Source organism: Prinia subflava, chromosome 7, assembly GCF_021018805.1.
Source record: "Prinia subflava isolate CZ2003 ecotype Zambia chromosome 7, Cam_Psub_1.2, whole genome shotgun sequence".
Classification (NCBI taxonomy): domain Eukaryota; kingdom Metazoa; phylum Chordata; class Aves; order Passeriformes; family Cisticolidae; genus Prinia; species Prinia subflava.
The window spans coordinates 26,705,831-26,949,623 of NC_086253.1; the positions used below are offsets into that span (position 1 = coordinate 26,705,831).

Below are 243,793 nucleotides of genomic sequence, written 5' to 3' on the forward strand. Positions count from 1 at the left end.
AGTAAAAACAACTAAGGTTGATAATCAACCCTGAGGTAATTTGCAGTTGGTAAGATTGGATTGGAGAAAAAACTACTGACTTTCTCCTCTTTGCCTTAATTTTGTAACTCAAAAAACCTGGCAGCTGAGATATTTCCTAAATAGTTGCTAGTATTAGTAATCTACCATAGAATGACTGCAGGTTTATGCCAGAACCTGGTGACTCTTTTCTTGTTGAGACGGGAAGCTCCTGCAGTTTTGTACTCACCTAATCTCTCAGTATACTGGGAACAAGTATACAGGTATATTTTCTTCTCAGAATAATTTTTGAAGAGGTTTCAAAATCATTCAGGTATAATCCTTTACAATTTGTGTTCACACTAGCCTACCCTCTAACTTACTCTTTTCTACATATACAACTTTTAGTAAGTAAACACAAAGAACTCTGTTGACATTCCCTTCTTGTTCCAGCACAAGGGCAGGGAACTCACCACCACCATACTGTAACACTTAACATAATTTTCAGCTGATATTGAAACATCGAGACAAAAAAATAACTGCATGTAAAGTGTCATAAAACCATACCTTCAAGGCCTTTTGTTACTAGAAAATAGGTCAATTTGTGCTATTTTTAAGGATGCTTTTGACCTTTCTGGTAACTATCCTGTTGGCTTGGCAACATTCAAATTATGATTCTATTATAATTAATTATGATTAAAAAATAACACCTGCATGCATTTGCTGTTAGATCATCTAGATGGAGGACAAAAATCTCAATGAACTCCTAATTGAGTGAAATATGGCTGGCCCATATTTTTGTTCCTGCTGATCAACTGCTCTGGTTTAGCAGCTCCTACAGCTGCATACAAATTCCGGGTACAAGAGGCCCTTTTCAAGAATTCTGCCAAATCATTCTGACTGCCTAAAATTCTTGTACCTTTTCTATGTTCCTAATTTAAATTGGCAGTGCTTGTGAATGGTATCAGATTGTCAGCACTAGGGAAAAGAACCATTCCTTTTGTTCCTAGAACTAGTACAATGTGAGCTTTCTCAGCTGGTGACACAGGATGACTGGGATGAAGAGGAAGGAAATAGTCCCATCTTTCACATCTTTCATCTAAATTATTTTTTTTTTTTTAGGACAGTGCTGAATGACTAAATCCCTTCTATCACAGAGCAAAGCTTCAGTGTAATATATCCCACAGTACATCTGGACCCCCTTACTCAACTGTTAAAGAGTAATTAATTTCTTATAGAATTTTCTTTATATTAATAATGTCATCAAGATCCGAGTGGTAAAAAAAATGTATGTCCTGAAGTACTTGCTGTCAATCAAATTCCATAAATCTGTTTATCAAGGTTTCTTTGTTTTACTGTCATAGCTTAACCTCAGCTAGCATCTAAATACCACACAGCTCCTAATTCACCTCCCCCATCTCCAGTAAACTTTGTGAGTTAAGAACGGTTAAATAATTGAAACAAAATATTGCAATAATACAAAAATCAGAGAGAGGGGGAGAGAGGAATAAACCCCAGAAGAAACAACTGACACACAGTAAGATTTCTCACCCCTTGATAACTGGTGTCCAGCCTATCCCCCAGCAGTGACCAGCAGCTCCCAGACAGCTTCTCCCCAGCCAGCTCCTGGCAGTTTGTATACTGAGCATGCTATTCTGTGCTATGGAATATCCCTTTAGCTAGTTCAGGTCAGATGTGCTGGGCATGTTCCCTGTGGCTTCTTGAGCACCTGCTCACTGGCAGGAATGGGAAGCTGGGAAGTTCTCGACTTAGGGTAAGCGCTGCTCAGTAACAACCAAAATATCAGTGTGTTATTAACATGACTCTCATACTGAATCCAAAACACAGTCCTGTACCTGTTGCTAAGAAGAAAAGGAACTCTATCCCAGCTGAAACCAGGACAGTATCCACCCCTTATTCCATATCATTTACATCATGCTAGGTCCCACGCTTTCCAATGTACCATTAACTGTCCTGTCTTTTGATAGATGCATACCTATCCCTTCGTCTGTTGACAATGTCTATAAATTCTGTTGAGTTCATTTAGTTTGTGACCTGGACCTCCTTCCACCATAGGAGTCTGTGGTGTGTTGTTTTGGACTGTTGCATGTTAAAGCCAGTTCTGATTCTGTCACTGCTGCACTTATTCAGTTTTATTAAAGTTCAGTCTTTATTAACATGATGATCAAAAGTAAGTCAGGTTCTTACCCTCAAATCTGGAGTGATGGATACAGACACCTAATGTGGTGATGGGCATAAATCCACCATGGAAATTATATGTCACACTATACAGCAAATAACATCATACATTTTAATTCAGTGATCATTATTGCCCAGCGTCAAATCCCCCTTGAGGCACGTACTGGACTGCTCCATCCTCCTGCATTACCCACCAAGTGCATACAGGTCCTTGAACAGAAGCAATCCCATGGACAGGTTTGCCTTGGCCTAAGGAAGAAATAACCCAGACTGTTTTCCCCAGCATATTTTTAATGTGCGCTGCAGGAATTCTACCCTCTTCTACAGTACATAACAGCCTTGTTTGAGCAGGGCCAGCCTGATTGGCAGATGCCCTAGTGTTGACTAAGGAGGTGGCCTTTGCTAAATGTGTATCCCAGTGTTTGAAGGTCCCACCACCCACAGCTCTCAGTGTAGTGTATAACAGTCCATTGTATTCTTCAGTCTTCCTAGAGCCTGCTTCATGGCGGGGAATGTGATATACCCACTCAATGCCACACACTGTGTCTATAATGTTGTTTCAGAAATGAGTCCCAGTGTCTGACAGTTCTCTCTGTGGTATCATGTCTCCTTAAGTCCTGCCTTTCAAGGCCAAGGAGAGTATTCAAAGCAGTAGCATGGAACAAGGGATATATTTCCATCCATCCAGTGGCTTTTTCCACCATTGTAAGCACACGGTGCTTGCCTTGGTGGGTTTGTGCAAGTGTGATTTAGTCAATCTGCCAGGCCTCCCCATATTTATATTTCAGCCATCATCCTACTTACCAGAGAGACTTTAATCACTTGGCTTTCCTAATTGCAGTGCATGTTTCACTTTCATAGATAATCTGTGTGATAGTGTTCTTGGCTAAGTGCACCCACTGGTCATGAAAATACCCATATGTTGCATCTCTTGATAGCCCAGGGTGTCATGGACCCACTGAACTAGAAACCATTCACTTTTGTGTTGCCATTGCAAATCAACCTAAGCCAATTCAGTCTTAGCAACCTGATCCACCTGTTGGTTATTCTGTTGTTCTTCAGTGATCAGACCCTTGGGTACGAGCGTCTCTATCTACATGCTGTACCTTCACAACAAAGTTGTCCATCTGGGCCACAATACAGTAGCCCAGATGGCTTTACCTCTGCACTGCCAATTACTCTGCTTCCATTGCTGCAACCACCCCCACAGGGCATCTGCCACCATCCATGAATCAGTACAGAGGTGAAGTATTGGCCATTTTTCTTGGTCAGCGATATATGAACCCAGCTGGATGGGTCTGACTTCTGCAAACTGACTTACCTTGTCCTTCAGCAGTTTCCACATCTTGACATAATGGATTTCATACAGAGTTCTTCTAGCTGTGATGCTTTCCTAGAGCAGGACCCACGATTAAACAAGGCATATTGCTTCTCACTTACCAGTTTGCATACTGAGCACAACATTTTATGGTGTAGAATATCTCTTTGGCCAGTTTGGGTCAGCTGTCCTGGACTCCATCACAGCTTCTTGTCCACTTGCTCACTGGCAAAGCATGGGAAACTGTAAAGTGCTTGAACTGGAGTATGTACTACTAAGCTACAAAACATCAGTGTGTCATCAAGATTATTCTTGTACTGAATTCAAAACACAGCCCTGTACCAGCTACTGAGAAGAAAGTCAATTCTATCTCAGCTGAAACCAGGACACTTACCTAGACGAGGGAGTGGTTTTGGCAACTCCTGCTGATGTAATTACACTAATTCACATCTAGAACATTGTTCATGTAAAGGAAACAAATTTCCTGCACCTCCTCACATGAAACATATTCCTTGTATAGCAAGCACCCTCCTGTACACCCACATCTCCCTGCCCAGAATTATCTCTGGGTTGTCACCCCCAATCCTGGACTTTTAATGTGATTCTTCACCCCCATCTACATCTTCTCCAGCAAGCCTGCAGCAGAGAAGGGAAGGTGAACAGCAGCTTGGGTTAAATTATTTTCCCACCAAAATGTTAGTTTTGTGCCTCTGACACTACTTTTTTCCTGCTACCCACCATCATCTCTCCTCTCTGCCAGGTGAGCCTGGGAAATCAATCCAGCTGCTCAAGGTACAAAACACTTAAGAAAATAAGAAGAGTAATATGGACCCATATACATTTTAAAAACCCCATGTACTTAATGCACTATTTACAAGCCAGTTGTAAATGATTTTATTATTTACTGATTCAGTTGTGTGTTTTTCACATAGGGTCACTCAACAAAGAAAAATTTCTGTTTAAATCTTGTCAAGGTGAAGCAAACACATGTATTGCAAAATCACTTCTGTTAACACTAGAAAGTGATTTTTGCTGTTATTTGTGGACTTTAGATCAGAAATCCTCTGTGTTGTATGTGTTCCCCAATGAACAATGATGTGTAATTAGGCCCTGAGGTTTCAGCACAAAATGCTCTCCAGCTTGCTGCCAGCCCAGCACGCTCCTTGCTGCCAGCCCAGCACGCTCCGTGCTGCACCTGCACAAATCCCCCTGATAAGGCTGCTCCAGTCGGCACCTGAAGGAATGTGGTGTAGATCAGCAGCAAGCTGCCAGTACAGTGGTTCCACTGTATCCTCAGTTAAGCTGTAACTGATATATAAACAGGAAAAAAAAGATGACTTTTTGTTTGTAACAAGCAGTGCATAGAGTTAGAGAGGATTAGATTTGTATTTTGAAAAGAGCAAATTTCAGTAGCTTTCAAACATGGATTTGGTTCAGATCCTGCAACAATGGTTTGCAAATCTAAGCCCAAGCAATCTTAGTATTACTAGATTTTTTCTGTATAAACTGGATTTCTTCTCATAGATAGGAGCAAATAAATAGTTTCCCCCTTTATTAAATGTAAGTAAAATTATTACCATTCTTCCAAAAGTCATGTACTTTTTCTAGCACTTTCTTTTGAGTATGGGTTGAAATTATTTCTCATATATTAACACTTAAATAATCAGTTAGGATACAAACCAAGTTTTGCTGAATGCTGCACACACTTGTCATGCTCAGGAGGTCTGCATTTTGCTAAGCTATTGAAATAAAACATACTAATAGGAGGAGAAAAGTATTTTCCTGCCCAAATACAGGTCACTGTAGAATCATACAGACCAATCGTTTGGCCAATAGGATTCAGAGGGTCTGAATCACTATCTTATATCCTGCTGCTCTTCACATTCCCTGTTATATCCTGGATCTTCATCAAACTTACAGGTGACAGATGAGCACTTAAAAGGGCAATTGGTAGCCATGGCTCCCTTCATTTAGACAATTGGCTGGTCAAGATAGATGTTACAAGGAAGACCAGATGAATCCTTGAGGTTATTTTTCTCAGATATGCCATGTACTTTTAGCTGAATTGTGATCAAGAAATCAGAAGAGACTAAATGCTAGAATGGGCCTGGGTCACTATCGGATGGTGTGGCTCTGTTAGCAGGTTGCATGCCATAAAATGCTCATTTCTTCTATGCCCTGCAGTGCTAGAAAATATGCAGAACAGACTGAGATGTTGTACTGTCATGGCAAAACCTATGCGTAAGAGCCTTTATAAAATCACAGTCGATAAATTGCTTTTTCCCTTTCTGATATCTGAAAACCAGGTAAGCTCTTGTTGAAAAGCTTTCAAATATTCTTCTGCTTCAGCTCTCCTAACAACGGACCACTGGGACAGTGTTGCCGTGAATAGACCACATCTCTCAGCAACTTGAAGAGCTTTCCTGACTATAGATGTTTCCCTGACTCAAGTCCAGACCTGAGATAATGCAGCCCCTTTTGGAGCCACTTTTACTGAGATATATGAGTAGTTTTGGAGTTTTGAGTCTATTTATCTTCTCTGTGATAAAGTTACCCAGCTATGGCAGCAAGGCAATCAGACTAGAATCTCAGAAATCAAAGATTACCCAAACATGCCTCACCTTGTTAATGTTTTACTAATGGTATGGATGCATTTTTGCCTTTTTTTTCAGGGGGTAGAGAGAGGGATAGGTGAGGGGCATGTTTTGTTTTGGTTATATTCCTAGATACCAGGATCTATCAGACTTCAAGATTTAAAATCACGACCTGAGTTAAATCCCCCTCCAATTTTAGCTTTGTTGTTAGTCCCTGAAGCATCATTTGATGTGTTTTGCAATGATTTAATTATTATCCTGTCACCCAAGGTGAGCATATAGTTTTCAGAATGTTATTTACAAGATTTTGTAAGAGCTATCCTCTGAGCCAGGCTGTGTCTCCACCTTGGCAGGATGCACTTTTGAGGGGGCTAACCTATAAAGGAGCCCCACTGTGACATGGTCTCAAGGTCGCCATGGCTGCAATCTTAGAACATGCAGCTCTGGATAAATTATAGCCTTACAGACCTTTCATGTGGCAAATAATCACTACTGGAACAACGGGCTCATGGTGATATCAGCCCTTGAGGAGATGGCCATAAATGTGACAAAGCATGTGTGCTACATGCCATTAATGGTGGCATAAGTTCCCACCAGGGAGGCTGGTGAGAGTCTCAGGATTCTTTTAAAAAGGTTGAGGGAACGGAGGGCATTGCAACTGAATTTCAGAATAACCCCTATCAGATTACTCATAGTTCTCTTACTGAGGGTGTGGGGGTGTATTTGAAGTGTTTCTACAAGACCAGATACATCCTACTGCATTATTCATGGAAAAAAACCTCACTTACTTTAGCCTGAAAGACATGTAGGAGGAAAACTCAGTTCAGTTTGTTCACAGCATGAGATTACCTTAAATTCCTACACAGCCAGTGTGGCTGTTGAGTTAGTGGTGAACCTGTGTGATGTTCAATGCACTCCTGCCTTGTGTGAAACACTCACACAGGTGGCAGCAGGGTGATGCTCATGTCCTTCATTTGTGGAAAAGATGAAATTAAAAAAACCCCAATCCTTTGCTTCAGGGCACAGTGCAACAGAGTGAGCTGTGTACCAATCATTTTAATTTCTGATATTTGCCATGTTCACATCCTAACAAAATCCAACTTCCTTCCGTTTTAAAGACTTGCTGCCTTTTTGAGTAGCTCAGAGATGGGAAATGAAAGGGCAGATCCAGCTCAGAGCTCTGGCTGATTTGTGTCTAGCCCTGACACAAATCAGAGCTAGACAGTGTCTAGCCTGAGATGCTGTCATTTTACAGGCCATTCCTGCAACCTCCTTTCCTTGAGTCCTCTCTAGAAGATAGTCTTGGATTAATTTGAGACAAGGCCAGTTTCAAAGTGCAAAAGCTCTAGAAAGGGGTTTTCATGTATTTCCTTCCCTAAGTCGACTAGAGCTAGAGGAGCTTGGCTAGAGGAGCTTGATGAAGAAGGTGGGGTACATTCAACAAGTGTTGTCTCTGAGTTGCTAGTTATATCATTGCATTGCTAGTCAGGAAAAACCCACCAACTTTCAATTTATTTATTTTACTTGCCCTGTTTATTAATTTGCACTTCATTGTCTCAGTCTGGGCAAAGGAAGGAATTTCTTCTTTTTCATTATTATTGTAAGTGACAGAATCCTCAGACATCCATCTTCAAAAGGCAATATTTATTAATGTAAAAAGGAGTACTTTTAAAATTAAATGGAAATTAGTCATACCTGTTTTTATTTTGCTTTTAGGGTTTAAATTTAGGCAAAGTTAGTCTAAACATAATACCCTTCAGACAATGAAACCCTGGCAAATAGCTTTTTATATTATGTACTGTTATCCAAAGGCTCAGTGATGTGGCAGTCAATAGATACACATATCTATATCCACTTTCCCTGTAGTTAAATAAACTTTTAAAGAAAATGCTCCATTAGCTCCTGATCATCAATCTTCATGTAATAATGGAGCTGTTTAAACTCAGATAGGCTTCTCCCTGTCTCCCTCCCAACTACCACCCCATTCTATTAAAATATTTACATTGTAATAACTCACTAGGATTCGTGTTTTGGATATTTTTTTTTTTTAAATTGAAGTCCTGTAAGTGGGTGAAAGTATTTTAAAGCAGGGTGAGACTGAAGGGACGTGACATGTTATTGAATTAAAGGCCTTAGAAGGTGAGGGCTGTGCAGTCATAAATTTCAGGAATGCGGATGTAACTCTCTGGATGTGTATATGAAGTTGACAGAGTTTGACAGCTACCATCTGTGAACAATAATGTATAGAGCAGCAGGGCTACATGATGCAGACTGGAATGTACCTATCAGGCTCTAAGGACTATAACAATTTACTACTCATTATCAGTGACCGTGGTCATGATTATCTGCAGGGATTGGAATGAAACTTGGAAATTATGAGAACAAAGTTCCCCTTGTTAAAGCAGAATAATTAGTTTAATACATATGAGGAGAAAACAGGCAGGAGACTTCCTTCTTTTTCCTGCTCATGAAAACTAAAAAAATGCACAGTGAAAATGGATAGACTGTTACCTCCTGCGTCACTTGAAATATGAGAAAATGGCGATTTTGTATTCATTCCCTTACTGTTCCAGGATTTTCCACAACTCTGCAACCTTTGCAGCATAGAATGGCAGGGACATAATTATGTGATAACTGTGTTAATACTACAGTCATTTATCAAAGCTGATTTTTTGTGGTCTGTGCTTTCCTGTGTTCCATCAGAGCATAGCATTGTGGCCAAAATATACCTTTGAAGCGCAGCACCTTACAAGTAAAGTCTCTATTAAAAAAAACCAACAAAAACAAACCCAAAACCCCTCATTTTCTTTTCTCTGTCTTCTCAGTAGTTTGTATTGCAAACAAATCTGTGTTTTCTCACAGGTTTATATTTTTCTTGGTTGGCACTTTAAAGTACAGTACAGCTGGAGCCTCAGAGAAATATTGTGAATTCTCATTTCAAGCTGCCCAAATACACTGTGTGTTGAGACTGAGAGACATTTTATTGCTTAGTATAAATGCACATGGGCCAGTCCACTGGAAATTGTTTATTTAAGCTGAGAATCTGTCCCAGGAAATCAAGGAAATTATCAGATAAGAAACAGAAAGCATACAGTCTCCACAATGTATATCTCAATGTCCATAATAATATATATTCATTCCCATTCTTTTCCTGCAAACATTTGCTTTTCTTACAAAAATAGCATTAATCCTAGTCTACACACATTAGTCAACAGTGAACTCCAACAGCAGTTTAAGATCTAACAAGGTGCCCGGATTCCTAGGAAGGGCATTTGACTTTGAAAAACATCCAGCAAAAACAACACATTGGGAGAAACAGCAGGAAGTCTACAGAGCAAGAACAATATCATCCATCCTCTTTTAACTGAAAGAGAAAGGTTAAGGTTGGTTAGGAAGAATGTGTGACCAGAGAAGAAAAGTCTAGTAAGCAGTTCCTGTGATAGATGGTTTAAATTTAGTTGTTCCTGCCTGGGGTGGGGGCTGTGGGGTTGGACTATGTGACCTTGCTGGGTCCCTTTTACAGATATTTTAACAGGAAAGGACAAGGTTATTTCTCAATTGGAAAAGTTGTGTGTTTCTTCATTATCTGCTTTTGAAAAACACACACCAGTGAGGTTATCAATAAAAAGCCATTAACAGAGACACGTCTTGTCCCTGAAAAGTGACTGACTTACCCATACCCGACTTAAAGATGTGTCTGTCACAGGCACAGACATGCATCTTAGCTGGTAGATAAGGGAGATCTGAGTTGGCACCTCTCTGGAGTCCAGACAAGCTTGGTATGTTTGTTTCTGCCTTGAGATGATGGCAGGCTGAACATGCAATGGCAAAAGGCTACAAAAAGTGGGACAAGGAGAGACTCCTTGCTCTTGTGTTCCTCAGTTTGATGGGAAATTTTGCTTACACCAGTTAATACATACATAGCCTGACTAGCGGATCAGATTGTTTTCTGAACAGATTATTTTCAGCTAAATAAAGTGAAATCAGTTTAACATTCACCCCAACATTTAATTTTTTTTTCTTGCAACAAGCTTTATCTCATAAATGAAAGAAAGATTTGTAGGTTAGGTTTTTGATGGAAAAGGTTTGTGTTCCAGTGGAATAAACCCCATTTTTTCCAGCTAGCTCTAATTACTCACAGACTCTGAACAGAGTTGACATGCATATATGACTGTGGTACTGGTGTGGGAAGGAGCAAGGAGTGTAGTGATTCAGTGCTGTAATTAGTTATTTTGATAATTATAAATTTGGGTTGTATCTTTTATAATTGTCAGGTAAGTGATAGCCACTGGGCTGACAAAGCATGGACACAGAAATCTGCTTCTTCTGGTGCTACTGATGTGTCATTTTGTGCCTTGTTTTCTTGTCCAGAGCCTGCCTAAGTGCCCATGAACCCAAATAAGTGGCATCAACATAATTTCCCCCTTTACAGTAGGCTTTCTTATTGCTTTGTCCTATTTGCACAGCACCTGCCCCAGTGTAAATAAGAGTCTTAATGATGATTGCTTAAAAATAAGTTAAGCAATAGGCAGGAGATGTTAACAGGAACTTCTGGTCACTACTCTCTAGGCTGGGTTCGAGACTTTGTCTAAAGACAAAGAGTTGTACTGATTATTTTTGATCTTGTCTCCAGTTATTCCTTCAGTGGTTTGAATCACCCATAGACACACGCTGCCATACATCTAATAAAAAGTTGCAGTCAGGAGCCTTTGGTCTTTGTGTTCTGAAAACTTCCATCCCTGCAGATCTTTTCTAACAGATCTATTCTCTTAGTGTCACAGTTAACATGGATGTGATATGCAAAACAACCCTGCTGCTAACTAGTCTGTGATAGTGTTTGGTGTTACATGTGCTTCAGTTTTGTCTGTAGCCTGTTCAGATTTCAGTGGGTGAGGGAGAGCTCTGTTAATTAGGCATAGTTATCATTTGCATCTGCTGTCTGTAAGACAGAAAAAAGGCCTGCACAACATGATGGACAGACTGGGACTGTCTGGAGCACAAACCAGCAAACCAAATATAAACTCTCCTGGGACAGTCTTTGTAGAAGTTACAAACACACATGCTGGTGTGAAAAGCCCTTTCTACCTGCTATGTTTTTGATGCTATTGTTATCTGTAGTAGCAAGATAAAAGCCTGTTGAGAATTACAACACTATTTTGTGTCCTTTATTTTGCTATGTGGACATTTCCAAGGGCACTGAAGCCTTTGAGGCTATAGCAGCCTGTAAAAGAGAACCATTTTCTAAGGCTGCCATTTTAATGCAGGTAATCTACTGCATTCCTTCAAAGCAGTAAGGAAAATGGCAATGGGACTGAAATTGCCTGTAATTTTCCTCCTAGCATTTTGCAGCAGGAGTTATGTTATTTTACCTCTCTTTTTTATGTGGCTATAATTTCTGAGGCTTTGGGATCATATTGCTCTAAAAAGTCTTTCTTTACTTTCTTTAAAACATCAGTGTTACATTAAAGCTGGTAGAGAAGCTACCAAACAACTTAATGCTAAGTTACAAGTATCTTTACCAGTGTTTGTTCCTCTCTCCATTCCAGCAAGCCAGTAAGGTAGTGAGTCTGGGCAGTCTGATCTCATTCTCTACATTTCCTGCTTGCTCATTTTAAAACCTGTGAGCCAGAAATTTGTCTTACAAGTTCCCCCAGCTCCTAGTTTTCCTTTGCATTCAAGCTGTCTAGTAGTGATTAACCAACTCATAAACACAGTAAGAATTACTACCAAAAATGGGTCTAACCTAAAAGATGTTAATCTCAAAGGGTTTTGTGGCTACTTCATGCCCTAAAGTTCAACCTCAACAGCTTCCAGACACATTAATGTCTGTGATGTGGTTTTGAGACACTATGGGGTTGTTGAGATTTTTAACTTGACTTATTGCTTTTGCTTAAGCAATAACTTTCTGAAGATATCTTCAAAATCTGGAACATCAGTGTAACTCAGCAACTATTTTTTGATTTTCATTGATTTCCTCTATTCCATGCTCTTCTTTGCCTCTATTCCCAAGACACTAACTGGTAGATCTCAGAGGACAAAAAGTTAATTCTAAAAGCTAAGCTACCTTATTGTTGCCTGCCCTTGCAAAACTTACTTGTAGTTTTACTGTCTTCCTTTCCACTGAACACAGCTTTTTAAAGCATTTTTACTTCCATCCAAATATCTCCTATAAAACTTAACCTTTGTGCAGGGTTCTAGTATGTTGATCTTTGAAAAGAAGTACAAATACCTTTTATTCTGTATACTTTTTGTCTAATTTAATTCAATTATTTCTGAGATGGTATTTCTCAGGTTTCAGATACAAGGCAGACTTTAAAATACAAGTATCATGGTTCCTGTGAATTTAATGTCTATTGACATCCCTGAGTACCCAGAAAATGGATTCAAGAGTAAAATATAATGCTGCCCTTTTAATAAAAGATCTGATAATGAATAGAAAGCCTCAGCCTCCAAAAATGGGCTGGAGCATTAAACATCTCTAGCAGACAGGGCAGCATTAACAGCAAGCCTGGGGTGCAAGACACATGCAGGCACACTGCACTGGCTTCATATCCTGGCTACTGGCTCCCTGCTTATAAAATAAAAGATAATTGAACTTGACCCTCATCCCTCTGAGCATTTCAGGAGTCTGGATCACTGTCAATCTCTATCCCCTGCTGTTCCCAAAAGCAGAGTGGAGGCAGGGGGAGAAGAAGAACACCACAAAACCCATGCATTTGCTCATGACCTTAACAAATTTTACCCATCCCCCAAAGTGATCACTGTCAGGCTGCCTTGATGCTGAAATGGCAGTTTTTGAGCACCAGCTATCACCACTGCAGATCTTACCTTGTAACTGTAATAGTCACAGGGCTGGTCTGTGAAGTCATGTCTTTGGACTACCCCTGATTCCACCTAGCATGAAGGGCTCCAGGGGAGGTCTGGACAGTTGCCAGAGTGCATAGTGACTCGTTATAACAATACAGGTTGGCTTGGGCTGACATCCAGTTTGTGCTCTAGTCAGAGATAGAGCATTACATTCATCAGCAGGACAGTAGCCCCTACCTGTCCAGCTTGAAATGTGAATGAATCCTTGGTTTGCCTCCGCTCATATGGGATATGGCACTCTAGGAACAGTCATCGTTGCTAGAGAAAACTTTTATTTTCAAGAGAAGGACTGTTCATATTAATTATTCTACAACTAGAATGGATGTATACAGCTCCTAAAGTCCTTTTACCATTCAGAGTTCAATTGGCATTCAATGAAAGTTACCATTCATTGGCATTCAAATGCCAATGAAGACTTCTGTATTTCATTAAATAACAACTACAGTTTTTAGTTGTTCATTTGTTTGTTTGCGTTTTTTTGGTTTTTTTTTTTCCCTCTGAATATTTAGTGCTGTAAAGTATTTCAGCCTTTTATTGGCTGAAAATATATAAACTCTTCTGGAGCCAATGCCTCATTCTTTCAGCTGAATGTTGCAATAGTGGATGACACAGAGAGGCACTTTCTTGAGGATTCTCTCTCTCTCTCTGACCCTCTGAAGCTTGTTTCTTGTCTGTGCTATCATTCTGTTTTGAGAAGATGGGAATGCCCTGTCTCCATAGAAGTATCCAGTTCAGAGGCTGCAGGAGACTCCTGAAGGGAGCAAATATGGCTTTGACTCATCTCAGGCCGAGGAGAACACTGAACATAGGTCTTCTGCTTTCTGGATGAGCCTCTTGTCTGTCATGGGCAGTCATAGGCAGTCTCCATCATTCTGCCCTATGAAGAGAGAAAAGTGAGCTGAAGATCTGCACTCAAAGAACTGACCTGTGGTTCTGAGCATCACTGTCCCCAAGTGTCTTAGTGAAGCTGGGTCTAAAAACTTCACAGCACCAGTGTTCATACAACCAAGATCATCATGTACCCTTCGGACATAAGGATTGGACTGGCTTTGTATCCTTCCTACTAACTCTGTCTGATAGCCAAGTCCCTGTGAAGCTCTGCTGGGCCACACAAAGTCCTGTGGATGTCCTCCTGAAGCTGCTTTGGCCATCCCCCAGGAGAGGATGACCACCACTGACAACAGGGCAGGCAAAGCCTCCAGACTTCTTGCCTCGTCCTTGATTTAGCTGTTGGTAGGTGGCTCTGCCAACTTGCCAAATTGATAAAAGTTAATTCCTCCTGGGGAATCATGGGACTTCACTCCCAGAAAGCTGCTCCAACTTTCATCCTTAGCCAGCACAACCTGGCCTCACTTGCACTCCAAAAGCACCTGCACTTTTTTTTTGCAAGCCACCATTTTACTAAGGATGCATCACACCTTGATAAGGCTTTTCATCCATCCACCTTTGTGAACTTGATGGTGATGTGAAAGATTATTGCCTTATTCCAGACATGGAGAAAATGGAAAACCAGGCAATTCAGCTTGCTGCTTTTGATATAATTCAGGACTGGAAGAAATACAACATTGCAGCTAACACCTAGGTGAATGTTTCAATATTTCTGGTCAGTTGGAGAAGGCTGACTGCATATTTTACAGTTAAGTAAAGAGCAGAGCATGTTTTAGAAATGCACACTCTGTGGCCCAGTTAAGACACCCCATAATATGTATCAGCAGATTTAGAGGGTGGGAAGGAAGAAGAAAGGAGAGGTGGAACCATCCTGGCTTTCTTGAAAACAATGAAGTGCTGTCTTGAGTTTTCTGCAATTAGGAAATCACTTACATGTACCTTTTTTTTCCCCCTAATATTGTTTTTGTGTACAGCGTGTTTCCTCTTGTTAAAGCTGATTGAATGCTGGGGATTTCAAGAAGCAAATATGTAGAAAGGCATTAGCAGGAGGCCTAAGAAACCTCCTGTAGCAATGGTGCTGATTCAAGAACTTATATGTTTCTTGTATCAGTGGTCTTGTTTGGGGTTTCTTGGAGAGCCACACTAATCTTACTCTGGCTCTCTAAAAAAAAAGCATGCACCACAAAATCATAGCCTGCTAGTACTTGTTATAGCTCATATTGCTTCATTTGTCTCCTTGAAAGATACTGTATTTCTTTCCCCACGGTTTTTCTTCTCTGTGGGCTGAGGTATGTCTGAGCTTGGTGGAGCTTGCCTTAGCTGTGACTGTGCTATGTGCCATCTGGGTCTGCTCTTTCTTCACAGAGGGCTGCAAGGCAGGACATGTCAGCTGAATTTGGCAGGCAAACAAAAGCCATTTGGATACTCTAAGGAAAACAACTGCTCCATGGTTTGGGAGCTCTTGCTGGATCGCAGGGTGAATCAGAGCGTGTCCCTTAGCGTTTCACAACAGCTCTGCTCCTAAGAGCACACACTTCCAGCAGGGCCAGAAACAAGCCTTGTGGCCTATGGATTTTCATCTTGTAATAGCAGCTTCATTTCCTAGGCATGAAGTGCATGTCCTCCAGTAATATGTGATGAAATGTAAATTGTACATATTCTGTATCCAGCCTCGTTGCCCGTGCTGGCAGCCTCTCCTTGGGAGCCTGAACAGCCCTGCACGCTGTCATGCTTCAGTTTCCTCATACACCCCCTGACAAAGCCATGCTTGAAGCCACAAGTTCCACCTACAATCCACCAGCAGTATCTTACATGATCTTTATGGCAATTGGCCAGGGTAAAATACGTGAGCAGATGTTGAGAGGACAAAAAAAAAAAAAAAGAAAAAATCAGAAAAACCCCCTTGTGAGAGTGAACAGACTAACTTGCTGTGAGAGACAGGGCTTCCTGACCTCAGACCCAGGCCACTCATCTCATTTACAGCACCACTGCAGTGTGCCAGTGCCCATGCCACTGGTAAGAGGACTGTGAGCAGATGTGACCCCCAAACGGGAGCTGCCTCTGCCTTCCTCTTGGCAGCACTGGGATGGCAGCCTTCTGCTGGCCGGGGTGTCCCATCAGCACTGCTGGAGGATGGGGGAGGCTCTGGCTTCTAGCCCAGCAAGCCCTCAGGTGTGAGGGTGGCCTGGCACCGAAGCCTGCAGGAACACCACCAATACAGGCGATGTGCTTTTGGACACCAAAACAATGCTCAAGGCATAGGGCTCAGCATGTGACTTTGTATGGGACAAAGGTGGTGGTGAGGAAAGGCAGGGGGAGTTTGGTTGGGCTTGGCCTGATGTTAGGTGGAGTGAGAGGAAGACAGAGCAAGCAGATTGGGACATGTTTCATCCTGAAGTGTGACCAGAGACCGACCCATGATCACTGCTGCTCAAGGTGATTGCCATCTCTTTACATTTTGATACCTACTGCTGTCAGTGGTGGCACTCAAGTTATTTTCAGGCACCTCAGGTCCAGGAGGGCACTCACGTCCTGGAGAGCCTGAGGCAAGGCCACCAAGCTCTAGAATCCCCTGTGGTATCAGTAAGCTTCTGATCTGGCCATGGACAGAGACTGGGCTGAAGAAAGCAAAAGAGATAGGTTTCTTACTTCTTCTGCTCATGGCAACAGCTGCTCTGTTTTCTGAAGCAAATCAATCCTGTTTGTGTTTCCCTCTGCTGCTCGGATGGCAGGAGTCCTTAGCTGCTGGCAGAGCCTGCAGGTGAGGCTGGCAGCAGCTCATCCCTCGGTCCATAGATGCTGTTGCACAGGATTGTTGTCACTTCTGGTGACTGACAGAATGCCAAGGATGTAACAATGGAACAGTTATCTGCAAAAAGTATTTAAGAAACTGTTTAAGGCACTGTTTAAGAAACCCATGCTTTATGGACTACAAAATATTACAGCATGAATGCATTCTTCCCACAGCCCCACTTTCCATACCCAGCCTGCTTGTAGTGTCTTTCTCTTTCCCCATCACAAGCACTGGCTGAGATTCACTTCCTTTGCAGAATTTGTTTTCCATTCTCAACTTTTTGGATGTCTCTTTTATCGTATTCAAAGGGTTTTTTCCCTGAGAATATGTTGGGCAATTTTTAAAGTGCTAGTGGAACTTTAGGCCTGAAAGACAAACCAAAACTCATATAATTTGCCTCTGCATTTTATTTAAAATGATAAGAGATGACAAATAAAATATCTTCACTTAGTACTTCTTTGCAAACTAAAAGATAGCCTGTTCTAATGTGAAGAAAAATTGTAAGCTAAATTGGTGCAGATGAGATGCTGTACAGCTTGCAGAGAGTCTTGAAAAAAGGGTTTCTTTCTGTAAATGCAATCTCTTATAACTTTGAACAAAGTTTTCTGCTTCTACAACAGATTTAGTAGTCAAAGAAAATAGGACAATATACTATATTTGGTTGGTTTATAAAATACTGTATGAACAGAGTTTGAGAAAATTATGCTTTATTGTACCAGTTGTTCTGTTTTTTTCCCCGTAGTATTTTTACTGAGCATCGACCTTTTTTCAGGAGTTTTTGTTTCAGAGTTAACATTACAATCTCTCCCAAATCAGTAATAATATAGTTGTACTGCTTGCTGAGAGGACAGGAGAATGAACTGAAACTTCAGTTTTTTCATAGCTGATTCATAGACCAAAAGAGAATGAATCTTTTATGTACTACTGCCTCCTGGTATTTTGAAAGAATACATATTTTGAAACAGCTGAGATTGAAGTTACTATTCAAATACAAGTGAAAAACATTCTAGTTACGTGTTAATGTTTTATTCATTGCTATATATAATATTAATGCAAAATACTTCCACTTCTCAGTTAGAAATCCTATTATCACTTTGTGAGGCTTCAGCTATTTCAGATGTCAAGATGTTGGAGAACGTGGGATTTTAAGCAGTGAGTCAGCTGTTATCTACATCTACAGCTAAGTAGATGGCTGGAATAACACCTATTTGACTGGTTTTCCTAATAATTTGTGTGCAAAACCTATTCCTTTTCACATCCATGGGAATTAAGGAAAGATGCTGACAATAACCACTGGGGAGAAATAATATTTTTTGTTAGACCTGCAGATACAGTGATCCTTTGTCTAGAGTGCAGTAAAAAACCAATATGAATCAAATTTTAACATCACCTAATTTTCCAGTAGTTGATTCTAATTGGAACTGCTCTTAAGCCTTACTTATTGCACCATTCTTTTCTATTGCTTTTAGCAAGCAAATAGCTTTCTTTGCAGCTAGCCTGATGCTGATTCTCAGTATTCTTTTCAGCAATTTGAAATAACATCTTGAGTCACAAGTCAGTCTTGGCCAGAATTCCTTTCAATATAAAAGAAAAAAAAGCCTTGTTTTGCAAACACAACTGTGAAAAAGCATAAATTTTCCCAGACTTTCTAGATATTTTTTTCCTCCAGCTTCAGACTATGGGAATGCATTCTGTAGTGTGTAATTCTATTCCCATACAATGAAAATTATGTAAACTTTTATTAATACCAACAGTGGAATTAAATAAATATCAGCAGTGGAATTAAACTTCTAAGAATACACATACTGCATTAGTAGTACAGTGGAATATAATGAGGCATTTTCTTACATACTCAAATAAAGGGATAAAGGGTAGTACTTTGCATTTAAATGCCCCTTCATCTAAAATTTAAAGTGCAGTATTTCAGGTTGACACTTATGGAGACTTTAGCTCCAATCCTCCCTTTGCCAGTCAATATGTGAAGGCAAAGGAGTCCTGAGGTCAGACAAAACCCACTGGTACCTAAGCTGTCCTGAAGCCACTGCTCTGCAACCTGTTCCAAGCACAGGAAAATGTCCCTGATACAAAGAGCTCAGAGGTGTTGTGAGCTCTCATCAGGAGCAATACTGAAATGAGGATAATCCACTGGCTGTCTTGATTGTTTAGGTTATATTGCAGAGATTTTACGTTTTGTAACAACAAAACCAAGCCCAGTCCTACTTCCTAAATGGTGGCTTGTCTGCTGCTGAGAGCCTTGGAGGAGCCCAGTCACTTGCTGGCATGTGTAAGGCTGCCACCAGTCCAAGCCATCTGTCCTGTCTGGACAGGGGGCAATTGCTGTGATGTATTTGCATCCTTTCTGTGGCCATCCCATAATAGTGACTTCATGGAAACTAAAAATTAAGGAAAGCACACATTAAACCAACAGATCCAGATGGAAATCCCTCTGCCTTTAGCCAGCTGGTTTGTTCTCTGGGCCTCATACTCTCAACAGAACTTGTTGCCCCAGCATGCACCCAGGAGAGAGACCTTTCTCAGAGGAGATAGTTTAAGCCCAGGTTCTCTTGCACATCTCCAGCTGTGTCCAACAAGAATTAGTAATGATGGGCTTTATTTTCGGCAGTGTGAACAAGAACCTTCCCCTCGAGGTTGTAATTCAATCTGGTTTGAATGACAAATACTTCCTAGGCAGCTGGATACAACTCCCCCCAAGCTGTGGTGTGTCAGGGCATGGGGTACCCAGGCACAGCCTGTCTGAGGCTCTTACCTCTCCAGCTTCTAGCTAGAAGGTAGACAATAAGCTGCTCTCTGTTAGCATTTTTCCTTCCCATTTGGTGGAGATTTCTGTGATTTATTCAAAAGAAAACACGACCAATGAGACTTTTTACATTTTTTTGTTTGTTTCTGAGAAATCAGTAAGACTGAGTTAAAGGTAAGTTGTAGTTCAGCCACAGAAACACATCTCCAGGCTATTCTGGGCAAACAAGATTATTTCTTCTCAGAATTCCTGAACATGTTGGGCAGAAGGCAAAAGTGCTCTGTTGTAGCTTAAGAAACACGTGGAAATATTTACCCTCTATCTGTAATCGATGCTTTTCTGCCTTCCTATTATTAATATGGCATTATACCTTAAAATGTGCAACTGACTGTGCTGCAGCGGCGGCGTGCCCTTGGACTTGGCCAGCCCTGCAATCGCCCTGCCGGCTGCTGGGGAGGCCACACCAGGCTGAGAGGAGCAGGAGAGCAGGGCCCCATCTCCTCCCTCACCTGGGGACCCATTCCAGCCATTCCAGGCCACAGCGCTGCAGGTAGCATGGGGCAAATACCTCTGGGCTCTGAGCAAGGAAGCAAATACAAAAATGACCATGAAAATTGCCCAACCGGTTAAATCTGGCTCCAGCCGGGAACTGAAGTTCTACCTTGAAACACTTAAATCCCATTTGGACGGCATAGATTTACATTCCAGATGAGGAATTAATGGCTTTTGCACAATATCCTCAGCAGAGATGCCCCAGCATACCAACCTCTGTGTTTCGGTAGATGGAATTTGTAATTCCTCCAGGAGCTGCATTCTTCCAAGTGTTCCTTCTATTTTTGGACTGACTACTTGCTTTATTTAGGGAAAAAAAAAAAAAGAAACCAAAAACCTGTGCTCTTGTCAAATTGTAGATGCTATATGAGTCATCTATATAATAACACTAAACCATACTTCTCTGTTGTGGTGCAGTTCATCATCATCACAAAAGGGTTTATAGAAAACAAACATAGATGACAGTCTGCTCTTAAGCTTCCTGTGTTTAATCCTTGTGCATATTTAGCCAGCTGAACAGTGTACAGTTGAAAAATGGATTGTTATTAAAATGTTGGGTGTTGCAGTAGCTGCAAAATCTCAATTTTTTTGCTAATAAAAATGAATGCCATTCCTCTGACAATTTTTGGCTGCTTATCTGTAGTCATCTGCCTGCATAGTAATTGTGTGAATGTTAATGACAATCCTGAAACTTTGATGAATAAAATGTTTTTAAGACTGTTAGGACTGCCTTGTAAACAGCAAAGCCTGCTCATTTAAATGCTTTAAAACACAAACTTCACCAAGTATCACCAGTGGTTTTGAGCCTCAGGCATAACAGAATATAGAAATTTATGATACAGAAACAGAATGAAGCAGAATATAACCCATTTCCTGTAGTCTGCATGCCTATATAGCTTGTTAGCTGTGTTTCCCAAGTGGGAATCATTTACCTTCCACTTTTCGCTGTTATTTTATTGTTTATCTAGTTTGGATACTGGCAAAATGTTTTGAATCACCTGGTTCCTTATGGAAATCTCAATAGTTGCAGGCTTTTTAGAAAACCATTACAAAGTGTTAACAGTAACTGCATTTGTAAAACAGTATGCAGATCCATTTCTTACTGAAAGGCAAGATGAATAGAATACCTTGTTCTTTTAGGTCTTATTTAAGGTCTGCAAAACCCACTCATAAGGAAAACCCTCTGATGAGCTGCTGCTTGCTCTGAGGAGCTCTGATCCTCCATGATCCCTCTCATGTGAGCTGGCAGCAGGTTATCATCTCCTCTCACAGGCACCACTTGCTAGGCTAAGGAAGTCTGTCCTTCCTTCTCTCCCCTTGTAAAACTGTCATTTCCCCCCGGATTGCCCTCATATCCCCTTGCTGCACCACTCATACCTGGAAGGGCTGGGGAGCTCCCACCCACCCATCACCCTTTCCTGCCAGGTCCTTGGCCTAACATGATCTACTGCCATGCTTGCTGTGTATTCCGATTGTCTCTTTTCTCCTGGGTTTTAGGGAAGCCCTTGGCCCCAGACTATGGTATTTACAGAAGAAGGCTCAGAGACGTGGTCTGGCATGTAGGCTGAGATGGGGTTCTCTCAGTCTTCCTGCCCAAATTGTTCCAGTGTCCTGAGGGATTTAATGTCCATTCAGGCAGAAAGAGAAGGACTCCTTCCGTGTTTCAACTGCTCATCTCAGAAACTTCAGGGCTGCACTCTCTGCTTCAGTGCAGTGTGTTTATGGGAATTTGCCACAGAGTATTTGGGTGTATAAAGTACTGAGGTGTTTCAAGATGAGGTAGAAACTGGAAGGAGTTGGAGTGGCAGGTACATGCTGAGCTTAGGCAGCCTAGTTCACCTGGGGTTTGAATTTTTCTTGTGTATCTTTGCTATACACCACGATAAGCCCACGAAAGAGCTGGTAATTCCTATACAATGGGAATATTTCCTGTGTTGCAGCATGGGGTGATTAATTGAGGATTTAAAAGAAATGCAGCATAACATCCAGATCCTCAAGTGTATTTAGGTTCCCTGTTCCTATGGGCAAATAGAATACTGCCAGTATGACAGGAGACAGTGTAATGATAGGACATTATGCAATTAAGGCTCTAATAAAATGCATATGCCTGTGGGAGGATGAGTTAAGGTTGCCCAGGCAATCTTATTTCTGGCATTATCTATATTTTCTGCAATTGACTTTGCCACCTACACATTCACGCATCATAACTGTCTGTTGTGGTATGTAATATGACTTGAATTTACATCCTTCTGCTAAAGAAGTTGTATTAGAAACAGTATCTTATGACTTCAGCACAAGGCCAGCTCCAGCCACATTCAGTGAGGGTGTGTGCCATCCTGGCTGAAACCCTGAGCAGGGCAGGACACGAACATCCAGGGCCACTCACCTGCTGGCCAGCTGCTGCATGCCCAGAGGCACCAGCTCAAATCTGGGGAGGTGGTAGTCAAAATGCTGCCTTCCCTCTGCAATTTCAGGGATTCAGCTTCGGGGTGATGACTCCACAAACTTACAGGATCTGCAGACATTAGGCTTCCAGAATGAATATGAAACAAGCTCTTCATTTACCTTTTCTTGTTCATTTACTTGTTTACTTGTTCTTCATTACTGTTGTCAGTGTCAACATCATCCTACAGTTGGCCTGGCACAGCAGGACTTGTCACTGACCTTCCCCAATGCAATCCAGGCATTAGCCCCTTGATGAACTGACTCTGTCGTAACATCAGGTGAGACAGAGAGGTTGCTAATGTGACTCTAATCCCATAGTTTTTAGAAGGCCTAATATAGATCCTGAGGCATTCGTAAAAAGGCAAACAAAATTTTTGCTATGTTCTCTCATATACATTTTTAAATGAAGTATTAGAGATTGTATTAATTCAATTTGGCATTGGGGCTTTCCCCCCACTTTTTAGATCAAACCAGCACTCTGTGTGCAGAACAGCTGCTTGTACTGTGGGGGCACAAACCAGCACAAAAAAATACTGACAGCAGATGGGCAGCCCTGAATTAAAAACAAAACCTTTGAGCTTTTCACTTCTTGGATTAGAGTTTGGTACCATTACATAAAGAGGAAATGGGAAAAAATGCAAGCTTAAAAGAAGATAAAATCTGATTAAAATGCAGACTAATATAATTGCAGAACATTACTCAGGCTTTCTTGTGGAGAGAGAAAAATGTCTGCTATTGTGCTGCTATAGAAACCACATAGGGCCTGTGAGTAGGTGAGAGTGCATGGAGCATGCCGTTCCCTCTCTCCCGCCTTTCTCTCCCCTGGAATGAAGATCATATCTTGCTCTGTAAGCTTGGCTTTTGCTGGCCAAGAGGTCTCTCCCAGTACAGAGAGAAGTTGTTTTCCTGCTTGTGTAGTTTCTTTTAATATCTCTGCTTCCTCCCTCTTTTGTTTTTCTCTTGGAAGGTGTGCAGGGCTCTGTCGGAGGAGGGATAAGCTCCGGTCTTCTCAGGCTTTTCACAGGGGCTGGCTCACTTGGCTTTAAAAGCTGGGAGCATGGAACACGTGCTGTGCCATGGAAAGGGAGCTTTCTTGTGTTTACTCTTATAAAGCCACAGAAAGATCTCACAGCGCTTTGGAAAGTAAATGCTCATCTGGAATGAGCAGCCTTTGACCATGTTTCTGCACACTGTGTCCACAGCACTCATTTCTCTGAGGAACTGAGTTAGAATTACCAAAGCACTAGGTAACCAAGTAAGGAGTATTCCCTGGCTGTTGATGGAAGTGTCTTTGTAGAAAGTGTAAAACCACATACAAACATATCCTCTGTCCAGCAGAATAAAATAAGCCACAGGAATGTGTCCCTGAACTGTGGAATTGTATTCCCACCAGCTCTGCCCCACGACCATCTGGGCTAAGGCCTCATCTCTGACAGCAGTATTTTTTGCCTGAAAGAATGATATAAGAAACATTTTATTAAAAAGATTGATGGATGAGAAAGCCTGTCCACACCACATTAGAACTCTTTCTGGTCCATAATACGTAAGAAATTTGTGCAAAATTTAAGAAGATTATTTATTGCTGCCAATTAATTGTAAGGTAGCATAGAATACTGAAAAACACATCTTCTCCTTGTTTATAAATGCCTCCTCCTTTTTATTACAGTTGTAGTTTTAGCTTTTGCTCCAGTGCCTTCCTACAGAAATTGACTCAGTGACTCAAATAGGCATTTTACAAGAACATATTTTGTTTCTCAGTTTTTCCAGAAGTTCCACCTTTCAATCTGGCTGATTGATTTGCTTTTGGTATTTTGAGACAGAGGAAGAAGATTCCATTCTCCAGTTATTTTAACACTTTCATCCAGTCCCTAATTAATCATCTCCTTTATAAAACCAGTTGACTGAGGCGTTGTCTCATTTTCATCATCCTTTCCCATTTCCCCTTTTTGTGGTTTCTACCACACCCTCTCATGTGTTGAAGACACCATGTGTTGAAGACACCATGGCTGTATGCATTGCTATATGTTAGCATATTTATCTATGGAATGACGTTAGAATGCTCTCTGTAGGTCTCTAGAAGGGATCATTGAATCTCATTGCCACCAAAGTCAACCACACTACATATTTCCTTCTATAAAATCCTCCGGCTCCATTTGACAGAAATTAGGCTTGATTTTGCTTCTTCCACTCTTGTTAGAGATTTGTTCTGGTGTTTTGCTACCCTGACACAGGTTATACCCACTTATGCAGGCATTGGCCCTCCGTTTTAACTTTCCTGGCTCGTCCATTTTCTAAGCCCCACTTCTATACATTTTATTTTGTCTCAGCTATTGAACTGTTCTTACCTGAGCCATGAGCTTTACTTTCTCTCTACTCTCTTTCCAAGAGAGGCAGGCAGAGGGGAGTAAGCAAGCAGCTGTGTGGTACTCAGTTGCTGACTGGGGTTAAACCGTGACAAACACTGATTTACTCTTGACTGGCTGACAGAATCACATACTGGACTGCAGATCTTTTCTGAAAGTACTTATCTGACTTTTCTTATTACTTATTGCTGGGTTTACACTTTCCTTTTTGAAAAGCTCCTGCTCATCTTAGGATTAACTAATCTTTCTTATACAAATGATTATCTTAGAGCCAATGGAAGAAATTTTTTTAAATTATCTCTCCATGTCATAATGTTTTGAATTTAATTATATTTTCACTAAACTTGTTCTAAGAGATACACAGTTTATCCAATATACTAACTACTCCCAGCTCTGTCAACAGCAGATTTCATTAGCTTGCCTGTGTTCTTGATGACACCATTGTAATGAAAACATGAAGGATGACAGGAGCATTGATGAATCATACAGAGCACTTTCCTTCAGTCTGACACTTCCCATATAGAACACTCCTCTGTCATTGTCTACTGATCCACATGCTCTTCTGCTTCAACAGCTGTTTCCTGTTTGGACAGCATCAGGTATTATTGATTCCAAATAGACTACATCTACCTCATTTCATTTCTTGAAGAAGAAGGGAAACAGAGAAAGATATCCTGCTGAGGCAACATCTCATGTAATTGTGTACTTAATTTTTATTCCATTTATTCTCGTATCTTTAATTATTCTTTCCTTCAAATTTGTCTAGATTATTGTAAATTATTTCTCTTCCTCTCTTCAATGCAAGTATTTCAGAATGACTTGAGTGCTAAAGTGAAAGTTTATGCTACTTTCACCCTCATCTCCACACATTTGGCCTGTTTGCACACTGGACAAGATCATTTGTTTCCCCTCACTGTAGTAATTACCCATGACTTTCTTCCCATTAATCATCTTCCTTCTGATCCATCTTTCATGCAATCACCTTTATTAAAACTAGAAGCAAAATGCTTCTTGGTTTTCCAAATACTGCCAGACTTCCTTCAACCTGTATGCCCTTCTCACCACATGAGACATGCACTGCCCTGTTTCTTTTTCCCTGCTTGAGGTAACTGCTTCTAGCTGACATTATTTATATTCTGCATTTCCTCATCTTGAAGACAAACTTTTTTTAGGAGAGTGATCCTCTTCACTTTCATCTTTAGGTTTTCTGTTTCCAGTGACCTTAGTTACCAAGATGGCAGATAATCCCCTATGAAACCCTTTCCCTTTGCTCAAGGTACAATGTCCAGTTCATTTTTGTTGCACTGGCATAAAGAAATCCAGTCTTTTCTTCATATTCAAGTCCTTAAGTCCTTCAACCTTGCTGATTTATTTCTAATTGTGTCTCTTATTCTTTCCCCTTTTGACTTAAAATACCTTTCTATAAATTTATCTATCTATTTATGTTTAACTGCACCGATGAAACATTTTTTCTCCCCCTATGACCTTAGTAGCCTTACAATACACCCACCACTCACAACGCTGATCCACCATCACCTCTGGTGTTGGTCTGGGCAAGGAGAGCAGCTCCTCTGTTGTACCCAGCACTGCCCCGGGCGTGGTTCAGTCTGCTCTCACCGGCAAGGCAAGGCAAGGCAAGGCAAGGCAAGGCAAGGCAAGGCAAGGCAAGGCATCCGGAGGCGGGTGACGGGAGGTGTGGGGCGGCAGGTGACACTCCCAGGACCCCACGTCCGATGGACGCGCCAGGCCGGGAACCAGGCAGGTGCCCGATCCTTTACGGACGCCGGGCGCGTTTCAGCCAGCCCGGCGGGATTTTGGGAGAAGACGGCGGCGCTGAGATCTGGGAACGCCCGATCCGCCGCCGTCGGGGTGCTGCGGGTGTTGGACCCCCGGAGAGCCGGGAAGTCACGCACAGACACGGACCCCTCGGGTCCCACACCCTTCCCCGCCGCGGCCCCCGCGCCGGGCATGGGCGGAGCGCGGCTCGGGGCGGGCGCTCGGGGCGCGGCTCGGGGCGGGCGCTCGGGGCGCGGCTCGGGGCGTGGCGGGGCGGTACTCGGGCGGTGCTCGGGCGGTGCTCAGGCTGTGCTCGGGCGCTCTGAGTGGCCGCTACGGGCCGGGGCGGGACGCGGGAGCGAGAAAAGGGCCGGGGGCGCAGCGGCGGCAGCGGCAGCGGCGGGCGCGGGTCGCGGCCGGGATGCGCCTGACGCAGAAGCATGTGCACCATCGCCGAGTGCGCGCCCGGCGGCGATGGCCCCGCCGCCGCCCGGCCCCGCCTCGTCAAGATCGCCGTGGTGGGGGGCAGCGGCGTGGGCAAGACAGGTGAGGGGGCCGCGGCCGGGGCGAGGCGGGTCGGGGGCTGGCACCGGCGGAGCGCGGCTAATGGAGCCTGTCTGTGCCTGCCCGCAGCGCTGGTGGTGCGGTTCCTCACCCGGCGGTTCATCGGCGACTACGAGCGGAACGCAGGTAGGCGGCGGGGCGCGGCGGTGCTCCCGCCGGGCGGAGGGCGGGCAGGGGGCACGGCGGGGCCGGGGGAGCGCGGCCCGGCCGCTCTCCGCCGGCAGGAGCCTCCTCCGAGGCCTCCTCCGAGAGTGCCTGGGCCAGCTCCGAGAGAGAGCGTGCAAAGCCCGGCGCTGAGCCGAGCACAGGTGGGAAGGGAAGAGCTCGCTCGCTCCCCCGGGACTGCGGGGCGCTGCGCAGGTGCTGCCAGCGGCCCCAATGCCCGGGGTTCCGCGGCTGCTGCCTCCCCGAGAGCCGCTTCCCTCCCCTCGGAAAGGGGCACCCCTGGCACAGCCACACGCGGGTTGTGGTCGCAGCAGCTCTAGAGATGGGTTGTACTGCAGGTCCCTGACAGAATTTGCTTTATGTGGTGACAGAACCCTTTTTTTGAAGGAGCCTTTCAGCTAAAACAAGAAAACATTCTATAAACCTACTGTTGTATTGCTCTTTGCAAACTGAGTGCCAGCAGCTCCGCGGGCTGGGCAGGGCCAGTTTAAAGGGGAAAATGGAGAGGTGATGTTACCTGCCTCATTCAGTGACTACAGTGTGGGGTCTAAGCTAATGCCGGTGTAAAATATGCAGCCTTCTGTTGAGTAAATTACCTGAAAAAGCCAAACAAATAGAAAAAAACCAAAACAACCCAGAAAATCTTACTGGCCAGCCAACAGGGAGCTTCACTAAATTGTGGAAATACTAAATGACAAGAAAACTGCTTTTCTGTATAATGAAAGCTGGTTATTTTGCACTCTTACGTTTATCATTCAAGATGAGACAATCTTTAAGAGTGATTAGGTTCCAAGTTGCCTACCATTTCATCACAGATTTCTAGTAATATCATAAATATTGTTAACACCCAAAAAACTTGTAACACTAGTTTCTTGCTTTGTGAGTGGCGATACAACTTTCCCTACACAATGGGCAGCAGAAGCAACATTTGTCTGTAGAGTGGTGACTGTACTTGTGAACCTGTTGGTGTTCTTGTCAGGTAATCTCTACAGCAGGCACATCCAGGTAGATGGAGAGATGTTGGCCATCCAAGTGCAAGATACTCCAGGAGTTCAGGTGAGCTAGATGCAACCATGCTACCAGAGTAGCTCTAAATGTTTGTGTGCTTGCATCCCTCTGTGCAGCATCTTGTTATGGTCCTTCTGTGAAATATTTTGCTATTCGTTTCAGAGTTTGGTGTTCTGTGTAGGAGAGGTGGCAACTCGTGTTTTAACCAGTCAGGCCAGCTGTGTTGAGAGCCTGTTTCAATGAATCATTTGTTCATTGCAAGCCTGTTACTTTTGAGCGGCTGAATTACTGAAGTGCCTTGTTCCTGTATGTTGGGAACGTTAGGCACAAAACCAAAACCAGTTCAAAGTGGTATATGTGAAATATGGTAATGAGAAAATAAATGTCACGACCACTGCCCAACAAGCTTCATAAATGTGTATGACAAAGTGAAGTCTGCTATGTTGTGGCTGTGCTCATTAGTGTGTTGCGAGTTAAAGTTTTGAATGTATAGACCTGAGTAATGCTGGATTGTTGCCTTTTTGAACTGGGCAACACTCCAGGTCTAAATGCTTCCAGCTCATATCTTTGCTTCCCCAGACTTACTGTCTAGCCAGTTAATTTCCCATTCTGTGGAACTACAAAGTCTTTCTCTCCATGCAGAACTACTCAGGTCAATTTTCCATTTGAGTATAGCAAACTCCAGTGTTAAATTCCAGCTTTTTGCAGCTGAATCAACATCTGCATTTATTCGCTATGCTCAGATTAAGTTCATACTTACTATGTGGAGTCCAAATATATGTCTGAAGCTGTAAAATGCTATTTGGCTTTACAGACTCTTGAAGACAGGTTTCTTTAATCTTTGACTTCAGCTATCTAATTGAGACCATTCATTTTTCAGATCCATGAACACAGTCTGGATTGTAATGAGCAGCTGAACAGATGCATTCGCTGGGCAGATGCCCTGGTGATTGTCTTCTCCATCACTGACTATAAGAGCTTTGACCTACTCAGTCACCTTTACTATCATGTTCGACAGCTGCATCCAGGGAACATGGTCCCTGTAGTCATTGTGGCAAACAAAGCTGATCTCTTACATATCAAAGAGGTGGAGCCTCAGCAGGGACTTCAGCTGGCCAATATGCTGGGCTGTACTTTCTATGAAGTATCTGTCAGTGAAAACTATAACAACGTCTTCAATGCCTTCCATCTCCTCTGTAAAGAAGTCAATAAACAGCAAATAACCAGCACCCCTGAGAGGAGGAGAACCTCTCTTATTCCACGGCCAAAATCACCCAACATGCAAGATCTGAAGAGAAGGTTTAAGCAAGCTTTGTCTGCCAAAGTGAGGACTGTCACTTCTGTTTGACAGCACAGGCCTTGGCCAACCCAACATTGAGCTTGCGATTGAAACCTGGGGTGTTTAACACGGGCACGTGCAGAATTCAAGGCGTTGTGAAAGGAGGATGGGTTGAGTAGCCTTTTGCATGGTAGAAGTCTTTAAGCAGTTGCTTTGAAAAGTAATAGTATCAGATTAGAAAAGAAAAAAAAAAGACCTAAAATCTCCTGAAAAAGTTCTAGGATGTGACTTGCTGAACAGGTATTTTCAGTTGGAAAGGGAACTTCTTAGTAAATGAAAAAATCTGCCTTTTCCCCAGTTGCACAGATTTGGCTTTCATTTGTGCAGAAACAACCTTTTTGCTCAACTTGAGCAGGGAAACGCCCTGAACTGCAGGTCCCTGTTCAGAAGTAACCACTTGAGTTTTCTTCTCACATGGATGAAGGACTGCATGATGCAACTGTTTAATTTTATTGCACAGTAGAGCTGTTTTTTTCTGTGTATTTCAAAACAAATAAGCAAACATCAAATGGTTCTGTAAAAATAAGTGTAAGGACTGAGCATCAAGACTGTAAACAATGGTCCTTTATTTTTTACTAGCCATGTTATTGCTGACAACTTGACCATACTCTTTGTATGCAAAGCTATTGTCCACAGGGTGTAAACATATCTAATTACAAAGAAGTCTTTTACTGTCTTAAAAAAGTACTTTCCAGACTAAATGATCCAACATGGAGCTTGTGAGGAATGTGTGTGGAGTGATAATCTATTACAGATGCCATTCTAAGACATCGTTTTTTCTCTCTCTCCTGTGTGCAGTAGGCAGGAAAAGAACTAAAGGTGTGAGGCATGGCTGGCTCCAGGCAATGAAGCTGATAGCTTGTTCTGAGCTGAGCCAGGACCCTCTTCGTTCTTAAACACATGGCAGACTTATATAAATACTTTTTTTTTTTTTAATATTGAGCCAATGGAGTTCAGAGCCTAAGGGCTTTATACACATGCACTTTAAAAAGCCAGTTGTGCTTTTGTTTAACTGTAACTTATTTATTTTCTGTCCAGTTACTCCTCCTAGGGAGTGGACTTTTCATTCTTACTGCCTGATACAATATTAAATTTTTGAATTGCATATTTTCTTGTGTATTCTTTGGGGGTGAGAAAGAAGGAGTAACAACCAGTGAAGTGTTGAGACAAAGTAATAGCTTTCTTAAGGTAGTTAACATACACTGCAGAAACAGCAAGGTGTCCTTTCCTGCCTATGCTGTTGCTTTATTAGCATAAACCACAGGGGTTTTGCACTCACAAGTGCTTTACAACTTCCTTTAAGAAATTCTTTTAGGAGAGGAACTGAATAGGGCAAAGACCTTTCAAATTAAAATGGGATTCTTCATTTCTACTTGTCAAAAATACTTTGGTCTTTAGTGAGAAAGGAATGGTGTGAGGTAGGTCAAAACCTGGAAGAACATGAATTTTAAGTGACTGTCACTTTCTTTAAAAAAAGATTTTTGTTTTGAGCTATATCACCACGAAGAACTCAATCAAATTGCAAGTCTTTAACTACCTTTTTCATGTTTAAAGTAGCTTTACTAAAAGCCTTCCTGAAGAGGATGTTTGTGCTGCTACTATGCCGATGGCCATACATACCGTGTTAGCACACAGCTGCAATAAGTGAGGCAGGGAAACACTGACAGAGTCCTGCTGATGATAATCTTTTGGACCGTGAGTTACTAGCCAAGTGGCTTAGGATTGGAGTTGCAAACAAAACTAAGCTTGCCCTTCCACTCTGAACTTGTATCAAACAGTGCTGAGCTTATTAACAGCGAAGTAAATAAATTTTCCAAGGGTAGCTTTATGTTTTCTCTCCTTGCCTTTTGAGTATTGCTTGGTGTTGCAGGCAGAGGACTCAGGCAGTCTTGCACCTGCCCATGCAACTTTCTTTTGTGCTGTTTCTATTCACATGGAACTGGCAGGAGATCCCTCATCCTTTGACCTTCTGCCCGAGCACAGGGTCCATGTAGCTGCTGCAGCTATTTCCTACGAATAAGCTTACTGTTCCACAAGGGTCATTCTTGGTCTATAAGTACCTAAGTATGAGATGGTGGCTGAGTTCCAGCACCAATTACCACAGCTGTGGCCCCATGGGCTGAGAAGATTCCCCCAAAGTGTGTGTGGGCCTGGAAAGCTAGTCCCTGTCTCAGTCAAAGGAGCTACTTGACCCAGAGGAAGATCACCAGTGTCTGCTTAGACTCACACCCTGCCTTCTCAGTACAGCAGGTCTTTAGATGGCCAAGTCAGAGACCTGAGGGTGTTTGATGGAAGAGGTGAGGGAGTGAAGACCACAACCAGCAGCCTCCATCAGACCAGGAAGGCAGCAGCAGCTCAGAGGTGTGAGTACCTGAGTTCAGCAATGGCCACTGACCATAGGGAAGTCTTTCTGCTACGAGCAGAGTGTAGGAAATGTTCTAGGAGCAGGATAGAAGGTCCAGATTCCTAGGGGCAATCAAATAATGCAGAACTAAAAGGGGCTGCAGGAATATGCAGTTCTGGCATGTATAGCTCTGCAGAGCAGGAGAACAGAAGACAGATCAGGTTTGGCATTGTGACAGCGTTGCTTTATTGATTACAGAATTTATGAAACAACTATATTCTAAGAAAGATTGAACAGTACAGAATGACAGAAAAACCAAGAGACCAGCTACTTGCTTTCCAGTTGCTCTATTAAAACAATTTCTTGAGCTTTTAATTTTAATATTGCAATCTCATAGCATTTCTCATTTTTTATAGTACAAAGTTCCATTCTATAGTCATTCCTATAAATTTCTCTTCCATAGAGTCGACATTGTCTGTGTGTTATAATCAGTCCATTGTTGCATTCCAGCCACTCAAAATTGAACTTAAACCAAAATGCACCCTTTTCTGAAGACCATTATAAATATTTAGGAGAACTAATGCTAGCTAGTGAGCAAAATTCAAAAAGCTGCTTCCCATTTAATCTACTCCTTTGACATAATAAAGAATGAGCTATGATAGAGTGAATGTCACTTGATTTGACTTCATCTCAGTGTAAGCTGTAGTTGTAGCATTATTTGGATTGAGCAAGAGGATGCAGCTTTGGAGCTCCACCATTTTATGTTGCAATTTGGAAATCTCGGTTCTGTATGCAATTAAAATCTCTATTGGCTGCTCCTCTTTCATCACAGATTGTAGCGAAGTTTCATACAGAAAAGTTGCCTAACTGAATTTGATTGCAGCTCTTTCATGATCATAAATTAAAAATAAAAGCTGTTTTCTAATCATGCTATTCAGAAATCTAGCTCAAGAAAGAATCTGCTGTGGTCTCTTGAAAATTGGATTGTGCCCTTTTTTTGTTGTTGTTCTTTCTTTTTCTTTTTTAAATGCATGTGAGGGGAGGATTCTTTTGGGGTTATCATCAAACCATCACAGCCCATATGGCCTCCTGCGTAAATCTGCAGAGAAGTGTGCCAACAGAAACTGTCTATTCTTCTGGGACTGTGGGTGGAGAAACCAGAGCAGGAAATGGAAAGCTGAGAGAGAAAGAGCCACGGCTCTTTGCTTCCCTGCCTCTAACAGTCCTGCTAAAAGAGCATCACCAGGCTGGGAGCTGCTGTGCCAGCTAAATCAGGGCTGTGTTCCATGATTTCTCTGGAGTGAGGGACAAAGTAAGACTAGAGGCTGTTAACATTGTATAAGGCACACTTTTTGCAAGGTAGCATGACAGAGAATGGATTTTGCTAGCCTCTCACTCCCTCAGCAGCATTTCTCACCAGCCACAAGCCCAGCAAAACCATCATGAAAAATGGTACTGCTTGGGGAGTGCAAATTGTGCATCACCTGGTTCTCAGCTCCTGCTCCTTGTCTAGGGAATTATTATTATTATCACCCTCACCATGCTGAGTGAGGCTGGGAGTGATTTAGCACTGCACAGTGCTGTTGTCAAGGAGGGGAGATTTGTTGTTGGCCAACTGGACTGTTTTGAAGAGCTGCCCATGGGCTGTAGATGTTCCCTTGAAGCCAGATACCCAGCTGTTTCACCTGGAGCTGTACTTGCAGCAGTTGACACATCATTTTTTGGAGGGCTAGAGAAGAGTGACAGAGCTGGGATTTGATGTTTCCAGGCAAGGCACTCACTCATCTTCTCCACAGCCTCCCCCGTCAGATGTGAGCGTCAGGCTGGAGACGGTCTGGGGCGAACAACAACTCAACAGCACTGTGTGGTGTCAGGAGTACAGAGGAGAGCACTATTACCTGAAAGAAGGGGAACAAGAAGCAACAAGTCAAACTGAAAGGGATTGAGACAGTACTAATGAGCCATAGATAGTAACTGTTTGCTTTACCCGGCACTAGGCAGGCTGTCTGCTCCTGGTGTTTACAGACAGGGCAATACAACTTGTCCAGCGAAACTTGTGCTCGCTAATAACTGTGGTTACATCGCTTTAAGGAGCATAATGACTGGTAGCATTGTATGCTTAATGAATGTGTGCTTTGACACATTTCTACCCACATCTTACCTGCTGATTTATTGTGACTGCCAGTGCATTTACTGCGAGGCACCAGCTGATGAAGCTGTGGTTTCCTCTCCTATAGCACAGATTTGAGGGATGCCTGTTTCCTCTCAGTTGAAGGTAAGGTGAGCACCACGGAAGTGCCTGCTGCAAGGAGCCAGAATCCCTGTTCTGAAACACCTTTTCAGACCAGGCACAGGCTGTTCTGCACATCAGGCTCAACCTTGAGCACTGTCAGATGTTATCGCTTTGGTTTCTTCCAGTTTTTAATCCCAGATGGGTCTGATGAATGAAACCATCGCTCACTACAACCATGATACACATCCTGCTAGGTGCAGGTATCTGTTTTCCCTAAGTGAAAACCAGAATATAATTATGTGGTGTGAAGGTTTCTCTGCAGAGCAAAGCTATCATCCAGGAGTATGTGTGTACACTCTTGCTGTGAGGAGCTAACCCAGGGCTGCAATCAGAAGACACTGCTCTTACTGAGCCCCAAGTTTAGCAGCGCCATAGGGTCAGGGTTGCAGGCGGGGACCCTGGGGGCAGATTTAGTCATACTAGCTCACTTGAAAATGAGTTTGCTTCTTCAGCACAAAACCAAGGAGAGGAAGCACAAACATCAACAACAGAGTACGTCTGTAAGTCTACTGCAGCAGCTATCAAATGCCTTGTGCTGACCACCATGTGGCTTAAGTATGTGGTAATGCTGAATTTCAACTTTTGTTGTTGTTCTTTCTTTCTTCTTTTCACTTCAGATACTGAAAAGATCCCTTCTGTATTGGTGATAGCCTCCCCCTCATTTCTCCTCTTCCCTTGTCCTCCCACACAATCTGCAGCAAACTGACACTGATTATCTCTTCCTTCATAAGCCTGAAAAACTCTCTGTAACTTGCAGATGCCAAAGGCTGACACTGTCTTACTTATGTTACACGACAATCAGACTATAGCACAGTATGTGCTCATCTTGTTATCACACAGCTTAACTCTGAAAAACACGAAAGGACACGTTACCAAAGGTTTTTGAGTGTACAAGCCAAACATCAACAATAGCCACTGACAGATAAAAGCAATTTCTTCTTGGAGTCCTACCACTGAACCCTCAGGGGATTTGTGCAACAAATAGCAAGCCCAGAGAGAAAAATGAGATTTGCATCTTTAATGTCTCAGAAAAGATGCTTGAATACAGCAAGACTTCTTCCCCTCCAGTATCTCCAAGGGCTTGTTGAGGGGGATAAATGTGAATGTTTGTTCCTTTATTTTTACAGAGAAGAGGAGAATTGCCTGGATAAGCAATGTCCATCTCTTCTCCAGGCAGCTCTCTTCAGGACAGTCCTTTGCAGACCTTCTTGTTCCATACTGCATGCCTGTCTTTCACCATGCCTATCTTTCACACTTCACCTGAAGGGCTATCCCCTCCTAGTGGCAGCCAAGGTGGAAGAGCCAGGAGCTCCCATCCTGACTCCCAGAACTCCAACGGGAAGTTTCCCCGCAGCACAGCAGAAGGAAGGGAAGGATGCAGCTAACATCTAAAGGTGGATCTGAAAGAATTTATCAGTCTGCCTGCCTCAGCCACAACCACATAGATGGTTGCGCATGTTGGGAGAAGGGAAGGGGAAACATTCTCTCGTGCTCTTTCTCCTTTATTATTCTCCTGATTAAAGCAGAAAAGAGAAGTAATTTCTCCCTTAAAAAAAAAAAGAAAAAAAGCGCTACTTCTCACTAGTTATGGGGAGCATCATCCAAACCCAAATGGTGCATACAAAACACTGTATTCCTTTGTGCTTCTCCATGAGAAATAAAATTGTCATTCACATTCAGATGCAGAGCAGTTCTGTGGATGGAAACATGTGTCTCTTATTTCACATTTAAATGTCATTTGCCTCAGCTTCAAACAGTTGCTGAAGTAATCTGTGAATCCTGTCAGTTTTTCTTCAATTACTTTACTCAATTTTTGTACTTACACATTTCTCCATTTCTCCAAGAGCCAGTAATTAGTATAAATGTTAGTGCTTTGTTTGACTGGAATGGGCACGGAAGGCCAGTGTTTCCCTGAAGCCCAAACCTGACTGCCTGAACAGCACAAAAAGGCTCTGTTAAACCCTGGCTTGAGTTAGATAAATGCCTGACTTTTTGAAAAGAGAATAATCCTAAACAGGTGGTGCATATTCACAGCTATAGTGCAGAAATCCAGGTAAAGCCAACAACTTACAGACTTTTTTCTTGTGAGAGACTTGGATAACTGCTTAATTTCTTCTTTCTCTTCCTCCTCCCTCTCCCCCGAAGTTCTTTCACCTCTAACCCAGCACATTTGGATAAAGGGCAAGATGCAGTAAAAGCTTAAAATGCTTTAGGAATCTGCCTCAGACAGTGACCTGCTGCCAGGGTTAAGCCAAAGTAAAGCAACACCAGATCCCATGTCACCACTGTCAAGCCTTAAGTCCCTCTAGAAAGCCAGCTGAAAATCTCCCTGCATAGTTCTCAACCAAGTCAGATGTTAACCCTCTGTTTATCTTTCAGGGTGTCTTAATACATTTTGTGTGTGGATTAACTTGTCCATCAGTGTGTCACAACTCAATTCTCATTCAAGAGGGAAAATTTAATTTGCTATTTTGAGGAGATTAGCAGTAGAATAATGGGGAAGGAACGTGTTATCAGATCAAAAAAACCCCTCCTAAAATGGTACTCCATCTTACAAAATACTCCTTGAGACTGCCTTGCAAAGACAACTGAAACATGGAAAACACATGTCAAACTGAGGGGCTGCTCTGCCTTTGGTTGGCTCCATTTTACTAATGATTTCTCACTAATCAAAACCGCCCTCCATAGGAATTGAAAACAAGATGTTTACAAGCCACCCTGGAAACCAGAGTTATGTTTATGATGCAGCTGGTTACACAGCACTTTGGAGTTTTTGTATTACCCTGAGTATCTGCAGTACTCAACAGGCACCTAATTGGTCCTCCACAATTAATGACGGTTTTTAACATCCCAGGTGCCACCAGAGCTCACCCATCCTCCTCCTCTCCCTCCTCCATTCAGAGGACAGTTACTGTAGTCAAGTTCTGCTGCCAGAAAGAGGATGAGGCAAAGGTCAGCCACGTGGACATCACTGAAGCTTCACTGTGGGAACAATCCTCCTTCCAGGAGTCCAACAGCACATTCGAGGGATGCAGAGACTTGGGGCTTTCTCCACAGAACCAGCTGCAGGCTACTCAAGGTCTAGTGCTCAGACATCTATCAGAGACACCTGGCCAGACACAGGAGCACTACAGATGTATCCAGGTTAATTTATTTTGCTCCTCACCATTGCTAATTGGCATGCCTGCAGGATTACCACTGGTAAGTCACCAGGTGGAACCCAGACTCCTGAGTATCCCTGCATTATGTCCCATAGATGGACTGCCAGGAACCTCGTTGCTTTTTGGACAGCAGATGTTTTTGTTTGTAAAGAACACAACGAAACTAATCTTTTGAGACATGATGGAAGCTACTTCAAATTAATGTCAGTCTGTTCTGAACTCTCCAACCTGAGTTTGAACTTTTGTTACTGACTATAACATGAAAAAACAGACCCTTGGTGCCTGAATACTTGTTGCTTACAGATGTTTCACAGCAAAATCCTGACATCATTCCTGCCCATCTGGCTGTAGCTTTCTGTAGGTTTGGTACCAGTGCTACAGGGAGCACTATTTGATGAATTTTCATAGTTTTTGTTGGGATAGGAACTGTATGCTTAGAGCTGCTTTTACCTGGGTACCAGGTTTGCGTGTTGCTACCAAGTCCTTCACCATTTTGACTTCAGAGACTGACACTCCTCCAACCATAAAGATGATCAGAAGAGGATGATCACCAGGGTGAGGGCGATTCACCTGTAAAATGCAGGAAAGTGTTATTTGTACTTGCTTCATCCAAGTCCAAACCTATGGATTATCAGTGATCAGCTCCCTAAGTGGCTAGAGGAAGACCAAAGAGGAAGCTCAGAAAGAAATATTCATGGAATGCTGTACCAGCTGAGAGGAAAATCAATGGGGATGATGCCCAGTTAGAACTAATGAACTGTTTCCAGGGAAATAAAGCCTCCTTGGATTCCACTGAAACCTATGGGAGTTTCTCCTGAAGCCTCAGGGTTTCTCCCTCCATTCTTTCTTCATTACTTTCCTCCCTTTCCCAGAGTGGGAGGAGAGTACTTGGTAGATGTTTACTTTGGATACACATGCACAGGAGACTTTAGGGAAGGAGGGGCAAATTACTACCCAGTAGAAGCAAGGAGTCCAGCCTAAACATGCTAGAATCCCTGCCTGAGGTCAACATGGAAAAGAATTTTATGTAATATGTTTTCACCGTTGCAGTGAATAATCTTTTACAATTCATCCAATAAAAATAAATCAGGTACATTATAGTATAAAATCAGTTTAGAGCTTGTTTCAATTCAGAGTTTTCAATGCTTCTATGACTACCCTGTAACTAATACAGAGAACCTTTAGCTCCACAAAGATATGGCACAAACATCCCACTTCAGTTAAGACTTTATAAAACTGCATTTTAATTTTAAACATGAAGGTGATGCTTTACATCAGTTTCCTCTTAGCCACTTCTAGAAGTCTGATGACTTTACTGTCAAAGCAAACTGTTTCCTTCTTGAGAAAACACACTCCTCTGACACTACCTTTATCCAGTCTTTGTGGGGGACGTCAACAGAGCCCATGAAATTGCTCTTGTCACATCACCCTGAAGCATGAAACACTCCAAATGTTCTGGTTCTGAAAAGTGACAAAATACTTCAATTCCTTTTTAGACTCTCTGCCTCCTTTCCTTGGATGAGCGTGGGCTTTTAACATCATTCACTCGACAGTAAACCCATGTTTGGGCAGAGCAGGCTTCTTTTGCTTTCCCCACCACAACAGCTTGCTTTGATCCTTGTGGCTCCTGGGGGTGCAGCTCTTCTTTTCCTTATTGTGGCTTTCCTATATTTAGTTTTTTGGCACTTTTTCATCCTGCAGGTCTGTCAGGCTTTCTGCCTGGTAACCTTCAGCAAGGACTCTTCCTTTTGAAGCCAGCACAGGGAAATGTCATATTCTCTCTCCAGACTAGTTGGCTTTGATTACATGGGGCTCCCTGCTCAATGCTGCTCCCCAGGCAAGGAGCTCTCAAATTCCTGAATGTTTGAAACTAGTACAAAAGCACAGATGTATTAGTGAGGTGAGTATTTGCATAGTGGGTATTTATTCTCTTACTCACCCTGGCTTTGCTGACCATCCTCATTGAGCTGATGGCACAGGTAGCAGGTACACTGCAATTCCAGGGCACTGGAACAGGCTCGCCAGGAAAGTGGTCACAACAGCCCGTCTGCCTGGATAATACCCTTGGGCACAGGGTGTGATACTTGGGAATGGTGGTGTGCAGGGCCAGGAGCAAGTCAAGCTGGACTTGATAATCCTTGTGGATTCCTTCCAACTCAGAATATTCTGTGATTCTGGGATTCTATGATTCTTAATATCTTTCCTAGCAAAACCAAACTCATAATAAACACACATGCAGAACACTGGGTACACTGAAAGGACACCCAGTATAAGAATCAGAAAACATGAGCTTTCAGGGTAATGCTAAAGAGAAAATGTCTTGACAAATCATTTCCTTCACTCAAAATAAACCTAGATCCAAACACATGGTGCCTATATAAAACTTACTATTTTTCAGAAGACTAAAGTTCAAACCAAAAATTCCAGAAATGCATATTAAAAATACTATTAGGCATGCAAACTCTAAATTAAATTAAAACAAATGAAAAGGCTCTTGGAATCTGTAATTTTGTTATGCTTTGTGTAAGTATTTTGAAGGAGGACAATACTTTGGGTACAAAATATTTGGCTGTGTTAAGAATGCAAGTTTCTGCCAATATTTTTTTTTTGTTTGATAATACAACCACCCAAACCACTCTCTTTTGAAGGAACTGGCTGTGTGTAGCTAAACACAACTCATTTCAGTGATACAGAGGAAGAATTGAAATGGATTGCAACAAAAGCAATGTGTATCTTCTGGGATCATTCTACAGTTTGGTTGATTTGGGACATTTCCACTGCCTCTGAATTCACTGTGAAATCTGAATTTTGCCAAAATCCCCAAGTGAAATTCACTTTCAATTCAAAATGCCATACATTAAAAAAATTTGGAAAGCTGTCTCAGGCAATTCAAAAGATTAACCAAAAAAGCTTCAAAACCATTCTGTTGACATGAAAGAACCCAGAGGAAGGGGGGATGGTGCCCTGAGCCAGCAGAGTGTCCCAGCAGGACATCAGGGCCTTCTCCCCAGCTCTGAGCTCACCATACAGGGTATGCTCATGATGCTGTGGTCAGAGAACTCTTTGCTGGTGCACGTGTCTGTGTGGAGCAGAGAGAGAAGGAGGTGGTAAAACAGGGTGGCAGTGGTCAATAAAACTCTAAAATTGAAACAGGGTCAATAAAACTCTGAAACATTATAGGATAGATTTGTTCTCATGGCAGCTCACAAAATAGTTTTTTCTAAGGAAAATGAGCAAAAGCAATTGTTTATTGTTCTGTAATTCACCCAACAAAAACAGCAATACTGATGATTCTGCTATTTGTGACTAAACAGAAACCAATCAATTTAGCTCAATAACTGGAAAAAGGAAAACATGTCAATCACCAGAAACTAGACTGCTGTGTAGGGCACTTGGTATCAACGATAGCAAGCTCAGTTCATCATAAAACATGTGGTCTAGACCAGCAGTCAAAACAGGAATCCTTGAGACAGGCGGGCTTTTTCCCTTCACTATCCCTTAGCTTCAAAACAAACATATCTGCCAGACAAACAACTTCTGGATGAGAGGTATCTTTAAAAGTTTGTCCTAAACTAACACACCTGAGGCAACCACCAAAGTATTTTTATGTGAGTTGGCATTTATACTCAGGCATTGAGAAAGAAAAAAAAATAAGGAAGCTCACAAAATAATTACTGTGCTGATGGTGTGATGTGTCAGGAACACAGGCTTGTCAGACACTCATTCATGCAACAATTGAGCACATGCCAGCAAGCCAGGCTACAAACTGAGGGAGCAGGCATGGACATATTTGTGAAGTATGTGATGATGCCAATGAAATGTTTATCTTACACAAAGTTCACTTGCTCATCTTTTAAATGTTCCTTATAGTAGGATATTTGTCTTACCAGGAAAGATGCACTTACAGGTACATAATGCCATTACTACTGATGTCTCTCTCACACACCCACACCCCCACCTTCTAAAAGGATAGATTAGTCCTCAAACTAGTTAAAGGTGTCAGTGTCTCCATGTAACAACTTAAGCCTTCTGAAGTCCTTATATACTTCTTCTTTTAATTTTTCTTTTCTTTTTAAGAATAAGCTACATGCCTGCTTAAAAATTCTGCAATAAACAAATTCAATTAAATCAATAGAATTGTGTGAATTACTGGTAAATGAAACCAATAATTAAAAAAATTACTTGGGAGTACCAGCCTAGTTACTTTGTTTGATGGTGGAATGTGTTTTTTTTCTAGATCTACTATTTTTGGAGTGATGGCATAATTTTTTCAGTTCTGACACAAGAATGGAGATATATTGGGTCACTTTTCTATATGTATCCTCTGTTATTTTAGGGCTTTACCATTAGCTGTGAAGAGCTCAGAATTTCAATTTAGGAACCTAACAATGTATTTTGAAAATCCATTTCAACTGTGGAAACAGATTCCTGAAAACAAGCACTGGATTTTAGGCTTACTTGATAATATAGTGGTCAATATTAGGTTTCTTTGAAATAACAGAAAAATAACTTTGTTATTCTGATAGTGGGTTCTAAAATAGTAACAACACAACAGTCCAAACTATTTTTGTCACCTAACTTTAAATGCAGGTCTAGCAGGAATTTTCACAAAAGAGAAAACAACTCTTTTTCTTTTCTATTACCACAGAATCACAGAATCAAGTTGGAAGGAGTCATCGTAGCTCATCTAGTTCACTTCCCTGCCCAAAGCAGGGGCAACTTCAAAATTGTATCAGGTTTCTTGGGGCTTTGTTTGGCCAACATTTGAATATCTCAGAGATGGAGACTTCTCCAGACTTAACCACTCTTACAGTTAGAATTTTTTTCCTTTATTCAACCAGAATTTCTCCTGCTGCAGCTTGTGTCCACTGCCTCACACAGTTTGTCAATGTCTCTTCCAAGCAGAGGGATAGTGGTGGTAAAACTGAAAGAAAACCACTGGACACAGTACTGAAATATACTGTACTCATAACCATAGTATTGGTGGGGTTTGATGTGAATTTAGGGTTGTTTTCAGTGGAGAATTTGAGATATGCAGTAAGACAAGGCTGAATGTGCAGCATGTTAGCTACTCCACATTTCAACTCTCTAAGTATTTAGCAGACACTTAGCATGGGCTAATTTTAAGGCAGAGTAAATTCTTGGAGAATGACTGTCTTAAAACATGCTAAGAGGATCCACAAAGAAATTTCTAACTTATGGGCTTTCTTCATCCCCCTATGATACAAGTTGAACCATATCAAATTATAGAAAAGGTATTGAATATGGAGCTCCTCCTTCATCCCCTGTGAGACTAGATTGTTCATACTTACTTCTCTCCTGTCTCAAGGTTGCTGAGTGTCCCTAAAGTCCTTTGATGAGGTGCCATGTGGAATGCCTTTTGGAATGCCAGGTAGGGAATATGAACTGACACTCACTTATCAATTTGTTTGTTGGGTGTCTCTGAAGAGCTTTAAAAGCTATGTGAGTTAGGATTTCCCTTTAGCAAAGCCACATTGCCTCTTCTCAGATATGTAATCCTTATTTTGGTGTCCACTATCACCCTGACTCAGATGCTCAGCCTGCTCCATTCCTCTTGTTTTGTTCAGCAGGTGCTACCTGTCTGCACTGTACCTGCAATGTGGTGCCTCAAGCTATTCCCAGCCCTCCTTCAAGGATTTAACTCTCTTAACCTTGCCTCAAGTTCTGCTGAACAGTATAATAAAATCAGCTACTGATGATTTGCATGATGCATGATTTGATGATACTGCATAATGCTCTGACCTCAGGAAAATCTTACAGATGAGCTTGGGAAGGCTGGTTTACCTTCATGAACATGCTGAATCCAGTTTTAAGGAGATCAGTGAGGCCTGATGAAATATGCTCGATATCCACAGGATCGGGCCGATCAGGATTACAGATCTCTTCCACTACCTGTTTCAGCAGAGGTTTGTAAGAAGCCTGCACGAAGAGAACAACACATTGTGAGTAAACCTGTTTAGACTCAGTACAACCATGATTCTAAATACTTTATTTCTACTAAAGGTTACAGAAATAATTATCCCAGAAATGAAAGCATTCACAGAGGTTGTGATCTTGACTGCAGACGGTATGCACCAGCACCAGCATCAGACTGAAAAGACTGGAAGAGAGCCACACATTTACTCTGCTCCATGTGCATTATATCAGTAAAGAGAGACAAGGAAGAAAGGGGGGACTTTTACTTTCTCTGGAATCTTTTTGGAGGTAATACAGAAATGGATAACCATACAGATGTTGCCCATTGTGCACCCAAATCTCATTCCCTTCTTAATGATTTTACAAACACCTAAACAGGGATTTCTTTTTTTTTTTTTAATTGACCACTCCTTCCTTATTCCAAATCTTATTCCTGAAGTCTGGATACCAGCAGGGAAGGGAAGATGCCAACCCACCAGTCCCTCATAGGAGAGCTGCGCTAAGGAGTCCTTGTTAGTTCTTTAGCTTCCATGGCCATGGCACTCCAAATAATATTTCCACCTGTGGAAGACTTTTGAAAAACAGGTGAAACAACCCTACCATTACCATGAATGTCAGAGCTTCAGAGAAGTTAGGGAGTAGGAGAAGCGGAAAATGTAAAGGTACAAATGGTCAACATGCTGGAAGGTCTACTCCCAAAGGATCAACCTTGTATCCTCTTCAGGATCCACAAACCCAGGCTGAGTATGAAGTAGAAGCCTAATAATCTCCACATTCCAATACCATTCCAATTCCAATACTCTCTGATATACTGAAAAAATTTTTAAGGTAAAACTTTAGGAACCAATGGAAAGATTTTTAATGAAAATTCAAGCTTACTTGGTTTACAGATGGAATTTTGTTTTACTGCTTTTAATTTTGCCCAAACTGCAACAGAACCACGATCATTTCAGAAAGTGCAACCATCTTAGAAAATGAGCAGCTTTAAAATTAGCACACTTATTTGGGATTACTCCAGGTATATATCACCCCTTAGATTACTTAGGGGAATCAAGTGTAACATCATTAATTTTGCAAAGATGGTATCTATAAGAGACATCTTGCATGATAATAGTAAAAATGGATGGAAGATAGAACACAAACCACTTGGCTTCAAACTACAGTTTTCTGCAGTCATTAAAGAAATGCTTTTCATCCAACACTTCAGAGTGAGAAACAAAGCTTACAGTTTTTTAATACAATCCTGTCAACAAAGATTTATAAAACTCATCTAGTTCTTCTCACAACATGTGCATAATTTTTAGTTGAGCCAACAAAGCAAATTACAGCAGACATGAGCTGCAGGATCTTTTAGAACATGTCAAGATTTCTGTCAAATCTAGTCACGCAATAAACAACTGTTTGAAAATACACATGCAGGCATGAAGTCCTCTTTATAAAAATCTGTTTAGTATCTTCATAGATGAGGAACAGAAAAACATTAGGAATGAAATATTTTTGGAGCAGAGATCAAATCACAGTTTAACAGAGAGGCTTACTCCACAAAATTAAAGGATCATCTGACTGAAATGAAATATATCATTCAGACAAAACTATGTACACAAGACATCAAAAATGTGCTATGATTTTGCATGTCTGAATTTTCAGCACCAAAACTCAGTGCCCTTCAAAACAACCATCAGACTACACAGATACTAAAATACAGATAGTATGATCACCTACTATTTTTAAGTATAATGGTTTCCAATATTTTAAAAAATATTTTATGATTTGAAATTAATCTACTATACTTTTAGGTTTTGTGTGTGGTTTTTTGTGGTTTTTTTGTACAACCCCCATCATTGGTTTTTATTGGTTTTTATATAATGAAACTTTTATCAACTTTAAATTTTGGCAGGCACAGATTTGTTTAAATAGCTGTTAAAAATCTCAATAGCTATGGGACACACCCCATACAAAATTGTAAAGGGAAGAAGAGGGAGAAACAAAGAGAGAATGAGAAAAAGAGACTGAGGGATGGAAGAAGGGAAGGAGGAAGGCAGAAGTATATCAAGATGAGAGCAATTTCAATAACAGGCAAAATTCTGTTCTTGCATGGCCACTACATGAACTAGTTTGATAACCTGATGAAAACATTTATCATTTTATGTAAGACATACAAACTACAATGCTACTGAAAGTCCTTCTAAGAGGCTATCCAGTTCCCGGTTACTTATCCATAGAAACACTTTTATGAGTCTTAAGAAGAAATGGAGGCATCCCAGCTTTTAACAGACAAAGTGAAAAGGTATGTGGAGGCCAAACCCCATTCCCACAGCACTAAGCAGGTTTGGCGATGAGTGTGGTCACAGGACAGGCACTCCTTCCTCTGAGGAGCTAAACTGATCACACACAACACCTGCCAGTGAAAAGAGAGGCTCATTTCTAGAGAGCTTTAAGTATCATGGACAATCACATACTGCCTGCTTATTTCTACTATTATAAATCTCCTGGACTTCCCTCAGCAGAAGGTTTGTCCTACCCAGGCAACTAGATCCCTTGCATGGCTAGATTAAGAGGCTGCAAGGTGTTAATATATCCCTTGCTGTGTTCCAGCATTTATCCCTGAGCAAGCAAAATGGATTACACCCAAAGGACATACTAATGCTAATTACACTTCCAGGAAACTTTACTTTCATCTCACTGCCCCTGCACTGAACTGTACTAAATATTTAACAATTTCCCCCGTTTTGGACACCAGACTGGTCCAAACTGGTAGAAGACTTCAGGAATAAGTTTCCTTCACCTCAGATTTCCAGTGACATTTTGCAACACTCATGTTCCAACAAAGCAATGCTTAATTTGATCTACATCCCTTTGCTGGTTTACAGCACCATTAGGAGTTTGGAAGGATTTTTTTCTGGCTCAAGGCTAGAATCATGTTTTATGGTCTCTCTCTACATCACTGCTTTCTGCTGAAAATCTCTAGTTTGAACTGGAAAAGGTCTTCAGGGGAGACAGAGAGAAGGAAAACCACTGTCTATTAGTCCTGATGACTTAAAGCAGTATCGTAGATCATGTGCTCCTATTTCAGAAACAGAAGCTGCATTTGTCACCTATTTATAAGCAGGTTTGTCTGTCATACTTACAGGGATGGGAGAGAAAATACAACAAGAATATAGCTACCATATGGATGCAGACATCCTGCTTCACCCTGCCTTGAGGGCTCAAAGTCAAGAGCCATCTTGATCTAGCCCTGCTTTTCACAGGCATTTGTGTCATTCCACAGTGCTGCAGAGCAAAGCCCAAATTTCTTCCTCAGAGCTAACATTGATATGCATATGCCTGAGTCTGGACAAAGGACTTGAGGAAGTTTTTTGATGACTAGGTCAATTATAAAATCTATGCTTAAGTATCTTCTTCACGGGCAGAATGTGTATAGGATTGGCACAGCCACAAAATTAGTGCTGTAATTTTGACAACATGCTAGAGAAATAACAAACACAGGGAAAAGGAAGCTGCACTTGCCTGGTGGGTGTTGCTGCCTGGATTATGTATGGAATTAAACTGTTTCATGTGCATTCGGACTCTGGCAATATCCCTGAGGGACCGAAAGATACCGTCCACTGCATCTGTGGCTTTCTGAGATGTCAGGTTCAGTGATGAGTCACAGCCTAAAGAAATAAAGAAACACACAGCTGAGTGAGTGAAAAATGTTCATGTGTTTTGACAATAAACAGTAGGAAAAGGCTAACTGGGAGGAAATTTTAAATTATTTTCACCGTATTATATTCGAGAAACTCAGGGGCTTATAAGACAGCATGTCTTCAGCATGGCACAAATCTCTGCAGATAAGCAAGAAGGCAAAACTTCTGGACAGCAGGCGAAGTGAGGGGTGTCTCTCTTTGTAACCTCAATCAGCACAGAGTATGTTTTGCTCTTCACAGTAAACAGAAGGTTCCATGCTAGCAGACCCCAAAGAAGAGTCCCCTGTTATGTGGAAAGGAGCCAGCTGGTCTGCTTGGGTAAGCAGCCATGAAGAAGGGAACTGCTCCTCTCTGGCTGGCAGCCTGCTGACTCCAAACACATTTCCTACCTTTGTGACAAGAAAGGTCATTTAGCTCTGTGCTAAATACAGCAAAAATGTCATCCAGGCATTGGAAAGAGCTGCATTATCCCAAAGAAAGTTCTTATCCCTCAAAGTGGTAGAGTTATTACTTCTAATGTATTTTTCCAATGCACTTCTGCTAAGGTATAATGCTTATCTTCCACTAAGGCTAAATTCTAATTACAGGACCACCCAGGTCCCTCTGAGTAGCCAGACAGTGCCTTGGAAAAAAGAAATTCTTAGTCTTGGCTCCATCTCCCTCACCACAAGACCTATATTGCACAGAAGCACTGAAAGAAATGCTGTCTCGCCTCCACTGCTGATGAGAATTAGCCAAGTGAGAGGTAAGTGGATCACCTGATATTTTTATTGCCTTGTCAACATAGTTCTACTCCTCTTGGCATCTCTGCCTGCCTCTCTCCTTGCTTGACTCTACATCCCTGTGGCAGAAAATCCATCACAAAGTAACCCTTCTTGCCACACGTTTGCACCAATACACTCACTCCTGCTTATTGCTATTTTCTTCTCCAGGGATGCTGCTGTAGTGGCTTCTGTGTCCATCCTCCAGTTCAGAAATCAAGCCTGCACCAGCAAACCTCTATGTCTATGCAGATTCCTGCTGAGAGGGCAGGGTCTCCCTGCAGGTCCAGCTTGCACTGTGCTGCACTCATGGAGCCTGGCACTAAAAACAGGCATCCAGACTGTCAAGAAGGCACCTGGATTTTGGGGTATGAGATCCCTGAACAAACCTTCCTCTGCACCTGACAAAGGACATAATCCTTATGTACTAAAAAAAAAAATCAATAAAAAGGTGGTAAGTTCAAAATATACAGGGAATATTTGACAGTGAATCTGAATTACTTTCATATCTTTGTGTTCTGCACAGTAAAACATATATACAATATAAATGCATACACACACATACACTTACAGAGTTCTTAAACTATTCCTACAAGAGGGTGATTAGACTGAGCTTTACTTTGTCTCAATATCATTTATTGAGGAGAGGTGTGGGAGCATTGGTGCACTGGGCTGTGTCAGCTTTGCCTTGTGGCAAAACCAAAAGCATATCTCGAGGAGCACTGGAGCAGGGATGGGCCAATGTCCATTTCCAATCTCCATGTCAGAAGTGCTGTGCTGGACACAGTTTGGGACCCTGAGATGGCTCTGGGAGTTGAAGATCGAGTGTGGCTGTTTGTGGCTGGCCTGACAGAGGGAAAAGAGGTGTACTTTCAAAGTTTCTCTAAAATGGGACTTCCTCGGGACGTTCCATCAAGAAATATGTCTGAGGAAACCAGGGATAACTATTTCCAGCTTGACATCCAGTACTTCTTCTTTAAATGTAAATGAAAATGTAAGTTTTCTTTACAATCCCTTATTGTTGAAACTAAAATCTCTGAATGCTGCTGTCTACCTGTTGCACTGCACTAGGGTTACAGAGGGGAACCAGGTTTCCTTCCAGCCTGGAGAACAACAGAAGCTTGTTCTTTACGAGTGGCAGGCAGCTACAAATCACTTCTCGTTCACACCTTCTCTGCGAATGGGGCTCTGCAGCATATGGAGAGCACAACACAATCCTTCTTTGCTGGCTTCACCAAGAAATCTGCTCCTTTTACAGCAGTGAAGAGGTGGAATACATTAGCTGCTGCACAGCTCATGCACTAATTAAAACAAAACTTCCTGTTACTGTTTTTTCTTGGGAAGCTAAATGCCATTTGGAGAGCATGCTGAATGAATTCTTTTGAATCCCAAGCCCTATTGTATATGGGAAAGGCATTTAAATAAAATCTAGGGATTTACTGTTGGACTTGAAGAAGCCCAGTTGTGGAGAAAATCACCACTAAGCTGCAGAGGACTCAAGATTTTAAAGAACACAATCTAGTTCTGCAATAAGTGGTGCCCATCCTCACTGATACTTCTTCTGTTCTTCTCCTATCCACTTGTGCCCAAATTTGAGGAACATGAGTCTGTGGTGCATTCAGTGCCTACCAGGATGAGACTTTTGAACTTTTTCATGAGACAAAGCACATCTCCTCTTAAGCAACACATCTGCATAACCATTAGCACCACAATTAATCCATTTTCACAATGGGTTTGTAAAAAGGAGAATGAATGGAGATGCTGTTTTCTGCAGTACTGAGTGACCCAGGAACCAAACAGGACAAGCTTTTCTACTGATTTCTGAAACTCGAGGGAAAATGCTTTAAGAAAAGGACATGGGCACTGTGAACCCATGAGATCTATAATTATAGTACAGCATGTGATTGATTATCCTCCCTCTACCTCCAAAAATGTAACAAATGAGAATTTCAGATCTGAGTTTCAGGAAACCTTTCACTGTGCTTAGTCTCTTTTGGTACACATAAAGGCATTATAAACAATGTTCTTTCTCTAAAGCAGAATAATTATCAACATTTTGTGAAGGACTTTGATAATTCAGAGACTTCACTAGGCCTATGATTCTTACAAATTTGAAAGTTTAGAAAAGCTGAAAGTTTACCACTGCACTCTGTTGTATTGGTATTAATTTCAGCTGTCTCCACCTGAGGCTCTCTGTATAGCCCTTTTACAGAAATAAACTAAATGTAAACCCTGCAAACTCTGGAACACAGCCAGCAGCTGGAACCAAGCCATTTCACAGATACACATTGAATCATGGGCAAAACCTTGCAAGAAAACTTGCACTTTGAGGAAGAGAAAATCCAGCATCAGGATTTCATTATGCAGGATTTCATTATTTTCTAGATATGCAGAGTTAATATGCTTGTCAGCAGAAGACAGAAGAACAAGAGAGATAAAGGGTTCCTTGAAGGTCAGTGTCGTGGTTTGAAGGGAAGTGAGTTTTTTGGAAGTAGTGGTCAAACCAATTAGTCTTTAGATCTGAATATTGGCACCTTTGTTGGCCACTAAGAGGTGGACACGCCTCTGAGGACACGAGGGGTTAAAAGCCGGATTTCCCAGCAGGACTCTCTCTTTCCTGCTCTGCTTTCGGAGAGGGAGCGTCTTCTCCTCTCCCCTGCCGGCCTGGCTAGGCCGGGTGGGGGAGGGGAGCAAGGTGGGCCTGGCTTAGCAAGGTGGGCCTTGGGGTGGGGAACAGAGGGAGCTGGAGTGGAGCTGGTCCAGCTTCCACCTAGAATGGAGGGGTGGAGGGAGAACTTTGGAGGTGCCTTCCGTCCCCCTCCCTGTCCCATCCCGTTCCCCCCCCCCCTTCCCCCCCCCCGGTCCCGTCTCTCTCCTCCCCCCACAGAGAGAAGGTGCCGAGCTGGAGCTGCTTGTGAGAACTGCAGTGTCTGCGATCGCCTGTGCCTGACCTTGGTGGTGGGAGATAAAGCTTTTAACTCTTTCTAAGGCAGAAGAGAGTTATCCCTGGACGCTGTATTCTCATAGTTGGTGGTTTTAGAAGAGAGAGGACAGCCTGGGACCGAGAGGGTAATGTGAGATGAAAAGAAGCCCCTTCGATGGCCGGAATGAAGAGGAGTGGCTTATGAAGCTGGACTTTTCTTGCATAATGATAGCCATAGACGGACCCTGGACCCTCCTGACTATAAATAAGACTGTGTTTGGGTGGATGTATTTGGCTCAAACCCAGAGACGTTCTGGCCTGCTTCGTGGAGCCCCCGGCCCCAGGGGGAAATGGGGGGGACCTGAGTCCCAAAATGAGAAGATGGCTGGTTTTTGGTACTTGGCCAAAACATCCTTAAAAAGAGCCCTGTTGCAGTGCAGGTCCATGGACGGCAGTGAGAGTGCCGGACATGGAAAGGAGGGTGTCACCCTGGCAGACCCTTCCAGGCAGTGCCATGGGTGACGTGGGAACACGGGATGGTGGACCTGTGTTTCCTGTGGGGGGATGGTCTGTGGTGCGAGAGAGACTCCTCTCGTCCTGGATGGAATGTGGATTGTCTGAATTTTAAAGGATGATGGTTTGGATTAGGAACCCAGGGTTGTTGGGGGATTAAGCAAGTAGATGAAGGTAATGTGCTGGAGACAACTGAGTGAGCATGTATGGAGTGGAAATTGGGGGGAGGAGAAGCAGTGTTTTGGGAGGTTTTCTCTTCTGCTTTTGGGTGGTTGGGTTTTTCTTTCCTTTTCTATTGTCCATTGTTATGTAATATAATAAATTGTCTGTCTGTTTCAAGAAGTAGGCCTGCTCTGCTCTGTTCTTGACCACATCTCACAGGAGTTCATTAGGTAAAATATACCCTCATGGGTGCATTGGCATTTTGTCAAATGTCAACCCATGACAGTCAGAACAAGAGAGATAAAGGGTTCCTTGAAGGTCAGAACACAAAATACAGCACTATCATATTAAATTAATTAAAATCTTCTATTTTTTGTACTTAAGGTGATAGCATAGCTATGGGGGCCCTTCTTTTTCTAGCAGATAAATCTAAGGACCTACATATGCATAGCTAGAGCCATATGTTTTACAATAGTTTTGGTATATTGGTGCATTAAGATTTTTTATGCAAAAGTAGGTACAAATGTGTACAGTGACACAGATCATTGCTGGTTTTTCCAGGATAAAAAAAAAGTTTTGTAAAACCCAAAACTAGGATGTAATTTGTATAATTCTCCCGTCACTTTTCTTCCCTATGGATTCTGCCATGCATTTGAATCTTTATTCTTCAATCTGATTAGTACTGAATTGTCTGATGCTCTCTGATGCATCTAAAAAGCGAAGCTGCTAAGAGAGTGTGACACTGTGGGACAAGGAAGGACAGGCCAGAACACAAGAGATCTGCCATTTCCCTACAGTTACATCAGCAGAAGGTGAAAAATTGTAATTGATTCCATTTTAGTTTGGGCGATTTCAGAAGAAAGGTGTGTTCTACAGCCCTTGAGAAGAGAGTGTCCAGAAGGGACGGACACAGTGGTGCCTGTGACAGCTTCCCTGCAGCACATCCATGCCCGGAGCTTGGAGAGGGTCCTGCTCTGTGCTCGCTCTGTCCTCTGCATCCCCAGCCACAGCATGTGTGGTGCTGGACAGACAGCCAGGTCTGTGCTGCTGGCAGTTCACTGCATAAAAAAATAACATGACCATTTTGCTGAAGCCCTGGCTAAGCAGTGTGTAGGAGCTGCTGGCAGAGAGATGAAGGAGCTCGTCAGCTGGGGAAGGGCAGGCACAGACCTACACATATAACTTCTCCCTATCCACAGCCTTAGGATGCTCATTTCCCATCTCCTACCAGCAACCATAGCAGATTTCTGAGGTATCATCCCAAATCAATTCCTTTTCTCACCCTTACTCTTCCCTCTGTCTCCTGGCATGGCTCCTTGACCCAGTCATGCCTCAGCCCTTTGTGGCTTTGAGAAGCTGAACCCAGCTTGGACCACACAGCTGTGAAACCACTCCAACCCCACAAAGGGCAAGTTATTTTTGCACCAGAAGTGAAGAGACCCAAACTCTTCCAAGGTGTCCAAGAGTGAAGCATCACTGCCAGATTGGGAATTTAGGATTTCCTAGTCCTGGAAGTCTAGTCTGCCTAGTCCTAGTCTGCCAGCCCACACAGCACTGAACCACAGAATCACAGAATGTTAAGGGGTTGAAATGGACATTAAAGATCATCTAGTTCCAACTGCCCTGCCATGGGCAAGGACACCTTTCACTAAACCAGGCTGTACAAGACCTTATCCAACCTGTCCTTGAACACTCTCAGGGGTAGGGCAGCTGAAGGAGTATCTCTGTGACGGTAGAGTCGGTGACAAAGTATCTCTATAAGCAAAGTAGCAGGGGTAGCACGTGGTTTATTGTGAGGGCCTTGCTTGTAGCTGCTGGGCACAGCTAAAGCAGGCCAGGAGAGCAAGAACAGAGGAACAGAGAGCGAGGTCCCGAATATCGTACATTAAATATCTTTCCAAGTTGAATAGTCTGTGTTGGACCAACCAATCTAATACAAGATAACATTTACATACAGCCAATAGAAATGTCCCATTACCTAAGGCAAGCAGAAGGGGATTGTTTAATCAAGGGAGCTGGCCCTCAGCTTAGCACATCGTTGTTCACAAGCTGATGGCTCTGTACCCTACACCCTAAATTTCAAAGCTTGCTTTTATTTCTATCTCGCTTGTTGAACTCATACTCCTAGAATCTAAACCACCATATTTGCAAGGTCTTTCTACTTCATCCTTCCCAACAGGCAGCCACAACCTCCACGGCCAACCTGTTCCAGTGTCTAACCACGCTGACAATAAAAAATTTCTTCCTAATATCTAACTTAAATTTCTCCTCTTTCAGTTTGTACCTGCTACTTTTTTGTCCTATCACTAACAGTTCTTGATAAAGAGTTCTTCTCTGGCTTCCTTGTAGGCCCTCTTCAGATTCTGGAAAGTTGCTATGAGGTATGCACACAACCTTCTCTTCTCCAGGCTGAACAGCTCCAGCTTTCTCAGCCTGTCTTCACAGACAGGGGAGGTGTCCCAGTTCCCTTATCAACTTTGTGACCCTCTTATGGACTTGTTTCAACATATACTTCTTACGTTGGGGATCCCAGAGCTTGATGCAGCGCTTAGGAGGGGTTCCACAAGAGCAGAGCAGAAGGAGAGAATCACCTCCTTCAGCCTGATGGCCACACTCCCTTTGATGCAGCCCAGAATCTGGACAAATGCGAGCAGGCAGAAAAGACAGAGAGCAGGAGAAAAGCACAGAATAGCAGCATATGGGAAAAACATTAAAAGAGGGAGGAAAAATGCACACAATATCAAAAATCAAAGCTCCGTGTTTCTATAAATTTAATTTATCATCTGATTGGCACATGGAGGATGAAAACAGTGCTGTGCTTTGGGGCAGTCACCAGCACCATGCAGTACAAGTGATGGTATGGATCTAGTGTCTGTGATAGGAGAGTGTGTCTGATCCACTTCCAAGGAAACCACAGAAGCCAGCATTGTGACCCACGAAGACACAATTTGTAGTTTTATTCTCATCACAACAAATATCTCTCATTTGAAAGAAAAGCCCAGGATGGTTTTTTTGACAGTTAACTAAATTAGAATCCTCTATCTCTGTTTCAGCTTTGAAATATGCATTCACACTTTAGCAGTGCTGAGTACCCAGGGATTGCACATGTATGTCTCCAAGGGCATTTCAGCACATTATCTGATCTTTATTAGATAGGGACACATCCTGCAAGCTCTGGAGTTCCCTGAGGAGCACTCTGCTTGGAAAGGTTGTTTTTGGCATCAAGTCTTTGAACCCTCTTCTGGAAACTGCTCTTTGGTGTACAAGGGACTTACAGCCCATGTGGACAAGTACTTTGCTGGATCTCAAGATCTAAAGCTGCACATGTAAAAATCTGACCACTTACCTGCGTGATTAAATATGGATTTAAGAGCTACCTTAGGAGAGTATTTTTTTTTTTTAATTTTGGCCCTAATAGCTGTCATTTGGATGTTTCTACTCTCCAAGAATATTTTATTGCCTTCTTCTTGCCAAAATCCAATAGCACAACACGTAATATCAATTTTCATGAAGCACTGCAAGCTTGGTACTGCTGGTTCTAATGTTACATGGAATTAAACCTGTCAATTCAGTGAACAATTACAGGGAAAAACTACAGAACTTACTACGTGAATTATATGAATTAATTGCAGGAGGAATTTAAGTTAGGCTCAGATGTGCTTTCTGAAGGAAATTAATGCAACAAATTCATTAGGGAACCATTTGGTTGCTCCCTCAAGCCACTCATATCTTAATTAAAAAACTACAGATGCTAATAAAGCTATGGCAAATGCTCTGTAAGTCCAATAAGGCCTCCCAATAATGTTCTTGCAAGAATCAGTAAAACTCCAGGTTTTACTAAACAATCCAGAGCTTTATGAACATACCACCCCAGGACCCATATGATCAAAAGTCCTGGCTCAGCCTTTTGCAAATTATTCTCAGATACCCTCTTTTTGTCTTCAGGCTGGGAGCTGCACTGTGGCCAGGACAGATTGTTACTCCCATCAAGGACGTCCTTCCCATTCAGGTCGGGCATTAGCCAGTAACTTCCAGTGATGCCATAAAATTTCACACTTGGATCTGCTGCCTCCCACCTTGTCCACAAGGTCCTCCAAGAGGTACCACATATATGAAGGATGATAAAGGACGAGGGATGAGGTCTGTGTCCAGGGAACAGCAGGTGAGGCAGTCAGTACTACCAGGATGGGTTCTGCACAGCTGCCTCGACCAGAAGTCCACAAGCACACGAGTCTAGATGCTTTACCCACTTGCATTCAGAAGGGAACATCAGAAAAACATGGCAAGATCTGTAAACGTGCTTATTTTTTAATTAACTTTTCTTTTTTATGTTGATTTAAATGAATCATGCTTTTAAAACAATTACAAAGTAAAATAAGTATTTCAGTATTTTTATTTGATTTTTCCATATTTTTTTCCTTGGACGATGAAAATGAATACAGTCAATGTTTTTTTGCATTCACAGTCCAATTTTTTGTGTATTCCTCAAACTGCCAAATCAGGCTTGCAGAGTGGATATAACTTGAAAATTTTTCCTTCTGAAAACAATGGCCATACCTAGAATTTGTAAAAATGCAGGAAACTGTTTTAACTCATGGATCTAAGAATGATGATAATGGAGAAATGTTCTAGAGATATTTTCTTTCCCAGTTTAAGTTCTGAGCCAAACTCACAGTATCCACAAACTAGTGTAGGCAGATTTATACAATAATGTAAATGTATAAAAACATAAGACCGCAATTAAAACTATTGTAATCTATTTATCAGCTACTGAAACAAAACAATATTTTTAACAGAAAGACAAAAATAATCACATTCTAATGCTGTGTATAATTATCTTTTCCAAAAGGCCTCTTCACCCAGTATATTATAGCTCAGGTGAAAAGCCAACTGAAAATTGACAATGGGCACCCAGATTGCATTCAGTGAGCAATATTAAATGTCAGAAAAAAATGATATATTAGAATATTTGCAGTTTAGACTTAGACAGCTAAATCAGCTACTTCTACTGCCTAAATAAAAACCTAACTCCAGGCTCAGTTCAGAGCAGGTTTGCTGAGGGAATTGCGACTTACTGCAGCCTGCTGAGCACAAGCTGATGACAAGAGAAAGTGGCACGTCTCCCAGGGGCTACAGGTGTTAGGAGGAGGAAGGAAGGCTTCTCTTTTTTTCTATACTATCAAGAACCAGCCAAGTCATTAGAGGGAACAATTTTCTACCTGGCAGATTGCACAAGACCTTCTCTTGTCCTTCCATCAGTAGTGCAAGAACCATATCATGCTGTGCCTCTGCAAATGTAGCCCAAAACTGACTAGAGTGTGTGAAACCATTTATGATGCTGAAAAGCAGAGAAATGTGGCTTGTGATGCTCTGCTGGAGACTGGCAGAGCAGGGCTTGTGCTAGGCAAGGACCATATTATACTTTTCTTTTTTGTTGTTCCTGATGCTGTTTCTCCTGAAAATGGACATTAATGCTTTGGACGCTGAGATGGAATATGGGGATAAAACAGGGTAAGGACAGAATAACTGTTCTTTCATCCTGCAAGTGAGGATAATTGAAGTATGACAACTTTCAGAGAAAAGCCAGAAATATTTATGGTAAAAGGCTTAACTGCACAACATAAACCCCCCCTTTTTAAAGACATATTATGGTGTTAAGCAACAGCCACAATTCTCCACACTGAAATCAGAAATTCTACTTTCATGGCAACCTGACACATTTCAAGTCACACACGACCAAGGACAAAAGGACCAAATTTCTGCATTCACACTGAGACATTTGTCCCTCACTGGAGCTGTTTTGTCCTGCCACTGTCAGTGGTACCATGCACACAAAGAACGAGCTACATTCTCTCTGGTGTCCCAGCCTTGCTGGGGGGTGTCTGGAGGCTGTAGGAGAGCTGCAAAGAAGCCTTGCATGAGTCCTTCAGCTGGTCACACAAGCCAGGGATGAACACAGGGCACAGATGTCCCTATTCTGCAAACAGAGGAGAAGTTACGCTGAAGCACAGCCCTCTCAATCCCTTCCATCACAATGGACAGAGATCATGGCAAGGAGCTCGTGTGGTTTAATCCATGCACAGCATCTACTCTGTGTTACCAGCTCAACCATATTACATGCTGTGCATAAAACAGACCCTCGGGAGACAAACCCCTGCCTTTGCTGCTGACGGAATAAATGACCTAATATGAAGTTACTGTGTTTCAGATTTTTCTCTAAAGAATACACAGAGAAAAACTGCCACTGTTGGTACCGATATTCATCTATCTGTAAAGCTGAATGTTGTACATGTGGGCTTGGGATGCGTGTGTCAATTTTTGAAGCTATGAATCATGAACAACTTAATTTTAGTATAAAAGCAATGTGTATTACCTGTTTCCAACCACAGTTTGATACTAAAATGCTTTGCATTTAGGTGAAAAGGTAAATGACAACTTAGCCTGCAGTACAGGTGATTACGTTATGTGGAATAAGCATTATGGCTGTGATAAGGTTAGGAAAACCATATTTTGCAGAGACATTTGCTCTTCATGAATTTCATGGAAATATTTAAGCAAAACCCATACTGCATTTGGAGTCAGAAAAAACCAGGAGAGGTCTTTGCCTATTTCTTTCCCCAGCTTTGGTTTAAATGGTTGTTTGTATTTTTCATCATCTGCTATAAAACTGCTTCATTTGAAATTGTTGGTGTAGTACTGTCTCAAAAGATAACTCTTCTTGCTTTGGGAACATGTCACATCTGATAGATGATAAGATCCTATAAAAAGTACCTTCACAGAAGACTTTTTCATCTTTATTGAAGTATAAATTATACAAAGTACTCCTATGTTCATCTACGCTCATAACCCATTGAAACTGCACTGCCCTTTTCAGAGATCATAACTACACAGCCCAGTCCAAACATTTTATAGTCTGCAGATGAACAAGAAAAGGCAACCAAGTAAAAAGTCTGGGAAGAACAAGAACAAAGCAATAAAAAGTGCAAGTCAGAAAGAAAGAATTGCATGAATTATCTCACTTTCTGTGAATTTTTAACTTGAAAGTAGTTTATACAAGAGACAGGCAGCATGAAGCATACTTTGGATGAAAAGCAAAATGAAAGAGGTGAGACTGTGGAAAGGATCTGAAGAGAAGAGAAGGAACCCTACTATGGGAAGATGGACCAATGCAGTGCTATTTTTTCCCAAAGAACGAACAACACAACCATGTGCCAGGCCACCCTTTCCTCTGAGTACATGAGGGTTGCAGCTGCCCTAAGACACAGCAGATCCCCAATTATGAATAACACAAAATTATACAATCAATGCTCATTTTATTCTTCTTCTTGTCTGTAAATTAGAAACCACACTGTAGTTCAGATGGCATGTATCAGTCAATGAAGAAAACAATCAGCATTACAAGCTTCAAGTGCATGTAGGAGTATCCTAGAGTATTAAGTAGAATGAACTCATATTCATAAAACAGACAATAATTCATAATATGTGCAATAGATAAAAAAAAATTGCTGGCAGAGGTCTCAGTTTAACAGAAAATGTAAACACACATTCAACTTAGAAGGTGTGACAGGATGGAGTAGGGCACTGTTTCAATGCCTTGTTGAATTACTCTCTGGTTTAAATTCACAATTAATTGTGCTATTTTAATCAACAAACAATTGAATGGCTTGTGGAGTTGGTCTAAAATGTTTCTTAAGCACACAAGAAGTAGCATTTTTGTCTTTAAAACCCATTGAAAACGTTGGGTGCATTAGTGAAAACACAGCTCTTAACAGAGGTTTGAAAAAACAAGTAACTGACAGAAAATGCCTGAGATGTGTGGTAAATTCAGTATAAATTGTTAATGTTTTCAGGAAAAAGAAATAATGAAAAACACTAGTCATCTTGCAGTCAAGTTTCAACACCTGCTTATTTATTGTGTCCAAAAGAACAAGGATAACTTGATTTATGTTCCAAGTATGTGGCAGAAGAACGGGGATTTTTTGCTTTGAATTGTGCCTGCCTAAAAATGAAAGAAGACATACGATTTCAGAATTAACTGGGGGTTTTTTTTGGTTATTGATGTTGTTTAGGAGACAAAGACATTACTAAGTGCAAACAACCAGTCAAGACTGATGGGCTGACAGCAGAAGTTTAATCATGAGGCTGGTATATGGCAGATGAATGCTGTTTGCTATCCTGGGACTGGGCAGGTGCTGGGTGCTCACACAATGAAAATTGTGTAGCTACAACAGAAACATTAATACACAGTATATCTAAGCCAATAAGTACTCAAACGATCAGTAGACATGGATTCACTTCCATGGAAATGTAATGAAGCCTGTGGAGGAGAGGAGACTCCTTAGATTCCTGCCATAACCATGTTTCATTTCAGATAGGGAAAATACTAATTCTGATCCATTGAGTCTACATGGAAGCATGCTTCTGAACAACAGAAGACTGCTATCAAAACCTTTCCCTGTGCCATTGCTGCTTGATGGACATCCTTCAGTCGTTCCTTCTTCTTCCTCCTCTCTAAGGAGACCCTCCCTGCCCCACAGAGGACATGCACAGCAGAGCAGCTCAGTCCTACCAGTGTTCCACCAGAGCAGCCTCCATGTGCATCATTTCCCCCTCCCGACAGCGATGTGCAGCCAGCCATGGGGCTTGGCAGCAGCAAATGTCACCTTGGAATCGAATCACCCCGGAGAAAGAAAGTGTTTACATTTTCAAGCAATGAAAAATATTCAATGAGAAAGCTTCCCCATACACTTTATTACTGTGGGGTTTTTGTTTTTTTTTTTTTTTTGTCAGATAAGCAGGGCTGCTTACTGCAGATTCTGTGCAACCTCAGATTCTTGGCCAACTTCATGATGTTCTAGATTGTTTTATTGACATTTTTACCAATCTCAGACGTAAAATTATGACAGCCTTCATTATCTGAGATGTAATAATGTCTTATTTTGCTCATATTTGCTACCTAGCTTTATTTTTTTAAACAGATTTTTATTTTTACATCAAAGGATTACAAATTAAGCTATTCTGTATGGCATCTGAAAAGTGCACTGTTTTCTTGCTTGGGTATTTTGTCTCTTCACTGGAACAGAACAGCCCCAATAACTGAATAAAACCTTAGAGTAGAGCCTGGAAATCATTGCACAGTGATCTTTATCATAGAGGGATATGGCACCATGCTCAAGCTCCTGGGTTGAGCTCAGTCTCTGCTGCAATGCAGCAACACACCATTTTCAGCTCCCAGAAAAACACTGACTCACAAGGATGATACCCCATCCAAACCTACCAGGTTTGCCCATTGCAAGACTGGAATGCTGCATTTTCTGGGCACAGCGGCTCTGCGTCCAGTTCCTGAGCTGCAGGGACCCACCCCAGATGTCACCAAGCAGAGCACACAGCAAGCAAAGATTGCTCTTCATTAGGTGTAATACCATGTTTAAGCTTCTACTGGAATGTCCCAGTCTTGAACTGTCCTGTCGCAGCTTATTGTAACTCTCTGTATTTCCAGAAATTCAATTAAGACATTCATTGCTCTTGCAGAACAGCACTAGCACTTGTTTTATGTTGATTATTTTCCATTAAAATATATTCTAAAGTGGGATTAATCTCTAACAATTAGCCATCTTAAAACAGAAACCTAGTCCATACCCATCATCTCATCCCACAAAATCTCCTGGAAAGGGCAATCTGCCTGCACTGACTAGGGGCAGACTTTCTAAAGTTTCACCTGCTAACATCAAACTCTGTGAAATAATTCCCACTTTCAACCAAAGGGCCTAATCATTAACATGGAATAAGCTAAAGCAATACAAATCTGAGCTAAGAAAAAAGAAAAAGTATTAATCTGTAGACAAAAAGAACTGTGACAAGCATAAAGAGGCATGTGTTGTTCATCTAAAAACCAGCTATGAATAGATGCTACCATAAGCTCCCAGTGCATTCAAAGTCAGAAGCGCTTACTCTGCAGATATAAATAAACTGTCCTACTTTCTGCTTCCACCAACACTACAGAAAGGAAAAAGGACAGAGATATTAGCTAGAATATACCTTGTCCTGTGAATGATAAACAGAATGCATCTGTTTGTGAGGAATCTTTAATATGTATAATGCTTGCTTAATTTATTTGAGGGTTTTTACATGGTCTTTTTCATAGCTTCTCCCAAGTGCCGACCACAAAATTCAGGGTCTGGCCTTCACAAAGATTACCTCAGCCAACTCTTGTGGACAAAGGGAAACAAGTGACAGCAGAATGAAACAGAAAAGCAGTAGGATACAAAGCTCCAATGTGTGAAGCCAAAATGGACATAGGTTGGCTTAAAAATCTGAGCATGTTTTTGCAGAGATAGTAGCTAGAAAAACATATTTGCAATTGTAAGTTGAGCAAATTTGATATGAGTCACAATGGCTGTAAACATGCAACCCCCACAGAGCTGTTTGCAAATCATTTCTCTCCATATATCCACTTGGTTCAATTGAAGACTGAATAACTGAGGAACTACAGAACACCAAATACAGCACATAAATGTAAGGGAAGAGGAAAAATTACATAGGAACCAACAGTCGAGTCACTTGTCCTTCAAACAGGCACAAAGTTCAATCAGATTTCGAAAAGAAAAACTGAGTGTGAAAAATGCATGAGGAAGGAGGACAAAAGCTGACAAATGCAGGTGATAACCTAGCATGCTCTACCCATATTTCTGCATGAGATAACTGAGTGTTCAGACAGAAGTCTGGTAGGTGACTATTCAGTTAAACATCTGATACAGTGCTACCTGGAGAATTAGTCTGGAGTGAAGAGATGGGCCTTCATAAAAGACTGGCAAGGAACAGGCAGAAGGAGAGATGACAATGGCCTGGGTTACACAGAGTCTTAGCACTGTTCCTTGAGGATTGGTCTTATTATGTTCACTGATGACTTCTGCACAAAAACTAGGAGTGTTGATGACAAAGCTATGAGGTATTGCTAAAGGTAGTAGAACCCAAAATATTATACAAGATATAAGTTCTGAAGAACCAGAAATGAGAAAAAAGAGACCAATACAGCAATACAAAATGAGATAAACCTCACCCGGGCCATCAACCTAGTGGACAATAATAGAAAATCTCTCCAGCTGGGACTCTGTCATCAAAAACAACAAGGAAGAGAAGAATCTGGGTGGCATCAGTTGATTCAGGGATGACTCTGGTCTATCAGCACTGCATGAGACATGCAAGACTCATCAGATAATATACTTCCTGTAAATACACAGATATGCTAGTTCTGGCCTAAAAATGGTAGAACTACACCAGAAACAATTCTGCTCACTAGTGTTTGAATTGAAATGGCAACAGACTTAAAGCAGATCTGTGAGCATGACTACAGAAATAAGAAAACATTTTTATCTGAAGGAAATGGGGCTTGTTCAGCTCAGCAATAGGAGAATTGAAGATAAGTAAGCTAGAAAGTTGAATGAAGTATCCAACCACTAAAGGAGCCTTTGTGTGAAAGTAGCTGGATGCATCTGGAAATAAAAGCAGTTTCAAGATGGATTTTGATAAGTTTATAAGTGAGCTTACACAATATATTTGCCTTGGAAGAAGCAGGGGGTCTGGTTTGGTGGTGAGAGAAGTGCCTCCTTGCCTACATACACCCCTGATCATTCTGTACAATTCATGTATTTCAGAGATTTAATATTACATCAAGGAGAAAAAACATGCAATTGCTCATACTCTATAAATGTTCTTATAAATGCTAATGTAGGATTTTGACTATTAAAAGTGCAGCAACATCTGGCAGCCTTTTTGAAAGCCTGCTCAGTCTAGCTGCAGCCTGCCAGTGACCAATTTCACCAGGCACATTTTTCTGCCCTGACAAATGGCTCAGTGGATAGCTACGGGACAGCCTGTCTGAGAGGTTTACAACCCGCTAATGACGAAGCGCTCAAAGTTGGGAATCAGTCTCTAAAAGAAATGAAAATATTTCTCCCCACAGAAAGCTACTACAGTTCTCCTTCCTTCTCACAAACATAAATGTTGAGTAAGTTGTCTAGCCATTGGAAAAGCCATTAGAAAACACAGATGTGTAGCTCTTTAACTTTCCTAATAAACCAAGCTGTTTCTGCATTGAAATGTGGGAAGGTCATCTGAGAGGCAAAGCAACAAAATAGGCTGAAACAAGGCTGAAAGGATAAAAGACTTCAAACTAGTGTTATGTGATATGTTTCTAAAAGGCAGGAGAAGCAAGAGGTTTTGTGGTATACATGGGATTATGTAGGATGTGCAATTTATTCTTGCAGGGAAGGACTTGCATCACATATTTCTGGGTAGCATGGCAAGGCAGAATTCACTTCCTTGCTATTTAGAAAGCTTAGCTGAGGAGAGAAGAATGAAGCAGGGGATATATCTCTTTAAAGTATATTTTAAATACCTCCTGCTGCCTGTACTCCAGAGAACAGGGAGGTGCTATTTAGCAACTGCCTGGTTCTACAGCCTGCTCCTCTGGAAGTCTGGCCAAGCTGTAAACCTCTGAAAGATCATTGCTCACACATGCTCAGCTAAGCCTTGCTGGATTTTCACCATTAAGATGTCTAAGGATGCTCTTGCCAAACATACTCCAGTCTTTCACAGGACATAGTGCTAACAGAACAGTCCATCCATCACTCCTAAAGTGCAGCAAGCTGTGATCTGTTACTTCCCAGCTCCTAACTGTGATCAGACAGCTGAAAATGTGTCATTCTCAAAAAACACTGTGAGTCTGGTGCATTTCCTGGGCTTTACCCAGACCAGGGCTGCTCACCCACTGCACTGGTGCCATGGGGTTATACCCACTGCTTCAGAAAGGAGCAGGCTGCTAATGACATCATGATAATGATGCGTCTAAAGATAAAGCCCATACAGAAAATCAGTTATAGAAAGATAGTCCTTTTTTTTTTTTCAAAGAAACAATTATATTTACCAATAGATGTATTTATTTTATTAAACCTATTCCTTGCCAGGTTAGCTCCACAAAATTCAGCATCCTGTTTTTATAGAATACTCAGGAAAAAGACACTCATACTTGAGATGCCTAAAGGGCTCCAATCACGCTCTTCATATGCACTAAGAATGTAAACAAAATGACATGACCTCAGTAGGAATAATTTACTTCATACTTTTCACAAATGACAATGAACATATGGAAGGAATTACAGAAAGGGAGTCAGTAAAAAAGACTAGTTCATCAGAGAAATTGTTTGTATTATAAAAAAGTGACAAAAAATAGGTAAGCACAGATAAATGGGTGAACTGTGAAGAAGAGTACTCTTTTCTTTGGGAAAATGTTTCTTGATGTTCTTGATGAAGTTTCAAGAGCAGCTGCTGCAAGAATGTAAAATCAGATGTCAGGAAGCAACAGTCTGTGTGTCATATTCAAGGAAGGAATTCCATCAGGTTTGTTTTAAGGAAACCTTAAAATGCTATAACGGGCAAAAAAAATCACAAAAAGCATTTTAAAGTAACATGATTATAAATGTAGAAATTACTAGAAATACAGGATCTATATGGCTGAAGTTTATTATGAAGCATTGTAGAGGAATTGGAGGCAGCACACCTAAGAATACTTGGCAGTAAGCACTGAGGAGGAGATCAGGATGGACTGGGCATTTTCTGCTGCTTGGAGATCCTGCTCAACATGCAAAGCTCCCCAGTGACAGGACCTGAACTGCTGCCCTCAAGATGGAGAAAGCAGGAATGATCAGAATCAAAAAATACTGTGTTAGGTACAGGCAATACAGCCTGGAAGGTCCAAATCCTCATGGTTCTGTGCACCTTTCAGCTCTTTTGGATTTTGCAGAAGACTCGGTGACATAAAGCTAGACTTCCAGCTCAAAAGGAATTTATTTAGGGAGGATACATTGAACACTACCAGACAAAACCTCAGAAGACTAAGCAGTTGAGGGACATCACAAACTTGGTTTCTCATTGGAGAAACCACTTAGATTTAGTGGACAATCTTTTTATTAGCTTGTATGTAAGTGTTGTTTTTACATCTTTATGAGGAAAAAAAATCCACACAAAGTTACTGAAAAAGCAGTATTTGAAAGTGATATCATCGGAGCTCCATTAAAAGGAGATTAGCAGTAGATTTGGGAAGAAGTTTAAAGAACAAAAGGCACCAGGTCTTGTCACTGTTTAAACTAGGTCTTTTGGTTCTTGTCACTGTTCAAACACAAATTAATTAGTCTCAAAATATTGCACTAATCTGTTCTGCAAATATGGCTTAAAAATTTGTTTTAGAAAGGCTCCTTTGGCTAATGGAGACATGGGAGACAAGGGCCTTGACTTCTAGAGAAGAGCTCTGGAGATCTCTGTGTGGCTCAAGTGCCTTTCTTCAGGCAACCACTGATCTAAATAGGAGCCTATTCATGAAAGAACTGTGATTTGAGTGACTTGAGTTGAGAGACCCTTTTTAATTTTATAGACACCAGCAAATTAGAACACCAAAGCCAGCTTGGTCAAAATAAAAGCCAAGACTGAACTGGCACACTGAATAGCCTGGATGCTCCCAGGATGCTGGGAACCATAATGAAACTTGTGATGCTGCTTCTCCTTCAGGTTTCTCTGCTTTTAAAGTGTGAAATGTGTTAAAATCAGAGTTTATTGTTCCCCTGACTGTCAGTGTGTAACTTCCACAACCACCACATTCACTTCACAAACTGAGAAGACCATCTGCAAACACCACATATTTGTTACAACAGGATTTTCACTGCTAAAACCTCTGTGAACTATTAAAATATTTTAAAAAAATAACTGTATGGGCTGCACTCTACTTTCAGTGAAAATGTATTTCATCCCTTGCTTCACCAGGAGAAACACTGAAGCAAAACTGAGCTTCAATGAAAATTGCATTATAGCTGTATTAATAAAAGTCGGTGCTGGAAGTGTATTTTACACTGAGCGTATTTTCAGCTAGGAATCAAAAGTGTTATGATAGATGGCAGGACGATAGGTGGCCAGATAAATTAAATCTTTTCACCTCTGAGCAGTAAATTTAATTTGTTTTTCTTAAGAGAACTACTGGCACACCAGTCTGGTGTATGGGTGGAGAACCTGAAAGCACAGGGCATGCCAGAGCTGGTCACTTGGTGCTGCACTCTGAATAGCTGATGAAGCCTCTTTGTGCCAGTGGCTTCAGCCTGGCCTACCTCAGCATCTAGACAGATGAACTTAACCAATGGGTCATAGATCTAATACCAGATCAGAGTGATAAACACACACTACAACAGGCAGTGGGTCAAATTCTTCTGAGGAGTACACCTGCATCCCTCTGGATCATTTAGGAGAGATGGTCCAATGATAATACATAGAAGCTATAGTTATAATAAACTCTGGTGTTTATTTTAAAGGTGGGATTTCTTCCTTTCACTTTAAATCCTTCCATTATAAGATGATGGGGTAATTATTTCTGATTTGATTAGTCCATTATTATGTAACCAAGAGAAAGAAAAGACAGGCCAGTATTAAAGTTCTCTACAGTGTATAAAGTATGTAAAATCACTGCTTTAATAATTTCAGTTCATAGTTCTATACATGAGATATTGTAGACAACACTGAAACAGACTGAAGTCTAATTTGCCAACAAACTGAAGCTCAACAGGAGACTCACACTTTCTTCACAGTTGGAACCACTTCTCAGCAGTGACAGCCTTTTGATCTCCACCTGCAGGTTGCATCTTAGCCCTTCAGTAACTGCAACAACTGTTCAGCTATTCAGTGATTTAAAAAACCCCACTAAACATATTTTAATCATATTTTCAGGGCAGTTTGCAGCTACAGGTAAGAAAGGAGTACTTGTGTGGTGTGATCAGACAGCTCTTGGCAAAGTACAAGTAAAGGCTGTTTGGTCACTGCTTCAGTACAGGCAGCCCAGGCTTTCCTCAAGTCTCCTTCTCTCCTTCCTCTCCTTTCTTTAGAGAAATCCCTTTGGTAATTCAATACCGCAATATCCTTCAAATCAAAGGAGTTAAGCCAATTGCTCTGACAGACATCTAGGAGATTCCCCACCCTAAGGACGAAAGAATGAATTTTAGCACAAGTCAGTGTGAAAAAGCTACTTCAAAGAAACAGCAACACAACCCACAATCCTATAAACTACTTGAAATGATCCCTCTACACATTCATTAGACTGAAAAGGGGCATGCCATTGTATACAACCACTCCCCGTCGTAATGCTGCCTTCTGGCCTCTGATGTTCAAGGCATGGCCTGAGGGAAAACAGAAAAATTTAGAAAGAAGAAGAAGACTTTTTAAAGGTAGCTGTCTACCCAGTCATCCTCCCTTGGGTAATAGCATGAGTCTCATCATCTTCTATTTGTTATTCAAAAAGAGCTCTTGCAATTGAGAGGCTAACTGAAAAAAAAAAAAAAACTTAGGAAGAACTAAGAATAGTGTGTTTAGTAAAGTAGAAAAGTGCAAGAAGGGATCCCTTGTAGAAAGCTAGTGAACATATAGGTGCAGGCAATTATCTGTTATTTGGTAGTGTTTCACCACATACTCATTCGTGCTTTTACCAAATTAAAGGGCTTTCTCAAGTCAAGAACTTAAATTTGTCAAATTGTGTTGCATCACTTCCATAGAGGTTTTTTTTCCCTCTCCTTGAGGTGAAGTTTACTGACACAGTCTATCTAGCAGTAAATCTGTGTAGGCTGGAATGAGGTCAGCACTGTGGATGCAGATTTTTTATGCCTCTAAATCTACCTGGTAAGAGAGCTTGGGATCAGGTTGCTGATTCCCAATGCTTGAGCCTGAACATTTTAAAAATCAGATGAAGATAAGGCTTTTGCCATGGTCCTAGAGAATTCACCCCCCAACAATGTTTATTTTCAATATATTTACCAGCTCTATTATCTTTAAAAGAAAATACTTTATCCAAAACGTGTTTTACATCAGAAAAAATTTATGTTATTCAAACTTCAAGCCTAAGAATATCTAACAGATCTAAAGATTACATATAATATAAAAATCACACAACCAACTAGCTAAGCTAGGACAGACATTTGATGGTGGTGTCACTCCAGTTATCCATGCATGACCATGCTTAAAGTCAGTTGTATGTTCCCTAAAAAGAGCATATAGACAAGCTGAGAAGTAATTCTGATTTGCTTTCAAAAGTACCTTTATGGTATAGGCACTAAATCCCATTAGTTGCATCTACATTAGATTTTAGTTTGGGTTAGGAATTTTGATCTTCTTCTAATTCCCATTTGCTGTGCTTTGATTTGCATTAGAGAGTAACCTTGGAGTGCATGAACAGAATTCCTTCTCACTGAAACTAAAGCAAAAATGTCCTCCAGTGACTAATTCATATCACAGGACCAGAGAAGAAAGAGTCTCCAGCTCATCAAGCTGGATTCACAGCATGAGCTGTGGCAGTGTGCATGGAGAATAAGCAGAAGGGAAACAGAAAGTTACTTCACTCAAAGAGAAAATGCTATGATATACACACTGAGTTAAGTGATTTAATGAAAGAAAAGTAACATTAGCTGGCAGCAAAGATATGCAAAACTGCAATGAAACCTTCTGCTGTTTGAAAAGCTCTAAAAATAACAAATGACCATGCTGCTAAGTTCCATAAAAGATAATGGTGTGGAAGTAAACATTTCAGAATTGTTAGGATAAAAAAGGGAGGAGATTGTTAGAAGATGTCTCTGAAAAGGAAAAAAAAAAAAGAATGAATGAAAAAAATCTGTGAGTGAGTCTAGGTCACCCTTTTTCTAAAAGGATATAGAAAGCAAAGCAGACTAGTGCTCAAGGAATCACTAATGTCATTAAGGTCAGTCTTTAAACAGATCCTTTCTTGTTGTTATTTTGATTGAGTCCCTCTCTACATCTTCTCTTTAAAAAAAAACCCAAACAACAACAACAACAACAACAACAACAAAAAACAGGTGGCAAATTCTTTTGCCTGCTTTCTATTTCCATGCACTTACTGTGTTTCATATTTTCATTTAGCTCTGTGAGTACAAAAGACCCACCATCAGCTCATGATACTGAAGCTTGCAAAACAAACCAAGCAGCAAATGTATACTGGTTCAGTACTGTCCTTCTCTGTCCTGTATCTGTGGTTTGGGTCTTCAGAACTGGTACAATTGGGTACAAGTGGGTTGAGACAAGCAGAGTTAAAATGAACCCTCATGCTGACTTCTGTATCAGTGTTTGGCACATGGATGTTAGGAGGGATTTAAGGAGCAGGAGTTTCTTTCTTCCTTGTACTGACAACTGCTTGTACAACATCAGGTGGCATAGTGACCCCTAATATGTCTGTGTTACCATAAATGACCAGGTCTTTTCTAACAGGTTCTTCAAACCAGATAGTAGGAGACAATTACATCCATCTTTGTTATGCTAATATAATGCTTCCCTATTTCAAGAAATAGAGGGATTTTTAGGAAGACTATGACACCTGAGACAATCTCTGAAACTAAAAAAATGCTGTAGCTCAGCTGACCAATTTGTCTTATACCAGTCCCATATGTCTTCTGTGTCAAAAGAACAGACTGCCAAACTCCTACGTCCATTGATGAGCTGCCCTTGTGCTTTTAAAGCTGTGTGTCCATGCTTTTGTAGAGAGGAGGGAGGGATTTCCTCCTGTCTGGAGGATCACCTTCTTCTTTTGCCTACAGTCATCCAAGTCCCCCTGTAAGACACAGATTGTTTTGTTGGGGAGTCAGAGAAAGGCAAACCTCAGGAGGTGAGCCTCCTTCCAGGAGAGGTGGGGGAATTAGGCTGGCAGGATACACAGCAACAGTGGATGCTTATTTATGAGCTTGTTGAGACATTGAGCTTGTGGAGACATTTGAGCATCTCTGTTCTGTGAAAGAAATGCACTAAAAGGCTCAACTGCTGCCCTGTGTCAGAGGGCAAAGCTGTCTCTCCTCACTTCATTGCACATGCTTGGAGTGCCTCTGGATTAAGCGGTGCCTCAGCACATTCCTCCTGCTCAGCCACACCACAAATCCCAACACATACAGCTGGATGCAGGGATGCAGTCCCATGAAACTGATTTAATGCAGCTCAGGAAAGATACCTGAATATATGTGTCTAATAGTCCAGATTATCCTTAGCTGAATTAAAAAGTGCTGTCTTGCTTTTATCAGCCCCCAGAAGAAATGGTCCTCTATTATCACAATAAATAAACCCAACGTGTCAACATAAACAATATCATCCTCTGGTTTTAGCCACTAAACAATTCTGAATTTAATTCATAGTGTGTCTATGATACAAAAACATTTATTTGAAAAAATCAAATGGAGTTTTAAGACCTTTTCTCTTGTCACCGATGAGAACAAAACATGCTTCCTAAATGCCCATATTCCTGCTCACCCTATTTTGCTCTGAGTGTCTGGGTGCTCAGACACTCCTGTACTGCCCTCTCCTGTTCCAGCTTCAGCCTGCTGCGTTTGGACAACCAAGCAAAGAATAGATTATTTTCTTTTCCTGTGAGGTAGGAAAAAATTAAGTCTTAATGCCAGCTGTCAAAACAAAGCCAGATTCAATTTTACAAATTTTAAAAAAGGATAGAAACTTATAATGTGGAATGGTAGCTAACATAGCATAGACTGCACTAAAAGCAACTGCTTGACTGGATACAATTATTGCGATTTCTATTTGTTTCACAATCTTTCACCTCTCCTGTGTCACTCCATTCTCAAGTTTAACCAGAGTCATCTGAAAGATGGTGCATGAGGGCTACCCAGGGAACCACACATTTCCTGATAGCTCAGGGAATAGTGTCAAATTTATCACGCTCAAAACTGCAGCTCTCTACTGAGAAATACACACAATAATAAACCCTCTTGGGCTGCTCTTGTAAATTACATTTGTCATTTAAAAGCTTTTTGGTATTCTAGGGCAAAGATTAAAAGCTGCCCAGGGTCTGTTGTTGCCTACCCTCCAATCCTCCAAGTGACAGGAATTCATTTGTGGAATCTCCAACCCCATATCCTTTTTAATAACTTCTTCAGGTTAATGGCAATGAGAATTCAGAGGATTCTAAAATGTAGGTTTGTATTTATTACTGGCCAAAAGATACTGTTTTTTAACTATAGAAAAACTAGTCTGAATTAGCAATTCCTTTCTGGAGGAAGAAAGACACTGTTCTTGTCAGCTGAGGATTGAAATATCCCAAGTGCCTTCCGATTTCCCCACCTCTTTCCTAATGAGCACACTGACCTCTGCTGTCTTGTGAAAACGCCTGTTTGGAAATGCAGCAAGGAGAATTTCCCTGCTTTCCTCCTCTCGATCCATTCCCCGCCCTACCCAGTGAACAAACTTACTGCTTCTTATTGTTCTTGATATTAAAAGGAAGAGAGAATCCTTCCGGCTGGCTGGCTCAGTGGTGGAAAATCTTGGAAACACTGCTCTGGGTGGGCATCACCAGCATGTCCCAGAGGTGGTTTTGTTGTTCTTTGCTTTTTATCAAGGAGTGAGGTGTTGATCTGAAGGCTCCCTAAGTAAAGCAATGATTCACTTACTCTCCTATAAGATATAGGGATTTTTTTTTAATCAACTGCAACCATGTCAACAGCTTTTCACAGCAGCAGAAGAACTGGTATCCATTTAAATCCATTCTGGGAATCATAAACAGCTTGTTGACAGAGGTCACATCCACAGGGGAGCTCACAGTTGATTAGTTCTCCTTCACAGAGCTTTTGCAGGCAGTGTGACTTGCGCTCCAGGAGAGGATTTAAGACAGGGATGTGCTGAACTAACCAGAAACTATTTCAAAAAATTGTGTTGTGTCTGCCAAGATGCCTAAATAAATGGGAAATGAAAATAGTCGTGAATTTTGAACTCAGCTTTGCTACTTTTGCTGTGTGCTGTATATCTTCATTTTTGGTGTATCAGCTTTTGTTCCCTGTGCTGTGGTACACTGAATTCGCAGCTTCTACCTCAGTAAAAACACCTCTTAAGTAATGACATGAAAATGCTTCCCATCACATTATTAGGTTTGACTACAAAAGTGCAAGTGGTAGGGAGAATTTTAGTACACTTGAGACACAAATCTATAGGAAACCATCAGTTTTGAGGCATTTATTTCTTCTCTCCCACCATTTTATTGCATCAGCTCCTTCTTAATTTCTTTTACAATTATTTCCACTGGATAGTATTGACTGAATTTCTGCTTATTTACTTGGTGTTGTAGTGTATATTTTGGGGGGGACTCGGGGAGGATTCCCCGGGAGCCCCCCGGGTCCTAGGGTCGTGGGTGTTCCCGTGCTGGCAGGCAAAGAGACTTCAGACGGCTGCTGAGATGAGAGTTTATTCAAAGTCTCACTCCAGGCAGGGAGCATGGTCCTGCGGGAGAGGGGGAAGGGAAGGGGAGAGGGGGAGAAGGGGAGAGGGATGGGGAGGGAGCAGTCCCCGAAGACCACCAGGGAAAAGAGGGGCCAAGAGGGCGAGCCCCCTGCGTTTGCACTCTTAACACAGAGGTTCAAGGTGGGCACGGTAACATTCTCCAGCCAATAGAGTTACAGACACACCATACTGCAGGGAGGGTACAGACTTGAGATAAACCATACATTTTCCAGGGGTGAACAAGAGCAAACCATTTCCATAAAATGCAATCCCACAACTTGGTATTGTTTTCTTATCACTGTATATTTGCAAAACTCTTGAAAAATAAACAGAATGTTAATGTGCAAGACATTCTAAATAAATAGAAGTCCCAGTATCATATATTACATGAATGTTCTCCTGAATTAAAATTGATGAGCCAAATATTTCGCACTCACTATTTACCCAGACTGTTTACACTAGCTGGTGTCTATTAGTACTCCAAGACAATGTCCCTTCCAATTACATTTTATATCTTCACTTCTATTGTTCTAAATTATTGTAATTTCTCTGTTAAATCCAGTTCTTTAAGCTCCCCTCTATTGGCTCTGTCCCCAAAGTATACCTCAGTTTATGCTACTGGTGAACACAATATTTAGGGTTAACTACTTGTCTAAACCATCTCATTAAGTGGAAACAATTATCAGAACTCTGAATAAAAGATATTTTGCTACCTTTTGCCCATATATTTTCAATAGCTATTAACATACAATCTGAAACAATATTTGTTTGCCTAGTATTTTTTATGTATATATATTTCAGTTCTGTTTAATATCTTTCCAAAGAGGGGATAGAAGGCACCCTCAACAAGTTTGCAGATAACATCAAGGTTGGGTGGGGGCATTGATCTGCTGGAAGGTAGGAAGGCTCTGCAGAGGGATCTGCACAGGCTGGATTGATGGGCTGAGGCCGATTGTGTGAGGTTCAACAAGGCCAAGTGTCAGGTCCTGAGCTTGGGTCCCAACAACCCAGGCAGTGCCACAGGCTGGGGGCAGAGTGTTTGGAAAGCTGCTCAGCTGAGAAGGACCTGGGGGTGCTGCTGACAGCAGCTGGACGTCAGCCAGCTGTGCCCAGGTGGCCAAGAGGGCCAGTGGTGACCTGGCCTGTGTCAGCAATGGTGTGGCCAGCAGGAGCAGAGAAGTGACTGTCCCCTGTACCCAGCACTGGTGAGGCTGCACCTCAGATCCTGTGTCCAGTTTGGGCCCCTCACTGCAACAAAGACATTGAGATGATGCAGTGAGTCCAGAGAAGGGCAATGGAGCTGGTGAAGGGTCTGGAGCATAAGTCTTACGAGGAGTGGCTGAAGGGATTGAGGTTGTTTACCCCAGAAAAAAAGAGGCTCAGGGGAGACCTTATTGCTCTCTACCACTGCCTGAAAATAAGTTGCAGCCACGTGGGGGTCACTCAGTTCTCCCAGGTAACAAGGGACAGGATGAGAGAAAACGGCCTCAAGTTGTGCCAGGGGATGTTTAGATTGGATATCAGGAAAAATTTCTTCTCTTACAGAATGGTCAAGCATTGAAACAGGCTGCCCAGGGAAGTGGTGGAGTCACCACCCCTGAGATTATTTAAATGATGTGTAGATGTAGCACTGAGGGGTGTGGTTTAGTGGTGGACTTGCTGACTTAAGGGTCTTTTCCAATGGAAATGATTCGTAAAATTTGACGTTTTGTGATTCTATATATATGCACATGTAAAACAGGTTTCATATACTGTCTGACCTTTGATTTCTTACCTTTCTAATCTCAGCAAGCACATGCATATGGATAAATACTACTGAGAAATGAAATTATTACAGAACAAAGAGGTTTCACCTAGTGCTATAAAAGCTGATATTTCTCAATATTCATATATTAAGATATGGCTTAAGATTTTAATGGCTGTACCATTAATTGCAGCAAAGGAGAAATGTTGGCATTTTGTGGACTTTCCCCACTATCAGCATAATAGCAGTGAAATATCTTGATCAAAGAGAATTTCCTTTCATGCTTCCACAACTGCACATTGTTCCATAAAAAGCTCAACCAGACTAAGACCTCAACCCATGACATAGAAAGAGGTAGAGAATGAATATATATTCATGCTACCTATGCACCTGAGCTATCCTGTAAACCACATTTACTATATCAGGTCTTAGTGCAAGTCAGTTCATTGTGCTTTTAATTACAACAGGGTCTGGATTTTGCCATGTGATGAACCTTTAGTTGCATGAAAAGTGACCTTTCATTATCTCTGGAGCCATCAGAGACTGGTAGTTCTGGCTGAAATTTGCATGCAAAAGTCCTTGAGATTCTCATAATTCTGTCAAAAAAAAACTTTTTATCCAATTTCTCCTCAAAAAGTGTATGTGCTTAGAAGGAAGGAATGAAAATATTCCCTCTGTTTCTGGGAGGAGAGGAGAGGAGAGGAGGGGAGGGGAGGGGAGGGGAGGGGAGGGGAGGGGAGGGGAGGGGAGGGAAGAGGAGGGGAGGGGAGGGAAGGGAAGAGAAGGGAAGAGAAGAGAAGGGAAGAGAAGGGAAGAGAAGGGAAGAGAAGGGAAGAGAAGGGAAGAGAAGAGAAGAGAAGAGAAGAGAAGAGAAGAGAAGAGAAGAGAAGAGAAGAGAAGAGAAGAGAAGAGAAGAGAAGAGAAGAGAAGAGAAGAGAAGAGAAGAGAAGAGAAGAGAAGAGAAGATTCCTAGCCATTTTAAATATTTTCAGCAGCTCTCTTGTTTATCTTTGCTCTTACACCTAGAAGTAGCTGGGAAGCTTAAATCTAGGTTTGAGATTAGGTAGCTATATATTTTACTGTATCTGTTCAACATCCATTTTGATATGGCCAAGTCTTAAGTGTTTTTAAAGCACACAGCTGTACCTTATGAATAATGGCACCTGAAATGCTTAGGAGCAGCTCGGAAATCCCACAACTGTGAAGCTGGGATCACTGCACGTAGCTCCCACCTGGGGGTATTTCCACTGTTTATGCACAGCCCAGGCAAACTGAGACAGGAAGAAATGACATAACCTGCCCCTCACAGAAATTCACAGCAGCCCTCTGAGAAGATGCAGCTCTCATGCCCATGCTGCAGGCTGATGGCTCTTCAACTTCCCATCCCTTTAGGAGCTGCCCTGCCAAATGTGCCAAATGTGCCAAATGTTGAGATGGGACCTTCCATGGACAGGAGGAACTTACATTCCCATGGCTACCTCCTGCCAGGTCTAGCAAGGAGGAAACATGGGCAGCAAAGTCTTGAATGAAAGGGTTCATTTCCTGCAGATTTTGTAAAGAATGGAAGGAAGCATTTTAAATGTCAGCAAGGAAAGTGCAATTTCTTCCTGTACCAACAAAGGATGCAGAGGAGATGAGTGACTTCCCCTGACAAGCCCCATTTCCATTCCTGCTAAAAGCAGACACAAAGTTGTTCTGTCTCTGCTCTTTACAGTGGCATTGCTAGGCATAGTGTAACACAACATGCTGCAAGACCCCCTGCTCTGCTCAGGGAAAGCTCTACCTATCCCAAAAGGCAACAAGAAGGTGGGGAAGGGAGAGAAAGAGAGAGAGAGAGAGAGAGGGAGAGGGAGGGAGAGAGAGAGAGAGAGAGGGAGAGAGAGGGAGAGAGAGAGAAAGAAAGAGAGAGAGAAAGAGAGAGAGAGAAAGAGAGAAAGAGAGAAAGAGAGAAAGAGAGAGAGAAAGAAAGAAAGAGAGAAAGAAAGAGAGAAAGAGAAAGAGAGAGAGAAAGAGAGAAAGAGAGAGAGAGAGAAAGAGAGAGAGAAAGAGAGAAAGAGAGAAAGAGAGAAAGAGAGAAAGAAAGAGAGAAAGAAAGAGAAAGAAAGAGAGAAAGAGAAAGAGAGAGAGAAAGAGAGAAAGAGAGAGAGAGAGAAAGAGAGAAAGAGAGAAAGAGAGAAAGAGAGAAAGAAAGAGAGAAAGAAAGAGAAAGAAAGAGAGAAAGAGAGAAAGAGAGAGAGAAAGAGAGAAAGAGAGAAAGAGAGAAAGAAAGAAAGAAAGAAAGAAAGAAAGAAAGAAAGAAAGAAAGAAAGAAAGAAAGAAAGAAAGAAAGAAAGAAAGAAAGAAAGAAAGAAAGAAAGAAAGAAAGAAAGAAAGAAAGAAAGAAAGAAAGAAAGAAAAAGAAAGAAAGAAAGAAAGAACTGCCTAATTGAGACCAGCTCAGGAGATGGATTTGTGAATTATTACAGTTCTGACCCCTACAGCAACACAAATCCTAGGATGTGCCAAGAACAAATTAGGCTGTCTGCAGCTGGGACTTCTCCCTAGGAAAAAAAGCCTTTTTTCTGGATATAAGAAATAAGTAGCTTTGCGAATGCTGGAGAACACACAGATAAAGAGCCCCTCCTGGAAGTCTCATTTGGAAAATTCAAGGTTTTAACAGAATGAAGATAGTGTTGGGTGGGGTGGTTTTTTTGGTGGTTTTTTTTTTTTGTTGTTGTTTTTGGTTTTTTTTGGTTTTTGTTGTTGTTGTTGTTGTTATTATTTGTTTTGTATTTTGGTAAGAGGAGGTTAAATTAACTACACAGCAAAAACAAGGAATTGAACTTCCACTAAGTTCATGGCCTTCCATTTCCATCGCTGTGTGTCAAACACATGCTCCTGGGGCTCCATAATGCTTTAAAACAAGAGGTGCTCCTACCTCGAGTGCACCCAGGTGCTCATGGGCTCTGGCTGAGGAAAGCAATTTTAATATCACTCTCAAGTATCCTGCTAATTTTCCAGTCTCATTTTATCTGCCAGACACAACTTTCCTTTCTCTTCCCAGAGCAAAATGAGATATATGTAAACAAAGAATGTGAGATTTGAGTTTTGTTTCCAAAAGCAGTTCTTCAGCAGAATGAATGAGCAGCAAAACATTAAATACCAGGAGCCATTGGAGTCCCAGAGCTGTTTGGACATCCCTTAGAAGGAAACTGAAGTTAATTTCTTCAAAAACATACTTTTCTGAATGCTGCTAATCAAAGCACTTCTCTTCAGCGTAGAATTAATTTGAGCCAAAGTAAAATTTCAGCCATAGGCAGACTTTCAACCATAAAGAAAAATACTAGTTCAAAAGTGATGGTACTTTTTAACTTGTGTGATTTGTGTTAAGCTATAATGAAGGGGCAAAATATTTAGTTTTCCCAAGTTAATCTGTCTGTGCTCCTATACAGGCACATTGTTGATCCCCGGATCAACAGTGATCAGGGGATGATCAATGATCGGGCCCCTGGGATCATTTGTAGTGCTCCAGTATAATTTTTGTAGAATGCCTGTTCTCGAGTAAGCTGTGCTATGCTGGGGGAAGTTCACTTGAGTAGAGATAACTCACGTTAATTCAGCTGTCAAAAGAAAGCAAACAGAATCTGAGAGTAGTGGTGCAATTTCCTAATATTATCTTCCTCACTCATGTTTCATTCACCCACGGGGCCGTAATTGAGTTGCTGCTTGGTGTAAACCCTTTGCTCTACTGTCCAAATGGGAGAGAAGTGGCAAAATTAATCCATAATATCACACTTCAGCATGCCTTGAGAAATTGAGGCACACTCACATCGGATGTCTGTGACTATTTTTGGTACCCTGCTTGGGGTTTTTTTTAAATGTCCTAATTTGTAACCAGCTAGTAATCTGTAAGTGAATTTTCCATACTGACCTGTGGCCATTAAGTTTATGTACAAGCCTTGGGTGATGGTTGTGGATGAAACACAAGTATATTATCTGGAGGATCTCAGCCAAAGGCAGTTGATTGCTGGCACCTTCCTTACTCTGTGACTGAGCACTAACATGTCAGAGTTAATTCTGCAGAAGCCACTTTGACTCTTCTCTCCAGCAGGACTGATCAGACACTGGTTTGTTGGCTCCCTTTTCTGTTACAGAGCATTACACCTCCAAAGCAGAGCAATGTCAACAGAAACTGCTCAAGTCTGAATGCAGTCAGAATTTTCTTTCATTAGTATTTGTTTTAGCACTAGATAAAGAAAAATTTTGAAGAGAGTTTGATTATGAGATAACAGTTTATTAAAAAAATAGTTGTGCACTTTGGAGAAATGCTCAGTTAAAGAGTAACTTTGTCAAAAATGGAATACAAAAAATATAGGTTACTAAATCTGACAGTTCCAATTAACCTGGGGAACATGAAAATGATGGGATTGTTTAGCACAGTGAGAAATAAGTTTGGAGAATGGATTTTGTTCCACTCAGTATACAAAGGATATCATTGTTTTAATCCTTCCATTTTACCCCTAAAACAGACAGTCTTTGACTACCAATAAATGGTATCCTTCACGAAACTATTTGTTCCTCCAAACTCTCTGCAGCTAAATAAATAACATTAGAATTTTACTTTGCTTAATGCTGGCAGGGAGAGTCATCTGTGTAATTTGTGTTATTCAGTTATTTCTGAACTAGCATTCAAAAACTGGGGGCAGAGGCTTCAAAAATCCATATACAATTTAAATTTTGAATTCTTTCATTGGCTTTGGCACATCTCAGGTTCACATTTTTAGCCTCTTTTCCCAGCCACAAGAGATACCAACTTATTTTTCTTCTCAGGTAGTAGCTTAAACTCAGCTGGAGTTTGAAGTGGAAGACCAAAATCTGACAGATGTGGACATGGGGCGAGTGAAGAATTATAACTGACACAGACCCTGCCAGTACCACCACTGAGTGGCACCAGGATCATTTCTTCCAACAACTTGGATCTGAGAAAGGCTGATAGAAAATGGTCTTATTTCCATGCCCAGAATCCTTAATCAAATGAATTTTTCCCACATCCCTCTTGTGTTTCTGACCCTATTTTGACAAAGCTATGGAGTGGATATCAGAGCACTGGGCTGTTTTTGCTCACTGAAGATTGCTCCAGCAGCTGAATGATATTTGTGTCCACACATGCCCTTGATTCACACTTGCACTGAAGCAAAACCATCTTGCAGTTCCTGTTGTGTGCTGTGCAAGGTTTCACAAGCCACAACCAAAGCGTCCCTCTCATATATTCAAGCAAAAACGGCCCCAAGACTTTTACAGTAAGATGATCTCTCTCCTCTGAGAGTGGCATGTCTGCAGATATTCAATTCCACCCAATAAATGGAAACCATATGAACATAAGACAGAGGAAAGTGCAGCTAGTTTTCACTGCACCCTTTCCACCAAACACCTCTCCAATCTTTGCAAGGGGAAAGCTTCTTCTGTAGTTGTCAGACCTGTTCATGGCTTGGGATAGTGCCAGTACAGATGTGGCCCCTTTTGTAGGTCCCTGAACAGTTGTCAAATCTCTCTTTTACTTTTTTCCCTGGTTTCTGTAACTTGCATATTTATTTTCCTTCTCAGACTTTCCTAGATGTTTAATCTTTTTCTCTGTGGATTTCGCCAGGTCTCCCAGTGCTGGTTCCTAATCAAGTTTAAGGTATCTGAGCTCGTCCACTTCAGGGAATGCCAGTCACAGCTGTCATTGCTCTTCAGGGAAACCATGCAATTCCAAGAAGCCTATACCCAACCAGAAGTTAGAGTCCAACACCAGCCTTCTAATGCCTGAACTGCAAATACCCAGAAAATGACCTATTAGCCCTGAGAGACGTGTCTCTGATTATTCACACAATATGGGAGCAGGAGAGAGGTAGAGAGCACCTTTTCAGTGGCCGGCCCTGCAAGAGGTGCCCTACAGTACAGCTACTGAAGTACATCTACTCACTTGCACAGCTGTTAACATAAATATAGTGGGAGATGCTATGCCTGGAGTTCAGGCTTCAACTGTTTGCACGCAGGTCTACAATGTTCTGAAATGCAAATAATACCCAAACAGCTGTAAATTACTGACTTAGGAAAGTTGGGATGTTGTACCAAAGGAGGCACTGTGCTCTACACGACCTATGCTGCTGTTCCTTAATCCTCTACAGAAAGCAGATGGCCAGAATAGCTCTTTGTTGCTACTTAGCACAACTGCACTTATTAGCTAATTTTAAGCTGCTCTTACAGCTTCATCTGGCAAGATACAGAGCCATATTCCTGGAATTGCTCTTATCTGTACAGTGGGATCCTGCCTCCACCAAAAGGTGCTGCTGACTGAGTTGGGCACTGCCCAGAGACTGGACAGGAAACATACCTCTCCTATCAAGCTCACTTGCTCAGGCAGAGATGTCCTTTAAATAAGAAATCTGTAGGCAGTTGTCTTTCCCAATTTGCATGGTTGTCATCTTTTCTGTTGTGTTTTTATTCGCTTGTCCCTACCAGACAAAAGACCTGCTCTCCCTTCTCCTGAAGTCAGTGGGAATTCTGCCATCAATTCCAGTAGTAGCTGGACAGGGGCCAAAATGTTAGGCACTTCACTTCCCCTTAAGTCATTCACAAACAATACTTCTTTGATTACACACCGAGCCTGAGGGGTCTTAGTTATCTTCTAACCCTCTCCTTTATATCTCCAGTATCTATGGATTCCATAATGTAGGCAGGAACTGTTTGAATAGAAGGGCCTTAATCATCAAAAGTACTTTTCTTCCTCAGCTGTGTTTTTTCTCAAAGGGAGTTTGTTGCTAATTCCTTTGGGAATAAGATGGGGGAAAATGAAAAGGAAATGACACCACTTTAAAGAGAAGCTAAATCAAAGAAACTCAGCCTCACAGAAAGATACTGTCTGACATTTGAGTACTAATGTACCTATGATCAAATTCACCAGGAGAAAAAATATCCTGGTCACATTGAGAGTGGTAACTTTAAAAATTATACTGGATGCAAAGATGATACAAGCCACAAGGGTAACCTTGGCTAGATTTTCAAGATGGTTTGCAATAGAGGGCAGTGAATAAGAAGAAAGGGGAATGCTATTTATTTAGGTAACTGCACAGTATAACAAGTCCAAAATAGCTTCAATTGATTCTGAGTATCTTAGACTTCTAAACAGTAATTGTGTTGTCTTTTAATTAGACACTGTGATTGCTATACTCTTCAATAAAGAGAAGGCATACCTACATATTTAGTTTTTAGCCACAGAGGGAAACACCACACTACAAATGGTTATGTCTTACAGATGGAACTTGGTAAAGGATGAAATGGCAACAGGAAACAATCAGTCTGACTCAGAAGACTAACACAGGATTCTGTCCAAACTAAATCCTGCAAAAAATATTCTTGCAACTGCAGAGCTTTGGTGCTGAGATTAGTATTATTTATAAAAACACAAAGGAAAATTGATTCTGCTGCATAGTTGAAGAACTTTACTACAATTTGGACATACAGCAGATTTCCTATACTTCAGGTGAAATATATTCACTGTCCAAATAGGACAGATTTGAGAGAGAGAACAGAAGAATTTGGTTTAGCTTTTGCAAAATGTGCATGCAGTGAGGATGATATGACAGCTGCAGTAAACATTATATAGCTCTCCAAAAGGCTGGGTGGGCATTACAAGAGAGGAAAAGGTACTGTCAGAAAGTGTCACTGTATTTTACTCTTCCATCAACAGCAGCTGAATAAATTAATACATTGAATATAAAATCAATTAACAAATAAATTCAATATAAAATAAGCATGCAATATTACTGGGTTGTCTGTTTGCATTAAAAAGGCTAGATACTGCAATGCATCATATTTTACTGGTTTTCTCCGATGAGACATTCTTAGAGTGACTTCCAAGACTATGCTGATTTGGGCCCCTAATATTTTGTTGACTAATTTTGTACATGAATTAATATTTGGGCTACTATATGAAATCATGAATGAATAATGTCAAAATACTATTTCTTTATTTCATGCATGCAGGTCGTATTAAATATATGCCACACTGCTAGAATGGTAGCCTTCCACTTCAGTTGGAAGGGAGAAGGAAGAAGGAGGCAAAGTGCACTAGTTGAAAAAGGAAGTTCTAAATGAAGAAAGACCAGCAGGTTATATTTCTATCTGGCACACAAAGTTAGGGATTTAACTTCCACATCATAGGAATGTTTTAGGAAAACCATCACCATATCCAACCTGACTTTTGTAAGACTCCAGTGTGATAGGCAGAATTGAAAGGAAAGGGTATAAAGAAAAAACAAGCAATCTTGGTGCTAAAAATGACTGTGAGAGAAAATAACTGTCTACACAGAGATGGTTGAGGCTACACAAGCATATCCAGAAGCTGGACTTCTTTTTTTAAATACTCACTTTGGTACCGTATTAAAACAACCATCTTTTAAGTAATTCTTCAGAAAGGTTGCGAGATCTTTCTCTTCCTGTTTGACACTCACTGGAGCGGAGCCATTGAGGGGATTTTTATATGTTGGTCTCCCTAGGATGGAGAGTGGTAAACATGGATGAGTGCAAGCTCAATGTTCGATGTATTTGCAGAAGACTGTGAATGCCCCAAGAGCACAGCAAATCCTGCCTAGCTGCAGTCACTTGGTGACACTGCAGCACACATCAGGTGGGGTTTCTACACTGGGCTAAAATACAGGGCAGTGCAGGAAAGGTTCTGAGATGGATTGTGTAAAGAAAAGCCTATACCTCATGTTCAAATCAGCTGTGTGCCAATACTGCACATTTGGTGGTGTGATGGGGCTTGCTTCTGATCTCTCACAGCCAGGATGGGTGGATCCCTCCCTCAACCTCTGTATGAGCAGTTGAGCAATCCAGGTATGTGGCTGCGAGGTTTGCACACAAAGGGAGTCACATGAAACAGCAGATTAGTGGGTTGCTCAAATCCAACTCCTGAGCTCTAATCCCAGTGGTGCTGTTAACCACACTGGTGGCCTAGTGCAGGCCTATGGGCTTGTCTCTGAATTTACAGATCTGGGAGAAAGAAAAGACTTGCACGGAGGCACTTTGTGCTCTACCCAACTTACGTTTTTACAGCACATTTTTAAATATCAAACACCTGATTTGCCTTCTGCCAGATCTCTTTCATGTGAGTTGAAGGAAAAAAGGTCTAAAGTTTGATCTATGCTCATTCACAGCCACTATAAACTAATCAGAGAGGTGTAAAGAGACCTACCTGGGAACAAAGTATGAGAGTCACATTCAACAAGTGATCCCCTCCAGGCACACTTCCAAACATACCACCACCTTTTACTGCTTCTCAGCAAGACTTATGACTAATGAGGTGGGTTTGTTACTAAAAAGCATTTCTTAGGAGTTTTAAAATAGAGCTGCATCTGAATAAGGAAGAATGAAAATTCGGTTCATTTAATAATTATGAAAGCTGAGCTATGAATAATCCTGAATAAAGCCAGGCAGATTGTAGGCATTTAGCTACAGGACTTTCAAAACAGCAATGGCAAGAAGCATCAGCCCTGCAGAAACCCAGCACTGCTATTTGTGCCAAGTAACTATTCATTTACTAAAAGGATTACAGCAATAAAACTTATCTGCTTGTTTATTCAGTGTTTACCCATTTATTTTCAAAGGTGAAAAGATTTTAGTTTGTTTTCTGTTATAAATGCCAGGACAATTTATTACCAAATTCAATAATTTGGTTTATTAAAAATTCAAATCACAAAATTTGGAATCAAATTACAGAATTTTAAGAAATAAAAAAACCAAAACCCCACAAACAGCGACACTTACTTGACAGAATTTCTCCCGGGAAAAAATGAGTCAAGGGTGACCCAGAGACACGGACCCTGGCAGTCGGTGTCTCTAGCTGGGTTCACACCTTGCCCACCTAGAGGCTTAACTTAAATACCCTTAATTTCACCCTCGGCAGCCTTTCTCCCATTGTTTCCACTAAGCACCGGCCATTAACTTTGTTTATACTAAATCCCGAAAGGGTCCCCTGGCCCATTCAAATGCTAATGTCCAGAGTTAGTCCTTGCTTTGAGTAATTTAACTGTCGTAGAAGTGTGTGATGATTCCTCTGTACGTAGCATCTGATCAGTGGAAGTCCCTGCTTTGAGCCGTAGAAGTATGTGATGATTCTTCTGCACGTAGCATTCGACTGGTGTTAAGTCCTGGTAATTTTCGCTGCACGTATGCAAGGGTAGGTTGATCGGTACTCATTGTCTCATCAGTGCCTCGTGTTCTCACCTTCTATTTTTGGACCAGGGAGATCAGGAGAGGTGCTTTACAGAAGTCCGTGAAACGTGCGGGTTGAGCAGACACACATACCCTTATACAACATATTACAGTTTCCAGTCTATAATTATTTATAGAACATGAATTAAATAACCCTATTTTCCACATTTTCCAAACAACCTATGTAAGTTTTTTATTAGAGATTGTATGTTATATCTATGTTATATTATAAATATACTACATTACCAAGGATTTGAGATGCTACTGTACAGGACGCTGTTGCAGTACATGCAAAGACTGATTTCAGATGTCAAAACATGATCAGGCCATCTTTTAGTCCAACAGGAATTTTCTCCACATCCATATTTCATTTTGATTCCTAACCGCTGGCGTAAGCCACATGTCAATGAGCACTCTATTTTTCACATTCCTCCACTCTTCCCTCCTTCAAACTGAATATACCAGTGTGCCAGACTCACTGTTAGGAAAAATCTCAGCTTGGGCCTATGTGATTAATTAATCAAGGCCTAACATATGATTTGGGCCTCTGGGAATATTGTTACAATCAATCCTGCAAGAAGCCTGTGCATTGGGTGGTGGATTTGCATACGTCAAAAATTAATTTCCTCTGCAGTCATTCAACTTAATCTTGGGGAAGCACTCTAGAGTATGGTAAAGACAATATTCTAATGGAAAGTTATCATCTAGCTCTAGAACTCCCTGTGATAAACAGTATATAAATGAACTCAAGTATTTACATTGCACTTCTGCAAAAGTTAACATTTCTGTCCTAAGGCTCCATTTATACTGGCTGTAGTTCAGAAGTTAAAGACCAAAACACTCAAAACACCTTCATGAAAACAAAATTATGGTAAAATATTACCAGCATGTTTCTAGAAGGAAAACACATCCTTACCTTCAACAGGAAGACATTTTACTGAAGCCCCAAATGCTTGTCTGCTGTTTTAGAGTTAGAAATATTTTATGATTACTCCCATGTAATTTTTCCTAAGATGGACAAAGGAAGACACAAGAAAGGGACTATAATTTCACATTTTCTGCTTTGACACTTAGGACAACTTAATTTCTATTACTGAAACACTATTACAGGCTACGCTTGCTGTAAAATCTTCAGACTACATCCCTTGTGCACCTTATGAATTTCACTACAACTTCACATTAAAAAAAAATCTGATTCCTTTCATAATAATAGCAAATAGTTCCAGCTTTCCACAGCTGCAGAAGTTTGCTATCCCTAGAGATTTGTCATGGTACAGCTCTTGCTTCCAACCAAAACAGTGACATAGTGGCCATGATTTACAGCTTGCAGGGGCTTGATTATGGGATAGCACACTACAGAGCAAATACGAAAGAACTTTTAATGTGCAGCAGGGCTTTCAACCTTTAAATGCCCCCCAAAAATTGAAGGGAAAAAAAATAAAATTCCTGCCCAAAAGCAAAGGGAAATAGGAGCTGGTACTTAAAACTTCTTTTCTTCTGTTGTTAGGTTTCAACAGAAATGCTCACCCATAAATGAGACTGGCTCTTTAAACAACTTCATCCTTACAATTTTAAATGGTAAACATCTGCACTGTTAACAGTAACAGAACAGCAAAACTTGCATAATAGCAGGGAAGAATAATTAAAAGGCTTAGCATCAGACTAAAAATGACTCTCAGGTAAAATCAGCAGTTTTCCTTTTAGAATTTTAAGAAATAAATAGTGAGAAGAAAAATTAAAAACATGATAATTTATTTTAAAAGAGAGTGAGTTGATATATGGGAGGAACATTTGTATTTCTGTGTTCAAGTAAAATGTCTTGATTAGCACCAAGAATAAAAATTAATATATGATGCCTTTTTGTTGTTTGCATTGAATTTGCCTAGGCAGAATGGAAATGGTACCTATGCATAAAAAATTCCAGAATTTTTATTTTCTGTTAAAACAAGGCTTAAAACAGCCTACAGAACAATACAAAATGACATTTAGCAGACTGATGACGTTTTAAAATTTAATTAATTGCCAAGCTGTAGTCTTTGACATTGAAATCTAGTTTCTACTCAATCTAGCAACTTCTTTTTGAAAAAGTTAAATCTATTGCACAGGATTTGAGTAGTGATAAAGTGATCTCAGTTTTCTCCAACAAAACAATGTATTAGATGAGTGCAAAGAGCAGGTATTCTAACTGCTAATTTCTGTCATTTTATGATATACTTTTGACTGTGAGGTGGAATGAGACGCCAGCAGTTTAAGATCCATACTTCTGAAAATGCCTGACTTCACATGCATGGTGACTTTTGGTTTTCTGTTTAAAATGCTGGCAGCTATGGAAAAAAGAAAACCACAATGATGCTGTATGGATTCACCACTTGACAGAGATCTTAAGCCACAAATACAAATGGTACATGAAAATTTTATGAGTAACAGGGTCCAACAGTGAAATATTTGCAAATGCTGCTATTCCTCTTTCTGCAACCATAGGGATATATCTGGTAGAATACAGAAAAAAAAGCCATGTTCAAGCCTTTAGCTGCAATGCTAATACTGAATATACAGCTTAAAACTGTTATTATCACATATGCTACTTATTAAGTAAAAAGCCTGAAGCTATTTGTCTGTCTACATTTAATCTGATAGTCTATTTTTCCTCCCAATAAACTAGTTTTTAACAGTCATATTTTCCAGTATTTTAGTTCTCTGATAGCAGAGTTCAGGTTTGCAGAATTGTTTCATTTTCTGCAATTTGGAGTCCTCAGCGAAGACGCTGTTTACTTCCAACATGGTTATACAGTGAAAATACATCTGCATTTATGGAGTTAATAGTCCTCTTATTAACTCTGCTTTTTTTTTTAATAGAAACCTAATGAAAACCATGTTTATGTGCTCAAAGGCACAGAGGAAATTCATTACTCTGAGGAATAACACACTCCACAAGTGAAATGAAAGTAATCTTATTTATGACAGGAAGGGGCCTTCACTAGATTCAACTCCACCCCACTTGGACTGATACTGGCTGCATGAAAGAAGCTGCAAATTCAGGAACTGGTTTCAAATATAAGCCTCATCTCAGCAACAAACACATTGGCAGTTTAGTCTTGCAAACATTTAAAATCTGCTGAAGGGGAAGTACCCAGTTATTATATTTACTATAAACATGTGACAAAAAGAATGCAACAATTACAGGGAAAGCAGGGATATGGCCTCTCATTCCGGGTGCCTTCCTTCCACTTAGAAATGAGCCTCCCCTCTGTTCCTTGGTCAGCATCCACCACAACACGCATGTGTCCAGCCCGCTTGTTTATCGGAGCCGGCCCTTTGCTTTGGGTCTAACTGCAGTGTTGCTGAAACCCCCAAGTTCACACGCACGTGGTTGTGGGGAGAAGAGAGGCTTATTAGTACACTAGCTTGGAGAATCCTTGAGAAAGTGGGAGGTGGAAGACTGTGGGGAAGGATAGGTGCTGCAGGCCTGAAGCCTCAGCTTGCTAAAGGGCTCGGTGCCCAGAGGTGCTCAAGGTACCCTGCACAGCCAGGTAGGGCCCTAAGCAGAAGAGGGAAGTCAGAAATGCCAAAAATCATTTACTGTCCCAACCACCCAGCCCCGTACATGCTTGTGCCTGAGCATCTGGCATCCACGTGCATGTATGTATATGTGTCTGAATTTGAAAGAAAGAGAAAAACCTTCCTGCAAAAAGGAATGATAATGAGAGAATGTCCAACAAGTCATTGCAACATCTATTTAGGTGTGAGATTGCATCTTTTTCTTGAACAAAATCAAATCAAAAAAGAAAAATGTTTCTTAGCACTGTGAAAGTCAAACCCTATGTTCATCCCATTTCTAGAGACTTCAAAAGAGAGCTTTCATTAATGGAAAGTTGTGATGTACAGCAAGCTGGATGGCTCCACACGCGTTTGCAATTTCTGTATCTAAACCCACATGTTTTACATTCCGTGGGTTTCTTCCCCGAATTGTCTCGAGTTAAAGAGGGGCAGGCGAGAGGAAGGCGCTGCCGTGCCAAGGCTTCCAGGCGGCAATAAGCGCCACTGCCCACAAGAAGGCACTGTGTGTTAACAAATAGGAACACGCCGACATTTCTGGAGGAAATTGAGCTTTTAGTTCCCGCCGAGGCTAAAGAGCCAGCACAAGATGTGTGGGTTTCTCCAGCGTCACGAAGGACAGCTGCCTTCGTGTGCCTGCAGATGTTTGGCCAGTTGCAGTTTGGATGCTTGACCAGTGAGTGAGACAAGCTTTTCAGCCTTGCACAAGGAATTAACTGCTTTTCGTGTACATCTTCCCCCAGAAAGCAACTTAGAACACTAAAACAAGCTTGACGAATTTGAAGATTTAGTTAAAGAAAAACATATTTTGCTCTTCCTTTGTTATATTGCTCTTGCAATCACAGTATGTTTGCATTTGTATAGGCACTTCACTTTTACCTCATGTGATTTAAATTCTCCCTCTGCTTCATGCCACAACAAAGCAATTAATCCTTTGTTTGCAACATTAGTCAGTTGTCATGGAAATTAATATGATTTCACAAATTCAAAAGTATGAACATTTTTGGATCACATATTAAGAGAATAGGGTGTCCTAGACAGACCACGTCTTTTAGAAATAGCTTGGTATGCAGTGAGTGCAACAGAAAAAAGATCTTTTGGAAGAATATAAAACTTTAAAAACACATAAAAACCCCAAAGTCCCGCCTTGGTCTAAAATATTTGAGTATTTCTCCCAACAAGGAAGTTGTACTTTAGATCTTGAACATTCCTCCCAACAGGAAAATTGTACTTTAAATCATTAGCAGCTTTTTGTTTGCACAGAAGATTTCTCAATCTCTTTGTCTGGATTTGAACTTGTCAGCCAGCAGAGTAGAACTGAGACTCTCCTCTTGCCTTGACAAATTATCTATTTGCTGACAGAGATGAGCAAGGGAGTGGACAATCTCAACAGTGCTTTTCTACAGCCATATTTTATTCCCCTCTTAACATAAACACAAAAAAGCAGAAGCAGCTGCATTGAAGAAATAAGTGAAGCTGCTCATAGTCTATGGTGCAGCTATACCTCAAAGAGGGCCTGGCGTGGGCCAAAATTCTCCAAGATGACAAGGCTAAAGGCCAGCATGGAGCCATTGGTACATGAAAGGTCACTGCAGACTTAGATCTATCTTCAGATAATGTATAAACCAAGGCTCCTACATGATCCTGGATAAAACAGTCTGAGCCTCTTGAGGAAGATGACAGATAGTGCCAGACGCCTCCTTGGGTTGTGGGAGCTGCCAGACTAGCTCCATACAGCTGAAAGAGGTTGTACAGAGAGATGTCTTGACATTATCAGAATTAAATTAAGCTGAACTGGCAATAACAACAGAGGTAGCATATTGAACTGCTTGCTTTCTAGCTGATGCCTCTTCTCCCAAATTAAATTAGCCACCCCCTGCCCCAGCAGAAAGCCACCTACCCACAGCTCACACATACCACCTGCCTTGGGCTGGCAGGCAGGAAGGGAACACAATTCCCTCCCTTTCACATGTCTCACAACTGCTGAACACACTTATATCACAAAGCACAAGCCATGGCAGTAATCTTTGCTCAAAGATCTAGAGGTGGGGTTTATAATGAGTATATTCACTCCCCTAAAGAGATTTGAAAACAGTGCATGCCAACACTTGTAACAACTAAGTTCTTCCTCTTATATGCATGCCACACTGATGTTAAGCACCTCAAAATGTTAAAAATGAAGGAAAGCTTAGGTGAAAATGTCAGCCACAGATTTCACTAAATTCCACAGCAATCCATAACCTACTCAACATAAGAGGGAACAACGGGGCAAGTGTTCCCTTGCAACACAGGAAGCCAGTTTCAGTGATAACCACCAGCTGACCCTTTTCTGTCATGAAAGAGAAGTCTAGATTTATTTAAAAATATTCCTCAGATATTCTAGAATATGTCCAATTACATTTTTTTCATTAGTATTTCTGGTTATATTAGAACGTTTGTGGAGCACTGGTATCTGAAAACCAATATTCCCCTGAAGCATTTGTAGTTCAGTCCCTTGAGGACACTCAAGGAGAACTGGTTCAGCAAACAAGTTTAATTTTACCTCTTGGGCACACATCTCACATCTGGATTCAGCATTGGAGTGGGGCCACAGTTTGTAAAAATCTGTGTAGCTGCAACACATGAAGCTACTATTTCTAGGCAAAAAGAGCACCATTTATCTTTACTTTGATGAGTTTCTTTGTTAAATCATCGAAATTAACTGCCAGGACACCTGGATTCTGCCACAGCATGGATATTAAATAAACCCACCAAATTTTAAGCCCACTATGAAACACATAGACTAAATGAACTGTGTGAACACTAAACTGGATTTAAGTAAGCCAAGCTACAATAATGAAACTACACAAAGAGAAATGTGAGGCTGCACTTTCATCCAGTACAGTTTTCCTACAGCAAGCAAACAGAGGAAAATGCCCTAAATCTGAGGAGCTTCATTTCACCCTCCATTAACTACCTAGATCGTTTATCACAATGACAGAGTTGATCCAAGCAGCATGATTTTGGAAAGGTGGGTACCTTGAAAGAACCTTTTCTCAAGCTATAGCCAGTTACACTTAAATAAAAATGTACCAACAAGGTTTGATGCAGTACTCCCCTGCAACAGTTTAGCTGACTACAGCTTGCAAATGCTTTGGGTTCCTGGGTTTCCTTCTTTGTGCCTTTCCCAAATGCACACAGACCTGAGGGTGATGCCAACCACGAGTTACTGGCACCCTTTCAGATCCCACTCAACCCCTCCATTAGCTGAAATACAATCAAGTTTATAGCTAACAATTTGCATCCTACTGTTTTCTTTATGCTTAAATAGGTCTTTCCGGAAAACAGATCTCTGCATTATCTGTACCAAAGATCATATGTAAACTCTTGAAGAACACTCAGAAAATATGGCACAGCTCATGCCAGTTTAATCTTGCTCATTAATAAGTACATAGAGCATATGTTCATACATAACTCTGGGACTGTACTTGTACAATCAAATTAATCTTTGGACTGCTGGTGTTTGGCCATCATTTACTGCATCTAGTTTTCAACTGCATATACAGTGCTGCTAATAGTACAAAAATACTATCCCATAGAAATCATAGTCACTGATAACAAAGCTGATAATGTAGTAGAATGTTTCATTTCCACTACATTAATATAATTACCATTGAACATCCATAATCAATTGTGTCTGTATCACAGAAAAATGTTCTTATTTGCAGCCTTTGCTGAAACTCAGCCTAGAAGTATTTCAGTGGGGGTGGAAGGGACGAAACAGCAAAGGCAGGGGAGGGAGAGACAAGTCAGTAACTTTCCCAAGACACTGATTTGATTTAAAAGGATAGTAGCTTTTTTTTGGTAGCTGGCCCCACAGCATTGTTCTCACATTGCCTGCGTTAGTTCCACCCCATTGCTAATTACTGTTTAAATGTGATGTCCTGTGCAGAGGCTAACCAGAGCAGTCTCCAAAGCCTCCCCCAGCTGACTCTATCTTGCTGAGCAAGCAGGACAGATCTCTGATGAGGGAGGATGGCGTATGCTTGTCAGGCCAGGCAGAAGGGACCAGCCTCCATCCAACCCAAACCCACAACAACAGGACTCAACAAGAGCCTCCCCTACCCTGAGTGAGCACCAACAGCACGGCTAATCTGAGGAGACACCAGCACTTGTTTCCAGTTTGCCTGTTTGCTTTGAGCAGCTGTCTCCACTGTTGGGGCCCAGACAATAAACCAACAAGGGGGATCTGTACTGACCTCAGGTTTGCCCAAATCCACAGGGCAACAGACATTTCAAAAACTTTCTGCAGGACCAGCAGATAAGTGTGACAAACCTTGCATGGGACTGCTTCCATTTGGGTGAGTTCTCATGATGTGTGGATAAATCACCTGTCTCCATATAAGGTCCCATTCTCCTCTGTGACCAATGAGTCTGAATTCCAACCTCAAAAAAAGCAAAATGCCCCTTTGTTGATGAAGAAATTATACAGGTGAAACAACAGCACTCAGAAATGCTGAGCTGGTGTTCCTTCAACACATACGGTATTGGTTGGCAGGGAAAAGAAAATCTTCCATTTTAGAAAATAAACCTCCCATATAGTAGGTTTGTTATAGTCAATATTTTCATTATAGTGAACTCTACATATAAGAATATCCCACCAGAAAATGCATATTTTACTGTAATTATGTTAGAAATTATTTTAATATAAACCATATGATATTTTAAAAATAAAACTATCTTTCATAACCAGGTTCAGCATTTAACCTTAAAATACCAGTGCAAGGAGAGAGGAAAAAAACCCCAAAACAGACCCACAGTAAAAACCCAAAACCTATTTCCCTTTCAAAATCACGGGTTTAAACTTTTTGACGTGTGCTGGGGAATAGCATAGGAATTTCTTTGCAAAGCAATGCATCACTGCATGGATGTTTTGATAAGGATGTTGTTTTAATTGCCTGCTTTTACATTACGAACACATGGCAAACTGAGGTGTGTGTGAAACACGATATTTTCAGCACAAAACTGTGAGAGTGCATCTGCAGTGACCTGTTCTGAGGAGGAGAGCTGTGCTCTGAAGCTCTCAACAAAGTCAGACTATTTCAACTTGTGTTCAGCACAGCTGACAAAAACCCCTCTACATAATTTGTTTCTCATTTCTTACAGAAGAACAGTAAAAGAATGCTCATTGTGTAATATTTTGCTCCTTCTGTAGAAAAAACCTCACACAATAGTTTGTTTCCTTCAAAACTGCATTTTCGTTCGCTTTATGTAAATCATCACAATCTTTTATTGCTAAAAGACCCCATTGCCAAGAGATGCAGTGGATCGCCTGCTCTCCTGAAAGGGCTCTTGGCTTGAGAGAGACCTAGATAGGAACTGAGCAACACCTCCTGAGCAACAATGCCAAGACAGCAGCTGGAACCCATTACAGAGCGGGACAATCCTGTCCAAACAACTGAATGCCAGGATCTCAGGGTACGAAAGGCTTAGAGGACATTGCTATAAAAAACCCAAGGATCTTCATGAGAGTTTGGATTTTTGGGTTTAGAAGAAGTTTTGCTGGCTACTGAAAACATTCCTATTCTTTTGTTGTTTTGATAATAATGTGAAAGGAGCTATTCCCTCAGTACTGTAGCTTTGAACAGTCAATGGTCTTCTAGAAAAAAAAATAAATGAGAAGAAAAGTAGACTGAAAGTGCTTCACAATAAAAGAAGGAGAAAAAAAAAAAGTATTCTTTTTAAGCTTAGAGCTAGTAACTAGCCCCTAACACCAGTCAGGAAACATAAGTTTTACCTCAAAGTGTTGCACACCTTGTTGTGACATGACAGGTTTGCAATAATTTTCAATAACTACAAATTGGATTTCAGTGAGACTGAAGATAAGCAATTCTGTTCTGAGAAACTTTTGAAGGTAATCACTTGAAGGTAAGTGATTTATCTCACTCCAAACACTGGAGAAAGCTGAAACATAAGAAATGTGTAGATAACCATCTACTGCTGGAAAGCAATTCAAAACTTACCAAAGGACAGTTTGGGATAGAAATATTTCAGTTGTGAAGTGGGAGGGAGTGGGGTCTCTGAAATAAGGAAAGAGCACCAATCAGCTCAAAATGCAGCAGCCTGTGCAGCCTCTCCCTTAGACAGTTCCAAGATGCTGGTTTTCATCTGCAAAGTCCTTCCTTGCGGTGGTCCCAAGGAGCTGCTGCAGATTAGCCCACACCAGGAGCAGCAGAAGACTGAGAGGAAGCCAGCTGCAGCTGTAAAAGCCATGCCAGAGTGACCCAGCAGGAAAGACAGAGAGATGCTAGCACCAACTCACTAGCAGGATGGAATTCAAACCCTTCATTTCCACCCTACACATTCCCCCAACAAGGAAAGCTCAGACTACAAACTAACCCCGATTGCCAAAACACCAGCACCTGAAATGTGTTTTTCTCCTTGTTTACGCAAACTCAGTTTCTGTGAGGCACTCAGATACAACAGCCTGGGAATAGATTGCTATTTGGTAAGGACTTACAGCACAGAGTAAACAACCACAGATAGCAACCTGCTGTTTTCAGGCCTGCCAGACACAAACCAATACCAATGGCAATATCCTCAAATCACTCATGGATTCTGTTGCAGTTGCCCCTCTTATTTTTGAGGAATGTTGAATCAAACAACAAGTCTGCCTTCTCAAATGACTATATTTATAAAAGGCATGGCAAGAGAAAGACTTGGGCTGTATTTTTCATTACACAATGGCAAAAGCTATGACCAGCAAAGCCAAACTCCACAAACAGCTGCAACTGAACTTTACAGGCAGTGTAAGCTCTGCAGGGCAACCACCAGAAAGAAGCAGAGAAGAAAAGGTGAGAGAGCTGAGGTGGAGGAAGGACAGCACAGAATGAGAAACAAAACTACCAGAGCAAATATGCTGACAGTGGGTTTATTAAAAATATGCCTCTGGCCTAGTTAAGTGATGGAGGGAGAAGAAAAAATTGTGGCATCTCCTAGGAGATAAAGCCTGCCTGTGGTGGGGAGTGAGGGAATTGCTGTTCTGGCTGTGCCTTTGGGCTGGTCGGAAATCCTGATTCCTGCACTCTGGGGTCCTGAACAGACTTCTCCTGTGGGGAATGATGACAGGACAACTCTGTAGTTCAATCTTGAATTCAGGTGAGAGAAGAGATTAATATCACCTTCCTAATGAGCTTGTATTTGGTAGACAAAGCTTGCAGGCATGAGAGGTCTTGCATGGCACAAAGGAGGCTGCCCAGGCAGGGAAGCTAAAAGCAGCCTGAAGCATCTGGGTCTGCTGCTTAAGTGGCTAGAAAAGACTGAGAAATTAGAAAAGGAAAATGGGTCCCAGAAAAGAGCTGAAAACAACATTTGTCCAGCTTCAGGAAGCTGACAGATTCTCAGGTTCCTGGGTACAAAACCCAGTACAAACTCAGGAAAAATAAGCTGATACTTTGAAGAGTTAATGTCTGTGCACAAAACAAAGCGGAAGATCACATTTTGGGACACAGGGATATTGGGGAATCAAATATAAAACTCAAGATGAGAAACAGGCACAGAAGGAAAATGGGATCTACAATTTCTGGCTTTAATCATCGCCTAAGAGCCAAGTCTGGAGCAGCTAAGACACGTGATGACTACTTGATACTCCTGAGGGCCAAACTAGGCTCAGAGAGATGGAAAACTACCCCTCGCATGGGACAGATGGGAACATAAGCAGGTCCCAACTATCACATTCCACCAGCAATTTGTGGTGTTTGACATGGATGCACAATAGTTTTTGCTCTTCAGATGCTGCTTTGCTTTTTCACAAGGGAACTTCTTTGTACGCTCCAGTCTACACAGCTTAGAGAATTCACTTTTTAAGCCTGTTATTTAAAAAAATTTTGAGGTTATTTTAAGAACACATACACAGACTCCCTTTTCAATTTGGTAAGTCTGAGAATGACAGTAAGTAACCAACTACTGGCCTTGTCTATTGTAGATTTAAGGTGATAAGGAGAAAGGCAGTCAAAGACTCAAACATGGTCTATGCCTTTGAAGGCTCTGCCGCTGTGCTGTTTCACTTTGAATGTTTGTAACAAGCCCACAGTCATAATCCTTAGTGGAGGTGGTGCTGTAACCATAGATCAAAATTAAATTAAAGTGAGAAGCACTGTTTGTTTGTGTCTGGGTCAAGAACTGTTGCAATCAGACCTCACATTTCATGACCATGATCAGAACCAGATCATTTTACACAGGGGATGTCAAATACACCCAGTAAAATTGTTTGAATTTTTGCTTCATTTTTTATTTTCATTTTTTCCTGAAACAATAATATTTTATTTGATTGCATTGAACAGTTTTTGCATTTTCATGGAAAGGATTTTCTGTAATTTCAATCTCTATTGTAAAATAAACCTGCAGGCTAAATCTGAAAATATTCTCCTTATTTCTGAAAGCCTTGTGTGTTAGCTACATTGACAAATTCTAGTCTATTTATGCAGATTTCCTATTAAAAAAACCCTAAAAATATCAATGAAATTAAAAAGTAACAAAACAAACACAAAAATACCATGAAAGCTATTAGTGTATCCTATATGCTTTTTATCTATTTGATTATGATAGCTGGCTCACGAATGGTTCCCTTGGAATGCAAAGAAATGGCAGAAAATTCTGAGTGCTCAATTCTTTCTGTAAATTTAGCCATACAGCTGTAATATTTCCTTTACAAATTACAAAAAGACTTTCCTTCCAGCCCTAGCTTTGTGCTAAAGCTGCGCACTCCCCATCTGAGATCTCATTTGATTTGTTAATAGACTTTTACAAACTTGACAAAAGAGAGCAGATCAGAAGTAAAAACCAATCAGAATTATACTTAAGGTTACTTAGGTATAGGCTATACTATATAGTTATACTTAAATGCAGACATACCACCTAACACTTGCACAGTTAAGCACATGAAAAACTGTGCTCACTCTTATTCCATGATACACTTTTGATTGCATTTAAAGCATTTGCAATCCCAGGTGAATGTAAACCTGTTTTTAAGGACTTTCCCCCCACATTCTTACTTCATGCTATTAACAAAAGGAGTTAAGATTGCTTCTGTTTGAATGTTGAGATTACTTTCAAGGGTGGTTATATCTAAATGTAAGATTTACTATAATCCTTGATTTGAGGAGAGTTCTACCATTCTTGCAACCTCTTTATCCTCAAGTCCTTAATTTTTTAATAATCTGTCAACATTCCTTATTTTATACATGACTATAAATGTCATATGGTTTCATGAAATGTCCATGGTTTCAAGATATACAGTAATAGACATACATATATTTTTGTGTACATATTCATTGCTGTATCAAAGCAAAGATGGTGTGCATCCCCAAATAAGAAAACTTTACAGTTAGTAAACTGTATCAGGGGATCTATGATGCAGAGCAAGACAGCTGAGATCAATGAGCACATCTGGTCCCTGGTATGTCAGCTGGAAGTTGATTGCAGTAACATTGCAAGGTTGGCATTTACTGAGAGGGAAGACAGAGTCCCCTTCTCTGTATCTTGGGGCTTTAGGGAATCTGTGATTGCCTAAGCTCCCCTAGAAATGGTGCCTAATGAGCAGTGAAGCAAAAGGCTAAAGTAAAAGATGCTATGGGGAGCCTTTCAAGCACTGATGGATAAGCTGGTGTGCAATACATCAGAACATCAGCAATCAAGCTGCTTAATTAATGAAAGACAACTCTTGATGTGAATTATTCCAAATGATTCCTGACTTCTCCAAAACCAGCCTTGCTGCAGGATTTGGCTTACTTTTAACTGCAAGAAACTGAAATGCAGACCATGGAGCGCATAACAGCATTACCAACACACACAGTTCTGCATTTAAAAGAATAAATTTTTTTCAGGAAAACATCTCTGTACATCTGAGGTCTTACCTCTGAGATACCAAAACTGACTGTTTCATCTATCATGAGAAATAGCTAGCAGACAGCTTCAGAAGTAGGACAAGTCTCATCTTAAATATTTTGAAATGCACGCACACACAAAAAAATCCTTATTCACAGAGTAGGACTGCATGGACCACATACACCACATATAAACTTCAGTCAAAACTTATTTGAAGGCAATTATGCTAAAGGATCCACTGTTAGGAAACACCCAGGTAGTTACATTTGCACTGCCTAAGCCTGTGCCAGGAGTCTTTGCTAATAACTGTTTACATTTTCAGTTGATTGGTTTTTCCTTCCCTTTCACGATTTTCATCCTCACAACCTGCTAATGTAGTCATGTGGCTACCAAAGTTTTGGCTAAGAATGCTCTTCCAACTCGCTGCAGTCAGCCGAAGCTGATGACTAGCAGCATATCAAAGAGGCACGGAATAAAGAAATTTTAGTCCTGAGAAATTTGGTTCCCAAGAATTTGCCATCAGCTTCAGCGGAATCAGGATTTCAATTACTGCTCCTAGGCCTTCCAGAAAACCAAATAAACTCTAGAACACACAAGCTCATTGTTCTAAACCTTGAAGGGATACTAATAGTTTAGTACATATAACTCTTTTTTCATATTACTTAACTGCTTTTCAGTAATAAAATCCAAAAAATATGGGTCAACCTATTATGAAAAATTAGGTAACATAATATTTTTAATTTTTGAACAAATAAAGATACTAAGACTTGGTAAGCAAGTCCATAGTATGTACAGTGTATTTTTAAGTGTTTCATAAGACTTTTAATATGTGGTTTTAAAGAAACACATGTGCACCAGCTGTGCAGAAACAAAAATAAACTTCAGAGCTCCAAGGACCCATTTTGAGGTACCTTTTAGGTCAATCCTCTGCAAACTAAGAGTTTGACTCTGCACAACTTAGTAAACTAAAATCATGATTTCAGCTGCTAAGTAACATATCCTGAAAAGTCTCCAATGCATAGAAACTCAAGTACCTGAGTCAAAGGTAGAGGGTACTGTACAGTCAGCAATATTTTCACTTTGATAAAGTGAAATGCTTGTCTGAAACACTCCCCACTCCTGGAATAAAGAAAGGAGGGTTGATCTTCATTGCCCCACACAATCCTCTCTTCCTACAGGTCTCAATAAAATTATGTTTGGCGCAGCCTCAGTGCTGAATCTGGATACGCATTTTGATTCCCCCTTCCCCCACTGCTATCTGTGCCTGCCAGGTCAGCTATTGTACAGTTTCGCACTATGATCAAAATAATATACCTCTCTTTGAATAAAGGCTGTTTCTAAGGTTACCTTCTGTAATTTAAACATAACCTTCTAACTTCCTGCTTTACAAGTATTATGGAACTGGTCAATGAAACTAAGCATTTCCATTTCAGCTAAATGGATTAATGTTCCAGCATTCATCCAGCGCGGCACTGGAAGGGAGATCACAGTGACTTCGTCCAGCCAACAGTGCTGCCAATGCACTGCTGAATATAAAATCATTTCATGCTGGGGCTGCAAAACAAATGGAAGGCCTGCCAGCTGCAGGAAATCTAGGAAAGAGGGAAATGTGTTTTTTACCATTGAGAAGTTAAGGACAAGCCAACATAATGGTGAATTGCTTTGAGAGTGGGCTGAGTCATGAGACAGGTTCAGGGCGAGTTAGGGACAGGCATCACCACAGCCCTCAGGGAATCTGCAGGTGGATGGGTTCCTACTATTTGAAATTACTGAAGTTAACTCTTAATTGAAGACAAGCCTAGACTTAAATGAGGGACTCGGAAGACATCTGACTGTCTCAACTGCTCTCATGCCCGTCTGAAAATAAAGTTTAATGCAATTATAAATGTACACAAAACATAAATTTAAACAGCACTAATAGCCAGGGACAAGCTGTCTTCACAAAGTTTGATATCAGGTGATCCTTTCAAATACATCAAATCTTGGCAGGAAATGTGTGACTTTGTATTGCAATGCCAACCCCTGAAAGGAATTTGTGGGGCCTAAGAAGTTCCTTTTAGCCATCATTCTCATTACTGCAGTGTGCCTCTCCATGGCTGAGTGGGTCCTGCCGTGGTATGGCTGAGTGGTGCCAAGGAAGAATGATGCAGAAGGTGTCAAAATTAATCTTTAAATGTGTCCTCTATGAATACAATCACAGTCTGTAGAGGAGCATTAAATCAGCATCCATTCTTTTGCAATGTTCATAATGTCTGGAAGTTTTCCAAAGTATTTTGTCTTCATAATTCTCCTCTCAAAACTCCCAATAATTCATGTTTAGTTCAAAAAAACATATTCTCCCTTAGTCAACAAAACAAGAAATGTTTTGTCGTCAAGAAATGTCTTGAATTTCAACTTTTTTTTTTTAATGCTATGAAAGTAAAAAACACTGACCATTCCATCTTTTGTCGAGATTTTAAATATCTGTGAGCAGGACTACACTATTTTCAAACAGATTAATTTAAACTCCTGACCCTGTTAGGCTTTAGATTCTGCACTTTCTACTGAAGCTTTAGCAAAATTCTTCTCATCCTGTCAGCTGAAAGTTCTACTTTGTTTCCTTCCATTAGTGTGTGAAATGCCATTAGTTTTATCATCTTTGGAGGACAAAAAAAGGTGACAAGTGGATTTTCAAAAGTACCTTCTGGTATTTCCATACAGGTTTTACTTGCAAACTTTATTTTTTTTTCACTCTTAAACAAATTTAAGCATTTGTTTCCCACATTCTAGAAAAGTTTTTTGCACCTTATACATCTTCCAAACATTGCTACGAAAATGTTGTTCTAGTTACTCAGATGCTCAGTTTTTTAAAATATCTAAGATTTACTGTTAAAGCAACAAAAAGAAATCGAAAGTTTCCTAAAAACTGCACAACACAATAAATAAATGGTAATTAAAAGATTCAATTATTCTCTTGCTACACTATTTTTCAGAAAGTCCTTTTGATTACTTATTTTCAGAAGTAACAGACTTGAGATGGTGCTCAAGTAATTATAAAAACATACAGTTGCAGAAAGTTATTTCCTCTATCAACTGATTTTTGGAAACCATCCTTTTCATTATATATATACATAAAAAATATCTCCCCAGCACACAATGAGTTCTTATTCACTTTATATGCCTGTATTGCACCATTCCTCCTGACAGGGGACATCTAGCATTGTAATAAACTAGCCCAATAACCAAGCATTTGCCAAATCGTGGCTGTATCTGTTAATCAGATGTCCAGCTGACCTACAAACAACCAGAGCAGAAATAACTGTGGGCAGATCTAAGACAATTTTGGCTAAATGGGGTCTGAAGAAGGCACGTTGCAGCACGAGCTAAGCAGATACCAGAAAAGGAGAAACTGGCAATGGGGACAAGAAATGCTGGGACATGTTATCAGCCAAAGCAAGAATACATAATCACAGATCCCATGTCAGTGGCCAGGAGTTCAAAGCAAACCACAAATAAATGTATCATGTTCATGCACGTCTCCAAGGGTTGTTTAATGTTTTTGTTCCCTGTATTTCTGCAAGTTCTACAAATAAATTATCGTGCATTTAGGAAATGTGTCTGGCCTCTCCACTTCTCTAAGTCTAAAACACTTCTACTGCCAGTGCTACCATATGATCACGAAAAAGCACCATCTGTCTCTTCCAAATGTGGTCTTACTGATTTACCACTTCAACCTTACAGTTTGCATATGCTTCTTGTCACATATTTGCTTCTTTCCTCCAACTTCTTCTCAAAGCACAGAAAAAGAAGAAAAAAGGCCAGCATGATGAAACAACACATGGTAACCATGATTTAAGTTTTTTGAGGTTAGCACACAGTGATTAAACTTTTCTTTATTCCAGTTTGCATATCATCAGAGTTTCAGATATGCATGCAAATATATCTCCCTCATATTGCAAGCTTTTGCTAATCAATTTCAGAATTTTCAGAATGGGAACACTCATTGAACTCAGAAAAGCATTTCCAGCACTATCATGCAAAGATTGTTCTCAGCTGTAGTTTCTTCTGGTGCTCAGATGTTCAAAACTTTTACAGAAGCAACTAGCAGAAGTACCATTCTTTCTAAAATTGGATAATACCAGAACACATCCTTTTTGTGGTCAGAAAATTGGTGCTGTGTCTGAATGATGCAAAGAAGAAATAAACGTGCAGCTCTTTTTCATCTTGGAAGATGTATACCAGAGCAATTCGCAGAACTTCCCTGTTGACTTTTACTTCATGGCCAAGAAAAGAAGTGTCTGTCCCAGCAGTAAGTATCCCAGTGCTTACATGGCAAAGACACAGTGGGGAATGGTATTTTCTTTTAGTTTAGAGAAGCTGTTTACTGTGTAGTGACAAAGTTTAACTAAAAATGCCAAAATATTTTCTTTATGGATGGGGAAGAAATATTTTTGTTACTGTGAATAAATAAATGTGTATATATATACATATCAATATACATATATATATACATATCAATAGATACATATAGATATAAAAGTGTGTATATATAAAAATGCATATATATTAATGTGTAATGTGTATGTATATATATATATAAAAATAAAATACATGTATATACATAATGAATATGTATGTGAACAATACAGCACCCTGTATCCAAGACTTGCCACCAAACCATTCACAGAGTGCATACCTCCAAAGAGTCAGCAATTTCAGGAGCACAGGGTGCTGAAGCACAAATATGACAAAACCCATGATGTAACACCAAAGTAGTGAGACAGATTTGTAGATCTTTGATCTCTCAAACTTGAAAGAAGCCTGGACCTCCAGGAATGCTGTTGAGCATCCTGGAATTGTGGTGGACATGAGGCAGAGCTCCTGAGGTGAACAGGCTCATGCAAACCATGCTCCCTACCTGCACTCTTTGCATCCCTGCTGCTGGCTCCAGGAGCCCTCAGCTCAGCCCTGTGCTTGCTCAGGCAAGGTCAATCTCAGGCTGCTTCCCTGTTCTAGGTGACATTGTGGCCGTGTTTTCATTGTTTTCTAGAAAAAGAATATGAGGCAATTTGAACTTGTCTGTAAGATGCTACAACATTGTACCCAAGGGCAACATAGACCTAAGCTTCCTCTGCTGGCGTACCCCAGAGCTCCTCTCAAGCCCGTATCTGTGTGCAAGTTGGACTTCACGTTTATGTAGAAGTCTGCCACCCTAGCCTTACATATAGTGCAACCATATGCAAGATATTACTGATTCACTGAATGGGCAATTCATAAAGTGAAAGGGAGAATACCACAGAGAACAACCAGTCACAATTCGCCACTTATCAGCACCATTACAAATAACACTATTACCTATCTCCCATGAAAACAAGGCAATGTAGTATAATCTTCTAGTTCAAAACAAAACTATAAATCAAACACCTTATTTTCTGTAATATTTCATCTTGATGGTTAGAAGTCTACACAGCTTACCTAAAATACAGCATTCAAAATATTGTATCAGCCTCCATACTCCACATTTAGCATTTTCATACAGCCTATTGCAACAGACTTCTTTACAGAACTACTGCTACTGGCTCCCTGCCACTAGTAAGTTGTCGATTACCTGTGGTTAGGAGCACACTTTCCTGTAAAGCACAGATTTACCAACGCTCACAGATCCACAAGTCTGCATTCCTGGCAAACATCTGTAATTCTTATGCACCTCGGACTGACTCAGTGCAATAGATGTTAGACCCTTGTAGGATGGTGCACAGGCACTTTGTCTGTCCAGTGTCACCACACGGTATCACAGCAAGACATTACAAGCTATGATGCAAAGCACTTGGCCAGGTAGACCTGACTACTTCTGAGACTCTCTCATCCACCAGGCAGGATAAATTACTAAATTTGTGAAAGGGGGTTATGCAGTCTAAAGCTCTGCCCTGTGCTTTCCTGTCTTGTCTCAGAAAACCTGGGACACTCCTTGCAGACACAGGCAGACTTCGCCATCAACAGTTGGGATATGCTAAGCTACCTCATAATCAAATGTGCATTTGAGGTTTTGCTACAAATACAATAGAAGCTTGCCCTTGGAGATTTTGTAGTATCTTTCACTGATTGTGCAAGGCACAAAAGTTCTTTTTCAAGTATATATTGCAAATTTGTAAGTAGCTATGCCACCATTAGCTCCTGTACAGTAAAGTCCTGTTCAGTAAAGCCTTAAATGTACAGCTGATCATTTTTTTCATACAGGTAATAAAGAAAGTAATTAGAGGCAGAACTTTTCTAGATTTAATTTTTATGAACAACAGGAAACTTACTGAGATTGTAGGCAGCAATTACACTAGCAAAAAACTTTAAATGACTAAGTTCACCTGGTTCAGCATGCGAAAAGGAAGAACAGGAACACAAAAAAGGATCCATATTTAAGAAAACAGGCTGAAAAAACTAAGCAACTTTGTATACAAGACTACAACCAAATCAAAACTACAAGGTAAAGAGACTCCAGGGAAGTTACTGTTTCCTAAAAGACACAAATCAAGACATAAGCATAAATTTCCCATATGAGGCAGAAAACCTAGAAAAACAGAAGGAGATCCTCTTGGCTAAATCATAAGGACTTTGCTGAAACAAAAAGTCATGGGACGTGCAACTCAGCTCAGACCACTACACATGAAATACAGGCACTCGAGCAAAATCAGAATGAACACAGGTGCTTTTAACGTCCCCTGAGAGGGATGGCAAGAAAACACTTGAAGAGGGAAAGAGGAAGACAGGAAAGGAAGGAAAACATTTCAGAGAGATGACAACAAAAATTGAAGACACCATTATTAAATGAAAGCCAAATATATCCACAGTTATTATTGAGAAGGTTAATAGGCTTGATGCCTCTTTGCTGCAGCCTAGGAAATATAGCATAATCAGATTATTAGAATAATCATGGATTGACCAGAGGAAAACCAGACTAGATAAATTGAGACATTTTCATGTCAGCTGGGCCAGATGAATTGTACCTGAGAGAATTTCAAGAAGTCAGTGAACTAATCTCAGGCCCATTACAGGCTTTCTTTGAGGAGGTACAGGCAATGGCTGAAGTTTCAAAAGGCCAGAAGGAGGTAAGTATAGTGCCTGTCTTTATGAAGCACACTTTATGGAGCACAGGAACAATTCACTCCTGCAAACAGTGTGGCACCATGGCAGAAGAAGCGAGTGCCACACCAGGAATTACAGACAAGTATCATGTGAGAGAAACAAGAAATAATCCAGTCTCCTGCTCTGCAGAGATGACTCTATTGCAGTATTGCTCCTCATTGTGGCCACTGCACTTGAGGAAGCACAAGGAAAACTTGGAGGCAGCCCAGTGCAAAGTGCCCAAAATCATCACACAGCTAGCAAAACCAAGAATAAGAGACCTTGGTTTGTTTAGTCTGGGGCAGAGAAGACAGGAAGGAACAGGGGAACATTTTTCAAATATTTTTCTTAGTCATGCTTTACCTAACAGACTTTTCTATGACCAGAAAGACCATGAGGCTGGAGTTAAGTTGCAGAAAGATTTAGGGTACTGGATGTTAGGAGAAACTTTTGTAGTAAAAGGAGTTACATACTTGATTCTCTGGGAAAGTTTGGGAAGTTTTAGGAGTAATCACGGCAATTTTTAAGAACTGTGTAGAGAAACATCTAGTAAGAAGGATTTAGAACTGGGTCTGCTCACAGTGGGCAGATGCAGTGAGGGATGTTTCAGGATCCTGTCAGACTTTATCTCCTGTAGTGCCTAAGACCCACGACTTGGGACCATGATTGTCTCTCCCTCTGGACACATATAAATACCATACCCAATAAACATACAGAATCACAGAATTACAGAATTACAGAATCACAGAGTCATTAGGTTGGAAGAGACCTCCAGGATAATCAAGTCCAACCTAATCCTAACCTCAACTAAACCATGGCACCAAGTGCCACATCTAGTCTTTTCTTAAACACATCCAGAGGTGGTGAATCCATCACCTCCCCAGGTAGACCATTCCAATACGTTATTACCCTTTCTGTAAAAAACTTTTTCTTAATATCCAGCCTATATTTCCCTTGGCATAGTTTAAGACTGTGTCCTCTCATTCTGTCAGTTGCTGCCCAAAGAAAGAGACCGACCCTCACCTGGCTACAGCCACCTTTCAGGAAGCTGTAGAGAGTGATAAGGTCACCTCTGAGTCTTCTCCAGGCTAAACAACCCCAGCTCCCTCAGCCGTTCCTCATAGGCCTTATGCTCCACACCCCTCACCAACCTTGTTCCCCTCCTCTGGACATGCTCCAGCATCTCAACATCCTTTTGAAACTGAGGGGCAAAACTGGACACAGCACTTGAGGTGTGGCCTCACCAGCACCGAGTACAGGGGAAGAATTACCTCCCTGCTCCTGCTGGCCACACTGTTCCTGATCCAGGCCAGGATGCCCTTGGCCTTCTTGGCCACCAGGGCACACTGCTGGCTCATGTTCAGTCGGTTATTGACCAGCACCCCCAGGTCCCTTTCTGCCTGGGCACTGTCCAGCCACACTGTCCCCCGCCTGTAATGTTGCAGGGGATTATTGTGGCCAAAATGCAGGATTGACATTTGGACTTGTTAAACTTCATCCTATTGGATTCTGCCCATCCATCCAACCGTTCCAGGTCTCTCTGCAGAGCCCTCCTACCTTCAACAGATCAACACACACTCTCAGCTTAGTGTCATCTGCAAATTTACTAACGAAAGACTCAGTACTCTCATCCATGTCTTCATTAAAAATATTGAACAGAGCTGGCCCCAGCACAGATCCCCGAGGGACACCACTGGTCACCAGCCACCAGCTGGATGCAGCACTGTTCACCTCCACTCTCTGGTCCTGGCCATGCAGCCAGTTCCTAACACAGCACAGAGTGCTCCTGTCCAAGCCATGGGCTGCCAGCTTTTCCAGGAGTGTCCTGTGGGAGGCAGTGTCAAAGGCCTTGCTGAAGTCCAAACAGACAACATCCACAGCCTTCCCTGCATCCACCAGGTGGGTCACCAGGTCATAAAAGGAGACCAGATTGGTCAAACACAACCCACCCCTCCTAAACCCATGCTGGCTGGGTCTGATACTGTGGCCATCTTGTAAGTGCTGCATAATAGCACTCAATATATATTAACAGCTCAATATAACTATAATATAACTATACCTTACCCCATAAACTCTATTAGATATATCAGAATGCAAATGCTGATTCTATGCCTCCTTAATTCAGTTTATAGATCTTAACTGTGTCAAACAAAGGATAACAATGAACTCAGGGCACCCCTTTAAGTTATGGGTGGGAAAGGACATAGGATTGCAGCTAGGAATTCTGCCAGTGATGACCAACCTGCCCTAAATTGAAAAGGAACATGATCTGCCAGATGCGACAATGTCGAATAGTTCCAGATGTGCTCCCAGTGAACTTGGCAGTAAAAATCTGGTAAAAATTTGTCAATGCTGTAATCTAGCTAGGGGATTTGTTGTAACACAGAACAACATTTACAGAATGTTTTTGGTCCAACCTGACAAGGGGTACAGCAAGAATGCTTGTCTTGCCTGTTTCAATTTCGGCTGCCCACAATGACCCACTTGAGTTTGAAAAATCATTCAAATTAAAATAATTTTAATTAATCTCTTAATATATTAAGAGAATGGGATAGAAATATGATCGTGTAAGATGCTTCTGGAAGAGAAGAAAACAATCATAGCTCAAAAAATTAGACAGAGAGTAATGAAACTTGTTTCTAACCCTATATTTCATGGCCCTACCCTTTGTTATCCTGAATGTTCTACAGTCTCTGGTTTTGCATCCACAGTGATGTGGATGAAAGAACTGATCAATCTTTATATGGAATTTTGAGATACAAGGCTGGACGATAAGAATAGGGTGTGCATATTAAATAAAGGCATGCAACAGAGGATGAGATCTTTCTTACCCTGGCATCATGCAAAGGGCTGATGTACAAAGGAAACTGACACCTTATTTTTTCAAGGAAGACTTTCTAGTACAAGACTATGGTAGAACACAGCCCTCCAAGGAACCTTTTCACAACTGTTGGAGTATAGAAAATGGTGTCAGGAGACGAAGCTGACAGAGAAATGCTAAAAACTTTGTGCCCCTTTTAGCAGCTATTGGATGCTGTATTAAATTAGATGTACCCCAGCTTGTTTCTCTTAAGACTCTCCCCAGAGCAGTGCATTAAGTAGGAAGATGAAAGGTGATGCAAAAAGTACCCAAATTCAATACAGTCGCTTCTCATCATGTTTTGCCTTTGTTTCTACTTCTTAAGAGCTATGGACCAAAACTATATTTAGTGTATTTCCATTGTTCATTTGGAGAATTTTGTGATACAGACAGATTATTTTTTCTTGTTGTACCAAAAGCTATGGTCAGGGAAAAAAAACCCCAACAAATAGACACTGATTTACATGCATATGTATATATATATGTACATAAGGTAAAAGCACAAAATTACAAACCTGAAGGATGGAAAATTCCTACAAAATAGCTAGTCTTTCCTTTTTGCCAATAAATATCATATTATGGACCAGGACTAACAAAATTATGTGTGTCTGACACAGGTGGGATATCTGAAACCCTTCATTTTGAGTTGGAGATAGCCATCTCCTCCTGGTAGAACATCACTTATGGTAGGGAATAGAGTTTTGGTTTTCTCATTAGGGGAGGGAGATGATGCTCATAAAAATGCTCAATCTCAGTAATTCTTAAAAAAAAAACCCAACAAAAATGGAGCCCCTAAACTGAGACTGAATGTGCTTTTTAGGTCATGATAGATGGCAGCATTCTGTAAGGATGGTTACCATAGACAGACCCACAAAGGTAATGAAAATTATGGGACAAATTCTCAGCTAGATTAAAGCAACACAGATGCTCATACTTATATGGAACTACCGCAGTTCATTCCTGTTAAGAATTTGCCAGTTGTTCCAAATTGATATATCCATCTACCCGAGGGGTTAACATGGCCCCTCAGATGCCATGATGACAGCTCCAAAGACAAATGGAAATTGTGTTCTTTACTTGAAAGCTCATCATCATTATTTTTCACTTACACAACATCGACAGCGTGTACTTTGCGACTTAACAAAAACTGTCTACAAGTCAAGTCCCAAGGCCAGTAACGACCTATTGCTGTTGTCATTCTGTTAGTGAGCAAAACTGTAGCCCCTCTTTTCAGTTTAGTTACATCTGTAAGCATAAGAGCATAGCGTAGCATAAGACCATTTCTAATCCTAGGCTTTGTGCATCCGATTTCTACATAATGAAGTGAAAACAGTACAGAAATGTTTTTGGAAATGTAAATATATTGAAGGAAACCCAAGTATTTTCAGTATCTAAAAACCTTACACTGGGACCATCCTGGAAATTTGAGAAGGCACAAAAGAGACAGTAAAGCCTGCATGAACAAACATACCTAGCTGCTTGGAGCACAGCTGCCAACACTATTGTAAATAAGATTTTTTAAGGTGATACAAACTCTCAGAGGCATTGCAGAGGCAAAAAACAAGCTACTGAAGACCTAATAGGGAAGGCTGAAACTAGTAAGATCCTCAAACTACAAACCACACACCTCTCCTTTGAATTGGCTCTGACCTGACTCAACTGACCTCAAAGAGCAGAGGATTTGAAATTGTGTAAGTGGGAGATGTAGAGGAATGGATTCTCAGTTCACTCTGGAGCACCATACAAAGGTACTCCCACACTTTTAGCAATTTTCAGGGCAAAATGCCCTTTTCATCTTCTTGCTAAGAAATAACAGCATGCACACCAAAGCCAGTAATTAGCACATACAAGCAAAATCACAAAAAACATGCATTCTTTTTATTGGGGAGCCTGACTCCAGGTGCTGTTCCGTGTAGTCAATCAGATACAGAAAACAGAGCTGGCATTCACTGCGTCAGCAGATGTTAGTGTTCCAGTGCTCAAAACAACACAGTGGATTTGGTATACCTAGTTTTTGATGTTTCAACCTACACAAGACCTTCCAGGCTAGTAAGTGCCTTCAGGGCAGGGGATTGGCTGCAATCTACCCTCTGCCAACAAACAGGAAGGTTGTTTCTGTTAGTTGATATTTGTGTTAGTCTAAACTTTTTTCAATATACAGTGAAGGTGGGAGGTATGACTAACTTGAATTTTCAAGCTTTTGGTGCCCAGCATCTAGTGCTTTATTATAGTTTGGATATTCACTAATTAGAACCAAAATAATGTCTTTGGAGGTGTTGAATTTCCACAAAGTTTAAAAACTTTTCTAGTTCAGTTTTAGTTTTAGACAGTTATAGACAGCTAAGTACCTTTACTTCTCTCTGGTGACCAGTGATGGAACCTAAGGGAAGAGCATGAAGCAGTGTAAGGGGAAGTTTAGTTTGGATATCAGGAAAAGTTTTTTCACCCAGAGGGTGTTTGGGCACTGGAACAGGCTACCCAGAGAATTGGTCGCAGCACCAGCCTGACAAAGTTCAAGAAGCATTTGGACAGTGCTCTCAGGCACAGGGTGTGACTCTAGGGGATGGTCCTGGACAGGGCTAGGAGTGGGATTCGATGATCCTTCCTTCCAACTGACCACATTCTGTGATTGAACACGCAGAAACTGTGGGCTCTTTTTCTCTTTTTCAAGATTACCAAAAAAGTACTGATGATATCCACTATTGCCATGACCGCAAGAAAATGTACATTGGCATTTGGTGGGAAAGAGGTGCTTAGCTTCCAAGAAAGCAAAATTAAATGAGCTCCATGAAGTGCTACGTTTTGGTGTATGAATGAATTCGTGTAATCACACTTTCAGAAATTTGCAGCTGAGGAAGATGAGTGTGAATGAGGGTCCTTACATTTCCAAAATAAAGATGACATAACAGGTACTGAATTAATGAACATTGGTAATAGTCCTAAGCAAGCGAGATAAAAATATGGGAACACTAGGGATTTAAGAAAGTAGTGACATGCAGCTCTGGCGATGTGGTAATACTTATATGTCTCAAACACCAGAGTTGCATAGAATAAAGTTTTGAAGAGGCTCTAAAGAGAGAAGGAGAAAACTCTAGAAATAAAGGAGATGGAACTCATGGTCTGAGGAAGTGAGAGACAGCAAGAGATTTCCACAATGATCCCTGATAAAAAAATAGTCCATACTAGCAGAAGGAGCCATTTTCAACTTGAGAAAGGCATTCTCAATATTTTAGGTCAGATTACTCTATCATCAGAACCAGATGTTATATTATAATAACCTTCTCTTTAAGTCACAGTACCTACCCATTTTCTATAAAAAAAAAATCCTGTGCTTCCATCTATTTCAAATATCCCTTAGTCTTGCAGTTTATAAATCCCAGAATACCCCTTTCCATTACACTGCTATTGTCACTATAAGATCCACCACTAGGTCTGCAAATCTTGTAATGCTCCAATAGCTGGAGAACTCAGTGGCATATCAGGGAATGATCACTCTGAGAAGAACAAGATTTTTTTATTTCCTTGTAGTGGCCATTCCAGACACAGGCACTATCCTCAGTCACAGTGTATTCCTGTATGCTTTTCATATTTCCTTGGGGTTCTGAATAATTTCCATTTAAGAGAAAAGAAAACCAAAAAAACACCTTCCTCTCATTCCTGATCAAGTTTGGCATTTCCAAAGTGCAAGCACAGTCTCCCAACTTCTTACAATATTCTCTTTAAGTACATGTTTTATAGCAACAATTTTAAACTACAGAAAATTCTACAAATATGTAAAAGTGCTGAGTTCAGATGTTCATAAAACCTGAGTCACTACATTCCTGAATAAGAACAACAGATGTTTTCCATTAGCTTCTGTGCTACTGTATTTATTTAGCAACCCTTCCTTGTAAGAGCAAAATTCAAAAGCAAAGGGAAAAAAAAGTAAAAAGCATGGTAAAATCAAGCAGCAAGTCATGAGAACTGGATTTTTAGCAGAAAATGTCTCCTTTACTTGAGCAGCTTCAATATCCCCATTTATTTATGAAAGAACCCACATATACATTGAAGTATTGAAAGCAACTGACCTCTGGAAAGTTCTTTAAGCACAAACATTAAAATAATGAAGCAAACCCAATTTTTTTCTTTAATAAAGCAAAAACAAGACTATGAGTTGGATTTGACACATTATCTGTGTGTTTGTAGCTTACAGCAAGGCCAACATCAAGTGAAATGAAATGATAAATCCTGGGTGGGGGGGTGGGAATCACATAAAGGAATCTGGCCAAGCTATCTGTGGTTAAAGCAGTTTAATTACTTAAGGGTCTTGTGCAGTCAGTCAGTCTCTATGGCATGGACTAGCAATCAATTATTTCTCTGCATGGCATTTTTATAAGGCACTTTTGTATTTTGGTGTAAAAAGAAAACATAGCTATTGGACTAACGTTTTTCAAATGATATATTAAGCATTTTTAACATGCTCAGAAAAGCATGAAGTGAGTTTGCTGTTACCATAAATTGAAAGAATAGGTGAATTTTGATTGTATGATGGAATTTTGATTATACAAATAAGGTTTTTGCAGTGATATACTTTGATTAATTTAAAATATGCTTCACTTAAAGCTTTGGGGTCATATGCAAAATATTCATAAAGGCTTCATACATACCCACTCCAGGTCTAGAAATAAGTTTCTTCACCTCCTTTCACCCCCAGCTCTGCTCTCCCACCACACCCTCTCATCCATTTAGGTCTCTGCTATTGCCAAGGTCTGGATAAAGCATGGGAAAGGAGATGCTTTGTGTGGAGTGGCTGGGAGGTCACCCAGCACATAACTGCTCCCAAGTGGTGTGCTCTGCTCTCAGGCTCCTTGTCTTCAGACAGCAGGGTGGTCAGCTTCAGCACCCTGCTCCACTTGAGCTGATGAGACAGGCCGCAAATATTCCTCTTAGCATGAGCCAACTTCTTGAAAATAACAGCCCAAACTTAAACAAACTGCAGCCAGTAGAAAGGCAAATGGTAAAAGAATGATACAATCACTGGAAATTTCTCCTAGCAAAACCACATTTTGCAACAACTACAACTAGTGAGTTACTGGAAGATGTATAAGAGCATGCAGTGTACCAGCAGCCACCTGCTATACATGACTGCCAATCAAGTTCAGTCTTTTCACAAGTGAAGTCTCTTGTTTCTTTGATTCAGTTTTTTTCTGAGGTGAAGCAACACCTGGCACAGCCATTAACATCAAAACACAACAAGTACATAAAAAGAAGATGCATGTCTGCTTTGAATGTGCTAAAATGAGAAGTGCTAGGTTACCGAATGCATGCTGAGTTCTTTGGAAAATACTTCCATTTTACAAAATAGTTACATATCATGAGATTCTCAGCACTAGACATTGAATAAGAGCGAAACATCACAAAAATTTAAACTCACATTCTACTGCAGGAACATTAACTTCCTGTGGATTTATAGGTTTATAATGAGTTGAACTGCAAAGATTTACCCAAAGCTTTGCTTAGAATGTAATGTAAGTTTTATTTTTAGCTTAGAATATCTACCATCTCTAAAATGAGGTTGTACAGACAAAAGAGAAGCCACTTTTTTCTCCATAACAGCAACATCAAATAGAATGAAAGGACTGGAGATATTAGTATTTTAAAACTTCTAAAATAGCCAAAGAGGATGAAACCTGACATTATATATTAAAATATGAAATATCATCTTGAAATCCACCATTATAAAGAGGCATTCGCCTTATCGAATGGCAGATTAACATTATAGCACTAGCTGTCAGAAACTGGAGGTATTTGAGTTAAATTTTTTATCACTTCCATCTTCTTTTCATCACATGGGAACATCTAGGGGCTGAACACTGAACTTTTTATGTTCATCTTTATACTATTGCTGGCAAAGCTGGAGCAAAAAGAAAACTCCTCTTATAACCTCAATTTAACTTCAGACGGATGTACATGGTACAAAGCCAGTGGAGTGATAAATAGTTTCTGGCAGCTCACCCTTCCTACCTTGAGTAGTGTTACAGTTTATCATTGGGACTCGCCATTCACCACAGGAAACAGGGGAAGCAGTGTTGTGTTGTCTCAGGCTATATTCACAGATACTTCATAGAAATCCTTGGCAAATAGTCAGCAAGTACTAAAAAGCATAAAAAGTGTCTTTATTTTGTGAACAGATATATCTCAAAAGGATCCGCTAGGAAGCCCAGGAGAGGGGAAGCTATGGCTGGGGTTAAAATAGCTGGTTTATTCACTTCTGCACAGAGCACAATAGTTTTACTGATTCAATCCACCAGTCATTTGCTAATTTTGCACCTTGGAAATAAGTATGGACACACATACAAATCAACACTTGCGGCAAAGGCATGTGAAAGTACTATTTCTCAAAGCAAATACAAGTTAAAACATTTTAAAGATTCTTATTACTGTATGTAACAGCTTCTTTGACAATATTGTAACTTAAGAGCCTAATTCTGCCATCATTACCACCATGGCAGAAGCAAACTACTTCAGTTGACAATTTGCAAGAATACAGCTGAACTCTAGTTATACAAGAGGACCTTCAGTAATCTGCAGTTGTCACTCTCCCAAAAGCAGAAAAAGAGGGATTAATAAAAATACTCCCTCTTCTCTCCAGTGCTAGCCCTTAGCAGAACAACATTCAGAAAATCACCTACAAATCAGTGCCTAAAGGGGCCCTACAAGAAAGATGGAAAGGGACTTTTTACAAGGGCATGTAGTGCTAGGACAAGGGGGGATGGCTTTAAACTGAAGGCGAGTAAGTTTAGATTGGATATTAGGAACAAATTCTTTACTCTGAAGGTGGTGAGGCACTGCAACTAGTTGCCCAGGAAAATTGTGGATGCCTCACCCCAGTTCAAGGACAGGTTGGCTTGGGGCTTTGAGCAACCTGGTCTAGTAGAAGGTTCACTGCCCTCAGCAGTGAGGTTGGAACTCAATGATCCTTAAGGTCTCATCCAACCGAAGCTCTTCTAGGATTCTGTGATTCTATGAAATGACTTGCCAATAAAAGTATGGCTGAAGCCAATTTTCCCAGATCTCACCTCTTTTACCACCAATTTTTTGATGAGAATTCTAATTAGAGTAGTTAATAAAAAAAACCCAAAACAAACTCATTTGAAATAATATTGTAGCATAAATAACCCCTGCTGTAATGGCACTCAAATCAGTTAAATTGTTTCAGGAATTAATTTGAGTCCATGTGTTTAACGTTTGTTCTTTGAACAAAGAATGAAAAAGGTGACAGATTTCTTGACATTGTATTTCTAATTACACCAGCCATTGTGTGAGCCTTTACATCTGCAGGATTCCTCATGGAAAGAACAGATCATGTACAGCATAATGAGTATCAAATGCAGTAAAAATCCACAATAACCTCTGTAGCACAGAATTTAGAAACTGGCTATTCATTTCTAAAATATCTGATCTTTCTCTCCTTCCCAAAACCAAGACTTGTCTTCCGCACTGGAAATTACAATCCAGTGAAGGAAAAGTAAGTTAACTGAAGAAATAAATTCCTTTTGTTATAAATAAATTCCTAATGGAGACAGAAAAAATGAGTTAAATTTCATGAACATAATAAAAACTGTTCAGTAATATCTCACACAACAGAGGTAAAGCCACGGCCACATGTTTGTGCAGATCAGACCTAATGCTCAGAGCCCCCAAGGGGTCTGTTTTTAAGCAGATAGTAAGGAACACTGTGATAGGAAAAGTGCAGGGAAGGCATGATCCAGCGTGGCTCAGGATGCTTGTACCTTGACTTCATGGTCCGCTGTACATCCTGTCCTAGGAGGGCCCCTCTACACCACCCACTGAGAGAGAGACAAATCCCCATACAGGTTCAGTGCTGTTAACAAACAGTTTTACTGTCACCAGCACAGCTCTGGAAGGTCCCACAGCCTTGTTCCAGTTCCTCCTAAATAGGCTGGATCAAGCTGAAGGCCATGTGTGTCATTTCAGCTGCTTCCTCGTCATCTACAGCTCCTAATTGTGCTGATAGCCTCAGATCCCAATGGATGAAATATGTTTTTGTTCCTTTCACCTTAACACTCTTGCCAAAGCCTTTTACAGTGTGAAATGCCTGTGATGGAGGCTTTTCTTAGGTCAGAAATATGGTTGCCCCTCACGCCCTCATTATTAATGTCCTGCTTCAGAGAACCATCGAATACTTGGGTTGGAAGGAATCACCACAGATCTTCCAGTCCAACCCATCTGCCACAGGCAGGGACATCTTCCACTAGACCGGGTTGCTCAGAGCCCTGTCCCAGTCTGGCCTTGAACACTTGCAATTATGCAAATTCACCACTAGTTCTAGACTGAACCTTGCTCATTTTAGGCCTCACTGAGAGCACTTTTGGAGGAAGTGCTACCTGTGATAGTACGGAAAGAGTTTTGTAGCAGGTTTTGCCTTTCTGTGCAGGGAGACTGAAAAATTGCCTGGGGACAGTAAAGTTACACATTCTTGAAAAGCAGATTAATGGCCAGCATGCAGGTGAGACTGTCACAGCTATGTAATAAAAGACTGTCATATGCCTACAACTCATCATGAGACTCTCAGCTCTCTAGAATATCCAATATAGAGGACTATAACAGATATACTATTTTCTATAAAACTACAGGTATACATAACCTGCATTTACACTAGATAAAATATGATAAATGAAGTAGGAGATCAATGGACTCTCTTTTTCATGAAGTAAAAGACTAAATAAAAGAATCAGTTAACCACTCTAAGACTGCTCTTGCTATCACAATAGAGTATTTTTAAAGTCAAAGGGGTAGATCACAATGAAACTCTATGCCTGATAAATAAAGTATTTTGTACACAATCTCTTTTCCATTTGAGACTGGAAATGCCATTACCAGCACGATCTGAAATGTGCGTGTCTGTGTGTACATATGCACACATATGGACACATTTTAATGCTTAGAATAATGTAACTGATCACTTTCCAGACAGGAACATGTGGCTCCCTTTCTTGCTGTGTGTCACGCAGCCAAGCAATGAATTTAGACAGGCTTTCTACTTGGAGGTTTGGGTTTATTATTTTTTTAGAAGTGCCTATTTTAGAAAATGTTTTTGTAATAGGAAAATGCCTGTAACTAAGAATCATGACACATTTTGAAGGCAGCTTCAAGTTACTTATTGTTATTAAAGTCAGGTACTAAAGCAACTGAGCAGGAAGACACATGAATTTCTAGCTGTTGGGTGTATACAGCATATATACCACCCCATAGTTACAGAAAGAAGTCTTCCTTCTGAACATTTTTAAAGATTATATAATTCATCTATTTCAGAATGATGACAAGATTTGGGAAACCCTCAAAAGGCCAGCCAAAAAAATGCAACCCGTGCACTGGCTATGAGATTTACCACGCTTATTTCAACTGATTTTCTTCTAAATCCCAGATTTTAACAGAAGTTAGCATTTAAAAAGCCCATCATCATCCTAAACATTTTTTATTAGTCTAAAAGATATCATCTATCCTTGCTGATGCACATTTTTTAAGCGAGGAATGTTTTCATTGGTCTGGGGACTGGAACTTGTGCTAAATAGGAAGACATAGAACCTATTTCACAAACCCATGAACCATCCTGACTCCCTTAGGATGAAGTGAATGTATGGAGAATTTAATGCTGTACACGGCAGGTGAAACCCCAGCTCTGTAACACTCAGAGAGAGCTCTGCCATTGGCTTTAGGGCTGGAATGCCATGCTGGTTTCTCCCACACTTTTCTTTTTAAATCAATGCATTTTTATGCTTTCCAGTCCTTATTAGTGAAGTCAGTAATTACAGCCTTTTGCTGTTCGATGTACATTCCCCTTCTCTACTGATAGTTTAGCAATTTGTTTCAGTAACGCCTCTGTATCTGACATTTATTGGAGCACAAATCTATGTTAGATACTTTCTAGCTCATCAGGCCCAGCAGCAGACTACTTGAGTCAGCTTGACAAACGGCCAGAGTTCAGAGTCTTTCCATAAATAATGACTTTGTGTTGTCAGTTTTTTTGGCCCGCGCTTACAGCAATGAGTTTCCAGAGCAGATGGAGCCGCTCTTGGCTGCCATCCCCTGTCTTCTGAACTTCCTGTTCTGTGCATGGTTCTCATCAGCACCCATTCTGCAGAAAACACCTACTTCATAAAGTTGAAATACGTCTTTTTTAAAGCAGAAAGAAAATGGATGACTATCCTCTGTGGTTATAGAATTAAAGAAAACCCCAAATGTCCATTTGAATGAAAGTTTTAACCACACTGAAAGCTATGCATTGTTTCAATTCGGAAAGAACTCTAATCTGAGATTCCAATGGACTTAAATTCTACTACAGATTACTCAGAAATTTCATCTCTTTCACGTAAAAATGCTTTCATGATCTTTAATTCTTGCTCACATAAATGTTGCTGAAGTCACTCTTATTATTAACTTCTACATTCATAAAAATATTTAATAGTTTTCTATCTTATAATTTTGAGGGTTGATTTGCACAGCAGTGACTAAAGTGACCTTGAAAGTAAAAAAAGCATCAATTCTCTGCAAATTAGCTCCCCTGCTGTCACAGTACATTATGTGCATTGTGTGATTACCATACACAGCTGTTCACAATTCTAACAGCTATGCTTTAGATACTGCTTTGCAAAGCCTCTTCATTTCAGTGCCTTTAGAAGTTAAATATGGGAAAAATCAATTTTAAAATACTGTAGATTTGTGGAATTACCAAGTAAATGGAAGTTTTAAAGACATTTATATTTACAACAGCTATGTTTCCTTATAGAAGTTTAGAGACAGATGCGTAGCCAAATCTAGCTACAATCCTAGACAAAAATAGTTCAAGGAAAAAAAATGCCAAAGACTCATGCTTTCTAAATTTTTCAGTGTTGGGGTTCCCAATTCTCATCTCTTGGAATTGCAGAAAGGAGTCACTCCCTTCTCTTACTTCAGCAAGTAACAAGCCCACTTTGTGTGGCACAGGATCATTGCAGTGCACACGTGGTTCAAGCAGACCTGGCCAGATGATGTTGCACAGTCATGGCACGTAATCCAGGCATGTGTACACGTGGCTCCCATATTTCAGTAAAAGAAATGTCAGCTATGCAACAGTCTGTACATGTGCCATGCAGCCCATCCATGGAGAATCCAGTGTGTTGGGGATGTGCCAGGCCTATTCTGCATGCACAACACAAATGCACTGCATGGTTACTGCTGCACAACTACTTTGGTGGAAAAGAGAGGGGCACCATGGAACAATGCAACTCCTTCCTATTGCCCCAAATTCTTTTCCATGTCATCCTTGTTGAGTCATCAACTTTTCAAGTCATTAAGAATGGACAGATCTTGGCAGTCAGGCACACTCCACACTGTTGCCATGAATTTTCCTGGTTTGCTGAGCGTTCATATTAAAGGAGAAACGTGCAGTTTCTCACGCTGGTGAATTGTAAACACAGGACCATGTTTTGTAAATATTGGCAATGTTATGAATACTTTCTCCAAGACAAGGGGAGGTTGAATGACAGCCTCCTGGACCAATGTGACAGGAGAGGTGGCGATACCCTTCTCCAATCCATGGTCACCTTGCCACAGATATATAATGGAAAAATAAACTAAGGGCAGGGTCTTCTGCCCTGCTGCTCTGATGCACCCAGATCTGTGTCCCCAGTCTGTGTTCCTGGTTGGGCCTCCACGGTGATAACTGGCGCCTATACGTGGTCAAGTTGCAAGCTAGTGAGGAAAGAAAAAAGAAGAAAAAAAAAAAATCTGCCTTCTACAGCTGCAAAAAGAAGAAACCCACGATGTTCTCAGAGGAACGATTGATGATGGAACTGCTCCACTCCTTTTTGTTGTCCTGTGATGCTGACTTAACCAGGAAACACGTGAGAGAACTATTTAGCTGGGGAAAGAAACTTGGAATTTTTTATAGTGCTGAAAAAGCACTCTCAATCGACCCATGGAAAACCCTGGGGGAAAAACTTTTTTTATCCGTTCTGAACGGAAATATGAGAGCTAGCGCTCTCCTAGGGATCTGGGGAACAGTCTTCCCACTTCTAAAAGAGGCTGGAGAGGACTTTGAAGTTGATTCTGGGCTTTCGACAGGAAGCAGCACTGGCTCCCCTGTGAGCTCCGTCGCTTCTGACGAGGATTGCTCTGATGCAGGGTTAGAGCCGATGCAGGAGACCCCCACCCCCATGTCGGGGGTTGGGCGCGCCCAGCGGGGTTTTTGGAAGGGCGGGGAAGCTTTTTTCGGTCCGCTCCCCGCGCGGTTGCCCGGGCGGGGAGCTGGGGTGCCGAGGGGGCGGAGCGCTCGGCATCGGGTCTCACGCCGAGCGCGGGGGATCGCCCGCGCCGCCCCGGGCCGCCGTGCCGCGGCGCCCCCCCCGCTGCCCACCACCGCTGCGGGGTCTGCCCTGCAGCTGCCGCGCGGAGCCGCCTGGCCTCGGGCCCCCTGCGGGGAGCCGGGGGGGCCGCCGTGCGCACCGCCCCCGGCGCTGCCGGCGCCGCCCCCTGCCACCGCCTCCCCGGCCCGCCCCGCCCCGCCGCGACCTGCTCCGCGCAGGATTCGGCAGGCGAGCCCGGCGGGGACGGCCCCTCCCTGCCCCGTCCCGCCGCCGCGCCAAATGCTGTGCGCGGGGTCGCCGCCGCCGGCGGTCTGTGCGGTGCCCGCAGCGGAGCCGCCGCCGCCGCCCACCGCGCCGCGCCCCGCCCCACGCGTCCGGTGCCGGTCCGGCGCCGCGGGGGGAGGGCTGGGCGCAACGCTGCCCGCTGCTGCGGGGCCACCCGCGATGGACAGCCCCCCCGCACCGCCGCGCGGCACCGCCGCGCGTCCCCTCCCTGCCGCTCGGGGAATGCCCCCCCCGCACCGAGCGGGAGGGGCTCTCGGCTGCCGCTGCTGCCGCCGACCTGGCCACCGACCCATCGGCTGGCCGGGCAGGAGCTGAAGGCTGTGGCCCGTCGGCCACGCCTCCCTGCCCAGCGCGACAATCGCCCCCCCGCTCAGAGAGGAGTCTGAGCGAGTCACTGTCCCCCGCCCACCCCCCCTACGGGGCCGGGTCGGCTGTGGGAGATGATAACGGGGCAAAAGCGTTGTCTGATGTGCACGCTTTCCCTGTCGTGAAATCGGATGAGGCTTTTAGTCCGGCATCCCAGGTGAACCAGGCTGCTGACCTAAGAGAGCTGCTGCCTGAAGATGCAGCTTTGCCCAAGCCAGTTCAGGGAGCTGTGGACGTGGGTCCACAGCATCATAGCCATGATGACCCATCATGGGCAGTCCCGTTTCCCTTATCAAGGGACGTGGCAGAAAATAATATAAGCTTCACTGAGGCAATTCAATGGATCAGTGCAGAATTTGAGAATCTGATCTTTCCTTATGTAATAAGAGGTCTTGCAACAATGATGCTTGAACCTCAACAGGTTTTTACCTTTGAAAGAAATTGGAAATTCCTAGCTGGACAAATGGCTGTCGAAAATAGCCACCTGCCTCGAGATGATCCCTTGTTTGGGGTCGGAGTTGACCTACTTATGGGGAGGAGTCAATATGCTTGCCCTGATGTGCAAGCTGGCCTTTCTTTCATTGTTTTAGATTCGTGCAGATACATAGGGATATCTGCATTGATAAAAACCAAGTTATCCTTCTCCCCAAAGGAAGACTTCTTAGACATAGCACAGAAGTCAGAGGAAGCTTTTCATAAATTTATATCTCGTCTGATGTGTTTTTTAAAGACGAGAGTCAAGGATAGAACTTTGACAATGATAATTTTGGAGCAATTAGCAAGAAGCCATGCTAATTCTGCTTGCCAGAGGCTCCTGGAAACCATTCCAGAGACTTCTACTGTCCTGGAGATGGTCCAGACCTGTGCAGTTCTAAACACCTGTGATTGTATGGTGATTACCCCAACAGCTGCTTCACAGCCGGCAGAAAAGAGGCAGAATGATGGACATGAGACACAGGCAGATATTCAGCCTAGTGGAGAACAGGAAAAGGAGGCACAGAAAGTGACTCCCTTGTTTTTCTGCGCACAAGGTGTGGGTTCAGACCATACTGCAGAAACTTGCAAAGCAGTGGGTCATGCTGAGCCCACGCCAAGCTCGAAAACTCGGAGGCGAAGAAAAAGACGAAGACGTCAGGGGGACGAAACAGTTTCCCAAGCTCTAGAACAAGAGCAAAATTCTCTGGCTGGTGTACAGCCATCATCTCAAGTGTAGGAAGTGTTGATGTTGCCACATAGCTATGGTCAGTTTTCCTTGGACCTTGCAGTGGGTTTCTACGTCCACATCCTATGTTGCATGCATTCTTTGAGAAAAAGTCAATTGCTCAATTTGTGTTTTCTAAGTTCTCTATCCTCAGGTTCTGGGATCTTTGCCATGGAGGTGGCCGCTGAAAGTCTGCTGAGCTGCCTCAGGTGCATTGGACTGATCCTGTTTGATCCTGAAACCTTGTGCACCCTGTGCCACCCTAGTGCCACCCATCACAGAAGCCTCTTCGAGATCTGATTGACATGGACACGGACTGGCATCTTCTCTTTTCCTATATGGCCTCCATAGAGACTTTGGATCCTGTGGAGCTGCTGGACAAGGATTGACTGAAGCAGTGTGATGCTGAGATCCAACGGACTGTTAATCATGGACTCAGAGGAATTGTTTGCTACGGCTCAGTTTTATGTATGGTAGCCATTGTGACCTCTGTGGGGAAAGGGCATGTTGTTTGGGGGTTGTGGTTTTGGGACAGAACTTTTGGGGTTCAGAATTTTCAACTGAGTGGTAAAATTTTTCTTGGAATGCTCCTGCCTTTTGCACTGTATATTCCCTTGTATCTTATAAAAATTTAAAAATATGAGGGTGTTGGTTGAATTATGTTAGACTATGCTCGAGATATTTTGAGCAGGTTATTGCAAGGGGTTCAGGGTGAAACCCTGGGTAGCAAAGGCAGAATCAGACCAACATGTAGCCCTCACACCGTCACCTAAATGAAGGTCGGTGAACTTTATACAGGTTTTTTTTTTTCTTTCTTTTTTCCTGTCATAGAATTGTTCATTTTTCTTTTTCTGTTTTCTTTTTAATATACTTAAAAGGGTGAGATGTTGCCATGAATTTTCCTGGTTTGCTGAGCGTTCATATTAAAGGAGAAACGTGCAGTTTCTCACGCTGGTGAATTGTAAACACAGGACCATGTTTTGTAAATATTGGCAATGTTATGAATACTTTCTCCAAGACAAGGGGAGGTTGAATGACAGCCTCCTGGACCAATGTGACAGGAGAGGTGGCGATACCCTTCTCCAATCCATGGTCACCTTGCCACAGATATATAATGGAAAAATAAACTAAGGGCAGGGTCTTCTGCCCTGCTGCTCTGATGCACCCAGATCTGTGTCCCCAGTCTGTGTTCCTGGTTGGGCCTCCACGGTGATACCACACACCCATTCTTAAAGGGAGGCTGAGCTGCACCATCCATGCTGAAGCCAGAAACATGAACATGGGAGATAATAGAGCACACTTGGCAGACTTTGCAGCTCTTCTACAGACTAATTTATTTGGTTCATCTCACTTTACAACCACCCTGAACTTCTTTTGGACTGCATTATAACAGCTTCTAGGTATTGCTAAAGTACTATCAGTCACTGTTTGAATCTATATATTCTTGGCATATAATGAGGTTGTAAAGCCAAAAAAGACTTACTTTGCCTTTTTGTTTGAAAGCAAGACATAAGTGGCAGGATCTATATCTACTCTTATGGAATGTGCCCAGATTAAAGTGGGTCCTGCTCTGACTATCTTAAAAATGTAAAGATTTTTACTGCATTTGTAATGAAGGTTCGTAAAAGATAAGACCTTTTTTAGCTAGAAAGAATAGGAACCCCTTCACATCTTCATTCAAAATGGTTTCTAAAAAGGAGTCTTTGACAGTAATTTTTGGTAGGCATCATATAATAAAAGCTTTGAATACTCCAAATGCATTATTTTAATAAAATTAGAAATAGGAGAGGGGAGGAGCTTGGAGCAGGAAAGGGAAATCTGCTCATCACCTGAGTCTTTCAAATGAGCTGAGAGTACCAGCCTTTTTCCTTCAGGAAAGAGGTGGGTGTTCAGCAAAGCTGAAAGCACTGCTACTTATTTTAAACTAAAAGAGAGTGGATTTAGATTGGCTTTAAGGAAGACTTTTTATTGTTATGAAAGTAGTGAGATATTGGAGCAGTGTCCAAAGTAGTTGTGGACTACCCATCACTGGAAGTGTTCAACATCAGTTTAAACACGGCTTTGAGCAACTTAAGATAGTGAAAGATGTCTAGATGCACGAGATGATCTTTGAAGGTCATAATTCCATGGTTCTATGATTCCACCCAGTTCTTCTCCTCTGACTGTAATGTCACACAAGCAACTTCACTAAGGCACTCCATGTGGACAGTGACAAGCTGAGGAGTGTATAAACACATTTCCTGGAGGGGAAAAACCTCAGCATAAATATAATTGCAGCTACCTGGGCAGCAATCATTTACTGTAAACAGAAACATATTGGAGCTGACTCTGTGTCAAAAAGTACATGTAGAAGACTTCTCTGGTACCTAAGAGTGAGCTAGTTATAATTAAAGCAAAATCCCCCAGGAATACCCATATGTATACATGTCATGGGTTAGCACTGGCTAGATGTTAGTGCACCCATGAATATATGTTTTTTCTCTAACAACTCTTGTGGGATGTGATCAGGAACAGAGCAGAGCAGGCTTAAATCTTGAAAACAAAAAAAAACTTACCAAAACTTTATTAATTACATAAGAACAGGGACAGAAATACTCTTAAACACACACAGAGACAGAAATAAAAACTTCTTAGAACATTTCTTCTCCCAGTTTTTACTTCCCCACCCATCACTCTTCACAGACCAACCCTTGGGTTTTAGATCAAACAATCACTACTCAAAAACAAACTAATCTTCAATTCAGCAAGGGAGAGAGGAGTCTCTCTCGCACTACAAACTGTTCTTCAGAAAACAGGGGTCTACCCCTTATGTGTTTCTATGTCACCCATAGCACCGCCCGGAGAAGTGTGCTAAGGTGACACTCTCTTTTTTCTTATGTCTAGCGCTCTCACCGCTGCCTCATAGGCTAAAACTACATACAGGGCTTTTTAAGGATGCTGCATGCTGAGCTCTCCCCCTTTTTACCCAGGGGCCGGGGTTCTAGGAGCAGGTCTGCCCTGAGGGCAGAGGGCGCCACCTCACCCTCCTCCTCTTTTCTCTGCTCGCTCCATTCTTCAAGTGCCAGTCACTGTAGCAAAAGCAAGGGCAGCTGCATCTACCCAAAAAATGCAGTTTATGTTCAAAAGAGACTTAAGTTCAGTCCATGGCTGACATTATGCAAGAGAATTCTAGCTCAGAAGGCTACTCCTCTCATTCTTCCATCGGGTTCTTTCCAATCATGCTTTATCATCTCGGTCCCAGGCCGCTTCCCTCTCTCCGAAAACCACTAGTCATGAGAATCAATGTCTAAGAAAAGTTTCTTTCTACCAAGCAAGGGTTAACAGTTTCTTCTCAGCAGGGTGCTGCAGGCGGAGGCACTCCCAGGCTCCGCAAACCCCCACGTGGCTGGGCACCTTCTCCCGGAGTTTGGGGGGGGAAGAGGGGGGTGAGCACACACAGAAGGCACTTCCACAGTTTTCCACCCCTCCATCCTGGACGGGGCAGCTCAGTTCCAATTCTGTCCCTTCTCTTCTCCCCCCCCCCCCGGGGGGCTCCGGCTTACCTGAGCCGACCACGTGTTTCCCCTCCCCCACCCAGCCTCGTGGCCGGGCAGGGGAAGGAGGCCTGACACGTCCCTCTGCTGAAACCAGGATCCGAAAAAAGGCCGACCCCCCCCAGACTCCTGCTTTTAACTCTTTGTGTCCTCAGAGGCGTGTCCAAACCTCCAAGTGACCAATCCAGGTGCTAGCAGAAAAGCTGATTACTGATTAGACTGCCCACATCCCCCTGGAAAAATTCACCTCCCCCCCCAACCACGACAATACATTAACTTAAACAGAAAGCTTTGATAAGTGAAAACAGGAGATGAGAGGATGATCTACTTTGTAAAAGAAGTTAATCTATCGCTGTCTGTATTTTAGGTAATACTCTACAGCATTTCCCTAAAAGCTCAGAATGAACAGAGTATTTCTATATATTGTGAGGGCATACCCCGATGAGAATGTCTGCATTTCATTTTTTTCCCAGTATCATCTGACAAACATATTTGCCGTCCTCTAGACATTTCCATGGTGCAGTCCACTTTTTTACTTTTTTCCACAATCTTCTGGGAAAATATAAAGAATTTTGAGAGAAAATTCTCATGTTAAGCATAGATCCGTGCTGTACAGCTACCGAATGGAGACCCCTCTGTCTCCTAGAGCTGCTTGCTCTTTGAACCACATTCCAAGCTGAGCTTGCTCACTGTTAATTACTTGACAAAATCTCATCTGCACACCCATTAAGGACAGTGGTATGACTGCAGGAGGAGGAGCCCAAACAATATCCTGCCCAGCTACTCCTATGCCCATCACAGGAGACGTTTCAGTGCACCAAGGACCCATCTGCATAAGCCCAGAGGAGCACTGTGCACAATGGCACATGGGGAACTTGAACAGAGGACTCAGAGGAAGGGATTTATCAATATATACACTGTGTGTGCATGTAGCTGCTGGGAATACATCTTCAGCCTTGCTACTGGTTGAGCCTGAGGACATGGAACTGCAGCAGCCCTGCATCTCATGGGCTGTCAGATCCAACAGAACATATTTTCCCCCTACAAGTATGGCAATATATTTTCATTTTTCTACTAGTAAATGCAATTTCAGAATAGAAAAAAAAAATCAGAAAGTACTTTAAAATGCTTGAAAGAGATAGCAAGAGAGATATTATAGATAATAAACCTCTACATACTCTGTGTTTACCTTTCTGATATCTTATAACTTACGAACAAAAAGGACTGGAAATGTATTTTTTGACAATTATCAACCCCTTGTTATTAATTTCTTATTTTGTGGGCCACCCTATTATACAGAGCTCCGGAGAACAGCACGTTAGAGGGGGATTTCTGTGCCCTCAGACCTACATACAAGTGTGCTACTCCACAGTTAGAAGCTTGTTACTGGTTTCCTACATTATTTAAGATCAGGCTTATGCTATTTGTTTTTACACCAGTAATGTCCTCTCCGAGATGCAGTGTACACCACTTTTTGCTTGGGTTTTGGCTCCCAAGCATATTCACATAGAGCATCCACCTCCTCTCTTTGCCTTTGTAATGCTATGCAATTCAAACCAGCTAGTCCCCCATGTGAGACACTCCTGCTTTGCTCCCTGTTCTTAATCATTGTCCATCCTGTAAAATGCACGTTCCTCTTTAACATCCAAAAACTCCTTCTTTAACATGCAACAAGCTCTCTTTTTAACTTGTTCCACCTACAGCAACTTCTCATGCGTGTGAGCAAATAGAACTAGGGGAAATCTCCTAGCCCAAATTCAGTAATATTCATCCAGCCACATCTGCCTGGCTTTAATTTGCTGCCTGACATGCACAAACAAGAAGCTTTAGTTCAGGATCACCTGTCTGTGATCCCTTGGCAATGTACCACAGCCACTCTTTCCAGACAACATATCTCATTAGTGGTCTCAACATCTATTTTGACCTATGAAATTCTCCCCAATTTCTAGTTCTTTGACATTGTCCACTTCCTTTCCGCATGACAGCCCACCTTCCTTTGTACTGACAAATTTGAGTCACCAGCAGCCTACATGCATGCGCCTCTAGTATGCTAAAGCCATTTATGGGACCCTACAACTCTCCTGAGCACACCATCATTTAAGAGCTTTGCTAGTTACCTCCCTGGATCCCGAGCACTTCCTTCTCAGCATGACCCACTGCTGTCTCCACATCCAACTGTACTTTGTTCAGAAATCAGAGCCTTAAAAATAAGATCTGAAATGTGCACAAGTACACGGCTATTGAGGACACAGAGTCCTTGCAAATGACTTTCTAAATCATACCTGTTTTCTGAGACCTTTCTCAGGCCTCTTTCTCAGGCACCAGGAACTGATGCTCCATTTCACTGACTGCTTTGTTGTAGAAAATAAACTGCACATAAATAAGTCAGCTCTAAACAGACATTGCTTTGAAGAGACTCTTCTCAAAACTGATCTAGCTGGCAGATACTGAAAGAATTACTACTTTGGCCATACCAAATGCACCCTAAAGAACTAAACAGAAATATACACTTCTGGAAAGGAGTATAAACTACCAGATTGTTATCAGGGAGGAAGAAAGTTATCTGGAAGTGTCATTTATACTGACTTGAGAATGGTTATCAGGAATAAACAATGCAAGATCTGTTGCAGAACAAGCGCATCCTGTTCAGAAAAGCTATATAAGGAAGATTCTGTGCCCCAGACACAGAGGCTATATTATCAGGTCTTTACAGCACACTTGAAATAGAGCCCTGTGTAGTTCTGTTTTGAAAGCCTCTGAAAATCTATTGAAATTAAGGATAGGGAGAACTGAAGAGGCATCTTAATTAAACAGATTTGAAAAAATAGCCTTCTTCCTTCCAATCATTTGTGGACAAAGCAACCAGGCACTCCTACTTCAGCAAAACTAAAATATTCAGGAGTTTTATTTCAGCTGTGATCCTGGGAACTTGGCCCTTTCACCTTGGTGTGGCAGAAATATTTTGAATATGCTTTTTTCTTGTAAAAACAAGAAAGGAAAAAAAAATTTAAAATATCTTCAAACATCGGGGCTTCACCAAGCAGCTTTCTTACTGCAAGAGTTTGCAACAAACTGTATGGGAACTTGCAGTTATCAGCTTCATTCAGACATCATTTGATTGCAGTAGTAAGACAGAGTAAAAGCAAGCTTAATCTGTGGAAAGAGTAGAAGATAGGACCATGTAATTGATGCAACTAGCATTGATGCAACTGTCTGATCAAAATTCCCAAATCGTCATCCCTTGGAGGATTTGGGAACGCCATCTAGAATTAAAGCCAATACCTGCTGGAGGCAGCAGAATCCATTGCTGCCCAAGGGCCATGTGGTAAACACCAGCGTCTCAAGATGAGTTTGGTGCCAAAAGAGAGATTTACCATCCAAATGCAGCCCACACTCAAAATTATAGAAGCAATTACTAGTTGTTGCATTTTACTCTTCCAAGGCAAAGCACTGTACAGAATAAATGGATATTTACATTCAGCAGTTACTGGAACCCGGAGTTCTCACCAGTTTCTCAGTTTGGCACATCAAGCCTTTTGCCTCCTACTTTGGTCTTCACCTTTCTGAGCACATTCAAAGTAGCAACACAGCTACCAGACACTGCATAACCTCATCACACAGCTGTCAGGAGAAAAGTTTTCCCCCTTGCCAGGTGGGTTTCACATTGGTCTTATGGAGACATATTCGTAAACACAAATCTATAAAAAAACTAACTCTGATGTAAAATTCTTAGAGAAATATTGGTGCACTTGAACTTTTTATGCCAAAAAAAGTTGCGACACCTTAAATCCTGAATGAGTGCTCCAGTCAGAAGTTTTGTAAATATTGTTTAGGTGACCTGTGACATGAAGCAGATCAGAGGATTACTGGGAGAGGAGTATCCTTTGAAGTGTTCAACTGTGAAATATGGCATTTTTATTTTTATTTCCACCACATCGTTACTGCTAATAGAATATATTTCAGCTTATTTTTGAAATATATATATCATTCTGGTATCTGAGGGCTTTTTTTCCTCATGAAATGACGCTAACTTTAAAACTATTGATACCAGACAGTCTGAATTATCAGCATGTGTTCCCTGCAATGTGACTATTTGCATCCTGCAAGCTTTGCTCAGGCAAGAGCACAAAAAAGGAAATTAGCAATAGATCCTGCCTCATCTCTTCCAGCTAAAGGGTAGACTTTACAGGGCACATCCCTTCATGGAAGTACATGAAGGTGCATAAGTGCAGCACGCAACTGAGTGTCTCTCCTGGGTTCACACTAGAAAATCAGTACAAGAGCTGTATCTGAAACACCTCCACTGATAGCCTCTAAACTGTCTTTTTAATTTCAGCATTCCCATATTACAGGCAAATAAGAACTCAAACCAAAATTCTTCATACAAAAACTCATGATTTAGACTTTTTTGATTTTTTCTCCTGTCTTTTTCAAACTTTCCCAGATAACTCTGGTTCCTTGTGTGCTCTTCTGTCTATTCACTCCTCATTGCTTCATTTTTTAACCTTGTCTGTTAATTTATAGAATTGAAAATAATAAAGGAAGAATGACTTCAGTTGTAAGTGTCAATCTCAACTTATGGAAAATAAAACCCCCCAAAATGGTAATAATAAATGAATTTATTTGACAACTGCTCTCCAGGCTTAAAACATAGCTAATCTCCTACTTGCAAAAAAACTAATCAGATGTCATTTTTACAGGGTACAAGCCAAAGTGGGAGTTACATACTCTTTCCTGTATTTGAGTAGGGAGAATTTGTGTAACTTGTTTTCTAAATACTTAGGATTATCACAATACTTCACCATTTTCAAGCAGAATAAAGTGAAGAGGACTATGCACTGAACAGCTCCTTCCTCCTCCCATCACAATGGGAGGGAGGCCCATCAGCACATTGCTGATGATCCAGGTTTCTGATGGCTACTGTCTTTCTATCAGGAGAACCAAAAATTTAACTGCAGATTAAAATTAAATTTAATTAATTAAATTTATTAAAATTAAAATTTAACTGCCATTAAAAACTGGGGTGAATTCCTGCATGGGTCATTGCTGCCTCCTGCAACCCCTGGCCCCAGGCACTGCCCTCCCCTGTATCCCAGAGGTTTCCTGCCTGTGCTTAGAGGTCTCAATAGCCATCTCCTGCCTTTATACTTCTCTCTTCAGTACTTCCCTCTTTGTGCCAGTAGGAAAGTAAATTTCATAAATATACCCACTTTCCTAAATTAGGTCTTCTGTCAGCCACACCAGTTTCTTTGCTGAAGTAATTGTTTTCAGAAAGTTACATGTGAATTTAACTCAGCTGCTTCCCAAAATTCTTCCAGAAACCTTGGATGAACACCCTCCACTCCTAGTGACTTAGGGAAATTATGCTTCCCTCTCTGGCTTTTCTCATTTTTCTTTTTTAAATAAATACCTGTCTGCTGGCAGTTAACCTCCATCACCTGCACTGACATGCTCCTATAGAAAACCTGTACTAATTTCAGAGACAAAAGGATGAATAAAAACAGATATTAAACAGGTATTAAAAACTGACTCGATCAACAGTTTCACTGAAGTAGAATTTTTTTTGCTCATTAAGATTCCAAATTGAGATCATGCTGGGTTTTTTTAAGGGCTATACTTACATAATAACCCCCATTACTGCTTATTTGGCACTGAATTTTCAAAGAACATCAAAGTACTAAACTGGCAGAAATCACTGGCTAAACCCTAGGGATCCACATTTTTTTAAGTATTCATCTTTTGGCAGCTGCAGCTTCTTCTGCAGGTGCAGGGAGAACATTTTATTTAAGACACTTCATTCATGGAGCTCAATTCAAAGGCGAGTTCACTTGAAGCTGAGAAAATCCTTGCTTGTTAGATACAGAGAACCAATTTCCAATTTACGGATAAAACCAGATAGCAACGGATGATGTCTAGTCAAGTGAAGCTTTTAGGACAGTACGATTTGTCAGTTCTACTATTAACTAGAAAAACTTGCATTCAAATGTATCAAAATGCCTTTGAACTCAGTTTTTAAAAGCCTTTAGCACATTTAAAGAAGCTTTATATAACTGATTAAAAACAAAAACTGTTTGCAGTTTTAAAATTGAATTTCACATTTCATCTGGGGAGAGATTGATACAATTTATGGGGAAAAAATAATCTATCCAAAAAATGCAAATCGGGACTAAGGTATGCAGTCTCTTAAATAAATGTGGCTGTGTAAGGCATAATTTTCTGGGGAGCAAAAGAAGTCTAACTATTGTGTTGAAGCATTACTCTCTTGTGGAGCAGCATAACAAACAGCTGTTTAGAAAGAATAAAGTATGAAAAAACACTGCAAGGACTTTAGCAAGCACATTGCCAGCACTGTGGTATTACTTTATAGCAACCCCATATCCTTGAAATGATGCTCCTGAGGGGGTATATAAACATGCCATACTCAGGCACTGTAAAATTCCAGGACAACTGGAATACTTGCCTCAAGGAACCAATGCCCCAAGGACCTGTATTTACTGGAGGTATGTATTAAAAATGTAGTAGTTTATAGAATCATAGAATGGTTTGGGCTGGAAGGGACCTTAAAGATCATCTAGTTCTACCCGTTGCCATGGCAGGGACACTTTCCCCTAGACATGGTTACTTAGCGTCCCATCCAACCTGGCCTTGAGCACTTCCAAGATGGGGTATCCACAACTTCTCTGGGCAACCTGTTCCCTATAATTTTTCCTGGTATCTAATCTAAATCAATCCACTTCCAGTTTAAACTCGTTCCCCCTAATTAAATCACTACATGCCCTTCTAAGGAGTCCCTTGCCAGCTGTCTTGTAGTACTAGAAAGCTGCTATTGGACCTCTCCAAAGCCTCCTCTTCTCCAGGCTGAACAGCCCTTGTTGTTGAAAGGCAAAATGCAATTTGTGTCTAGACCTCTGTGTTCCACAAAGCATAAAACAGGACCTTCAGCAGCACAAGATATCTCCCTGAAACAACTCTCGGGGGGCCAGGGGAGTTCCACGACTTCCCATCAGGAAGAGGAGAGAATGATGTAAGAGAGGTAGATTAGATTAAAATGAATAAAGGAGAGTATATAAAGATATAATCAATGCCCTAGAGAAAAATTCTGTGGAGATGGGGAGGGGAAAAGGAAGTGGGGATTAGCACCCATCCAACAACATAACTGATAGGATGCATTTCTGCAATTATGAGCAGATAAAAGCTGCAGGACAATGGTAGCACCAGCTACGTGCTGAAGGGCACCGGAGGGAGTGACACAACTTCTTCTGTCTCCAAGAGGAGTGCCTGCTATTTTATTTCACCAGCAATTCAACAACCAGGGTAAAAACTGAACAGAAAGAGCAGCAGGATGCTGTGGTGAAAGCTATGGAATTCATTAATTTGGCTGATTAAGTGCTAATCATGTGGCACAGAGTTCATGAAACAAATGGTTGTCTAGGCTGCCCAGCAGGCAGGATGACAGCAGGAGTCCTCAACCCTCCTGGCACCCTCTGGCACTGCAAACCGACTCCCTCAGCTATGCTGGTACCAGCTGATAGACAAGCTGCACTGTGAACCAGATCAGGGAATTAATCCAAGTTAGAACCAACAACAACCTATAAAAAAAATGCAGTAAACTACTATAAGTCCCTGCTTTTTTACAGAATTACAGTTTTGCATTACTTGTCCTTAGACTAATGGCTAGAAAACAATCTCCTTTCTGTTGAACTGTCCTGCATAAGGAAATACCTTTTTTCAGGTATTTAAGAAAACTGAACAAGCATTTTGCATTATTGTGTTAATATTTATAATAATTAATAAATCATTATGGTTATTTCATGTTGACCTTTTGCTTTTTCTATGCTGGCTTTTACAAACAATGGCACTTGCTCATGGTGTAGCTTTTGCAAGGACAAACTGAGCAACCTTATCTGAACAAAACACCACTTGTACTCATAAATAAGAACATATGCTATAAAGCTTCATGCACAATTTGAGGTATAGTGAAAAACAATCTGCCTCTTCCATTCTAAACCATGTGAACACTTGTATTCAAAACTATCTTTAGAAAAAATCTACTGTTTTTTATGAAGTGCAGAAGATGCCAAAATCACACAAGAACATGAGCCATTTAGTTCAATTTCCCCTTGGTACAGAGAAAACAGAAGCAAGAAACTGCTTGTAAAGAATGCAAACTGATTGTGTGAAGTTATGAAACGAGCTAGCGAATAAGGCTGTTTGGAGGCACATTTTCTTCTCATCTATTCCCATGCAAAAATCCAGATAACAATGACTTGTGCGACAGCAACATTCCCTTCTCACTTCTGTGCTAATAAGTACTTTCCTCTTTGATAAAAGGGTTTAGGAACAGAGCCAGTATTCACAGAGTGCACCTCTCAACTTTCATCACCAGCACTTGCCCTGCCCTCCATCCAACCCAGACAAGGTGAGGGAAAACACGGACTACAGGGTTCAGCTTCTTCTTTTAGATAAATCTGAACTTCAGATGCCCTCAGTGATGCATGGTGCCCTCCCAAGGGCCTTGTGGCTTTACACTAAATGTCTAGAAACCTGAGCTGAGATTCCCTCTGGGTACATCTGCAAAATATCAGAGAAGCAATTTCTACCTGAGCTGGGACTGCAAGGGAGCACTTTGCCCATGGCAACTGAAAGTTGTACTGAAGCGCCTTCAGTGATAATCTTTTCGAAGTAGCTGATGAATTGTGTTCAAAGAAGCTACTCCATCAGCTAGACCAGCAACTTGAAGAAATCACATGGACTTGACTGTCAGGGATGAGGAGCACCAATCTAATCAGTCCTCACTTGTGGGCCAGTAGTGACAAACACTTTTGGAGATTCTGCCGCCATCAAAAAATAACCTCAGGCACTTAATATGAACAATTAACCACTAATAATACCAAGGCACCTCTGCTAATGTATAAAGCTGTAGAACTGTATAAAGTGAAAGCCTTTGGCCAATGAGCCCCTTAGCAGTTGTTTCCTCAGCCACTGCTACACCTTATATACAGTATTTGATACATGCTGGAAAAAATGCACTGTCCTAGGTTACAATGTAAGTTGTGCCCGAAGTATGTATTCTATTACCATTTTCATGAGCTGTTGGAACCAGGTGGGGCAGTGTTTCCCTTGCCCCTCCCGCTAGACTATCTTCTGTTAATGGGCCATCAAGGCCTTGCCCATGACTCATTGGTAACCCCCTCTGGGAGCTGTCTCTGTTTAATGGGCAATCAAGGACCCACTGCATGACTCACAGAATGATATCATTCCATTGTGAGATGCTCCACCCAGGGGGAGGGCCCAAGCAATCCCACCTGGATATAATCTGGGATTTGGGACAGCACAGCAGGCCTTACCCACTGGATTCCCAGAGGACGAGAGCTCCCAGACCTTTCTACAGGATCACTGCTTCAACAAGACCGCTTCATCTGGACTGCTACCACCACCCTAACTAACAGGGTATCAGGTAGTGTTCTGACTCCGTCAGTGGTCTTTTGCGCTATTGCTTTTATTTTATTTTACTTTTTTTTCCTCTCTCTCCTATTAAATTGTAGTTCTGACTTGGAGTCTCTCACTGGTTTTGCTTTCAAACCAGGACATGTACCCAGTGGAGGTAGGAGTACTGACCACAGGCATAAGCCAGCATGATTACTTCCACCCTTCAACAGTAGTTGTTTTTTCTAACCCAGACACAAACACAGAGGCTGATGCATCATACAGTGTGATGTATAAATATTTTCTATCCTGTCAAGGGAATAATTAAGCATGGAACACAGCTGGCAAGCAGACATCATTTTAGGATTATGATATCAATTTTTTTCAGTTTCCTTTTCATACCTCAAAAAAAAAAAAAGCTATTTAAAAATTATACTAAATAAAATGAAACTTTTAAAATACTATTACCACATTTCAGTAGCTTGTGCTTTTTCTTGCTGCAAAGATAAAATTCAGCCTCACACTGAAAAAAGGTGTACTATCATTTAGGTTTCCTGTAAGGTCAATACATCTGCTAAACAAAAGCAAGTAAAAGGGTTTGCATTTTCAGACCCATGACTGAAGGACTTTCCATGCCAGTACTTTTGTCAACTCCCAATTCATACTGCAATTTTCTATCTATCAATGTTTTTTCCTTTCTATAACTATTTCTCCTGTGTCATTCAGTAAGGATCTGAACAGAATTCAGCCTAATTTAATCAGAAAATATTCTGTCTCTCTAAGCTTTTTCAGAGAGAATTATGAAGATGCTTGCCTTAAAATTAAGCTTCAAAATCAGGTTTGGGTTTTTTTTCTATTGTACACTTTTTTATTCTGAATTCATTGGTTGTCTGGGATATTTTTAATTTTAGGGTATTTTTCTTCCCTTTCTTTTATTTATAAAGCTACTTTTAAGCCCACAGGATTACTCAGTTATAATGTAATGACATGAAAGGGTTAAATACAGCCTTGTCATTTTTTTTAATTTCATATTTTCCTCTGAACACTAACAGAATAATGTTGCATATTATCTTGTATTTCTTTTTTTGTCCTTATTGTGAAACAGTACAACAGTACAATTTACCTGAATTCCTAATTTTTAGGTTACTGAACTTTCTAATTCAAGTATGTTTTCATGGTTCCTGATATAGGGCTTCTTAATTGTTACTATCATCGTCACCACATCTTTCTAAACATCTGTATTATGCATATAATTGTCCTATCATGATCAAAAGACTTTCAAAACAAAGATCAAAATGCCTCTTTTACTTCATAGACAAGCCAGCATTTGCTTAATGATTAAATACTCATGCTCCAAAATCTTACATGGCATTTTACTGCCCACCCCGATCTCTCATCACTCACACTGGTGTGGGCACACAGTGGAAATGCCAAGATGTTTTCACCAGGGTTAGGTGGAAGGTAACTTTCATGCAACAAACAGTTCAGCTTTTTTTGTGGGGTGTTTATCTCTGTTTTTCTTGAGGGGTTGACTGGAGATAGAATTAGTACTTCAGGCTATCACTGGTTTGTACCACCCCAGTTTTTATGCTGTAATCTCTTCTGGTTTGGCGAGCAAACACAACAGTTTATTAAGGGCATGACCTAGAGCATGCTGATGTAAGTGAAGAATTCATATTGACTTCGATGATCTTTGGGCTGATGCCTAAGTAAACTCAAAGACATAAGCCCTATTTAGTTAAAAATAGCAATGCTCTCGAGACTCTATAATGCTTTCAGGGGTGAGAAGCATTCAAATCAAAAGATAAATTTACAGCTCAGTGTTAAGGACCCTGTGGACAGCTGCCATTAGTAACCATACACAAACTTTTAATTTGCACAACCTTCATAGCTCAGACACTTGTCTGCATGATTTGCATACAAAACCAATGGGAAATCTGATTTGCCATTGCTTTAAACAACAGCATCAAGAGCTTGCACAATTCCACTCAATTGCTTACAAAATGCTGTTTTGGCAATGGTATGCCTTGCAAAGATTGTGAAATCCATCTAATCACTTTATATTAGAAAGTTGTTGCAGACAAGAAAAAAAAGTAATTAAAATTTAATTCCACTAAAATTAACAGGAATATGGATTTCATTCATCTGTGGTAAGTTAAAAGGAGATAAAAAAACTTATTAAGGGATGTCTTTGGAAAGTTCCAGTCTTAAAAAAAATACAAGAACTTTTTCATATTTGCTTTCCACTTATTTAAATGCTTTTCTACATAAAGAAAAACTTACCTGCCATACCAGAGATGCCTGCATCTTATGTGAAACAAAAGCATAATTTCTTCACTTCCCAAACTCTTTTAATATGAAATCTTTTCAAATTGAATAAAAATCTAACAAAAAATCAAACACAAGCTCACACAAATTTTCTGGTGAATCAAATATAGAAATAGATTAACACCTACATCCCCAGAAATAGCAACTTATTTATTGGTGCTATATGCCAATTAAAATCAATTAGTATTATTAGCTCATTTACATTTTTAATTTGTTATTTTTAGTTTATATCAGTTACTCATACTCTATGCCTAAAACCTCTAAAATGAAAAGGCAAATTTTTAATCTTAGGGAAGTAAAATAAAAATATTTTATTAAATAGCAGTTTAGGAAAATAAAAAAAAAGATACTCTGTTAAAGCTGAGAATCTTCTGCAGATGATTTTATTTTGGCTACATCCTGACACAGTGAGTCTAAGACAGAGATATTTAGGCAGTGTCTCTAAATGCAGCAGTACCCCAAGCAGGGTTTTCCTATGAGTTAGCCTTACAGCAGAAGCTGGTACCAACACAGGATCCACCAAGGCATGAGTGTGGAATCAGGCTTCCCCGAAAAAAGCTGGGAGTTGCTAATCTGGTAGACAGATTTTCCTCAGAACAACTTTAATACAGCATATATCTTTTAAACCCAACAAAGTAGTAGGAATAGAATGAAAATCTAGACTAACAACACACATGCAGAATTTGCTCATGGCAAATTCTTGGTCTAATTTTGCATTGCTGTTTTTTTCAGCATCTTTTTGCAACAGCTCTCGAGCCATTTTATGCAGTGGATACTGGGATCAAATTTCCCATAGTGCAATCAGTTGTCCTCCAGTTTAACCCTTATCAAGTCCATAAAACATAAATGGTGCTTATGGGGTGTACAGTCTGTGAGACCAATTTGTTGCTACAAGTCAATACAGGACAAGGTAGCTTAAAAGGTGCAAGCAACTTTCTCCTCAGAAGGAAAGAAAAGGCAAACTAATAACTGAGAGACTTGCATGTTTCAAAATAGATCAGGCTTACCACTAAAGAAACTGTTATTAATTCGAATAGACCCTTGTCAAAACAGTCAAAAGACCATGCAGAAACCAAAATCACCACCAGAATAAATCCTGCAACTGCTGTGAAAAAAGCAAATAAATGTATATTATGCCACTGTTTACTGTCCATAAAGAAATCCCTACATTAAGAAAGGGAAGTTAAAAAAGGAAGGGGGTTATTTCTCTGAGATCAGCTCTGTGTCAACTCTGGGGCCTTGAAAGACTGCCAGCTGTCCGGGCGTACATATTTTACCACTGAAGTATGCTTTTGTTTCAGAACGGCTGAGACCCCCAAAATGATGTAATCCCCAGCGGAAGACTGACAAGCTTTGAGATATTCCAAAACACACATGACAGACAAAATAGCAAGTAATCAGTGTAACTATATTGAATATTATCTTGTGAGAATCCAACAACACAAACCTAATGCGCCAGATAACAGCATTGCTTTGAGCAAACCTGGAGTAGAACATGACAAAGATTTCTGCAAAGAAGAAATCATTCAAGAAGGACAATTATCTACATGGGTGGAGGGAAGAAAGACGGAGGGGAACATATGCCTTTCATAATTAGGGGCCTGATTGTACTGTAGCCGAAAGGGATTTTTTACATTTTAAATTTGATTACATTTCAGAATGAAGCACACTAATTGGTATTTCTGCAGTCTGTTAGAAGAGAACTTCATCTACTTAGGGAGGGAGAAAAAATAACAAAAACCAGTGACCTTCATACCATCTATGCTTAATATCTTGTTCTTTTGCCTGAAGTATTCATGGTTTCCCTTCAATTGCTGAAGCTATCTCTGGGAATAAGTGCTTTATGACTCATTGCAGTTTATCTCCAGAAAACCAGGAAAGAGATACTAGCAAAATTACTAGAATCAAATAGATATGAAATCCAACAATCACAGCTGCTACAAGGCAAAACAAATCAAATCAGTCCATCCACCACTATAAATAAGAGACTGGAAGAAATTATTTGCACAGGCAACACCCAAGATGGCACCTTAAATTCAGGGCCATCGAGAGAGTTAATTAAGGAAAGGATTGAAAAAATTCAGAAAGCCTCACTCACTACAAAATCAAAGGCATGATGCACTTCCAGTTCCTGTCTATCTGCCAGAAACACTGTGTTGAGGGAGAAGATGGTAAACCAGCATGACAAATAAAAGCAAAAGTAACAAAGAACGCCTCATAAAACTTGTAAATGAGTATATATTACCATGTATACGTATTCTTCCTTGTCAAATACATGCCAGACAAATGCATATTTCTTGAGAAGGAACCATCATAAACATACCTTAGGGGCCATGAAACTCAAAGTAAAATATCCAGACCTTTGGACAAGGACAATGCTGGTGAAAGGAGATGCACTTCCAATATAGGATGAACTTCCAATATAAGAGTATTTCCGAAGAAAAAGGGTTTTACAGAATGTAAAGGGAAGAAAAAGGCACAAATGGATAATTATGAACAGAAACAAAGCAACACCCAAACTTTGCAAGCTGACCTTTGTTGATGAAAGCCCCCAGGAACAGACTGGGCACTCACTGTCACCATCCTGCTGTGGCCCCTGGCAGACAAACCATAAACCAGGCAGGGACGCCTGCTCTGTAAGTACAAAAGCAGCTTGGTGAAAAATGGTTTCCACAGCTCCTCCTTGGAAATGGAAGTACAGGTACTCCCTAAAGCTAGTTCAAGACACCTAACTAAACAAGATGAGTCCACCCTCAAAAAGCTCTTTCTGAGTGCCATGAAAAGGCAGACAGACAGACAGAGAGACAGGGTTCCTGTTTTAAACCTGCCTTGAAGTAGGGTGACAAGAACAAATCCAACATTCTTCACTTTTATCCCTGATCAATACAAGTAAGTGTTTTGGGGGCCCAATGTAGGACAGCTATTTTAAAAAAAGCATATATTTGTTTTATTTTCTTTATTTTTATTTTTTTCCTTTTAAAAAATTAATTTTATAACCAGTTGTAGATGGAACTGTCCTAAGTAGCTTATTCTGGGGAACATGAGTGGGATAGTAAGGACATGACATTTTCACCTGCAGATAGCAACTGGTCACTGAAGTCTCCTCACAATAAATGCCTGATCTGAAATTAGGAATAACAAAGAGTAAGAAGATACTCATCTACATGAATGCAGCAAAGGTTCAAGACAGATGACAGGTGGGAGTCTAAGGAAACCAAAGGCAAACTTTAGGAGAAGGTAAACAAAAAAGGAAGTGTAGCAAGGAGCTAAGGATACATGTGGGTGATGGAGAGACAGAGGCAGCTGGCTGGAAATGGGGACAGATGTAAAAACAGGTGAACAGGGAGGAATATGAGATGGATGGTGGAGGAAAAGAGTTGTGGCATGAAGACACAGAAGAAGCTAAAAGAATATAGGCAGAAAATCTCAGATTGAATTAATTCTTTGTAAACCTCAGGACTCTGTTGCTGTCAAATACCTGCAAAGTCTAGGTGGTATATTTACCACCTAGATGCTGGTAAACATTTGGTCCATTTGGAAGACAAGGAAAACAACCTGCTATTGCATTGATCACTTCACTAGTGCAAGCAGCAGAGAGCTATGATGTACAGACAAATTATTTGAACCTGCCAGTAAAATAAGTATCACTCTCTACAGTCGAAATGATGTTTGAGCTTTTAAGTATTTGGTTTGCTTACTTCAGAAATTATGTTGAAAGCACCAAAGGAACAATAGTGAGTTAATGAAGGCAAGTGCTCAAAACTTAACAAATGCCAGAATTACAGTTCCTCAGCATGAACAACATTAAGATGCAGAAGCAATCAGTCAGTCCCTACTACTTCTGCCATTTCTTCTTACTGCACAGGATTTTTCAGGAATGTGGGCAGAGTATGGAGAAGACAGAAAGGTGCAAAAGATGAAGAAACTGAAGAATTTGTTTCACTTTCTCTGACTCCCGTTTTTCACCTGCTGTTAGGCAAGGCTACTGGAGGCATGGCTTTTTCCAAATTTTTGTTAGGTTTTTCTCTTTTGCAGCCTCCAGTCTAACAAAGACAACACCAGATATCTCCTTTAAGATAACACAAGAGTGCTTCTGCCATTTCTATATATTCTCCAATTAATCAACATTTTAAGAGAAGAAAGTCAGAATTCTCTCTGGGATCCTGGCATATCTCTGCTACAGACATGCTGATACTCAGTAACAGCCTGGCAAAGAAGACATCATCTAGGAAGCGGAGCTTCATGAACCAGCAGCAGCATCTCTGTGGCTATAAGCAGTCCCCAAAGACTGTTTTATAACTTAAATTCTACCTCTCTCTCTCTCTCTTTCTGTTATTTTTTAAGGTCTTGATGGCTACATTAATACACATGGTGTACACAGATCTGTAAAACAAATATGTGCAGACAGCACCAGAAACAAAAGCCCGAAGGAGATTTGAATCAACAAGGAACATTCACACATTATAGCCACACATTCCTCACTTTAACACAAACCCAGGCAAGTCAAAATCCTTGTTTGTATTGTTTTTCCCTAGGTAAATTTGTCTAATTGGTTGTGACTGGATGTTGCCACCTCTTATCAGGCAGTCACTTCCACAATATTTATTTTAATTAATAAAGTGGGAAAGTAAGAGAGAATCAGGTATCTGGTACTAAACTAGCCTTAGTGATGCATTTGAGTTTTTAAAATTGTGTATGATACAAACATCATTCTGTTATTGACACAAAACTCTCAATTAACAAAGCTTTCTCAATCCAATTTTACAAACATTACTTTCATAGCCTGACAAAATCATATCTGAGAAAGGGGAGGGGGAAAAAAATCCTTAGGCTATCATCTGTGAGCTTTCCTGTCTTGACAGACCACAGTCCCAGTGTCTGCAAAGGCAAGCAGAAGGGTCACAGCAAAATGTAACTTGACCTGAACTTTAACCACCAGAGGTGACATTTACTCAACTATAAAATTTAAAACTAAACAAGAACAAATAGGGAGAAAGGACTATTAGAGTGCCTTCTCCATGTTGATTTAAAACTCAAGACCATGAAAGATCTGCTTCTTAGTTCTCTCTTGAGAACTAGATCTTGAATACAAAGAGATTTGTGAGAAAGTATTGATTTAATATGGTAGAGTTTTTGAATTTCTGTAATACAGGACAATATTTGGACATCATTGAAAATGCAAATGGTAGTAGCACTACAACATTTCTAAAGAAGGTATTTAATTTTCATGTGGAAAAAAAAGTTGCATTAGGCAAGGTTGACAGATCCATGAAAATATTTAATCCTGCTTATTTCCTTAAGTCAGAATTGAACCATAGACAACACTAAAACAGTTTGATCCACCCCTTACACTTGATCTTAGGAGTGTTGCAAACATGAGGAGAACCATATGTTTTCACACCAATTTATACAGAAGCAGAACCTAACATTTAAAATATTGTGCATATGTGAAAGTGTGTAAGACAGTAAATTATCTTGACTAAAATGAGCAGTTGAGCAGATGTCCAGAGCCAAAATCTGTGAATCTTCAAAATCTTGATGAAGAGAGGAAAATCAGGGTATGCTGACTGAGCAAGTGATGTATGTTTAAGCCACAAATTCCTGAGCTATTTGTTAAATTCTAAAAATTTTTCTGAATGTGATTTTTGTAGTCCTGGTTCTTCTGTTGGGGTGGTAAGACGACCAACACAGCAACGGTGTTGCAAGATAAAAGATTGCTTGGTTGTTGTCCATCATTCAAAAATATTTCTTTGGTTTAACACTGTGGTATCGCAGAATGGTGTAACTCCATTTTATGTGTGGGCTTTACTCCTTCTTGAAATACAGGATTTCAACATTTTGCATTATCATTAAATTATGTGGAGATTGTTAACATGACATAGGTTGACTGTCCAAAATTCAAAGAACAGCATTTACTCTGATAAAATCTCACAATTTCAAGAGAATTAGCACCACCACTGAGCTGAATAAACAAAAATATCTAAAGATGGCAATTATTCCTCCTTGCCTCTGCAGAGGCAATGCTGTCTGTCCTTGTGCCATTGATCCAGCACACATCCTGCATTTAAAACAGATACCAAATTGACAAGAATTAGAATAGAATACTTAGAAATTCTTACAAGAAAGCACTCAAATGAACCAAGTGAAATTTTGCAATCTACAGCAAATACCTTAACATTTGTGTCCGTATACAAAAGAGAAACAACCCTAAAACAATCTTGCTAGTTTTCTCTCATATGGCTGATGACTAGCAAATCTTTCTTTTTGTTTTGACAGTTGTTTAATACTTCACAGCTTTTGGTTTCTCAGGCTGGGTGTGCTCTGCAAAATAGCAAGAATTTACTCATAATTTTACAACATGACGTCAAAACTTGAAGGTTTGACAAGGAAGTGACTTGTATTAAATGAAGAAAAAAATGATTTAACCATGGCACATACATACAAAAGTACCTTTAAAAAAGTTGCCTAATTTTAAAGATGCTTCTGTTTACATTTTGTGCTTGAAGCAAAGATATACTTGCTATTAGAAGCATCTTCTACATGCTATTGAAATTGCATCCTGAAAAAGAATATAAATCATTAATGAAAATTGCAGGGTATCAGTTTCCTGTTGCAGTTGGCTGTCTGCTAAGTTGGCAGCGAGACAGTGGCCTGCAGAGTTGCAGACATATGTCTCATGTTAAAAAAAGAAAAAAAGACTTCATATTATAAACACTTCAATGAAAATTACTATCCAGTTTGGAGCCAACTGAGAGCAGGTGTTGAAGACAAAATAAACAGACAATATATGAAAGGTTAAAAAAAAAATCCCCAATGACATTGGCCTTCTATTGGGATTGTCTTCTACCATAGATTTTAATGTACATCATGAAATCCAAACAAAATATACCTGCATGTGTAGAAAGCAACCAGATTTTCTCATGTTTAGGACCATAGCTTTTTAACAGTGATATTTAAGTTATGCCTGAATTTTTTCAAACCTTTGAAAAATATGCCTATGCAAATTTAGATATAAATGAATCCAGAAAACTACTGCAATTTGTCTTTCAAACAATTCACTAGAAACCCTTCCATGTTTCTCAGCTGAAAAATAGGCCAGGAATCCACCCAAGCAGTGACAAAAAGCCTGCTGTCAATTGATTTGGCTCACTCATCTTCCACTTGCAGTTCACAGATTTTGAACAGAAATGGGAAAACCCTTTAGAAAGGTAATAGCAGAAAGGTACTGTGGTCTTGGAGAGCTCAAGGATCCTAAGGAGAGCTGATAAAATGTAGGATACGTGCATCTGCAAAGTCAGTGGCCAAAGCAGAGCAGGTCATTGTTTTAGAGCTTATCCAATTTCTCCTTGTTTTTGCAGAGATCACAAAAATCCCCATGAATCCTTCTGACTGTTGTGTAAACCAGATAAGTATCTTGGGACATGTGAAGTGACCTTGTCTTGCCCAATGGCTCTGTTACCATGAAGCAAAGGAGCGAAGTGCTGCAGCAGTGGCAGCATCTCAGGATTAACTAAACTGCGGGCGCTCCCTAAGCAGTGCCCCTCCGCTGGTGGGACAGCGGCTTTGCTCGTGTCTTCCCTGTGCTCCTGGCAGGGTGAACGTCACATCCACCACCATCTGGGACTGCTGGACCACAAGTGCTCTCCACTGGATCATGTCCAAAACACACTGAGAAATAGAGATACCAGGAGGTCATTTTACACACAGTCACAGAGGGGTATTTTAGGCGTCTATAAAATCAGCTGGGGCAACAGGAAAAAACTCTTCCTGAACATCCCACTTGCATTTCAGAATTGGGAAGAAAATGATCTGGATTTTCTCTAGCTACAGTAATAATGCCTGCATGGTTGCATGGTGAAACTACTTAGCTCTAACAACAGAGACTACATTTTGTTGCCTAACCCAAAAGGGAAAACTCTTTCCAACATGAATCTACATGTTGCCATTAATGTGTTTAACTTTTTTTCAAGTCATGACTATTTTTTCCCATCAGTTCTGCTGCAAAACTCACAGACTACTTGGAAATAAGCTAGTATGCAAGCAAGGGGGTCGGTTAGCCTTCCACTGAACTAGTGCAAACTTTATAGAAAACACTTGTTTTCTGTAAAAACATGGAAACTTTAAAATCAGTCAGAATTCACTCTTGGATTTTATGTTTTAAACAATGGTTTGTTTTTCTGTATGAATAAAAAATCCCTACCAGATACCTGAGCTATACCTCTACTGTTAAGCTGGGAAAACTGTCTCCTACTCAAAACAAGCGATACATTTATTCTAAAGGGGATGAAGTATAAGTTCAGCCAATTTCATACCTACTTACCCACCCATAATATAGCCAGGTTTGGGAAATTGTTGCTGCAAACCAGCAGTGAAGTGAAGACCACAACCAAATAAAAGTGCATATGTGTGTCCTCTGAGAGAACTGGCTGTCTCTGTCTAAGAATGCAAACATTTATTGCAAAACCAGGAGTGATTTTAGGATTAATGATACTTAGGCCACACTGGCACTAGCATGTAACTTCATTATGAAACATCTCCCTAAAAAAATCATGTGCTAAGGACGAGCAGATTCAATCGAGAAGTGTCTAATCCAATATGGCAATGTCTACACTCCATAGAATCATGTAATCACAGAATGATTTGAATTGGAATGGACCCTCTAGTTCCAACCCCTCTGCCATGGGCAAGGAATTCTCCACTGGCCCATCACCTTTACTCTGTTCCTTCTAATTTAACCCAAATCTATGAGAAAATAGGAAGAAATAGCATCCAACCTCTCCCCTGACAACCAAAGATTCAGATGTATCTCCAGACAAATAAAAGATAAAGAAAATTATGATTCCCAGTCCCTAGATTTATACACAGATCAAAAAGGGCACAATGCAGACTTCAGATAGCTTGTATTTCCTTCGTGAAAGGCTCTAGACATTAAAAGAACTCTGCATTTCCACTTTGGTCTTTACATAAAGATTTCTCAGTTTGCTTTTCCCACACACATTATATAACACAGAGAATTTAGAAAAAGCTAGAGAAAGATCCAGAAATCCATTTGTGATTAAAAATTCTAGCAGTTCCTGGCACAAAAGAATTCCTGTTACACCTGTGCTCAAGAGGATGCAACTGATACAGCCCTACCAGGTGAAAGTTACTGCATATGGGCAGCACAGCCAGCTGCCTGTGCTGGGGGTCCCCAGAACACACCATGGAAGGCAGATCTGCTCTACAAAGCTCCTACAGAGACTTGCAGATGAAAAAGAGAGAATGGTGCAGCTGAAAAAATAGATTTTTTTATTGCTTTGTGGCTTTATTAGCATTACTTTTGCAGACGTTTGCATTTGCACACAGCTCTACACAGACATTTAGAAAACTAGATGAACAGATAAGATGATAAAATAAATATGCTCTTTTGCAGCGGGTTTTTTTTCAAACAGCTGCCAAAAAGCCCCACCCCTAAAGCTCCCAAACCTAGCATTCTGGGAAAAGCATCATTTTCCATTATGCTCTAGTCTATTTTTTTTTCCCCTCCAATTTGTAACATTCTGCTTGAATCAGTGATGAAGAACATATGTTTGAGGTAAATTACACCCAGGAGAAATCTTGGAACTGTTTCATTCAGTTTTATTACCCAAGGCATTAGGATACTGTAGCACTACACTTATTATTTAACAGTTCCAGCAAACAAGACATTGCTAATGTACTTTTATATTATTATGCATGCAAAAGCTAGTATCGTATTTCTTAAAACTCGATGTGTGATTAATGCACTGCATTTTCATTTTATTTAACAGTTCCAGGATATTTTTTAGTGCTTCAGTGAAACAAGGTGTCACATAAATGCAGAATGCTATTGTACAAATATTTGGGAAAACATATGTTCAGGCAACAGTAAGGTTGAGTATCCTAACACTCAACAGCCAGGAAATTGGAAGGGCTTGTGCTTCTTACACAATATAAGCTTGTGCAAGTGCTGCATCTTTAACATATTCTGCAGAGGGCTGTAACCTAGAGTTGCTTTCTGTCCACTGCTGCACATACTAGTCCAGTTTCACTAGGTAACACCAAATAGCACAAATATCCCCTGTGCATCTGTGGGCTGCCTCTTTTGGGGGAGATTTGCACTAGCTCTGTGAGGTAGTCACATAACGGGAGATTTCCTATAGGTATAGACACACACAAGCATCAATAAGTTTACATTTAACAAGTATAATAGGAATAAAAGATAACTTATATAAACCTATTACTTTGATAATTTAATCTTAAAAGACAAGTCTTCCAAAGATTTTAAAAGGTTTTGCATTGTATTTCTCAAGTGATTCTATGGGAACAACAAATAAAACCAAGAAAAATGTGTACTTGTCAAGACTACGCAACTTCCACACTTTGCAGAAAAGAAGAAAGCAAAAGGCTGAGGCAGCCATTCAGAGTCACAGCTAAGATATGGCTTTTAATTTTAATTTCAATTTCAATCAACCACAGAGCCTTAGTAAAGTGTTGGGCCCAAGCCAAAAACATCAGGCACCAGGTGTATTGGGAAGCAGAGCATGAAGTCCCCTCTGTTCAAAGACATATAATCACTACTACCTCAAAATGTAATTTAATGACTTTCTGCCCAAAGATCCAACATGAGTCACAAAGATGAAAGCACTAGTCCACTTCATCAACTGCAAACTGAGAGCCAGAGAAAGTCCTGCTGAATATCATAAGAGTCTCACTTACTTTATTAGTACTTCTTCCTCATGTGAAGAATAACTGAAGCTATATTGTTCTAGTTCTCTGTGGTGTTCAGTCCATACAGTGAATGCAGCCATGGCTCATAGAAAATACACTGTATAATCATGAAATTGAGGACTGTGCTACAATGCACACAGGAGTCAAATGATAGTTACATGGGAAAATTATTTACTGGCATTTCTCAACTTAAAAGTGCTTGGATTTGCAGCCCATGTATTATTACTACTGTGTGCCTTTTTTTACAGGCAACAGTAAATTTTGCTATCTCTTGCTATAACTCTAGCTGTCCAATCATGGATTGCCAGCAGGGTTTGAAACTTCAGCATGGAGGTGAGGAATAAGCCAGCAGGCAGTGTGTATCAAATCCACCCAATAACTGGCACAGTTTTCTCTCCTGATACAACCCATTTAACATTCTTCCTATTACTTACCTTGATGGACAGATGAAAATAAAAGATCATGAGTATTTACTGTGTTCTGATCATGAATGAATAATCCTAAGCATTACTGAAGTTTATTTTAGTCTAATTAACTTTCGTGGCCCTTCAAGAAAAAAAAAAAAAAAAAAAAAAAAAAAAAAAAAAAAAAAAGTTTTCTTGTTTCTGACTTAAAAGTAAAATGAAAGCAGAACATTGTAGGTCTGGAATGTAATCTGTCCAGACTCGTGGCTGTTGCTAACTTGCAGAGAGCTGTGTTGACTTTGTGAAATTATGCCAACCTGCATCTGCTAAAAGGAATAGTCAGTCAGTAGTTCATAGATGTTCTGCTGGTGGCAGAATATGTCTTGCCACTATATCTATGACTGTACAAAAAGGAGAAAAAACTGTCACTGCTCTCTACTCTCTGACTTCCAGCTCTGCTACAAAGAGTCCTGCTGTGCCTTTGAAGGAAAGCTTGTGGATGGTCCTGCAGTTCTGATTTGCTTTGCCTCTCAAGTAGCAAGCAAGCTACCTAAGCTTCAGAGGGCAGCAGGTTGTAGAACATAGGCCTGGCAAAATAGAGATCAAGGAGGAGTAGGTCTAAGGCTGGTCAAGTTTTAAGTCTTCCCAATTCAACTGTACTGCAAGTACAGCAAATTGCAAATTCCACTAGCACTGACAAACCAAATGGTTGGATAAATAAAGGCTTGAAAACTACCTATGAAGTATTCCTAGGAATTCCATGTGACACTTTGCTGCCAACACAATGTTTATTTCTGTTATGACAATAGATGTTATTTTCCTTTGCCCTCTCCCATGAATAACTCAAAATAAATAATATGTAAAACCAAAAAATGCTGAAGAACCAAAAAATATCAAGCAATAAGTATGCAAAAATTATTCAATATTATCACCCTACTTCTGCAGATTGCACAGCCATAGTTGTGCCAAAACAGAGCTACAGAAATATAAGAATGCAAAGACTCTGGCTTTGTGTTATGCAATTAATTTCATCACATAATAATGATGGGCTTGGTCTAAAACTACCTGCACTGGATTTCTCCTCAGCTTCTCTTTGGTACTTGGCTGAAGTTTTAGAGACTTAACATCTTCACATACTTACATTAAGCACAATGAAGAGAAACTGACAAAACTGTGATTTAAAACTTCTTTGATTATTGGAGAAAGGGAAAAATACGAAAACAGAGATTTAGAAATTACTACATCCCATCCACTAGAAGACACCACTGAAGTTGTGAGGGAAGCACCATTTGGTGGACAAGATGTGCAGTACATATTGAAAAACAGGAAGGTAAAAGCCTACAAGAAGCCTGGAACACTGTGGCCAGGAATATTAACACCACAGTGCAAATATGATGGGGTGACCCCATTCCTACCCTAAGTCTTTTAAGTATTACAGTATTTTACACTCAAAGCAACAGTAGACCAGTGAGACCACACTTGTATTTTGAATTAGAAGTGTCCACAGGGAATAGTACCAGGATAACCAACAGCAGTATTATTCTACTTCCCTTGAGATTCCCCACTTAGGCTCATTCTTGGCAAACACTTTCAATTGTAAGCTCCTCTCAGCATCTTGATTTATGCTCATATGCTCCCCACCTCAAAGATGACCTGGTCAATGACCTACTCAATATTACTAAATACCAAGAAAACTGATAGCAGAAAGTGAGATCCCCTCTGCCATGCTAGGCCACCCCTGAGCCACAGCTCATTCATTTAAAATTAAATTTTTAACAATTAGTTTTTCCTAAAATGTGATACCTGCAACAAGAGGTTAGGGCTTTCCTATTCTGTGAGTGCTCATCTAAAAAAAGGCTTAGCATGCTATTTTTAAAGGGTAATGTTCATGTTGTTTCAGCAAAAAGCTCAGTGTTGGTTTTAGACACATTTCATCTTTTATGCCAGACAAGCCAGCTCCCCATATTCACAAAGCAACTGTGGTTCACTGAACATGTTTCCAGGATTAATTCTGACTTCCCAGGGTCAACTTTACACCAATCAATGAAAGAAATTGTGGAAAAGATTACCTTGTGAAAACACACAAACTTAGCCAATCTTTAACAAAAAGAAGAACTTGTAGAGCTTTCATCAGACTCAGCACTCTTCAAGGACAGCCTGTCAGCATTTGGCATATATGAACACAGGAGATGGAACAAACCTACAGGAAATCCTTGTGCTTACTCATGTACTCTCAGCACCACAAACAAGTTAAGCCATTTTTACACATTTCTCCCAGTTCACAAGTTCCCAGTTCACAAGACATCCAATTTCTCACCACACAAGCAGAATCTTACCTGTAATTTTCTGCAACAAAGGAGATAGCTCTGGCTCATCACAAATTGCCTTGACGAGGGCCTTTTTCACCTCTTCTTCAGCTGTGTCCAGCTTTTTTGCACATTTGATTTCTCCAACCACAGAATATATGTATATCAGCAAAACAAGGAAGTCCTCACAAGCATAATCATCTTTTGTCCTTTCATTGTAAGACTTAATCATTGGCAATAACTGGTTCAAAACGCTGGGCATTTCTGACTCGCCAATAGTCTGAAAAACAGAAGGAAGATTGTGTCAGATTGCCTCCATCGTGCTTGTAAGTTAGGACCAGACATACCTCTGTGGCACATCATTCAATATTCACATTTTCAGTAGTCAGTAGATGGTGATGTATTTTCTGCTCAGACAGCAAATTTATGATTAGTCTACGTTTTTTTCTTAGGGATTCATGATAGCAGCATTTTAGCACTTGGAAAGTCTTATGATTAGATCTTCTGCAAGTACCAGGATGATGAGAGGATGAGAGCATCCATCCCTTGGTATGGGTAGAAATGGTAAAAAGCACAAAGTCAAACACTTCCTCTAAATTTTAGGCCTCATCCTCAGGTCTGATTTTGTACGTGAGCGGGAGTTCAAAGCCCAGCTTCCACTGACTTGCTGACATCCACATCATGCAACACCAGGGCTGGCATTTAGATCCATTGTGCAGGTCTCTGCCACTCAGAGCAGGCCAGTGCGAATTGTACCATCAAACTGCCACCCTCACTGCCCACAAACACCTGTGTACGAAACTTCTGCGTGCTAATTTTCTGCTTTGGCTTAGCTGGGAACTCAGCAGCAGGATGAGGTGAGAGGTGGGAACACTGCAAGGCAAAGAGGAGGAACACTGCTCTTGTGCGGGGAGGGTGGTGTGGGAGGAAAGACAAACAGTCTTTCGTTCCTGGTGGTAGTGATTGCTCAGATTCATCCAGGAGGTCTCCTGCAACACCAGTACCCTGCCCTTGTCCTGTGATCACTTAAAAGATCCCCTGTGAAAATCTGTGGGTCATTTCACAGTGTACAGTGAAACATCAAATTATCAAATCTGCAAATATTTATTCCTGGTTGTTACTACAGTAACTTCACACAGACTAGTCATGGTAAATAGGCACCACAGCCAATAATATACCCTTTAAATTGATTCACAATAAGTAACTGAAATACGAATCAAACACACTAGGAAGAGACACAAGTTTATACAATAGCAAAACCATGCATTATCTTCAGGAACACAGAAACTGAAAGCTTTATCTCCTGGTGTACTCCATACAAGACCTCAGGGGGTCTGGTTGTATTTTCAGTTGTTCTTCGTCAGTGTCAGAAACACTGACAAGCATCTCATAAACTGTCGTTTTTCTGCTTACACTGATCTACCACAGATCTCAATCCTTTAGAAAGCATGAATTACTTAAGTTCCAAGAAACCTTTTTCCAGGCTATACTATAAGAAACTACACTTCTGTGGACTTCTGTACCCCACCCAGTTCTTGACAAACAAGTTTTGCCACGGACCCATCTTTCCTGGGACTTCAGTCTGGTCGGGTGTTATGTTTCCATTAGAGCACATACATTGGACTAGAATTTTCTAGCTATTCACTAAACCTAACAGTAAGTGCAACTGCTGATTTGAAGCAGTAAATTACAAAGCTGCAGTGGTCAAAAGCATTTGGAGCCAAGAAGGAACATTCTGAAATCCAGGAGGGGCTGGGACCCTCTGTGTTTGGGCAAGAAGTGCTAAATCATGTACACAGTAAGTCCAAGCACTGCTCCACCCAGGAAGCAAATATATGGTGTTTGGCACTGGTCTGGCATGTGCTGGTAGCTGGGCCATCCTCAAGACAAGGCTGTTTGATTCCTGGACTTCAACTCAGTCCTGCCTTAGTTCAGTATTACCTCTTCTCTTCTGGAAAAGTGACACAAATAAATTCTCATCTGGATGCCAGTAGAATAAATAACAGACCTTTCAAATCCCAAGATGGAAAAGGACAAAGCTTCAAGGAATTCAGAGATATGTATCTATTGTAAGGAAGCCATCTGCAATGAGCAAAAGCCTAATCAGCCCTATAAATCCAAGAAATCAAGACATACCTACATGTGGAGTTATTTTGGAATAGATGACGAACTTCAGTCCATACTAACCTGAATTATTTTTTACGAAGAGGCAAGACCTATGCCGGGTATTACTGATCATCATCTACAATCTGCTGGTGCACCATCTACTCCCCTCCTTGCCTCCCAACACACAAACTCTACTTCACTCCATCTCTAAACATGCCATAGCATGCTGCTACACCACTGAAGAGGAGTTCTTGAAAAAGCTGTATTTGGTATGCACAGATTATCCACAGGCATGGAGCACTGAGGATGCACACGATTGTGTAGAACAGTAGAGTGAACAGCTCCTGCTTGAAGATCATAGCTCCTGCAAGTATACATGTACAGCATCTTTGGCAAGCTTTCAAACATACATGATTAAAAAAAATAATGTCTGAACTTTCAGGGTGATTTACTATAGGACAGGCTAAAACTCAACAACTTCAAGTAACAATTGCCACCTCTTATCTTCAAAGTAAAAATGAAAGAGGAAAAAAAAATTAAAGAGCTGTAATAAACCATTAACTTCAGAATGCACATAGGGTCTTTCTGGGGTATGAACTTCTCTGGAATGTTTCTCCCCTTATCTCTTGGGAAATGGCACTGCAGAGGACTTCAAATGGAACTTCTAAGTTTCAGAGGCTATTTTGTCCAAACAGGCCAGTTGGACTGGACCGTGTGTGAAAAAAATAAGGGACTCAAAAGCTCACTGCAGAGCATGGCTCCGCAGGGAGCTGGGAAATTTGCCTCAAACAAAATCCACTGGCAGATTGTCATTATCTGGCCACCTCCACTGATTTAGGGGCTCCCAGCATCACCTAACAATCAATCAATTACCCTGATTGAACAGCCCAAAAACACAAGTTTTAAAAATGTAACTATCCATGACCTAAATTTCCTGCTGGTTATGTTGGCCTCAAGTTAGCCCCATTTGTCTATCATCAAGGGAGCCAATAAAAACAATAAAAACAGGTCAATTCTGAGCTTTCCAAAGGCTGTATAAAAACATTAATGCTGCTTAATGCAGAGCCAGCTAAAAGGCCCAAACTCGAACACTTTCTGCTAGGTTGCACTGTTTGGACATTTTAATGCTCTAACCATATCTTCTCCAGAATTCAGGGAGAGTTTGTGACACGTTTTTGTTGTTTTCTGTCTCTTTCCTTCACCCTCTTTATTTATTTTTAGAACTTAAGCAGTGTAATAATTTGATGTCTCTAAGAATAAATAAACTGATGTAAATTTGCTGATTTTTGCAAAAGACCTGAATTTTGGCAGATGGGAGAATAGTGAAGAAAGTACAAACATATTTTTTGGGGGTTTTAAACACTGAACATGACACTGTACTTCAAAATTTTATTTAAAATCTTATTTATAGGATCTACAGGAATTGCAAGGAAGTGTAGTAACCAAAGAAAAAATGTTTTGGAATTCTTTGAGAGCCATTATTTTCAGTATTAAAAAACCTGTAAGAATCTAAAGCCAAATGTATCATTAGACTTATTTTACACAACAGAAGACAGAGTGAGTTTGGGAGGAAAAGAAGAGGAGGGTCAGAGTATACCTGAATTACCATGTGTACCTGACAAAACTTAGAAGAGAACTGAGCACTGTAACCCCTGTGCTTCCAGCCCAGTGTCCTCAACTAGTCATTAAAAACATTAAAGCAAAAATCAACTTCAACCAAGTGGAATTTATTTTCTTTAAAATGCAGGAGGAAGGAGGAGATAAATCTTGAGAGACTACTTCACTATGTAAATATTCTAGTGGCTTTCCGTTCAGGAAGCAAAACATGTTTAATTCCTTAAGAGGTCGCATGAGTTAAACAGAACTTCTTGGAATGGGAACCACACAGCTTTAAACAAGTGAAGAATTTTATTGGGGAAAACCAAAACTAAAAAACAACCCCAAAACCCAACTGCAGGTAAAACCAGCAGAAGAATCTGTGGAAACTCACAAGCCATTGGGTAATTTGCTGCTCCATGCTCCTGGACCAGCCCTATTTAATAACAGCTTCTTTTATTGATAACTTAGGTGGGAAAAGAGATGTGGAATAAGCAGCTTTGCAATGTTGCCCTATTTGACTTTTCAAGTTTTACCTGGGCTTGACATTTGTGGTTTGTGATTTTGCCACACTGCATATTAGCTTTCCCACTGTCCAGACAGAGGCAAGAACATTCTAACTGCTAAAAGTGAAAATGGCACCAAAGGAGGACCTCATGGGTATGTGAAACTTGCTCAGATCCTTTGATGGTAATAGACCTCTGCAGCAATAGTCATTTTAGTGAAAACAACAGATGCTGCCAAGCTAAGGAGGAGTCCTTGCTGCCTGCAGTGCTCAGCTGCCCATAAATCAAATGCTGCAACTCTGCCTGTTCGCTGTTTTACACTGTTTGGCCATCTGAGATTTGGGGTTGATTGCACATGATTTCCATATGGGTGAGAAGATGTCTGTACTCCCTGCAAAACAATTATTTCATGTATTTAGATTTTATTAAATGGCCTACAGATAACTAGTGATTTGACACAATAGATCAGTTGTGATCTTACCATTCAAATTATGATTCGCCATATGAAGCTCCAGAAATCTATTGATTTAGGCATGTTTTGATAAAAATGTACCTCTGCTTTTCTTCTCTTTACATATTTCTAGGGTATGATTCAAGAATAAGCAACCCAGAAGACACCATAAAAAAGCAAGTTCTTCAAAGTACCACATTTTCACCATTAGGAAACACTCCAATCTGTATATGTCAAAATATAGAGAATACAGTTATTCAGACAGGTGATTTAGATAACCTAAGTCCACTGTCTATATATTTTCTTTCACAGGGTCTAAAATTTTAGCCTCAAACTTACGTTTCCAGCTGGGGAGGGGCTTACAAAGCCTCTCCTTGCGGGAAGAATAAGCAAACTTTGGCCATAGGGGAAAGCAGACAAAGCATTGAGTGAACTCACAGCAGACTGAGAGTGGAGGTGTAAGATGCTGGCAGTAAATGGCTGCCTCCAGTTAAAAAAAAAGAAGTGTAAGACATTAAAAATCATGAAAGACATCAACTGCCTTTTGTTGAAGACCAAAACAGCTTTATGACTGGCCCCTGCCAATACCAAGAGACTGTATCTTCCTCTCTTTAATGGGATCGTCTGTCTATTCACTTGATAAACAATACAGAAACCCACTGAGAATACACATGTAAAGAAAACAGTGGAGAACTAAACTGCTAGTGAGAGACGCAGGAAACAGTAAAAGAATCTAGGACCTGTCTCCTCTGTCATTACTTTTAATGATTCTTCTGTTTTAATGAAATATCTCTACAGAGCCAAATTGATCTTTTGCCCTCTTTTCTGCATTTATCAGCCACTCTGAAAATTGCCCAAGGAACTATGTTCTCAAAACTGTAGAGACAATTTTCAGGCTCTCATTGTAGAGAGACAGCATCTTAAAATTTTACTGTAAAAGAAAAAGAGTAAGCTTAAAATTTTACAAATAAAAGAAAGAGAGTAAGCTTTCCAGAACCTATTTTTAACCTAGCTCATGCTGTCAAAGATACAGATTCACATTCAACCTATGTCCATGCTCTCCCAATTAGACTTCATTCTTGCCTTCCACTCACCACAGCAGCCTCTTCTTCTGCACCTGTTAGAGTGTTTCTGTGACTGTGCATTAAAATAAATAATTTTAACCATACTGGTTCTCTATTTGGGTTTACTGCTTGGCCACAGAAACACACTAGCTTTGAAGGACAGACTGGACTGCCTCCTTATGCAACAGTGCTGGCTTGAAGCTTAGATGAACTAGAGTTTAAGGTTGCCAAGAGATATAAGAAAATTATAAAAATAATCACCTGCTTATTGGATGGCTTCCTCAGTACACTGTCATATGGCCAGATGCTTAATTGGTGTCTATCAATCAACACAACAGACACCAACAGCCCTTATATATATGTGATGAATATCTATCCAGGATCAGGATGTTAGAAGTTGCTACAGAATGCAGTGACAAGTCAAAGGCAAGAAAAAATTACTGACAACATAAAACTTTTTAAAAGCAGAACATTTGTAAGCTCTTCTGGTCACAGACAATTTTTTTAACATGTCTTGCATAACTCCAAAAACACAGCACTGACACTTAACAGCTAATATGTGATAACAACACAAGTATTTAAAACAAGTTCTTCAAGCCTTATCATTTCTAAAGCCAAAACAAAAGCAAAGCCCAGGACAGTTCTTTCGGCCAATAACTCCCTAGCCTATGATCATGACCTAAGCAATTGGATTCCATCTGGATTCCACAGCCAAAGTAGTATACTCCAGTATTTTTCTTTAACTAATATCCCTAGGACATAAAAGAAACTATATTTTGAACAACATAACTAAGATTTCCTCTTAACACATTTCTCCTGTCTTCACTGGGCACCACAGTTACTTAACAATTTCCTGGTTTTCATCATCTTACAACTTCTTCAGTTATTTTTGTTTCTTCTGCTACAACAAGCAGATTCTGTCACTATGTCAGTACTGCAAGATTTATACATTTTGAGAAAATTCAAATGCCCACTGATAACTCTTCTTCCACAGCACCAAAATCACTTCAGCGTAGTGAGTTATGCTGTTGGGTGATGTATCATTACATCGTACGGTCCAGTTTTTCCCTCTCTCTTTGGAGATCACCTACATGTATAGCTGTGTTAAGATATTTCAATGGGTTCATGGGGGCTCAGGAGCAACAGTGTACTGAAAAAAGGATATTTAATAAGTCTGGATTTTATTAGATGAAGGATAAAGAGAATTTTTTACTTAAATCACTTGAATCATGTCTGACATAAGAGACTCATCAGCAGGTTAAAAAGGGAGTACTTCCAACCTACTCAGTCAAAGCTTTTAGCTGTGATGGCTTCTACAGACATACTTGGTAAAAACATGAATCAGCACAGCAAAAACAGTGTCAGAAGAATGAAAATGGAATACATGCACAGTGAAGATAAAACCTGTACCAGAAAAAGATCTTGGTGCTATGCAAGTCAGGATTTTTGTGTATGGCTTTTGAGGCTGTTTGTTTCTGTAAGTCTTGGAATATTGAGAAAAATGCCAGAATATGGTAGGGGTTCAAAACTGAGAAAAGGGCACAGAGATAACATAGTATCCTATGAGGTTAAAACTCATATCAACTTTGAAGGAAATGATGGGAAAGCATTCAGTCACTACAAAGCAAGGGGTAAGAATCCAGAGGGTTAGAAACCAAATAAAAGGGGTATAAATCAAGAAAAATATAATATAACCGATCTGGTAATTCAAAAGTGCAGATCATGTCTGCAGAAGGAGGAGATTCTGTCCCAGGAGATGATTACTGAAAAAGATTTGGGAGATGCTCAGGACAAAGAAAAGAATTCCTGCTTAGATTACAAGCTATAATCATTCAGGTTAGAAAAGCAGATGACCTAGTAGAGAGAAAAGGTCTAAAAAATCATGAGTGGACTAAACAATGCAGGTAGGGAGTAGCTCACTCTGTCTCACCACAACAACAAAGAGGTAATACACAAAGCTAGTAACAAGCCAGTTTAAAGAACAAATTAAATGGAGGTATTTCCTCATGCAATTTGCTCAGATGTGGAACTTCTTGCCAAATGTTGTTGTGCTGCTAAATTCTTACTTGAGCTCATAAAGATGATGGGAAATCTCACAGGGGAAAAAATTCCATCAAATATTAGTAAATACACACAAACCACAACTGTTACAGAACTCATAAAGGTTGGAACAGGGAGAATATCATATAACCTTGTCCTCTTCTCTTAATCTTCTGTAGGCAGCTGCTTTTGAGCAGAAGTGAACTTTTTTTTGTTAAACAAACTAGCTCAGCTGCATTTTTGATCCAGTCCATAAACATACTTACGTTAAGGCCATGGCAAAAGGACCAATGTAACTATAAAATACAGTATCCATGGGACAAAAGTAGGAAAGCAGGTTTACTGTAGTATATGGCACTGTCAGGACTAATTCCTATATATTATGCCAAGTCCTAGAGTCCATTTTTCTAAGAGGATGCAAAAAACTAGAGATAACATTGAAAAGAGTTACAAAACAATTGAAAGGGTAAATTTCTTCATAGTGGGAGACAGTTCCTTACCAAAGGAAAGAATAACAGTTTATGTATGTCTCTTCAGACAGAAGAAAATTTCAGAGTATGAGACACCTCTTGAATCTAGTCAAGAAAGGCACGTGAGGAACAAGGGAAGCTGAAACCGATTTTTCCGGGTCTGAAGTTGGTGAGGATGTTCTCAGTGGTGTGCACATTTCAAAACAACTTTTGAGGGTGAAAGAGCAGAAAACAATCAGAAAGCAGACTCAGTGCTCTCATGGAACAGAATACTGTGCATTAAATACATCTGGTGAATAAAACTATAAACTGTTTAGCACAGTTCTTGATTGCAGTGAAAGGAATTGTGAACTGTGAGGGAAAAATACTTCAGAAACAGCAGAAAGGATGAAGGCAGTACATGCTGTGAAGGCTGTAAGCAGTGAGTCATAAAAGGAGACTGACAGTCAAAACAGGCCCATCTTCTGCTTCTCCTTCACATTCTTGCCTTTTCTATAGTCTCTTTTCTCTCAAACCTTCATTTGATGCATTGTCCTTCACTCCTATGTTAATTAACATCAGATGTTCCAGAATCTCCTCAGGGCTGCAGGAAAACCTCCAGACTTTTGGTGATGGGTCAGACCATGGTGGACACTGGTACCAGAAATGAAAAATGAGGGCTGGGGGCAAGGGTAAAATGGCAAAACTAGTCATATCAAGTGAAAAACAAAAGGAGTTTGGACTCTGTGTGATTGTTTAGGTCCATTTGAAAGACATCCATTTTCTAAGTGCTATGGGCTTTTTTTGTTTGTTTTGTTTTGTTTTTGGTTTTGTGTTATCTTACCATCACACTTTTCAAATAAATCCAATCAATTTCTGCTCCTACAAGTTTGATATTAACAGGCAACCAGGATATCAATCATAAATTGCCACAAGCCACAATGCCAGTTTGCACCAAAGCATCACTCAAATCATGATTTCAACTAAGGCTGGGCCAAGCAAACACCCGATATCTTTTAGTGATGCTTAGAGATCATACTATTCCATAAAATATGCTGAATAAGGGTACTATCTTGACCAAAACCATACCCCATTTTGCAGTATCCCTGGGAGTCAACTTTCTGTTGGCTATTTCAATGGAAAGGGACACAGATCTGAGCAAAGCAGCATTCACTCTTCCCATCCCTTCTATTTTGCTCCTTTATTTTTAAAAAAAGCGGCCAAGAAACTTGGTGAAAATCTACCACTAACCAAAAAATGTTGGCATTTACTGAAGTACTAGTAATTGAAACTCCTACATGTCAAGAAACTTGAAAGACATTTAAAACATCAACTTGCATGAGATGGTTGTATGAGACTAGATGCCGGATCATGTTGTTATAGGAATTTAAAAAGTAACTAATTTGAAAATGTTTTGCACTGTATTTGAAATATTTTACACCTTTCCAGATAGACAAAGACATAATACATAAAAATATATGGCCATGGGAGGTTTGCAGAGGAGATCCCACTGCTCTGTCCACAGCCCCAGCTGGAACCACAGGAAGGAGACACAACGGCAACACAAAGACACATGAAGGCAGATTATCAGTCCACTGCAAAGCACCACAGCTGCTAATCAGTACAGTAAATGTTATCACAATAGAGTACTGACATTTCTAGCCCTTGTACAAGGCCCACTATGCTTCCAGCAGGATTCAGGCTTTCATGGTGATTAAAGGCAGATGTCATATGTATAAGTAAGTTTATAACTTAGGAATGCCTGGCTCATTTTTGTGTGTGGAAGGAATCTTTCATTCACAGGACATCTTCATTGGGGGATGCTCACTGTAGCATTGTTTGCACAAGGAAGGACATTTTTTTACCTCTCTTCAGGTTGGGGAGAATAAAAAAAAGTTAATTATACAACCATATCTCAATCCATCCTATGAAATGTATCAGGTCAAAACCTTAATTTTCCTGTCCAGTTTTCTACCACCATGAAAAGCTAATCAGGTTACAGTCTTTCAGAGTGCAGCAGATGGCAGAACAGTGATACTTCTAAGAAAAGGGCATTTTTTCCCTATACATGTGTGAATTGCAGCAACGACTATCAGCAGGTATCTAATATTAAACATCAAGTGAAATACAGGCATAGGCAAAGTGGCAATTATGGTGAAACGTGATTGAAATCCCATCTTGGAAATGCTTTCCTGCTGTAGAAGCTAACAGTTCACTTTTCAAGCACAGTTTAACTCAACTGCCTATAAGCTGTTTCTTCAGCTCCCTAACTGGGCAGGAATCTTCTGTGCTGGTATTCACCTGCAGTGGTGACCAGACTGCACAGCCGGGGCTGGGCACGCCTGTGTGTGGGTATGTGAATTTTTAGGATGCTCGTTATTAGGGAGCACACACAATGCCTGCTTGTCAGTCATGATGTTCTTTGCCTCTTGGCCCACGTGTCCTTCCTTTGGTTGGCATGTGGCAAGTCCTCTCCTCTTTTGGTTCCTTTCAGCATTCCCATCATCCCTGCGTGAAGCCAGGCCAGCTGGGTGGCACTAGCAGTGGTTTTGCTGTTGGCTCCTTGCTCTGGGTGGAAAAGGCGTCAGACTGCTTTCCCACCGCCAGCTGCAAGGGCCATGTGAGGGCACCCTGGCTGCCAGGGACTGCTCCTGCCACACCTCCTCCCCATCCGTTTGTCCAACATGAGCTACAACTCGAAAAACAATCCCACTTTTTGTCCCCCTGGGACTTCCCTCCCACTCAGCCAAGCGCCTGAGTCAGCATAGCTATCCTCATGATATCCCATTTGTGCAAAGGGAGATGACTGGAGCACAGGACATCTGGTCCCAATATCTAAAAGCACTTAAATCATGCATGTCATTCCAAACATTTAAGGACTTCAGAAGTTTTCAGTTATTTTCATATATATTTCCTAGTTGCTTCATGCAGAAAGCATTTCTTATGTTCCAAGTTTTACTCTAAAGATGTGGATAAATGTATATTCCACTTCATTTTAACTAGGGAAAAAAAACCAAACCACTTTAGAAGTAAGACCAGCTCTGGCTTAAGCTACTTATATGTTAACTACTTTTTAAAAAATTATTTTAGGAGTGTATCAACATGTCATGAAATACAATTCAGGTTTCATTAACAGGCAAAAAAAGGTGGTTGTTATATGCAATGTAAAAAAAGCCCCAAACCTTTCCAACAAACAAAAAAACCCCCCACAAATTTAGCTGTATATGCTAGAAGGTGAGGTTCGAAGATGTTTTTCTATTAGTTACTCATTGTGATTTTTGGTAGCAGAGAAAGGAGTCCTGGCCCAGTGGTCAGCACTAGACTGATCCTCTGGAGACTAACGCTCAGCTCCAAGTCCAAATGTGAGCGCCTTGCTTTTCTACATCTGTAAGCAGTGGTAGATTCCCATGCTACCAAACATTAATTTCAGTGCTCTAATAGCCTGATGCTGAGGCCTGGATATGAGAAACAACATTCAGTGTAGCTAACAATTCCCTTTACAGCCCCCACCTACATTTGAGTCAATGTGTGCTGATGCCAGTACAACAGAGGCACACTTGAGCCTGCTGTAACCTATTAAGTGTGAGCCTCAACAGCCATCAGAAGATGGAGCTCACCATCATCTGGCTTCTTTTTTCAAAAGCCAGTATGGGTATGTTATGTATCTCACAGTCTATCTTACACAGCTCTCACAAGAGAGAAAATATAGCATTTTGATGTAATTTCTTTCCTCTTATCTGTCTCCCTACACTTCAGGAAGAGAGTGCTTCCAGTCTTTCCCACTGTAGCATACTCATGCCACTATGCAGAAAAATCCAAATTTCTTCCTTAAAAACTACTAGAAAATTCTTAACTCATTTCACAGCAAATAAAGCTTCCACTTTTCTAACAAGCCATCTATCAGTACGTTCTCAGGACATGACAATCAGACTTCTGGGGTATAACTGATATTCTCTATGGAGACACCATCGCAGCAAACAAAAAAGGTGGTGTGAGATACCCTAGGTTGATGAGAGAATCCAGAGGATCTTTGTTATATGTTATAATGCACAAAACACTTTAAATCATTTATCTGACTCTTGGATCATATTTTGGAAGGCAGACTAGTATTATAAAGCTCTTTTAGACATTGTTTATTAATATCAAAATGAAATATGAAAAGCACTTTCTGTTAAATCCAGGATCTGAACAACTCTTACAATGTACCATAAATACAGTAAAATGGTATTGCAAAAGCTAGAAATAACTGTGCTATTATTAAAAACATTTATTTTTTTACTGCACTAATGTATGTTTACTCCTTCTAAAATAACCTTTCAAAACAATGTCATCACAATTAAGTCACCCAGAAATGTTACAATGTGAGTAGCACTCCAGTCCTCACCTGGGACCCCCACATCCCAGACTACTTCTAGTTTTCCTAGAGCAAACATTTTGATCTTCTCAGCACACAGTGCTGCAGTCCCTAGCAAAGATCACATACCCCACAAAATGTCTCTGCTACTGTTTAAGAACAGCAACATGGGAAGGGGGTGGGTGGAGATAAATCTAGACACAGTTGTTTCTCTTTAAAATTTCACCTTTTTTTTTTTTTTTAATATAATCACTAGAAAAAACTTAAACTACTCTCAGGACAATCTTCTCTCCTGCCTCCAAATAATGTCCCTCTGCCACCTCAGTCACTGCCACTTCTGTCAAACCCTAGCAAACTACTGCTTGGTGGTCTCACTGTTCTACCCTGAGTCATATTTTAATTAGTAAGAGCACTGAGAAAAGATCAGTGTATGCATATTGGCGAATCTTCACACAAGAGTACACGCTGTCCATTTTATTCACAATGAAAAAGCTCTTAAAGAGATTTTGATAAAGATTTGCCTCCTGCTTGCAGCCCACGTTTGTAATGTTTATATAAGTGAGGGATATAAATCTTTTTCAAATGAACCCCATGGTTTTTAAACCAGCCTCGTTATAAACTGCCTGTTTCCGTTTTGCCTGCCTAAGCAAGCAATGCAGAGCCTGCTTGGGATAGACTGGAACTAATTTAATGTGCTCCAGGTTTAATCCCCATCCTCCCGGCTTTTACTGGCAGATTTTACACAGAGGACTACTGCTGACTTTAACAATGATTCATGTGATAAGTGGCTTTTGATTTGTTTTTCCACATCAGAAAACATACAAGAGAAACGCCACTAAAATCATTTTAATAAAACACGGCCGAGACGGAGCTAAGTTAAAAGAAATAAGAATAATTAAAGTTTAACACAAGAACTGCTTGTCTGTGTTTGAATTTATAAAGGTGAATTTCCAGCTCGCTTTATGCAGAAGAGCAAAGAGAAGTGCGGGGACCTCTCCGCTGATGCGGATGGAGGCCGGCGAGCCCAACACGCTGGGGCGCGGGCCGGGATCTGCGACGAGAAGGGCGAAGCGGCGGCAAAGCCCCCACAGGACAGACCCACGGCGGGGACAGACCCACGGCGGGACAGACCCACGGCGGGACAGACCCCACGGCGGGACAGACCCCACGGCGGGACAGCCCCACGGCGGCCCCGACGGCGCGGCCCGAGCGCCCCGGGCCCGGCTGCGGCCTGCAGGTGGCGCTGTTGGAGCGCGGCGGGCACGAAGCCGCCGCCTGGGAAGCTGATCCAGGCTGGACTCTGCAGCAATTACACAATATCAGGAAAATCCTGCTACGCCGCTTCTGCTGCGGACATGCTGCTTCGCTCTCCTCTGATTCTTTCTTTCTTTTTTTTTTTTTTTTTCTTTTAAATTTGTTTTAAATTCACAGGAGCAAAACGTTCATTAACACGGCACACTGAGAAAGGGACAGCAATTATAGCTGCAATAGTTCAATAGTTGTTTAGTTTTGGAAAAGGTAACTGAATGACTGATGCGGAGACCACGTAGATGCTATTTTGCAATCACCTTCTCGTGTATCGAATTCCCTGCTCATTTACATAAACCAGATGTCTCCCCGACAAACCAAATTCCTTGAAGAAAAACCAGAAGTTGCTATATTTCATGTCCAAAATGAAAGATGATGTGAATGTTCCATTAACCACTAAAGGCAAATGTATATGTTAAGTGCAATGGTTTCCTTTTATTTAGCACAACTTTTGTGAGGGCTTAGATGATCCTCGGCAGAAGCATTGGAAAAGAAAAATGAAGCTACTTAAATTTACCCACTGGCCTCAATGGCTTATATTCACCCACAGGCTTCCACTCCCCTTGAGAGTGAAATGTCTTTGCCAGATCTTGACCATCAAACCAGTCCACGGATTGGACAAATACTCTGAAACAAGTAATCAGAATTCCTCATTCCTGCAGGAGAGTTGGCTCCTGGAATCTTTCTTTCTCGTACCAGATCCCCAGAGGATCATTGAAGAATAAGAATGATTGTTTTACTAGTTTACTGATAATTTAAAACTTGCAACCTTTTAGTACATGTGGGTAAAGTGAAGGACATGAAAAATATATATTTGCTGTTACTGAAAGAAAAAATTATTATCAGGAAAAAAATCCTGAAATCTCTGTTATCCCTAATTCTCACTGCTTTTACCAAAAAACAGCTTGCTAAAGTTCTAGGTTACTACAGGAACCACAATGTTTTACATTTCAACTGAAGGGCTGAATTCATGGAAGATGCCTGAAGGTTATACTTGTTACCTAATCCTCCAGAATATACTCTTATCCTTCTGATACATGGATCTACAAACTTTTGGTGTGATGCTATTAAAATCCTGGTAAGAGGGGGCAGGCACAGAGCAATAAAAATTTTGCAATAAAAGAAAACATTCCACCTGAGAATAATTAGTAGGTAATTGATCAACAATCATGTGACCAATAATAACCCAAACATTAGGAAAAGAGCAAGGGTGAGCTGCAAAAACCAGTATTTCATGCTGTTCTCTGCAAAGACTGCTATTAAATGTAGAATATTTGGTACCATGGCCACAAAATTCAGGCTCTGATTCTGCAGGTAGGAATATAGAAACCACACAGCAAAGGCAGCTTTGCTAATGGCAATGGTAAAACCATGGGTAAAATTTCTTGATTTGAAAAAATGTTGGGACTCCTGGGGTGTTCCAAACTCACTCTTTATCCTGAGATTGAGGTATCCATGGGCTTTGCAAGAGCTGACTCAGCTTTCAGCTGCAAGAAGTTCTCCTTGGAACCAGCACAACCATCTTTTCTCAGGTCCTCTTTTCAGCACAGGCTAGCAAACACTGAGCCAACTGCAAAATAACTGAGAACTGGACATAAAGAAGCACTCCACCAGTTCTCAGTCTTGAATTAGTCACACATTTCACTAGCCACCTATCTCATCTAATACATCATGAATTTAGAAGACAAGGTTATTAAAACTCTCTATCAAACCACTCAGGGAATGTATGTGGTTAACTTCACTAAAGCAAAATAGAAACAAAATACTCCAGAAAAATGTGTTACAAACCTTTACTACTGGTCCTTTCAAAAGACACTGTGGCCCTAGAAGGGCCATGTTTCCCTCTCCTGACAACAGCACAGCACTGCCACAAAGCCCACAGTTCTCACATGCAAATGCTCCTACACTGGCCACTGAGACAGCCTTTCCAACTACTGTTAAATCTTCCACGTCCACAAAAGCTACTCTGGGTGTCTCAAAACCTCCTGTACTTATGTTTCCACTTTCTGGCAAGAATGACTACATTAATGTGATCATGTACAAAAGGATAAACATCTATCCACAAACTGAGCCTCCTGCCAACACAGACAAAAAACTGACATGTATAACAAGGAAAAAAAAAGATCAAATATTATTTTGGACGCATCGCTCCAATCTGCAATAAGCAGTGAGCCTTCGAAAGACATTCCTCCAAAATCACAAGTTCTCCACTTACAGTTCTCTCCACATAAAATAATGTGGCATTGTCATATGCTGGCAGAAATTTAACTCAGTCTAGAATAGATTTCCCCTGAAATCTTATTATGCAAATAAATAAACAAACAGCAGGACTGATCCAACATTTTAACACAACATAATCAGAGCAATTCTAAGTCAGCATTTATGCCTTTTCTTTTATTAAGAGGGAAAAAAACAACCTCTCAGTGTATCTATCAAAAGGATGTCATATAGTTTGTTCCCAACACTCACCAGTAATACACTCTAATTACCATCAGAGGTTCCCTTTATACATCTGATATCACAGTAGAGGCTGAACCCAAGACCACGTTACATAATTAAATTCAATGCTTTCATCTTGGAGCAAAGACCAAATTGACAGCACGGTGAAGCAAAAGCCCTTATCTAGGCAACTGATAAAGTAAGTATGCAAAAGCTCAGGAGGTTAGGGGTAGCCTGAGCTCCCATACTACTCAATCTTTGCCAATTTGGCATCAATTAGACCCCTAAGAATGAGACTGATATTCTCAGTTTACTCGGTATATGCCATGAATGGCCACAATGTAACACTGCCTTTAAACCACTGGTCTAAAACTACATTTCCTTGCTTATTGCTTATCAAAATCAGTGTCAAAGTGATTTTTCCAGTAACATGTGATGTTTTTCAAATAACTAATAATGATAATTGCCTAACTACAATATTTGTGTTACACTGCTTTATCATTTAAATAATGCTGTAGTCTGCCAGCTTCAAAGCTGACTTCACAATATCAGGACTTCATACTATTGGTGGAATTTTAGTATTATTTTTACCAGCTCTCAAACTTTCCAAAAGTTAACTTTATATTTAAAGCTATCTACTCACGAAGAACAAACAACTGTCTCCAGGGATATGATATGGACGGTCTTTTAAAAATCATGGTGTAAAACACAAACAGCTGTAAAAAATTAAAATATCAACTCAATTTTCCTGACACTACATAACTGTTCCCTAGAGTGTGTATTTTGTTCATAATAAACTGGAGATGTGTGAAGAACTGAAGAGGAAACTTAATGTATTTTTCTCAGGAAGTTTTTCCCCAACAGATTTTTGTCAGAATGGCTCTCCTGGTCTGTATAACACCCTTTGCTTCTCGGTCTTCTATGCCTGCTACATTATTCAGCTGCTAGACTGGTGAATTACGAGGTTATGAATAACATGATGTTCAGTATTTATATGAAGACTACACTTAAGATTTTTTTTGGAAGAAATGCAAAAGCAGCTTACTTCTCAAGAAAAAAACTAAAAGCACATGCTGTAACAGACATGGAAGGCTGATATTACCAACCCAGACGAGCACTTGGAACTTCTGCAATGGGTGGGGAAAAGTTAGGAAAGGCGGCAATTAGAAATGTTTTGGAAGAAGAAAACATTTTTTTTGGTGAAAGTTAATTTTTACTGTGCCAATCACAATTTAAGTTAAATTCAAGTTTATTTTTCCTCATTCAGTTTATGATCTCATCCAGTCATCGGGAATGATTGATGATGTTTCAGCATTTGGGCATTTGCCAGTTGCAAGTAGAAGGAAATTATGTATTTTTCTTCGGCACTACGCTGCTGCCATTAACTGTATCCCACCCCTTTTGTTTACAGCCTGTCACTGAAGCCACAGCTTTATTTTTTTAATGTGGTATAAGCTCTTGTCTGGGGTTGATAGTGTAAGTGATTTAGCAGACGTCTTGCACAAAGAGCATCATTTTGCACAGAAAACACACAGCCTTTACTTCTGAAATTATCTGTGCCACTGATCCAGACAAGATTGTCTTCTCCCATTTAAATGTGGACTTCAAAGCCATAAGTGAGCAATGGATGCTGTCATTTTCCTTGTGGTAAAACTACATTTATTTAATCCCTTTAAAAACAAACAAACAAGAAAATTACTTTGACCTTTGCCTTGGCACAAGGATTCTGATTTGAAATGTGTATTACATGTCTAACGCTCTGTAACTGTGTCCAGCTGAACTGGGTCAGATTTATGTGCAATTAGGAAAAAAGGAAACCAAAACAATTTCATTTTCATGTTTGTTAATATCAAAACATCTTGTAGCAGCATTAAGTTTTAACTGAAACACACATAACAATGAAAAAAGAAAATAACTGGAGAAGGAGTGATCTGATAAAAACTGCATTAAATAAATAATATGGACTTTCTCACTTGCCTTTTTTTTTGATTAAACTATTCAAAAATCTATGTTTGAATGTCCCCACTTCGGCTGCTCATAAGCCACAGGGATATTTTTTTGCATGAACTCTTCAACCTGAGAGTTTTAGCAGAAAAGCTTCTTTACAAGGCTTAATTAAAAGCAGGTTTAAGTCGGGGCCCTCACTCAGTCTGGGTTTTATTTTGGCCTTCGCTCTGTGTCAGAAGTCAAGTCCCAAAAGAGAAATTAAGTTCATTATTGAGTCAGAAGAATATTTTCTTCTTCATTCTAAGCCCAACTAAACATGTTTCAGGTTTGAGTTTGGGTTAGGTATCTCCAAATGAGATTTTATATAATATGCACCTAAGGGTGAAATGTAAGACGATGCTAATCATGATGTCTAACTTTGCCCTACCTAATAAATAATGTGTGAAAAGCACACTGCAATCTTCTTTGCGTGCAACTGGTTAGATACGGGGAAATGTATATTCTAAACAGATGGTGTTCACAATGAGTGTACTTCACACCGTCAGATGTTCATGATAAATGCAACGTCATTGTCATGAAGCGTGGTAAATAGTCATGCAGTCACACTATAAAATGCACTGAGCAATGTACCAAACCAGAACAGCACTGGCAGATCTGTCGGAAAACATTCAACGTTTTCCAGAATGTTTTAAATAGTAGTTTCTTGGAGACTTTTGATATTGAATACCATGCTAGTGGTTTTTAAGGCATGCTCTCCTAAAAAGCAAGATTATATTTTAGCACGAATAACTATAAAAAGTTCATTCCTATCAGTCATTCTAGTGCCAGGAACAAGGACCAATAGTCAAGCAGTTAACCACTTCAGTTAACAGGAAATGTATTATGTTACCATTGGTGGGTTTGTAACTGGACAGTAGGCACAGCCTAGTGCATCCTGTTTGCAACCAATAGCAGAAGCAGATGCAAGACCATGATATTTGTCATAAGCATTTCTAAGAACAAAAACATGGAGATGTGTTACAAAAGGCTTTTCAATGTTCACCAGATGTGGAGCACATGTGACCCTTGAATGTGAGAGAATAATGTGACAATAAAGTTGAATCAATACAACATGTGCCAGTAATCACACCAAGATGACATGCAAATGTTTTAAAAACAAAAATATGTAAATTATTTTTAGTTCTTCAGGACAGAAAAACTGGGCACCTGGTCATCCATGAGTTGCTGTTTCCATCCACATTTGAAAGCCCATCTGCTTGAAATATGTTTCTCCCCATGTGAGACAGCATCCAGCTTTTGTAGTTTTACATAAAAAAATTCCATTCTTGTGCCGCAACTTATTGAAAACAATTAAGAGTTAAGAGATTTAAGGCTTTCCTCTGCCTCTATGCATTTTATGAAAATAAAACTCCTATGAACAACACATAGGAAAAGGATAAGATAACTAGTGCCAGGCAAGAGTGCTTTAGTAATGTCTTAAAACTGTGTCTCCTCTTTTGATTTACAGAAGGGGAACATAATGAGAAGAGGCACACCACTCCATGCTTATCTTTACTACAAGTCATTTTCTGCTAGTGATCACTACTGATGGAGATCTTGCTCAGGCTATGGATAAAACACACATGATGCACACAGTGATAGGCTAGGAAACAATTTCACAGAGGCAACAAAACCATTTGCAGATGCTGATGTTTGAAGTTCAAACCGATAGTCTTACATGGGTGAATTCATACCGAGAAAAAATTTCATTCTGTGTAGCTCAAAAATTGGATGAAATCAGAACCCAAAGCAAAACACTGAATTTTTGCAAGCTGTTAACAGGCTTCCCCTAAAACACATGGTGGCTTCCCAATCTATACATTTGTTGCCAACACTTGCAGTCAGACCCCTACAAATTAAATGTGGGCACATATGTCTTCAGTATATTCAACCTCTTCTCTGCAGTAAACAAGCAGATGAAATGAAAGCAGCATGTAGACAAAGCCAAACTTGGCCTATGCCAGGGAGTGACACTCCCTTGAAGCAGCAGCACCGCACGTCCTTGTGCATCTGCTGTCACCTCCGCAGCAATAAGGAGATGTTGTGAACCATTTCTCTCCTACAGTAGGTAGCTTCTCAAACTGCCTTCTCTTCCATGGGACAGAGAAAAAGCACAATATCTAAGATCTGTGGCAAAAGCCAAGGTCTCACCAAGACAAGCTTGAAGAAACAGTAGACAAGGGCACATGGAAGGTGCTAGCTGAGTTGTTCTAAAGCTCTCCAGAACTACTGTGGAATTCAGAGTACTTGAATGTTGTATTCTAGTGGAATGTACTGACTCCTTGAGCATTGAGTATTTTTTTGGTGGAATTCAACCTGGTCAGAAAATACACCTACAGTCTGGGAAAAAACCTAAACAGAAGGAGGCAGGATAATCAAATTAAGTGAGAAAACGAAGAGAGCTTTACACTTTTGTTTTAGTACAAGAACAAATATTTTGAAATTTATTCCTATGTATCATATACAATCAGAAGAATTATGCCCAGCTGAGGCTACTGTCCAGTAGAGATAATGAATTTTAAGTAATGTACATGATACCAAGAACTTTAGCTTTTTAAATATCCTTTGTTTGTGATGTAAGCAGAGACTTGCAGTTTTTTTCATAACCATACCTGTTAAAACAGATATAAGAATGAATGATTTTTAAAAATATACTTTCAAAACCAAACAGAACTTAAAAAAAATCATGCCAGTGAGAGCCTGGTCGATGGGGACACCAAAGCCATAATTAAAATATATGTTAATAAAAAGGCAGTTGAGGATCTGTGTCAGCCTTCCTCATGGATCCTTTATGTTACTGATAAAGGATATTGTCTGATACTGTTACTGGAAAACAATATTCTGAGCAGATACATTTAATATCTACAGCTATTAATAGTTACAGGTATCTTAATACAGAGCCTACATCTTCCCAAATGCAACTGTCCTATCTCTGTGTTGCAGAAGAATACTAGGTTAAGAAATTCAGATAAAGCCAGAGACAAAATCTAAAAACTGAAAGAAAATGCTCATTTTTTATCACAGAAGAACATTTCTGCTCCCTTCAGAAAAGGCAACAGCACCATGCAAGGGTAAGTGAGATGCAACCATGAAACACGCCTGAGTCCTTTGCTATCCATGGCTTAGCAGCTATTTCATTTTCCCTAGACTTGAGCATTGGTACAGAAGAAATACTAGAAGAAAAAATGGATAGAATTAAGTCATGTTTGGAAAGTTTCTCATCTCTAGCACATTACCTTTTCCTCTTCTCTTCCAAATGCCCTCATTAAAAAGAATTTGAATATTTTCCCTTCCCCAGAGACTCAGATTATCATTTATTACTTATCACTTTGTTATCTACATTTTATTTTCCTGAAGAATAAACTTACATCAACCTGACAGTTGTGCTGAATGGCAATAGTTTATGGATCAAGTAATTTATTTATTGTAACTACAACCATATGTTTTAACCTGCTACAAAATTATGAAATACTTCCTATCAATAGTCAGTCCAAGTTACATATCTATACTGAATTGCCTAATGTGAATATACAGCATTTCTGTACTTCAAACAAACAGTGTGAGGATGCAAACAATAGTTAAATGTATTCATGCCTTATTAGACACAGCTGCACAAATGGGCTGTTGTATTTAATTAGAAAATACCATACAAGTTTTCTGTGTGCACAGTACCTTTCATTTTCGCAGACAACATGACTACTTTAAATTACAGAAGCACTCACAGAGCTATATGCTATTTGCTTCAAAGGCACACAAAGGCAAACAATCTGGGATGAGGGGATGCAGGGGGCACATCCAGAGGGAAATCTGATTTTTTCTCCTAAGCCTACCGCATTTTTATTTAACAAAGCATTTTTATTAAATACACAAAAGTACAAATTAAATACACAGAGACTACAATACTACAGAAGCTTCAGAATAAGGAAATGCAGGTAATTTCTAGGTATGGAGCAAATACTTCCTCTTGCTTTTGGGGGAAGGTGAGATACAAATGAGAATCAAGCAGATGTGTTACACCAGTGTGTCCTGTACCACCCCTCACACTGCTCTGCACCAAGCCAGGAACACCACAGTCAGCAGGCAGCTTTGAGCATAAATTCACTTTTATCAGGTCTATGGTATGCTAACTTGAATGTTCTTCTGCTCAGATATGGAGCCATGGGGTGAAATAGGGAGGCTGCTGAAGAGGCATCTTTTTAGACTGAGAGATTCCCTAGAGAAACTTCATGGTAATGTAAGGTAATTTAGCTGAAGAGATGTGAACTGGAGAAAACCTAAAGAAAGACAACCCCTAGAGGAAAATCTCTCTTCATTTCCCAAGAAAACTCAGGAATGTGTGGGAAACACCTAGTAGGTTGAATCATTTGTCTCTCACATATCTGTGGGACAGCAGATGTAGTAGTAATCTCTTTAATTAAATTCTAATATTCTACACCTCTCTAAGAGGGAAGAGTTAGAGCAGCAACTCTGTTTTAAATAGAGCTAACCCGTCAACTCCAGAACAATGCCTGGCAATAAGTACTATACAGGCAGAACTCTGGCAAGCCAGATTTGATTTTAAAATTTATTCTTCATTACCTACTGCAGAGGTAAAATTCCACTAGTATTTTGTTGGCCAAATCCACACGTTGCTTTCAAACATGACTTGTTTTTTTAGCCTAGAGAAGGAGAGCTGAGCCTGCCTTCTTTGCTGGAAATGAGAGAACAATAGTAAGCAAGTCTATACATCTACAAACAATTATGCAATAATTTATAATGAACAAAAATCTACCATGGCTCCATAGCTGGACTGAACCACAATCAGCTTGTTGTGTACTAGTGTCTTTTTGTGTAGCTTCTTTTGAGGGTGGGGTTTTCATTGAAAACAACTGAGTTTTGCAAGTTCTCCAACACACTGCGAGTTCTACTTCACCACATAAAAGACAAAATCTTAAGTCAGAAAAAGAAGTTAAGTCCTAGACCACCCTGAACTCAGCTGGCCTGAAAGCTCTGAAAATTAACACCACCTTGTTTTCCATCAAATAAGCAAAATCAAATTCAAGAATATACTTGTTTTCCTACTAAAAGTAAGTGTACCTCTATGTCTATGCATGCTCTATGTGCTTGGAAATATCTGATCCAAGGAAACGTGGGGGGCCTGTTGAAAGTTAATATAACTCATTAAGGTGGGGAGAAAAAGGAAATGCGATGTCTCAGCCTCCCTGTAATTTTGGATATTGCCCATGGTAAAGTTTTCAACTGTGTTGTTTCTCTGTTTTCTCCTTGCCAGTCTGTAGGAAATAATCAAGTATATCCTCCAAAGGAAGGAGAACCAAACTGACAGACTAATATAATCACACTCAAACCCACATATACAGTGCTGGCACTATCAAACTAGTTTCCAGATATGAGATTTGATAGGTGATTACTGCCTTTGAGCTAAGAAACACAGTGATAAGCAGTTCCTATGAATAAAGCTCTCACTTTACACTGTGCTTTGTGGTGTTGACTTCATTATTATTACAACAGTATCTGTTGGGAGGGAGGACATGGGCTGTAAAAATAAGGCAATGCTCATGTCCTTAAAGACTACAGTATAGTTAGTGAAAGCAGAAAAAATCCAAAATTAAACACAGTCTGGCTCTAAAAATGTGGCAATGTCCAATTTCGATTATTGGATAAGAAATCCTACATATCATCTCAAAATAAACCTCTTGCCTTTCTAATCTAGCCTGTGACAAGCTGAGTGAACCATTTTGACTAAAAGCATTAAAAAAATTACACCAAACAAGTATTTTTATCAAATAACTGTGAGTAGCATAATGAATGAAATTGATACGAAATAAAATGCTAGAGTACAAATGGAGCTGTCTACCTCCCCATCTCCATTCACACATGACTTTGCCTGCCAGTAACACTCAACTGACATCAAATTAATAAGCTTATTAGCAGAGACTTAACACCACAAAAACACACTTGATTCAGTACTCAGCAAAACCTTGACAATTAACTTGTCCATCAGCAGGCTGATGAATGGGCATTGCTAATGGGATTTCTGTAGCTAAGAGACAAAAAGATGAACTAAAGGAATCTGGAGTCCTACACTGCTTACCTGTGACCACAGAAAAGGCACTGCTTACAAGTCCCTGCCTTCCAATACAAAAGATACTGCTGCCAAGAGTTCTTGACACTTTGTTTGATCCAAAATAATGCATGCCATTTTTCTGAAGGTTAAGAAGCCATGACATTTGTCCAGTCTATTGGAGACAATTGCCAAGTAGGAAAGGTGCTTTTAAAAACACATTTCGTGTATGACTCAGCCTGTCCTGTGCAAGTAAAACCAGAAAGAAGCAAGACAATTTTTTTTTGTGAGGGTGGTGCCAACCTCCTTAAGAAGCGGACACTGGAAACCAGATCCTGCATCTAAAGGAAATCAGGTAGCAGGCAACTCTTATCACTGGAGCACCATGTACAGCAAAGCAAGGACTTACTGGGAGTACATGCAACACAAGATTTGCCTCCTGGAGCACAATTATCAGTGTAAGAATAAATGATGATTTGTTCAATATTGTTAATACTGTGTCTCCTCCTACTCCTCTACATATATACTGGCAGGGATTACGAGCACCTGCCTCTTGGCACAGTTAATATTAAATCTTACAGAAAGTAAGGAGTTAATGTTACATTTCAAGGAGAAAAGTCACAGAGGAGAAAGAATGGCAAGTGGCAGGCAGAGCCATAGCTCTGCACAGGGATTTCCAGGAGTGGTGAAGGACTCTGGGTTTCACTGGCAGCGTGTGAAACATATGAAACACAGAATAATGCTGCTCTTCTGCAGTATGGGTTACCCAGATAGCAACTGCCATGTAATCATAATATGTATCTAAACAAATCTGGCACGTAAAAGGTATTAATTGTTTAAACTTCTAACAAGAAAAAGTGCATTTGCGTAGAGCGGGTGATAGTGGTTTTCTACTTCCCCCCTGAAAAGCTGGCTCTTACTACAATCATTTATACATTGAGATTCTTTCATTTTACCATTTTTTCTTGGTTTGTTTTGTGCATAGAATATTAATTTAACAGTTCCAATTGACTTAATATGTTTAGCCTATTTCCACAAGGCTTTAAAAGTTTTGCAGATGTTGACATTTGTTCACTTAAGAAAGCCATTTCTTCATTTTGTGCTCATTTTAGAGGCTCTAGGTAACCTGTGTCTGGACACAAAATATTAGCCCTTTCACAGGGTGAGGGAGGGAGATCTTTGTGTCTTAAATGAGAGCCATAATGGCAATACTTGGCAATTTTCAGACCAAATGCAAATGCACTTCTTTGACAGGAATACTGAAAGATATTCTTAATTCCCATGTGATATGGTAACCACACTTAAAGTATTTTAACCCCTTGTCAGCCAGAGTTAGAAAAACTTCAATTGTTTTCTTTCAACAGATTAATAAACTGTCAATAAAGACAGCTTCTGTTCACTCTCAAAGCATTTATTTAATGTTAAAACAAACCTTACCCCTATTTTATTTTGTACTTTCAAAGTAGTCTGAGCAAGAGCATTCTACTTACAGGAAATTATTTTAACTAGAAGAATTCTATAGATATGTATAGAATAATTTATACATCTATATATACACACATACCTATCTTTCTTTCTTTCTGAGCAAAACTACTAGGAATGCCTTAATCCTGGCATGTCAAACCTGGGAAATGGCCCGTAACTAAGCTCCCTAAGCCCATGGAATATGAATTGTAACCAACAAGCTCATTCTTATAGAGTGTCACAGATGGTGACACAAAACCAAACACACTTAAAAGTGCTCATCACTTCCTCAAACTCAGTTCACTGTTTTACCTGTATTGCTGTAGTACTAAGATGCCTCCAGCAGTTTAGGGCTCTGCTTTATAGAATTGTTTAAAAAACACATAAACATATCTGAATTCCTGTTAAAAGCAAGGTAACATAAGAGCAAGCAAGCAAAAGAAATGAATGAACTGAGACCATGTGAGACAGGTGTCAAGATACTTCAGGGCTTGTATATACCAGTTTTTATGAAAGGTCATGAAATTTACCATACATTTTATGAAGAATAAATACTTAAGAAGTTAAAAATACTACATGTGTAAGGGAAGAATCCAAATGGGTTTACATGTAATGGAGACGACTCCAGTGCAAATGCAGCAAGCCTAACAAACGGACAGCTAAATAAGAACTAACAGTACATAATTGAAAGCTTAAGCAATTGATACATGACTATTTTCACTTCATCAACAATCAAATTACATTTGATTGTTTAGTTGTGCAACAAAGAATGTGTATCAGTGTCCAAACTGCAATCTCATCCAAAAGATACCAAATTCCAGAGGGTGACCTTTGCAATCACTATGGTATCGTGCAAGACACCCACCAAGACAATTAATTCCATATGTAGCTTTATGTTGAAAAGTGACTGAGCTAATTTCAAGATTTATTTTTTTTAAATTTATTCTTTTTAAAATCTCTTAATTTCTTAATTGTGGGCAGCTGACACCATGGGTCTTCTTTCCAAATTCTGTTGCAATATCTCTTCTGAAGAGATTAACTGATCAACATTGTAGGCCACCAAAAAGATAATTTATTGCACTGAGCTGAGCTATGTAATTATCAATTACACATAGAATAAGCAATATAAATGATAACAAGGAATGTCACTGATCTTAATCCTGTCTATGTAGAAGTGAAGGTCTCTCAACAGCTGACCTATGAATTATTCTTGCAAAACAAGACTAAGTACTCCAAAAGCTTTTCTATTTTCTCACTTCTTTCTATTAAACTGCTTGCTTCAGCAGACCGAAGCCCAGGCTTAAGCTCCTGGTTTACACCAGTTTAGAGTCAATAAATGTTACCTAGTAACTACTGTATCCTGTAGGAAAGCTGAGCAATCTGAAAACTAAATTGAGTTCTAGGCAGGGAAAATTTGTAAGCTGTTTTAAGAGTTTCAAAATTTATTGGCAAAGGATTCTGTGCAGGCATGCATATATGAGGAACACCTAACCTATTATGTGCAAATAAATAATAATGTCACTCTTGATTAAGTAATGAGTCATGAACTTTACATTTGTAAAAATGGTAAAGAATCACAGCACAGCATGACAGGGTTACTAACACCCTAGCTATTAGATCTTGCTACTGAAACATTAACTACAATATAAAATACTCAGCAGCACTGCGATTTTTCCACTTCTTTCTTTTTTTCTTTTTGCGAGTGTGAATGCTAATATTCATCAGAGAAAGAATGATGTAATTGATTAAACTCATAACCACCTTCTGCCAAAAGGAAAATATAAACATTGGAATGACATCTGGCATTAAGTCTCTGTTTCCTTAAAAACATGTTTATACTTTCTGTTTCTCAAGACACTGAGGACAACAATAAAATCTGTATTCAGACAAATTTTACAGCACCAAATTAGTACTAATTAGTACTTGGAATTTTAAACATGAAAATACTATATTGTCAAGAGCTCTCCACCTAAGTGTATGTATACAGCTTCCACCACCAGAGTATCTGACCTACTTATATTACTACCAGGAGTGACTAAAAATTCCAGTTGCTTTTGCTAAAATATTAGAGTGTTCTCTTTTTTATGGTAGCTGAAAGGATTTTTAGTCACATAGGCATAATAAAGGTAATTATAGCCACTGATAGGATGAAACTGTGATTGTGTTAACAATTTTTAATTATGGATTGATTTTGTGAATTTGTTGGGTTTGTGGGTTTCTGTAGTATTATTTATTATGAATTTAATTCAAATTACTCTCGAGACTGTGACATTAATCAGCAACACCAGACAAAATGTTGACAGTTTAGAGATGCAATGATAGCATCATGGTTTTTCGGTCAATGCTGAAGCTGTCTAATTTCCAGGGAAACCATGAAATGTTGGACAGCAGGTATAAAAGCACTGTGGCACAAAAAATCTCAAGAAGCAAGATTTCCCTCTCCAACACTATAATAACAATGCATATGATAATCTTCCAGATATCCTTATTTTTGTCAATCCAGCTATTCTAAGACAACAATGCTGGTACATTTGCAGTTTGAGAAGGAATTTTACCTCAGACATCTTAAAAAAGAAGAGAATGTCCTCATCCTAAAAAGAAAGATAGCTTCCTCTTTTGAGAAAGGTCATTGAAAAAAAAACCCTAATCCTGGAATTTAAATGGGGGAGATATTAATAAAATAGACTTCTACTCAGTATGACAACTACTTTACTCTTAAATCTTGAGCATAAGTTATGCCAGAAGGATTCAGCCAATTCCAGGAGGTAGCACCCATTCAAAGAGTAGTGCCATTCAAAGAGGAACAGTACTTTCATTTGGGGCACATTATGGTTCCATTCACACTATCTGCTGGGTACTGTTAAACTGAATTTGAAGGGAGAAATCCCTACTCAGTAAATACATGAGTAATATATGTTAAAAACAGCAAAAGTTTTTTTTTTTTCTCACAATGTCACATTTTGTTTACTCTGGAGAGAGTTTCTCTTGTGCTTTTGTATTTCATGGGCCCATATTACTTAAGAACCTGCAATAAAGACATAAATTCTAGAGGAACAGGGAATATAGCTAAAAAGTATGGAGTGGCAACATTCTTTCTTACTTTGTTACCTCCCTAAATATTAAATCTTCACTAGCTGGAAAACAAGGCAGTCATATGAGGAGTGGTGAGGAGTTACAGGCTGTGTGGTACAGCACTTAGTCTGTTCCCTTTCCCATCTATCAGTATTATGGATGGTCAGAATAAGAAAAAATAGAAAGAGGATCTCAAGAGAAGAAAAATACAATGGCGTAGGATATCTTCTTGGTAAACAGAACAAACTGTTTCAATTCACACAGTATTTAAAACTCCTCAATCTGTTTCACACAGTATTTAAAACTCCTCACACTCTTTCATGTGAAGCAGTAGAGCACTAGAACACAGAGAAAACTTGTAATCAACAAAATGAACCATTTTGATGCATTACTCTTAGATCATGATCCTTCTTCCTTTGAGGTCAACACCATGATTCCACTGAAATCTAATTTCACTCTCAAACTATTCATCCATTCCAGTTAAGGAGAGAACAACACCGTGCTAAGTATGCAGCTGCACTTTTAGCAGACTTTCATTCAAAACCAAACTTCCTTGATGCAGATGTGAAAAATATAATGAGCCAACATAGGTCTGAAAAATGTAGAGATTTTAGTTACGACAAAATAGTAGCAGTGGGCTGTTTTGACCTTTAGCAGGCCATTTTTTGAACTGAGTACCTACACTCAAAAAGGGTAAATCAAGGCGAGAGAAAACTAGAAAAGGTTATTCAGTGTAATAGTTAGACTAAAGGTTTCTTATCAACAATGCATTTTTTTCTGAAAAGCACAAAATAGACTAAGCAGAGCATCATGAGAGTCATCAGAGAGATCCAGTAATGACAGAAATTCCAACACTGAAGATTTATTTTTTTGGGAAATCTGAGATTCTAACATCAACTGTTTTTATTGGGTTATCTCCTTTAACATCAGCTGGAGTCTGACATGCATCCATCAGCAGAAAGTCCAGAATTCCTACAGTGCCAGAGTCTAGCAATATTAGTCCCAGTAGATCTTTTACAAACAGTTGTCTTCCACGTTGTTCCAATATACAATAGAAACAATACTACTTTCATGTTGAAACAAGTACTTTTTATTAGGGATTCTTTACGATTTATTATTTCAAACTATATGAAACATAACAAATATGCTAAAGAATTTCTCAGTAGTACTGCTGAAATAAACTATTATAGCACCAAATTTAGAGCAGTGTGCTATGTACCAACCATTCAAAAAGTAACGTCCTGTTTTTTTTTTAAATAAAAATCTCTAATGTCTTCTGGGTCTCAACACTTTGCTCTCCCTACAAACTCCTGTCAACAGCTCAAAGACAGGCCATGTGCTCAGAAGCAGATAATGCATCTCAGATTTTGTCTTCGAAATAGAGTCTATGTATTTCAAAATAACTGTTGTTTGAACTCCTGAAAATAAGTATGAGCTTAAGGAACAGTTACAAATGTTAGCTTAGAAAGTTTACTTTGGCTAACACAGTTTACCATAATATGATGGCTGGAAGGCAGAGGGTATAATCCAAAGCCACCTACGATTATGAGACTGCTTGTTAAACATTTCTTTTTTATGAAATATATAGTTTGGTTATTCCTTACCTCTGTTTTCCCACTCCCTGCTGATTTCTGCATGGCTTTTATATAGGCAGCTGTCTGTTGTTGTGAAAACAATGCTGAGCTTGCAGCTTTATTTTAATTCTAAAGCTGAACTGGTTTTAAGATGGAACTTAGCCAGCCCCTGAGAAGAGCTATGTGACATGACTCACTGTGGGAGAGAGAAGGGGACTATGGGCTGTCAGTCCCATTCTCTACAAAAAACCTAAAGAATGGTTGGAATGAGTTCTTTTACCTGAGGTGTGGTTGTTTGTTGGTTTGTTTTTTTTTTTAATAGAGAAAGGAAGTTGCCTATGATACTCAAAAATATTTCAGTTTTACCAAAAGACAATAGTTCTGAAAATTAATTTAGACAAGAGCTCGGTAGTATCTAAGTTTTGCAGTTTCATGCTCTCCAAACCCTGCAGAAAGTCATTGACTACAAAGATATGAAGTATGGGCATATTCTTCTTGAAGGACCAGGGACTGTACCCTACTGACAGAGATCATGGGAGAATCAAATTGGTTGGTTTGTTCATCAAGACATGCCTCTTGCTAGGGTTGGTTAAAACAATGAATGGCAGAAGAAACAGCACAGGAAGAAAAGTTTTGAGCTTTCTGTGAACTTCAGCAGAAATTAGGTTCCTAGAAAAAACTCCTTCTTTGTTTGGTATATCTCCAAAGGTTAGTAGGATAGAGTTCAATATACCACTAACTCTCAATTTCCTGAGAGAAATCCAAATGTGATAGAAAACTGTATATAAATAATACTGTGGTCACAAACAGGATGCCATAAAAAACGTGGTGGTGGGAAAAGCTGAGGGTAGACGACAGTTGTAAACAAGAGAAACCTCACTCTCTTGGTGCATGGAATTTCCAACTATTCTTTCATCTACTCAGCAAATTACACAAGTTTAACACTTACATAGTAAAAAACTCCTCTCTGCATTTGATACAGCATGTTACCTCAAAAAGCATATAATAATAATAATGATAATTATAATGATAATAACAGCAACAATCCTAGGTAATGCCAGAAGTTATATCTTCTTGAAACTTCATATAAATGCAAAACTGTCACCCAATTCAGATTACTTATATACTTCACCTTTAATGCCCACTCTTTTATTTATAAAATTTCTTAGACACAGCTATAAAAGAATAAATATGTAGGTTCCCATTCCTTTTATTTATTTGGTAATAAGAAATGGCTCTTTAGCAAGACATCCCAACACACTTCTTCATGAACAAATACAAGCTACAGAATGCAATGGAAAATCAAAATATTAAACATAATGTGTACCTGTAGAAGTAATCTCTCAAAGGCAAGGAAATTGTCCCATTTGGAAGTCTGGGGGTGTTTCAAAGTGTGGACTGTGGCCAGCACAAGCTGCAGAAGACCACAGTGGTTCTCCAAAGCCTTGAGATTGTTTCTGAAAAGCTGAATGTATGAGCTGAGCTGTTCTGGGGTGACTCTGCCTGTAGAAAGGAAAAAAGGACACAGCATTCAGTGGTGACAAATGGAATACTAAACTTTTTACATTATAGTGAAAACGTTATAGAGAACTTTAGAGGCCTCTCCAATATGGGCCTGATCTTGGCTTTGCTGCAATCACTGGGAGCTTCAGCTGCAGCAACAGGTCAGGACAAAGACTTAGATCATCCATGAATTGTGCCTTGAGGTATATAATATCAGAGGTTTTTAACAATGCACAACAGATGGTGACATAAAGGGTAATAACTTTTGTTTTCAGACAAAGAGGGACATTCATTTCAGCTAGGGAAATAATATTGGACGACTACTTCTAAACAATCTTTCTGTTTTTACCAGAAGTCCAATAGGAATTTGCGAGCCTTCTACCTTACAGCAAACTCAAATCTTCTCACCACTTCCTGAGGGCGCATTTTTTGATTAGTCTTGACTCAAGAAACAAACATAATAGTGACGCAAGGAATTGATTTCTGGAGCTGTTCTTGGAAGGGGCAAGGTCCCAAGGTGTGACTCTTCAGTTTCTGGCATGCAGTAACCACAGCATGATTTCACCAGCTGTTTGAAAATAAACACCCCAGCTCCCACACATGGTCCTGTAAATCTCTCCTTATTAGAAGAGCATGAGGGGCATCATTTGGGCCAGATGAACACTACAGGATTAGCTGTTGTTCCATCCAACATTAAAATGCCAGCTGAACTGCTCAAGTAATTTATATTTTGGAAAAGATCTCTTTCAGGAAGGAAGGCAGCTCATCTCTCCCAAGAAAATCGTCACAGGCATTTACACATGCCATCAACAGACAGGCAAAAATGGTGTCAAAACACCATCGTAGTTGCAAGTCTGGATTGCGACCCATTCCAGGGCTGGTTCCTGGAAGCCTCTGCCAGTAACAAGTCATCTTCCTCAAGCAAACCAGACCTAAAAAGCAGGGATATATGAAATAGAGTGAGGAGGATCCTTTAACTTAAATAGAACAATCTTTGGTGCCAGGAAGACATGAGGTTGTCCTGATGCAAGTGGTTCATAGCTTACAATGCTGACCATTTCAGCCAGAATTTTTCCATAAAGGAAAAATCTTGTAAAACTGCCACTGTGTTTCTTCTCCGTGTTTGGTTATATCATCACTTAACAAGGCTCCCCATCTGCCTTCATCCTTTCAGTATCATATAAATGGCAAATAAATGAGTCCAACAGTGAATAAATGTTGAAAGCTCTTCCTCTTAGTTTCAGTGATATCAAGGGCAGTCTTTGGAAGAGCATTTAGATTTGGGAAAGCTGCTAAATACAGCGAAACACACAGGCTCTTTATGTGAATTTTAATGGAAAGCATCAAACCAAAAAGTCAGCAAATTAACCCACAAATCAAGCTGACACCACTCAGTAGGCCAGAGGGCTGACAAAAGGCTTCCACGGTTAGCCCACATAGGCTAAAACAGCAACCATGGCCATGTGTGTTTTTAGACTAAACACTGGGGCTTTCAGTCTTGTTTTATTTCTTTTAAAGCTGTGTCAGGCAGATTTACATGGTGATTTGAAAATGTCAGTCCACGATGCCTTGCAACATACCTTTGATAATGACTGCATTATTACCTAGAGCAGTCCTGATATATTGTAGCATTTTCAAAATCTGATAACTTGCTTCAATTGGGAAAACATGCAGTTGCCAGCCCTTCCCTCACATGAATCAGAAAAATAGGAGGGCTTTCAAGACTTCTGATTTCAATTAAAAAAAAATTCAAGAGTTTTGTTCCACATTGTTCCTTGTGAAAGTGAATCCAGATGCAGCACTGGATCAGTTTGAGATCCATTCACCATTTTAGATAAACAATCAAATTCTTTCCCACCCTCAGAATACCACCATATGTAAGTATAAGGAAAATCCTGACCTTAGCAAGTCATTAACAAAACTTATACTTGCATTAAGGAGTGCAGCATCTTGTCTGTGTTATTTACAACACCCATAGAACTACTCAGATCCAGAGTTCAGATCAGAGAGTTCCAGCCAACTTCTACACAGCAATCTCCCTGGACAGCTGACTGATAAATATAGTTCCAGTATTCCACTATTCCAGTAGTTGAGGAAAGGAATTTGGGAAAGTAATTGGTGGTAATCAGCAATTAAATTACTTTTCCTGAGACCTAAATCCTCATCATCTTCCCTGCTGCTTGCTCACAGAGGGAGATTTCAGCATAACAGACTAACGCTAATCTAATTTCAACCCTACCAGCCCTTTGGATTTTTAAAGTCCCTCTGTTGTTTCAAGTCATTTCATTGCAATGCGGCAGATAGGCCCTAACAAATCAAGAGAATTATTTCAATGACATCATGTCTCAATTGTCATTTTGTTCTCTTAAAGCATATTTCGAGGTTCACAGGCAGAACATGGCAACTACTGGCAAAAAGACTTTAGTGTGTCTTGTCCTTGCACTCTTCTTCCTGCTCCACCACAGGCATACACTGCTCCAAACTCTAGATCCATGCATAGTCAGAAGTCTTGTGGGCATCAGAGCCTGACTTGTGAGAAATACATCAGGCTGACAAAGCACTTGATAACTTTGAAATTCCTGGATGTGGAAAGGAAAAGCTTGATCTCAACCACTGTTAAGGGATTTAAAAATACTGATAACCTTTTTGCATAAATGCCAGGAATTCCATATTGTCTAAGAAATAACCTTTGCCACTAACAGCTATCAAGCAGAATGTGTGAAACGGGTACATTTATCCCAAACTCTGTCAGCAACATTAAATCTGAATACAGGACTTGAAAAACTGACATCTACTGAAAGCGCTATTAAAACAAAACAAAAACTAACCACACACATAAAAATAACTACAAACCTCAACAACAACACAGTCACCCCAACACTTTGACGCCTCATGCCTCTTTACAAGTATAACAGAGAAGATAGAATCAGTAAGTAGTCACTGGGAAGTATCACAGTGAAACCCAAAAGTTAACAGAATATAGGAGGATGGGGAGCAGGGAAAAAAACCAAACTGATGATGTGTGGGAACTAATTCAGCTAAAAAACAATGAATGGCTAGTTTGGCATAATTAACATATTTGTACACTAAAGAAATAATCTTGTGAAACAGAATGAAATAATAGTGTAGGGAATGAGACTGGGTATTAGAGAAGTAACAGAAACATGACACACTAGCAATCAATCTCACTACTGAGGGACCTGTCCCATCCAAGAAACACTGAACATCAGTATGATGAAGCAGCCCTGTGTTTTAGTACTCCAATAAATGGAAGATAAAAAGTAAGACATAATAGAGACAAGATTAACCTAGGAAAAGAGAAAACTAACATTTGTGTCAATGAAATGGTGAAATTAGCTACCTTATGTAGCTGATGTCAAGAGTGTGAAAAGCTTCAGGACAAATGTCTAAGAAAAAAGTATCTTACAGCACACCTAAAAATGCAAAGTACATTTACCAAAGAACATCGTGTCAAATTGATATGTAACGTATTAACGAATCAATTACAATGCACATGGATTTAACATAGCATTAATTAGGCCATAACCATATTTGAGTGGGAAAAGACTAGGATTACAAGAATTGTAAAATACCTAAGAAACACCCAAAAACAGATGGCAAGTAATATGCAATAGAGAAGTACTAGGATTTAAATAGAAAAGGTAAAATAAGAGGGTTCTTATGTGTGCTTGCACATATTTATAGAACAAATTTTGGTAAAAAATAGTGCCAAAACAGGTGCTGTCAGAAGCTTGTGGAACATCATCAATATGGAGAAAGAGCAGCCAGCAGAGCTGGATTGCTTTCAGTATTAGACAAATGTAAGTGGGATGAAATTTAACAGTATAAAAATGATGCATTTTAACACCAGAGTAAGAGGTGCAAATGTGGAGTTAAAACCTTAAAATGACAGAAGGAAATAATGTCTAGGCTTCTTCATCGTAAAAGAGCAGATACAATTCCTTCCAAGTGATACAGTTGTAGTAAAAACAGGGCCATAGAAATGCCTCAATACAAAGCCTCTCCCTCCAGGAGCATTCTGTGCAGCTCAAATAACTCCTATTCCTGGAAGTTTAACTCAAAAAACTGTGATGCATGCACAGCTACTATAACAATCAGGATGATGGAGAACTAAAGTTAGGAAAGCAAAACTGAAATGTCTGGCTTATAAGGGCTCCCTGCACCAGCTGGAAAAAAAATTAGGTCTCTTTGAAAGCATAAAAAATATTTACATGAAAGTTTAATACTGGTACTATAACCAATGGGGATAAATAATACATGAATATATTTACACAAGACATTAAGAAACATCACTGTATCAATCAGTCTTCCAGTAGTGGAGGCAAGAGTGGAGGCAAACCAATGTAACTTGTTCTAAAGTGAGGTTTGATGAGTGTCGAATGAGCAGCTGCATAAATGTTCACAAAACTTAATTCAATACAAATGGCCCCCTCAAATCCTTTATTCCTATGATAATTAATTTGTAAACATATTGGTTGAATTCCACCTCCAACTTTCAAGAATTTAGAGCAGATCCCAAAAGAACTGCAGATCAATTCTGCCTACTTTTCAACTACAGAAGGTGTTGCTTGGTTTTGTTCTTTTAATAATTAATTGAATAAACAATTTGTTGCTAAATATGGAAATAGCAGCACAGAATATCAACATTTTCAACATTTTACTGCACTAAATATACACAGTTTATAATACATGTAAAATGATGACATGCACAATTAGTCTGAAGGGAAGAAGTATTTCCGATACTGACAAAGCAGATCACTCAAGATAGGCATACGGTGGCAGAAATTACCAGCAACTGATATTAAAGGTCTGTAAAATCTGGAGTTCAGTAGTAAGAGTAGACTGAGTGGAACAGAAAGACTTTCACCTTAACAGCTAAACAAAAAATCAACTGGACAAGCCACATTCATAGACATTAAGATGCAATTTACCAGTATGACTTCTTTTCCATTTGAAATTAATGCTGCAGTCTATGTAGTACAATGCAGGCATTGCTTCAAGAACATAATTATTTTTCAAGATAGATTTACTGGTAGAAGCAATTTTTTAAAATTCAGAATCCAAAAGCGCTTAAGCAGGCAATAAAAATTTATGGATGAACAAGGTGTCTAAAGAGCAAAGGTCAGAATTATCAATGCACTGTTCCAAACATCCAGGCCTTATGTTTTTCATATAACACTTAGTTAATTATCTCCATAGGGACAAGGAAACAAGTAAAGAGGAAAGTATATTTTGCGACCAGCTGGGTAAATCAGTGGATGCTCTTCCCGGAGTGCGGGAATCGCCAAATACACACAGCTTTAACTTTGTTCAGTTTTATGCAAGAACACAGAGCTTCACTGGCTGGAATCCTTTTGCTGAGGTCCATTTTCCACTTGAAAGAATCAAAAATAAGAAACAATCTTGGCATGCTTATGTTCACAGACAAGATTTTTCAAGTCAGTAGAGGGCTGAAGAAATCTAGATAAATTGTTTTCCTTGTTCACAGTCTAAGCAACATAGACTTATCTCTCCCAGTAGCAATGCCGGATACTTGCGAGGAATGTGGAAAGCTCTTGAACTCCACAGAGCCAACTGGGCAACTGTGCTGCTAAGGGAGCTGGATATTTGACAAACTGAGTGAGAGCAATTTAGCAGGACAGATGATGCCCCTTACATCTCCTTGTTAGTCTAATTTCCAGGTGTTGTTATTAACTCAAAACTCTTTCGTACTTCTTGGGAAGCTTCAACAACAATCTTTAACAACAAGTGCCAGGAAAATAATTTATTCTCAACTTTTGTTTAGTTTACTTCAAAAGTCATCCATCCCTTAAACTGTTAACATAGAAAAGAAGAACATCAGCTAATCCCTAGTTCTTTGGAGAGAAGGGAAGTAGGCCAGTATGAGATGCTGCTTGGCTGGCTTCTCCAGAATAAGGCCCTGGACATGAAGAGCTCTAAACCTTGAAGCAGACTGAAAACAGATGTCTCAGGGTTACTGCTAACTGTGCGTGCTCATCTCCCACAAACAGAGCCAATCTGTTCTGTGGTTTATGGTCACTTGTAGGACTCTCACTTTTTTGTGGCAGAAACACCAGTACTCAGATAACTCCATGGTCACAGATACGAGTACAAACATGAAATCTTCACTAGAGCAATGCCAGGACATGTCCCTTTTGGGAGTCTGAGCAGCCCGTGAAGTACACCGCAAAGTAAATTGTCACCAGGCAGTGGCAGCCTCCTGCTGCCTGTCCCCACAGCACTGTGCCATCAAGGAAGAGCTGTGACCGGCCCTTACTGACTCCCATTCCTCCTGCCACCTTAACAACATCTGCAGAACACAGGCATTGGAGGTCAGCCACTCTTCCCTGTCTGTCATAGGCTTTCTAGTACATCTCAAGACCTTAAGGGAGGCAGAGCCTGCCACATCTCACATCTGAAGGTGTTTATGCAGTGGCTTTCATGGAGCCACAGACAATGGTGACAACTACACTAATGTTTAGCAAATTCTGGAACAGAGGCATATACCCAGAACAAATAAAGCTAGATTTTATTTACTACTCAACTAGCACTTGCCATGTGAGCTTGAACATCTAACCTGACTTGGCTTCAGCCCCATCAGCTGTAGCATTGAGTTAGTTATCCCAAAAGCAGTTTATTCTCTATCACTAGATGTGTATGGTATCATTAAATCCTTGTTTTGACTGTGTTCCTATTGAGACCGATTATATTCACGTAAGTGCCATATGCTGTTTTAGCTTTCTTTCCTAATAAGCTTTAATCTTTTATTACAAAATGGAAACCATGCTTAAATATCAGTTCCGTTGACTATTTTGAAATTCTTTTACATGCCTTAAAACAAATAAAACTTAATCAATTAGGTGGGACAAATATAATTAAATATTATAATAATATAATAGAGTAATATAAATAACATTATATTACTCTAATATAATCACCAAGATTTTCAGTTCTAAGCACCTAAATCCAGATGTCTAAATATGACCCTAGTTATGATTTATTACTCCTAGACCATTTACAGTCTCATGTTTTCAAATACATCCTGAAGGCTTTGACAGATATATAGTTTAGGTGTTTGTCATGGGTTAGCACTGGCCAGATGTTAGTGCACCCATGAATATATGTTTTTTTCTCTAACAACTCCTGTGGGATGTGATCAGGAACAGAGCAGAGCAGGCTTAAATCTTGAAAACAAAAAAACCCACCAAAACTTTATTAATTACATAAGAACAGGGACAGAAATACTCTTAAACACACACAGAGACAGAAATAAAAACTTCTTAGAACATTTCTTCTCCCAGTTTCTACCTCCCCACCCATCACTCTTCAAAGACCAACCCTTGGGTTTTAGATTAAACAATCACCACTCAAAAACAAACTAATCTTCAATTCAGCAAGGGAGAGAGGAGTCTCTCTCACACCACAGACTGTTCCTCAGAAAACACGGGTCCACCCCTTATGTGTTTCCATGTCACTCATAGCACCGCCCGGAGAAGTCTGCTAAGGTGACACTCTCTTTTTCTTATGTCCAGCGCTCTCACCGCTGTCTCATAGGCCAAAACTACATACAGGGCTTTTTAAGGATGCTGCATGCCGAGCTCTCCCCTTTTCACCCAGGGGCCGGGGTTCCAGGAGCAGGTCTGCCCTGAGGGCAGAGGGCGCCACCTCACCCTCCCCCTCTCTTCTCTGCTCGCTCCAACTCTTCAAGTGCCAGTCACTGTAGTAAAAGCAAGGGCAGCTGCATCCACCCAAAAAATGCAGTTTATGTTCAAAAGAGACTTAAGTTCAGTCCATGGCTGACATTATGCAAGAGAATTCCAGCTCAGAAGGCTACTCCTCTCATTCTTCCATCGAATTCCTTCCAATCATGCTTTATCATCTCGGTCCCAGGCCGCTTCCCTCTCTCCGAAAACCACCAGTCATGAGAATCAATGTCTAAGAAAAGTTTCTTTCTACCAAGCAAGGGTTAACAGTTTCTTCTCAGCAGGGTGCTGCAAGCGGAGGCACTCCCAGGCTCCGCAAACCCCCACGTGGCTGGGCACCTTCTCCCGGAGTTTGGGGGGGAGGAGGGGGGTGAGCACACACAGAAGGCACTTCCACAGTTTTCCACCCCTCCATCCTGGACGGGGCAGCTCAGTTCCAGTCCTGTCCCTTCTCTTCTCCCCCCCCCGGGGGCTCCGGCTTACCTGAGCCGACCACGTGTTTCCCCTCCCCCACCCAGCCTCGTGGCCGGTCAGGGGAAGGAGGCCTCACACGTCCCTCTGCTGAAACCAGGATCTGAAAAAAGGCCGAACCCCCCAGACTCTTGCTTTTAACTCTTTGTGTCCTCAGAGGCGTGTCCAAACCTCCGAGTGACCAATCCAGGTGCTAGCAGAAAAGCTGATCACTGATTGGACTGCCCACATCTCCCTGGAAAAATTCACCTCCCCCCCAACCACGACAGTGTTTCAACGTGAAACATAACTTTATTCTTTCCTGTCCTTCGGAACTTTGTTTTTAAATGTTCTGGCCCTTCAAATGATTGTTTCCTTCTTTGTGTACTCTACCATTCAGTTTTCCCTCCTCTGATTGTTAAGTCACTATGCACAAAAAGTAATAACCATCTCTAGCCAGTGTCTCCAATACTCTCTGATTGCCCTCCCAAATATTAAAGCAAATCTAAAAAAAAAACCTGTTTGAATAAACAGGTGCAATCTTGTCTTTCAGAATTAAGCTTCCCAGGGGTTATCATCAATATTAAACTTGTAATTTAATACTGGCATACCAGAGTTTACCAAATACTCCTCAAAATCCTGAGCAAATATGCCTAGGGGTTGGATTTTATTACTTAGTTTTTACCACTTCCACCAAACTAATAAATACAGGGTACTAGGCCAACTCCCAAACAGAGTCTCCAGCCCTTAAAACCCTTGGAAACAGTAATTCATTGTGACTGCAAAAGGACTTGAAATCTACAAATTTGGTTGAATCATCTCCAGAACACTTTTAATTTCTCACAGAAATGAATCAACTTGTTTGTCTTAAAAATAACATTCCCAAAGGAATGTCAGGTGTCTTGTGCATGTCCTCATTTAGCCCTATGACATATGTTCTCAGACACTGAAGCACTTCATTGTGTTCTTGGCACACCGCCCCAGAGAGAAGGAGGTCATTGTTCTTCTTCAGTACACTATTCACAGGACTTATTATTTCTCTTATGATTTCTGGAAGACTTCTGCAGCTGAGAATATCCTAACAATCATTTGGGGTGGTAAGCAATTAAACAGGGATGGAAAACATGATGATATATGAGTATGTACATACGTAATTCACCACGTCTCTTGTGTAACGAGTCATCCTTTGTGAGACTGAATGAAGAGGCTTAAAGAATTATACTTTGGAAAAAAAGCATTGGGCAGCCCACACAGTTGTACTGAATTGCCATGTTCCACCCCAAGTTTTACACCTACAGACATTGCAAGCACACCAACACATATTTTATCTTTGGTTTAAATCCTTTGGCACAGGCTCCTCTTGGTGACACTTCGCTCCTTTACTTCTACATCCCTTTCAGCCACTTTCAGTTTGTTCCCCCTCCTTTTTTAACATAAGCAAAATCTGAAGTCCTTTCTGGGACCGTCAGACACACAAAGCACATGACTTAGTGTTGATACCCACAAGAGTGTTCCACCAAAGTGCAGATGCCATGTGTTTCCACGGCATGCCAAAATCAGCATCTCCCAACCCACTCTCATCAACTCTTCCTTGACGTAAAACACAGTCCTTGTGGCTGATGCACCCTACAAAATGAAGATATCACAACACATATTACATCAGGTTCTTTCTTAATTTTAACCAGGCTGCTCCCCCACACATATAAAGAACAGCAATTCCAGTGAATTTCATTTTCTGAACTTGAGGTATTTCATTTTTCACCCAGATACAAAGAGGCTTAAGGGACTGTATTTTTAACTGCATCTTGATTATCACAAATGGACAGTCTACTGTAAGAGTGGCTTTTTTAAAAAAAAACACCCTTCAAATTCAAAAATCAAAATATTTACTTTCAAGACTGAGATGATACAATAGAACTCAATATCAGCAAAAAAATAAAGAAAGGTTAGTGAATAAACAAAAGGTTGGTGTTTACCTGAAAAAACCCACCAAATAAATTTTAGCAGAGAACAGAAGATGGTAATACAATTATTTCTTTTCAGGAAGTTGCATCAGCATTCATAACTGACACATTACAAATTTATGTGTGTGTGTATATATGTTTCTTTTCTTTTTAATCCGTTTATTTCTACAGAGAAGCTTTTGATCTAGCTTCATCAGAACTGACTCACAGGTACTCAAAAACCAGAAGCATTTCAACCTTTTCTAGACAATTTTGTATAAAAGTTGTTTGTTTAGAGAGATTAGAAACTGACATACTACTACTACAACAAATTCCAGAAAATGAACAAGTAAAGTTAGTTGTGAAATCCCTCAAAACAATAACAGTTGCCAGTATATGTGCAAGTAAACGCTATTTAAATTTTTAAGCCTTTAAATCAAAATAATTTTCTCTTGATTTAAACAGTACAAAAATTTAGTAACAACAAGGATTTTCATTAAACCTTTGTTTCAAAACTTCACAAATGTTCATCTGCTCATCAACATCTACTCCTAACTATTGTGAGCATCACTGAAATTGTCTAGAGAAAGACCACATTAACATAGGCATTTCCTTATACTTTTATTAAGACAAAAAGACTTCATATTGAGGTTTATATAAGCTTTGCAGTATGACAGTGGAAAATAATACAAATAATTAAATTACATATTTACAGAACTTTTGCAAGAGCAACACTTGTGTTTACTTTTAAATTTTTAAGAATTATCTTCAATTCTAATCACAACCAGACACAGAAGGAGACTTAGTCCCTTGTTTATATTTTAGTGTTTTAGTTTATTTTCTATGAAAAAAAAGTTGATATTAAAAAAATGAAAAAATTAAAACTTTGTCCAAAAAAATCCAGGCACACAGAAAGACTACTGTCACCCCACTCCCTTCTTAGAAGTAACAGTAAGGTTTGCCAAATAGTCCTGCACTCCTGTGCCAACTACAATTCAATCAAAGAAAACATACTACCAACACATTATTCTGTTTCCCATCACTGCATAGGATTCTGTGTTTCACTTCCATCTACTAACTGTTTCATAGCAGTAAAGTGCAAAGTAGATGAGGTATGAGACACAAATATGGCAGGCTTCACAATTTTATTAGGGCTTGAACCATTACTCACACCACAAGAGCATTCAGTACATTATTCACAGAACAATGAGAGACAACTCAGACAAAAATACATTTACTGATACTTCAAAAACTAACTTAAACTAAGAACTGTTATTTTTGCAAGAATATGGAGTAACAGAATCAGAAATAAAGTAAAAAAAAATTCAACAAGACCTTAGGGTAGAACATGGTATTTGGTTCTTCAGAATGAGCTGAAATTTTTCTTTAAACTTAAAACAAGAATGAGTACTCCCAATACCACACTTCTTTTTTTAAGGTAAATTCACATAACCCATAATTTAGTAGTCATTAAGCAATCAAACAAAAAACCCCTAACTCAAACCAGCCCACAAAACAAATTTTAAGAACACTTGATCTGCTAAACAAGAACAGCTAAAAGCTAGAAGTCATCTGCGGGGAATACCTTCCTAAAATACTGAGGGAGAAATTTTGCCTCCAAATAAACTTCTTGCCATAGAGAGGCTACAGAATGCTCCTTGAGTTTTTTTTTTTAATTTCAAAACTATTGTGGGTAGTTGCAGTTTTAGATTAAAACATCTCTGCTTAAAATTTATTTTTGTTATAAGTGCACTTCACATTATCAATCTCAGTCTCCTATAAACATAGCATGCTTCTGTGAAGAATAGGGCAGGACTTAACTCCCAGGACCCCTTCCAAACTCATTTTCAAAAATTATGGCTGTTGTTGCAGTAACAGAAGCCAGTGGGATTGTATATTCCAAACCATTCTTTTCATCTCTACAATTCAGATGAGGATTTAGTACTGCAAGGTACTTTTTTTTTTTCAGACAGGAGGTATAAATGACACAGATGTTCAAGCATCCATTTTTCCCCTCTCTTCTCACCTCAGGTGGATTTAAGTGTGTCTGTTTCCCAGAAAAAATATCCTGTACTTTGAGGGTCAAATTGATACTCTGCCATTAAAGATAATATCTCCCAGTGAACAAATGACAGGTAGATGTGAAGTGCTGTTTTCCCCAATTCATAAAGGAACATAACCTACTGAAAGACAACTCAGTAGGCAAAGGAGGGAGGGGAGCAAGGAAAGGTAAGAGACAAACAAAAGAAATTGATAAGTTGTTAAAAGAAGAAAAAAACAAAACCAGAAAGAATAATTGAATTGAAAGAATAACTGAATCAGCTGAGCAGCTACAAAATTGATAGAGATGGATAAGAACAATCTACCTACAGCTGTCCTTCTCATTTTAAACTTTACTTCTTCCTCATTAAATACACTGTATTGCTCAAATGGCTGAGAGCTCCTTCACTATTTAACTCATAGAATAGTCTAACAGTGGATCTGTGACCAAGGTCCCTCGAAGTTCAGGATTAAATGTGCCTGTCCAGTTGAACATGAATCAGCCATATGCCCTTGCACCAATTAAAATGAAACATGTAATAGGTGGCATCAGCACAAATGCAACTGGGAGGCAGAGGGAAGTGATTGTAAATCTCTATTTAGTACTTGAGAGACAGCATCTGGAATATGAAGTTTTGGGCTCCACAGTACAAGACACACTAGAGTAGGTTCAGAGAAGGGTCACTACAGTGATCTAGGCTAGAGAAAATGATGCACAAGTAAAGGCTAAGGGAGATGTGTTTGCTAATCTCAAGCTATGAAAGCAGCGAGGGGTGTTACTATCTTTGTGGATGTGATGAGTGATTGCAGGGAAGACTGAAGCAGACATCTTGGAGATGCAGAGTGAGAGGACAAGAAGCCATGGTCACACACTGCAGCCTGTGAAAAATCTAATTGTACAGAAAGGAGAGCATTTTCTCTGCAAGAGTGGTTAAGACCAGTGCAGAGTAGCCAGACAGGCTGTGGAATTTAGTGGCCAGTGCTCAACCCTCCACATTAATATTCAAAATCCAGCTGAACAAGGTACAACATATCCAGTCTAAAGTTGCCCTTGACTTGAGTAGGAGGTTGGACTACATGAACTCCAGAAATCCCTTCCAGCCCAAGATTGTTCTATAGTTCATCCCTATTTGTTGACACCCCTCATTCTGTGCTATGATGGAAGCAGTCATCAAAAAGGGCAAAATTCCTGCCAGACTTTGTATCACATAATTCTTCCTCTGGGATGCACTTGATAAGAAAGGATGAATAGCTGTGCTCTCAAAATCAGCTTTCTGCCACTGCCTTATCTTTTTCTTTACCACCAAGCTTCTGCCACACAGTTGCTTCCACACCAACAGCTGTTTCCAAGCCCAGTAAGAACTCAATTCAATCCTCAACCTGCACAGGATTCACACCAAGAGCATAAATACTTGATCCTCATAAATCACATGATTTTTTAAACTACAGGAACCTATACGTGCTGGACAGAAAAAAAAAGGATGGATAAATTGCAAAATATGCATATGGACATCTCACTTCACATAGTTCCAGCTACTTTGAGATGTGCTTGTTCTTTCTTTTGAGTATTTTAAGCTCTCAAAGATGTTACTCTGAGTATTGGCAGGTGAGAGTGAAAAGAAAACGAACATCCAACAACAATAACATCCAGCTTGATAGAAGTATAATGATTAGTACAAAGATGGCTCCTCAGCTAGTGATGCTTCCAAACAACACTACACGCTAATGTAGTGTCATTTACTGAAGAAAACCAAACTTCTGCTCATGAATATCTCTCCATCTCAGCTACTTTATAACATCTCCTGAAAAACAGAGAACTTTGTTGGTAGGAATATGAATATCCTTCATCCTTTCTGTTACATATAATGAGTTACAGAGACTAAGTGAAAAGTTTAGTTGTTTAAGAAAAACAGCAGAAGGCTACATACTGCACATGTGGAGCTTGGAACATATCTGTCCTAAACTGGCAAACCCAGAAGACTATCAGAAGATGGGATCTATTTAGTTTGTTAGGTGAACCCTCAACAGGGTTGAAGCCCTGAAATTCAGCCTGTTGTAATGCTGCAAATAATAGCTGTAATATCAGTGTCTTTCTACAGTACTCAGTGTGGTAAATAGTGTTCAGAAACCACCTTCATCAAAAGTTACCAGGGAAAGCCTGTCCCCATGATACTCAAAGTGCATTCCCTGGGAATGCAGACCTATATAGAAGCCTCCCAAATAGGAACATTTCCAAATTTTACAGAAACACTTCAAAGTCTTCAAAAACATTTAGCACACTGAGAAGCAAAAAGTCTTCCTGCCTCCAGGGGTGAATGATGCAACGAAACATCTGCTATATTGACCATCCCTGAGGTTGGGAACATTTGCTTCAGGTCAAGACTATGTTTTTAGCTGCACTACAGGGAGAAATCAGGAAGTCACTATTGCAATAGGCTGGAAAAAAATCCATGGCTAGAAAGTCCCACACTGCAGGACTACTGTTACTTTTAAAGAGCAGACGAATTCGCCTTAAGAATTGCCTGTTCAGGATCCAGGCTGCACAATGGAAGGAATTCAGGTCTGAGAAAAGCAGCAACCCCTCTCCTTGGAAAAATGCTCTGAGAAGATCAGGGAGCCCTTGAAGGATCACTGTGAGACTCACTATCCAACATTTGAGACACCTCAGGCTAAGCCAAGGCCTGTTCAGTCAAGTTGGTACATGAAGGCATTCACTTCATGAGGCAGCCTGGAGAACTTTGGCTGCTGCCTTACTGATCCTGTTGCTTGCTCTCCCAAAGGATTTGGAGACCAGGTGAACAGGCATCAGAGAAACATAATAAGCATTCCAAGAACCAGTCTACAATATGATGTCTTCTCTGCAAAATGCGGGGCCATAGTGTCTCCAAACCCAGCCGTTACCCAGGTACCCATCACTTACTCAGAGACATGCTACAGAAGGGATTCAAATACCCCACAGATCACACTGAGCTCTGCAGTGATGACCCTCCTTCTACTCCCTTGTAAGGACCTCAGACTCAGATTGCTGTTGTCTAACTACTTGTCTCCTTCACAAAATTATCTTAATGGCTGGCCATGGTGGATCTGAGATACCAGAGATCAGACTTTTTTTATCTAGAAAGACACATATATGTACTTACCTTATTAGCTCATTATATTGGCTGGTAGCTTTTGTCCTTAAAATTTATTCCAGAAATTTATGCTATGGAATATTTTTATAGTCTTCTCATAAGGAACAAATAGCATGTTAAACGCTATTGCAGTCCAATGCAACTCTTCATTAAAAAGAAAATAATACAGATTTTATATGGTTTATGTTTGTAGATAAATTATTGATCTACTGTATGGATCCTGTCCATTATACACTACTGCTCTAAACTCAAAATATTGTTTTGTATTGTCACACTTGAATTTCAGCATCTTCCTATTTCTACCCAAACAAGTAAGAGTTCAATTCAACCCCTCCAAACCACTCCATTTTAAAAAGTTACAGCACTCTTTTTTCACTTCACAAAGACTAAGGATTTGCTAATTTTATAGTGAGCTTGATTTTTAAAACTGTATTTGTAGAATTTAAATGGAAAGAAACCAAATGGCTTTTCTCCTGCTAACAAGGGCTTGTGTAACAGCACACTGCACTTTGTTTCTGTTACTACACCAGTGTTTCGACTTTCATCAGTCTCCATGCCAGTAAAAAGACACAATAAAGGAATTCAGACTCAGTCAAGGTTTACTGTGCTCTTTTCAAACAGAAGAGTACAGGTGTTGCTCAAGCCACAAAAGAACATTTGTAGCAAAGTTTTTACCATTGCCAAATACTATGCTAATAGTAAAGCTTTCAACGAGAGAGGCAAGGGCTGCCATGCTCAGAGGATAATTAAGATATGCATCAGACCTATGAAGAATGGAGCAGGAAATTCAGGAATAGAAAAAGCAGCAATCTCTCTGCTGCTCCAGAGCAGCTTTGTTACAGTCACTTACTAAGGGGTGGGCAGAAGTAATGCCTTTCCAGTATTTATAATTTAACTTAAATTTAGCACAATGCTATAAATCTTAGCCCAAAAGCTATGAAGATAATCTTGTCTTCCAAAGAGCTTTTCAAAAGGATATTTAATCCTTAATACATTTCAAATGCCAGGATTTTTATTATGCCAAAATAATTTACACCTACATATTTACACCTATACATCTGACCAGAATTTGGCAAGTATTTACCAGCACTCATCTGGGTACATAAAACACGAATGCAAATACGTCAGAGGAAAAATGGAGCTGATGTAGTTCTTAAAAAGTGTTGTTTGTTGGATTTGGGGTTTTCTGAAGTGTGTGTGTGAGTATCTAAATTGACATGCAATATTTTAATAGCTCTTTATTTACCTGACATCTAGAAAAGGACAGCTTCACCTATTTACACGCAAACAAATACTTCAGCCATCCCCACTACCACTTCCCTTGATACAACTAAAACGATGCCTATGAACATCAAGATCACCTGGAAGCAGAGCTCCAATCTACCCAGCTCAAACAATGTAACCATAATTGTTGTATCCATTATTTCTCTTTTTTCTCCATCAGATCTCCTCTGCTCGCTGCCTGCTCACCTCACTGGAAAAAGATGGAGTTCCCAGTGGCCTGCAGACATTTGGAGGTGCTGGAGAGAAGATGTGTGTCTCCTTCAACAGTTTTCCTATTCTCATTCCTTCTCAGGAGGGGGAGGACATATTCAGAAGACAGCAGAAAGCAAAAGCTTGATCTGTGTGTCCTCCCAGGATAGCCACTGCTCCTGCCATATGCAGCCAGGCAAAGAAAGAGGAAAGCTGGCATCAGGAACACTGCTTGCAGGGGAAACGTAGGCAAGCACATGAACACCTCAGAGCAATGAGCAGCCTTTCAAAGCCTAGAAAACAAGAGTTTATTTCCCTTTCACTGGAAATACAGAAACAGGATGGGATTAAGTTTCCCATAACTGCACAAGGCTCCCATGCTGCCAGTGTCACAAGCAATGCAGTTTTTCAGGCAGGTGGCCACTGCAGGAGGGCTCAGCTACACCAAATGGAATTCAAAGCTTTGCTTTCAAATGTAATTCACTCCTTATTTCCAGGGGGAAAAAATAGCAAAAAAGAAGTAGTAAGGAAAATATCCTTACAATCTGACACAGCTGGTCTTAGTAAAGAGAGTAAGAGGAAACTTTCATGCTAGAAAATCTCTGACATTTAATATCAGGGCCATAAAAATCTCAGAAAATACCCTAGGTGTTGAGAAAAACAATGTGCAATCCACCGAGTTCTTCCATAAAAACTCAAATCTAAGCACAGAGCCCAGTGAAAGCATTTCACTTCTCTCCAGCCAGAGTTGCCTCATATCACAGCTGCAGTGGAAGGAGCCTTTCAAAAAAACATAGCAATCAGGGCCAGAACAGGCCACTACAATTTTTTGCTTCTCAGCAAATGCAGCGATTGATAAACAGCACAATTTCCAGCTTCCCTACCGAGAAGTAAGATGTTCTGCAGCATGAGAACAAGCAGTAAATGCTGTCCATTTTAAGAAGTCGTTAACAAATATGTGTCGTTGCACAGTATGACATCTGGGTGTGAGTTTCAGGTTTTCTGCATTTCTGCTCAATAAGAAATGCTTTATTTTGTCCCTTCTCCTTGTTTCTGATTTTATCCCTGTTTATCATTTACAAGACTGCCTCAAACTTTACTCCACCCTTTGAACTTCAAAGTTAATAACTGATTATGATTCTAGTGCAAGATAAATATAAAATTCACAGAAGCACAAAATTCTGTCAGTATTACTCTATGCTACATTTCAACAACAAAAGAGTCAGAAATTTGTTTCATCATCAACTCCTAGTGTTGCCATATAGCACTGTATGGGGCCCATGTATGGAAGACATTCAGTAAGTGTCAGACACTGATTAAAAACTAGGTTACTGCAGCCTTCACTGGATACCACAGGAAGGGGACACAGAGGAGAGGGTGGCTAATCTCATCATTCACACAAAGGAGCAAAGGTCACAGATGGATCATTACCTCTTAAAGACAAGAAGCAATTACTCTTATAACAAAGATGAATTTCAGCATTAATAATAATTGCCTTTACAGTGTATGTCACAGAAAAATAGTGGGGGCTTCTTAACATTATTATGGTGAATACTCACACCTACTAAAAACTTAAACAAGATTTTATTGTTTACTGAACCTTCCCTCCTTCAGACAAATCTGTAATAGCCTTTTTTGAGCTACTCCTTTTCCATTTCTTTAAAACAGCTTACAACATTACTGTTGCAGAAATCTAGTATTTCTGATTAATAATCTATTATTAGATAATGCATGTTCTAGGTATTTGTAAAGACCATACAATATCCTACACATTATGGTTGTAATGAATTCATGAGTTGCTTGTGCATCTAATTCTACAATATCTAGGCAGTTTACTCTGGAGTCACAGATAAAAGTCTGTTACTCTTATTCCATGAGGACCTTTCTCTCTTGATGAAAAGTTCAGTAAGAAGTAGACCTTCTGCTATAAGAGTACACACAATACAAAAATATTGCTGTATAGAGGGAATACCAGTTTTTATATGCATAATATATCAATTTCCACATTTTACTGAGTATGGCACATGATGAGAATGAGGTTCTAAAAGAGTTTTTAAAAGCCATTGTGTCTTAATCTGTTTCTCTAATATTTTGAAAAATTGAGGTTTAAAGGGTGTCCAGACATGGTTCTCAGCTTAAACTCCCCGGAGCCAGGCAGCCTTACCGGACATAAACCTCATGACCTATGTAATGTAAATACTACCTATATAGTATTATCATATGCAAGAGCTGCACAACTTCCAGTTATCTGCTTTCAGGACACAAATCCTGCTAACGTTTTTAGCAAAAAAGTCTCATGCTCTGCAAAATAAAGACAAGTAGCACTTACAAGCCTTTAAAACCCTCCTTCTAGGACTCCAGTGCTTCTCCATGGTTCTCAATCTTTTTAATGTTGTTGCAATTTTTTTTTTTTAATTGTCTCTCACTTATATACCAGAAAGATCCCATGGTAGCCGTGAAGGTCTGTTGACACGGACGGGGATGAACCAAGAATGGGTGGGTTTTGCCCAAGAGGCTTATGTGGAAAAAGAGAAGCTGACATCGTATTTCATATTATCACTATGTAAGGGAGACTGTCACATTACTCACCCATGCTCATCTTAATAGGTAAATTTTCTCTGCTTGCAGCCTCCACAAGGTGTCTCCTGGCCTCCATCACAGCTTCCTTTTGTTTGAGGTTCATGAAGGACTCCCAGAGAGCTTTGGCAGCTGGATCACTGTAAGAAAATGACACAGTTACACTAAACATTGCTAGAATAATGGAGTAAGCTTAAGACAACATTTATGTTTTGAGATGAGTGCTTCTACTTACTAATCTCTCAGGTGGGCAGGACACACACAAAAATAAAGTGATAGATTGATTATTCTTAGCAAAAGATTGATTATTCTGCTACAGTTTTACAGAAAAGTTAGATCTTTTTGCTACCAATTATAAAGCATTAGAATTCATATATAATAAATAAGCATGCCATTCTAAAAGTAACCACTACTGTTCACCCATGAGAATATCAGAAACAGTCCAAACTTCTTCAGTTACTAAAAAGCTGTGGAAAGGATGGGTTCTAACTTCCCCATGAGAGTTTATATCCCAAAGCTGGTATTTCCAATGCTGCAGGTTGTTATAATTTTGATGAACTACTGTCACTTTGGGTTTCATGGATTCTCCATATGTGAAATGAATAATCCACAGCAGAAATTAACTGTCCTTATGATTTCTGTAATTACAGATTTCCTTTTTGTTGTTTTTGCTGCTAAACCTAAATCAGGCATTTTTGCAGCTCATCTGCACTCTCTTCCCTGTCAGTCTTCTCTTTCCTCCAGACACTGCATTTCTTGCTAGTGTGAATGAATTCATTGTTCACTCAGTGGCAGGGGAGAATAAGGTAGGAAAAATTCCTTGCTTGAGACTAAAGCCACACATTGGGATTAACCATGTAGATTTTTTTAAATTTAGTTTTTGTTTTAAAGGAAAAGCTTCCCTCTGTTTTTTCCTCAGGAGACATTTTACTCCTACAGACATTTTGATGTCATTTACAACATGCTTATAAATATGCCAAAACAAGCTCTGTTTCATGGAAATAGAAATTCATAATAATTCATTTGATATCCATTCCAGAGCAGCTGTTCTTATGCTCTGCTGCAGCAGTAGGGCTGTATTTAGCAAATCTGTGCCCTATCCCAAACCAGGTAAAAGGATCACCAAGCCCCACTTCTGACATCCAAGCAACCCACATCCTCTGTCAAAGTCTGAGTGGGTGGAAGGACTGTGGGAAGAAAGTTGTGTTACCCTTCTTCTGAACAAATCACATGAGTAGGAAGTGCAAATTTCGCCCTACTGCGATGGTTTAAAGAAAAAAAAAAATCAGATGACCTAACGCAGTCTTTCCGTTTCTCTTTCACACAGTGCAACTTGACCTCCTTCTAAACACAGAGGCAGGAGGCAGCACCTCCCAAAAGCAGCTGGGGCACCTGCAGCAGCTCCTGTACTCCATCACCAAATGCAATCTGAGCACTGATGCTGTGACTTTTCATGGGCAGCAGCTCCAATGAGATTGCTCACAAGAAAAACTACAGTGATATGTAACATACAATAGTGCAAGAAATGAGAGATTTCCAAAGCAACTAGATGCTTCAATACAATAAACCAATTTCATTATGGAAAGGGTTATCAAGCATAGGGACAGGATTCCCAGGGAAGTAGTGGAGTTATCATACCTGGAATTGTCCAAAAATGAGTAGATCTGGCACTTTGTGTTTAGTTTAGGGGGCATGGGAATACTCAAAGGTTGGACTTGATGATCTTAGAGATCTTTTAATAGCTCTGATTCTGTGATCCTCAGCCATGCTATTTTTACAGATTATCTACTCAATCTACTCCCCACCAAATATCACTTGTAAATGCACTGTATTGATCCTGCTCACATCACATTCACAGGGTATGTTTCGCTGTCACAACTGTAGCTGAGGTTTGGAATTTGTAAGGCCACTGCACTGCCTGATAACTGATCCCTTCCTGAACACACAGTTCCAATACCAAATCTACAGATATCAGGAATTGCACCTGAAACTGCCTGAAGCTAAATTTAAAAATACTTTTTTCCTTATTTGGAAGAAAAATAAGTCAAACTTCTCTTTAAGATCTTTAACCTGTTCTCATTCTCACAATTCTCATCACCATAAATGTAAGCACAGAGTCTCATACAAACAAGACACCAGGAGCTAAGCCTTTAAACAAAGGAAAACAAGCAATATAAGGAAGCTAAAATAAAAGCCTACCAGATTTTGCACAGGTTTTTGTAGTCTCATCTTCCTCACTCTTATACTTCATAAAGATACTTAGCAAACAGTTGTCATGGGTTAGCACTGGCCAGATGTTAGTGCACCCATGAATATATGTTTTTTCTCTAACAACTCCTGTGGGATGTGATCAGGAACAGAGCAGAGCAGGCTTAAACCTTGAAAACAAAAAAAACCCACCAAAACTTTATTAATTACATAAGAACAGGGACAGAGATACTCTTAAACACACACAGAGACAGAAATAAAAACTTCTTAGAACATTTCTTCTCCCAGTTTCTACCTCCCCACCCATCACTCTTCACAGACCAACCCTTGGGTTTTAGATCAAACAATCACCACTCAAAAACAAACTAATCTTCAATTCAGCAAGGGAGAGAGGAGTCTCTCTCGCACCACAGACTGTTCCTCAGAAAACACGGGTCCACCCCTTATGTGTTCCCATGTCACCCGTGGCACCGCCCAGAGAGGTCTGCCAGGGTGACACTCTCTTTTTCCTATGTCCAGCGCTCTCACCGCTGTCCACAGGCTGAAAACTGCATACAGGGCTCTTTTAAGGATACTTGCATGCCAAGCTCTCCCCTTTTTACCCAGGGGCCAGGGTTCCAGGAGCAGGTCTGCCCTGAGGGCAGAGGGTGCCACCTCACCCTCCCCCTCTTTTCTCTGCTCGCTCCACTCTTCAAAGTGCCAGTCACTGTAGCAAAAGCAGGGGCAGCTGCATCCACCCAAAATGCAGTTTATGTTCAAAAGAGACTTAAGTTCAGTCCATGGCTGACATTATGCAAGAGAAGTCTGGCTCAAAAGGCTACTCCTCTCATTCTTCCATCGAGTTCCTTCCAATCATGCTTTATCATCTCGGTCCCAGGCTGCTTCCCTCTCTCCGAAAACCACCAGTCATGAGAATCAATGTCTAAGAAAAGTTTCTTTCTACCAAGCAAGGGTTAACAGTTTCTTCTCAGCAGGGTGCTGCAAGCGGAGGCACTCCCAGGCTCCGCAAACCCCCACGTGGCTGGGCACCTTCTCCCGGAGTTTGGGGGGGAGGAGGGGGGTGAGCACACACAGAAGGCACTTCCACAGTTTTCCACCCCTCCATCCTGGACAGGGCAGCTCAGTTCCAGTTCTGTCCCTTCTCTTCTCCCCCCCCCGGGGGCTCCGGCTTACCTGAGCCGACCACGTGTTTCCCCTCCCCCACCCAGCCTCGTGGCCGGGCAGGGGAAGGAGGCCTGACACATCCCTCTGCTGAAACCAGGATCTGAAAAGAGGCCAAACCCCCCAGACTCCTGCTTTTAACTCTTTGTGTCCTCAGAGGCGTGTCCAAACCTCCGAGTGACTAATCCAGGTGCTAGCAGAAAAGCTGATCACTGATTGGACTGCCCACATCTCCCTGGAAAAATTCACCTCCCCCCCCAACCACGACAACAGTAAAGCATGGAAAACATCCTAAAAACATCTATAGAAGTCAATAAAAGAGTGCATGTGATGAGGTTACATCATTTTTCCATAATCCTTGCTTGCTGCTCTCTCTTTCCACACCACATGTGGATCAGTCCTGTCACTTCAGACGGCAAGGTCCTTGAAAGAAACAATTATCATACTATATTGTATCATCACTACCAGAAGTCCCTGCTTCAGCTGATACTTCTACTTTTTAGTAAACTATAATATCCCTCCAAAATAACAGACCCATTATTTTAAACTAAACAAAGAAAAAAACCTTAAGAATGAGTCATACCAATGCTTTAAGAAAACAAAAAAAGGAAGCGCTATGGATTTGCTTTTTGCCTTGTATATTCTTTCTTCCTCCTTTAACCCCAGTAAGTTTTTCTTTAATCACAGGACCAAAGTTTGCAGGATCCCTGAGGCTGGTTTAATACACCAAAAATAGGAAAAAGCAAAACAACTATGGTACAGCCTTAAAGGAGATGAGAGTCAACCACACTCCTGTATGCTACATCTCCGTCATCCAGAGTTTCTGTAAGACATTTTTCTTCCCACAACTTTGCAGAGTACTTAGTGGTTTAGGTCTCATATATATAAGCAGTATGAGGTCAATGTATATCAATAGCTAACAGTCAACAGACTAGGTCAATCCACAGAAAACAATTTTTAAGCTCAGTAATTTTTTTTTTTAATATAATAGGGGAAAAGAGCCACAAAAGCACTTGTATTTTTTCTGCTGCTAACACTTTTCCTGTTCCCCCTCTATTACCCTTTCCAAGAAAGGTTTTTGCTTTGAAAAACACCCACTCTTAACCTCCATCAGTGACAAGACATGACTGCTGGGAATGAGTCAGTAGGACACAGTACAGGGCTCTGGTGTTGCCTCTTGCCTGCTCTGAGAAGTTACCACAACATATTCCTTTCAGAGATATCTAATACTCGGAAAATATATTATCTTATCTTACCCTTTCAGGGAAACATTTGTCTGCAACTGCCTTCCAGCTCTTGTTGTGGTGCCATTCCCCTCCTCTTTTTCCCATCTGCAGTTCCTCTGCTTTGGTGCAAATGCCCCACTCCAGTGACACTGGCAATCAGTGATTTCTACAGAATCCAGCACCCCAATTCAAATTTCTCCCTTGTCTTGCATTCCTTGACTTCCCAAGAACCATGTAATGATTTTACACATTATCTAGTGAACCTCTGCACTCCAAAAGTAGTTTTCTGAAATGAAACAGTTGTTGGGGTTTTTCTAAATATTCGATGTATTACAAAACCCTTAAAAGATATTGTCTGAATGATGATGGTTTGGTTAAGAAAAAATAAATCCTTTATAGTTACACAACAGTACAGCTCAAGAATTCAAAAACACCCTTCAAAATAAATGTCACAAAATTAGGTAAATATTACAGTACACAATTCTGTGCAGTTCTATTACAAAATCTTTTGCAGGGCACAGCAAGCCTAATGAAGATAAGAGAATACTAAAATTCAGGGGCCTCTCTGATCAGTTTCACCAACAAGGTGAAATTTGCTCACTGATTTTATACCCTGTCCATTTCTTTTATTGCTATCGTCAATGTATTGCACCTAATTAACCAGTTATATCAGAAAACAGAATAAAAACAAGTGTAGCAGTAACCTGGTTGAAAATTTATTAAACAAAAATATCGCATTAAGTTCAGAGAAAAAGCATAAGTCTTTGAAAAGCCACTGGACACAGTTATACCATTCAATTTACCAGATATAAAGCATATATAAACCAAATACTAAACATAAAGCAATCTTTGACAAACATCTCATAATTGCAAATTTCTGCCTTCCCCTCATATACATTTTTTTTAATGAGACATTCTCTGTTCCAAAACTAATTAACTGCACAGAATTTGTACTTTAAAACGAAAATGGAAAAGATTATAAAGAAAGAGGGAGAAATCTAGACAACTAAAAGATGCAGCTTCCCTACTTCTGGTATTTGCATGCCAGTTTTCAAAGCTTAATCATGAAGACAGAGGGGAAAAGGACCAAGTCATCAAATCCATAGTCTATACGAATCCTAAAATGAGACACCAGGTGGCAATAGTGTCAGGAAAAAGGTGCTGATGAGAACCAGTCAGAATGACTGGCATGTTCCATGCTGACTAAAGCTTGATGCAGGTGCTTCAAAGCAGCTCCATATTTGCAGCCTCCAGAGACACATTTTCTCTAATTAAAGACAGGAGAGATGGAAAAACAAAAATTAAAATCAATAATAAAATGACTTAGCCATGAAGTGGCTAACTAGCTGGCTTCTCAAATTTATAATATCCAATGGAAAGACCACACAATGAAATCTGTTGTTTACAAGATGCAGACTGAAAAAGCCTGCAAGATGTCAGGGTGAAAAAGCCAAAACCCTGAGCAGAAGTAAGGGTACAGTATGGTAAGCAGTTCTTTTGGTGGTGGAGCACTAGCTTCAGCAATACTCACTGTGGGGGAGCTTGCTCTCATTCCCATGGGACTCCTTTCAGCAACGTGTTCTGATAACTAATTTGTTTGATCTAGACATTTACAGGTTGATTATCAAATGCCAAATCTTGCATCTGTTAAAATAATTGTAACTTACTTTCTTGATATGGTCTGGTCCTGTCCTTCAAGGACAACACTGCCAAGTTTATCTGACAGAAAGTATCCCCATCCCTGATCATTGGTAGGCTTAGTCTCAAAGCTACTCATTTTGAACAAATTTGGGGAGAACAGGGGAGGTTGGTGGCACTAGGATGTGCTATTTCCAAGCTGGAGGCAGTAGTCTGGAAATAGGTGAAATCAAGCACCAGTCCATGGAGAGCAAATGCAAAACTAGAGGCAAAGATAGAAATCTGGGGGTACTTATCCTGAGGGGGTCCAGAGGACAACACCACAATTTACCCTTGGTTGAAATGACATGTGTCTTGCTTCATACCACCAGTACAGAAAGATACTTCCCTTACTGCTTCAGGTCTTGTCTATTATTTATGAGTTATTAAAATATGGTCTTCCTGGTCTCTAATGCAAGAGCAAAAGGTCAGGAAGCAATAAGCCTATACTAGAAAATATGTTCATCCAATTACTAAGTGCTCCTCATTTACCATTATGTTTGAATAAACCATTCCTAACCCTCCTAGCATTTAAAGTATTCGTTTGGCAATATATTTCTTCAATCAGCATGAGTAATTAACCAATGAAAACAAGTCAAACACTCTTGTCCAAGCAGCGTACCATAATCCCCAAAATTATCAGCCACATATGGGCTCTCTGGCAAGCTATTGCAAATTATAGTGATGTGATCTAATTTTGAGTCAAGGAAGATAAAAGTGACATGTACATTATCTATTACTGGATTTTTGCCTGGACTTTTTTGCCTAACAGGACAAATTCAGGTCATTCTGTTTTCTCCTTATAAAACACTAGAATTTCTTTCAGTTACATGTAGGCCTTGCCATGTCCCCAGGCTTAGTGAAAAACAGGTCAAGAGTCTCTTCTAGAACCTTTTCAAATGCCAAATTGAGAAACCAGTATCTACATACAGTTTCCTTCACAGATCTCCTGCAGCTTAAATGAAGGAAGAAAAAGATGACTTTGTATAGTTTTATTTTGGTTTTAAACCTCTTGGTGTCAGGTGAAAGCACAGCCTGTATCATAACATCATAAACAGCAAATAACCAGGTGGAGGACATCATAAGATACTAATAAGGAAGGAAGGATAAGTAAATGTTCTTATTTATACACCTGGCAAAGGACATGGGATTTCAAACAGCAATTTGCTGACACAGGCTCTGAATAGGAGACAGAAAATAACTGTGAGTGGGCTTCAAAAATTAATCAACTGAAATGACAGAATTTCAGCATAACAAAGTAGTCATGTTTATACTTTCACAGATTAAAAAAAAAATCAGAAGGCAAATTGTGGTCATCTCAACATGTGCCAGATTCTGTGGTTATTGTATCAGCAAAACTTTCACCTTTCGCCTATACAGCTTTACAACTCAGCTGTGCCTGTATATTTTCACAAGAGGAAGGCAGAAGAGAAAAAATCAGTAAAGATTAAATGAGAGGGCCATTAATACCACAAAGCTGCCCAAAACTGAGTGACTGCTAAAAAAAAAAAAAGTGGGCTGCTAAGTATTGCCCTTGCAATAACACATTTCTTTAAAGACAACGCAACACCACACTATGTGCACAGCACTTCAGAAAACAACACCAGGTGGTCAGAAGACCATTACTATGAAGGACAAACCCATTGCTGCAATATGTCATTGGAATACCGATAAACCTAAGAGAAGCACAAGCCTGCGATAAGATGCAACGAACTGGCTTTGAGCCTGGAGCAAAGGCCACGTATCCAGAGACATCCTCCCTCCTCCAACTGCCCCGCTGTTTTGGAGACCACGGAGGCGGCGCCAAGGCTACACCAGATGTGCTGTGGATTGCCGGGGACAAGTGCCAGCCTGACAACTGTGGTGGGGACAGCAGAGTCCCTGACTGCACCCCACCACACACACAGCAGCCCCCACTGGAAACAACCAACAACGTCTGGAATGGCCTCCCTGCAGCAGCAGCTCCTCCATGCCACAGGGATTGTGTGGACATGCTGTGGGGACTGCCAGGTAGATGAAAAGAGCTCCACACGCCCATGTTCCCAGAACCCAGTTGGGTTCAGAGAATGAAGCTGCTTTTCGTTTCACCCTTCTGAAAGTGACCAAACAGCTCCAACATGATTTATCTGAAATTTTCCATACAAAAACAGCTATCAGTATTTCTGGGAGCTCAGTCTCTAGCATGGCTGCAATTTGAGCACATCCTAAGCATGTGCTCTTGATGGTCTAAGCCAATGTGTGTTCAACTAAAGATTCAGCAATACTTTATTCAGATTAAAAAAAAAATCCACAACATTTTTGTTTTCAAATAAATGTAGGCTGCACATTCCCAGAAGGAACTAACATTATTTCTAGGAAAGCAAAGTAACATTAATTTTTAAAGTGGTTCCTAGCAGTGGTTCCTAGTTCATTGTGCTGTTGAACATTTTGTACAGTTGGCAGATCTGTTCAGCCTAATTAAATGCACTTCAGACAGTACAAACTGGAACTATTTTCCAATCCATCCTAACCTTAAGTAAAACCATACAAAAAGCTAATGTCATCTTGGTATTGTTCTTGCAGAAAACTGCAGGAGCATGAAAATTACTACCTCTGCAATAGATTAATAAAAATTTAGCAACATGGCATAACACACAAAACCTTTTAAAACACAAGATCTTTGCAGCCCTTCAACTTAGAACATTATTCTCACATCCTCACTTAGATGTATGTTAAAATGCTTCCCTGTATTGGTTTTTATGATTAGAACATGAAGCAAATAGTACAAAAAAAAAGCCTCCAACAGCCAATATTAAAGAACATAAATATGTTCCTAAATAATTTAATGGTTATTTCCCAGTTTCACTCCAAGCCCTCAAGCCACTCGGTGGGTGTAATCTGTCCTAGACTCAACTGTGGCTGTATACTTTGGCACTGACTCAAAACAGAGAGGTTATTGTTTGATTTATATGCCAAGGGCCTCTTAGATAAAGGGCTAATGGCAGGCTGAAAGCTTCAGCCTTTGCATATGGTGTTTATACAGACCCTTCTTTCCCCTCCCTCCTTTCTGTGTATACTCCAGGAAGGCTGTGTCACATCAAAATCAACTTAATTAATTAACTCATACTAGCATAATTTGATTGATAAAACAATTGATTAACTAAAGGTCACACAGAGTGCTGTTAAAACACCAACTTTTCTGCCTCAGCCACACAAGGTTTTGAGATTTGCATTTTTCCACGCTGCAAACAGGAATTTTAAAGAAATAATCTCACTAGAAAAACAGATGAAAGAAGCTATGAGAAATTAATCTGTCAATTAAAGTGCACTGCAAAGTTAATAAACTAATCAGTGCTTCATGAGATATTTATGTAAAAAATAAATCACATCTTACAACAGAAACAGTCACATAAATGAATTTTCTATATTGTTAGTTCTGCAAACTATTGAGCTGCCCCCCCAAAAAAACTAGAGGCCTTGCATATGTGATATACTTTGCTATTTACTATATCCAAACTAAGAGTATTTCCTAGTATATAAATTTCTATACTGTTAAAATACCTCAAAACATAGTCCTGTATAACCAAGTTACTGTTTATTAGATGTTAGGGAACTTCATTATCAAATTACACAGTAACTACTTTTCTGCAAGACACAAGCACCATAAATTTTAATTAAAAAAATAAAATCTAATTTTTAAAATACAGACAATAATTACAATAAGACTTAATGTTTAAGAGCCTTTTGTCACCAATTTATTTTAAAACACTTATTTTAAACAACAGACATATAAAAAAAGAAGTTGTCAGGCATTTTAAAAGCAGTTCTAAAATAATATTTAAGTAGTTGCAAATCAGCTTACAGCCACCAAGGCTGAAGTGCTTTGAGCAAAACTGGGAGCTGCTTATTAGCCACCAGTTTTACAATGGATTCTCCTCTGGATTACCTGAAATATCTGTGGTAATAAAAAAAGTGAGAAGCGACAGGAGTTTGTCAGTTCACTGTATGGTTTTCAATATCCTGGTACACATACCAAGGAAATACAGTATTCACTGGACTAATACAGTAGATTCATTCATAAAAAGGCAAGATTTGCCACTAGAAGTTAAAAATTTCTTAATATTTTGCCTCCTCCCCTGTTTTTACTTTGGTATGGGTCTCTCCTTGTGCCAGTAATACCGACCCAGCACACAGAAGCACTTTGCAAACCAAACCAGGAGTGAAGAACTTCCTTTACCTACTCCTTGACAGCTGGGAGGTGCCAGGCAGTTCCACAGGATACAGCCCATGTTTTCCATCATTACTGGTTTTGTCTACAGTGGACTCAACGTGGCCAGAAAAAAACCCAACAGGCAGAGCACAAGGGTTATTCTTTGAAAGCTTGAGCTCACAAATAAGGGTACGTTGTGGAGTGCACCAGGAGAAAGTTGGTTAAAATACACCAATAAGACAAGGAACAGTTACTGTACACAAGTTATTATATTCAATCCATGATATTTAGCTTCATAAAGACATACCTAAAGATACTGACACTTAAGGACAATGCCAGTCAAGTAAACTTGAATTTTGCAATCATTTTCAGACATGGGATGATAAAACAGATTATTGCTTACCATTAGAAGAGAAAATAAGATTCACAAGACAACACCAGTGACGGAGACCAACAGTAATAGAAAAGTGTTCTTTCAAGTTGTTATTGAACACCTTGAGAGAATAAGTTTCCGTTCATCTTACAAAGAAACATATGGAAGTATGAGACGGGATTTTCACAAACATAGTAGCAGAGTCTAAAATATGTTGAGAACACAAAAAATCAAAAGTTTATTTCAGACAGACAAAAATTGTGGAAGTGTGATATCAAACCAGTTTTTAAATAGTAAAACCATCGCAATTTTAAGTTGCAAAACTGCTGTTTTGTAAAAACTATTAACTACTATGTACCAAGAAAACAATGACAACTATACTCCAAACCATGAAGAAATATGCTCCCTGTTATCAGCAGAGCATGGTAGAACTTAAACATTTCACGAGGTACTTATAAACACAACCAACACAGTAACCCCCAAATGTCACAAAACTTCTCTGTTTACCTACAGCTCTGCTTTGGGATGAATTCCTTTTCCTTCCTTTATAGATAATGGAAAGTAAATCAGACTCTTAACATTTGACATATTTTTGGTCCCACAGGTGAACTGAATTAAAATAAAATTTAATAAATAATTATTAAAAGGTTGGCAAAGATTTAATTCACATCAGGAATTGATTAAAACCTCCCAACAAAAGTAAATGATAACAGAGCTTTCTACCTTTCCCCTTTTTTTTCTTGAAATAAAAAAATAAAAGAGAAACTTAACTCTGTTTGGCTCATTTATATATCTACTTTACAGATGGCCATACTTATAAATTAAAATATGTACACAAGTCTGATGAATGTGGTCAACCACCATCTGAAGCATGTTCATCTCTTGCCAAACCCACCATCTCCAGTTTTATCAAACATTTCCTCAATCCAAGTATCATGTAAACTTATAATGACAAGCATTTTAATCACAGTCTTGTTTCATGTGGACCTAAATATAGACATATATATATATCTATGCTGTGATATACATACAGTAAGTATTTTGGCTTCAGAAAGCCAAAAAGTTAAACATAGACACTTAAGCATCTATGACACAAAACAACTTTATTTGCTAATAACCACATACATGAGACAATGCAGCTGTGCACAAATGATATTAGTAAAAAGTAATGCAACTCCACTCACTGCTGCTTCCAATATCAAGGAATTACAGTGTAAACCAATGACACCAGTGTGCATTAAGCCAAGACAGCAGAAAAATAACTCCTGCACTGTATTTTACCATAATACAAGTCAGCACAAATGCATGCATGCACAGTTACACACAGAGTACCTGAAAATTCATTAAGAAATCCTCTTATTCTATTCCATTTATATAGACTAGTAACACAGAATTTCTGTTTCAGCTTAGTATTAGACCAGTTAGTGAAAAAATTCTTATTCTTATACATAAAATTCTTTATATATATATATATATATATATATATATTTGTCAAATGATCTATTCACAATAATCCTCTAGCCAGACAGCATTTCTACAGTGTTTCAGCTGATTATAGATGGCTAATATTGCCCTTTCCCGTGTTAAAAAATAAAACTACATGGACCAACAAACAGCTTGGGGAGATATGTATTCTCGTCTGTTTTGAGTTCTGTTTATTCTAGCTATTCCCAAGACCATTAATATCCACTTGAACCTGTAAACTTGAAGGTCAACAAAAGGTGAAACATAAGGAAGCAATATAATATGGAATATTCAACTAGATTATATATTGTGAAATGTTAAGGCAGTTTCCTTAAACTAGACTTTTTAATTTTTTTTCCTTAGTAGTAGAAAAGATAGGAAGATAAACTCCATATTAAGCCAGAGTTCAATTTGGAGGATTTACAGAATGACTAGAAATTCCTTTTAGTTAGCAATTTTAAAATTAACTAACTCTGCCTTTCTAGAAAATGCTATGCAATCAGAATGAAATGAGTAGAAAAATAGTTATCAAACAGTCCAGAGATTGAAAAAAAATACACGCCCAAAACAGTAATATTGTATAAATATCTTACCACTGTCACAAGCAACACCAACCCTCTAACCTAGGTCTGCACTGATTGTTGTTAAGCTACAGCAGGGACAGGTTGTGTTAAATGTAGAAGCTTGTGACCAGCAGCACTGAGAATGCACAAAAGCCTTACAAATACACCACCTCTCAAGATCAAGAGGGATCTGTTCGTGGACTAAACATCATGGAAAATCTCTGCCATTCCTGGACTACCTTTCCTCTCATAGCTATCCTTCTGCAAATGACACATGCCAACACTAATAAAACTATACATGCAGATAAACCAGATCATCTTTCTGATGTTTGTGACATCAGAAGAAAATACACATATAAATTGTCATGCCTTACATGTGCTGTGGCATCCAAATGCAGTACAACAAATCTGCAAAATAAACTGACTAAATAGAAGAAGCTGATACTGCATGGAAAAATTGCTTGGATCAGGACTCTTCATCTTCCCAAACTACCCTGTGAAAAGGAGAACCAGTGCTTAATTCCATAAAGCCCTGTTGCCTGCAAATTACAAAATTCCTGGATTTAGGTTACTGACCAGTACTCCAAAGCTCCCTTCGGAAAATTCTGATTTAAATATAACATTGTCACACACACACACTGGAAGTCATGGAAGCAAGCTGACTTAGCCTTCCAACTTCATGTGGCAGCTGATACTGTTACAAGATAATTTCTGCATCAGCTATCAGATATTTTGGTAAAAAGAAAATTCCTCTAAACAAGTAAGGCTGCTCCAGTGAACTGTTGGAAGAAGCAACAGTACCAGCATGAAATGGCTGGTGAAGGAGTAGGTTCAACCTAAATAAATTTCTGAAGCCAGCTCTACACACATTCTACAAAACCAACTGCCACTGGTGTTTCACACCACTACATGACTACGGTGCAAATTGCAATGTTTTTTGTCTTCATGCCTGTTCTGGAAGATGTTACCCTGAGGGAAGTCTTGAGGACACAAAGGCATGTTTGAGAAGGTAAAGAGTGTAGGAAAAGGAACCCAAGCAAAGCTGTCGCTGCTCGCCAGGCTGAAGCATGAGTGGAAGGGAAGCATTAGTCACGCCAACAGCCTGAAACAGAAGCCATGCCTGGCAATTGTATCAACAAGAAACAGATCATCATCCTCGCCTGAAGTCCTTTTATGACAGTTACTTATCAACTTCAGAACCTCGGAAGTCTATAATCTTGCATGATTATTACCCTGCAACCAAATGCCTCTGAATGTCTTAAAATATATGAATTTCAGTGCGTCTCTTTCAAAAGTTGGATTACCTCAGAAACTTTACTGAAAGTCTATCAAGAAAGGAGGGATTTTATTAATCTTTTTTTAAGGCTCATTATTTTTGATCTACAGCAAGTGTGCTTAAAAAACACAAGGTTGGATCATTTCAACCCTATTTGCTGACAGCCAAAGCAGAGGGAGCTAGCATTTTACTTTGAGGGTAATGGAGAACAAACAAGACACATCTCAGGAAAGTAGGGCTGGTTTTGACAGATGCCAACTGACCTTTAGGTCTTAGTAATCCTTAAAGTATTAAATCCCACTAAGCTTCATCTTGTATACAGACATGATTTTGAACATGTTCTGTGCAAAGGAAAAAGCAGATTAACGATCCACTAGACAAAGTGTCCTAGCTCTAAGATGTCGTCAGAACACCTCAAAACAGTTTAACTCTACCCTGCCTCTAACCTCTAGCTATTCCTTTAAAAAATTATGTTATTTAAAAATACATAATACATATTGTTAGAATTTTTATCTATTAACCAGCTGGTAAGGTTCTCTCCCTTCTGCAATAGCTTCACAGCACTCATCTCTGCAGAATAGCCTTTATTACAGGCAACACAACATTTAGCTACTCTAAAACTTTTCCATTATTAAGTAGTACTAAAGGGGATCTTAAACAATTATGGTGACACTGAGGCACTGTGGACAACAGTGCATCATACTTGAAATTGGAAAAACAAGTTTCAGTTCCAACCAAATATATGGTACTGTTGTCACTTCTTGACAGGTATTCAGGGTTCTCTGTATTGACTCAATGTGGGACCAGGTCTAGGAGTGCTCCTTCCTATTCTTCTCTTGCACCCCCATCCCTACAGTCATAATGTTGGTGGAGGGTTAAAAAATATAATTTCTGGATTGAGTAATGTGTAGGGGGAGGAAAGTAGAGAACGTACAACTGGAACTTGACGCAGCTAGCTGGGAACAAGCGTCAGCTTCGGCAAACAGCTCCATAATGACCGAATCAAGTGTGACTGCAACTCAGGGGATAATTGAAAAGCATTGTTTTAACCAAATCAAGTGTAGATCAGGGTAGAAGCGTAGGTATGATTTAAGATAGTAACTAAAGAATAGGATAATCAGTATCTAGGGGTGGGGGTTAGTTAACATGTGTATAATTTAAACTATAAAAATCACGAATCGACTCTGTATCCTTTGGACATCAGATTTGGGTGTATTATCACCCCTGTGTCCTGCGCGCTTGAATAAAGAACCGCATATGATTGCCTTTGTGTGGTTATATGTTTTCCAACGCTAACATTTTTGGCGACCCAGATGAGACCTTGTGGGCGCAGCCAGGACCCCGCGACCCGATCACGCTCCAGCCGGCACCGGGTGATTTCTCGGGGAGCCCATCGGAGCCGCGACCCTCGCCGCTCACAACGACCCCTGGTGAGAGGTAAGGTTCTTTATTCTCTGGTCTGGGGGCCTGCCATTAAGACGCAGCGAAAGCTACGCTTGGTTGGGCAAAAGGAATTCCTGGTGGTATTGCCTAGGCAGCCGTCCGTCAGACATCGCGAAAGCGTTGCAGGTTCGGCATCTGTGGTTTTTATGTATCTGTAATATGGAGAAACTAAAAGGGTTAAAAGAGGTTTTGGGCAGCAATAATGCCTCTATACCAAGTTCTTCTCCGTTGGGTTGTTTGTTGGCACATTGGAAAGAGAGGAACTTCGGTCAGGAATTACGAAAAGATAAGTTGATTGAATATTGTAATGTTCACTGGCCAAAATACGCTTTGCCTGAAAATCAGAGGTGGCCGAAAAACGGGTCTTTTGATGTGAAGGTTATTATGCAACTTAGATCGCTTTGTACACAAGATGGAAGGGTAGAACAATTACCATATATTGACTTATTTCTGTGCTTGCTTGAGAAACCAGTTTTGTGGCTTGACAAAATGAAAGCAATGAAGCTTGAGAATAATAAGTGTCTGGCTTGCGTCCAAAATAAGCATTGTATGGAACATGCAGTTTTAAGTGAAATTTTAGGGGAAAAAAGAGATGAACTGGAATCGGAATTATTGGTATCTCCCATGGCTCCCGGAACCACCACGGCCCCCTCAACACCAAGTTCTACCCCGCTCACCCTGACCCCACCTGATTCTCTTACACCCCCCTCGCTCGCGCCAGCACAATATGTTTCACCCCCACCTTTGTCTGCTGAAGGTAATTATCCTCCTCTGCCTGTGCCAGCCGCTCCTCCGCTTGCCCCTCCTCCGCCTGCCCAGGTGCCTGTCCCTCCTCCGCCTGCTCAGAGAACCCCCCCCTTCTCCACATACACCTGCTCAAAGCTATCCTGCTCCCTCGCCCACACCCGCTGAAAGATTTATCCCCCCTCCAACACCGGCTCAAGGGTACCCTCCGCTCCCACCTACACCTCCTTCACCAGCTTCCGTCCCGTCTGCCCCCCTGTATCCCCCCCTTCCAGATTCCCCTATCCAGGATGTGATTGTGAGGCAGAAGCAAAGGGAGAATGTGAAGAAGACAGATAGAATGGAAAGTAGTGACAGTGAAGCAAATGAACTAGACGCCCCAGTAGCTCACCGAACACGAGGAAAACTGGCCCTAGAGTAGCCTCAGGCAGGAAAGGGTATATTAAAATCAGGCAAACAAAAGAGAACGATTATTGCACCACTAAGGCAAGGGGTGAGAACTAATGGACCCGTCTTTGTAAAGGTACCCTTTTCACCTGCTGATTTAGTTATATGGAAACAATCAGCCGGAACGTATAGAGAAAACCCAGATAAGGTAGCTCGTGTGGTTAAGATGATAATGAAAACTCAGAACCCTGATTGGGAAGATATTCATGTCATATTAGACACTCTGATGGATGAGACAGAGAGAGATATGGTTCTTCGAGCAGCAAGAGAAAGAGCTAGAGAAGACATACGAAATGGTTTGGTGACAGGGACACTGGATTATAATTTTCCCACTGCAGACCCAGAGTGGGATGCTAATGACCCCTCTGGAGTGGATATGTTAAGGCTAAAGAGATATCAGGAGTGGATTTCAGTTGGTGTTCAACAGGCAATACCTAAGAGTATGAACTGGTCTAAGTTGTATGAAATTCGACAGGAAAAGAAAGAATCTCCCACAGCCTTTCTAGAAAGACTTAAGGAAACAGCTAGAAGATATACTGATCTTCAAGTAGACAGTGAGCAAGGAAGAACTCAGCTTGCCTTTATTTTTCTGGGTCAGGCACAGGAAGATATTAGGAAAAAGCTACAGAAACTGGAAGGTGAAGAGTTAAGAAACTTGGATAAACTCCTAGAGGTTGCCTAGAAAGTTTATAATAACAAGGACAGAGAAATTGTCAAGAAACAGGGGCAAAGCCTTTTGGCAGTCTTACAGAGACAGGGGCGGGGACGTGGTAGAGGTGGTCGTGGCGTTAATAGAGGTGGCTTTGGCAGAGGTTCTAGTCATGGTAGATTAGGTCTGAATCAGTGTGCATATTGTCGGATGGAGGGACACTGGAAAAGGGAGTGTCCAAACCGGTTTAGCCAGAATGGTCAGCCTCAGTTAGACAGTATGTTTAATCAAAGTAGTGAGCATCAGCTGGATGGTGTAGCCAGAGTCATAGTTTTACATGAGAGAGAGCCAGGATCAAGGGAGCCCATGGTGACTTTGCATTTAGAAAGAAAAGAGGTAGATTTTCTCATTGACACGGGGGCCACACATTCTGTACTAAATTATCTTGAGGGGCAAATCGGGAACAAGTCAGCAGCAGTCATTGGAGCCACAGGGAAGGAGGAGGTACGGCCATTCTTGCAACCCCTAGAATTGAGCTTTGAAGATAAGATCTTGACCCATGAATTCTTATACATGCCAGACTGCCCAACTCCGCTCTTAGGGCGCGATCTACTGGCAGCACTGGAGGCAGTAATTATTTTTGAGAATGGTGAACTCGTAATGAAAATTCCGGAGTCTAAGACAGGAAAGATTTTGATGATAAAAGAAAAACCAATTTCTAATATTCCTAAAGAAGTAGAAGATGCAGTAATTCCCTCTGTCTGGGAAACAGATGTACCTGGAAAATCTAAATTGGCACAACCGGTACATGTAGAGTTAAAAGAAGGAGCAAAGGCTGTACGAATCAAACAATACCCTATAAAACCAGAAGCACGACAGGGAATAGCAAAGACCATTGATAAATTTTTAAAATATCGAATTCTAGAGGAATGTAAATCAGAATACAACACCCCAATTTTCCCAGTGAAGAAACCCAATGGTGAGTATAGACTTGTACAGGATTTAAGAGGTATAAATGAAATAACAAAAGACATTCATCCAGTGGTTGCCAATCCCTATACATTGTTAGCATCCGTAAAGGAGATATATAAATGGTTTACTGTAATTGACTTAAAAGATGCTTTCTTCTGTATACCCCTTGACCAAGAAAGTAGGAAACTATTTGCCTTTGAGTGGGAACATCCAGAAAGTAGAAGAAAAACTCAGCTCACCTGGACTCGATTACCGATGGGGTACAAGGGGTCCCCCACTCTCTTTGGAAGTCAACTGGCAAAAGAACTGGAAATCTGGACCAGAGAAGGGCAAGTACCAAGAGACCAGTATTTATTACTCCAGTATGTAGATGGCATTTTGATTGCAACAGAGGAAGAAACGACCTGCATAAAGGTAACCATTGAGATCTTAAATTCATTAGGAATGGGAGGGTATAAGGTATCCAGAGAAAAAGCACAAATTGCCCAACAGACTGTGATTTACCTGGGATGTGAAATCTCACAAGGGCAGAGAAAACTGGGTACTAATCGTATTCAAGCTATCTGTGCTATTCCAGAGCCCCAGAATCTACACGAGCTGCGGATCTTCCTCGGAATGACAGGGTGGTGTCGCCTGTAGATCATAGACTATAGACTGATTGCAAAACCCTTGTACGAGGCTCAGAAGACGCAGCTGTTCACCTGGGGCAAACCACAGAAAGAGGCCTTCCAGAAGTTAAAGGAAGCACTGACAACTGCTCCTGCTTTGGGGTTACCTGATCTGTCTAAAGACTTTCAGCTGTACGTGCATGAAAAGCAGCGACTGGCACTGGGAGTCCTGACCCAACGACTGGGAAGCTGGAAAAGGCCGGTGGGTTACTTTTCCAAACAACTCGACAACGTAAGTGCCGGATGGCCTTCATGTCTGCGGGCAGTAGCAGCTACCGTGCTGCTGATACAGGAAGCCAGGAAGCTCACAATGGGAAGACACATAGATGTCTATGTGCCACACATGGTAACTACAGTCCTGGAACAAAAAGGGGGCCATTGGCTCTCTCCAAGCCGCATGATGAAGTTTCAGGTAACCCTGACTGAGCAGGATGATGTTGCACTAAAAACAACTAACCTCTTGAATCCAGCTCTATTTCTAAGTGCCACAGCTGAGGAAGGTCCATTAGAGCATGACTGTCTAGAAGTCATCGAGCACACTTATTCAGCAAGAACAGATCTGAAGGATATCCCCCTGGAGCAACCAGAGTGGGAACTCTTTACAGATGGAAGCAGCTTCATGGAGAACAGAGCCAGATACGCGGGATATGCGGTAACTGCAATTGATGTAGTAATAGAGGCAAAATCACTACCACCTAACACGTCTGCACAAAGGGCAGAACTAATCGCATTAACCAGAGCACTCGAGCTGAGTGAAAGGAAGACAGTGAATATCTAGACTGACTCCAAATATGCCTTCGGAGTAGTGCATGTACACGGAGCTTTATGGAAAGAAAGAAGACTGCTGTCCTCCCAAGGGACAAATATTAAACATCAAGATGCAGTCCTACAATTGATAGATGCAGTACAAAAACCTGAACAAGTAGCAATCATGCACTGCAAGGCACATCAATCAGGCAACTCCAAAATTTGTGAAGGAAATCGAAAAGCAGATTGGGCAGCCCGTCAGGTAGCGCGAGAGGTGCAGAAAACAATGGCGTTGATACCATCAAGACTTAATATCTCTCAATTTAATTTGCCTCCGAAGCCAAACTATACAATCGAAGATGACAGACTAGCACAACTGCTGAAGGCACAGAAGAACGCAGAAGGGTGGTATGTAACCGCACAAGGGCAAATAGTGGTACCTCCTTTGGTAATGAGAGAAATTTTACAGGTAAAACATAATGAGTGTCACTGGGGTGCAGAGGCGTTGGTAAAGTGGTTAAGACAATACCTAATCTCAGTACGGATGCAAACAATGGCCAAGTCAGTAATGTCTAAATGTGAAATCTGTCTGAAAAACAATCCCGTAGCTAGACGACAGGCACAGTTAGGCAGAATTCGGATAGGAATAGAACCAGGAGACTATTGGCAAGTGGATTTTGCAGAACTGCCAAAAACTCGGGGATACAAATACCTGTTAGTAGGAGTTGACACGTTTTCTAGATGGCCAGAAGCCCTTCCCTGTCGCACAAACCAAGCAAAGGAAACAGTTAAGTGGTTATTACAGGAGATCATTCCCAGGTTTGGGGTGCCCCTAGGGATATCATCAGACAGAGGCCCACACTTCATAGCCACGGTGGTACAAGAGGTAAGCAAGTTATTGAGATTATCTTGGGACCTCCACACACCATGGAGACCCCAGTCAAGTGGGCAAGTAGAAAGAATGAACCAGACACTGAAGAGGCAGATCAGTAAAATATGCCAGGAAGCCAAACTGCAGTGGCCACAGGCTTTGCCGATCGCATTGCTGAGGGTTCAGATAAAGCCTAGGAGTGAGATGTCAGTTAGTCCTTATGAAATATTGTATAGGAAACCATATGAATCTCCTAACCCAAATCCAAATGTTCATGTCACAGGGAAACAAGATGTATATAATTATGTTCTGTCCCTCGGGAAAACTCTAGCTCGGCTCCGAAGTGTTCTCGTGTAGAACAGACCACTGGCCCTGGAGAATCCAGTCCACAATATCGAACCAGGAGATGAGGTATACATCAAAACCTGGAACGAAGAACCACTAAAAGAGAAGTGGACTGGTCCCCATCAGGTACTGCTAACCACCTTTACAGCAGTCAAACTGGCTGGAGTGGAACCCTAGATACACTACACACGCGTGAAGAAGGTCCCTCGTGGAGTCCAGTCGTGGGCTGTAGAAACTTTTGGACCAACAAAGCTGAGGCTGAAACGTCTGTAACTGTTCAAATGGTATTAGTAACTGTGCTCATGCTCTTCCTGTGAGTAATGTTAATTTCATGGATACTAATGTCACCAGCAGGAATTGCTGTTACTTTAGGATATAGGATACAGAAGAGTCAACTAACAACTCTTCATTCTAAAATGAAGAGAGAGATACAGGCAAAAACACAAGTAATAGAAATTTCTAATGAAATTCGGGCTAAGAATGTAATGATTGGATTGGTCAGAGACTTTGCCAAAATGCATAATACCAGCAGAATAACGGCCTGTCTGCCAATACCAAAGGCAGCAGGGGACCCAGTAAGCTGGGGAATAATAACGTCAAAATTACCTGAAATAGGAAGGAACAAAACAATTAACTGTAAACAAGTACCAGAGTCAAGGGTAGTAGTCAGAGAATACTGGAAGATAACAGAGGATTCCTATATGCAACCCATGAGAAAGTCAGAGTGCATTCTTAGTAATGGCAAATTAGGACAAATCATAGAGTAGTGGGTTAAAGACCAAGACCTTGCAAAATAGCAATGTTAGTTTCTACGCTATCAAAAGATCAGGGACAACGCTACAGAAAGTGTTGTGGTGTAGAAATGTGAAGAGAAGGATTAGAAAGGACTGGAACCTTGGGACAGTGCATGGTCTGTGAGCATCCTCCAGAAATTCCAATATATGGAAAGCACACCCTGGTGCATTAAATAGAAAGGCTCTGAAAATGAGACAGATCCCACAGTGACGAATACTGATACTAGCAGTCAGAAAGAGGCAAATAAGGTAAGTTGGTAGATATGTAAGAAAATTTATGATTGCACCTCTGATAATCTAGAAATGAAACAGTGGTCACCATTGGCAATAGCCTTACGAATTGGTTGTGCCTGCAAGAAAATTAAACATAAACAAGGCAAAATAGATTCTAAGATTATAGTAAGATGTAGCAGGAGTACAATTCGAAGTCCAAGACCATTTGTATGGGCAATGAGTGATGGCACATGGACAACACACTTGCCTATAGACGGGGAGGTAAGAGAAATCACCCTGGGCCTTCCCACTTTATGTCCAATTTGGAAGAAATCCCCATTTAACAGGAGCAGTGAAGCCTTGCAAATAAAAGCAAAGCGAGACGTCTCAGAAGACAAGAACCCAGATGACACTTAGAAAGAACCCTCTAGTAGAGTAAAGATTGGGTGGGCCCTAGAATCCTTGTTTGGTCCCATTGCAAATTATCGAAATAGAGAAATGCTATATAGACTCACAGGTCAAGTAGACAGATTAGCAAGAATCACACGAGAGGGATTTAGGGAACTCAATGTGCAATTACAGGCCACCACCAAAATGACCCTGCAAAATCGTTTGGCTTTAGATATGTTACTTTTGAAAGAACACGGAGTGTGTGGATATTTAAAAGGACAAATCGACCATTGCTGCATCCACATCCCAAATGTAACTGCAGATGTAAAACATGACATCAGTCAGTTAAAACAAATAGAGCATGAGGCACAAAAGGAACACAAGGATTTAGCTACTAGCTGGTTAGGTAAAATCTTTGAAAGATTAGAATAGAATGTGAGTTCATAGATAAAGTCTATCCTTAAAAATCTGATAATTTTACTGATTATATTTTTAGTAATTTGGTTAGTTTACAGAATCCTGAAGAGAGAGATACAGAAAAAGGCATCTTAGAACAGGACCATAATGAAGGCATTGGCACGGAACCCAGCACCTTCAATCCGCAACAACATCCCGGACAAAGCCTATGACAACAGAGGATTTGAGGATGAACATCCAGTATGAACTCTGAAGCCTAATAGACTGTATTAAGTGAAAGCATTTACACTTAGTATATTAGAGTGAAAATACTTTCAAAGGGGAGAATGTTGGTGGAGGGTTAAAAAATATAATTTCTGGATTGAGTAATGTGTAGGGGGAGGAAAGTAGAGAACGTACAACTGGAACTTGACGCAGCTAGCTGGGAACAAGCGTCAGCTTCGGCAAACAGCTCCATAATGACCGAATCAAGTGTGACTGCAACTCAGGGGATAATTGAAAAGCATTGTTTTAACCAAATCAAGTGTAGATCAGGGTAGAAGCGTAGGTATGATTTAAGATAGTAACTAAAGAATAGGATAATCAGTATCTAGGGGTGGGGGTTAGTTAACATGTGTATAATTTAAACTATAAAAATCACGAATCGACTCTGTATCCTTTGGACATCAGATTTGGGTGTATTATCACCCCTGTGTCCTGCGCGCTTGAATAAAGAACCGCATATGATCGCCTTTGTGTGGTTATATGTTTTCCAACGCTAACAATAATACAGTCCTTGGAAGTCTTCAGAGATTTCTCAGAAGAGTCTCCTGTAGAAGGAATAGAAAGGTAAGATGTGTAACCTGGAATAGCATGTGGATTCATAGTCAAGTAGAGTTAAAAGCCAAACAAACAAAAATCCAACAAAAAAGAAAACTAAAAAGGTTATTCCAGCTGTCCATCACCACTCAAAAGCAGAAGTGAAATCTTTAGACCCCAGAGCAACAATTTAATGCAGAATGGTCCAAATAAACAACCAAGCACACCACAGCAATTGGAGGACTGCCAGAAACAAAACAACTGACATCCAGATGAACACTGAGGCCAGTTTACTTTCTTCAAGACAAACAAATGAAAAAATCACTGAAAAAATTCTTTCTGTCAGAAGTAGAATTGCTTATTGTGACCTGATCCACTCTGTTTTGCAATTAGCAGATCTGGATATATACTCCTTCACAAGGTAAAGGGAAGGATTGAAGGTGAAAGGCTTCCTAGATATATCACAGGCCTTTAGCCCTCTTGCCCACAGTAATAAAACAGGACATCATTCCAGCATTATCCCAAAATTAACTCTTGCTCCTCTAACAGTGGCCAAATTCTGCAGGGGTGAAAGAAAAAGGTGCATACAAATAATTTCTTAGAACTTTCTATTCGTAACCATCACTTAACCCCGTCTGAGTTTCAACTGGCTGCCTTTTAGTCCAACAAAATGTTTAAGCAAAATGTTTCATTCCTACAAGCTGCAGGACAGCTTATGCAGAATGCCAGACTGAGTTACTGCATGAATCAAGTTAATTGAAAGCTTCTGAGTAGGATTTTGTGCACTACAAGGTACGGCAAAATTCTTGGCACGCATCTCTTTAAAAAGTGTATATTAAAGAGTTACTTGTCAGTGATTTTAATTTCAGTTTTGGACAAAGCAATGAATTATACTACATATAAAGTCTGAGCCTTACAACAAACATATTGCTTGAGAATATTACATGTAAGGTACTTTAAAGGTTACTTTAGAGCGTTCTGCTCTGCGTTTTAAAGCTATTGCATAAGGTTATTTTAATAAAAATGATTCCAGGGAAAGAGCAGTTAGTAATGAGGTGCTGACAATTGAATCTACATTCAGGGATTGCACTGGAGTGCCAAGTCTACTTTTACAGATGCGCTGCTTAGCTATCCAGTAGATGTCCTCAGGGCATGTAAGACCAATGTATTTTGGGTCACGTTTGGCAGCAGAGATAGATGAGACAAGTGAAAACATTTACCAAGAACACATCTGACGTGTGTTTTTCTTATTAGAAAAATGTAAAAAAAATAAACCCAGATACCATGGAATGCCCGGAATTCCTTCTCCTCAATGTTTTTGATTTACAAGGCAAATTTTTGGTAGTCTCCTTTGACCTCCCTCTCTCATTTGCTTGTCTAAAGCATTAAGTCATTAATGCAACCTCTTGACTAAGCCATTTTGAGGGCTTAATGTACAAAAATACATCTTCATCCACAGATGGAAAGACAACTCTTTGCATAAATGACTTCTTTACCACAAAAATCAGTGGTTATTAAGTCTTATGGTATAAGTAGTTAAAACAGTCAAACATACTCTTTTTATGAGTTGAGAACAAGTATTCAAGTAGAGACTTTGAGGTCTTAAATAAACTGTAAAAAAAAATCTGAAGCAGTCTTTATGTCTTAAAGATGAGATGTCTGAACACTCAAGGCCAGATTCTTTGCTAGCATGTTGGTGAAACTTAGATCAACTCGAGGGCTGAGTCCTGCATATCTTCATTATTCCCCTCTCTTACTTCAAAGTAGCATATTTGTCATAGTTTCAATGCAAACCTAGAGCCCTAGCTTCCTCAGATCTCATGCAAACCTAATATGGACAATTCTAGCCTTCAAAACCAAACTGACAGCTATTCAGAAAGAATAAAGCTCCAGCCTCAGGCTTTCATTTTTATAACCATTTCCATACTCTGCTTGATCTATCATGAGAAACAGATAAGGACTTCTGTCCACATTGCATATATTTACCCCGTGTTCTGGGTATCTTCGCACAACCCCTTCCTGATATACTTCTGCCTGCCACAGAATGAGTGATGGGAGCAGAATTTTATCCTAATCCAAAATCTCTGGATTTTTGGTCACTTTTTGTAGTCATTCAATATTAACTCTGCATCTTCCTCCTAAAACGGGCTTCTATAATCAGTGCATTTGATGCTGTCTAATTCCCTCCTCCTCCACATATCCTCCTTACCACCAAACCAAGTGTCCCATTGATGGCATTTTCTGACCTGTCAAAGAAAGTCTGAAGCCACAGCCCATTCCCATCATCAATAAGAACTGCAGCTTTTTCTGTTGAGGTTAATTTCCCTTTTTTTTAAGGGGTAACTGAAGCTTAAGCAGCCACATGCAGTGTACATATTCAGCACGTGTTCTGTGGCTGTTTCCAGTTAGTGAAAATGACCTGATAGGGATTTTTCTTGTTACTTATTTAAATAGGTAGTAGAGTTGTGCAGAGAATTAGGTAAGGTCATAAAACTTTTTCTCTCCCACAGAGGTTGGAAATCTTTTCCAGTCAAAGATCATTTAAAAAAAATACACTCACAACCTATGGAAAAAAACTACTTGGTAGAGCACAGTCATCCAGAACCTGCAGAAGGACTGCTTGGGGGTTGCAGTTCATCAGGGCATAACAACTGGCGTAAGAACTGTGAATATTGGTCAATATTCACAGCTTCTTTTGAAACTGTGAACAGTTATAAAGTACCAATACCCATTTCAGCATCCCCTAACTACACCTCAGGAAAAAGAACACATACACACACACACACACACATACACACATACAGAAATAAACACTAGACCTAGGCATCATGAATTGGATTTCAAAGATCTGCCATCTAAATAACAGAAGCCATGCTAAATATCATTTAGCCATGCTAAATAGCAGAAAAAAATGCTGGGTTTTTGGCCCAATTAAGTTAAAATCAATAGTTGTGTATGTATTTATCTGTATAAAAACAGAGTAGTTCTCTGTGCAAGATTGTCTACTTTTCAAAGTAAAAGCATCTTCAAGTTCTGACAGGTAAATAGGTCACTTCACATAAATTTAAGCCTGTGTGAACTTGGATTCCTGGTTCATATTAAGTCTGGAATCGTGAAATAACCCAAATCATATAGTCAAACTTGCAATCAGACCTGTTGTCAACAGATAATACTGTTTCCTTCCCAAACATTACTTCATCATCCAAATGAGCAGCTGTCATTTGTTCTTCTCATCAGTCTATTACAGCACATTTCTCTCTGTTTTAAGATACAGCAGGCTTACTTTACAGCATAGTGATAAACGACAACACCCCTCCAGGTCACTCAGTCACTCTCTGTTCAGGCACTGTGGTTGAACAGCAAATGAATAATTCCACAGTATGTAATAAGGCCTATGCACATCACTGCATTTTAAAACCTCACTGTTGAGGTCATTCAGGAGGCAAACTTGAAGGCAGGTGGCCAAACAGAGCAAGAGCTAGTCTTAGAAATCTCTTAACATCAGCCAAAGCAATAGTCTCCAGTAGTAGTACGCCAGGAGATGTACTATAACACAAGAAAGATCAGAGCTCACTTTAGAGAACCATAAAGTCTACTTAAACAGACACAGTCTGTGCTACTATTAAACTCTGAATACATCTGCAGGACAATGCTCTGTGGCCACACTAAGAGAAAAGCATTTTGCAAACTTACACAGGGAAAAAAAACCTCACAAAATTCACAAACAAAAACATTAAGGGAGCAAAAAAGTGATGTCAGTTTTAAAAGAAATGTTACAGACAAAAAACCATTGCCTCTTAAGCAACGTAAAGATCTTTCCTTTCTGTCCTGACTGCAGACAGTAGTTACTCTTTCTGATAAGTCATCAGAAAGAGATTATTTGTCCTTCTTTATAACTTGCAAGGAATGAGCCTGCAGAATAGAGCACAATGGTAACAAGGGAACAGCTAGAAGATAAACTTTCTGAGGGGTTGTACTCACTCAATTTCCTTAAAGGCATTAAGCTACCTTGCTCTGATAACCAGGTGAAGATGCAAGTACTCAGACATGTTGATGACTGGACAACAGCAGGGTAAGATTCAAATGTGTCTTTCCATGGACAAAGCAAAGTCAAAACCTTGGTACTTAATGGCAGAACTCAAATAAAGAGAGAGAGAATATAGAGAATAATATACAGGGAGTCTTTCTTCTTCAGAACTAAAAATATGTCTTCAAAAAATTAAGCATGAAGGAGTTTTGCCATTTTCACCAAACTGATTCTACAGGCAAGTGCATCTCAAACTTCATCTTTGTACTCTGAGGACTGCTATGATAGTGTCAGAGCATCCAGGAAAAACAGACTGAATTCTGTCTGAACACTTCCATTACTAAGCCGGGGTAGCCTAGACAAAGAGGGCAGTTAGAGGTTCTCAAAGTACAAGAATGAAGTCTTGAGCAGTCCAGCTTCCCAAAACCCCCAGAAGTCCTTTTTGTGGGCTGAGAGGCATAGATAAGGAAGAGCCACCCAGCTGATGCCAAGAGCCTGTCAGCCCAATTCATTCTTTATCTCAAGCAAAATAAGCTTCAAACTTCCTCTTATCTAGAAGACAACTTCTAAGGCTTCTGAGCCCTGTCATAACAGCGAATTGACAAAAACGTGGACCTATTAGGCAGGAGGATGGTCAGACAAAGAACCCTTGTGAAATTCCTCTGCTGCTCACCTCAACAGACTCACTACTGCAGCAAACTGGGGCTTTGCAGAGCAGCAGCAAGGTCTTCTAGCAATGCAGTATGTTACATAGCACAGGCAAGCTGGAGGTCTTGACCTTTCTCCAGAATTTTCCACTCTCAGCGCAGCCCTCTCACCCCTTGATTTTTTCCATTTCAAGGAGGTCCCATGTTGAAAGGATCTGGGCATATATACACATTTATTGTAAAATATAATAAATCTTATCAGCTTGTTCATCTCATCCTCTGACAACAGTCAATTATGTTCATTTGATTCAGGCTGGTTTGAAACTGAGCAGAAAGCATCTCCTGGAAAGCTTGTCTTGACTGACAAACCCCAGAAGCTGATCCAGCCAGGGCTCTTATTCCCAACAAGAAGATGCCCTGAGAAATTTCAAACAATGAAGAAATTCTAAATAGGCCTCAATTCAGAACTGTGCTCTAAGCCTGTATGAGTACAATAAAATGGGGATCAGGAAGGCTGCCAGTCCAGGAGCATGGGGGGTGAAGAGGAAGGAATGCTGTGTTTGGGGCATTCCTACTGCCCAATCCACCACTCTGTGAAGTGTGGGTGCTGAATCCACTCTGTGAAGGCTAGACTGCTGAAAAGGCAAAAGGTACCAACATAAAAACCCTTTAAACCACAATTCATCTCCCTGAAAATGGACCTTAGTGGCACAACAGGAGCCCTGGAAGCACAGGGCCAAGCTGTAATTTCACCCGTCATTGGTGAAAGAAAATTTCAGAGTTTTAATTAATGCAATGGGATGGCTGCTTTTCATAAATTCTGCAGTTAAAACTTTCTTTTCTCCCCAAAGTGCTGGTCACTTTGTTGAGAAAGGCAGATAGGAAAACAGCTGTAGCATGACTGGTGGCTTCTTTTGGGTTAGTTAGGGGTTTTCTTTTGTCTTGGGGGTGTTGAGTTTAGCTTTCAAACAATCTTTAGGAGCAGAGTTCAGCAGAGCAGTGCAGCAGACAGGAGGCCGGGTCCCGGGAGAGCAGGAGCGTGCAGCTTCCACCAGGGGGAAGTGTCCAGCAGCAGAAAAGCAGGAAGAACATCCCAGTAGCAGGGAACACCCTGCTGCTGCTGGGCCACCATCAACATACCGGGACAGATACAAAAGCAATTTTTAGCACGAAGCTGTCTCTCTCCCCATCTAAAAGAGCCTTGCCATCCTTTGTTTTGGGTTACTCTTCGTCCTCTGCAAGACTCACAGTGGATATGAAGTAATATAGTCATGACATCTGGATTTTCTTACTGCAATAGTAATGTTTCCTCTTTAATATGAACATTCCAGAAAGGAAAATTACTCTGATTTATGGCATAAATTTCCAGCTCATTCAAGAATAACACTGTCCCAAATTACCTTCTCATTATAAGCTTCTAAAAACGTATGCATGCAAGAAAGAGTTGTGTTTTTTTTCCTAATTAATATCTACAGCTGACGTAAAGGAAATATTTTTTAAAAGATTGAAAATACCAAAAAGATCCAAGAACCATACTGTTTTAAAAAAACCAAAACACCAATATCCTTCAGATGCTTGTTCCCTGATTAAAAAAAATGAAAAATCAACGACTCAAAAGAAGCTTATTTCCCAGATTAAAGGGAGATTTTAATCTCCTCTTCAATTTTAATTCTTGTTGCCCTTTTCTTTGCCATACACACACAAAAAAATCTTTCATTTGACATTGACATCATACATGTGACTGTTCAAAGAATATTGCGGTGTGCGTTATACAGAGATCACTGGAACTGCTGTTCCATCAGTTCCCAGGAAAGGGGCCAGGTGAAAACAACTCTAAACTGTCTCCCCTCCCCTGGGCAACAAAGCACTGTGAGTAGGAGTGGGAAGGACATAGTACCAAAGCAAGCACAAATGGAGATCCTGTGTTCAATAGTCCTGACACCTTAACTCCCCTTGTACTCACCTGCACCGTTAGTTGCCACCCCAGAGATCAGAACACCTAGGATTTTTCTGCCTTCAGTATGCAACCTTGTATTCCAAGAAACTCCCTGTTTTACTGGTTTAGAAAACAAGTTCCTTGGACAAGGACTACAAGAGGAATCTGAGGCAGAAAGGAATGAAGTGACCTGAGATCATGCTGCAAGCTGAAAGCAGAACCAGGACTGGAACACTAGACTCCTCACCTCATGGCCTTCCTTTACCTTTGGGTTGTCCAAATCCCACCAGTACCAGAGGAGCACTGAATCATCACATAACTCCCAAATGCAAAGATGCAGCTGGAGCGGGGCTTTCTCCTCCATCCAAATTATAGCATTTGTAAAAAGTACTGATCAGTCCAAAATGTGAATAACAACTTCAGAATGATTGGGAGAAGAAGTATTTTCAACTGCCACTAACACAAGACATCAAAATCATTATCATTCCATCTCCAAGAATGTCCTAATTTTTAACCCACTCCCCCAGCACACCTACCTTTCCACTCTTTATACAAGACCTAAAGAAAGATGTTTGTGGGTGCTGTGAGTCAAACATCTGGCCTGCATAAAAATGCTTTCTGCATCACACCCATCAACATGGTCACTTCATTCTCGTTATTTCTCCCCCCAGTCCATATACAGATGATTTAGTGGCTCCACCTACTCTGTCAAAAGTGCCAAGACAGCTCAGCTATATTGGTTACTGAATTGCTTTAGGCATAGCAGACCAAACATGAACTGTGTTACATTAAACTGTGTTACATTATTTCATCTTAATGGAAAAATGCTTGTTGTAAGACTCCAACGGTTCTTTGTAGATTGCATTAAATACATATATATTTTAAATAAAAATCTGGACTTTTAAAAAGATTTTAACATCATATTGAATTCTAAGAAGCCTGCAAACTTCAAACATGGGAGAAAGGAAGCAAGAGTGGAAAAATAAGCTAGAAACCTCTATTTAGTGAGTTCTTGCAATGTGCATAAGCAAACTAAATACTCAATCTATTCAGCAAAATAGGAGAGCATATCAAAAGTGTTCCTGGCTAATAAAAAAGCATATTGAAGAAGAGTAAACATAGATATTCCTTCAGTTGCCCACAATGTCACATAAATCTTTACTTCTCACACATCACAGGCCTGTAACCAGGACTCAGGCATCTGAACCCTCATTTGGGATTTTAGGGAGCCATGGGGGCTTCATGCACCTCAGCTCCAAGCTCACAAGAGGCAGAAAAGATAAACCTCCATCAAAAGAAACTAATTACTGACAGCAAGATGCCTCAACATGCAAAAAAAACCATCTCAAAAACACAAGATGAGTGCTTTGAGAAACAGTGTGGCCAAAATATTATCAAATGTACAAGATGGTTGCTCACAAACACACAGAGCTTGATGTTTATCCAAACAGACAACACCTACAAGCATGCTTAAAATCAGAAGCTGAAATTTGGAAAATTCCTCCAAAACCACTGTATAGGTTATCAAATACAAGGACCAGCAAGAGAACTGTCATCAATTTTTTCAAATCACCCCTACCACTAAGCTTTCACTACAATTTCACTTCTATTATGCATCATTTGTTTGAAAGAACAGAGTGGCTACTACTTTTCTGCATCAGATACCAGCAGTTCTGATCAAGAGTGGATGTCTTTAGCTAGATACCTATGAACTGTTTCCATTCTGTTATGTACATCCATCTCTATATAAAAATGAATAAAATATTTTGGCACAATTCTGAAAGAGCGTAACTATCATCATCCACACTGGAACAGCAACATGTCAGTGACTACAGTAGGGAAAACAATTACTCTGTGAGATTTTTGAGGCCAATAAGACTAAAAAAAAAATCAAGAATTGTAGAATAGTTTGGGGCTTTTTTTAAAGAAATTCCCTTCCTCACAAAGAGAGCACCTTCAAAGTACAGTGACTCAAGCAGCATATGGCATTTACATTTTCATCTAAATCTTTAAAGAAGCCCATTATTTCCTTATAATAGAGAAAAGAACCCTGCTTTATTTCACCACACCAACTATAAATTATTCATTAATTCTGTTTGCTACCTCTGTAACTGAGCCCAGATGTTTCTGCTGGAGTGGCATGCCATTAGAAGTTAAATATAGCAAGCTGTATGACAAGACCAGACTCTCTCTCCCCCCTCACTACAGCACACTCAAATATTACTTGAGAGAAAACAATGAAAACATTTAAAAAATATTCTGAATATGTGAGTCTGAAATGCCACAGTGTGATCACAAAACTTCATGTGAAAGAGCCCCCACACATTTCATTTGAGTGTAACTGAAATTGCTGGTCCTGTCTCTGGGGAAAGGACTGGCACTTTCACTCACCAGGGTAAACAGAAAATTTAGAAGCAGAGGAACACTCCTTGTCATGCATCATTTACAAATACAAATGAAGACTTAAGTTTTCAATTATAAGAAACACTTCTGAGCCAGCTACCAAGGGCAATAACCAAGCTGATGAGGAATTGAGAGCGTCCTAAGGAATTTCTTATGGAATTGACACAGAAACCTACTGGTGGGAATCTTTAATCCATTTCAGTGCTTCACAAAAACAATTGTTTTACACTAGCAAAGATGATTAAGGTCAGCATTTATAAGTCAACACTGACAATAGTCCTGTCAAACAGAATGGAAACTACCACCTTCAGCCACACATTCAGCCACTATTATGGTTTCAAGCACTCTTCATCAGCTGTCTTAAGCTAGTTTGGAAGTGCCTATTTTAAACTAGGAACTATTCCTGATCAACATATAGTTGGAGAAGTGAAAAACAGGTTGAACATCACAGTGTCACTTGGAGTTTGGAGACTCTTCTAAGACCCACATTTCTTCTTCAGTTGTGAACAGTGACAACAAGAGAGATTTTCAAAGGTTATCTTGTCCCCTTGCTGTGCTACAAGGCAAGATTAAGACTGTTCAAAATATTTGCCTGATCTGGTCCTAAAAATTTCCAGTGTAACAGATTCTGCACCATGAGTTTGCAGTGGGAGGGTATTTTGGAGAAGCTGTTACAGACCAGTGTGTTAATGGCTCCACTGGTACCCAGTATCAGCTGCTGTCATCCAGCTTTGCTACACTTGCATTTTGTACCCAAATCCTGCTGTTCTTTAACCAGCTGTGTCTATATGAGACACTGCAAAATATGTTAAGACTAACTACTGTTAACAGAGGGCACCTTCCCATTAGCCAGCAAACAGGCAAACAAACCTTGATGTATATATATATATATATATATATATACACACTACTAGCTACCTTGGAACATACTACAGCTCTGTCAGCTGTTACTAAAAATATGAATACATGACTGAAGTCATAATTTAGCCATGGGAAGGCATACCAACACTACCTTTAGTCTCCTCATTATCAACAATGTGAGAAATAACAGAGTGGTAGCACAGGTCAACAATCTCAGGGCAGTAAATATCTATTTTTTTTCCTAGTCCACACTCAAAGAATTTTCTTTATTTCTGTTAGCTAGTCAAGATTAGTGCAAAAAGCTAGCACAAAGTTCTACTATGGACAATGACCTCTTCATTTTGCTGTGTAGACAGATCTTTAAGGACATCTCACTTCTACTTCAGGAATCAGCAGGAAAGCAGACAGCAAAAAGCAAACCAGAACAAATTTTATCTAAGTTAGTCACCCTGGCAGCAAGTTACAACTGAGCCCACCTCCATGAGAAAACGTTTCCTCTCCAACTTCTATGGAAAAAGAGAGGCATGCAATGCAAAATGTAGAAACTGGACCCAGTTACAGCACGTGTGAGAGACGGAAGGTGACAAAGGATCTGGAGGCTCTGAGAAAATAAAGACCATATGTTGCTAACGGTGGAAATCTGTGAAATCTTTGTTGGGGGAAGGGAAGAAAAAAGATACAGCGCAGGTTCAAAATCACAAAACAAGTCAAAAGAGAAGAATAGAAACTATATTAAATAGCCCATCTTGAAAATCTTTCTAATATATGAGGAGAGCATTACAGTAAGAGAGACAGAACTTTTAATTTCCTTTACATTGTATTAATTTCTAGAGCACTACTGAGAAAATTTTTTCTTGTGGAGTGAAACCAGCACCTGGTACGTTTCCTTGTTCTTGCGTAACAACAGAAGCTGCAAGAAAGTTTTGGTTTAGACAACTAAATTTAGAAAGTGAAACATCAAATCTGATGCACGTTGCTTCTAAAGTTCTTAGTGACACATACATAGCTAAGTACAATTGTTTGGAGTTACTGCTTTTAGGTTGTTCTTGTTCAAGCAAAAACCAGGCCCCCATCAAGTCGTCTGCATACCTGAATTTGTGCCTTATTATCCTTCTCCACAGGTACTGTGTTTGAAAACAGCGATAAAACCTTGAATTAATAGGTACTCTAACAAAAATTCAGCATCCAGCTAACTTTATAAAGAAGCTTATGGGAAAAGGAAGTTACCATTGACACCTACCTGTTTGCATGACCTATTACTTAGGCAGAAAAAGAAACATCACAAGGAGAATTCTTGGTATTACTCCGTACAGATTTCTGCTACAATAATCTACAGCAACCCAAATCTAAAAGGTCTTGAGATTCTCCCACTTTTCGAAGACTTATCTGGCCTACTTACTTAATGTACACATACAGACTATTACATTCCAGCAGAATTATGACCAGATGGGGTTTTGCTGTAAGCCTGTCTGTTCTCTTTTGTTTTGTTTTTTTTTTTGAAAACTTGTTCTCTGTTCCTTTTTTCATAGACAACAAACATACTCAACATTAAAAAAAAAATAAAAGAAATAAGAAAAGAATGTTTACTTTGGTTGTGCTAAGCATCCAGGTGCTATAATACTGCCAGTTTCATCTGTAGTCTTCAGTGCTGTAAGTTCCACCATGTTAACCATCACATCAGTCTTGTGGCCAGGAAGTTTAGGAAGCACAGAAAGAATCTTCTCTGCAAGATTGTCACCATGATGACCAACTGCTCCTGAGGGGAAAAAAAAAAAAATAAAAAGACCCCAAAACTGTCAGGTGCATAACTAGAAAAAACAAACAAACACAAGGAATTGAAAAGAAAAGAACCACATGTTTTGGGGAGAACCCTGGTACTCCTAATATCAAAACCACATTTAGCTTTTCAAAAATATTTTTCTACAAAAGTAAAATTAATTTCTAGAATACGTAAAGTTAAAAGCACAGCATTTCAGACAGATTCATTTAAAAAATACAAATTAGACTTAGTTTTACAGCTGCTAGATAGTCACTGATCTTACACTTAGACATGAAAAACATTTTTCTTTGCCTAAGGAAGTTGTTCAATAATATTTGCAATGGTTATTGAAAAAAGTAAGCAAATATTTATATATACAATCACATGCATACTATACTTTTCTACATAAACAAATAGGGCTGTGCTTAGAAGGGATATATACAAGTTGCATAGCTAACCAGCCTAACATTAAAATAAACTATTACCAATGGCATGCCAAAATCAAGATCATCACTTTTATATAAACTGAGGACAGCTCAGGTGAAACAAATATGAAATAACTAAACCAATGCAAGTTACAAAGTGTAAAATGACAATTGACCATACTCCAAGAGAAACTCTGCACTCCAGCTGGCATGCTTTCTTCAATTTTCCTGATTTCAAACACATATGCTTTTCTTTCCATTCATGAACTCTCAACACAGGCACTACAACCAACTTAGAAAATATTAGGGCTGTGAGCCAAGTCAAAGCAGGAAAACATGACACACACTACAGGTAAAGTCAAGATTGACAGACCAGAAACTTACTGCTTTTAGGTGAGGAACAACTTAAAGGTAGTTGTAATCTGCCACTTGAGCTATGGTTCAGCCATCAACACAGGGCTGGACAGCAGTGCTGAGCTTAGATCTGTTGTCCTGCCTTTAATCATAGAAAAATGGGAAGTTTTGAAGCACCACTGAGAGGCAGGAAAAAGTTCTCTCAGGGTATGGTCCCACTCCCTCTACATCTGTCTGTGTGGCAGCTATCTGCTCTTATGCTTTTATCATCTCCAAAGACAGAGAAGACCTGTTTCAGCAGCTGAATTAGCTTCACATGCTCCATAAATCCAAACCAGGCCTCTACACCACATCCTTTGCTGAGGTCAGATTATTAAGTGCTCTTGGATAGCAGAAGCAGAAGACTGTCTCCAGCAATTCTACAGCAGCCAGGTATCCAGGCTGTAAGCCATGGTTTTCCATGGTTTGTCCACTATTCTTATTGCAAACGAAGTTGAAAAGAGAAGCAAGGATGAAAAAGGAAAAGTGAAGTCAAAGTCTATACTGGCAATGCCTTTATCCACAGAAAGCAAAGAAGGCACACATGTCCAGCATGGGGTGCTACTGCAGTGTGGACATCTGACCACTCAGCTGGTTTATTACCCATTTGTTTCACCTAAGACTGCAACAATTACAGAATGACAGCAGCTTTCTTTTCTACCATTCCCAGCCACAGTTAGACCAGTGAAGCACAGATGGGTTGTCTGGGTTGCCTTTGTGACTCCCTAAACAGTCTTGTTCTCCAAAATCCCTACATTCTTACTAGATCAGTCATGTGTAAGGCACACTGCAACACTTGCAGTTGCACAGGGAAAACCGATGGTAATGTTCTGAACCACCACCCCATTGTACTGGAAGGAACATCTCTCTCTCCACACATGCTGCGTGTGATCATTTAGCTAGATAAGACATTTGGCTAAGCTAGAAACACCTCAAATGCAAATAAACCCACATTAATTATTAACATCCCTCCTTTCTTCTTGGCATAGGGGGAAGACTCAGAGTACTGGAGCTGCTTCCATGAACAGCCAGTGCCATCTCTGTCTCTTTCCCGCAACTGTTACCTTCTTGGAGGTTTCCATTGGTCCACAGGTGCTACTGGCTTTTGCCATGCCTCATCAAATAAATCACAAAACATCCACTGCAGGTTTTGAAAGTCACTGTCACCCCGATCAACTGCATAAAGCAACCAAGCCTGAAAACATTATTAAACTTCACCAGACTAGGACAGGAAATCACAGGGAGTCACTTTTGAACTGCACTGACTTCAGAAGGGTGCATGGGACTGGATTTGATCCTCTCTACTCACCACTTCTGAGGACACTCAACAGACTGCTCAGCAGCTTCTCATGAGCAACAGTGCTCAAGGCACAGGTGATAGTTTTGAATGCTGCCAAGGTACAGACAGATTGAGCACTCGTGTGACAACAACTTATCTGACCACTGCAAAAGGGGAGTTTTCATGCTAGGCTAACATCTAGCTTTCAGGATGTAAGAACTCTAATGTATCATGCTGTCCTAATTTCACTTTTTCTTTACAATACAATTTACAAACTGAAATAGGTGACATTTGATACAAGTTGTAGCTGACAATGTGCAAAGTCAACCAACCAATTCTTTAACAGCAGCCAGGAACTCACTAACTACACCCCCTGCTTCCCCTGGGTATTTTTTACTGTAGTTTTTAGCAAATCAATGAAACAAAACGCATTGTGTGGCACTATATTCAGGTTCATATAGAGCTTTACCTCTGAAATGCACTAGATTTTTCTTCCTTCAGTTTGCATTGTATTCGGTAGCACAAGAGTCATATCCAAAGCATAGGAATAGTTCTGTGAAACTACCAACGAATTCTGGACGCATTTTCTGGTAAAAAAGGAATGGCTGCATGTAGGGATCTTAATTTCATTTATGGATACTGTGAATAGAATCTTAAAAAAATCAAATCCTGCAAGTTCTCATCCTTACTCCGTGAGCTTTGATGTTTTCTTCCAATGCTGCTCACTACAGCCCTGATGTTATCTCCAAAAAACCTTCTCCTACTGAAGTACAAGATTCCACACTTCCCAGGTTTAAGCCAGCATCAGTTATCTCTCTTCATACCTCCTCAAGAGTCTCCTTGTCAGGCAGCTCCCACATCCGGTTCTTTTTCTTGTTGTTATTTCTTCTCACTATCTGAGTGCATAAATAAATCCTTTCCCCATTCCCACCCCAGACCAACACTCTTCTCACAATTTCATTTTAAGTCTCCTTAGCCAAGTCCACTTTCCTGCAGTCCTCTGATCAATCTTCCCAACCCCAGCACAGCACTAACATAGCTGCTCTTTGGCACACTGCTGACAGCTGTGAACCCTACAGCAGTTCAGGGATACACAATGGCAAAATTATGGGAGGAAAAACAATACAGAGGAAAATTCAGAAACAGACGAGCTTCAGGGTGCAACATTGTGCCAAGTACTTGCTACACAACATGTGCTGGCAAAAAAATTATGACCTGAATTATTGACTACAAACAGAAACAGGCCCACACTCTGTGCATGCCAGCAGGAGGTATTTATGACAGGGCAAAGGCAGTCATTCCTATATCAATACACACATGTCCAGAAACACTTTCAGACATATATATATGGCTAAGGGTTACACAGAGTGTGTTTCTGCTCAGACAGATATAAAGATAAGAGTGATGAGTAGATACAGTGGATACTTCACAGCAATCCATAAGGCTGAGTCTGAAACATGCAGATTATTTCCTTCACACCTCAAGGTGACACACAGGCACAGTTGAGGTTTCTAGCAAAGGTTTGCAGCAAAATGGAAGTGCTAGAAAGAAACCTTTGGATTTCCAGCAGAGCCTTCTGCTTTACTCTTTGTTTCTATGATCCACTGGGAGACAATGATGTGCAAGTAAACATCATGGCCAAGGGGTCAAACATGCTCCCAGTGCTGCCAGATGAAGAACTGTTTGCACACCTGCTGGTTTAATACAATGATTACTCTTCAAACCACTGGCCTGCGGAACAGAACCGCACGCTGCTTATTCTGTAAGATCATGCTAAACATGAACCAAGAAGAACAGGAGAGTAACCAGCTCACTTATGCCAACTTTTCTCCTAATTTGGAAAGCAGCACCAGTTCATTGGGCAGTTAAGTATGACTTTGGGGGAACTGACCCCCAGGGACCACCACTTAACCAAACCATTTGAACTATTTCTGCACGAAAGGATGCACCTAGCACTAGGACTATTGGGACAGCATTTGGTGTCATGGAAGCAGCCTGTAAGGTATTTTTCCAAACAACTGGATAACGTGAGTAATGGATGATCTGGATGCTTGAGAGCAGTGGCTTTTAATCCAGGAAGCATGAAATGGACACTGGGACAAAAGATTACAGTATACATATCCCACATGGTAACAGTTATTCTGGAACAGAAAGGAGGACATTGGGTATCACCAGCAGAATGCTGGAACACCAAGTTTTCCTACTGGAGCTGGATGAAGTGGAACTTACAGAAACTACTGCTTTGAAGCCATATTTTTCCAAGCTTCAGAAGAAGCCCCCAGTTCTACCATGACTGCCTGGTAACCACTGAACAGGTGTATTCTAGCAGACCAGATCTCAAGAGCAATCCCACCCAGGACCCAGAACTGCAGCTATATACCGATGGGAGGAGCACGGTACAAAGTGGAATATGGATTTTTGGTAACACCAGGTCACCAAGGTTCCCACTACCCGACACCGTCCCAGTGGGGTGGATATGGGCCCCCTAGAATGACAGCCCACACCAGCTGAGGATTTCTTACCAGCGAGGTCCAACATCCTGTCCACGAAGATGACAGAGGCCTTGTTGGTGGCTGTCCTCCTCCTGTTTCTGGCTGGGGTGTAGCTTGCCAGCTCAGCGGCGACGACTCTGCTAAAGGCCCCCACAGCGAAGCTCTCCTCCCGCAGGCCCAGGGCGGTGAAGAGAGAGTCGAGGTCCCCCACCAGGGCCCGCACCGCCGCCCGCAGCTCGGCGGGCAGCGCACCGAGCCCGACCTCTGCGGAGCCGGGGCCGCCGGGGCCGGGCAGCGGCGGGAGGAGCGCTGCCAGGGCGGGCAGCAGGCAGAGCTCCGCCGAGACGGGTGCCAGGAGCGGCGGGTCCCGCAGCACCACCTCGGCGCAGCCGCCCTCGCCCATCCACCGCCGCAAGGTCTCCTCCAGCTCGGTGGCCCCGCCGCCCTCCGCCTCGTCGCCGCACACCAGCACGCAGTGCCGCACGGCGCCCCGCTCCAGCACGCCGCGCACCGCGGCCACCGCGCCGCCCCGCAGCGCCCCGCTCAGCACCAACACGACGCGGGCCGCCCCCGCCGGCACCGCCGCTTCGGCAGACAGCGCGCCGACAGCCATCGCCCCGGCCGCCAGCAGCTGGCCCGCCCCGCCGGCCCAGTGCAGCGCCTCGGCGGAGGGTGCGTCCATGAGCACGGCGGCGCGGTGCACCCGGGCCAGCGCGGGCTCCCAGGCGCGGTGGCTCAGCTGCCGCAGCACCTCCGGCACCGCCATGGCGGTGACAGCCACAACACGCCGCACGTGCCGGGCGCGCCGCCGGCGCCGCGCGATGACGTAGCGGGCACGGGTTGGCTGCGGGCGGAAGGGGCGGGGCGGCAGCTGTCCCCGGTGGGCGCTGCCGCCGCCGAGGCCGGGCTGTGGCACCGCCCCGCCCGCGGCACCGCCCCGCCCGCGGCACCGCCCCGCCCGCGGCACCGCCCCGCCCGCGGCACCGCCCCGCCCGCGGCACCGCCCCGCCCGCGGCACCGCCCCGCCCGCGGCACCCGTGACACCGCGGGCAGAGGGGAAGAGCTGCTGGCCCGCCACCTGAAACGTACAGCACCGAGAGGCGACACTCCCTTCACTGCTCCCTGCCCCACCGTTGGGTATTTCTTGAGTCAGTGTTAACAAATGCTTTGGTGAATGAGCTGGCAACACGGAGTAGTCTTGCTCAGTAAATGCGACTTTTCTCTGTACAGTTACAGACTTATGACAACCTAATTTAATTCCATTTCCCCCTTTAAAAGCCCTCGATCTCGAAATCAGTTTCAAAGCTAACGAGAAAAAAAACACCGCAAGAAGCATTGACAGTTTCTTCTCCCCAGAGAATGGATGGCTTGCAAATCTGTGTTCTACACAGTATTCACTTGGGCAACCTCCTTGGTACACAGTGAGGAAGGTGCCTTTTCTGACATGGCAGGATTAGCAGCATTAATAAAGAGATAAAATGCTTAATTAGTTCACCCTCCACCTTAACTGCTGTTCTTAGGTCTCTTACAGATTCAACTGGTTTCAGAACACTGAAAAACATGAGTAACACCAAATTCACTAGATTTCCAGTAATTAAATCAGATTCTTTCCTTTTGGTGCTGTCCTGCTAAGACAC

The 243,793-nt window shown here is 40.5% G+C and overlaps 2 protein-coding genes and 3 long non-coding RNA genes across 7 annotated transcripts; 3 read left to right on the top strand and 2 right to left on the bottom strand.

Moving 5' to 3' along the window:
* Positions 1 to 9,121: 9,121 nt before the first annotated feature.
* On the bottom strand, positions 9,122 to 26,753 carry LOC134552860 (uncharacterized). Of its 2 annotated transcripts, none has more exons than XR_010080964.1 (3): positions 26,286 to 26,753; positions 16,513 to 22,496; positions 9,122 to 13,852 (listed from the first exon to the last, which is right to left on the bottom strand). It is a non-coding gene; the product is annotated as an uncharacterized LOC134552860 (long non-coding RNA). The 2 variants fall into 2 exon arrangements; XR_010080963.1 differs by having other exon boundaries at positions 16,513 to 23,861.
* Positions 26,754 to 26,886: 133 nt separating this feature from the next.
* Positions 26,887 to 30,732, top strand: RASL11B (RAS like family 11 member B). Its single transcript, XM_063401944.1, has 4 exons — positions 26,887 to 27,097; positions 27,185 to 27,241; positions 28,260 to 28,336; positions 29,169 to 30,732. Exons 1-4 carry the CDS (start codon positions 26,992 to 26,994, stop codon positions 29,634 to 29,636), a joined length of 708 nt encoding a protein of 235 aa, XP_063258014.1. The 5' UTR covers positions 26,887 to 26,991; the 3' UTR covers positions 29,637 to 30,732.
* Positions 30,733 to 32,193: 1,461 nt separating this feature from the next.
* Positions 32,194 to 243,507, bottom strand: SCFD2 (sec1 family domain containing 2). Its single transcript, XM_063401933.1, has 9 exons — positions 242,187 to 243,507; positions 237,396 to 237,564; positions 202,312 to 202,439; positions 182,786 to 182,961; positions 151,019 to 151,268; positions 46,870 to 47,015; positions 43,231 to 43,365; positions 37,876 to 37,995; positions 32,194 to 33,869 (listed from the first exon to the last, which is right to left on the bottom strand). Exons 1-9 carry the CDS (start codon positions 243,490 to 243,492, stop codon positions 33,777 to 33,779), a joined length of 2,523 nt encoding a protein of 840 aa, XP_063258003.1. The 5' UTR covers positions 243,493 to 243,507; the 3' UTR covers positions 32,194 to 33,776.
* Positions 50,260 to 51,587, top strand: LOC134552528 (uncharacterized). The gene is made up of 2 exons (XR_010080893.1): positions 50,260 to 50,523; positions 50,697 to 51,587. It is a non-coding gene; the product is annotated as an uncharacterized LOC134552528 (long non-coding RNA).
* LOC134552867 (uncharacterized) lies at positions 214,682 to 225,935 on the top strand. 2 transcript variants are annotated; one of them, XR_010080966.1, is made up of 3 exons: positions 214,682 to 217,873; positions 223,309 to 223,448; positions 225,216 to 225,935. It is a non-coding gene; the product is annotated as an uncharacterized LOC134552867 (long non-coding RNA). The 2 variants fall into 2 exon arrangements; XR_010080965.1 differs by having other exon boundaries at positions 214,685 to 217,873; positions 225,228 to 225,935.
* Positions 243,508 to 243,793: the final 286 nt, after the last annotated feature.

Excerpts from the sequence above, each read along its gene's own strand:
- RASL11B (XM_063401944.1), top strand. The coding sequence starts at position 26,992 with ATGTGCACCATCGCCGAGTGCGCGCCCGGCGGCGATGGCCCCGCCGCC. Across the intron at positions 27,098-27,184 it reads CAGCGGCGTGGGCAAGACAG|CGCTGGTGGTGCGGTTCCTC; the intron begins GTGAGGGGGCCG and ends GCCTGCCCGCAG. Across the intron at positions 28,337-29,168 it reads AAGATACTCCAGGAGTTCAG|ATCCATGAACACAGTCTGGA; the intron begins GTGAGCTAGATG and ends TTCATTTTTCAG.
- SCFD2 (XM_063401933.1), bottom strand. The coding sequence starts at position 243,492 with ATGCTTCTTGCGGTGTTTTTTTTCTCGTTAGCTTTGAAACTGATTTCG. Across the intron at positions 182,962-202,311 it reads ACCTATTAAGATGAGCATGG|GCAGAGTCACCCCAGAACAG; the intron begins GTGAGTAATGTG and ends TCCTTTCTACAG. Across the intron at positions 151,269-182,785 it reads TTGAGAGATTACTTCTACAG|ACTATTGGCGAGTCAGAAAT; the intron begins GTACACATTATG and ends TCTGTTTTTCAG.